Raw genomic sequence first — 288358 nt, forward strand, 5'->3', positions numbered from 1 at the left:
TGACAAATAAGTCACACTTTTTTGGGGAAACATTGTTTTTTTCTAATGATTTTTTTCAAGATAAATATTTTTTCTAAACGGTAAAAAGTTGCATTTTGTGACAAAAATAATCAAGATAAAATCATTAAACTTACTAAAATAAAGTTGTATTTTTCAGTGATTCTTTTTCAAGGTAAAAGTTTTTATTTGCTGGAAAAAAATATTTCAATATAAAAAGTTGTATTTTTATAAAAATGTTGATTTTTTGAATATGAAAAAATCATATTTGGTTCACAAAAGAAGTAATGCTCTTACAAGAATACTGTCAGATTCTTTCAAGATAAAAAGTTGCATTTTTTTCGTCTGAAAAAAGGTTTACTTTTTCATGAGCAGTTTTATAAAACAAAATCTTATCCAAGACAAATGTACACTATATAGTTGGGTAAAACACCCTGCAGCCAATAGCAAATATCCTCGAGTAATTGAGTGCCCTCCCTAAGAACTTTGTAATTTTGCATAGAGGCCACAAGATGGCGGCAAAGTACTTAAAAGGGAGAGGATTGTAACTTATCAGCACCATGCATTTAGCATGCACACAACATGAACCCATGTTACATAAAATAACTTATTCCCCTGATTCACCAGGGCGCCGTGGGTCTGGATGGTCCAAAAGGAGAGCAGGTGTGATTCCACTCATCCAAAGTCACGTAGGACATTTTCTTAGCTCGATAACAAGTGTGACATCCATTTCAGGGACCTGCAGGTGCTGAGGGAACGGCAGGATATCGAGGAGACCTGGTGAGTGACTGCGATGCTGCAAGGGGTCATTTGCTCTCAATTCATACCTGCTTCCTTTCTCTCCTTTTGTCTTTTCTTGTAGGGCGATCAAGGCGAAGCTGGCGAGAAAGGAGCGGTACGTTGGCACAAAACCATCATGATAGCAACACTTTTTTTCATTTATATTACAATTGAAAAATTTAATTTCATTAAATAAGATTTGAACATTTAAAAAAAAAAAATGTATATATATATATATATATATATATATATATATATATATAATATTATATTTCAAAAAGTTGTCACGAGCAAAGTCATAGTCTTTTGAGAAAATACGTATTTTATTATTTTTGAAAGTTAGGCGAATTTTGAAGAATTTGGTGTTTTGTGCGTGCAGACGGGACCACCGGGAGAGACAGGAAACAAAGGACCGGAAGGTGGCCGAGGACAGCAGGGCAAGGAGGGCGAGCCGGGCCAAGCGGGACCGCGAGGCATGCAGGGCGACATGGGTGTGCCGGGACTGCCCGGTGGACAGGGACCCGCGGTGAGAGCTTTCAGTCAACTCGACTTCTACACAACACGAGTCCAAACAAGTCCTTCATGTTAAAATTAGTTTAACAGTTAAAACTAAAAGTTGTATTTTTGTAAGAAAGTTGTTTTTTATAACAAAAAGTATTATAATAATAAGGTCGAATTTACAAATAAAGAATAAAGAAAAAGTTTGATTTTTTCAAGAAAAAATATTTTTGGGAGATAAAAAAAATGTCGCAGTGTTGCAAGAGATAAAAGTTAAAAATGTAATAATGGCACTAATAATTTGTACTTGTGTTCACTCAGGGCAAATCACCAACAGACACGCACATCAAGCAGGTCTGCATGAGAGTCATGCAAGGTGAGTCGCCATCATCATCGTTGACCATCGCCATCATCGCCATCATCATTGTCATCAACATCGTGGTCGTTGTTGTCACTGTTCACAGAGCAGCTGGCCCAGCTGGCAGCAAGCCTGAGCAGACCCGAGTCGGGCGTGTCGGGGCTGCCCGGCCCGCCTGGCCCGCCCGGACCCCCGGGCTCCAGCGGTGACAATGGTTTCCCTGGTCACACCGGATCCCGAGGGCTTCCCGGTCTGAAAGGACCGCCGGGACTGCTGGGCCGCAAAGGACCCAAAGGTGGGACGCCTCGCCCTCCACGTCTCCATAGAGGCCAGCCACATGATTTATATAAAAAAAAAAAAAAAAAAGAAAACAGCCTTCACACAAATAAAGCACCATAAAGATGGAAGAGTTATACTCCTTTCGAGAAAAAAAGTTTTAATATGATGCAATTCGAGTAATTTCTTTGAATTGTATTTTATATATAAATTAGATACATTTTTTATTTTACTTGTTAAAATGTGACTTTTTTTCTACAAAAAGTTGAACTTTATTCTTGTCATGTTGCAACTTTATTGTGAAAATTATTATTTTTTTTCCTAGCATTATTACTTAAATCGTACCTTACTTACTTACTTAGTCTTTTTTGTCAAACATCACTCATAATTGTGTGGGTCCACGACCCCACCATTAAAAATGACTTTTGTGGCGCTCAAGTGAATATCTTTAATTCTGTACTGTGATCAAATCAGTCTTTTTATTGATTTCTTTTTCTATTGGTCCACAGGGGACCAAGGCGACAGAGGGGACCGGGGCCCCACCGCCCGTGGCCTCAAAGGAGTTCCAGGTGCTCCTGGTCTGCCAGGTAAATGACAGGAAGTAAGAAATAGCAAGTAAATGGGAAGAGCTACAGTATAAAATGCTGGGGCAGTCTAATGGAAGCGTTGTTGCCATTTTGCACTGATGCCCCCACGGGCCACCACCAAACCACCAACCACATTCATTCATTGCCCGGGGACACAATAACAACATCCATTTGGGTGGAGATACGAACCGGCGACCCTCCGGTTTCAGGGTGTACGTTTACCCTCTGCCAAGCTGTGCCACTATTAACACTCAATTTCAGATGTTCTAGTAGGATTTTCCTGACATTTGCAAATTTTAGAGCACAACCCATATGTATATATCTTTTGATATAATCTATACATAAGAAAATTGTGTGTTTCCCCCCACCAGGTCAGCCGGGCCGGCCGGCATTTGGCAGCGACGGGCGCGACGGCTCCCGGGGGCCTCGAGGGGCTCCCGGAGTTCCCGGCATTCCCGGCCCCCCGGGACCTTCGGGGCCCGCCGGATACTGTGAGCCGTCGCAGTGTGTCCTGCCCGCCGTGGCGTCGGCGGTGGCGGGGGCGAAAGACTCTGCCGTCAAAGGCCCCGCTGACATGTGAGCAGGAAGCGAGAACCAGAGCACCACCCGCAGGCCAGCCCCAGAAAAACGCCCGAAGAAAAAGTTGCCTTTTCTGTGTACGCTGTAAATGTAAATGCGCAATACACTCAATACATGTCTTTGGTCGGAAAATATTTCACTGCTTTTATTTATTCCAGCAACGTTCCACAGGAAATAAAAGACATTTTGATAAACGCTGACATCTTTTCTTCCTCCACAAAAGAAAAGAAAGGGAAAAATCCAAACCGAAACAGATTTTTAAAATTTGTTTTAAAATATAACAGGTTGCATTCTTTCAGATTGTATTGTCTTGCAACGCAACTTTATTCCTAGAGCACTTAATGAAGATAAACATAAAACAATAACAAAAAATATTAAAATATGATTTTAAATTTTCTGTTGAAAAAAGTAGTTGCCAAATCAAATATATTTTCATAAATGCTAACATCTAAGCATGAGGCGAAAAGTAGGAATTTTATGAGAAATAAGGCATATTTTCCAGATATTTTTGGGCGTTCTGCTAAATTAAAGCCTTTTCTCCAAACAATTATTATCTTATGAGACTATAGTTTGATACGGTATTTAATTATTTGTATAATACAAAAGGAAAACGTACCTCCTTTATTTAAAAAAATAAATAAATAATAATACACAGACAATTCTTATACTGTAGAAAGTAACAACCCTGTTGTTGCGCTACATGAATTGGTGTTAGTTGTACAAATTCTGACTGTACCTTTGAGGCATCTGAATTTGAGTGGCTGAATGAGTCGGGGGGGGTTGGGGGGCTGTGCCTTTGTTTGGATTTGGAGACGCGCGCAGCAAGGTTGTTGCTTTTTTTACATTGGCGAGTTGAGACTGAAAAAAACCAAAACATCAATGATATCATCAATTAGTTCACATCATCTGAAGTCATTGCGGGTTGTGCCAATTGACAAAATTCTGGCAAAACGGAAAAAAATGCATCTGGTATATATTGAAACCGCTGCGCCATTTGCTCAGAAAAAAATCACCATGGGGACGTGAAGTGGGTTTAGCGTGTTAGCAGTTAGCATGTCCAGGAGCTGGATCTCCATCAGATCTACACGGGACTGCTTTGTTTATTGAATCGAACATATTGGACTTCCAAGCTCGAGCGTATTGGTCTGAAATGAGAGCGAAACAAAGTTATATCCTGTCTGTATAGATTGTCAGTCATCCACGTCATCCGAAAAGTTGCGTGGTGGCAACTGGACTCTTGTTGAACTGAACAACACTTGTGGATCCAAAGTGAAACATCATCATCAACCAACAAGAGTTCAATTGTCTCCATTCATCTTTGACATTAACGAAGGTTGATGTATGGATGTCACGGAGCGCAACAAACACTGCAGCCCAGATTCGGAGTCGCTGTTTTGGATGTACTCGCCACTTGAGTTTTCCTCTCCTTCATAATGAATTGCCTGTGTTTACATTCCGCCCCAGGCTAACGTGAGCAGTGTGCTGCAAATGCTGGCTGACCAAGTGAGCTGAACTGGAACAAAATGGAACAAAATAAGATTCGCCCCTTATTATTCTTGGGGACTTCAACAAAGCAAAACTCAACCATGAACTTCCTTAATACAAGTGAGAGAAAAATGTATTGAACCCTTTGGATTTCCTTACATTTCTGCATGAATTGGTCCTAAAATGTGGGCTGATCTTCATCTAAATCACAAGAAGAAATAAACAGTCTGCTTAAACTAATGCCACACAAACAAATTATGTTTTCAAATTTTTTAGTGAAAATAACGAACATTCACAGGACAGGGACAAAAATAGGTCAGTGAACCTCGAGGCTACAGATTCTCCAAGAGCCATACAGAGTCAGGTGTGAGCCAACTTGGAGTCCAATCAATGCGTCAAGATGGAGGTGTGGCTTAAAGCTTCTCTGGCCACTCTTGTCAAGAAGCACTGCATGATGTGTACCTTGCCTTGCTCCAAAGAGCTCTCAGAAGAGCAAGATTAAGTATTGTTGACTTTGTATAAAGGTTACAGTAAGTCAGTTAGGAAAGTAAAAGGTTACAAAAGTATCTCCAAAAGAGAGTCAATTAGTGTTAGAAACAGGAATTGTCCAAAATTAATCCTGATCCTGGTGCACGTCTGATCTGCAACTACAGGAAACGTTTGCTTCCAGTTATTGTTGACAAAGGAAGGCAGTTGTTCAATTAAATATGAAAACATATACTGGTAATTGTTTGTGTGGTGGCGGCACGGTGGCTGACTGGTTAGAGCGTCTGCCTCACAGTTGTGTTCAGTTTGAAGGGGTAGAAACCTGTTGCGTGGCAGGGGGCTCAGGTTTAATGACATCAGTATCACGCAGCTGCTTTTTGCAGGTGATGTGGTTCTGTTGGCGTCATCAAGCCGTGGTCTCAAACTCTTGCTGGAACGGTTCGCAGCAGAATGTGAAGCGGCTGGGATGAAAATCAACACCTCCAAATCCGAGGCCATGGTCCTCAGTCAGAAAAGGGTGCAGTGCCCTCTTCGGGTATCTTGGGGTCTTGTTCGCGAGTGAGGGAAGAATGGAACGGGAGCTCGACAGGCGAATCGGTGCTGCGTCTGCAGTGACGCGGACTCTGTATCGGTCTGTCGTGGTGAAGAAGGCGCTAAGCCGAAAGGCAAAGCTCTCAATTTACCGGTCGATCTACATTCCTACCCTCACCTATGGTCACGAGCTGTGGGTCGTGACCGAAAGAACAAGATCCCGGATCCAAGCGGCCGAAATGAGTTTCCTCCGCAGGGTGTCCGGGCTCTCCCTTAGAGATAAGGTGAGAAGCTCGGTCATCCGGGAGGATCTCAGAGTAGAGCCGATGCTCCTCCGCATGGAGAGGAGCCAGATGAGGTGGCTGGGACATCTGGTTAGGATGCCTCCTGGACGCCTCCCTGGTGAGGTGCTCCAGTCACGTCCCACTGGGAGGAGGTCCCGGGGACGACCCAGGACGATGGCGAGACTACGTCTCTTGGCTGGCCTGGGAACGCCTCGGGATCCCCCCCGGAGGAGCTTGGCGAGGTGGCTGGGGAGAGGGAAGTCTGGGCTTACCTGCTTAAGCTGCTTCCCCTGCGACCTGACCTCGCATAAGCGCAGGATAATGGATGGATGGGCGTGGTTGCAAAAGTGAAAGTACATCACGTGATTGTACCTGTTCTCATCAGGAAGTCCCCCCCATTGGTCTTCAAATAAGGACAATACTCAGTGTAGTAATAATTTAGGTATTCATTTCGCTGGGATCCACGTCATTGTCTTCACGTCCAATGATCGGGAGTCTTCTCCATCATAACTGTGGTGATTCCAACCGTCACCCTCGTCAGTCTCATCATCCCATCACCTGAGAGAACACCTCACCGGAGAGAATGACACAAAGTGTGAAAGGAAAAGAGTCAAAGACAAAACGTGTATCATATTGTGTCAATGTATTGATGAAACAAAAACAAGCCTCCAGTGTGGTCGAAGCACTCTTTTGAAATTTCAATGTTGACTTTGAAGCCCTGCTCATCACTGACAGCGATCACTGATTTAAGATATGAATGATATGTGTGATGATATGAATGTATTTGTCTTATGTTGTGTTGATTGTGCCGTAATTACGAGGACTGTGTGTGTGTGTGTGTGTGTTTATGTTTATGTAGACTGCCAGAGGAGGCTCGTCACGACGACATTTTTCCGGGTCACGTGTTCTTCTCTCACGTCAGCGCGCAGCCAGCAGGCCATCTCCGTGAAAACACCTGTGTTCGTTTCTGCGAAATCACGAGACGTTGGACTGCGCTCAAGAGCTTCTCGTCTTTACTGTTTTCCCACATTTAACAACAGTAACGTTATTGATAAATAGGATAACTCAGGATGCAAATGTATACTTTCTCTAGTCTTGACCCTGCAGAAATACGAATGTCAAGCCAATACGAGCAAGGACCCCATAGAAGTACTTGTGCCATAGATATTACGTGTAGATGCGCCAGCACAATGGCGCTGCTCTGCTAACCGACGTGCCTATGTCGCGGCCATTTTGGGGAGGTCGACGTTCCTATAGAAGGCGATGCATCGACACTGAATTTAAGTCGTAACTTGCATATTCCTCAATTGATTTTCATGAGGGTTACTGTTTTGTCAACACAAAGGTGTATGCTATCAATACAGAAAAAAAAACAATTGTTTTAAAAAGCAAAAAAGAATATGTTAAAGTTACTCCCAGTTTTAAGCAACCGTATGCAGCACATTGTGCCGGCATCGTTGTTTTTTTTGTTTTCTCGCCATCTAGTGGCCCCTGCATGTTTTAGTCACGGTGAGTAGTTTTTGTTAACAAAATATTTTCGATTTTCTTATTTTTGAAAACAAAATTTGAGATTTTCACCACAAATTCGTTGTATTCGCACCGTACAATGACAATGAATGCATTCTCGTCTATTTTAGGGCTTTAACGCAATCTTGTGGAATTTTATGGTGTTTCGGAGAGCAGGAAACGGGCGAGATTTTCAACGGATCAAAGATCTGCGAAGACTTGGTTGGGGAACACGACACGTAAGCAAGGACCCCATAAACACTTGCGGCACTCCATGAAGGTGCCTGACTAAAAACACTAAATAAAACGACAGCAACATTACAAAAAAGAGAATTCGATGCTTTTTACTATTCCATCATATATATATATATATATATATATATATATACATATCACATTCCCCTTGAATTTGTATGAAAACCAAGAAAAAAAATAAAACATTTTTCAATATATATATTTTTTAAAACAAGGATTTCCCCACAAGGAAGTGTGCATATAATAACAACAAACTTCTAAGCAGAGATTCCAAACTTCTTTGGCATGGTTAATTAGTGTTTGCAGCAATGACGACGCTTAAGCTCAGCAGCCACTTCTTGTTTGATGGTGAGGTACTCTTGATCAATTGTTAGGCATCGTCTTGGTCTCATGTCAAAATGTGACCAGCATGAAGAGGACAGTTTAAAAAACACTTCTAATTGAACCAGGATATCTATTGGAAGTTACAGAAAGGCACTGAAGTGTTTTTCTGAGTCGTGTATGTGCCTTGAAGTCAGTAGCATTTTAGTAATAAGCAGGCAGGCAGGCAGGCTTTTTTTTTTGTCTTTTGGGTGTCATCACTTTAATAGAACCATCAAACAGGAACAAGTACAATTTTGCCGCTCAGGTACTAAATCACTCACGTCCACCGATAAGATATAAATAGCCAACTAATAATAATCATCATCAAATACATCAAATTATCAAGTATCCAAGTGTTAAGTTAGGGACATCAAATTAAAAAGGTGTACAAAATATCGCAGACGAAAAGTCCAGTTTGAGATAACAAAAAAAGAAAAAAAAAAAAAATCACATTGTAGCAGTTAATTAGTAAACAAAACCAAAAATGGTTCTAGATGGCCATGATGAGAAACTAAGTATAGAAAGATATCCAGCTTAAGGTACTAGCGCACTCTGTCCTCACTAGTAAGAATTCAGACATACTAGTAAGAATGACTGTCTTAGTAATATTTTTGTCCACTATTAGTGCCATTTTTGGCCTACTAGTACGGAATTAAACCTTACTAGTAAACTACTGTGCAGCTCTATTAACACTAATAGGCTTGTGCCATGCACTAGTAGCCTCCTGGACCTTACCAGTAGCACCAAAATGTCTAGTAGTGTTTTTGATTCATTAGTAACATAGTTGTCCTCGTAGCATGCCGAAATTGTCTTACGAGTTTGCAGAAATGTCATACAGTAGTGGAAAAAAATGTTACTTGTAAGAATCGTTTCTATTAGTGCACTGAATTGTTTTACCAGTGAGGACAAAGTGCGTACATGCACCTTAAGCTGGATATGGAAGAAATGCTGAAGCGGCTTTCCCCAAGTACGAATGAGAACGTTATTTTTGAAAAAGTTGTGAAACAAAGGCAACATATGTTGTTCTACTGGATGCAGCAGTTGTTGCGATGGCTGTTGGAATCTTTGAAGCGCAGACGCATCTTTGGACGATATTTCTCCAGGTAGAAGAGCTGCTTGCTGTTGAATGCTCCACGACGCTTCCTGGACCAAACACAATGACAAAACAAGCAAGCACGTGTTTACAGTGGGAACTGCACAATATTGACCGTATTACTTGATACAACATTAAATCATGTCTTACTTCAGATTATTGTTTTAGTAAATTAATTGGATTCGTTGCAGTCATGTAGAATATTAAAGTTTGAGTAGACATTTTACAAAATGTTTTTGTCATACATCTTAAAAATAAATGTTTTATTAGAAATTTACAACATCAAATCACGACTAATTACAGAATATTTAACATTTTATTTGAGAGTTGCATCAGGGTCGAAGTTTACCGATTCCCGACTGCCTGTGGTAAGTAAAAAAAAAAAAAAAATAGCCACGGCCAAGCTAGCAAATCAACATTCCCGATCGGGCAAGCAGATGAAAACAAATATTGTCATGTTTAGGGATGTCACAATATTCACAATATCGCGAAAATAAAAGTGCCTCAATATCGTCGTTAGCTTACCTCGGCATAAAATAATGAGCCGCTGATACAACGCTTCACTTCCTCATTTGAGTCTAAATGCATCCGATCGGATGGGTAACCCAAGTGATCATGTGTGTACGTCGAAAGAAATAAACTGATTGGCTGACTGGCCCGCGTGACCGCAGCGTTAAGAGGAGTGCGTTAGCGTTGCAACATGCCACGGCGTACTACGCTTGTCAGAGCATCGCTTCACAATCGACTGGGCGAGATAGAGGCGCCTTGTTGTTCACGCCGACCTCTGTGCCAGCCAACGCAGACCCACAGTTCGGGATCAGTTGCCGTGGACCTGTATTTTGCGAAACCAGCGCCCTGGCTCACGGCGGCCGCCACCGGGAACCCCCATGAGTCGGACCTAGCCGTGTCGCTTCTGCCCCCTCTCCTCTGCCGAATTGTTTAAGCATATTGTAACTAGGCTTTACACGATCAGGATTTTTGGGGCCGATCACCGAGTTTAAAAAAAAAAAATGGCGTTTTTTTTTTTTTTTTTTAAATAAATAAATTGGCCGTCAGAATATCTGACGGCCAATAAAGTCATTTAATATATAAATACATTCAATGTTTCACTAGTCATTTAGAATCTTAAACAGCATTTTAAAGGGTGTTAGCCATTGAGAACATGAAAACCCATTTTATTAGGCATTTAGAATATGAAATGTTTTATTACTTATTTGAAATATTAAACAGCTGTGATTGTTTGGGGACCAGTTCAGGGTGTACCCTGCCTCTTGCCCAGAGTCAGCTGGGATAGGATCCAGCATGGCCGCGATCCTAGTGAGGATAAGCGTTATGGAAAATGGAGGGATGGATGAATATTAAACAGCCTTTTAATTGACGTTCAGTTTGTGTTGATGTATTTTTAAAGGCTGATTTTTTTTTGTACATTGAGGATGATTACGATTACATACATGTTTATGACATTTTTTTAATACTTTCATAAATATAGTTTGTACTATTAATTTTGTGCAATTTTCATCATTTATTTGACTCACTGCACGAAAGACGTTTTTGAAGGTTATTGGAACAGAATGTGACTCACTGTCGAATGAACTGCACAGCATCTTCATATTTCATGCCACACTCGATGAGGGCGAGGGCGACCAGGACGGGAGCTCTGCGGGGCAAAGGGAAACCAGACATTTCAAGTTGAGCGCACGGCGGAAAACCATGTCGGGTCGGCCGTTCACCTGCCAAGGCCCGCCACGCAGTGCACGGCCACGCAACAGCCCGGCTCCTCGCGGAACTTGACCTTGAGCAGGTTGAGCCAGTCGTCTACAATCTGGTTGGAGGGAGGAGCGCCATCGTCGAACGGCCAGTCCTGCACGGGACGGAGGAAGACATCAGCCAACAAAATGAAAACTGACTCGTATGTTTCACGCAGGAAAAATGAGAAGGCGCCGTGAAGCGTATTAGGGCTGCCGCAAACGGAGCGATGAGGCTCGGTTTGTCAACTATTTTCTGGTGTCTGATGTGCCGATTCTAAATTTGAAATTTCAACTAGCCCATCAAAATGCACATAAGATTTCACACGCTAAAAATGTCCATGTTTTTAAGAAAGCAAGACTCAGAATGGCCCCCACGCTGCTCCCAAGCAATAAAAATACAGCATTTGTGGTATACTGTACATGTACAGGAAGTCCTCGAGTTACGACGTACTCGACCTACGACGTTTCGATTTCACAACGCCTGTGCCTCGCCAGCCATTTTCTCCCCAGCACCATAGTGTTTCTGCTTAACTAGTGCATAGTGCTTGTCTGTGTTTGTGTGCCGGGTGTATCTTTGCATTTTCGACCTCCTTTTTTCTTACTCTCAGCAGTAACGGTAAGTACAGCATCTTATTTTTTTTATTTTAATGTATTTTAGTTTCTTTATAGGAAGTGTTAACCTTTCCTGCTATGGTCACCTGACTCCGGTTTCCCCCTACATCCCAAAAACATGCATGGTAGGCTAACTGAAAACTCTAAATTGCTCATAGGTGTGAATGTGAGTGCGAATGGTTGTTTGTCTATGTGTGCCCTGTGATTGGCTGGCGACCAGATCAGGATGTACCATGCTTCTCGTCCAGTCAGCTGGGATAGACTCCAGCACACTCGTAACCCTGGTGAGGATAAACAGCTTGGAAAATTGATGGATGGACGGAACCCTTGCTGACTTGGACTTTTGTTTCAAAACATTTTTTTGTGGCAATTATAAGGAGAGTCAATTAATCGCAGATTTTTGCTATTCATGTTCAGCTCAGCTCTTATCAACTGTGAATAGAGGCAAGTCCCAGTTTACATGAGCGCACATTCAGTGAAATGCCATGTTGTGCCACATGTCAGGCATCACTGTGTTCAAATGGAAGAGAAGCGGTATAATTAAGAGCAAGAGGCAGAGAGGGTCCCCTACTAAGCTCCAGTAATTATTATGCTGTTTGTGGTGCTGCTTGGAGAGTGTTAAAACAGCAAGTTTTTGAAGGTTTATAATGACAGCAACAGTGATGCTAATTTCCACTAGCCCGTCAAGGGTATTTCACATTTAGCTAGCAGACTGATTTGATGAAATAATGTGGTTTGGGTGAAGTTGAAGGAAAGGGTGACTCACCAGGACCTGTATTCCCTCTTTCACCACCAAGGTGGCATCATACGTGGCCTCGCACACCCTCACCGCTGTGGTCACGCCATACTTCTTCAGCTCCTGGAGGTCACAATACATGTAAAACCTCGCTGTTGCTACAGATACAAACAGACTGTGCCCTCACGCAGGCGCCATGAATGTCAACTTAGCACTTTTTTTTAGCAGCATGGACACGCATGTCGCCCTCATCCAAGATATACAGTACGCAATCAAAAGGCAACAAACATCACAATTGTTTGATAAAACAGACAACAAAAGCAGCAACGGATGAAGGAGCAGAAAAGTCAGTGGCGAAAAGATGCTTTTACAACTGATAAACATACGAAAAACGTTGCTGCGCCTCATGTTTGTACACACGTGCAAGGTGATGTCCCATTTGTACGCCCGCTTGTCACTTCATGGGCGCATTTCCATGCACAATAGAAGTCGCATTTGTTTTTGTAATGTGACTGACTACATAAAAAGATCAGATTTGACAAGAAACCTGAATTGGGCACCATGCTCTGCAGTGTGAACGTAGCCCAAGTTGCTTAGTCATGCAGTGAACATGACCAGTATGCCACCTTTTACACACAAGCCACAGTCAGCGTTTCATGAAATTTACAAATACCAACCGAGCCCGGCGTACACTATAGTTAATGGACATACAAATAACAATATGGAATAAATGCAAGTAAAGAGCAACGTTTAGCTTGACTTTTTACAATCTGCAGATAAAAAGAGCACCCCCAAAGAACTCCGGGAAGCACCATTAAGCTCCATTATGCTTTGCGCTGCCGACAAAGCCGAGAGTCACTCTAAGGCACACTGCCGAATGACTTAGCCAGCAAATCACACGTCATTCGCACGTCCCCATGGGTTGACCTTCATGTCACTCAAGCAGAGCACACCCACCCTTTAATGGTATGTGCTAGTGTCGAGTGTGTGGATGGTGACCTCAAGTGGTCGAATAACTACCTGCACCTCTCTAAAGCAGTGATTCCCAAATTTTATTGAGCCAAGGCACATATTTTACATTTGAAAAATCTCACGGCACACCAACAAACAAAAATGTCACAGACTTTTGCTCACTTAAAAGTGGGTGGCTTCAGACAATAGGTGCACTGTCCTGAGTTGTTTAACATATCTAGATGGAAATACCATGAAATAAAAGCTGGAATTCTGAACTTTTGTCTCATATTCATCTTTTGATATGAAACCCACATGTCTTCAGTACACAACAAAATCAAGACTTGACCTTGTCGTTCCAATACTTTTGGAGGAGACTGTACGAAACTTAAAAATTTATATAAATGATAAACGAAGGATTACACTATTTTAAAAAACTAAGGCATATTTGGCTGAGGGCTGAAATTTCTGGATGAACTAAAACACAATAAGAGTTGTCAACAGTAGGAGTGACCAAACGCTCACCTCGATGAACTTGTTGAGGGTGGCGTTGGTGGGGTTGTGGGTGATGAGGAACCTCATGTTCTTGTAGGTGATCTCCACCGGCGCGGGCCTGTTCATGCGCGCCATGGCAACAACAACTAAAAAAGCAAAATGGCTTCCGCACGGAAAGGGGGGGAACTAGAGACGCTAAACGTAAACAGTTTGGCGTGGAGGGACAGGAATCCTCCGGGCAGCGATGGTAGGGGGCGTCTCGTTGGAGGACAACTCAGGAGAGAGGAGAAAGGGAGGGTGGGGAGCGACAAAATGAGGCGGGTTCCACCTTGCTCGTGGCCGGGCAGGAGCCAACGGGGAGGGGCGGTGTGCAGCGGGTCAAGTTACCCCATCCAGGCCGAGTTGTAGCTGGTTGCGGGAGGCCTCCCGGTTGTGCCGACGTCAGGGGCGTCCAGGCGGTTGTCCAGTTACTCCGTTCACTCGTCTGCATAGGCAACGTGCTGAGCCTGGCAGTAGTCTCCGCTGCCCTTCAGAAACTCCATAAATGTGCGACCCAGAACACCACAGAACTGCTGCGAGACGACAGTGAAACCAAACGAATTAACGTATGATGTAAAAATGATACTTACTATATCGTATACAAATACAGTGGAACTTAAAATTGTCCAAATTCTCAGCATTTCAATATCTCAACAGTAAATATTCTCAGGTTTCTGTAGTCCTCCAGGAAAGCAGACGGATTATCTTTGTGTTGAATCAAAATGAGACATTTGCAAACATCTGGCTTTTACTTTGGAAAACAAAGATCAAAATATTTTAGTTTAGTTCTTAAACTTGCCGATTTATTTTCTAATAATTCAAATCTGCCAATGTTGTGAAAAACACTTCTCTGTGGTGTCAAATTTATAACAAAGGTGCAACAATTTTTCAACAACCAATCGATTATCAAATTAGCTATTTTGATAATTGGTTAATCGTCCAGAGACCAAGCACAGTAAACCCCCGCCCAATATTTGTGGGGGATAGGGGCAGAACCCTGCCGTGGAAAGTCACAAGTAATTGATGCACCAGCCCCAAAATGTTTAGAATTGCTCACATTAACAGTTGAAACTATACAAACTACGATCCCAAAACACTATCATTTCAAAGTCACCGTGCAACACTACCCCTAAAAATAAAGTAAAATTACAATTCGAAGTATCACAAATAATTGATTAACCCACAGCTAATCGATCATGAATAATCAACAACTATTTTGATAATCAATTAATCGTTTAGAGGCATGTTTAACTTAATTTTTTTTTTATATTTTCAGTATCCACAATTGTTGCTGAAATTATGCAAATTCCCCATTGTGGGGATTAATAAAGGTTATAATTCTAAATATTTATTTTATTAATGTACTTTTGAATTTATAGGCCCATTTTCGCAAGTGAAGTAGCAGCGGTGATGTAGTAATTCATTTCCGGTCCCCGGTCCCAGTGTTATGTAGCTGTCTAGCATTATCATCTATTAACATTAACACATACTAATTTACCTGCTATATTGCTCTTCAAAGTTGGATAATCTCCGCTATAACGCGGTTCCAGCCAGATCTAGGTGACAAGTGTACTGTACCATCAAATCACTGTTTTTTTGCGACTTCGTGTTACGATGGCTTCGCTACTGGCTTCCCTGCCGTTTGTCTGCTGACTTCCCCCCCATCCTTCATGATAACGAAACTTGTCTAAATGCACTTTATTCGCTGTCACCGAGGCGATGATTAGTGACTTATGCTGCATTGACGACGGACGCGAGACGCACGTTCCCCTCCGTGGCTTGGCATCGTATATACCCGCGTTAGCTGTAGCTCGTAAGGTACCTGGGGCGGCGGAAAATAGCATGCAACAAGCATTCCACCTAAGTAGCCAAACATAGGAAAGCAGCGAGGTTGGGCGACAATAGTGACGCTCCAGTTTGAGCTAGCATAATGACGGAAGCCACGCGGTTCCCACAATTGATTGCGACATGCAAATTTTAATTATAGAAAAAAGTTCATTTTTGTTGTTAATGTGCTTTTATGTTACCAGTAAGTGAATGTATGCCTTATTTAACGGTCACATTTATAGGTAATTTATGGTCATGACTATGTCATCATTGTCAAACCGTGACTGTAGGTTGGTGGTGTGTATTAAAGTGACGTCCCAGTCAACTGCATAGTCACCAAGGCCATATTGGGCATTGCTTCTTAACAGCAAACATTTCTTAACTATCTTAACTATGTAGTGTACAAGCTCACACGTCAGCCGCAGCAAAGCTATGAGTCAGCATTAACACACAGCATGCTTTTTCGGCCATTTTAATTTCAGTGACAAAAGTCGTTTGTATTTTGGGCCATTTTCAGCTGACGAAATTTCGGTGCATCAGTAATTCAGATTAATCGATTATTATTACTATTTTTTATCTTTATTTGACCAGGTAAAGCAATTAAGAATAGTTTGTAATTTACATTAAAACAGCTGCTTGGCACTAGGGCGGCAACTATGTCTATGTGAGTTGAGGAGCTTCATTGAGTAACGTAGTGCTTTGCTGCCATCTTGGGGCCGAGCAACTGTTAAAGCGAGCTGAGAAATTTCATTGAGAAAAGTAGTGCTTTACTGCCATCTTATAGCCCATTATAAACTTTTTTTATGGGGGGGCCACGCGTCAATTGCTTGATTTTCACTCTCACATATCTGAGAAACACTGTGTAGTGACAACAGAAAAACTGATTTTTTCCAACTTACGAACAATTCAAAATACAACCAGTCTTCTGGAACCTGTTCGTAATTTGGGGACTGTCTGCACCTCCCATGAAACTGTCAATGGGAAACTGAGCATCTATGTTCATTAGATGGTGTACCTAATAAAGTGTCTTACTGACCATTGGTGACGGTGTGCAAATGCGCCGTTTGGAATAATATGCAAATGAGTTCTCATTTGCATGACGGTTGGCGGGCAAGTTTCGACATGGCGGTCGTTCGTGACGTTACAGCGACATAAGAGTTCGACTGTGACGTCATCAAGGCCAGAGGGTATGTCACCCAGCTTTTACAGCCGCCACCCGTTTATGAATCCTAGACTTAAAGCCCCCTTGCATAGTTTGAAAAAAAGAAGAAACTCTTGTCTCGACTGATAAAAACGTCACGAGAACGGCCGGCTACATCCGCCATTGTCCGGTTGAAACTGCATCTGGCCAACATGGCGGCTCGAGCGACAAAGAGGGAAGACGGAGACGCCAAAAAAAACAAACACACACCTCTGAGACGCCACAGTAGGTTTTTGGAACCTCGTCTCTTTTTTCAACTCAATAATATGCCAATTTTTATCATAAATAAAAGCAGGGGAATCTGGCCTTTGGAACAGCTCGAGCCAAGCTTCCGCCATCGGCTTCCGAAGACGAAACAACCGCCCACAGCCTTTATTTACACGTATCTCAATAAAGTCACAATAGTGGCAATGAGGCCTTGATGTTTTTTTTCATTTTTTTAAATTATTTTTTTTTAACTAGGCCAACGTTCGTTCAGGTATAAACCTGACACACAAACAGGAAAAATACGACGAGGTTTTGAAAAAGATGTTACTTACTGGGATATGCTTACTCATTGAAGATTGTAACTTAATCATACAGCCGGTCCTCAGGGGGGAAAAACGTCAAGCGATTAAACAGTTGTTCACCATTCGAGGCCGTCGTTACGTGTCCGAGTGCAGCCGAAGTCTGTCTCCTCAACTGACAAAGCAAACCCAAGCACTTGCTTTCGCGGCCATCAAAATAAGAACGTCTCGTGTGTAAAACGGCGTTTGAGTCTAAGTAAATAGACCAAGAGAAGTCATTCGTTGTCAATTTGATAGAAATTCATTATATTAAATTGATTAACCTCCTTGTCTACTTTCTTGTCGACTTTGAAGGTGTACCGTGAGTTTATTATGAAGGATCGGTCAGGAGGCCAATCGTCATTTCCTGTGATGCAACGTCGATGCAGCTCTTTAAACCCCACCCTGTCAAAATATGTAATGCACAATGCACATTTTGAATCCCCCTTTTTCTTTAGTCAATTTAAAACCCTCCAGTTGCATTGCAAAAAATCTAGATATTTTGCAATGCAGTGTAGACAATTCTTTAAGACCTTTTGCCCTATTAGTTAATTAAAAACCCAACTGTTATATTGTGGGTGAAATTGACTCTAAAAATGTAATCCAGATTTTACAAAAATTAAAAATGGAACATTTTCCCTGTTTTCTTTATACTGGGGGTCAAAATGAATTGTAAAACTCCATCCATCCATCTATTTTCTGAACCGCTTCCCCTCACTAGGGTCGAGGGCGTGCTGGAGCCTATCCCAGCTATCATCGGGCAAGCGGCGGGGTACACCCTGAACTGGTTGCTAGCCAATCGCAGGGCACATAAACAAACAACCATTCGCACTCACATTCACACCTATGGGCAATTTAGAGTCTTCAACTATCCTGCGCATGTTTTTGGGATGTGGGAGGAAACCGGAGTAGCCGGAGAAAACCCACGCAGGCACAGGGAGAACATGCAAACTCCACACAGGCGTGGCTGGATTTGAACCCTAGCCCTCAGAACTGTGAGGCAGATGTGCTAACCAGTCGGTCACCGTGCCGCTACCCTGCCGTTATATTGTTCCAAAAATATATATATTTTTTTAATTTTATGAAAAAAATCACCTTTTTTTTCTTTCAGTTTTAAAGCGTCCTGTTATATTGTGGGTCAAACTGTCCAATTAAAAATGATTTTTTTTTTGTAATTGTACAATATTTTTAATCACCTTTAATCCCGCTAAACTGACCTTGTAAAATCTAGATATTTGTTAAATTTAAAAAATGTATTATCGCTTTTTTTTACCCCTTTTATATTAATAGTAAAAATGACCAGTGGGGTCTGGTTAGAGCATCTGCCTCACAGCTCTGAGGACCGGGGTTCAATCCCTGGCCCTGCCTGTGTGGAGTTTGCATGTTCTCCCCGTGCCTGAGTGGGTTTTCTCCGGGCACTCCGGTTTCCTCCCACATCCCAAAAACATGCATGGCAGGTTAATTGACGACTCTAAATTGCCCATAGGTGTGAATGTGAGTGCGAATGGGTGTTTGTTTATATGTGCCCCGCGATTGGCCGGCAACAAGTTCAGGGTGTACCCCGCCTCCTGCCCGATGATAGCTGAGATTGGCTCCAGCACGCTCGTGACCCGAGTGAGGATAAGCGGCTCAGAAAATGGATGGATGGATGTTATATTGCGGGTCAAGTTGTCCCTTAAAAATAAATGTACAACACGTTATCATGTTTATATATTTATTATTTTAAGTTAGTTTAAAACCCTCCAGTTGTATTGTGGGGAGAAACATTTTTTTTTTACATATACAAAATGTGTTCTACCCTTTTTTGATTATACATGTAAAACATAAACAAAATAATAATAATGACACATTATTATCGACATTTGTCTTTTCGTTTGAACCCTCCTATTATACTGTGAGTCAAATTGACTAAACATCATGTTGTTGTTTTTTTAAAAATTCATTATACTGTACAACATTTCCGTTCCCTATTTTCTTTATATTTTGGGTCAAAATGACCCACAAACTTCCAGACTTCTTAAAAAAATGTGAACAAAAATGTAATCTTTTTTTTCTTTGTATGTTGCGGGTCAAATTTACCCCTAAAATTTTACATTTTTAAAATATAAAACTTCATATTATGGGTCAAAATGACCCATAAAAATCTATAGATTTTTTTAAATTGTGCATAATTTGTATCCCCCTTTTTGATTGAATGCTTCTGTTTTATTGCAGGTCAAATAAACAAATAAAATATTTTTACACTTTTTACATTTTATTTTAATGCACAAATATTTGAGGACACAATGTTTTCTGTTGGTCTTATTTTTGTTCTTTTTTTTTGTATTTTTTTTTATTTTGATGGTACTTGTCTATTTGAAGCACAGTCTTCAAATCTACTAAGGGAGATGACTGATGGACAGAAAGATGACTGACGCACAGAAAATGCAGGAACAATGGAACAATTGCAATGTGGCCATCAAATATTTGCATCTCACGGTGGACGAGGGGGACCCTCTTTTGTGTGAAGTGCATCAATCGAAGTTGCTTTATGTGCTCCTGGCGCTTTCCTGTTGTCTCGGCATGCAAACCAAACTTTGGCTGCCGTCTCTCTGGAAAGGCAAAAATCAGCTGAGCTCGGCATTTTCTCGCTGCTGTGACACAAAAGGCCAACGAATGGTCGCTGGCGGCAACCAATCGGCTTGGAGCTGCGCTGCTTCCATGTCCGGGAGCCGCTGGTCGGCGGGCGGGTGCCAGTCAGTCCCTAGGTGGACACCAAAGGATTGTGTGGGGAGGGGGAGGCAAAAAAGGAAGCTTCCAATTCTACCAATTGTGTATAAAAATGAAAGTGCCAGTGAGGATGATCTCACTTCACAATCAAATTCCAAAAAGCAGAGTTGATGAAAGGGCACAAATGAATGATTCTGAAGATTCCAAGGTAACCCCTCCGCATTTTATCGACTCAATCCATCACGTTGGAGGCCCGAGCAGGAGCGAAGACCAAATGGACGGCACAGGGATGAGCGTGGGGAGCAGGAAGGGGGTGAGGGTGACAGGAAAATACATGCCCCCCATCGACTGGGTTGGCGGACGAGGCCCAAATAAACCTCCAGTCTTCCCTATCTCTGGCGGACTTCCACCTGAGCCATTTGACCAGCCCGGGATGGATGGACCAGATGTCGGGGGGGACTTCCTTCAGGTTCCGCACAGGCAGACTGTGGAGGAGCTCAAGAGCTTCCTGAGGGATGTTCCGGCCCTCCAATCCGGAGGAAGCCCTTACTCCTACCTGCATGGGGGCAGCAGTGGTGGGCCTGGTAGACAGCGGGGAGATGTCAGCCCACAAAGAGCGTTCAGTACCTTCAAACCTCAGTCTGACGCTTCCAGAAAAGGGCCTGGATCAAGAGAGAGCTCTTCTATTCAACTGCCTCCCACCATGGATTCATCCAGCTCGTTCAGGCCTGACGCCAACACTATTAGGCAGTCAGAATTCCCAAGGCACACATGCAACAACAGCGGCTCCCGCGGAGAGACCAAAGCTCCTCATACAGGTTGGTAGTGACACATTTACCACTGGGATTTTGTAGATGTTTTGGATAAATGATTATGAATAGTCTTCAGACATGAGAGTTTGATCAGTCTAGTTCCTGATCAGAAGTCCTCTCAGTAGGACACTACGCAAATGGTTGGAACTCTTGTCCGCAGATAACGGAAACGAGAGCCTGGACACATCAGGGAGTCAAAGGTTCATCTCCAGCATGGAGACCATTAAGCAACAGATGGCCAGGGAGAACGTCAACTTTGTACGATTCGAGGCGACCGACCTGCATGGGGTGTCCAGATCCAAGACCGTGCCTGCCCGCTTCTTCCATGTAATCACCTCCATACATCCATCCATCAGTCATCCATCCATCATGATCCAACAATCCATTCACTCAACCATTCAAATATCCAGATATCTATCATCCATCCAACAATCCAGGCGTCCAGTCATCCATCCTTCATCCATCCATTCATGAAACAATCCATCAGTCCAAACAACAATCCATTATCTAACAATCTATCCATCTGTCCATTCTTCCATCCAACAATATTTATCCATCAATCTTCTGTCCATCAGTCCATCCATCCCTTCTTTTATCCAACAATCCATCCATCCATAGAACAATCCATACACCCATCGGTCCATCTAGCCACCCTTCCACCCAACGATTCATCCATCCAACAATCTAGCCATCCATCCATCTCCAACAATCCATCCATCCAGACTAGTCGCCAGTGATTTGTGTAAGAGGCACAAAAGCTTCACAAAAGCCCTCTGTATGACACTACATTAGTGACGCCCTCATTCATCTGTAAGAGTGTTGTTACAACATTCAAAGCGTTATTTTTTGGGTTTTGTATTTTCAGGAAAAGGCGGTGTATGGCATCCCGATGCCAAGAAGCTACTTGGAGCTGACGCTGAGTCCAAAGAGCAACGAGGTGGACCATGCCAACGCCGCCAACTTCAGCAGCGACATCCTCCTAATCCCGGACCTGTCCACCTTCCGGATCCTCCCGTGGGCCGAGCAGACAGCGAGGGTCATCTGCGACCCGTGCACGGTGACGGGCGGCCCGCTGCGGACGTCCCCTCGCCTCCTGGCCAAACAACTCCTGGGCCAGCTCCAGAGCCTGGGCTTCTCCCTGCACTCCTCCTTCACTTACGAGTGTTGTGTCCTGGGGGCGCCGGACCGCATCGGGCCCAAGACGTTGCTGTTTCCCGCCACCACGCTACTGGGAAACCATGACCTACCCTTCTTCCAGCAGCTGGTGGACGGCATGTACTGCATGGGCGCCGACGTTGACAGCATGGCCTCGGCCAGCGGGCCCGGCCAAATGGAGATCAACCTGAGGCCCGAGTTTGGTATCGCGGCGGCCGACAGCGCCTTCACCTTCCGCACCGGCATCAAGGTTAGAAGTTATTTCAATTCAATCAGTCAGCTTTATTTACAGACTCGGGGTCCAGGCATAGACAAACAGCATACACAATATAAAGCAAGAAGATACAGTACCAATATACAGATTATGGCCCGACCAATATTGTTTTTCTGAGCCCGATGCTGATTCTGATATTTGGCAGAAACAAAAAGATTATTGGCCAATTAGTTAAAAAATAAATAGAATAACTTCTTTTTTTTTTTATCTCAACGCTTACAAGAACAAAGATATGAATTACAGGCAGAACATTTGACTGTTTTGCAATACTCTGTCCTTCAGTATTTGTTCAAATTTACAACAGAGAGGAATTGTCAGATACAAAAACATGCCAAAAAAAGCATTAAGTGATGAATTTATCTTTAGACTTAGGCCAGAAATGTATGCAGTAAAAAAAGCAACATAGTGATGTAGTTACTGGCAAAACATTATTTATGCACGATGCCCTCGAACATTTCTTCATTATTTTCTTTGCCATGAAGTGATGACATCAAGAAAAAAAAGACGGTTTTCTCAGATGACACATTTAATCTTTGACAAAGATGCTTTTTAAATATATGATGCACAGAGAGCGTTAAACTGAAATGGGAGCAATGTTAACAGTAATAGTACAGAAAGTATTCAAACCCCCTTACATTTTTCACTCTTTGTTATATTGCAGCCATTTGCTACAATCATTTGTTCATTTTTTCCTCATTAATGTAGACTCAACACCCCACATTGACAGAAAAAAATGGAATTGTTGAAATCTTTGCAGATTTATTAAAAAAGAAAAACTGAAATATCCCACGGCCATAAGTATTCAGAGCCTTTGCTCAGTATTTAGTAGAAGCACCCTTTGGGAATGATGCAACAAGTTTTTCACACCTGGATTTGGGCATCATCTGCCATTCCTCCTTGCAGATCCTCTCCAGTTCTGTCAGGTTGGATGGTGAACATTGGTGGTTAAGGTTAAGGGGGCCTGAATACTTTCCGTATCCACTGTGTGTGTGTGTGTGTGTGTGTGTGTGTGTGTGTGTATACTGCATACCAGGTGATTGAAAAGTAACTCCCTATTTTTAAGTACTTGTAATTTATTTCTTAACTATAATTCTTGCAAGAAATGAACATGAGAAGAAAGTGTATTGGATGGAGTTTTATTGAAAATTCGATATGGGCGCCAGCATTAACCACCAGTTTCTCAAGCTGCCCGAGAACCGCAATAACTGATTTCACAAGGAACTCTTGTGGGATGGAAGACAACTTCTCGTATTCGCCCTTCAAGTTCTTCCAAAGTCGTTGGTTTGGTAGAATAGACTTGCTCCTTTAATCACGGAACATACACAAAAGAAAAAATTGAGAAAAATATTACAACATATGAATAAATTATAAGTATTTTAAAATAGGGAGTTACTTTTCAATCACCCTTTGTATATATATACACACGCGCATACATTGCATCTTAATGGACATATGAGATATGAGAGGATGAAGAGGGATGCAATTCACACAGAAGGATGTTCTGTCAGCCATGCATGTGAATTACTTCTTGCCCATCTCCACTACTACTACTACTACATCTCGACAGCATTCGCTGTTTCATGATAAAGTAAGAATATTGGCATTTCATTGGCAAAATTCCAGCCGATTGTGATTATTTGAGAAGGGCTAATATTATCCCTTTAATGTGTATTTTATTGACTGACCGATTCATCGGGCTCTAATACACATACAAAATCAGCAATTGAGGCCCACCCAAAACGTTGTGTAATTGCCAAAAGATGTCGAAACCTCCGGGTGAATCTGTTATTGGCTTGTCTAGCGATGTCTCCCAGAGATTATCCTGGTGAGAGTGCAAGCAATAGTTTGACCTCCCAGGTCGTCCTCCATCATAAACAAGATCATAGTTCACAGGGCACGCCTGTGTCACAGTGCCACAGACTACTGAGTTTCACTGATTCAACGAGTGCAGGCCTGATGGCAATATAGCTCATGCACTTTTTCTTTCAAATGTTTTTATTTTTGCACTCATGGCACTGCCGATTTGACAGTTTTAAGGGTAAATAAATGTTTGGGCAAATAAGTTAGAGGCGTGTCTGAGTGAATTGGATAACTTAACGTTTCAAACACATAGACAGGGTTTCATTTCATCTCGATCAGTGGCTCCAAATATTTTACACAGGCTCTCCAAGTACCAACATGAAAATACAGAAATATACGAGGCCTCAGTGTTCATAAAAAACATGGCATATGTTGTATTTCAAAAAGCTGTATTCAATATTGTAAACCACTGTAACATGCACGGTGTGAAAATTAACACTGCTTGAAATATATGTACTGAAATGATTGCACGCAAGTTAAATGAAAAGGGTACCTAAGTAAATGTTTGAAAACAGTTCTAAAATAGTAGTGCAAATTTATGAATGTCAGTTAAATACAACTGAAGTTATTTTACAAATGTACTGTAAAAAACAAAAACAAAGCTTAAGCCACTGTAACATTATGCACATTTAATTCAGTGATTCTTTCATCTACCCCTAGAGGACGTCCACATATCACCAATGCTACTTGGACTACACTTTGAGAAACGCTGAGGAGAACTTAATGACTTTTAGAAGGTGGACGGATTTTACATACCTACCTTTTACAACCCCAGTTCCAATGAAGTTGGGACGTTGTGTTAAACATAAATAAAAACAGAATACGATGATTTGCAAATCATGTTCAACCTATATTTAATTGAATACACTACAAAGACAAAGAAGATATTTAATGTTCAAACTGATAAACTTTATTGTTTTGAGCAAATAATCCTTAACTTAGAATTTTATGGCTGCAACCGGTTCCAAAAAAGCTGGGACAGGCTCATGTTTACCACTGTGTTACATCGTCTTTTCTTTTAACAACATTCAATAAACGTTTGGGAACTGAGGACACTAATTTTTGAAGCTTTGTAGGTGGAATTCTTTTCCATTCTTGGTTGATGTACAGCTTCAGCTGTTCAACAATCCGGGGTCTCCGTTGTCGTATTTTACGCTTCATAATGCGCCACACATTTTCAATGGGAGACAGGTCTCGACTACAGGCAGGCCAGTCTAGTACACGCACTCTTTTACTACGAAGCCACGCTGTTGTAACATGTGCAGAATGTGGTTTGGCATTGTCTTGCTGAAATAAGCACGGGTGTCCATGAAAAAGACGTTGCTTGGATGGCAGCATATGTTTCCCCAAAACCTGTATGTATCTTTCAGCATTAATGGTGCCTTCACAGATGTGTAAATTACCCATGCCATTGGCACTAACACAGACCCATACCATCACAGATGCTGGCTTTTGAACTTTGCGTCCATAACAGTCCGGATGGTTCTTTTCCTCTTTGGCTCGGAGGACACGACGTCCACACTTTCCAAAAACAATTTGAAATGTGGACTCGTCGGACCACAGAACAGGCTCGGGCCCAGAGAAGCCGGCGCCGTTTCTGGGTGTTGTTGATAAATGGCTTTTGCTTTGCATAGTAGTTTTAAGTTGCACTCACGGATGTAGCGCCGAACTGTATTTACTGACATTGGTTTTCTGAAGTGTTCCTGAGCACATGTGGTGATATCTCTTACACATTGATGTCGGTTTTTGATGCAGTACCGCCTGAGGGATCGAATATCACGGGCATTCAATGTTAGTTTTAGGCCTTGGCGCTTTCTCCAGATTCTCTGAACCTTTTGATGATATTATGAACCGTAGATGATGAAATCCCTAAATTCCTTGCAATTGTACGTTGAGGAACATTGTCCTTAAACTGTTCCGACTATTTTCTCACACACTTGTTCACAAAGAGGTGAACCTTGCCCCATCTTTGCTTGTGAATGATTGAGCAATTCAGGGAAGTTCCTTTTCTACCCACTCATGGCACCCACCTGTTCCCAATGAGCCTGTTCACCTGTGGGATGTTCCAAACAGGTGTTTGATGAGCATTCCTCAACTTTTTTGCCACCTGTCCCAGCTTTTTTGGAACGTGTTGCAACCATAAAATTCTAAAAACAACGAAGTTTATCAGTTTGAACATTACATATCTTGTCTTTGAAGTGTATTCAATTAAATATAGTTTGAACATGATTTGCAAATCATTGTATTCTGTTTTGATTTATGTTTAACACAACGTCCCAACTTCATTGGAATTGGGGTTGTACTGTGGTCGACTATAATCTTGTATTTTTTCAACTAAAACTAGACTAAAACTAAAACAATTTAGATGACAAAATTCTGATTATAATTACATTTTAGTCAAAAGCCTAAAACTAAATTAAAATGTACTGTTAAAAAAAATGAAACCTGGAGGATCTTTTGTTTGAAAGAGAAAAAAAAAGTCATTTTCACTCAAGCCCCTACTGGAGATGAGAATGCTGAGTAAGCTTACCAGCTCCTCTTACATCTTGTGGTATTTTTCAGTATTTTATTTTTTTATATTTAGTGAATGGCCGATTCATTTCCCCCACTGGCCTACTTGGCGGCGCACCGAGAATGACGTCGCAGAAATGACAGCACAGAAATTACGCATTTTACTGAGCATGTATGTATGTATGTATGTGTGTATGTATTTATGTATGTATGCATGTACAGTATGTATGTATGTATGTACATTATGTTTTTGTCTATATCTGTTTGCACTTGACTGGATAATTTATCTTTAAGGTAATGGTAAAAGGGTCGGAATGAAATAAGTTTGACTTCTTTGTACTACTTTTCGGATGGGCAGTACAGGGTGGTTAAGTATGAAATATTTATGTTGGAATTTTTAAAATGTCTTTGTTGTTTTTGTACTGCATGTTGGAAATAAAATAAAAGGAGCTGGCCCGCAAACACAGCTACATTGCAAGCTTCTTCACGGACGACGGCCTCTACAATGCCGGCGTTCTCTCCCACAGCCTGTGGGATGTCAACGGACGCCGTAGCCTGTTCCAAAGCGGGGAGAAGGCAGCGGGTGAGTTGTCTGAAATGGGCCGCAAGTGGTTGGCCGGGCTCCTGACTCACTCGGCTGCACTCAGCTGCCTCATGTCGCCGGGCCTTGGGTGCCGGAGCCACATGGCCAAGTCCGTCAAGGACCCCAAGCGGATGCTGTATGCCACCTACGGTTTCAATGACAACAGCAGCTCCTTCAACGTCAAGTCCCACGGGGGGCGTGAGACCCACATCGACAACAAGTTGGGCTCGGCCATGGCCAACCCATATGTGGTTCTGGCGGCCACTGTCGCCGCCGGACTAGATGGCGTCCGGCGCAACCTGAGCATTGAGGGTGGCGTCCACAAGGCGCCCAGTCAACAGAAGGACTACGCCATTCCTGTAAAACTGGATGATGCCCTGGAGGCCCTGGGCGAGGACCACGTCATCCGCAGTGCCCTGGGGGAGCCTTTTGTCCAGTATTTCATCGCCATGAAGAAGTTTGAGATTGAGACCCAGGAACTGGATGACGAGAGGAACAAATGCCTAGAGTACTTTATCTAGAATGTTGCCACACGTTTCCATGATCAAATTAAAGCATAAGACATTGTTTTTAAATGGATATATTACTGCAACTGTATTACAGGTAACAAATAAAGGTGAAGTGGTACGCTAATGTGGAAAACGTGTTCTTATTTTACAGCTTGAAAGTGAAAGTGACTTTTAGAGAACATGTCGTGCATATATCTTTCACTGGTAAAAGGCAGAGGTGGGAGTAAGTCACACTGTATGTTGTTCAATCAGCAGAGCAGAGAATCTCTGTGTGCGGTATAGCCATCTATCCATCCATCCATTTTCCGTCCCGGTTATCCTCACGAGAGTCGCGGGCGTGCTGTAGCCTATCCCAGCTATCTTCGGGCGAGAAGCCGGGTACACCCTGAACCAGTCGCCAGCCAATCGCAGGGCACAAATAGACAAACAACCATTCACACTCACATTGACATCTACGGGCAATCTAGAGTCCTCAATCAACCTACCACGCATGTTTTTGGGATGTGGGAGGAAACCGTAGTGCCCGGAGTAAACCCACCCAGGCATGGGGAGAACTTGCAAACTCCACACAGGCAACGCCGGATTTGAACCCGCGTCCTCAGAAGTGTGAGGCAGATGGGCTAACCAGTCGACTACCGTGCCGCCTATGCAGGAGATGATTATGTAAATTAGCCCCACTGTTACGTCACAAGATCTTGATCAAAGACACCATTTCAAATCAGGGTCGGATAACAAAAAGAATGACTTGTTTAATTTCACACTTAAAGGGTGTGGAGGGACTCAAGACATATATTTGCACAAGACATTCAAAAGTCACTTTTATACCATATCATTTACATGACCATATTACAAGCATCTTGACAACATTCTTCTTGTGGGGATCTATTTGTTCTTCCCAATGAGATTCCCAACCCGCTGCATGAATCGTCCCAGTCTGTTGTCGGTGCCACCTTGTGTTTGATGCGCCGTGTTGTCCAATGGCTGCCCTCTGTCTCCCCGCTTGGCTTTGTCCAGAGGGACACTAGAACGGAGCAGGTACTCGTAGCGACTGTAGCCTTTCTCTTGCCGGCTCTCGTAGGCCGCCTTTTCCTGTTCTTCCAAATTTTCCTGGGAGCCTTGCGGCTTCGGCTTCCGTTTGCTGGAGCGCTGAGAAGATAATCGGTGGAAGGTGAACGAAGACTTTGGCTTTTCGGTCTCTACTGCGGACGTGCTGATGGAATTTTGGCTGGTTCGGTGCTCGATGGTGGAAGCTTTACCCACGGGAGACACCCGCAAATTTGAGCCAGGAGAGTTCTGAGATCTCACCGAGGCCTTTCTTTGTAGAGACCTCTCTTCCTTCTTGGAAGCATTCTTTTCCTCTGAGCTTTTCGTCCTGGTGGAGTTCTTCCGCTGAAGCGTCAAATCCTCCTTCTGAGGATTTTTCACCTCAGAGGTAGTTAAGGTCTTTGGAAAAGTTTCCTCCTCATGGGGAGGAGACTTCTTCACTTCTTGAGGTCCTGACTTTTTGTCACTCGATTGCATTTTGGAAGTCTTGTCTTCATTTCTGTTGTTTCTGTCTTTGAGAATATCAGCATTATTGACAGGATTACTGCAAACTTCTTTCTCCTCAGGGATTTCGATCAAGGACTCCATGGTTCTGGGGCGCTGGATACCGCCGGGGTACTTGAGGGACGGGTCTTTGAGCTTGTCCTCCAGGTGGGTGGCCGAAGTGGTCCTGGCAAGAGGCTCATACATTGGTGTCATCTTTTGCTCTGGACTCGTTTGAATGTCGAAGTACGAGGTGGAATGGTACCTGTCATCCTCCTGGTTTGAATTGAGGCCTTTGTGGTTGGCGGCTTCAGGGCTGCCCGTCTCCTGCGCCAAATTTTGCCTTACGTCAAGACCTCTTAATGAAGATTTGAACATGGGTCTATCCAGAGTTTGGTACATGGATCGCAGAGACTCTTGGCTCTGCCTGAGATTGTTGTACTCCTGTAAACTGAGTCTCTTGTGGGGGATCTCGTCCAAGCGGGACTTGATGTCTCTGAACCTGTTGTGAATCCCCTGTGGCTGGAGCTCGTTCAGGCCCGAGCGGCTGCTGTATGGCGAAGTCAGCGGGGACAAGGCGTCGCATGATCCGTCAAGGTTAACCTGGCTGTTCAGGTAAGTGGCCATCTTCCACCTGTGGAGTGATGTTTCAGAGTTGAACGGAATCAAATTCTGGTCAGGACCGTAGCGACTTTGGTGTCGAATATGCTGGTGAGACAACCTGTTGGGCACCAGCAGGCTAGAACCTGTCCTGTCCGGAACAACAGGCACTCCTATGTCTTTGGTTCCCATTCTCAATCGAGTCAAGGGGTTTAACTTCTGCAGGTCGCCACCAAAACTGTGTCCCCTCGTCATGTGGTCGGGAAAGTGTGACAGATGCAGGCGGTCCTGTATGCTGAGGCCCCTGGTCATGATGGCGGAGGCGTCTAAGAGATCGTCCTGTGCCAAACCCCTCAAGCCGCGCGTCCCTCGGGGTCTCCCGTGAATTTGATGCAGGAAAAGTTGACTGGAGTTTGGACTGCGTAGGAGCGTCGCGTCTCTTAGGTACTTCACGCGCGAATGCTCTTGCTGTAGCGCTTCAGGAATGGTCGAGCGAGCATAGAGGCGGCGGAACTCTTCATCGTAGGAGCTCACCAGCTGACCAGTGACCACCAACACCATGCTCACGTTGATCTTCTCAAAGGACCACGTGTAGCTGGGAAGGGAATACTGTGGTTACCTCCTTGAGCTACAGTGAATCCCCGCCAAATGACAATTTCACCTATTTGTGTTTTTTTTCTTCTGTGGAATCCATCCTTAGCTATTTTCTAAGGCGGCTATCTTTCTATATGTTACGACATCAACTGTTAGCATGATAGCAATTAAGCTATTCTCTTCCAAAAGAGTACCTGACCACTAGGCAAGATGTAAAATCCTTATCGATCTCGCCTCTGCGCTTTCTCTACTCAGGTTCATACATTGCTATATGTTAGCATGCCAACTGTTGGCAAGTTAGCAGTTGACCAATTCACATTAGAAATATCACATGACTAAAAGGCATACTGTAAACTCCTCGTAGTGTATTATGTACTCAAGTCACTATGTAGCTAGCTACATGTTTACGTACCAACTGTTAGCATGTTACCATTTAAGCTCCTCTGAAATAGTACCTGACCAAAGGGAGATATGTAAAATCTTTCTCAATGTGCTTTTGCGCTTTTAGCAACCAGGCCGCCATTATGCTGTATCTTGACATTACAACTCTTAGCGGGTTAGCGTTTGAGCTACTATATGTGCTTTTGCATTTACTGCACTCAGGCTGCTAGTTTGCTGTAAGGTAGCATACCAATTGTTAGCATTTGAGGTATTCTCTTTCGAAAGAGAACCTCAAACAAGAAATGATAAGTGCACATCAATCTGTCTCAGTGTGTTCTCTATTTTGGATCCTCTCTTGCCATGTTAGCGTACCAACACTTAGCATAGCAGAGCATTTGATCAATTCACTTTCGAAATAGTACCTGACCAACAGGGCATAATGTAAAATCCTTATCTACCTGCCTCTGTGTTGTCTAGTCAGCTTGCTGTCTCGCTATATGTTTGCATACCAACGGTCAGCATGTTAGCATTTAATCAGTTCTCACTGGGGAGAACACATTGTAGAGTGAAGTGCTCCTCACCTGTATGTTCCGTACAAAACGCTGCGACAGTCCACCAAGATGAATCGCTGCTCCAAGCCACCGTGAAACTTGACGCCGGACTGACAACGATACTGCTGACCTCGCACCGTCCGCACGCGAATGTTCTGGTGGCGACAACCACAGGGCGTGATACAACAGCAGCAGCAACAACAAGAATAACAGCATGTTCACTTGTTCCTTTTGCCATGCTACTGGAGTATCTCTGATGAGCTCACAGTGAGAAATATTTCATTGTCAACCACTTCTCTGTAGACTATTTATAGAAACTGAGTTATTTTGCCACACACAATGCAGCTGACTATTCTTGCTGCTGTTTTTTGTATTTACATAAAATATTATTTCAAGCTCAACTGCTTCTATATACAAACCCCAATTCCAATGAAGATAGAACATTGTGTAAAACGTAAATGAAAACAGAGTACAAAGATTTGCAAATCTTTTTCAACCAATATTCAACTGAATACACTACAGACATATTTAATGTTCAAACTGATCAACTGATTATTTTTTTTGCAAATATTCACTCATTTTGAATTTGTATTCTATCCATCCATCCATTTCCATCCATTTTCTGAGCCGCTTCTCCTCACTCGGGTCGTGGGCGTGCTGGATCCTATCCCAGCTATAGTCGGGCAGGAGGCGGGGTCGCCAGCCAATTGCAGGGCACATACAAACAAACAACCATTTACACTCACATTCACACCTACGGGCAATTTAGAGTCTTCAATTCATGCATGTTTTTGGGATGTGGGAGGAAACAGGAGTGGCCCGGAGAAAACCCACGCAGGCACGGGGAGAGCATACAAACTCCACACAGACGGGGCCGGGGATTGAACCCCGCTCCTCAGAACTGTGAGGCTGACGTTCTAACCAGTCGCCACCGTGCCTTGTATTCTAGTCATTCATTGTATTTGCAATGTGCAGATTGTTGGGTCTTAGTGGAGTTCCCTGTCGTTTCTTCAAGACCAAATGTGCTGCCTGATGTTTTATCGAAGTCGAGGGCTGAGCGTTTGCTCTGTCGAAGTCCATGCTGCCTGACAGGAAAATCCGGACACGCCGCAACTAACGCGGAGCATTTGTTGCTTTCTTTTACTTTACGACTAGAAAGCTGTGGTATGGAGTTCACAATGAACCTCGAGGGGTGCTTTTGGCCATGTTAGTCGGCCATTTTGGTTCAAAGTGGACATTTACGGCTCATTTTGGACTTTAAAGATGAATTAGCCCGAGATGTTTTGTCCAATTGCTACTGAATTTGAAGCATGTATACTAGTGGCATCGTGACAAGTGGCCACCATCTTTGTGGAATTTTCTAAAATAAGTAAATAAATAAATAAAAAAACAGTGAGTCCCAGCCCTGGAACAATGAGTCATCACAGATACAGTAATCCTCCGAGGTTCTTGCGTCATGGTTCCGTGATATTGTAGATTTTTATTATAGTTGTTACTCTTTAATCTTTTATACTGTTTGGACAATATTTTTGTGGTATCCATTGCGCTTGATCTCTATCACTATATTACGTGTTTAGGCCTGCCACGATAGAAAATTCTTTTAAGAACAATATATTTTCCCCACAACTTTCACGATAAACAATCGTATCGTTGATGCTTTTTTGTGCCACTGACATAATGATATAATAACATAATAAAGACTTGTACACATATTACAAATTCTGCCCTAGTTATCAAACATATGTGCACAACTGTGTAATGTTCTCTCATTTACGAAATACAAGTGGGGCTGCATTTCACAATAAGAGGAAGTAAATAAAAATAGAAAGTTATATGTGTTCAAAAAAAGAGCTGAACTTAAAAAGAAAAAGTTTGAGTTTCCCCTTTCCTGTTTGACATTTGACACAACAGTGACGTCTCAAAACAATGTTACATAGATTAATTTAACAAATCTTAATTTATGTTTGTTCAAAACCTTTGTTTTGGTTCATAATGACGTTTCACATATTCCAGTATATGCACTTTTAATAAAAGCTCCCAGTGGGAACTTTCGATTTAACAGCCTCTGTGCATCTTCACTTAGCATTTTGTGACATATTAATACATTAGGTTCATGGCTGTGCATTTATGATCTTAGACCAGCTGACTAGGAACAAGACAAATATTCTTTGTACTTGTATTACAAGTTTTGGAAGTGTTCAATTTGTTCCAACTAAAATGAAGAAACCTCAAGATAGAAAAAGATTTCCTTTATCTCCCTTCACCTAAACCCTCCTCCCTCCCATGCGGGTACATGATGATGATGGATTTTACTCGGATTCCTCTCTGGCCACATTTGCGACGTTTTTCACCTACTTGACTCAAACTTCAGCCACTTACAGATGATCAGATTGGCCATATGTGAGTACACTGAGCAAAAAGCACACTGTATGTACCTTTATGGTTGCCTTATACTGTCCTTGTCACAGTATATATATAAAAAAAAAAAAGCTACACATTCCACGGTACTCGTAATTAAAAGAGACACTGCAGCGCTAACGTTATGTTAGTAAAGTAGACTAACGTTAAGATCACCGATTTGGAACATTGCAGTATTTTTGACTCTTTGAATTGGGGAATCCGTCGCAATTTCAGCCCGTAGAAGCTATTGGGCGATATTCTTTAACAGAAACTTGCCAGCCAATCAGAGAAGGGGTTCCCTGAGTAGCAGATGAAACAAAACAGTTGAGGAGATATGTTGAGAAATAATCAAGTTACAATGTTTTACTATAATTTGAAGGAATTTTTTTTTTTTACAGATTTTCTATCGGCAATATCACAGAAAAAGTTCCCCAAAACGGGCATTTTCATCCACAGAAAAAAACTCAGTTTCTCCGGAACCCATCATCCGCTTTTGGCACATTGTGTACTCAGGTTGAAGTGGCTGTTCCAACCAGACTGAGCATTTGGAGAGAGTGTCATTCTGGGGAATTCTTGTCACATCGCTAATACTAGACAGATTGATGACACTCAGTTACGGAGGATTTTCTTTTTTGAGGAAAATTCAGCCCTCCAAGCCGGTCTCACTTAGCAACATGAAACTTGGTTGACGTGTATCACGAGTAGACCCACCCAAAAGTCTCGCCTGAAAAGACATAGGAAGTCTCCCATTTTGGTTTGAAGCTCCCATTTTAGGGTAAATTAGCCCACTTTCCCAAAATCCAATAACTCTGCTAATAAAGTCAGTTTCACTTAGCAACATGTAATTGGGTAGACGTGTCTATCATAAGTAGACCCACAAAATGTCTCGAGAAGTTCGAAAGGACAGAGGAAGTCCGCCATTTTGGTTTTAAACAGCCAATTTAGGGTCATTTTGACCATTTTCCCAAAAGTCTAAAAACATAGCTTGTGATGATTTTGAAAATTCAGCCCCGACGCAAATGTCTATCATGAGTAGAAGCACAAAAATGTCTTGAGAAGCCATGCCTGAAAAGACATCGGAAGTCTGCCATTTTGGTTTTAAACAGCCATTTTAGGGTCATTTTGGCCATTTTCCAAAAGTAACACCTCAGCTTATAATGTTTTGGAAAATGAAGCCCCGTAAGTCAGTTTCACATGGCATGTCTATCATCAGTAGACCCACAAAAAGGTCTCAAGAAGCCATGTCTGAAAAGATATAGGAAGTATTGAAGCAGCCATTTTAGGCTCAATTGGCCATTTTTCCAATAGACTATTAACTCTCAATAATAATAATACATAATAATATCAAATTTATATAATTTAATCATAAAATTATGCCCCCAAAGCCAGTTTTACTTAACATGAAATGTCCATCATGAGTAGACCATAAGCCATCGTTGAAAAGACTTAAGGTTGGATTCAGGTCGTTTCAAACATGACTTATGTACAAATATGTAGTGCGTATGTGTGCCAGGACAGCTGTCAATCAAATTTGAACTGTTTGACACAGGGCAGCTGTGATAGGCACCTTAAGGTCTTGGATGTTGACGCCCGCCCTGTGCGACATGGCGTGGAAGCTGCTAAAGTGCCCCTCGTCTAAGAGGATGTAGACCACCACCCCCCGCAGCGTGGCACCGAGGACTTCCTTAAAAATGTCCACGTCTGTGAAGACGTCCATTGCTAGGGCGACTACCTGGACACACAGTGAGTATGTGAAAAGATGAGTTTTTATTCTGTGGATCATTCAAAATAGCAACGCATGTTACACATTCATGACTTCTAAGAAAGTCTAACTTCATGTTCATAAACTGTTTATTACACATTAAATAGCAATAATTACACATTAGCTACACGATTATCACAAGTTGAACTTCATGTTTAATAAATTATTTACTACACATGAAATGGTTAGAAGCTCTAAAAAAAATATGGAAGTTCATGTTTAATAAACTGTTCATTACCCATGTATTACTTGCTTATAAGACCTGTAAACGTTGAAGTCCATGTTTAATAAAATGTTCAAAGTGGAAAATTCTTTTGTTAAATGATTTGTTACACATACATTTCTTTATTATAAGTGCTATAAAAATAACCGTATTTTACATAACCGTTTGTTACACATTAATGACCTGCTTAAATGCTCCAAAACGTTGAATTTGGTGTTAAATAAAGGGTTTATTCAACAGTAATTGCATAAATGTATGCTCTAAAAAGTTGAAATGCATGTTTAATAAACTATGTATTATATATTAATTCCTCCCAATAAAAGTTGAAGTTCATGTTTTATAAACTGTTACTGTTACGTATGACCATGTAAATGTTGTCATGGTGACGCTAAACGACAGAAAGACCCGGTGCGCTCACCTGCTTGGCGTCCTGGATTTGCTTGCGGACCACCTCCTTGATGGTGGGCGTGTTGGCCCTGGGCGGGTGGAAGAGTAAACTGATGCTCGTGTCCTGGTCCTCCAAAGCCACCTCAGGCCAGCCCAGATCCAGGTCGGGCACCTCCTCGTCCGACTCCAGGGGGAAGTAAGTGGACAGGCCCGGCTTGCCTCCAACCCCGGGGCCTCCGGGGTGCCGCCCCTCCACATCATCGTCGTCTTCCTCTACCAGGGGTGCCTCGGCGTTCTCCAGGATGAAGTGGATCTCCCTCTCTGACAGGAAGTGGCTGATCTGCTCGGCCTGGAGGAAGTCGTTGTAGGCGTCCTTGCCTCCGCATAGCAGGGCGTAGATGGCCAGACGATAGGACTCCTTGTAGTGAGGATGGATGTAAAGAGGAGGATCGGTGTCCTTCAGAGCAGACAAGCCTGACAACACAGACTGCTTGGATGCCATCACGTCTGCAAGGCCACTCTACCAAGTCTACTATCTCTCCAGTCTAGAAATCTAGTCCTCCGAGTCCACTCTACGAAGTCTACAATCTTCCAAGTCAACAAGTTCCGTCTATAAAGTTTTCAAGTACACTGTACCAAGTATTGAAGTCCACACTACCAAGTCTACAATCCTCCAAGTCAACTATGCCAAGTCCACTTTATCAGGGCTACAATTGTCCAAGTCAACTCTACCAGGGCTACAATCGTCCAAGTCTACAAGTCCACTCTCCCAGGTCTACAATCTTCCAAGTCTATTACAGCAAGTCCATAAATCCATCTTAACCAAATCTTCAATCTTCCAGGTCATCTATGCCAAGTCCACTTTACCACGGCTACAGTTGTCCAAGTCCACTCTACCAGGGCTAGAATCATACAAGTCTACCACACCAAGTCCATCAGTCTAATCTACTAAATCTTTAATCTCCATGTCGACTACGCCAAATCCAGTCTAAAACAGCTACAATTGTGTACAAGTCCACTCTGTCAAGACTACAAGTCCACTCTACCAGGTCTACAATCTTTGATGTCCAAAAGTCTTTTCTACCAAGTCTACAATCTTCAAAGTCTAAAAGTCCACTCTACCAGGTCTCTCAAGTTTGCAGATGCACTCTAACAGGTTGACAATCTTCCAGGTCCAGGAGAGCACTCTGTGTAGTCTATGCTATGAAGTCTACAAGTACAATCTACCCGGTCTACAATCTTCCAAGTGTACAACTCCAGTCTATCAAGTGCATTCTAAGTCTACAAGAGCACTCTACCAAATCTATAATGTTTGCAAGTTCACCCAACAAAGGCTACGGTCATCCAGGTATACGAGTTCAATATATTAAGTCTAAAAGTCTTCTCCTCCAAGTCCACAAGTCCAGTGCGCTCTATCAAGTCTCCATGTCCACTCTACCAGGGCTGCATCCATTGTCCGGGTATATAAGTCCATGCTATATAAGTCCACTCTACCAAAACTATGTCTATTCATTCCAGGCCACAAGCCCACTCTCCCGCTCATATTTGATCAAAAACAAATTTTTTTGAAGATAAAAATCTGACAAGATTGAAGATGTATTTTCTAGAGTTGTTTTTTAAATAGTAATTTTTTTCAAGAAGTCATTAAAAAAAGAAAAAAGTAGTTACCTTACGATAATAGTCATGTTTGTTAGGTTAAGATTAAAAAAAAAAACAACAACAACAATTCAAAGTAAGTCCTATTTTTCAAGAAAAAGTCTGCAGTTCTACTCGTCAACTTTACCAAGTCCACTCTACAAAGTCTACTCATTCAAGGACAAGTCCACTCCTCCAAAGTCTAGATATCAATACTTCCAGTTCAACACCTGAAGTGTCCAAGTCCACTTGATCATCCTCCATTTGATGTTGAAGATGAAGTTGAAGAAAAGTTATGTTCACATAGTCGTCATCCACATGAATGGGTTTCTTGATGACGGGAATCCTGCCGGTTTCTCCTTCCTTTATCGTCCTCTTCTCTTTGTCTCATGATATTTTTCTCCCTTCGACATCAAGCTAAACCGGCAGCTAACGCGTTGAGCAAAGACACCAGAACCGGTCGGTCCAGTGTGAGTAAACAACGCGAGGCGAGTCTTTCCCCAGGACACACGCTTTGCCACTTGCATGAACTTACATCTTGTTTGGGTCCGATTGGACTCGGCTTGGCTGGGAGGACTGGCAGAGTGCTGATGTCAAGTCCTGCATGGCGTCTTTCGACTGAGGTTGTGGATCACAACCTGTTGTACCTGCTACACAAACACATACACACACACGCATTCACAAGCCTCGCCCAGGGCTCTACCGGGAGCAGGTCTGTTCAGCCGGCAGGCCTGAGAGCCGACATTGCACAGCCCCAGACATGACATGGGAACATTCTTTGAAATTGTGGCCACGATATAGATATACGGTGTGCAAATGCTAATTTGTGTCCACAAAATGCTATAATGTGATCACCAAATACATATAACGTGTGACAAAATGCTAATTTGTGGCCAAGAAATTTGTATAACGTGGGCACAAAATGCTAAATTGTGGCTCCAAAACATTAAATTGTGGCTACTAAATACTAAGTTGTGGCCATGAAATGCTGAACTGTCACCAAAAATTTGTATTTTGTGGCCAAGACGTGTGTGTGCATAAAATACGACAACCCCAATTCCAATGAAGTTGGGACATTGTGTTAAACATCAATAAAAACAGAATACAATGATTTGCAAATCATGTTCAACCTGTATTTAATTTAATACACTACAAAGACAAGATATTTAATGTTCAAACTGACAAACTTGATTGTTTTGAGCAAATAATCATTAACTTCGAATTTCATGGCTGCAACACGTTCGCTAAAAGCTGGGACAGGCTCATGTTTACCACTGTGTTACATCACCTTTTCTTTGAACAACATTCAATAAATGTTTGGGAACTGAGGACACGAATTGTTGAAGCTTTGGAGGTGGAATTCTTTCCCATTCTTGCTTGATGTACAGCTTCAGCTGTTCAACAGTCCGGGGTCTCCATTGTTGTATTTTATGCTTCATAATGTGCCACGCATTTTCAATGGGAGACAGGTCTGGACTGGAGGCAGGCCAGTCTAGTACCTGCACTCTTTTACTATGAATCCAAGCTGTTGTAACACGTGCGGTATGTGGTTTGGCATTGTCTTGCTGAAATAAGCAGGGGTGTATTATGGACCGTAGATGATGAAATCCCTAAATTCCTTGCAATTGTACATTGAGGAACATTGTCCTTAAACTGTTTGACTATTTTCTCACGCACTTGTTCACAAAGAGGTGAACCTTGCCCCAGCTTTGCTTGTGAATGACTGAGCAATTCAGGGAAGCCCAATCATGGCACCCACCTGTTCCCAATGAGCCTGTTCACCTGTGGGATGTTCCAAACAGGTGTTTGATGAGCATTCCTCATCTTTCTCAGTCTTTTTTGCCACCAGTCCCAGCTTTTTTGGAACGTGTTGCAGCCATAAAATTCTACGGTATTGATTATTTGCTAAAACAATAAAGTTTAGCAGTTTGAACATTAAATATTTTGTCTTTGTAGTGTAGTGCAGCCGGGAGACGCAGTCTCTCCAGCATGTCCTGGGTCGTCCCCGGGGTCTCCTCCCAGTGGGACGTGCCCGGAACACCTCACCAGGGAGGCGTCCAGGAGGCATCCTAATCAGATGCCCGAACCACCTCAACTGGCTCCTCTCAATGTGGAGGAGCTACGGCTCTACTCTGAGCTCCGCCTGGATGACCGAGCTTCTCACCCTATCGCCCTCCCTATAAGGGAGAGCCCGGACACCCTGTGGAGGAAACTCATTTTGGCCACTTGTATGCGGGATCTTGTTCTTTCGGTCACGACCCACAGCTCGTGACCATAGGGGAGGGTAGGAACGTAGATCGACCGGTAAATAGAGACCTGCGCCTTTTGGCTTAGCTCCTTCTTCACCACAACGGACCGATACAAATTCCGCATCACTGCAGACGCTGCACCGAGCCGCCTGTCAATCTTCTTTTCCATTCTTTCCTCACTCGTGAACAAGACCCCAAGATACTTGAACTCCTCCGCTTGGGACAGGATCTAATCCCCGACCTGGAGACGGCACTCCACCCTTTTCCGACTGAGGACAATGGTCTCAGATTTCGAGGTGCTGATTTCCATCCCAGCCGCTTCACACTCGGGTGCGAACCGCGCCAGTGGGAGTTGGAGATCACGGCTTGATGAAGCCAACAGAACCACATCATCTGCAAAAAGCAGAGATGCAATACTGAGGCCACCAAACCGGACCCCCTCTACGCCTCGGCTGCGTCTCGAAATTATGTCCATAAAAGTTATGAACAGAATCGGTGATAAAGGGCAGCCTTGGCAGAGTCCAACCCTCACCGGAAACGAGTCCGACTAACTACCAGCAATGCGGATCAAACTCTGACACTGGTTGTACAGGGACCGACCAGCCCGTATCAGGGGATTTGGTACCCCATACTCACGAAGCACCCCCCACATGACTCCCCGAGGGACACAGTTGAACGCCTTCTCCAATTCCACAAAACACATGTAGACTGGTTGGGCGAACTCCCATGCACTCTCAAGGACCCAGCCGAGGGTGTAGAGCTGGTCCACTATTCCACGGCCAGGACGAAAACCACACTGCTTCTCCTGAATCTGAGTTTCGACTTCCCGACGGACCCTCCTCTCCAGCACCCCTACAGACCTTACCAGGTAGGCTGAGGTGTGTGATCCCCCTGTAGTTGTAACACACCTTCCGGTTCCCCTTCTTAAAAAGGGGGACCACCACCCCAGTCTGCCAATCCAGTGGCACTGTCCCCGATGTCCACGCGATGTTGCGGAGGAACAGGACAGCCCCACACCATCCAGAGCCTTTAGGAATCTCATCCACCTCTGGCGCCTCACCACCGAGGAGCTTTTTAACCACCTCGGTGACCTCAACCACAGAGATAGGAGAGCCCGCCTCAGAGATCCCAGACTCTGCTTCCTCATGAGAAGGCGTGTCGGTGGAATTGTGGAGGTCTTTGAAGTATTCTCCCCACCGACTCACAACATCCCGAGTCGAGTTCAGCAGTGCCCCATCCTCACTATACACAGTGTTGATGGTCTTCCCCCTTCTGAGACCCCGGATGGTGGGCTAGAATATCCTCGAAGCCGTCCGGAAGTCGTTCTCCATGGCCTCCCCGAACTCCTCCCATTTTTGCCTCAGCGACCACCAAAGCTGCATTCCACTTGGCCAGCTGGTACCTATCATCTGCCTTAGAAGTCCCACAGACCAAAAAGGCCCGATAGGACTCCTTCTTCAACTTGACGGCATCCCTCACCGCTGTCCACATTTGTGGCCATGATATTAAAAATAGTTGTTTATTATACATTTCAGATTTTCAGGCAGAGAATTCTAGAATTTCACCCCTTTCACAGAGGAGGCTGTCTGAGAAAATGGTGTTTTGCTAAATGAAATGACACAGTTTCTGTTTGATCCTGCTCGAGTGGATCTGACGCAGGTTTGCACTCTCTTTATACTGTATATGCACAGAAGGGTGGAGGAGCTAGCCCATTTAAAGATTTAAAAACAAACTTCACGTGGAAAACAAACAGACTTGGTGTTATTAATCATGACACATTGTTGATGGCCTTTTAAGTATGAGTTGAATCATGAGAGACCTTTCAGAAATATTAAACAATGACATTAAACATTTTAGAAATTAAAATGTCATGGTTCACAATGTCGAAGGGCTTCTTTAAATCCAGGAACACTGCTCTTACTAAATTTCCTTTATCCAGAGATTGTTTTCCAATGATAAACAGGTAGCTGCCTCTGTTGTCTGATATCTTAAACCAAACTGCAGAGGATGTAAAAATGATGTGTCTCTAAATAGTGTATAAGTTGATCAGAGACTACAGTGGGTACGGAAAGTATTCAGACCCCCTTAAAATCTTCACTCTTTTTATATTTGCAGCCATTTGCTAAAATCATTTAAGTTAATTTTTTCCCCTCAATAATGTACACAAAGCACCCCATATTGAAAGAAAAAAACGGAATTGTTGACATTTTTTGCAGATTTATTAAAAAGGAAAAACTGAAATATCACACAGCCATAAGTATTAAGACCCTTTGCTCAGTATTTAGTAGAAGCACCCTTTTGAGCTAATACAGCCATGACTCTTTTTGGGAATGATGCAACAAGTTTATCACACCTGGATTTGGGGATCCTCTGCCATTCCTCCTTGCAGATCCTCTCCAGTTCTGTCAGGCTGGATGGGGAACGTTGGTGGACAGCTATTTTCAGGTCTTTCCAGAGATGCTCATTTGGATTTAAGTCAGGGCTCTGGCTGGGCCATTCAAAAACAGTCACAGAGTTGTTCTGAAGCCACTCCTTTGTTATTTTAGCTGCGTGCTTAGGGTCATTGTCTTGTTGGAAGGTGAACCTTCGGTCCAGTCTGAGGTCCTGAGGACTCTGGAGAAGGTTTTTGTCCAGGATATCCCTGTACTTGGTCGCATTCATCTTTTCTTCGATTGCAACCAGTCTCCCTGTCCCTGCAGCTGAAAAACACCCCCACAGCATGATGCTGCCACCATCATGCTTCACTGTTGGGACTGTATTGGACAGGTGATGAGCAGTGCCTGGTTTTCTCCACACATGCCACTTAGAACAATTCCTATCTTGGTCTCATCAGACCAGAGAATTTTATTTCTCACCGTCTTGGAGTCCTTCAGGTGTTTTTTTAGCAGGCTTTCATGTGTCTTTCACTGAGGAGAGGCTTCCGTCGGGCCACTCTGGCATAAAGCCCCAACTTGTGGAGGGCTGCAGTGATGGTTGACTTTCTAGGACTTTCTCCCATCTCCCGACTGCATCTCTGGAGCTCAGCCACAGTGATCATTGGGTTCTTCTTTACCTCTCTTACCAAGGCTCTTCACCCCAGTTGCTCGGTTTGGCTGGCCGGGCAGCTCTAGGAAGGGTTCTGATCGTCCCAAATGTTTTCAATTTCAGGATTATGGAGGCCACTGTGTTCTTAGGAACTTTAGGTGCAGCAGAATTGTTTTTGTAACCTTGGCCAGATCTGTGCCTTGTCACAATTCTGTCTCTGAGCTCGTCAGCCAGTTCCTTTGACCTCGTGATTCTCATTTGCTCTGACATGCACTGTGAGCTGTAAGGTCTTATATAGACAGGGGTGTGGCTTTCCTTATCAAGTCCAATCAGTATAATCAAACACAGCTGGACTCCAATGAAGGTGTAGAACCATCTTAAGGATCCTCAGAAGAAATGGACAGGACCGAGTTAAATATATGAGTGTCACAGCAAAGGGTCTGAATACTTATGGCTGTGTGATAATTCAGTTTTTCTTTTAAAAAAAAAATCTGCAACAATTTCAACAATTACGTTTTTTTTCCTGTCAATATGTGTGCTAAATTGTCGCCAGAAAATAGGTATAACGTGTGCATAAAATAATAAACCCAAAATACTTCTTTGTGGCCACAAAATACAAAACTGTGGCCACAAAAGGTTTGTTCAGTCGACAGACATCACAGATGACACCACAAAAACCAAGACCAGGTCCATACGTCAGTACCATGGTTTATTGAGGGGGAACATTTCTCTTCACAAGTCCCAAAAAAAGGAAAAATAGAAAAACAGCAGGAAACTACGGAGCCCGAGACATGACGTGAACATTTTAATAAATTGTGACCACAACATACTGTAGATATAAAGTGCACACAAAAGGCAAATTTGTGGCCACAAAGCTTGACTTGGTTGTTTAATTTTAAATTTGATGGGTGGGCAGAAACTCCAGAAACACAACAAATTTGTATACTAGATACTGAATGTCCCCTTTAATGCTGATCACTTAAGATGATCTTCCAAATAAAAACGCTTGTTACATTAGGTTCCAAAACAAGAAGTGCTAACTGCCACACTTCGACGCCCCCCACCAGGCATTCTGCTAGCATGTAACGTAGCGGAAGGTGCAGCTTTTCAACATGTCTCATCAAGCAAATATTCTATGTGACCATAAAAGTTCGATTTTTTGCTTTATGTTTCGTGACGACCACTTTCACGCTCATACTAAAAACCTTCACCACTACCTACTTCCAGGATGGGGTTGGAGACTTCCTGAATCTGGTCAGAGCAGGAGACTTGATGCTGGGGGTCCGGGACTTAGGTGCCGGAGTTGGGGACTTTCCCAAAGGGATTGGAGAATTGAAGCCTTGAGATTTGGGGGTCGGGTGGGAGATTTCAAGGCTGGTAGTGTGTGGCAAATTTGGGGCTAAAGATTTGGGGCTCCACCACCTACTTCTTTGGCAGGATTGGAGACTTCCTGAATCTAGATGGGCGACTTGATGCTGAGGGTCAGGGACTTTTGGTGTCAGGGTATGTTTGGAAAACTTGGGGGCTGGAGTTGGGGACATTGCCAAAAAAGTCAGAGACTTGATGCCTGGAGATTTCAGGCCGGGGCTGAGGGACTTCAAGGCCAGGTTGGGCCACCACCTACCTCCTGGATGGGATTTGGAGACTTCATGAATCTGGGTGGAGTGGGCGACTTCAAGGACAGGTTGAAGCGCCACCTACCTCCTGGATGGGATTGGAGATTTCAAGAATCTGGGTGGAGTGGCCGACCTGACGCTGGGGGTTGGGAACTTTGGTGTCGGGCAATGCGTCAGGGACTTTGGGGCTAGAGTTGGGGACATTCCCAAGCGAGTTGGAAAGTTGTAGATTGCAGTGGGAGATTTTAGGCCTGGGGTGAGGGACTTCCTGACTCTTAATGGGCGACTTGACGCTGGGGGTCAGGGACTTTTGGTGTCAGGGTATGTGTCGGGAACTTGGGAGCTGGAGTTGGGGACATTCCCAAGAAAGTCAGAGACTTGATGCCTGGAGATTTCAGGCCAGGGGTGAGGGACTTTAAGGCCAGGGTGGGCCACCACCTACTTCCTGGGTGGGGTTGGAGACTTCATGAATCTGGGTGGAGTGGGCGACTTGACACTGGGGGTCGGGGACTTAGGTGTCGGGGTGGGGGTAGGGGACTTGGGGGTTGGAGTCGGGGACTTTCCAAAGGGGGTTGGAGACTTGAAGCCTGGAGATTTGGGGGTCGGGGTGGGAGATTTGGGGGCTGGGGTAGGAGATTTCAGGCCCGGGGTGGGAGATTTAGGGGCCGGAGTGGGGGATTTGGGGGCTGGGGTTATGGATTTGGGAGCCGGGGTCGGGGATTTGGGGGTGGAGGCGGGTGTGGGGCTCTTCATGGACAGGGCCGGGGTCTGGGTCTTAGACGGGGCAGGGGTAGGTGTCTTGGAGGGCGGTATAACAGCGGGCGTGGCCATCTTGGTCTGCCCCAGCTTGAACTCTGGGATCTGCTCTCCGTGCCGGTATACGCTGACGGTGATTTCCACAAATTCGCCGCCGTACTTGTTGCGCACGTTGATGCTGTACTTGCCCGAGTCTTCAGGCGTGACCTGGTTGATGACCAGGCTGGAGAACTTTCCGCCGTCAAAGGTAATCCTGGTGTGCTCATTGGAGGCCACTTCCTGCTCGTTCTTGAACCAGGTGACCTCGGGAGTGGGCTCGCCCCATACTGTGCAGGTCAGGCTCAGGGACTGGACAAGGCCAAAGGGAAAGGCAAGCAATGTTTGTCAAAATGGGTTGCCCTCGAGACCACGTCTGAAATTAAAGACTGGGTACTCAGGTGGACCAATAAATGATGTACACCATGTAGACAATTTCTCTTATCACAGTAGGAGGTATGGCAAATTTCACCCTGAACTAGTCGCCAATCAACCGCAGGGTGATTGTAAAGCGTGCACTGAGTGGGAATTGCTCCCACATAATGTAGGTAGTTACTGTTATGGTATATATGCTACGATGTAAGTCACTGATGGTGTGGTGGTACATTTGCCTGACTTTGTGCGGGCAGTGTGGGTTCAGTTCCCACTCAATGATGGAATGAATCTGAGTGCAAATGGTTGTCCGTGTCTATATGTCACTGACTGGCGACCAGTTCAGGGTGTAGTCCCCCTTTCACCTAAAATCAGCTTGGATAGGCTCCAGCGCGCCGCGACATTGAACAGGATAAGTTGTATTGAGAATGGTTGGATGGATGCTATGGTGTATAGTGTCAATGGTATATAATGTTAATGGTATATAGTGTTAAGTATATAATGTTCATGTATATATGGGGATGTCATGTAGAGTGGAGCCCGCATACTCATAGTTTGGCACCCACGGATTCACCTATTCGCAGAATTTTGGAGAAAAAAAACCATTCAATTTTATCCATTTGTTTTCTTTTTTCCTTTTGTTTTTTTTCTTGTCTAGGGGGGAACCAACCCTCCAAAAGCTGTTATTAAACACAATTATAATGGGCGTCAATTATCTGCTGATTTTCGCTATTTGCGGTCTGGCCCGGTCCCTATCCTCCACGATTAGCGGGGGTCCACTGTCCATATACAATGTTTATGGTGTATACTGTACAGTACATAGTATATACAGATGTGGTATTTAATATATATATCCATGGTATATAGTGTACATGGTCTATGCTATGGTGGACTCCGCCCCGGGACTGGTCGCTAATAAATTAAAGGTTGATTGAGTACACTGAGTGGGAATTGAGAGGCAGCTATGTGAACCGCTACACTATCAGTGGCTCCGCTTGGTAGTTGCAGTTTGTTTACTGGAATGTATAATAAATGCATTACATGGTTGAAATGATGAGGGCACGGTATGGTGTTTACTTCCCGTGCGCTCCAACACGACGCGGGTTGGAATGCAGCTGGGGAACTGGAGCTTTGCCTGAAGCTGACATGTTTGCAATCGCAACTACTGTGTGTACGTGAGTGTGTGAACACAGTGAACCACTACATGACTATTTCATTTTTGTTTTTTCAGTGTACCTTATCCTCCATGATGGTGACCACGTCGGGCAGGCCGCCCAGCACTCGGCCGCGGTCTGTGGAGACGCCCAAATGCATTGGTCGTGCTCACTTTGAATTGAATGGACACCAGAGCAGACATCAGGCCTGAATACTCACTTTTCTCCGCAAACGCAGCAGCCCTGAAAGAACAGAACAAGTCAAGTTTGAATAAGAACACGCATTGAGAACACAGCGTCAATATTGACATTAACAAACGACTAACTTTAATCTCAGGTACTCCTCATAGGCGTCGGTGTAAGCTGTGGAACAACAAACAACATTTCAACATCTTGTTCAAAGCTTCCATCAAGAAAAGAAAAAAAATCACCCTGGGGGTGGGGGGTGGGGTGGGATACATTGTCCAAATGTCATCAAGTCATGAGACAGAATTTGCTGCTGCAAACCAAAATGGCCAACTTCTTGTTCAATTTAGGACACTTGGGAGACTTTTTTGTGCATCCTGTTATGATAGACAGGTCCAATCCATTGATTGGTGAAACTAGTGTTAGGGGCTGATTTTTCTCGAGCTTTCCAGGGGGTGTTACTAAGTGCAAAATAGCTGATTCAAACCAAAATGGCTGACTTCCTGTTCAATTCCGGGCATGGATGTTTGAGACTTTTTCGCGCATAACTTTTTCTGGTTCTGGTAGACACGTCCACCCATTTTTGTGTCAATTGGCGAAACTGGTGGCAGGGGCTACTTATTTGTCTAACTTTGGATTCCTACACAACGACATCATATACTACATTCAAATGTGGGTCACTGAAGACCTAACCTTGTCCAGAGAGATCGAAGGTCCTGGCGTGGGTCTTGACGCCGTCAGAGATCTCGATGGTGTACAGACCCTTCTCCTTGTCTGACGGGTCACAAATCTGCATCCAGGCCATCTCGGCCGTGCCGCCGATCCTCATCTTCTCAGAGGAGACGATCTTGCTCTCCCTGCAGGGGGCGACGTCGTACGGGACAACGAGCTAGCATCGATCGCTTCTTGACTATTATGCTCGTTGGCACGTGGCTAACGTAAAAGCATCCAGCGTCATGGTTGTTTCTTGACATAAATCACCACGAACAACTACAAAGACAAGTGACAAACACCATGACGCACTACGTAAACATGTGACTGACACCTTGAGCAACTACTCAAATAAGTGACAAACACCATGTAAAACTACAAAACCAAGTGATAAGGATCATACACCACCACCAACCACCACAAATGACAAGCACCGTGAACAACTACAAAAACTGTGAACAACTATACAATAAGTGACTGACACCTTGAACAACTACATATAGTGACAAACACCATGAACAACTAGAAAAATATGACAACATCGTGAACAACTACATAAAGAAGTGACCAACACCTTGTACAATTACGTAAAGAGTGACAGACACAGTGAACAACTAGAAAAAAAGTGATCGACTTAAACTTAAACAACAACAAAGCAAGTGAGAAACACCATAAACTACAAAAACAAGCAACAAAGCTCAAACACGACCAACAACTACAAAAAGAAAAAGTGATGTGACAAACACAATGAACAACTACAATACATAAACAGAGCTCAAACACCACAAACAACTCCAAAAAATAACAAATACAGTGAAGAAATTCCCAAAAATTGACAAGCACCGTGAACAACAACAAAAACAAGTGACAAACAAACAACTACAAAACCATATTTGAGAAAAAAAATTGTACTTGTGTTTCCACACGGTCTTCATCTCCTCCGTGTAGTAGTTCATGTAGCACTGCAGACGGATACCCTCCGGAGTACACTGGAGCACCAGTTCAGAAGCCGAATCGCCTGAAATGCACATCGCGCTGTGATATACACTGCATAATATATACTAGTCATGTTTTTTTTTTAAAAGGTTTCTTGAAGCAACACCGGCTCCAGTCAGCTTTAGAATAGAGTTTAAAGTTCTGCTACTGGTCGATAAATCACTAAATGGTTTAGGTCCTGAATACATGAAAGAAATTCTAATGGTATATAAACTCTTTAGGGCTCTGAGATCTACACACTCAGGTCAAATAGTGGAGCACAGAGTCCAAAGCCAACATAGTGAAGCAGCATTTAGCTGTTATCCTGCACACAAATGGAAGAAGTTGCCAACAGAAGTGACGTCGGCCCCAAGTGTCAATGTTTTCAAGTCCAGGTTAAAAACCCTTCTTTTTTCTCATCCTTTAGAGAGCATTTCCACTTTTAAATAATTGTTCTTGCACTTTACGCTCTTTTAATTGTATTTTTTTAATTTTTCTATTTGTTTTAAATGTTTATAAGGTGTTTTTTTAATATATTTCTTTTAATTATGTACAGCACATTGAGTTACTTTGTGTGTGACGTGCTATATGAATAAATATGCTTTGCGTTATTTATTGTGATATATATATATATATATATATATATATATAGTATATATTTAAGTAGCCTGCCTAGTCGTCAACATCTGCTCGTAATCAATACCCGAGTCAAATCCAAAAACCTTTTGGCATTTATTATTGTTAAGTAACACAGAACTAAACATATACGTATGACTGCTGATATGTACAGTTGTGCTCATAAGTTTACATACCCTGGCAGAATTTGTGAAATATTGTTTTTTAAAATAAGATAAGGACCATCATTATTTTCTTTATGGTTCTTTTTTGTTGAATGAAATGCCTGACAGTTTAATTAGAATTCCTTTAAAAAGAAATGTGTTTCGCCTGGCCGTTAATGTTTTCTTGAAAGAATTGTATACATCTTACAAATTCTGCCCGGGTAATCAAACATATGAGCACAACTGTGTTCTCTCGTTTACTAAATAAAAGCACAAAAGCAGCACATTTCAAAATAAGAGCAAGTAAATATAAATGAGAAAGTTATACATGTTCAAATGAAGCGCTAAACATCAGAAAAATAAAAAGGTTTGAGTTTCCCCTTTTGTGTTTGGCATCTTAATTGACACAACAGTTAAGTCTCAAACAATTTTACATATTTTAATTTAACAAATCTTAACAACTGAGCCGTTTTAGAGGTTATTTTAGTTCAAAATCTTTATGTTTTGTTTCTCCATCTTTAACTCAGCTTCTACCCCGAACTGTTTCTCTCTCCCCTGCTACGTTTCCCCTCGGCTCTGTCTGGGCTGCGCCTGAGATCTGATTTGATTGGCTGAAGGGGGTGACTGAACTCGCATGTGATTGGTCAGTACGGTTCGTCACTACTGTAAAGCTTGTAATGCTGCGCCACTTAATAATAAAATTGCCCTGTATGTCTTGAATCACAACCTTTCATTTTTTGACTATGGTGGACCCAGACTGCAGTCCGCCAGTTCGTGACCACTGGTATATACGGTCCATGGTATATGCAGTACTATGTATGCTGCATAATGTTCATGGTATATAATGTAGAGGGTGTATGCTATGGACTGTATATAGTGTAAATGATATAGAATGCTCACAGTATTGACTGTACATAGCATTTAACGGTTAATGTATACCGTATATGGTATATACTGTAGACCTACCAGCGATCCTCGCGATGGCGTTGATGATGTCATCAAAGACTGCAAAGGAAGAACACAAAGATGCGTCAAATGAAGGAACAGGGACAGGAACCGGAACAGGGACAGAACCTGGAACAGGAAGTACCTTGTCCTGAGATGTCATAGGTGGACGTGTCCTTTCCACGCTCATCTCCGATCACGGCCTTGTACACGGCCTGATCCTTCCTGGAGAACTGTAGCAAACAATCAATCAATCAATCAATACACGACAGATGTGGTGACCAGTCACTCACCAGCGGGATAGGGAGAGCGCAGGCTCCCGACATGACGTTGGGGGGAGTTTCCGGAACCATCTCCTCGTCTTCTTTGTACCAGTGGAAGGTGGTCTCCTTTTTCACGTTGGCCACCTGGATAGAGACACACCCGCACACGTTGAGCGCAATGCATGGCAAATGCCACAAACACAACATGGCCTATGTGTAAGACCTTGCAGGTCAGCATCACGGTGCAGTCCTCATTCACGGTGAAAGTCAGGTACTCTGAGAAATGTGCACCTGAAAGTGGAAAACTTGATGAACAACTAAAAAAACTACAAAACAATCAGCAAACGGAAAAAAGTGAGAAACGACAACAACGACAAACAGGAAACCACTACAGAAGAAAGTGAAAAAGACAGGAAACCACTACCAAACTTTGACAAATCCCACAAACAACCACAAAACAAAGTGGCAAACAACATGAAAAAGTACAAAAATAAATGCCCAAAAACAATCACCACGAACACCTACTAAACAACATAAATAAAACAAAGTAACAAATAATGTGAAAAACTACAGAACATATGACTAACACTGCACAACTAAACGTAATTATGAAAAGTGAGATGCATCAAACACCATTAAGAACTACAAAAATAGTGACAAACACCATGAACAACAACAAAAACAAGTGACACAGATTGAACACAGACTACAAAAACAAGTGACAAACAGACAACTGTTAAAAAAAGAAAGTGAAAGTGACAAACTGTGAACTACAAAAACACCAAAACAATACTATGAATAGCTACAAAAATAGTAGCATGAACAACAAAAACGAGTGAGACAAAAAAAATGACACACGGCGAACAGCCACGACAAAGTGACGAAGAGTCAACTGTTCCCAAAAAAGTGGAAAAACAAGTGACAAACATCTACAAGAACGAGTGACAAACACCATCAACAACTACAAAACAAAGCAAAAAAACAAGAAAACATGCCAAACTCTGCGATCAACTACACAAACAGCTACAAAGTGAAGTGACAAACACATGGAGCTGACCTTGCTTCCTGACATACTCTCTCCTCTGGAACTCGGCTTCCTTCAGAACCGCCAGGAAGACTGGCCGCACAAAGCCAAAGACAAAGTATGGAGCTAACGTTAGCATCGATGCTAATACTACCACAGCAAGCGGTTTAGGAATCAGGTTTACCATCTCCAACAAGGACCAGGGAACTCTGCGCTTTGGCCTTGCCGTCATGGATTTGCACCGTGTATGTGCCCTCGCTGTCTCGGGTGAAATTGTCTACGATCATCTGGATGACGCCCGTAGACACATCGTGACTTATCTTGTGTCCCTGCAATAAATACACAGAAATTGCTGTTTATCATTATTCTCCGGATGATTCAATCACAAACTCCCAAACTTTGGCAAGCACATGTGCCCTGATGTGATGGTTTGTATTTTAAGGGTCCCCAACACAACACCCCAAAACTCACCTAGTAGCGCCCCCTTGAAAGTTAGAAAAAAGGAGCACCCGACATCAGTTTCACTAATCGATGCTAAACTGCATGGACATCTCAATCAAAACAGAACGAACCAAAATGTCTCAAGGAATTATGTGCCGAATGGAACAGGAAGTTGGCCATTTTGTTTGAAGCAGCTATTTTGTACTGTGGCACACCGTGAAAATTTAGAAAAAAATAGCCCCTGACACCAGTTTTTCCAATCAACATAAAAGTTGGTGGACATGTCTATCGTAAGAGAAAAAACAGCACGAAAAAAATCTCATCAACCCACGTCCGAAAATGAACAGAAAGTCGGCCATTTTGGTTTGAAACAACTATTTCGCTCTTATTTACACTCTGGAAAGTTATAAAAAAAAAATCCACGTACCCCCGACACTAGTTTCACTGATGACAAAATGACATGGTCCTATATATCACAAGATGCATGAAAAAGTCTCAAGTACTCATGCCCAGAATTGAACAGAAAGTTGGCCATTTTAGTTTGAAGCAGCCATTTTGGGAGAATTCCAGGAGCCTTCAAAGACTACCTCCTCCAAGAGATTTTGTTCCATTGAATTTGAAAAATTCAGGGGGTGTCAAGACACAGTGTTTGCCAACCGCCTCCCCACCCCCCAGAACCGCCAATGGCTGCAAGTTTGTGCACTACGTCATTTCCTTGACACTTACCTCGCCGCTGGTCAACTCCTTGTCGTTCACGACGAACCTGTACGTCACGGCAGGCGAAAGCTTGATGGCCTGCACCCAGAAGCGCACATGGCCTTTCTCCAGTACCTCATAGTTGAGGCCGTGCTTGAGTGGGACGACTGCGTCGAGGAGACAAAGTTTAGTAGTAGTTGGTTAGGGGCCACAGGTGGGAGTAAGTCACATATTACACCTGGTCACTAAGGGTGACAGGCAGAGGTGGGTAGTAATGCGCTACATTTACTCCGTTACATTTACTCAAGTAGCATTTTGGGTAAATTGTACTTGTCAGAGTACTTTTAATACTGTATACTTTTGACTTTTACTCAAGTATTTATGTTAAGAAGAAAATGTACTTTTACTCTGTTCCAATAATCTCAATGCCGCTCGCTACTTTTATTTATCAATTATTGTATATTTATCAACTATTTCATTTGCAACATATCTGTTTCAACTACAACTTTGACTTCCGCATTGGACGCTGTTTGCGCCAATCCAATTCAAGCGCTAGGGACGTTTAAGTCTAGTTCACCAATCAAACGACACAAGGAACCTCACACAACCTCTTCTATTGGGCTGCCCGAGCATAGGTATAAACACTAGATAAGCCAGCCCGGCTAATCGACGTACTTAAGTGGCGACCATGTTCGAAAGATTGTGGTTGCCATTGAAGACAACGGCCCGCGACTAGTGTTTACATTTAGAGGAAGAAAAACAACAGCTTACATGTATTGTAGTATTTGTCTGGCACTGTCTGCCCAAACGTGGATATTTCAGCCCACTTATAGCTTGAGAAAACACCTTGTGGTTAATTGCAGATGTTTTGTTGTTGCTTTGGCTAGGCATATTAGCCCACATTAGCCCTATTTTACCAAATACCTGTAAAACATGCATCTCTTGGGGTATGTGGTCATCTCGCACACACTGTACACACACACTGCGCACACACACACACATTTATCAGAATTTTCACTTTTTTTTTTTTTAATTGATGTTCATGCTCTGATTAAAAAAAATCAGAAGTTACTCACGATTTACTCAATAGTTGAGTAGTTTTTTCACTGTGTACTTTTTACTCTTACTCAAGTAATTTTTGGAGGAACACTTTTTACTTTTACTTGAGCCACATTATTGTCAAGTAACAATACTCTTACTTGAGTACAATATTTGGCTACTCTACCCACCTCTGGTGACAGGGCCTTTTCAGCCCGAGCCCCTCGACTGTGGAAACTCCCTGCCTGAAGATATCAAACAAGCAAACTCAATGTCTTTTTTAAAAATCTCTTCTCTTCTCCCATTTATTGTTTGTATTATGGCTGATGTTGCGTACCTGTTTTATTGTTAAGCACTCTCTACCTTTCTTTTTGAAAAATACTAGATACATAAAGTTAGCATTATTTGTATTACTATTATTATTATTATTATATGTGCAAGTCATAGGTAAGTCTCAAGCTTCAAGTTTCAAGCTACTGTCCCAAGTTACTTTGGCAAAAATCCAGCAAGTCAAGTCGAGTCCCCACTAAATTTCAACCAAGTGGAGCCAAGTCATTATGGGTTTAGCAAGTTGTAAAGTAATCTTGCTCATATTGTATACTCGCACATTAGACACGTTTCACTCAATAGCTATACTTGTAAGTAAAAGTCAAGTCTTTCATAGTTTTTAGCCAAGAAAATCCCAATTCCTAAAACTGGCGACTTGAGTCTGACTCGAGTCAAGTCAGGTGCCTCGAGTCTCCCACCTCTGCTTGGCAGAGCCTGATGACCTGACAGTGTAATTGTAATACTCACTGGGGTTCCTGATGGCATGGCTGAGCTCCAGCATGGAGTTGAGTGCTGCGGGGAATGACAAGCAGTGTGAAATATAGATTTTGATAGGTTAGCAGATGATGGCTGTGGCCTGGCTTACCGTCCTCAGTGAGCGTGTGGCTGGCGGACACGCCGTCTGTGTCTGTGACCAGCACGGAGTAACGGCCCAGATCGTCTTTGTCGGGGTTCATGAAACTCAGTCTGGAACTAAAACACGTCAATAAGACATCAGTTCCACAGTTGAAACACACACTGCTCTTATAAGCAATGTACATTCACAATACACTGTAACTTTCACTAAATTACACTCATATAGCACTTTTCTAGCACTCAAAGACGCTTTAGCATTCTACGCATTATTCAGTCACTCCTCAGTCACACCCTGGTGGTTGTAAGCTACATGTGTGGCCACAGCTACCCTGCGGCAGTCTAATGGAAGCGTGGCTGCCATTCTGTGCCTACGGCCCCTCCGACCACCACCAAACATCCAACCACAATCCCCACATATTTTTGACTCGCAGATTCACATGTGTAAGTATTGGTTTGGTGCCATCTTGTGGCATCTTTGTGCCAACGAACTATGTTGAAGTGACTTGAGGGGTTTCATTTCGACGAAAGTAGCAGTTTGCCATCTTGTGTATCTATGGGCAACTATTGTATAAACCTTTTTAGGGGGGCATCTGTTACTTGCAGATTTTTGCCATTTGTTAGCAGGGCAACACTGAATATGGTACACAATGTTCAAGGTACTGTATAGAAAATTTAGGTGTACTGTTGCCCATACCATGCTCACATCTCTACTGTTCATGGTATACAATGGGCATAGTATATAATGTTCATAGTTGTTCATATAGCCTGTAATGATCATGGTATATACTGTACATGGTATATAATGTAGGGTATTTAATGTCAATGGTATCTAATGTTGATAGTATTTCCTGTGTGAGCAATTCAGTCATTTTTTCTCTCAAATGCAGCAGAAAAGATTTTAAAGTTTGGAAAAATGGCGAGCTTACGTGCGTCCTTTGGTGGTGACAGTGACACGAGGGCAATCGCCGATGGGCTTGTAGTTCTTAGACCACACAAAGGCAGAGGTCTGGCTGATGTCAGAGGCCTCCAGAGACAGGAAGATGTCGCCCGTTTCCTCGTCCACACCGGTCAAAATCTCTTTGGTGCCTGGAGACACCAGTGAGCAGCGTTGAGAAAGACTTGGTCAGCAGACCCCACAAAGACCGTCTACAAGCAGAGTTCTTACCCGGAGGAGGTCTGGCGCAGACGGCCTCAGTCACCAGGGAGGCTCTACCAATGCCGTGAGCGTTGACGGTGCGAACCCGAAACACGTACCACTCGCCCTCCTCCAGACCGCTTACCTGCAGGTCAAAGACCACCTCAACTCTCTTAGCTCAACTGAACTTTATTTATAAAGCAGTTAAAAAAAAAACACACAGCTGAACACAAAGTGCTGTACATAGATAAAAATCAAACATAAGAAAGAACAATGATTGAAGATATACAAATAAAACAATAAAGCAATTAAACAAACATAAACACTAGAACAGGGGCTGAGTCTTAAGCAGGTTGGTTGATCTCATTTGTCCCTTGTCTCAGGACAGTTTGCTTCAATTCAGTCCACTACACTATGACAATTGGCATCCCATCTGTTTGTACCCAAAAGGTACAAGGTACATACCGCAGGAAGTATGGTACGCCCCAACACATTGTTTTGGGTTTGTATGGTAGAGTGGTACGGTTGCTCAAGGGGGCACAAGACAAACAACAGTACATCTGTTGGTGGACCTCACTTATCAAGGGACGAATTGTAATGGCAAGAGTCCAAGCAGGGAGGCCCAGACTTTCTCTGGCCACCTTATCCAGCTTCACCAGGAAGACTCAGATGTGTTTCTAGGCCAGCTGTGAGAACTAGCCCCTTTTGCGTGTCCTCGGTCTTCCCTGAGGCCTTCTCCTGGTTGGTGGTTCCCAGAGTAGCTTGGGAGGCATCTGGAGGTCATCTGTAAAATATGCCCGAAACACCTCAACTGCTCATGATGTCCTCCCTTGAGTCCCTCCCAATAACCAAGCTCCTCAACCTATCTCCAAGGCACCAGACATCCCACGGAGGTGTCTGGGGTGCATCCGAGAAAGATGCCCAACCCTGAGCGATACTAAGGCACCAGACACCCTACAAAGGAAACTGATTTCGACCGCTTGTATTTGTGATATTGTCCTTTCAGTCATGACCAAAATCTCATAAGGATGAGAGGTAGAATCACCGTATCCATGAGGCACTAGTTCCCCAACGCAATCATGTGTGTTTTGGTCACTACTTGAAACTTGGGATGGTGAGGGTAGGAACATACAGTAGACTGACTGGAAAATCACTATAACTCTCTGGCACCAGACAACCTATACAATCTTGTTCCTTTCGGTCACCACTCGAAGTGTTTGAGGGTCAGGGTATGCAAATAGATTGACAAGTAAATCACCACATCGCTGAGGCACCAGACACCCTATGTGATCATGTTCCGTTCGGTCACAACCAAAAGGTTGTCAGTGTGAGGGTAGGAATGTAGACTGATAAATCATCGTATCCCTGAGGCACCAGACACTGATGCAATCTTTTTCCCTTTGCTCACTACCCGAAACTTGACAGTGAGGATAGAAACGTAGACTGAATGGTAACACCAGACACCCTACAGGAACTTTTTCCTTTCGGTCACTACCAAAGCTCATGAGGGTTGGAATGGAGACTGACCGGTAAATCACTGTATCTCTGAGGGAACAGACATGATGCGATCTTCCTTTCGGTCACTATCAGGTGATCACTACTGCAGGTAAGGGTAGGAAAATAGATTGACTGGTATATATATAGCTGAGCCACGTCAGTCCAATACAGCAATTGCATTCCCTTACTGTCCATCTCACGCTCCATCAAGACCCCAAGATACCACTTTCATTACTAAGGACCATGGCCTCAGATTTAGAGGCTTCTACGCACTGAGCTGCAAATCTCCCAGGCAGACATTGACGGTCCTATTTAGATGAATCCCAGGGAACCACATCATCTGCAGCTAATAAGGGTGAGATCTTTAGGTGACCAGACTGGACCGAGACCGCTACGCTCTGGCTGGTATCTCACCTGCATGTAGCGCTGACTGATGGCGCTCTCATTCAGGGCAACGAACTCGCATGAGCCCTTCTTGGCCATGTCCACAAAGTACCCGGAAACGGCGCTTGCCCCTGTGTAGACTGGAGCTTTCCAAACCAGGACCAGGGAGTGACTGCGGACCTCGCTGAAGGTCAGATCGTAAGCCGGACCTGCGGCAGAGGAAAAGGATGAGACGGTGGTGACGAACAAACTAAAACGAAAATTTGCATTAGGATAACATTAGGATTAGCAAACATAAGCTGGAGAGTTGCTAGTGGAGAGGATTGCTAACCGGCTAACATCAACCAGATGTGTTGCTTACTCTGATCATTGTCGAGACGTACTGCTAACACTGTATATGGGTTTTTGTCCATTTTGCATGATGAAAATTAGCATTCGCATTAGGGGCTATGTAAACAGTAACATGACGGAGAGTCTTTTGCAAAATGGGTGTACCTGGCTGCTCCATGGTCCAAGCGTCACACTTCATCGCGAGGCTTGGAGCCGAGGGCAAACCCACGCCTGCCAAATTGGCCGCCTGAACCTTGAATTCATAGAAGGTTCCCTCCGTCAGATTATCCACCTAAGGAAAGGCAAGTTTATTTGTATAGTCTTGTTTGCAAAGAAGATATTTGATTCTTGAGATGTTCTTCACCTAAAGCAACAATCGCCACATGTAGATATGCACTTACTGTAGTTAAACAATACCGAATACTAATATATTACTAAATATTTTGAGAACCCCCAAGATATGGCGCACAGACCATGGAAAGCCATTGCTGTAAAGGTACAAATTCAGTCGCAAAAAAAGACGCAGGACGTCCCCAGAGGGTTTCAGACACTCACTGTGCACACTCGGTCCATGATGCCGTTTACGTTGACCTCCTTCCAGACAAGGGAGTCGACGTCGCGTCTGTCCACATAGTAGGCGATGACCTTGGAGCCACCGCAGCGCTTGGGGCTGCTCCAGGACACCGTCATGGAGGAGCCATCGCAATTCAACAGGCTTATACCGTATGGGGAGCTGGGGGTGGCTAATGGACAGGTTAATGGTCAGTGGTGGGAACCAGTGGCACGACATGCATGTGGTACCTGGGCCTTCAGTGGGGACTTAAATGACAATCCACCTGTTAATAGCATCAGTTTCATGTAGCAATTATAGAAACCATCAATAAAAAAATACAAAAAAATAAAAAACGCAGCCTGCAACTGTTCCATGTTTGAGTTTACTTTTACTCTACATTTGCGAACAGATATTTGTACTTTCTACTTCTTTCTTTCACCTCAGCTGATGATGACACGATGTAAAAAAGATGTAAATAGAGAGAATGCAGTGCAAATACTTTGTTACTTCCCGCTACTGCATTTCAGAGTCTGTACCTTTTTACTTTGACTTAAGTCATGTTTTTAAACAGTCCTTCTCCTTAAGTACAGAGTGTGAGTACTTTTGCCACCTCTGGTTTTGGTACTGTTAGTGAAAAGTGCATCAGTGGTGGGTCAGAACCACATGGATCTTAAAATGTGTCTTGTGATGACTATAAGAAATCATGTGAAGGAGCAGGTGGCGTGCAGATCAGGGCAGGAGGGAGGCACAACCATTTAATACATACCACACTCAAACCCCCCACCTGGTATAACAACAGAATAGCAGAGAACATGAAAGGACCGAAGGACCCGACGATAACCAAGCGGTTTGTCGTCAAAGCTTCCGGGCAGTGCTCACCCAGGGCCGGCTCTACTGCGATGGGTCCCGACTCCTGAGACTCTTCGCTCAGTCCGAAGACATTGACGGCTTGCACCCGAAACACGTAGGTCTCCCCGGGCGTTAGGCCGTGCACCACAAACCTGGAAAGATGTAACACCGTCCTGTGTAAAAAGAGCTAAAAGTGACCGTAGACTAGACTGAAGAAAGCAGGACAGTTGCTACTGGAAAAGCTTGCTAAGTGGCTAACTTTGACCGTTGTTTACTCTGGAGACACATTTAGAAGGTTTATGTGATTAACAAGGAGCATTAGCTTTAGCATTAGCAGATATAAGTGTACAGAAGCGGGAGTCCGTGAAGATCACGTGTTGTTTATTCTGGTCATTGTAAAGACGTACTGCCAACACTGTGTAAAAAGAATGTTCAGTTTAACATGGTTAAAAGTAGCATTAGCCGACAAGCGAGAGAGTTGCTAGCAGAGATGCTTTCTAATCGGCTAACTTTGATCACACGTTTTGATAACCCTGGTTGTAGAGATGTGTTTTTCATATTTGTCAGTTTTAAATGACAAAGCAGATATAGTGGACTGGGCAGTTGTCTGTGTTTGTTGTACACATGCCTTTTCAGTTTTACATGATTAAAAATGAGCAATGGCGGATATAAGGGGACAGAATAAGGAGAGTTGCTAGTCGGGGGGCTTGCTAAATGGCGAACTTCGATCACACGTGTTGTTTGCGCTGGTCGTTGTAGAGACGCGTTTGTCTTGTTTGTCAGTTTCACATGATTTGAAAAGCAGCATAAGCATTAGCGGATATAAGTGAACAGAACCGATAGAGTTGCTAGCGGAGAGGCTTGCTCACTGAATAACTGATCACGTGTTGTTTACTCTGGTCATACTGCTTTATGTTTAACATGACGAAAATTAGCTTCACTGTTAGCATTATTGGATATAAGTGGACAAAAGTGGGAGAGTTGCTACCGGTGATATATTTTTATAAAGATAGAATGCCTGCATATCAAAATAAATAAGGGCGGTTCTGTGAGATCAAGATAGGCGTAGCCTGGGAAAAGGAACAATAAAGATTGTGTATATTCGCAAGTATAAGTCATTTATCTGGGCTTGTTTCTGAAGGTTGTAACATTTGTTGTTTGCCTTATAAGAAGTGGAACTTTCTGGCACATTCCACCCCACCCCCTACTCAGAGTATAAGATAGATAGCGCTTCTTTGTTTAGGCAGAGACAACTGTCCCTTTGGTCTCCAGGAACTGCAGTGGTCTTTCCTCACATAAGATAACTCACAATTGGTTGGTATGAATACTTTTGGCTGTATTTTTACCCACCTTTAACAGCGGGGAGGCTTGCTAACTGACTAAGTTAGTATACACGCCAATCACAGATGGTGTTGTTGTCACAGTGCACAGCTTAACACTGTGGAAGTGTTACTGTCAATTTGTATTTGATTAAAAATTAGCATTAGCATTATTGGACATACCCTAAGTGGGAGAGTTGCTAGTGGGGAGGCCTGCTAAACGGCAGGGAGGTGTGCCAAATGGCTAACTCGGCATACAAGCCAATCACACCTGTTGTAACAGCCACAATACTTAAGTATATGCTGGACCTGTTGAGTTTGAAAGGTTTGTGGTTGCAGGCAAACCAGTCCTTGCTGCCCACCATGCGGCCGTCGATGTAGTATCCCATCAGGTCTTGCTGCCCATGCCTGGGTGCCTCCCACTGGACGAAGACAGATGACTTGGTGTTGCGGGTGGCGACCGGTTGGCCTGGAGCGGATGCTACGCCTGCTTGTTGGGACAGACGGGTAGGACACGTTGGCAACGGGGCAGCTAACCAAGCACTAACGTTAAATGTTGCGTCCAGTCGGCTATTTGCAGTGAAGCGTGCTCCACTCCCAAAGTGTGTGATCTGACTTGAAATCCAACAACAACAACAGCAATAATTATAACTGTGTTCTTGCCTCTTTGTGACTTAAAACAAACAAACATAACTGTGCAATTCAAAACAAACTGTTTATGTTCCTGGAATATTGAGGGTCATATTGATCTGATTGGGCTCATTTGGGTGAATTCGCAAAAAACAAAATGGCCATCTGTATGTTCAATTTCGAGCATGGGTCCTTGAGACTTTTTCATGTGTCATATTACGATGGACATGTCCACCCAATGTCATGCCAACCGATTAAACTAGTGTCTGGGCTAATTTTTCCCCAATCATTTCAGGGGCCACTACTGAGCAAATTGGTCTCAAAATGGCTACTTCATAGCACTATGGGCGACTTTTTGTTCAATTCCGGACAAAGGCCATTGGGATTTGATATCAAATGGTGACATTGGTGTCCGGGGCTGATTTTTGTCAAACTTTCTAGGCGGCACTACTGAGCAAAATGACTCCAAAATGGCCGACTTTCTGTTCAGGTGCAGACACGGGTCCTCGAGACATTTTGTGCATCGTATTATGACAGACATGTCTGCCAAATTTTGCATTGATCACCGAAACTGGAGTTTTTTCTAAATGACTTGAGGGGTGTTGTGTTGGGGACCTGTAAAATACACATATTTTCACCTGAATGCACCTGCTTTCATTTGGTGTTTCAGACACTTTTGGATAGTTAAACATGTCCTGGTCAAATGTACCCTTTTTTTTAAAAAAACATTTTTTAAGCAAAAATAAATACATAAATTGTAGGAATGAATGAATAAATAAATAAATGTATTAATTTGTAAAGGCAAATACATTTTTAGCATAAAACGTCTTCTCTACTTGGCTTCACAAGGGTCATATCAACATAGATAATGAAATTGTTTGCACACTTCTTAAAATAATATAATATTTAAAATGTCCCGGGTGAAAAAAGTGAAACCAAATCTGTCAGAATTACTTTTTGGCATGAAACGTCTTCCCTACTTGTCCGAGTCAACGTAATCAACATTTCTACACTTTTGGCAGTTGACATGTTTAAGTAGAAAAGTGTCGCAAATATGTGGAATGAATTATTTTCAAGGTCTAGGTTGATTTTAAAATTAGGCCACGCACATGAGAGGAGGCTTAATGTGTGTGCAGGGTGCTCAGAGGAGGACACACTTTTAACGTGTAGGAAGTAAAAGTGAATAAAAGCAACCTGGTACGTACCAACAGGCAGCTCACAACCTGCAACATAGCGTTTCACATAGTCATGTACACTACAGAATGCGAAATATAATGTACAGTAGGAGATAATGTGCTACGTTGAGGGACGCTGCTCCGTTCCCTTACCGTCCCGGTGCGCCTTCCTCACGGGCTCTGAGGGCTCCGAGGCCGGGCCGACGTCGTACGCGTTGAACGCAAACACTCGGAACAGGTAAGCGCGCTCGTCCGGGAAATCAAAGACGGCCGAACGAGGCGAGCGAAGCTCCACACCCGTGTTGACGCGCCGCCATGAGCCGCCAGCCGCCAAACACTGACGGGACATCACATACGACGAGCGACACAGTGGGACTCCCAGCTAACACGTCTTGAAAATACGCCTCTTTATGACTTACTTTTTGTAAACAAACGATTTTCATCTGGATATGTTTGTGATTTAGCAACGTTCTTTGTCAACAAAGGTCTTTAACTTGATCTTCACTTTGTGATTGACCAGCTTTTGGTGAAAAAAGCACTTTGATTTGGGTCTGTTTGTCATTAGGCGACTTTTTGTGAACGAAGGACTTCAACTTGGATCTGTTTATGGTTGACGTACTTATTGTGAAGGAAGGAATTTGATTTGGATCTTCTGATTGTGCCTGACTAACTTTTTGTGATGAAAGCACTTGGACTTTGATTTGTTTATGGTTGACAGACGTTTAGTAATCAAAGGAATTTGATTTGGATCTTCTGCTTGTGCCCAACCAACCTTTTGTGAGCACAGGAGTTTGATTTACAGTTGATCTTTTTTGAAAACATGACTTCGATTCTGATTTTCATTTTGGCTCGACCGACTCTTTGTGAACACAGGACTTCGATTTGGATCTTTTTCTTTGTGCTCAACCAAGGACTTCAATTTAGAACTTCTGTTTGTGATTGAGCCACTTTTTGCGAGCAAAGGAATTTGATTTGGATCTCTGTGTGATTGGGTAACTCTGCAAAGAAAGGACTTTAATTTGGATCTTCCGTTTGTGCTTGACGTTTTGTGAATGAAGGACTTTGATTTGGATCTTCTGTTTGTGACTGACCAACCTTTTGTCAATAAAACACTGAGTTGGCTCTCATATTTGTACTCAACCAATGTTTTGTGACAGAGGATTTTCTTTTAGGGGGTGGAAATGACTGATTTTGATCTGTTTGTGCTTGGGTTACTTTTGGCAAACAAGGGGCTTTGATTTAGACCTGTTGATGATCGCGCGACTTTTTGTGAACAAAGGACTTTGATTTGGAGGCTCTGTTTGCGACGACCAACTTTTTGTGAACTAAAGATTTTGATTTGGACCACACGCACACACGCGCACCTGCTCTACGGCGTAGTACAGTGGTGCAGGTCCACGCTGGCTGGGCGGTGTCCAGCTGAGCACGACGTGCGTTTTGTAAATCTCAGACGCGTGCACATCGCTGGGCGGATCAGGAATGGTCGCCTGGCCTGAGAACGTACGGTGGATTCATTAGGCTTGTTTATGGTGGTTTCAAAGTTGTTTAAAGGTGTGCTTTAAGGTTAGGATTATGGTTGGTTTAGGGTGGATTTAAGGTGGGTTTGAAGTCAGGTTTAAGGTTGTTTCAAGGTGGGTGTTGGGTTGGTTTACGGTGGGTTTCAAATGAGGTTTAAGGTTGTTTCACAGTGTGTTTAAGGTGGGCTCAAGGTTGGTTTCGGCTGGGTTTCAGCTTGGTTTTAAGTCAGACTCAAGGTGGGTTTAGGGTTAGATTTGGGTGGGTTTGAAGTCAGGTTTAAGGTTGTTTGAAGGTGGGTTAAAGGTGGATTGAAAGTGGGTTTAACGTTGGTTTCGGATGGGTTAAAGGTGGGCTTGAAGTCAGGTTTATGGTGGATTCAGTGTGGGTTTAAGGCTGGTTTCAAGGTGCGTTTAGGGTTGGACGAAGGTGGGTTTTAGGTCAGGTTTAAGGTTGTTTCAATTGGGTTCAAGGTTGCTTTGGGAGGGTTTAAGGTGTATTTTAACTCAGGCTTGAGGTTGTTTCAAGGCGGGTTTATTGATACTAACATTGTTTTATGGTCAGGAATAAGGTAGGGTTAGTTGAAGGTTCTTTTAAAGGTGTGTTCAAGGGTATTTTAAGATGGGTTGAAAGTGGATTTCAAGGTGTTTTTCAGGGTGGCACATACAGTCAGTCGCTACCAGAATCCTGTTGTACCTTCCAGCTCATGATTCCTGGTGACAACGTGGTACTTTCCCTGCCTCTTAATCACTGTGACGGAAAAGATCAGAAGTGTGAGGCGGAGCGTCCGTTTCCTTTTCCGGCATTTACCTTCGTGGCTACCTTCCAGCTTGGCGCTCTCGGCGGCGTCCAGGGCCGTGACTACGTGGGACGGGCGGGAGGCCCTGCTGACACCCGCGCTGTTCACGGCTCGGACCCGGAAGCGGTACGAGTGGCCCGGCTTCAGGCTGTGGACCGGGTACTTGCACACCTTCACCGGGGCGTCGTTGCACTGGACCCATGAGTCGCTCCCCCCCTCACACCTGCAAAATAAATAAATAAATAAATAACAAATTAAAACATTGTTCAAGTAGTGCTGCGTGCTAGCTACTAAATGATCATATGTGGATCAGGTTACAAAAATAGTTAGAATGGATATGTAATACATGTAAAACACTTCATTTTAATAATATGTCATGCTCACTTTTTAAATTGTATGAATTATAAATAATTTAATTTTAATTAGTTAATCAATTATCGCCTCACAGTTCTGGGGACTGGGGTTCAAATCCCAGCCCCGCCTGTGTGGGGTTTGCATGTTCTTTTCTCCGGCCACTCCGCTTTCCTCCCACATCCCAAAAACATGCGTGGGAGGTTGATTGAAGACTCTAAAATTGCCCGTAGGTGTGAATGTGAGTGCGAATGGTTGTTTGTTTCTATGTGCCCTGCGATTGGCCGGCGACCAGTTCAGGGTGTACCCCGCCTCCCGCCCGAAGATAGCTGGGATAGGCTTCAGCAGCCCGCGACCCTAGTGAGGAGAAGCGGTAAAGAAAATGGATGGATGGATAATCAATTATCAAATTAAATTTTAAAAAATCCATCCATCCATGTTTTTCTGCTTATCCGGGGTCGTGTCGCGGGGGCAGCTCATGCTCATTTTTATATTTTATTATTTATAATTAATTTAATTAGAATTATTTAACCAATTATTATTATTTTACAGATACTTATGTATTTACGTAAAATTATTTGTTTTAATAATACAACATTATTTAATGCAATTTTCAAAAGGCTATTATTTAGAATTAATTTAATTATAATGATTTAACCAATCATTGAATGAAATATTTGCTTTTTAAAAATATCGATATTTCTTTCATGTTGCATTGTTAATCTTAATGATAAGGTAATCATGCCATTTATTGTACTATTCATTAATTGTATAGTTCTTCATTTATTATTCATTTAAAATAGTTATTTTGCTCATATTTTTTGTTTTTGTATTATTACAATAAAGCAAATAAATAATTTAAGAAGCTAAATGAATTGGAAAATTATCAAAATTAATAAATATATTTTCGGAAAAAAATAGCTAAATGAATGCAGTGGGCCTCTGTGCTACATGCTAACCAGCAGCGTCACATGACCGGTGAACGCATCTACCTGTCCACAAAGTAACCAGTAATGGCTGCCTCGTCGACGGTGTTGGGTGGTTTCCAGGCAACCAGGATGTATTCGGAGTTGATGTCATACGCCTTGACGCTCATGGGGGCTCCGGGGGCCCCAGCCACAGGGGGGGTGGCATCTAGGGGACAAAGAATAAGAAGTGATCAAATGCTAACATGCTAACACACTAGCATGCGCTACCTGAAACAAAGAGGTAGGCGCAGTGCTCGGAGGTGCCGTCCTTGGTGAACACGCGGATTGTGTAAAGACCCTCGTCGTCCTTGGCCAGGTGGGGCAACACCAGGCGAGCCACACTGCCGCCCACCGACATGTCCACCAGGGGGCCAGGCTGCAAAAGTTTATCTGGAATAGGACCACAACATGGAGTGAAACAAGCATAGATGTCGTGGAATAATCTTGGAGCATTGTGGAACGAAACATTGAAATAACTTTAGAACTTGGTGGAATAATGAATGACTTTGTGAAATAACTGTAGAACATTATGGAATCATTGTGGACTGTGGTGCAATAATTGTAGAACATTGTGCAATAATTGGGGAACAATGTGGAACGTTTCAGAATAATCACAAGAAATAATCATAAAACATTGTGGAGTGATTGTGTCGTTATAAACAAAGAATGTAGTGGAATAATTGGAAAACATTGGAATAATCATACATTTGTGGAATAATTGTAGATGGTGGTGGAAAAATCCAAGGTAGCTGGGATAGGCTCCAGCACAGCCGCGACCCGCGTGAGGATAAGCGGAACGGAAGATGAATGAATGAATGAATGAATGTGGGACGATTGCAGAATGTCATGGATGAATCATAAAACATTGTGGAATACTGTACTGTAATTCTAGAATGTTGTGGAATAATTGGATAACATTGTGGAACGATTGCAAAATATCATGGGTCTCTCATGAAACCTTGTGGAATAATCATAGAACATTGCTGAATCATTTGAAAATATGGTCATAGAACACTGGAATAATCATGTTGTCTAATCATAGACCTCTGTGGAATAATTGATTGTTGTGAAATACTTTCTGATGATTGCGGAATAATTGTAGAAGGCCTCACCGTCTCTGTACCACTCGATGGTGGGGGGCAGGTTGGGGAGATCGGGGACCGCCACCAGGGAGCACAGCAGGCTGGCCGACTCGCCCTCCACGCCGAATGTGACCGGGAAACAATGCACCAGGCTCACCTCCAACTTACTGAAGTGGCTCCCGCTCAGACGGGGAACTACAATGATGGAAGAAATGTACAATCATCATAGAACATGGTAGAATATTCGTAATTAGTTAGGTTGACGACGCCGGTGGAAATTCAGCTCCTGCGGGTCCACGTTGTTAACCCGGGCCACGACCGATCCGGGATGGAATTCTTTGGCTGAACGCTCATATTTGTTTGGCAAAGTTTTAAGCCTGATGCCCTTCCTGATGCAACCCTCTGCATTTATCCGGGCTTGGGACCGGCCTACAGTTTGCACTGGCTTTGCCCCCCATGGGGCTGCATTAACAATCCTAGAATGTTGTGGAATAATATATGTATTTTTTTAAGCATAAACTAAACTGTGCGAGATTTCAGGTCTGTCTGCGTCATCTTACCTATACCGATCTGGCTGGACCATCCGCCTCCACTCGCTCCTGCGCAGACACGAGAGTCGTCATAACGTCACTGTTCCGCAGCTCGACACAACGGACGGGAAATGTGTAACGTACACTTACTCCTGACAGTGACTGTGGCCGCGCTGGCGGCTGTGCCGTGTGTGTTGGTGGCCACGGCGCTGTAATCTGCAGTGTCGCTCACGACACACCTGAAAAAACACATTGCGGAATAATGGCAGAACACTGTCATCATCACACAACAACGTGGAATCATTGTAAAACATTGTCCAAAGATCACAGAGCACATAGATTAGGGGTGTCAAACTAATGTTTTTGTCGCAAGCCACGTTGTAGTTACGGTTTCCCTTAGAGGGCCATTATGAAACCATATAAATGGTTAATCCCCTCATATTATTGCATATATGTTCAAACTGGGCGGCACGGTAGACGACTGGTTAGAGCGTCGGCCTCACAGTTCTGAGGACCGGGTTTCAATTCCCGGCCCCGCCTGTACATGCATCAATTGGGGTCTCTAAATTGCCCGCAGGTGTGAATGTGAGTGCGAATGGTGTGTTGTTTGTATGTGCCCTGCGATTGGCTGGCAACCAGTTGAGGGCGTACCCCGCCTCCTGCCCGATGACAGCTGGGATAGGCTCCAGCACGCCCGCGACCCGCGTGAGGAGAAGCGGCTCAGAAAATGGATGGATGGATGCTTTAGGATATTGTGGCATCATTGTGGAACGTGAAAACAGTGGCGGTGGAGTTAAAAATGGGCATACGGGTGATGTGCGGCGAAAGCAGCGCTGGCGTCGTCGGGTGAGAATAGAAGAAGAAATGTGACCTTTACTGTGCTCGCAGACTATTTTAAAGGTGTCTCCTTGACCACCACATGGTGAAACAAGACGGGGGAACATTGTGGAATATTCATAGAACATTGTGGAACGATGGTATTTTGCGATGCCAAATTGTACAACATTCCGGAATGTGGAATTGTTGCAGAACGTTATAGAACAATCACAGAAGTTTGTGGAAAGACCGTAGATTGTTGTTGAACAATCACAGCAGCACCATGTGGAATAAGTGTAGAACATTGTGCTAGAATCCTACTTGCGAGGCTCCTCTTTCGTCTCCTCGATGACCACGCGGCGTATTAAGGAGAAGTGGGCTTGGCCTCACACAGTGAAGAATTTGCTCCAATGAAGCTCCAATGACGCAAAGGTCAGCAGAGCTTGAAACAGCTGAGGAGTCTTGAAGGAGAGCAACGGGCCAGGAAGAACCCCCTCCTCTGTTTCCCCCCTCCTCCCTTCCAGCCTTCAAACATTTCACCCCACTGCCCAAAATGTCCCCTCCCACATTGTTTACATGAAAGGTCAGCGCTCGACAGTATGCTGCTTCGAGAGCACGAGTCTCGAGACAAGGCTTTAGATCAGAGTGGGGAAAGTAGGAAGCAGAGAGTTCTGCAATAGAAGATGCAACTGAGAAGCAATGGGACAAGATTTCCCCAAAAAATCACAGTCTGGTAAAATGCCAAGTCTGGTTGGAGCGGCAACTTCAACCTGAGTGTACCACGCAGTACGACTCATGGCTCTGAGACGCTTGAAAACAAGTTTGTGAAGACGATATAAGCAAGGTCATTTGCTTTTGTGAAGAATTAAAAGCCTCTGGTGGGGGGTTGGCGTGAATTTCACCATTAGTTTGGGAATCAAACGAGTGATTGAACAGGATTTGGGGGGGTAGTGTTTATGTTGCTGCGCTACCGTATATGATAGCAATATAAGATCGAATGGAATTATTTACAAATAAGATATTACAACTAGAATGAATTATTACTTTATTAAAATAAACAATTGAACATATATTAAATTATTACTCTCCTTATTTTCTATTTGAGCTGGCCCATCTGTCTGTTTAAAAATGTCAATGTTGGCCCACCCCTGATTTCAAAACTCTTTTTAACCATAGGAAATAATGATTCCTCTGAACATTCGTGAACATTCGTGAACAGTCACACAAGTTGACATACGAAAATAAAGTAAAACTATTTGTGATACTGCCACCTGCTGGTGTTCTATAGGTAATGCTCATGGAATGAATGATATTGCTCATTCTGCGCTGAGTAGCAGGAAGGTTTAAAACCAAGTTCCATTTCCGGCTTTATTGATTGACATTGAACACAATTGTCTTGTGTGTGTGTGTGTGTGTGTTGTTGTTTGTGTTCATCATTTTTGTTTGTTACCATTTGTTTGTGTTTGTGCTGTCATACCTGCTAATGATCAAACTGTGTACTCCATACTTGCTCTCAATCTTGTACTTTCCTGGAGCGCTCAGAGGGTCCACTGGGACGCCTCCTTTGTACCTGCACACAGGCGCAACTCTTCAACTTCAGGGAATAACCCTGGAACACTGGGGAATAATAGTAATACGTTGTGGAATGATTTGATAGTGGTAGAACACTGTGGAATAAATTGAATAATTGTAGGGTGCTGTGGAATAACTACAGAACATTGTGAAATAATTTGCAGAATGTTGTGTAACGAATCAAGTGTAAATAGTCTTAAGGTGAGTCCAGCGCTGTGGAATTATAAAAATAATGTCGAAATAATCGAACGTTGCAAAAAAATGATTGGTGATCATTGATGAATAATTGTTTAACACTGTAATAACCTGAAACATTGTTGAATAATTATAAAATGTTGTGGAATCATTATAGTAGACTGGAATAATCACAGAAGGTTGTGTAATAATCAGAACCCTGAGGAATAATTGTGCAACACTGTGGAATAATTGCATACTGTTGTGGAATAGAACACATAAAACTGTGTGGAATAAATGTAGCGCACTGGATTAATCATGGAACATTGAATCATTTTAGAACATTGTGGCAATACCTTCAAACGTTCTGCTATAATCAAATGTTGCGGGGAAATCTAGAATCTTGTGAAATCATTCTAAAACTTTGTGAAAACGTGGAATTGTCGAAGGATGTTGCAGAATAATCACAGAATGTTGCAGAATTACTAGAAAATCGGGGAACAATCACAGAACGTTACGGAATAATTGTAAAACACCAGAATCATAGAATAGTGAACACTATAATAAATGTAGAGTGTTGCTGAACAATTTTAGAACATGGTGAAATTATCTTCAAACATTCTGGGATATTTATAGCATTTTGTACAATAACGGTAGAACCTTGTGGATTAACTGTTGGAACATTACGGAAGTGTCACAGACAGTTGTAGGGCAATCATAGGAACCACTAGGAAACTGTTTGATAACCCTAAAACGATCATCTGTGGAACGATCATATAACATTGCGGGACAAGGGCAGAACATTGTGGAATAACTGTAAAAGAATTGTGGAATAACTGTAGAACCTTGTTGAATAAATGGTAGTGCAGTGCAAACGGCAGACTGAAAGAGGTTAAAAGGTTTGTTTGTGACCATTTGACGATGGGCATGGGGGTCCCCAGCACGGTGCAGAAGAGTTTGACGGGCATCTTCTCCCACACGGTGTGAGGCCGCAAGGCCACGATGAAGTCTGGCATGCGCGGGATTTCCTCCAGCAAATCCACTTTCCTGTACATCTTCTCTTTCACCTGGCACACAAGACGGACAGGATCGTGGCTTTGGTTTTTGGACTGGACCAGGCTCTCCTTACCTCTTTCTCGATGGCCAGACTATCGACTTGAGCCTTGGTGGAGATCCTCATCCTTTGGAGTTCCTCCTGGATGACAGCCAAGCCCTTTTCCAACTTTGTGCTCACTCGCTGGTACTCCTCAGTCTCTCCTGTCTCTTCGCTGGTCCTACGGTATGCAAACACATTCTTATTAGACAGTAATACATGACATATGACAAATTCAGCATTGTGAATGAATGGCATCACATCGTAATCGGAGTGAATCAAATCAAAATTGATTTGAACTGTATCTCAAATGGAGTGAATCATATCACAACAGAAGTCTTGCTGTATCGTCATTGTCATAAATCGCACCGTATCTCATTGCAACTGGAGTGAATCGTATCGTAACTGGAGTGAATCATATTGCATCAGAATTGGAGTGAATTGCATTGTATCATAATTGGAATGAATCGCATCAGAATTGGAGTGAATCATTCATGGTTGCACAACCCGAGTGAATTTTACTGTTTGGCAAGCGGAATGTATCGTTTCATAACTAGAATTAATCGTATCATATAACATCACAATTGGAGTTGTTATCAAATTGTAATTGGAAACAATTGTATCAAATCGGACACCAATTGGAATTATTTGAGTTGTATCATAACTCGAATGAATCCGATCATATCATACTTTGTGTGAATCGTCTCGTATCATGTGAATTGGACTGGAGTGAATTGTACTGTGCAATAATTAGTGGGTATCTTATCATAATTACAGTGAATCATATTGTACTGTAATTGGAGGGAATTGTATTGTATCACATCACACTGTAATTAGACTGAATCGTAATTGGATTATATCGTAATAGCAGTGAATCGAATTGTACTGCAATTGTGGTGAATTATATCGTAGCGCAGCTGGAGCAAAGTTGATCATATCATATTGCAAATGGAGTGAATGGTATCATATGATAATTGGACTGAATCGTATGATATCATATTTGGAATGAATTGTATCAAATCCAATTGGAATTGGAGGGAAGTGTATCATATCACGTTACGAATAGCTTTTTACGTACTTTGACTAGATCGGATCTTGGCAGTGCATCAAGAAACGCATCCTTGACGGAGACGCAACCGCTAACAACACGAACACTTTCACCTCCTACTTGTCACTAGACTTGAGTGCAAGTCAGCGGTCGCTTACCAAAGAATTTCCCTGCCGCGGACTGAGTTGCAATTATTGACTCACTCCATTTAAAATAGACGCAAGGGACTCCAGTCGCATGGCTTGAGTGCAGGTAGACTTTAAGTTTCCAATTTTAAAACTGGGGACTAAAACCTATAAAGGATTCGACTCGATTTGACTTTGACTCGGTATTCATGAGACCCGACTTGACTTGACTTAAAAAGTCTGAGTAAGTTTGTATGACCCAAGTCATGACTTGACTTGCTTGAAATTTAGTAGGGGACTCGACTTGAGACTTGCTTGAAACATGAATGTTAAGGCTTAACTTACTTAACTCCCATCTCTGCCACATCCTAAATCCGGGTCGGCGCGGCTAGGTGTTAGCTTACACCTCAGAATAGCGCGACATCTCCGACATGACGTGTCATCCTCACCTCTGCCGAAACACCGGGATGGTGTACTCCGGTTCCGCCATTGCCTCTGTGGCCGCGGCCTGCACCTGCCTCGTCGACTTGGAACTTGACTTGCTGCTGACCGGGGAAACAGAAAGTCAGCGAGTGGCTTCTTGTCTGAGAAATGGATCTATGTATAATTGTCACATACAACGCTGCTGACTATTCTTGCTGCTTTTGTTCACATGCAGATCTACATATGCAGTACAGTATAGAACGGACAGTATCGTATAGTATTGCTGGTGTTACATTGTCAATTGTCATTGTCATCGACTATTTGTTGATCCACAAAGAGTTTATTTGTGACAATGTGGCCCCCCACATGACTGGGCTGTGCACATGACGACACGGCGGCCTGCGCTGCCTCTCAGACAATTTTCCATTTCATCACATCGCTTCAGAAACAGTCAAGTGGATCAACTCTTGCAACAAAAGTCGACACACGGAAACATCGGAAGTTCAGCGTTAATAATCGCAGAATATTATAGGATGAGGGTAGAACATTGTCAAGTAATTGTACAACATTGTGTAATAATTGTATAACTTTGTGGAATAATCCTAGAATGTGGGGGAACAACTGTAGGCCATTGTGGAATCTCGTAGAATCATTGTACAACATGATCGTATAACTGCAGAAGGTTGTAGAACATTATGGAAAAATCGGAAAATAGTTGCAGAGCACAGACGGAATTGTAGAACTTTGTGGAATGACAATAACATTGTGGAATAATTGTAGAATGTTGTGTAATAGCAACAGAAAACTGTGGAATCATTGTTTAATGTTGTGGTGAAACAGAACATTGTGCAATAACTGTAAAAGATTGGGAAATATTAATGAACTATTATGGAATAATCATTTCATTTAATATTATCACAGAACACGGGAACAATTGTAGAATCTTGTGGAATAACCAGAACATTGTGGAGCAATTGTAGGAAATTATGGAATAATGGTAGAATGATGTGGAATTTACCTAGTATTGTGGAATAACTGGAGAACGTTGTGGAATAATTGTATAACACTGGAATAATTGTATAATTGAACATTGAACATTGTGGACTAACTATAGAAGATTGTGAAATATATATCGAATGTTGTGTAATAATCAGAACATTGTGGAATAATTGTAGAACCCTGTGGGATACCACAAAAATCATACAATACTCTGCAGTGACCCAAAAATGGAGACTAAACATCGAATATTGTGGAATAATTGTAGAATGCTGTGGAATAATTGTAGAATGCTGCACTAATCAAGAGATTTTTGTGGAATAACTGTAGCACATTGAGGAACAATTTTAGATGAGGTAATAACAGTAAAGGTTGTAGAGCATTGCATTGCAGAATAACTGTAAAAGTTGTGGAAGAACTGTAGAAGGTTGTCAAATAAGTGTAAAACATTGTGGAATAAGTGTAGAACGTTGCAGAATAGCTGCAAAACATTGTGGAATAATTGTATAGCATTGCGGAATAACTGCAGACCATTGTGGAATATGAGTACAACATTGAGGAATGACAGTAGAACATTGTGGAATAAGTGCAGACCATTGTGGAATAAATGCAGACAATTGTGGAATAAGTGTCGAACATTGTGGAATGACAGTAGAACATTGTGGAATAAGTGCAGACCATTGTGGGATAAATGCAGACAATTGTGGAATAAGTGTCGAACATTGTGGAATGACTGTAGAAAATTGTGGAATAAGTGCAGAACATTGTGGGATAAATGCAGACAATTGTGGAATAGGTGTAGAACATTGTGGAATGACTGAAGAAAATTGTGGAATATGTGAACACCAATACGGGATGATTACAGAACAATCATTCATGATTGCAGAGAGTGAGTGTAGAACACAGTGGAATGGATCTAGAACATCGTGGAATGAGTGCAGAACATTATAGAACAGAAGGTGCTGAGCATCAGAGGCTGCTCCATTTAGCATTGTGGCCCCTGCAGCTTGTCATGCAAAGCATCCGCTGGTGCAGCCTGCAAGTTAATGGAAAGCCATCCTGCCCAAGCGTCACACGATGCTAAAGCTAAGCTAAAGCAGCAGAAAGCTCTTCGGTGAAGGCACAAAGGCTCGGCGTGACGTTTTACGCCAAACTACAAGCGGACATGTGCCCCAACATGTAGCGGAACCTCCAAATTCGTACTAAGTCAGCAAAAATACGCATCCAAAGTTTAAACCAACGCCGTTTGTTTCTAGCTAGTTCTGTACGGTGTCCTTGAGTCCCCAAAAAGGCAAACGTAACGTTTCCTATTTACTGTTATTAGCATGTTTTTACACTTAGAGCCTCGTTGACCTTCACTAACATAAGACAGAGGGATTATTTTTATTTTTTTTGTTCCATTCACAATGAAAATTTGGTTTTATCACTATATCCATTGCTCCTGTTTTTTTAGGGGCGAATTTGACCACATTTTTGGAGGGAAAATAGGTTGAAACTCATGTTGAAACACTCCTAATGTTATGCATAATGTGCGATATTGTTTCCATTGGTTTTCATTGCGTTTTGAAGCTATCGTGTGCCACTTTTTTCCTCGTTATCCAAGGCAAAGCTGTAGCTTCTTTGTTTTTACACTTTGCATGGGGTCCGTAAAGGTGCTGATCAAAAATGCGCTATTAGTCAGTAACCTTTGAGCACTGGATACCCAAAGCTCTGAACCAACGTTCATTATTGAATTCAAGTGACTAGGACGTATTTATTTGGATTTGTTTTCCGTAATTTAAGTGGGGAAGTCAGCTGAGAATACATTTTTACAAATTTACGACCTGGCCAAGAGGCTAACGAAATAGTTTTACACACATGGTTATATTACAATAGCAAACAAGTTCAATCACACTAACCTCTTCGTTATCTTAAAGGAGAGAAGTTAATCATCTTTTTGTTATAAACCCTTGTGTAACCTCTTTTTACATGTTTAAGACTGACAGTTTCATTGTTTCTAGTGGTTACATAAATAAATAAATAAATAAACTTAAAAGAAAACAGTTAACACAATTTTTTTTAAATTATTCGTTAAAGTCTTTTAATGGAATTTATTTTTGTATTTACTATCTTTTGAAACTTACACTTCTTTTTACACTTCTTTTACTACTTCTATTCACCCTTTAACCACCTACATAAAAAGTGAATGTTTTTATTTTTCGTTTGGGCAGTTATAACATAAATAAAGCTTCAAAAATATGAGCATCTACCAAATAGTTAGGATGTCATTTAATTGAAAAAAAAGAGCATAATAATGGGAAAAAAACAGGAAGGAAATGTTCTTTTTGAAAGAAATACACACCTCAAAGGTTTGGGACGTTGGATTCACTGTATATTTGTATTGTTTTCTATTATTGTTTGCTGCTGTTTTAAACGTTTTCGAAATATGAAATTTTACCTAACGTGTATATTCCTAGTATATCATTTATCATCAATCCTCTAGGTTAGAGGTTCCACTGTGTTTTATACCCCCGCCCCTCCCACCCCAAAGAAATGTAGCGTTTAGCTGAATGACATAAAGTATGTCATAAAAGTAATAAAAGACGAGCCACACGTACGCTTAAGTTGAACGCAGCCAAGCAGCGAGAGGCAGCGTCCCGCCGCACCGTACCTTTGTGTCGTCTGCTCAGAGACGACACGCTTGGTGCTGTACTGATAAGCGAGATCACTTTTCACTTGGCTGCCGCGATTCCGCTTATACCAGGGAATGACTTTGGAAGCCATGACGGGAACACTGGAAAGGAAGGAGACCTCGTGCGTGACCAAGGAGGAAGGAGGGAAGGGACACCAAACATGTTAGTCATCACATCACCACCATCCACTATATGGTGGTCATACTGTGTGACCAGTTAGTGTTATTGTCTGTTAAGTGTTATTATGAGTGTATTGAAAAATAATATACAAATAGAATCAGAACAGTGTTCCTCCACTACATCGCAATATTTTTTCAGTATATAGATAGGCAAGTCCCAATTTAGAGATGCATGCCTTCAGTATAGTACCAAATTGTACATGGTGAGCGGCAATGAACGCTACTGGAAATGATAACTAACAGAAAGAAGAAGAGGCAGAGAAGGTTGTTGTTGGTTGGTGTCGCTGCTCCGTGTGTATGAAAGTACCAGTTGTTTTAGGGTTTAGAAGTACCATAACATCAATACTATTTTCCATTAGCCGGTCTACTTTGTTCTTTCCTGCTAAATCCAGTGTTTGTGTGGAAAACTCAACTATTTATGCTCCAATTTAAAGGCATGCCCCACATCACGTAGGGTATCATTCTTTTGGAATGCAAAAAAAGGGGGAGAGCCGTTAAGCGATCTGGCTCAACTGTTGAAGCCTGCTCGGATGAGAGGCGAAACGTCTTCTAAGACAAACTGTACAGTCCACTTGCGATCGATTCAATGGCCTGAGAATTAACTATTTGTTTTTTATAGAGTAAAAAAAAAAAAAATCGTTAGCATCTCATGTGCAGTTTACCAACATCTGGATGCAGAACCTTAACATGATGAAGCCGACCGGCGAAAAATGCAAACTCGTCTTCCGGACGAAGGTACGTGGAGCTAATCAAGTTGCATGTGTCTTTGCTTTTTAACCATCTATTTTAAAAGTTCAGTTAATAAATCTCAAATTCTTTGCTAACGAGAATAAATCAGATTATTAGCAGAGGTCATTATACACCAATGATAACACATATATTAATGTAGACATCGATTTTGGCCAGGAAACAACTGCAAATCCGACACATTGTACCTTAAAAAAAAAAGAAGAAAGAAATCGTTCCCCAAAGCTAGTTTCATTTAGCAGCTTGAAATTTGGTAGACATGTCTATAATGAGTACACCAACAAAAAAGCTTTTCTGCCATTTTGGTTTAAAGTGGCCATTTTACATTTTGGCAATTTTATTACTCAACTTAAACAGTGTTTGAAAATGAAACCAGTTTTATTTAGCAACATGACATTTGGTATACATGTCTATGAGGAGACCCCCAAAAAGTCTCAAGAAGCCATTGCCCAACAGAAACAAGCAAAATAGCTGACCTATATTGCATTGAAACTGCCATTTTAGGCTCCATTTTGGCCATTTCCCCAAAACTTGTCTAAATAACTACACTTTCAAAAATTCAGCCTCGAAAGCTGGTTTCACTTAGCAACATGAAACTTTGTAGACATCTCTATCATGTGGAGTAGATAGAGCCACAAAAAAAGCCTCAGGAAGGCCATGACTGAAAAGACAGGAAGTCTCCCACTTTGGTTTGAAGTGGTTTCCAGAGGTAATCCAAGAGTTCAACTGCACACGATTAAAAACTTGACCAAACGTTTCACTTAGCAATATGAAATTCGGTTAACATCTCAATCATGAGTAGACCCGCAAAAAATATGGATGTATTCTGGAGGACAGACTTGACGGCCCTTGAAACGTTTGGCCTGAGGAGCTCACAGCGCTCAGCTATGAATAGCTTGCAGCCGTCAGCCGTGATTAGAGAAGTGGAAGTGGGAAGAAAAGTGAGTCATTAACACCACAAAATCCTTCAGCGTGATACCATTAAATGCAATACTCCTTCTTATACTGTGGATTGAATTTATGACAGAGTGACAAGCAGACGTGCTTCCACTCTGGAAAGTTGACTTTTGAACCCTCCTGTTATGAAACAGACATTACTTATTCATGTTTTATGTTTACATGATGATATGACGTGATAAAAATTGCAAATGCAAAAAATGATTGACCAAATGTTCGTAAAAAGAAACAAAAAAAAATACAACCCATTTTTTAAAATGACTATTTTCTAGATTCATAAACTTTACAGTGGATTAATTGATATAGGGAGGTATTTTCAAATAAAAATTCATCCATCCATCCATTTTCTGAGCCGCTTGTCCTCAGGCTGGCGCTAACCCTAACCCTAACATACAATTCCTATAGTTAGGAATATTTAGGCACTTAACAAACATAAAGGAACTGACACATAGCGTTATAATTCAAATTGCTGGGGTCGAGGATAAGAAATATTAGTAAATTTCAAGGTAACAGGTGGGTTTTGGGGGGGTCAATTTGACCCATGGCTGTTTTAGCTGTATAAAGCGTAGAACATATATATTTAGGGCTATTTGGCCAGTCAAAAACGTAAACTAACCGACACATAGGAAAGAAATTGTATAATTTTTTTCGAGGGGTGGGGTTGGGGTCAATTAGACCCAAAGCTGTTTGAAACATAGAATAAATATAGTTAGGGCTAACTAGGCAGTGACCAACCAGCAATTAACACCTAGACTTCTATTGCTAATAGTTTTGGGGGAGTTTAACTAAAAGAAGGGATAAGACATTGTTAGTAACTTTCAAGGTGACAAGGACGGACGGTTTTGCTGAGGTCAATTTGAGCCGAGGCAGCTTTAGCTCTATAAAACATGCGACACATATATTTACGGCTTCTTGGGCAGCCACCAACTGACACACAGACTTGTTTTTATTTCTAATCATTTCTTGGTCTGTTTAAATTGCAATGTGAGCAGGACGGTTAGTGGTACATTTGTGACAATTCCAAGCCGATACAAAAGTGAGCACTTACCCCCGAGAGATTAAAAGAGCGCAAAGCAACGGCGGCGTTGGCGGCGCTGGAGCGGGCGGACGTGGCTTGGGAAGGACTTTGCTGATGGGAAGAAAAACATTAGCCACATTAGCCCCTCGGCGGCCGGGGGGCATGCCGATCCCCTTCCACCCCATGTATGGACGCGCCTGTGACTATATATAGCATTTACCTACAAATTCTACTCTGACCAGCTTCATCTACATCATCTTCGAACTCTTTGTTTCATTCTTTGATTCGTTTATTATCCCCCAAATTAACTCTTTTCTTTACATATTTTTCTTCCAATAGTCACCTTAGTATTACTTTTCCGCACATGTACTTTAGTTGTAAACAATACATTTCAACAGGTAAGTTGTACGCCCATTTGCATACAAATGTAAATATCATTTATTTGCAAGAAGGTGATGAAAGCCTGATGAACCCTTTTTAGGTTTCTAGGGGGTTAGGGGGCGCCTGTCCTCCTTAGCTGCACACTTGTGAACAGCAGTCAGCTATTTTTAAACTCCTGAGACACACGGATACCCCTCAAGTCTTACTGCACAAGCACAAGAGAGAAATTCAGCTCTCAAGCTCAAACAGTAAAGTGGAACAAAAATTGGCTCGGTTAAGCCCACTGGATTGAATTTTTTTTTTTTTAATTCAGCCCCCAAATCCAGTTTCATGTCTATCATGAGAAGACCCTAAAAAAAAAAAAAAAAAAGTCCCAAGAAGCCATGCTCGAAAAGACACAGAAAAGTCTGCAATTTTAGCTCGACGTGGCCATTTCAGGGACGTTTTGGCCATTTTTCCTAAAAACTCGGCTTTAAAAGCTCCAAGTAGCCATCTTAGTGTCATTTTGGCCATTTCCCCCAAAAGTCTAATAACTCAGTTTGATGTAAAATCTTTGTCAATTCAGCCCCTGAAGCTAAGTTTCACTTAGCAGCATGAGATTTTGTAAAAAAAAGTCTCAAGAAGCTATGCTCCAAAATACACGGGAGGTCGGCCATTGTAGCTCCAGGGGACCAATTTAGGGTCATTTTGGCCATTTTCCCAAAATCTAATAACTAAGTTTTAAAATCTTTGAAAATGCAGCCCTGAAGAGAGTTTCACTCAGCAACATGAAATTTAGTAGGCAAGTCTAAAATGAGTAGACCTGCAAAAAAAGCTTCCAAAGTCATGCCTGAAAAGAAACAGGAAGTCAACCATTTTGGTTTGAAGCAGGGATTTGAAACTTTTGGCCATTTGCGCTAAAGACCCAACTTTTTTGCCTGGGGAAAAAAAAAAAAACAAGGAAAGTCTCCCACTTTGGATTGAAGTTGCCATTTCAGGGTAATTTGGGAAATTTTCTTTCAAAAAAGAAATTTTGTCCGTTTGCTACCAAAGTTGAAGCGCTTATACAAGACCGATGAAGACCACTAAAACGTGAACATTTTGAGTTTTTCCTTATTGCATGTGGACACAACATGGCAGCAACGTTTGTCGCGAGTTCATTCCGGTGAACATTTGCCCCCTGGAGGTGCTTGAAAATGCAACGCCTGAAGCCATTCCCACTCACTGGAGCAATTTGAAAAGAAGAAAAGTTCTCGAAGCCATACCCCCAAAAACACAGAGAGTCTAGCATTTTGTTTTAAAGCTGCCATTTCAGGCTCCTTTTGGGAATTATAAAAAGTAAAAAGTCCTAAAGTTTTGGGAAATTCAGCCACTGAAGCAAGCTTCACCTACCAACATGAAATTTGGTAGCAATATCGATCATAGTAGACCCATAAAAAAGTCTGAGGAAGTCACGCCAGAAAAGACACATGAAGTCAACCATTTTTGGTGCAAGAGGCCATTTCAGGGTCATTTTGCGCATTTTTCCAGGGGTACTTCAAAAACCTTCCGAGAGATTAGGTCTGATGGCTACCAAATTTGAACCACGTAAACTAGACAGAGGGCTAAATGGAGAGATTTTTGTAATCCTCTTTGTGTGTGGGCAATAGCAGCAAAGTGTGACGAGCGTTTATGTATGTTTGGTTCAGTAGTGTTCACTTGACAACCTCAAATTGAGTCGGCATGTCTACCATGAACAGACCCACAAAAGAGTCTCAAGAAGCCATTCTTGGAAACAAAAAGAAAGTCCGGCATTTTAACAATATTTTATAAATGTTTTGACCAAAATACAGCGTATGTCATCCGAGGTTCATAAAAGCATGTTTGAATTCCTCTGCTTTAACGCCACTCACTGACAAACATCAGCTGATCTTAACTTAAGGACGAATGCACGGGTTCACGGTGCAACACTTCCCTCTGGCGGCCAACTCCTGAACATGACATTTTTGTGAAGAGAGAAGGAGCTCCTGCCTTTCAAGTTTGGTAAAAATATTTCCTCCCACATCCCAAAAACATGCACGTTAATTGCAAACTCTAAATTGCCCGTAGGTGTGAATGTGAGTGCGAATGGTTGTTTGTTTGTATGTGCCCTGCGATTGGCTGGCAACCAGTTCAGGGTGTACCCAGCCTTCTGCCCGATGATACCTGGGATAGGCTCCAGCACGCCCGCGACCCTAGTGAGGAGAAGCGGCTCAGAAAATGGATGGATGAATTTTTCTTTGGCATTTGTTGTTGTTGTTAAGCGAACCAGTGATAGCAAGGAGTACGGTGGCCTAGAAATGCAAAACAATGTAACAAATTGTGAAAGACTTTCAGAAAACAAAAACAAAAGAGGAAACACTAACATTTCACAAAACACAAAAACAAAAGACGAAACACTTTAACATTTCAGGAACCACAAAAACAAAATCAGAAACACTTATCCAAAAAGTGTAATTGTAATTTGTTTCATCTTTTTTGTAAAAGTGTGTCTGCTTTTGTTTTTGTGTTTCCTGAAATGTTGAAGTGCTTCATGTTTTGTTTTTGTGTTTTCTGTAATGTTGCAGTGTTTCACATTTGTTATATTGTTTTGCACATCCAGGCCACTGTAAAGGAGGGACAATGCACACACAAAAATGCATAACAACCAAAACCAAAAAAACATCCTATTTCTCTACTATGATTGTCTTCAACAGGTGAGTAGTTTTACTTTATCTCAGCTGTATGATTAACTTCTGCTGGTCCTCAAAGTATGACTTAAAGCCATGCTTGGAGAGTTCATATAGCTGACAGAATGTTAATATTTGACAGTGACGTCCTGTGTGTGTGTGTGTGTGTGAGGTCAGTCGGTTGTGAGAATAAAAGAGATTATTGGAGCGTGATAACTTGCCGAGCAGCGAGTTGCAAAAGCTCAAATATGCACTTTTGGATGGCGTGAAGGAAGTTTTACGCATACACCCGTCCAGACAACGCTGGTGCCGATTTATGCAGATGTCGCCCTTTAAATTGATGTTTGTGCTTTTCTTTACTAGTTTAATGGGAATACTTTGTTGTCTGCGTGTTAAACCCCCCACAATTAATAAATAGACTTCATAAAGTGAAATAGAAGTTTTATGAGTATACACACAACACTACAGCAAGGAGAGGTGGCAAAAAAGAGTGAGAAAGTTGAGGAATGCTCATCAAACACCTGTTTGGAACATCCCACAGGTGAACAGGCTCATTGGGAACAGGTGGGTGCCATGATTGGGTAGAAAAGGAGCTTCCCTGAATTGCTCAATCATTCACAAGCAAAGATGGGGCGAGGTTCACCTCTCTGTGAACAAGTGTGTGAGAAAATAGTCGAACAGTTTAAGGACAATGTTCCTCAACGTACAATTGCAAGGAATTTAGGGATTTCATCATCTACGGTCCATATCATATCATCATTGAAAGGTTCAGAGAATCTGGAGAAATCACTGCATGTAAGCGGCAAGGCCAATGTGTAAAGGATATCACCACATGGGCTCAGGAACACTTCATAAAACCGATGTCAGTAAATACAGTTCGGCGCTAAATCCGTAAGTGCAACTTGAAACTCTACCATGCAAAGCAAAAGCCATTTATCAAAAACGCCGCCGGGTTCTCTGGGACCGAGCTCATCTAAGATGCACTGATGCAAAGTGGGAAAGTGTTCTGTGGTCCGACGAGTCCACATTTCAAATTGTTTTTGGAAATTGTGGACGCCGTCTCCTCCGCGCCAAAGAGGAAAAGAACCATCCGGACTGTTATGGACGCAAAGTTCAAAAGCCAGCATCCATGGGGCTCCAGACCTGTCTCCCATTGAAAATGTGTGGCGCATTATGAAGCGTAAAATACGACAACGGAGACCCCGGACTGTTGAACAGCTGAAGCTGTACATCAAGCAAGAATGGGAAAGAATTCCACCTCCAAAGCTTCAACAATTCGTGTCCTCAGTTCCCAAACGTTTATTGAATGTTGTTAAAAGAAAAGGTGATGTAACACAGTGGTAAACATGAGCCTGTCCCAGCTTTTATCGAACGTGTTGCAGCCATAAAATTCTATGTTAATGATTATTTGCTCAAAAGAATAAAGTTGATCAGTTTGAACATTAAATATCTTGTCTATGTCGTGTATTCAATTAAATATAGGTTGAACATGATTTGCAAATCATTGTATTCTGTTTTGACTTATGTTTAACACAACGTCCCAACTTCATTGGAATTGGGGTTGTATTTATTCATGTCACAATGTTGTAAATATGCGTGTAGATATTTCAGCTGCAAACACGGAATTTCCCCCATTGTAGGGCTAACAAAGGCTTTTCGATTCTATTCACACATATACAGGAGTACAAAAAGGTCTTTGGGGGAAGGTCACCCTGGCCTCAAGCAGCCATGACAGCAGACAGGAGCGTGGTGGCTCACCGCCCCCCAAACGTCTTTCACTTGTAAGCAGGTGGGGGAGGGGTGACGGTGTATTTGTGTGTGTGTGTTGGGGGGGGGGGGGGTTCAGGTTGAAGCATGTGGGGAATAAAAGAAGGGAGCGCATTCCCAGTGTTGACTCACGTCAGAAGTTTTGCATGCCAGATTCTTGATGTAAACCAGGGGGGGTGGGGGCGGATATTGGTGGTTGGTGGTTGTGGGGAGGGGGTTGTGACAATTTAATGTTAAGCTACAAACAGGCAGCGGTTCCAACTACCTAAAGTGAATCAATGTCCTTTATGATGCAAGTTGGGAGTCATTTGGAGTGCAGCAAAATGATCCAGGGTGTGTTTGCACTTTTGAGTTCTTTATTTGAAGGAGTGGAGTGTTTGCTCACCATTTCAAGCAGACACCTTGCTCATTGTCCGCTGGTGGTTTTCCATTCATTGAACAAAGCCAGTGACTTTTTCTAAATATCCTTTTTTCATACTGCTTATCCTCACTGGGGTTGCGGGCGTGCTGGAGCCTATCTCAGATAACTTTGGGCGAGGTGCAGTTTACACCGTGAAGTGGTCGCCAGCCAGTCGGAGGGCACATATAGACGCACGTTCACACCTACGGGCCGTTGAGAGGTTTCAATTCAAGACTTTATTCTTGTAACAATCTTTTTCTGGTTGGATTATGCCATTTAAAACAAATAACAATAATTCTCGAGAAATATACAGTATTATTGATTTTACTTCAGACAATCTGACATTATTCTTGTAAGATTGTTTAAAGTAAAATTATTTCATGTAAAATCAAAACAAATCTATAAACAAACAGGTGGACTGTATTGTGACAACTGAAATGGAGGCTCTGATATTGATTGTTAAGTGGAGTTATGCCGTTAAGAATTTCCCACTCTCTGCAGTCCATCAAGCCGTCATCGTCGACGCTGCGGGTGATGCAGCAGGAAACGTAATGATGACACCACATGACATCACATGACTTCCCTGCCTGGCCGCACGTCCACCCTTGGTTGCTGTGGCAACGTGAGAGACGTGCCGACCAGGAAAGCGAGTGTAGGGGTGGGGGAAGGGATGGCGGGTTATCAGTCAAATGCAGCTTCTTGCTTACTGGGAGAAGGCCCCCCCCCCCATTGCCCCATTGGTTCCTCCCCACATGTCTTTCCTGTTCAGCCAATCAAGATGGTGCATGGGGGCAAGCCACCAATAAATACCCTTTCGAGTTGCTACATGTCAGGAAGGGACACTCTCGAAACCCTGAAAGAAAAAGAAAAAACTATTCTACCAAAATAAAATATTTTCTTTAATAAAAACAGTAAGATGATGGCATTTTCTAAATTAAATAAATAAAGTTTGAAAAATCATTTTAAAAATACAGTTGGCACGGTGGGCGACTGGTTAGAGCGTCTGACTCAAAGTTCTGAGGACCGGGGTTCAATCCCCGACCCCGCCTGTGTGGAGTTTGCATGTTCTCCCCGTGCCTGCGTGGCTTTTCTCCGGGCACTCCGGTTTCCCCCCAAAAAACATGCATGCTAGGTTAATTGACGACTCTAAATTGCCCGTAGGTGTGAATGTGAGTGCGAATGGTTGTTTGTTTGTATGTGCCCTGCGATTGCCTGATAACCAGTTGAGGGTGTACCCCGCCTCCTGCCCGATGATAGGTGGGATAGGCTCCAGCACGCCCGTGACCCTTGTGAGGAGAAGCGGCTCAGACAATGGATGGATGGGTGGATTTAAAAAATACATTATTCTCATGAGATTATAACCCCCCAAAATCAGAGAAATCTTTGTAGGAAAATGTGATTTCACTCAAATACAAAAATCTACAAAATACAACCTTTTTCTTGAATAATAAACATTCTAAAAGCATTTGGCAAAAGAGTAAGGCATTTAAAAGACAAAAAAATTCACAAGAAAACAAATTTTAGAAAAAATACTTTGTGAAGGAAATTCTTTTTTCCAAGAAAAAAGGTTTTCAATGAAATTACCTTTTTTTTCTAGTTTCTAAATTGTTTCTAAAAACTAGAGATATTTTTTCTTTCTGAATAAAATACAACTTCAGACCCCGTTTTTGTAAGATAGGGCATTTTAAAAATGTACAAGAAAATTAATTTTAGAAAAAAACATTCATTTGAATTTCTCATTTTTACTTCATAAAATATTTCTAAAAAACAAGACCATACCTTGAAAAAAATATAGAAAAAAAAAATTTTGGAGTCTGAATGATTAAAAGAACATTTTCTTGGAAAATAAGCCTATTTCTTTAATTTTGAAAAAGTTTCTGGAAAAACATCCCAGAAAAATATTTTTTATGGGTACAGTTATTAAAAAAAAAAAAGAACTAGAAAGAAAATGACTTTTCTCGATTCTCTAATAATTCATAATTCATATTTTTACTAGAATTTTTTTCATAACAAAGACAAACCATTTTTTAGAAAATACAATTTTCTAGAAAATGACTGTATTATTCTAGAAGATTGGAAAACATTGTCTCAAAAAAATAAGGCTATTTCTGAAATTTCAAATTCTTTTGAGAAAAAAAAAATCACTCAGTTGACATGAAACATTTTCTTCCTAATAAAATTCCAGGTATTTACACACAGGAACTCATTTCATCACTTTCTTAATTAGTGTAAAAATCTGACAAACATCTCTATTACGTGATCTTGGAAATCATTTTGTTAGAATTGAGTACAAAGTGCAACCGATGAAAACTTTTCTGGATCACAATAAAGGCAGATCGCAGATGAAGCTGAACAATATAAAATAGTGTCATCTGCATAAAAGTGAAATTTGGCATCAGTTATATTTTGACATTTGACATCACACTTTTATATGAATAGTGAAATAAAAATGGGATCCAGTAGGGACCCCTGGAGGAGACCATTTTGAATAGGTAAGGGCTTTAAACAATGACCATGAACATGAGCCTTTCCCGTTCTGCCACTCAAATAGTTAGCGAATTTCTGGGACAAGACACAGTGGTCAACAGTATCAAAAGCCTTCGGACAGATCTAGAAACAATGCAGCACAATCTTCTTCAGCGCACTTACGATGTCATTTAACATTTTCATCGTGGCAGTTACAGTGCTGTGTTTTTTTTTTTCCTTCCATAAAAACTCTTTCAACTGGTCACTTATGAGCTCTAATACAATTGGGATATCAGCCTAGAATGATTGGGATTTGATTGGCCACCACCTTTTAGTAAAGGAGTGACAAATGCAGACTTTCAAACACTAGGTATTACCCTAGTTTCTATGGTTACATTGCAAATGTACTTCAAAAGGTTCTGTAATATGTTCAGCAGCAATTATTAAAAAGTAGGGACCCAATCCATCAGGGCTAGATGATTTCGTGGCATTTAACCTTCTTTCTAGTACTAAGTGCCAAATCAAAACGAGAAGGTACGTTTTTTTCCCCAGGCAGAGCGAAATCCTTTTCTGGTGCTTCCTCCTCAAAGACCAACCCAGAAGATATAAAGTGCTGGTTAAAAGAGTCTAGCATACTTTTCTCGTCTGTAATAATCTTATCATTTCGCTTTATTGTGTTCAGTAGCACAATGGCCTTTTGAGCATGGAGACAATGCTTGTGCTGTCACAAATTTCAGTCAGGTAAAAATCTGCTTTGACTTTACGTATTTGAGACAGACACTTGTTTCGTAGGTACCTAAAATGTCGTCAGTCTGTTATGTTTGGGTTTTCTTGGACTTTTCCAAACAAGATCTCTTTCATGAATGATGTCAGACAGTTTCCAGATTTTTAAAAACAGTTTCCAGGAAAACCTTCCAGAAAAATAGTTTTGTGCAATTAAAAAAAAAAAGGAACAAAATAAAAATAAAAATCGAGAAAAAATTGACTTGTTCACAAGCAAAAAAAAATAATCCAGAAGACAAAACATTTTAGGTGGGAAAAAAACTACCGTAGGAAAGGATTATTTTTTTTACTTGAAAAACTATATACAAAAAAATCTAAACTTGTTCTAGAAAAATATTGCATTATTCTAGAAGATTAAGATAACATTGTATAACAAAAAAGGCCATTTGTAGAATTTAAAAAATCTTTGACAAAAAAAAACCAGAGAGAAATTCCAGAATGTTTTTTGTTGTCCAATAATTCAATTTTAAACAAATCTAGAGAATAACATTTTCTCTGGAATAAAAAAAAAGACATTCTGAATAAAAGAAAGAAAGAAAAAAAAATCTGAAATTTTTCCAGGCTCTTCGCCCGTTCCTGCTTCCCAGCACATCCTTCCTGCACAGCCAATCAGGACGGGAGATGGGGGCAGGGCACAGAGGGAATGCCGTTCCACGGCTGAGCTGCTACACGTCGGTGGGTGGGCACACTCAAAAACCAGCCTCCCTCCCGCCCTCTCTGCGTGTGTGTGACTGAGAGAGTGTGAGTGTTAGTTGCAGACTCGCAGGCACGACTTTTCCCTTTTACGTGCAGCCACCCTCACCCACCAGTGGGAAGGAAAAGACGGGAAACTCCGGCGGGGGGGGATAAGCAAGCAGGCAGATTTGCAGTTTCTTCTCGACAATCCCGGCAGGCAGGCAGGAAGGAAGGAAGGAAGGAAGGCAGGATGATCGCGGCTCAGCTCTTGGCCTACTACTTCACAGAGTTAAAGGATGATCAACTCAAAAAGGTAAAAAAGGCTGCTAAACACTGCTTGTGTCTTGTAAGGTAGCCATGTTAACTGGTGGGTGGATGCAGGCGCAAAGACAAGGAGAAGCGGGGGAGGAGGAGGATGGACGCGGTAGCGCTGTTGGGAGGTTAGCGGTGTGTCCTTGACACGGATGGCTCCATGATGGCTCCCACAGGTGGAACCTGCCGAAGATTCCCAATTCTTTCTCCCGAGTGCAAAAAAACGTTGGCAGGATGTGACCTTGCACAAATCAGCTGCCAGCCGCTAGGTGCTGTGCTAATGTGCTAATGTGCTAATGTGTGTGTGTGTGTGAGATGACAGACCGGCGACATGGATGGCGGATCGGGGGAGGGCCTTGTACTAGTAAACGAGGGAGGGGGCACGAGGGTTGTGATGTCACAGTGCAGTAGACGCACGTGCACAGAAAGGAAGACGAGAAGAAGGCCACCGGGACACAAATCGGATGCAATGTCGCTTTTTGGGGGAAAAGGGGGGTGGCATTTTATTCATTTTTCAAGAAAGATCAAACTAAAAAAACTGTATTAGTCCAGAATATTTCTTAAGCAATACATTTGTTTCTCAAAGAACCAAAAAAATATAATGTTTTTAGGATTCTCGACTAAAGGTTTTTCTCGAAAACTACAAACCTTTTTTCTCGATAAAAAAATCACATTATTCCAAAAGATTAAATTGAAGATATTTCTCAAAAAATGAACTAATTTAAAACTTTTTTCAAACTGAAATGAAAAAAATTAATTGTGACTAAAACTCAAACATTTTTCTCTAAAAATAAACTTTTCGAGATTTTTTTCAAATTCTCCAAAAATATATTTTTTGTACAAAAATACAAATATATTTTTTAAAGGAATTATACTACCCCCTAAAATATTCAAGAAGATTAAGATCAAGACCATTTCTAAAAAAAAAACCAAAACATTTTAAAACCTTTTCTCTAAAAAAATATTTTATTCCGCAAATACACTTATGCCCTAAAAATATTACCTTTTACTACTTACATATTTCGAGAAAATATTTTCCAGGTAAAACATTTAAAATAAAAAATAAAAAAGTATATTAGTCTAGACAAATAAGATCACGTTCCTACAAAAGTTAACTTTTTTCCCATAATAGTAAACAAAAAACCTTGCCCTTTAATTTTTTTTTTCGATAATAGTTTTACTTTTTTTCTACAAAAAGAATTGAGAATGAAACAAAACTTTTAACTTGGAAAAAATATGAACTTATTCTTGTAATATCGTTTTTCTATAGAAATAAATTCATACAAATTATTTCTGAAAAAATAACATGACCTTATTCTCATAACATAATTTTCTTCAAGAAAATTAAACTTTCCTCTTGATAGAATATAAATATTTTCCTAGAAAAAAAATACTGTTTATAGAGGGGGAAAAAAAGATCGAAAGAAATATGAGCATATTACCTTAAGATGAAATTTTCTAAAAAAAAAAAAAAAAAAAAACCTTGGAAGAAATTCTGGTATGTAATAATGTCAATTTTCAAAGTGAGTAGCTGTCACAGTGCAGTAGACGTACGTGGATGCAAATTAAGTGATGATGACGTGCTGAAAGTGGGCCACTGGGGCCAACATCAGGCAGGCGGGATTTCACAGCATGGTTAAAGCTACTAAGGCCTTTAACAATGTTGGGGTTTTTTTTCCCCCTCTGATTGTCTGTGGCCTTGAACACTCGCAATTTATTTTTTTTGTCCTTAACAACGCACTCCATAATCAGTGTTGGTGTATTTTAAACACAATGTATGTAGTTGTTTAGAAAGAGTTTTAAACACATTGCACATCAAACAAATGATTTAAAAAAAGTTATTGTATATGGAGAACAATCGTAAACAGAATGCACAAATTATTTTTAAACATAACGTCCTACATTTATAGGAAGGATTACTTGGTCGTGGGACTTTATCGACCGGTCGGCGTGCAATGTTAATGAGTGTTTAATAATAGCAACACCCCAAAGGTCACCGCTGTGACGAACAAATGTGATTGTGGGATTGCATGTCATGTTTCACCACAACAACAAAAATACCTCAAGTGCTGATTGGACGACAGTTCAACCGTTCGGTGCCTTAAGTTGAGACATTATTCTTATTTTAGCATTAAAAAACGACCTTGTGTTGAATTCAGTTGATGGTAATGTTTGTTAAGGTGGTTTGCATGTCAACTCAATCAATCATGTATTCACTTTTTTTTTTTTTTTTAACAATACATGTAAGTTATGAGAGTGTCCTAATGCAGAATCATTAATAGAGAGTAGAAGTATTTTGCTATCTTATTGTGTTTTTTCCCTTTAATTTTTTTTTATCCCATTCTATCATCGGGCAGGAGGCGGGGTACACCCTGAACTGGTTGCCAGCCCATCGCAGGGCACATACAAACAAACAACCATTTGCACTGACATCCACACCTATGGGCAATTGTTGTCAATTAACCTACCATGCATGTTTTTGGGATGTGGGAGGCAACCGGAGTGCCCGGAGAAAAGCCACGCAGGCTCGGGGAGAACATGCAAACTCCACACAGGCGGGGCCGGGGATTGAACCCGGGTCCTCAGAATTGTGAGGCAGACACTCAAACCAGTCGTTCAGCGTGCCGCCATTTAACTTCATAATTGTAAAATTAAATTATAAAAGTAAAATTAAATTAAGGAATACAGACATGCAAACACCAAAGGCATGAAAAAGGTGACAAACAGCAAGAGGGGTCTGCTGTAGGGGGGTCTGGTGGGATCCCCCGGGACCCCCGCAGAAAATTGTTTTTATTTTAACATAAATTAAGCAGAGTCTAAATTGCCCGTAGGTGTGTACGTGAGTGCGAATGGTTGTTTGTTTGTATGTGCCCTGCGATTGGCTGGCAACCGATTCAGGGTGAAACCCCGCCTCCTGCCCGATGATAGCTGGGATAGGCTCCAGCACGCCCGCGAATCTGAAGAGTACAATGAGGCAAAAAACAAACAAACAAACAAAAAAGTCTTCACGCAGAAAGACTTATTTACACCGCACATTTAAGATTAAAAATCAATTTGCCTCACTTCTTTGTTTTCTTGTTTTGGCCTCCAACTTGAGCCTGGCCCATCTCCACCTCCACCTTCACCTGATGGCTGCTTCAAGCTGTGCCACATGAATAGCGTCCTCCTCTTTAAGCACTCTCATTCTGGAAAAGGATTGACTCAAATCATTGTCTGTTTCACTTCATTTTTCACTATTACCAACTTCAAAGGCTAATCCCAAATGTATCCCTCAGGAAAATGTTAATCATAATATTTTTCTGTTTTTATTGTCCATTTCTAAATTTGAAGTTAGTTCATCTATGTTATGACATAATCCCTAAGATCTCTCCGTGGCTTAATACATTTAACATTAACATCCATAAACTAATTAGATAATTGTAGGCATGTTTCAAAATGAATACAAAATGTACTAGCGGATCAACTCTTGTCGCTGATGTTACGTGTGCTTCGCGGTTCCGCTGGGACCACAACCAGGTCCATGACCCGCAGCACCTCAACGCCGAAATGCAAAAGACCGGAGCAACAAATACGACACGGGCTGATCTGATGAGAAAAAGTGTTGCTTAAACGTAAGAGTAACAATAGAGGATGTCCGCTCCAGAGGTGGGTAGAGTAGCCAAATATTGTACTCAAGTAAGAGTACTGTTACTTGGCAATAATGTGACTCAAGTAAAAGTAAAAAAGTAGTCCTTCCAAAAATTACTTGAGGGGAAAAAGTACACAGTGAAATAATGACTCAAGTACTGAGTAAATAACAATTTTTTTAAACCACAGCATGAACATCAATAAAAAAAATAAAATAAAACAATAAAATGCGCTAACCAGTCGGGCTGGTGTACGACAAAAGTACAGTTACTTCTTAACAGCAGAAGTGGCGGAAGTGTTTTTTTCTGGTCTCGTCAACTCCTGTGACAGGCGGAACCTCCGGCCAATGCGCTCCCATATTAGTCCGCCGCAATTACATCTGTGTGTTGTGTGGAATCGATCTAGCTGCCAGTGTTCAAGGAGTACGAAACATCCCGTGACATCAGCGACGTCACACTAAAAATGTAATTCAAAGAAATACTTCATCCAGTAGTTTGTTGCACACCTATTACTCTAAAATGTATATAACGATGATCTAAAAGGTTTACGTTCCATTTTCATCTTCTCAGTGCTGCCCCTGAGTGGTTACTGACGTTAAGTGACCGCTTACCGAACTTGTTGCTTTTGCGTCCCCAGATCGACAAGTACCTCTACTCCATGCGGTTGTCTGATGAGACGCTCAAGGACATCATGAACCGCTTCCGCCGGGAGATGGAGGACGGCCTCGGCCACGGCACCAACCCCACCGCCACCGTCAAGATGCTGCCCACCTTTGTCAGGTCCATCCCTGACGGATCAGGTAGAGGGGCGAAAAAAACAACAACAACAACAACAAATCAACATATATTAGTTCATTTAGTCGTATTTTTCGTGAATAATAAGCATATTATTGATGCACAGGCATCAAATTTAGCTGCCAAGCTCTGCCTGCATGCTATGACCAAAACTAAAGATTCTCTCTCAATTTAGCATCGCCTCAATCTGTCTATGATACCCGATTCCGAGTACGTCAAAATACGTGGCCTGGAATTTGCCCAAAATGACTGACTTTCTGTAAAAATTCAGTCATGCATCCTTGAGACTTTTTTTGGCCAACAAATTTCGTGTCGGATCAGTTAAACTGGTGTCAGGGGCTGTTTTGTCTTCTTCTATCTTTGTGGTGCACGCTCCTAATACAGCGGCTGAAATAAGTACCTGTATTTAACACGTCACCATTTTTCTCACTAAATATACGTCCAAAGGTGCTATTGGCCTGAAAATTTCACGAGATGTTGGGAACAACCCAAGTAATCCATACATGCAAAGAAAGTAGAACGAATATGCTCAGAAATTAAGCTGTGTGTAAAAATGTGAAATGACACAGGGAAAAAGTATTGGACACCTGAAGAAAGGGAGGTGCAAAAAGGCATGGGAAGCCAAGACAACACCTAAAATCTATCAATAATCAAACAGCAATCCAGGCCCTTGTCAGTGCAAATAAACATCAGCTGGTTCAGTCAGGACATGATGGCGTAAAAAAAGGTCTCATTGCCAAGGTAAGAGCAAAGAGCTGTCTCGAGACCATCGCAAACTAATTGTTGCAAAACATAACGATGGCATTGGTTACAGGCGTATATCTAAGCTTCTGAATGTTCCGGTGACCACAGTTGGGGCCATAATATACGTAAGTGGAAAGCCAATCATAACACCATAAATTTGCCTCAATCGGGTGCTGCTCACAAGATTTCTGACAGAGGAGTGCAAAGAATAATCAGAAGAGTTGTCCGAGAGCCAAGGACCACCTGTCGAGACCTTCAAAAAGACCTGGAGTTAGCAGATACTGTTGTCAAAACACTGAGTAATGCACTCCACCGCCATGGCCTGTATGCACGTTCGCCATGCAAGACCCAATTGCTGAAAAAGAAAAAAAAAAAAAGCATGTCAAAGCTCATTTGAAGTTTGCTGAACAAGCTAGTTAAATACTGGGAGAATATAGTCTGGTCTGATGAGAGCAAAATTGAACTCTTTGGATGTCATAATGTACACCACGTCTGGAGGAGAAATGGCACTGCACATCACCCTAAAACACCAGACCAACAGTGAAGTTCGGAGGTGGGGACATGGTGGTGTAGGGCTGCCTTTCAACAAATGGTACTGGTAAACTTCACATTATTGAAGGAAGGCTGAATGGGCAAATCTACAGAGACAAAAATCTGCTGCCATCTACGAGGATGATGAAAACGAAATGAGGGTGGACATTTCAGCAGGATAATGATCCAAAACATACTGCCAAGGAAACTCTCAATTGGTTTCAAAGGGGTAAAAAAAATCAAGATGCTAGAATGGCCCAGCCAATCAACTGACTTGAATCCAATCGAAGATCTATGGAAATAAATGAAACTCATGGTCCATAAAAGAAGCCCACGGAACCTTCAAGATTTGAAGACTGCTTGTGTGGAGGAATTGGCCCAAATCACACCAGAGCAATGCATGCGACTAGTTTCTCCATACAGGAGGCGCCTTGAAGCTGTCATTGCAAACAAAGTGTTTTGTACAAGGAATTCAATAAATACCAGTTGGCATGTTCAATACTTTTCCCCTGTGTCATTTCACATTATTACGCACAACTTAATTGATTTGTGTATTTCTTCTACTTTCTTTGTATGTGTGGATTACTTGGGTTGTTCCCAACATCTGGTGACGTTTTTATGTCAACGGCAACTTTGGAAAAATAGATTTAACGAGAAAAATAGTGACGCGTTATTTCAGGCGCTGTATATTTGTGTTTCATGGCGAGTCATCAAATTTCGCTGCCATGCTCTGCCTACACATAAGGACGAAAACTCGACATTCTTGCAAGAGTCACCCAACTGTCTCGAATTCCTTCTTCCATTGGGGCTCATTTGGACGACGGGCTTAGTAAGACTTTGTCAAAGTATGAATACTGGAATTCGCTGGTTCAAATCCAAATTGCCTAAGCCCCTATAACCCTAACCCTTGTGCATTTTAGGCTCATCATGAAAATACAATTCTGTGTTCCCCCACTATTTGCCTAGTCCTGCTCCAAATAGTTAAACTATGTATTTGCCACCACCCCCTTAAAAAGGGTTATAATTCCCTATATATGCCACAAGATGGTGGCAAAGTGCTACTTTTGCTTAAATGAAGCTCCAAAACTCACTCTAACTAGTTCTCTGGCACCAAGATCCCAGAAGATTGTGCAGAAAAAACAGTGAATGGGTTAGTTTTTCAGCAAACAAAAAAAGGATAGATTTAAAAAAAAAAAAAAAAAAAAACAGCTATTAGGGGAATTTGCAAATGCCAAATTACAAATTGCGGGGGTTCACTGTATCCCTAACGTTTTGTGAGTAGTGCACAAGATGGTTCAAAGTAGGGCTGCGCGATAGGGCATAAAAATCATAGCATGGTATAAATTGAACACCTTCACGTTATGGTATGTATCGCTATTTAAATTTAAGTGTAAGAATTATAATGGAAGTATTTCTGAACATGTTATACAGTACTAAGAATCCCAATTAGATACCTCAACAATGCATTAAGAAAAAAAGTGTGCATCCAAATTGTGTGTGTGTATGTATGTGTAAATTGTCTTTTTTTTTTTTTTTTTTTTTGGTTCTGAAACTCCTCATTTGAGTGACAGCTAAGAATGACATTTATGCAAATAGAATGTTAACACTAAGCACAGTATCTGAAAAATGTGCAGGATGATTAATAATAATTTCATTTCATGTAATTTTATGGCGCATTTATTCATCTACAAAGGACTATTGATTTATTTTACCTGTAAAATGCAAACAGTGAGCTTGCTTGTCACGAAATAATTCGCACGCGTAAAATTTGTATTTGAAGTTAGGACTACTGAATGCGTCACAATTTCTAACCTGTCCGGCGTTCTCTCGACCGGTTGGCGACGCTGCTTTATTTTTGCTGACTTAGTTAGAAGTAAAGTAGGTCGTGTCGCCTTAACGAGCGTGTTGCAACGGGCCAAGAGAATCAAAGCAGCCTCGCCCCCAAGAGAGTCTGGCTGCAGACCGCACTCAGGCCCGGAACTAAGAAGAAGAATTTCCAAAATAAAAGCCATTTCCATTTCCGGTTTCCGCGTTTTCGGAAGGAAATGGAATACTTTGAAAATAAAACGGTCTTCCATTTCCGGTGTCAGCCTTTTAGACAATTATGTACAGTGTCGTGCACTGAATACTTCATTTACATATGCCTTCCGTTCCCGCTTTAAGCGTTTTAATCTTTTATTTGTAATTCACTCAACACTTGATTGAAAGCGTCTTGAAAAACGGTAGATGGACTCCTCAGAGTTAAACGTATTTCACTTCATATAATTTTTTGAGGCTTAAATAAAAACGAATGACAGACACATTCAAATCAGAGTTCGCCATGGTTCCATATTGGTTAATTAGCAACAGAAAGCTCGCCTGCGATCCCTCGTTAAGTCTACTGTACTTTGATAAATGTCAAATTTACTCTTCAACTGTGGAATTATTTTGCTCCATTTAAGCAATCAGACATAAATAGCTTGAAAACAAAAAAACATATTTTCAAGGAAAAAAGTAATATTTGTATTCTCTGCTGCATCATAGAACAGTATGCAGACGTATTATTTTTTTTCTTGGTATTTACTCACCTTTTGAAACCTACATTTATAAATGAGGGGTTTACTTTTTTCATACTAAAGAATGTAACTAATTTCACAAATGTAGTATTCATAGTTAGCACACATTTTTAATGTACTACAGCTTTTTTTGTTGTTGCCATTTTTATGGTCCACACCGACCGACACTTTTTAAATGATCTTTCCTTACAATGTGTTTTGCTATGTTCTTCATGTAAACGATGGGGAGATTTTCTTTTCTTTTTTTTCTTTTTTTAACAACAGGGGCACTTGTGTGTTCATGTGTAGTGGGAGGTCTGATCACTGGCGAGGGAGAGACATCAGTTTTTGGGAGTGCGGAGGACAGTGCAGTAGTTGGGCTCTGCTGAACTGAAGAAGGAGAGAGTTCGGTACACAAATTCAGCGGGACAGGGATAGACAGCGGTAGATCAGGCTTCGAGGGAGTCTCGGCAGCCTACGTAGACATGCGACGAATTTTCCCTTGCCTCACTTCTTCTGAGGATTGTTTTATGGCAGACAGAGCAATGGAAATGTGCTGCAGCCCTCCAATCCCGACTGCATTTGCCTATATATATTTTTTTTTAAATCTGAAAATAAATCAAATGAAAAGATGGTGTCTATCAATAAATAATACGATGTGTAGCTGTACCATAGACTTAACACAATCACCTTCAAACGAAATAGCATTTTTGTGGTAGACGTCCAGGTGAGTCTTGAACCTACTCAATTTTGTTGGTTTATAATTACGACAGGGGGGGCAGTGATAGAGCTGAGAGCATATTGTGCAACAGTTAGCTGCTATTTGTGTGCCACACATAATTCCGGAATAACTACCTACCTACCTGCCTGCTTAAGGCAAAAAAGAAAAGTCACCACAATGTTTAAATAACAGACGAACTTCGGAGCCACATAGCTCTGAAATGTCTCTATACATGATAGCTTTTATATGTTACAAATTGTATTTGCTTGGATCACTTCCCAGACCCAAAGCAGACGAATTGAATTTGCATAGACAATAAACATACTCGTCCCCTGTCAAATGTTTATATTCTGTTGAAGACAACTGTAGAGTCCAAATCTACACCGTAGGCCAAATTTATACCACCTACCGCAGGGGTGTCAAACATACGGCGCACGGGCCAGAACCGGCCTGTTAGGGGCTCCCATCCGGCCTGCGGGGATAGAGAACACGTTCACTGGTATTTTTCAATAAAAGTAAGTTGTTGCCAGTTTTATCCACTGGAGGGCGCACTGAAAACCCCTTAGCTACATTGTAGAAAGTCTGTCTGTCCACTGAATTCACTGCACTGCGCTGTCATTTGTTAAATCGGCATCGCATGGCTTATGGGCACCGTTTTGTTACACAGCGTCTCCGTTTCCCCGTAGACGTGCAGTTGACTGTGCTGGCTTTGTCCCAGTTTTTGCCTTTTTAAGTGGATTTTTGTCCAAATGTTTTGTTGTGGGCTGTCAGCTGTTCCATTCATCCCGGACTAGGTGTCCGGGTGCATCGTTTGCCGCGGAACCCAGAAAATGTTTTCAAATGAAAATAAAGTGACTATTTTCTTTTTGAAATGTGATTTCTTTTGGTAAGTAGTAGGTAGTTTCTGTCAAATATTGCTCACATTTATTTGTTTTACACTGTTTTAACGTGTTAATAATGAACTCATACTGTATGTACTTCCATGTTGGCAGCGATGCCATTTCTACAGCTTTTTCAAACTCATTATAGCAGACAAAAGCCGTATAAAAATGTATTCAAGACATAATTGCATATTGGGTTAACATTACGCAATATTAAACACACTAAAGTTCCTCAAAGTGTTTGTTTATGAATATTGGTGGGGAAGGCTGAACCCACTTCAATCTGTAAATTGCGAATGTGAAAATAATAAAAAAAACGGATTCATAATACGGTTGAAATTGCAATCGTTTTTATTAAGAAATTTCAGATTGTGCATATGATTTGCAACATTTTCAACAATAATAAATGTGAATATTTTCAAAATGTACTTTTAATTATTTGCACCAAAACAATGTGAAATATTTTAAATATTTGTTATTATAGCTTATTAAGCCACAAATATACTGGTCGGGCCCATTTAAGAAATTGGCCCGTAGGCTAAAATGAGTTTGACACCCCTGGTCTACCATATATACTGCACACCCCCCGAGTTCAAAGCTTAGCAGAGTTGAGTGCTATGAGACTTGACTTGTCTTATAGTGTCAACAGAACACAACTGGAAAACTTGAAGCAAGCAGCAGTGAGGTCAGAAGTTAAGGCCGCTAGCGTGCTTTCCGATGTATCGGGCTGGCCAATAAACAAAAGATGTTGATGTTTCAGCACATTCTTGGGGGCAGATGGGACACCGGCGGTCCCAAACGTGACTGTGCACCTGCACCTCGATCAAACAAACAATTTCTGGAGGCCACAAACAAAATTTGATTTCGGGGCCCTCTATTTCAAGAAAAAAAAGACAGAATTTTTAGGAATTAAAAAATAGCTATTGAATATTACTGTAACATTCTGCACATTTTGAATATGGAGACTATGTTTCAATATAGGGGGGGGGGGGGGGAACTGCTTACTTAGCAACATGAAATTTGGCAGACGTGTTTATCCCTAGTAAACCCACGAAAAAAGTCTCAAAATGCCATGCCCTAAAAGACACAGGAAGTAGGCCATTTTGTTTTGAACCACACATTACCATATGTTCACTTTCAGGCATACTCAAACACAAACGCCATATAACATAAAACTCCAATAACAATTGTGATTGGTTTGAAAATTCAAGCCCTGAAACCAGTTTTACTGAACAACATGAAAATTGGTAGATGTGTTTTTCATGAGTAGACTCACCCAAAAAGTCTCAAAAAGCCATGCCTGAAAATATACAGGAAATCTGCCGTTTTGGTTTGAAGTGCCATTTTTTTAATCACTTTGGACATTTTCCAGTGGTCCTCCAAAGATTGGAAACCACATACAGTACACTAGACGTATTGGATGACTCTAAATTGCCAAAGGTTTGTGGTTTTGTCATTACGAGTCGCTGGTGCATTGCAGCCAAGTTTGACGACATGCTATAAAACAGGAAACTCTAATAAGTCAACAAGAGCAGACCTTGACCAAATATTTTGTGTGCAGATGATGCTTTCATTTTCAACTTGTTATGAATGAACACAAAGCTAGAACGACAGCGATTACAAAACCCAGTTTAAAGTTAATACACGATAAGCCCTATATATTTATCTTGTCGTAAACACATCTACATTGATGTATTCTTTTCGTTTCAGACAAGGTTTTAACAGACAGGCAGCAAACAAACACCACCGTTACTCGTTTCCTTGTCCTGGCCAGCCGAGACCACCTGACGATGGTGTTAAAAATAGCCTTAGGTCGCAGCGGCATGAGGGGACGCGCAAAGGGCAGAGTTGACAAACGGTTGACAAACATTTAACAGATACTACGTCCGACTAAAGTGTGAACAGGGAAATAGTGAATGTGTTTTGATACGGTTTCTTGTTCTAAACTTTGATCATTTACGTCTTAATATGAATAGATGTGTGAAAGTGTCTATTCGAACTTCTTCAAACCACCCAAAAACAAACACTTTGGTTACCAGTGTTTGCATGTTAGCTGTTCAACCTTAAACGTGTTTTGACAGAAAAGGGGGATTTCATCGCTCTGGACCTCGGGGGATCAAACTTTCGGATCCTGCGAGTCAAGGTGACCCAGGATAAAAAACAACCGGTCCAAATGGAGAGCCAGGTCTACGAGACCCCCGACGACATCATTCACGGGAGTGGGACTCAGGTAAACTCAATGGTTTATTAATTAATACAGAGTCGTGGATCATTTACAGAAACATACTCGGGTGTCAGTAAATAAGGGTGCTTCAACAACATTTTAATCCAATGATCGGGACAATTCCAAACACACTTCAGCGTGGTTTGGTTGAGAAACTGATTCTACTGGCAATAGATCCCTGAAACTACAGGTGGCATGTAAACAGATGAGATCATCGACTCAGCTGACATTTGTCCGGTTTAGCATGTACATGGTTGGAAAGGGTACTTCGACAGAGTTTCAATTGAGTTTTATTTTGGTTGGCCAGCTGCAAACACAGTGAATGAACTTGGGAGCAGACAAAATCCACCAGTCTAAAATAGGGGGGGTGGGGGGGGGGGGGGGGTCGGTACGATCCCAAACGAACTTTGGTGTGGTTTGGTTGATTTCAGAAAGCGATCCAACTGGCAATAGGCCCACTGACTTCCTTGACAGTTGTTAGGTTTAGCATGTATGTGATTAGCTTCTGAGTCTCATGTTTATATTAGTGCTGTTCCAGCATTCTCTACAACAAACCTTCCTGTCTACATTTTTGCAATCAATGTGAGAAGACTGCAATCTCTTGAGGTTTGATTTACTTGGATTTTAAATTGCGTGAAAACAAATGGAACTGTTTTTAGCCAACAACAGAGGGTCTTCAGTTCATGACAGAGGTCCATTTTTTATGGTGGCAATGTAACTGGAATAGTTACGTGTAACTCAGAACACGCCATAGTCTCTCATTAACGTCCGCTGACACAGTAGTAAGGTCACCATTAAAGTAAATATTTGTATGTAAAAACCACTTGTAGGCCATTTATGTAAAACTGAACTGAACTGAAAAGTAGTATTCTTACATCGCGTGTCATTCGTAACCTCAAAATTGCATGTGATCGCAGACTTCTAAGACGTAGGAAAGATACCCTTAGATCATTAACTTCCCGAATATTCACCTAATGGGTGGAGTGAATTTCAGGCATCGGTGTGTGCCTGCTGTGTGTGTGTGTGTGGTTGTTGTCACAGCGAAACATGCCGTAGTGTTGTTTATTTCAATTGACGAGAAAATAGATCAAACGCGGATAAGAAAAGAACTTGGGATGTCATGTCTGACTTGGAGGTTAGTCATGATATTAACGCATCAACCAGTCCCACATAAAAAATTGCCCACCTCCATTTCTTCACCAGCTTGTTTGTATTAGCCATTGATATAATGGTGGTGACTATGTCAGTGCATGGTGTCTCTTCCTATTGGTTGGCTATTTGGTACCAATCATAGACAACACTGTGAGATGATTTCTGACACAGTTCAATATCCATTGCAGCTTGTCTTTGGTCGTACGACCGTTACATCTTTGATCTACCGTATTCTGTACCGCCGCTGTTTTTGAGCTACAACAGATGATTTTCACCACGATTGTGCATTCAACTTGGACAGAGCATTCTACACAGACAAATCCATTTTCTGCCACGCATCCAGTTCATCTTACTGTGGGTGAAAGGCTGACTACACCCTGGATTAGTCATCATCCAATCGCAAGGCACATAGACGCACAGCGACTGCCTTGTGTACCACAAAGCCATCAGTGAAGCAGACATTGAGGTACTCTAAAGAAACTCCAGCTGCATTCTCATCAAAAGCAGAATCGAGTTCCACGTAGTGTGAGGTCAGATCCCGCAATGACTTCTGGTGAACTCGCGAACAACAGCTGGTAGTTGCGTGGTAATGCGATCACCCAAACACAGGCGGCAGCTGGGGGGGGGGGGGGTGCTGCCATTGGCTGGTGGCGGCCAGCAGAGACAGATGCGCTTTCATGAAACGGCAGCTGTGTCTAAAATGTAACATGATGCACAAGTGAGTTAATAAACAGCACGCTTGCTTTCACAGCAAAGTGCGTTAGTCACATATCGTAACTGTAGGTGAAGATTTCAGCACCTGTTTGCCGTTGAACTACATTGGGTAAGGAACACGTCATTTCAGAGGTCTGAAAACTTTAGGACAAAACGCTAGGACTAACCTAAAGTTGACAAAATAAGAAAGGTGAGGGGAAACAATGAACCACATATCATGTTTCAGTGTTTTTCCCATGCTGTGTTATAGCTCTTTGACCACGTGGCAGATTGCCTCGGCGACTTCATGGAGAAACAAAAGATTAAGGACAAAAAGCTTCCCGTCGGATTCACCTTCTCATTTCCCTGCGCCCAAACCAAACTGGATGAGGTAAACGTGTTTGTGAATGTTTTCATACAGCGCTACCTTCACTTCCGAGTGCCCTGGTTTAGAGGTTTTCCGGTTTACATTTCGTGACTTGGTTGATTATTATTTTTATTTATTTGTGTTCCTGGCAAATATTTTAGCTACAAGCAAGCGACAGATCGTGCTTCTAAATGCGTAGTTTGGAGACCATACCCAACTATGTTGTAGACTAACTACATAACTGATTAAATCAATTCATTCGCAGGCCGTCTTAGTGACATGGACAAAGAAGTTTAAGGCCAGCGGTGTGGAAGGCATGGACGTTGTAAAACTTCTTAACAAGGCCATCAAGAAACGGGGGGTAGGTCTCACCGAGCCAAAACCAAGACGAGGCAAATTCGTTTTTATCAGCTAAACTTTTTTGATTCGTTTGTCAGGACTATGAGGCCGACATCATGGCGGTGGTGAACGACACAGTGGGAACCATGATGACGTGCGGCTTTGACGATCAACGCTGTGAAGTGGGCATCATTATTGGTAAGATCTGGGTTGGTGTTCACCTGACAAAATCTAGTGAACCAATTATTGCTGTGCTTTGCCAACGATAACGATAATATCGCGATGCAGCCATGATGTGACAATCAGATGGAGGGAAAAAACATCTGCAATACTCCGCAACATTTATGGAGAGAGAAAACTTTTTTCCCCCCCCCCATTAAAACAAAGTAACAATTATCTTCATTACTGATTCAGTAGCACATAGCAAAGCAGCCAAATCTTCACAAAATGAAACGTGTTTTCATTGGTTGTTTGGATACATGCTGACACGGAGAATACAGATACGAGCCCTGCTTAGTTGACCTTATAAATTTGATATTTTTGTGGAAAAGATTCATAAAACATTAGATTGTCACTAAATAAACTACAATGGTCACGAATGTTACCTTTTTTAATTATATTAAATGGTAACAAACTGTAATCAAAGTCCATTAGGTGGTTATTTTGCCGGTAGTCAGCTAGCCAGGTAGTTAGCGAATGCTTGCTAGCAAGCTAACTAATTAATTAATACCATTGTAAGTTAGCTAGTTTGCTGACAGTTAGGTGGTTTAGCTAGTTAGCTGTTGTTAATTACCATTATATGCATTTTTTAATTTAACTTTTATTTATCTGGGAAAGGCAATGGAGAATAGATTGTCATTTGCAATGCTCATCTCTCATCGCCATCCATCCATCCATCCATCCATCCTGGGTCTGGAGTGAATTTTTATTGGTTCGAGTAAAAGTTTGTGAGCCAGTCACTACATTAAAAAGTTAAACTCATTAAATGTGCAACCGCACAGTTGGACGTTAGACTGCAACAGCAGCAATATCAGAAGTTGGCGTATAGATACTGTACCATACAACTTAAAAGTACTATGACCGCAACCTGACATCATGAGGGCTATGGTTCTGTAGCTCAACTGACAATGCTCCCTACTTTGTCTGCTTCCAGGAACCGGAACCAATGCCTGCTACATGGAGGAAATGCGTCACATCGACCAGGTGGAGGGCGATGAAGGTCGAATGTGCATCAACACGGAGTGGGGAGCCTTTGGGGACGACGGCTCCTTGGAGGACCTCCGTACGGAGTTTGACCGTGAGATCGACAGGGGGTCCATCAACCCAGGAAAGCAGCTGTGAGGGTCAACTTCAGTTTACTCTGGAAAGATATTCAGATGTTTTGGTTTTTTTTTTTACGTTGATGTTTTATGTCTTACACTGCCACGTTTCGGAAAGGAAATGAAGGAATCTGCAGAAGTTGAATCGTGGCAACTTGACTCTTGGTTGTTAAAGAGGTTTTCTCAATTAGTGCAAAAGGCTTCTTCAGTTCTAGATCTTGGTCGAGAAGTTCCACTGTCTCTGGATGGACGTGGGGAACTCCAGACCTATACAACATGAACTGAAGAAGCCTTTCGGATTAAAGGTGGCTTCAACAACTAATAACAGTCCATTTACCTTAATTAACTTTTTGTAGATTACTATGCCCTGGATTATGCCACTACTACTACCACAACTGCACACACGTTAAGTGCCTTCCACTACCACATATTTGGAGAAAATTAAGGAATAATCCACAAAAGTTGAATGGAGGACTCTCACCTTTATTCAAAAAGGCTTCTTGGGTTCTAAATCTTCAGTGTGGAGTTCCCTATTTTATGTCTCTAGTGTATGTTTGTGAACGCCACACCTAAGATTTTGAACTGAAGAAGCCTTTTGAATTCCTCCATTTCAGTTTTTGCCAATTACAATGTCTTGGATGACTGAGAATCCACACAGACATGAAGGAATAATCATTGCGAACACCCAGCTGTGTTTTGTTTCCACTCAGTTTTGAGAAGATGGCCAGTGGCATGTATATGGGGGAACTGGTGCGACTCATTCTGGTCAAGATGGCCAAAGAGGGTTTGCTGTTTGAAGGACGCATAACCCCTGAGCTCCTGACAAAGGGGAAGATTGAGACCAAGCATGTTTCTGCCATTGAAAAGTGAGTAACGTGGTTTCATGCAAGAATAGACGCAACGATGATCAATATTTGTTATTGGGTCAAAATTGCCAAGACTTTTCCTTTCAACTCTCAGATTTTTCTCAAATTTTGAGGTGCGGTTGAGAAAGAGACCAGAACACAAGACATTTTTTGTTCTAAACTGCTTAATTATAGGGCGAAACTGTAGGTGAACAAACTTTCGTCTTAGTCGACACACCTCTTTACTTTAAACATCTATATCTTTGAAACGATACCACTTAAGAAGCTGATTATAACATTTTGAAGCTCTGAAGCTTCTCTACATCCGGGAGTACAGTACTGTATTGAGAGAGATTTTTTTACTTACCTTTAATAATTCTTGAGTTAATACAACAATATTTGTAAGATATGAAAGAGCTTTAAAACAATCGGCTTCCGAAGTGGTGTAGTTTTAATATAAATCTTTAAAGTTGCGGTATCTCTCATTATTTATATATTCCTAATAGTTTTGGGGCCTCTCTCTCTGTAATTAGGGGGATTTAGAAAAATATTGCTTTATGTTGTGGTCTTTTCCTTCCATTTCCAAAATTTGATGAAAATCTGAGAAGTTAATGGGAATTTCTTGATTTTACAAGCCATGACCCCCCCATAGTCATTGATGCTTCTTTCACCAGGACTAAAGAAGGGCTGAAGAAGTGCATGGAAATCCTAACAAGGCTGGGGGTGGAGCCCTCTGATGAAGACTGCCTGGCCGTGCAGCACGTGTGCACCATTGTGTCGTTCCGCTCGGCCAATCTGATCGCCGCCACCCTGGGCGGCATACTCTCTCGCCTGAAAGAGAACAAGGGGGTGGCTCGCCTTCGCACCACCGTGGGCATCGACGGCTCTCTCTACAAGATGCACCCTCAGTAAGCAGAAGAACCCTTGCCTAATGTCCCATTCAGAAACAGAGTAAACATTATTGGCCAAGTATGTTAAAACAAACAAAGAATTTGTCCCCAGTAGTTGGAGTCATTCTATAGCAAAAAAAGACACTATGGCCATGCCACGAATAGTAAAAATCTGCAAGTAATAAACGCCCCCCCATCCAAGATGGATGAAAAGCACTACTAATGAAGTTCCTCACTTCACTTTGGGTGGGATGAAGAGAACTTTGCCTGCTCTATTAGTCCTTGCAGCATCCTTCAAGAGTGGGTAGACGGGTACTGATTAAATTTTGGAAGTCCTTACTGTTCGTTGTAGTCTGATTTTGTTCTTCTATGTAGCAGAACCGAACCAGACTGTGATGGATGAACCGCAGAACTGATTCAAGGACTGCTTTGTAGCACTGACTTAACAGCTCCTGGGGTCTTCCAGAAAAGACAGACGAAGTTAAGACTCTGTATCTGTGACTAGGTACGCCCGCCGTCTGCACAAGATGGTACGTCGCTTGGTGCCAGATTCGGATGTCCGCTTCCTGCTGTCAGAGAGCGGGAGTGCCAAGGGCGCCGCCATGGTGACCGCGGTGGCGTACCGCCTGACGGAGCAGGCGCGGCAGATCCAGCAGACCTTGGCCGAGTTCCGACTGAGCAAAGCCCAACTGCTGGAAGTGAAGAAGCGCATGCGAGTGGAGATCGAAAGGGGCCTCAAGAAGGACACTCACCAGGAGGCCACGGTCAAAATGTTGCCCACATACGTCCGAAGTACACCGGATGGAACAGGTGACTAGTAGCCAAGGGAGAGGCAGAGGAAATAACCACTTAAATGTTAAAGGAGACACTGAATGCACAGTGTCCAGGTGTCTTAATAACATGTCTGATGCGCTTTTGTCAAAAATCCCCAAAGATCAAGAATCATACCACATTTTATACCCTATCTCTTGCTGAAATTGTCTGTTTTGGGGGAGTTGCCTGAAAATGGCTCTGGATTTTCATTGAGCCTAACTGGCAAGTCATGAGTGGAGAAACCCGATGTTGGGGCATGATTGTGTAAATTACAATTGTGACAACACTATTCTCAAAAACTCAGAATGGTTCCCTCACATTTTCAGAAATAGGCAGCTCACGAAAGATTCACTTAGTTGTTCCATTTCAGATTTGATGGGTTGGCATGCACTCCATTGACAAGATACAAGACATTAAAAAGTCACTTTTCCATAATATATCCCCTTGAAATTCCAAGCGACGTAATCAAGGACTGAAAAGAAAATGCACTGAGTGAAGACGGAAACGTTTCCTTGTGATACAGAGAATGGAGACTTTCTCGCCCTGGACCTCGGAGGGACAAACTTCCGTGTGCTTCTAGTAAAGATTCGCAGTGGGAAGAGGCGGTCTGTGGAGATGCACAACAAAATTTATGCCATTCCCATAGAGGTTATGCAGGGCACAGGAGAGGAGGTAATGTGTTAACAACTGTTTCTCCGCACCAGGAAACTGAATTATTCTGAAAGAATTCATTTCATTTTACTGCTCTTTTTTTTTTTTTTTAAAAGCTCTTTGACCACATTGTGCACTGCATCTCGGACTTCCTGGACTACATGGGAATGAAGAGCGCTCGTTTGCCTCTGGGTTTCACCTTTTCCTTCCCTTGCCATCAAACCAGCCTGGATGCAGTAAGTTTTCTAGAAATGTTTTACAAACACCGAACTGAATCAACGAGTTTAACAAATATCAAATGATTCAAACCCTTTAATTTGCATAGAGTTAACAATGCTCCGTGATTGGCAGGGAATACTTGTGACCTGGACCAAAGGCTTCAAAGCCACTGACTGCGAGGGTGAAGATGTGGTGGAGCTTCTGAGGGAGGCAATCAAGAGGAAAGAGGTGATTTAACTGGGAAGAAAGATTCAATTTCATTCATTCGATGGGGTAGAACAAGCAACAATGAGCTAAACTAGGAGATATTGAACTATATACTCGAACCAAGCACTCAACAAGACATTAGCCTCTTTCGCACTGCCTGTCAAAGCCGGCTTTTCCGACAGGCACCGACTACCGACACACACAATCAACTTGGTAATTTCCCAGCTCCCAAGGTATAATCAGAGGCGGGACATCGGTTGTGGAAAGGACGTGACAGGGGCTGATGTACAAATTTGGGCTACGTTACCACGGTATGAACGTCATAAATCGAAGACCCCCCCCCACCCATTTATGATTTTAAGTGCCACACCTAAAGTACCAGACTTGATGAAAGAACTTCAACTGACGCGTCCTTATTATTGTGACTGGTTTCAACTGTTCTTTAAGATGCACTGCATTTAATCGTACTGTACCATTCATTCCAGAGTGCACCTCCTTTACATCTAATAGTTTAACTCCTGCACACTTCCCATTTGAGTAGATCCTTAAAATTGATTTGTATGTTTATGTGTGGAACGTTCCTTGTCACGGCCAAATAAAACACAAACCCTACTAGCAACCACGTGTACATCACATCTTCACCGCAGGATTCCTTGGACTGAACTATAAGACAGTTCCTTCACACTGTTTGTAAACATATGTCATAATTTGTCATGGTCTAATAGGAGTTTTACCCTTTTAGATGGAGGAGCCAGTAAGTATTCAGTGACTGTTAGTGCTTAAGTGCCAGGTAACACAGTGCCAGGGCGGCGATGGTTGTGGCTGCTGTTGTGCTAGCATGCCCTAACACTGACACACCAGCCGACGTACGAGTCTGCAGTGTGGCGTCATTCTAACTGGGAATCACCCACAGCGACGGCACCCTGTGGCTATCTGGGGAATTGTGCTCCGTGTGGTATGCAAGCATTGTGCGGTGTCAAGATGGTCTTTTCGGGTTGAATGTGTGAACCGTGGAATCATCAGCTAAAACTTTGGGAAGAAGTGATCAGCTGGATCATTTTGTGCAGTAACAATATCCACAAACTCTAGAGCTAACGCATGCTTCTTAGGTTGAAGTTAAATGACTAGGTGATCACGGTGCTCCATGGTTCAGGTGTCCAACCAGCGTCTTTTACTTCTATCTTTTTCCTCTCTCAGGAGTTTGAGCTGGATGTAGTCGCAATCGTCAATGACACAGTGGGCACCATGATGACATGCGCATATGAGGAACCTACCTGCGAAGTGGGTCTGATTGCAGGTAAGTCATTGCAGAATTTCAAACTCCTCACACTTACGCAGCGGGTGACAAAAAATACACTGCAGAAGAAGACATCATTAAAAAATGACTCTGGTAAAAGTAGAAGTGCCGATTTAACGCCTGTACTTTGAAGTAAAACAGTATTGAGTATAAAATGTACATTACAAAATAATGAATTTTAACTGTCAATTATATACAATACCTGTTTTGATACCTTGACATAACCAGACAAAAAAAAAAACTTCTCTGTACACTAAATACTTTCCCTTTTTTATTAACTTTTTAACTGAGTAACCAAAACATACTCAATTATCTAATGACAACAATAGAAAAGATACACCTCTAAAGCTGTATTTTCTTTAGGTTAGTTGGCAAATATTTGACATTCAGCTCCTTATTAGAGAATAGCAAGATCTGCAAAAAACATTGAACAGTTGGACACGTGCATTCAAAGTCAAATTAAGTTCACCTGTAATAGTGCATTTTAGGTTCATCCTGAAATTTCACCCCAAAGCCCAATTTCCTAAACTTTTTGTGAGTAGTGTATCTGTTTTTAAATGTTGGTACTTAAAAGTATGTATTTTGTCAGAAAAATGTATACTCAAGATACCTGAAAAATACAGTCACAAAGTATTTGTACTTCCCACCACTGGGTAACAAGTGGTTTGGTCTTCCCTCAGGGACGGGCAGCAATGCCTGTTACATGGAGGAGATGAGGAACATTGAGATCGTGGAGGGGAATGAAGGTCGAATGTGTGTCAACATGGAGTGGGGGGCGTTTGGAGACAATGGCTGCCTCGATGACATCAGGACCCAGTACGACCAGGCGGTGGACGAGAACTCGCTCAACGAAGGCAAACAAAGGTCAGGACGCTCTTCGGTATCTCAGAGTACTTTCACGTCAACGTTTCCTCACAAAGTTCTTCTTCAGATACGAGAAGATGTGCAGCGGCATGTACCTGGGAGAGATTGTCAGGCAGATCCTGATTGATCTCACCAAACGTGGATTCCTTTTCCGGGGACAAATCTCTGAAACGCTAAAGACTAGAGGCATCTTTGAGACGAAGTTCCTGTCTCAGATCGAGAGGTGAGTAATAACCATAGTTTGCAGTATTTCCGGTCTTTGGAATTTATTGATTTTAAACCAGACATTGTGGTCCTTAAAGTTGTTGGTCTTGACTTGTCTCGGTTTCTTAAAGTCTTGGTCTTGACTGTGCCCTTGCTCTTTCAATTATTGGTCTTGATTTGGTCTCAGCTCCTCAAAGTCTTGGTCTCAGTTCCTCAAGGTATTTGTCTTGGGTCCTTAAAGTCATTGGTCTAGACTTGGTCTCGGCTCCTTAAAGTCTTGGTCTCCATTTGTTCTCAACTCCTCATAGTCTTGGTCTCGGTTCCTTAAAGTCTTGGCCTTGACTTGGTTTCAACCCCTCAAAGTTTTTGGCCTTGACATTGTCTCGGTTTCTTAAAGTCTTGGTCTTGACTGGGCCCTTGCTCTTTAAATTATTGGTCTTGACTTGGTCTCAGCTGTTCCTTGACTTGGTTTTGATTTGGTCTCAGCTCCTCAAAGTCTTGGTCTCAGTTCCTCAAGGTATTTGTCTTGGGTCCTTAAAGTCATTGGTCTAGACTTGGTCTCGCCTCCTTAAAGTCTTGGTCTCGGTTCCTCGAAGTCTTGGCCTTGACTTGGTTTCAACCCCTCAAGGTTTTTGGCCTTGACATTGTATCGGCTCCTTAACATTAACAATTTTGACTTTGTCTAATCCCCTCTTGACTTGAGCCTGGCACCTTCAAGTCTTGGTCTTGATTTGGTCTCATGCCCTCAAAGTTTTGGTCTTGATATGGTTTCAATAACTCAAAATCTTGGTCTTGGTTCCTGAAAGTGTTGTCCTCGGATTTTTTTTTTTTTTCAAGGCCTCACTATAGACACAGGTGGTTTTCTCTTGCGGGACGTACTGTACTGTAGTTTAGTGGCTAGTGAAACACTGTACGCGACAGAACCCGAGACGGAAACGGCTAAGCTTGCAGGGGACGGCCAAGCTGTGAACACTGTCATCAAATCTCACTGATTTATGTTGCATTGGCAGTACATCTGAGACTAGCTGTACACTGATTTGAAAACAAATCCTCTTAAATGTTTTCTTACCTTCAGTGCATGATACGCTTTAGATGTGGATGCAAGAATTTAAATAAAAGTAGAGGAACTTCCTCCACAAAGTTGCACGGCTGTTATTTTTTGTGATGTTTTTATATACCTTCTACAAAAAAATATTTGATGGTGGTTCTGCTCATTCGAATCCCGGTTATGCCCAAAACCCCCAAAATACGTTGTTTACGGTGCCATTTTTGAATGACGGATTTCAGGATTCCATGACAATTTGAAGGATAATTAAGGCCTTCATTTGGGAAAATGACACCAAAATGTTCTTTTTTTTTTTTATTAAAAAAAAAACCTTCTGCAATTATTTTATTCACAATTAATTAATGAATCAATTATTTAATGAGACAAATGTATAAAATGTACATAAAACAGAATACATACATACATTTTAATAATGGCTAAATTAATGCAAAAAATATGTCAGGGCTCTGGATAAATGCTCAGTGTTCTGGATTAATTTTTTTTTTAAAAATGGAGCGGTTGTATGTGGCCTGTGGTCCATACTTCGATGTAACTAAGCAGCAGGGGAGCAACCATTCAAAAACACTGAATAACGCATCTGGAAAAGAGTTGAGGGCGGTAAGACTGTTCAAGCCCTAAACCTTCGCCTCTGGCAACAGCTGCGACGGATTCGGTAACTATTGGCAAGCCTTTGACATGTCATGTCTTCCCTCCACCCCCACTACCCCTCACCCTCAACCCCACCTTTCTCCGCAGCGATCGTCTGGCTCTGCTGCAGGTCAGGGCCATCCTGCAGCAGCTGGGGCTGGACAGCACCTGTGATGACAGTATCATCGTGAAGGAGGTGTGCGGCACCGTGTCTCGCCGCGCTGCCCAGATTTGTGGGGCCGGCATGGCAGCGGTGGTGGACAAGATCCGCGAGAACCGGACACAGGACCATCTAGACGTGACCGTGGGCGTGGACGGAACCCTCTACAAGCTGCACCCACAGTAAGGCTACCTCATAGCTGCAAGTTGAGTTGACTCATTGTACCCCCAAAAATTTTAAATCCTTGGGCAACTACCCAAACGCACACAATTGACACAATCTCCTCCTCTCCCATAAATTGTAGTATAGGATCCCCTTGAAGTCCAATAATGTCTCTGGCGCTTGGTCAGTTTACAGCTTCAGCGTCCTTGATTGATTAACTATCCATCCATCCGCTTATCCTCACTAGGGTCGCGGGCATGCTGGAGCTGACTCTGGGCGAGAGACGGGGTACACCCCGAACTGGTCGCCAGCCAATCGCAGGGCACATGATTGATTCATTCATTTACAAAATATTGAACTAATGTAGAGCAAAACTTCCAAACTAACAGTCTTGACCCCAGAGTCTGCAGCAGATACGGCTGCTGGCAAAGACTGAAGATCCTCTTCTTGCTTTCCTTTTTTATCCGGCCTCCTTCGCATCCATGTGCGTTTTCTTTCTGTGTTTGCTATTTGGATTTAACTATTAAGTTGACCAATATTGTTCTAAATGTGCAGAAAAGTGAGTCTCGAAAATTCACACCAGTTTCTTAAACATGTTTTGAAGCTGGATGTGACAAAATGCTGCTGTTATTTTTGGCGTGAGCAGCTTTACAAACGGCACCCCATAGAAGTCGACCCACGAATTTGCCGGCTTATGACATAGTATCAGAGCCGAAGACGAGGCCATCTTGGCAGTGTGAAAAGGGCCTACACAAACGACATCCTGCCTCTGTTACACCATAATATTACCGAGGTCGGCATATTTGATGACGTCAACGCCAGCGTCTGGTGTGGCATTAAATTGGCGCAATTGTGATGAAGGGTGGGAGAAGTGTATTTCATTCCAGTAGCCCCTTTCACACAGCCCATATATGCCATCTTTTTTTCTGAGTGCCAATACAGAACGGGGAGTTGAAGTCAACCCGTGAACTTGAGAGTTTACAACTTAGTATCAGACGCCAAGCATCAGGATCAGAGGCGTTACAGTTTGTTACGCCTCTGATGCCACCAAATATTGTGGGACCTTTGAAAAAAAACAAGGATAAAGACAACTTGAAATCGGCCCCCCCAAAAAAGAGTGGCAGCCACTCGAAATGCGCTGAATTGAAAAACCTTCTCGTTTTCAATATTTGTATATAGTGTATATTTGTTGGTCAACTTCAACCCACAATTCCTTATCAGTATCTTTCGCACACAACATCGACTTAAGCCTAAAGGCCTTCGACCTGAGCTTTGGAAGTTGACACAGTTGCTAAAATGTTCCAGACTCCCCCCCCCCAAAAAAAAACATTTCTGTGCGCCACCCACATTAGGAACTGCTTGCATCTCTGGAGCTGCCTTCTCACCCTGTTTCCTCTCCCTCTCCTCCTTGCAGTTTCTCACGGATCTTCCAGCAAACGGTGAAGGAGCTCTCCCCTAAATGCGACGTCAACTTCCTGCTGTCAGAGGACGGCAGCGGGAAGGGGGCTGCCCTCATCACGGCGGTGGGCTGCCGTCAGAGAGAGCAAGAAGCTCAGCAGCACTGAGGTCCTCCTGGAAAGTACGAAAGAAACCACCCGCTGCTCCATTGCCACCATTCACCCCGCCTACCCCCCGACAGCCGTGACTCTGGCTCTGGGGTCCAAACACCCACCACCAGACCACCGCCCCGCAGCCAGGGCAGAGCACAACAAGCACCCCAAGCTCTGCATATTTATTTTTCTGCACCAGCAGCTTTCTTGTGTTTGAACATTCTCTTTGGTAGTTCGTCATCGTCTAAACTCCGTAGGTGTGTAATATTTGTGTATTGCTAATTTTATTTTTATATGGAGGCAAATATATGACTATTTATATAGCTGAGGCCACTTTTGGATCCGGTAGGATTTTACACCAGAGAGACAAGAAAATGCCTGCACTTTTTATACACACGCACACACACACACGCACACGAGCCTAACGGGCCACGGCGTTCCCAATGTACCTTTCGAAACGCCGGGCAACAAGTGCTTGCCGCCGAGTCACGGCTGCTCCATTCCTCCCCATCACATCACGTGCTATGCTACTCACCAGAGATTGGGGACTCGAGTCATTGCGACTTGGACTCGAGTCACTGTTTTCATGACTTGTGACTTGAGAAAAACAAAAAGACTTGAGACTCGACTTGGACTAGGGAGTTAAAGACTCAGGAGTTGCCTTGGCTTGAGACATGCTGTGTTGGGATTTCCCTACTCCCTGATTTTGAAATAGTGGAATATATAGTTCACTAAAAAGTCCACTAAAACCCCCCAAATAGTGGGTAGGGAGTAGGGAATGCATGAATGATTACTCCCTAATCACGATATAGGGATTTTTCTACAGTTCACGCAAATAAAACATTCTTTTGGAAAACGGTTCTTACACCATCAATTACGTCATTGCTGTTGCATAAATACAATGTATAATATCACTTTCTGTAATAAATAAAGAACAAATAAGTTATAATTACATTGCTTTAAGATGAGTATACTTTACAAATTAATACAAACGAAGCACTTTATGCCATCCGTACTTTTATTAAAGACATTTTCGTGCCACAACTTTTTTCTCATATTGGCACAATGCATCGCGAGATATATTGCTTTTCTAGTGACCATCGGTTGTTCTTGTGTTTGAGCCATGACAATTTCCAAAGACGTCCACTTGTATGCCTTTCTGTGGCTCTTCCAGTCTCTCTGTTTCAACCTGGTGATGACACTCTGTGACTCGAAGCTCAGTGGCCAAAGACGCCTCGTACTGTTGATCATTTATTAGGCGTTATCTTGGTCTCATGATGTCAAAAGGTCAACAGCATGATGAAGAGGACTGTTTAAAGACCGATTCTAAGTGAACCGTGAAGTTAATTTGTTCATTCGTAGATCAAACACCTCTTGTGAATTTTCCCATCCAGCTCCTTGTTTCAGAACAGCGAGTTGTGCAACAAGTACTGAAACATTGACAAGCTGGACATGTTCATGCAAAGGTTTTCAGAAGGTCAGGTTACATGATGAAGCATTTTAGGTTCATTCGGAAATTTCCCCCAAAGCCAAATACTGCATCCCTACCTTTTTGAGTCCCTGCGACTTGACCTGAGAATAACCTGTGACTTGACTGTGACTTGAAGGTTAAGACTTGAGACTGGCACATGTGTGACTTAATCCCGACTCTGCTCCTGACCGCAGGTTTGATCCGTATCGGTCACATGTCCAAGTAGCAAGCGGAAAATGTTAGCCTTAGATTAGAACATATTTGTGAACTAACTACGCTTTGTTGTCGTGATGAATCGCGCATCAACTCTGACCGGGAGAGGTGGAGTACTACTACTGCTGCGAGCGCTTTATTGTGTATTTTGTGTCAAGAGTGTGTACGTGTGTGTCAGACCTGTACGCTTTCAATGTCTAAAGCTGTGTGGAGACTGCATGCCTTACACGCAGACAAAAGAGGGACATATGAGACATGATGCATTTTGTTTCATTTGGAAGAAGAACACAGTGAAGTCAGTTCACGATTAAATTCTATTTTGTTGTGGAACAAAGTTTGTTGTCTCTTTCTTAAAGAATGAAGTCCACGCACCAAGATCCATTCTCACCCATCAAATCCATTCTCAATACCGCTTATCCTGTTTAGGGTCGCGGGGCGCTGGAGCCTATCCCAGCTGACTTCGGGGGAAAGGCGGACTACAACCTGAACTGGTCGCCAGTCAGTCACAGGGCACATATAGACACAGACAACCACTCGCACTCACATTCGCACCGTCACTCAGTGGGAACTGAACCCACGCTGCCTGCACCGAAGTCAGAAGAATGCACCGCTACGCCATCAGTGACTACCAAGATCCTCAAGAATCAAGAATTACGGAACACTTTCACATATTTCTTGTCTCGCTCAAATGAGCTTGTTTTAAGGGGCCTGTCTCATGCAAGTGAGCTACCGTAGAACCTGACCCATAAACTGCTGGGATTATGGCGAGTCTGATTTTCCTTACCATGACAGCCGGGGGCAGAGCGAGGGCATTGCGACGAGGCGAGCGCCTTCTGCTCGCTGAAGCGCAGCCCGGAGTGTGTGAAAAAAGTGAGTGCCCACATACAAAAAAAAAAACATTAAATATGATGTTAATAGAAGGGCCCAACGGATTAATTGGCCACTATTACCCCTTTTGAAATCGCCAAAAGTCAGATGATTTTTTTGGATGATTTTTGCACATTTTTAAAATGTTAATATGGTACATTAGACATTAAATATGGTGTAAATAAGGTGCATACATTAACTATAAATAGCCTACATTACAGGTGTACAGAACATTAACAACAGTATGACATAACTTTGCTATATTGGGCATGCTATATATGTCATATAATGCAAATATGGTGGCGTAAAGGTATATAGACGTCGAATACGATGTAAATGTGCATTGGACATTTAATATGATGTCAATATGCTACATTAGAGGTGCAAAGATGACAGTGAACCCCCACTATTCGCAAGGGATAAACCGCAAATCGTGAAACTCCACAAATGCTTTAACTGACCCCCTCTGCAATTGATGCTCGCAAGGGACATGGAGAAGTCGCTCACACTTAGCTAACCGCGACGTACAGTAAATGGTCAGAGATCCTGACGTCACTTAGGCTGGCGAGCAAGGGGAAACATTCTTATTCTTTTTTTAAACCCCCAACATTCTTGAATAAGTGGGGATATCCGCCAATAAGACTTTTCTACGAAAAAACAGGGGTTGGTTCACACCCCACCCAAAAAAAAAATAAAACAAACGTTTTAACATGTTTTATTTCGAGACAATTTTAAAAAGAAATCCGTGAATAGGTAAATCAGCGGGTGGCAAACCGCGAATATGCGTTGGTCCACTGTAAATACATGACTCACTCGAGTTATTCCAGATGTGTGCTCTCTGTCATTCCCGGGTGTTGCGTTCAGGAACCACCTGTTACAGGAGGCAAAAACATCTACAGTATATGTATGTATTTTCTGCTTTTTGTTGTCTTTAACAGTTCAAATTCAGTAGTAATACAGTCCGCTTCGACTAATTTCAACGTGAAAATACCGAAACAATGGTCTTTGTCTTGACGTTACCCCGTGAGTCTGCGTGGGCGTTTGCAAGTGATCCTGATCACTACACGAACTCGAAGGTAGTCAGCCACAGTCCTACTTCCAGACGTCTTGTGAGCATGCGCGTGTTTCTTTGAGCGCTCTGTGTGCTTTTCATTTTCTTTTTTTTTTTTTTTTTTGCTGCGGTTGAAACATCACGTCTCTGTTGTGTGTGTGTGTGGGCGTGCGTGTTGACGTGCATGTGTTTGTTTCCAGCCCTCACCACCACCACCACCAGCTCGGGTAGATTTGCTGCTGCATCCACCCCGCGGTAGCAAAAAAGAAAAAAACGAAACAAGTGTTCATAAGTGTCAGCGCATGTATCAGGTATGCAATCGACATTTAACATCGTGCGTGCATGTTTACCGCGTGTATGCTTTGCGGTGACGTTTCTAAAAGCTTGCAAAAAAAATAAAAAATCGTCTAAATAGCTCGACATGCTAACTTAGCATGTAGCTAGGTTAGGCAACGTGGGAAGGGGGTCGAGCGAGCGAGCCCGGTAGCCGTTTTAATTATGAACTTTGTCAGGCACTCGCGTACATTTAGCAAGAGTTGTTTGTTTAGTCGACTGGAATTCGGCCTTCTCACGCGCCGATTTCCATGCGGCTAACGTCAACAGCTAACGGCGAGCTAGCCTTGGCTACGTCACTCGGCTTGGAACAAGCCTGCTCGATGACGTCACTCTCCGGTCAAACAGCAGCCACCTTCTCAAGCGGGGCGTACAGTACAGTGAGTTTACACAAACTCAGTTTAGTTCGCGAGACTGGCCGTCCCAGTGTATTCGTGGCTAATAAGCGATAACTATTGCACATTTCCCCAATTGTTTTGGTGTGAACAATTAGAAGTACATTGGGAAAATATTTGCATTTATTCATTATAATCTTGTTGCAAATCATAAGAGAAATCTGAAATTTCTCAACAAAAACGATTTCAATTTCAACAGTGTTATGAATCAGCTTTTTCAATAACACGTGTAACTGAAAGATCAAAGTTGATCTACAGGGCGAATGAAAGTATTCAACTATTTCACAGGTGTCAAACTGCTAACCCCGGGGGCCAGATCCGGCCGGCTACGTCATTTTATGTGGCCCGCGAGAGTGTGCATCAACTTTGTGTTTCTTGCTAAAATACCAAAATTGCAAATCAGCTTCACTTTTAAAAATGTTAATATTGCAAGCATTTTTTTGTTATTACCAACCCCCCTTTTAAAATAAAAGTGATTCATACTGTAGTTGAATAAATTTTTTTTACTGGCTTCTGATTTCAAAAGTAATTATCCATTCATTTGTGTATATGTATTGGCCTATTTCAAAATACTCAAATTATTCATTCATTATAAATGTATCTGTTTTTTTTCCTTCTCTTTACAACAAATGGATATGAGAAGAAAGTTTAAATGCTAACTCTCCACATATCAATTTCTTGTAATGAGGTTTTATTCAAAATTAGATATGGGGAACAGAATTCGCTAACACAATGAACTCTTGTGGGATTGCTGGGTTAGTTTTCGTTTTTTCTATAAGCGACAAAGGGGGAAAAAAAATCTATTAAAATCTTATTTTAGTGAATTTTAAGGCCATATCGTCCCGCCTTTGGATGATGGCCTTGATGTTTGTACTTCCCAGCAGTTCACTAGTCACAAAATTCACTTATTCCTGTTTTTTCTTTGCAATCTATCCCCAGCTATTAGCTGAAAAAGTCTTCGATTCACATTTTTTTGGTGCTTTTTCTGAAACACCCTAAATAGGCTACATTCACTCTGCAGGGCATGGTGCACCATTTGGATTTTTTTGTAAAATCTGGTCTTAAAAACTTCTACTGTGAATGGAATGTGTCCGTGAAGTGATACGCATGCGCACAAAACAGGATTTCACATACAAACGTCATGACGCACTTGTGGCAATTTCAACGATTTTGTGCTTGTACTAACCGGTCCTCCCATATATGTATCAGTTCTAAAGCATTTAGAACATCCAATCTATCTGCCAAACTGTTGCTTGCTGTGAAATTCGCTGCCACCATTTACTGTTCGTAACTCAATACACAATACAAGGCAAACATTGTCAGAGACATCTCAGACCCTGAAACATTCATAAGATGGGTTACTCCTAAGTCGAGGTCCCACTGTATAGACAATTGTAAATATTTAGTGTGTCAAGTACTCGAGGTGTTTCACTATTTGCAGCGGTCGGGATCGAGCCCTGCTGTTGGTGATTACTGTACTCACCAATATCCTACTTTACAAATAATTAAAAGGTGATATTTGCCTTGTCCCTCACCCCAACAGAAACAGTGAAAAGCGTCAGTCCTGACCTTCCCGCTCCAGAGGGCATCAGCAGCTCGCCTCGTTCAGTGGCGTCCGCCCCCATGACCCGTTGAGTTGGGACCCAGCCCCACCGTGGCTCATGCGCTGTACCCGTTTCCCTCCCTGTCCTCCTCCTCCCTCAAGCTGACGCAGAATCCCAGGCACCTCCCTCCCCTCCCCCTTCCCCAACCCCACCTAGTCCCCAGCGACTCGCCCCCGCCCGCTATGGCGCCTGGCACAGAGACAGTCCACTACATCCACCTCCACAACTCCAGCCAGTCGGTGCTGGAGGCCCTGCGCACCCAACGGCGCGAGGGCCTCTTTTGCGATGTGACGGTACGCATCCACGACGCGTCATTGCGGGCCCACGCCTGTGTTCTGGCAGCTGGCAGCCCCTTCTTCCAGGACAAGTTGCTCCTGGGACACTCAGAGATCTCAGTGCCGCCCTTGGTGCCGGCCGAAACGGTCAAGCAGCTGGTGGACTTCATGTACAGCGGCTCGCTGGTGGTGCTCCAGTCGCAGGCGCTCTGCATCCTCACCGCCGCCAGCATACTGCAGATCAAGACGGTCATTGACGAGTGCACGCAGATTATCTCGCAGAGGAAGGCAGCGAGTGCGGCGGCGGCAGCTGCTGCGGCGGCGGCGGTCGGCGGGGGGATGCTGGGCAGCGTCCTCCCCAAGCAAGAGGAGCGTGGCGGCGGTGGAGGGAAAGGGAGGGAGAGCGGTGGCAGCTGTTCAGGCAGCGTCAGCGGAGGATACCCCAACTTCCCTAACTTCATGGTGGAGTGCAGCGCCAGTAACTTGGGTGGCGAGAGCGGGCCCGGCCCCAGGGTTTCTGCGCAAGTATGGAAAGTATGGAATTTGATTTTTAAACATTTCCAGCTCTGGAAAAAGTATGAAAAACTGATACATTTGAGTAAAAGAGTAAAATATTACTGTTAATAAAATACAAGGCAGATTTTTTTTTTCTTAAAAAGTATATCCAGTATAATATTATTGTAAACCACTGTAACATGATGCAGTTTGAACATTAACTGCTTAAATAAAATATGAAAATAATTAATTCAATTACTATGTATTGCACATAAATAAAACTAATGCAATGTTTCAAAACGAACAGTTCTAAAAGATTTAATGAAAATGTATTGTACTTCAAAAATAAATACAACTGAACTGTACTTAAATGTGCTGTCCTAGATTTAAAAAAAAAAAAAAAAAAAGGTTAAACCACTGTTAACATTGTGCAGTTTTAACATTTAATTCAGTGATTCCTCACATATCACTAGAGGGAGTGATACGCCTTCCACACTTTGAGAATCACTGGTTTACATCATGCATATAACCGAAAATATCAGAAATGATTTTTTTCTTTTCATCACGGAGAAGTCTGGTGGTTAAGGTCTGGAGTAAGCATGGAATTTTAAAGATGCATCAAAGAGGCCCCAAAAAATGTGAATTTTACACACCATAGAGAAGAGTGTTTTCAAAAAGCTTGGCAAATTTGAATGAATAATAATAAAAATAACCATGTGTCTCAAATAAGGCTCTAAAATCATCAAGAAATAAGGCCCACCCTTGAGCTGCAGGACTGTGTGGGCGTGTCCCCTGGAGATGGGCCCTTCACCTGTCAGTTGAATATGTTCACCCGTGCGCTGTGCTCTAGTGTCTGTAGTCAGCAACTGGCTGAATAACGTGTGCTTCTGTGGTTATGGTTAATAAACAGTTAACTTTCTTGTGTCTATGTTATGTGAGGAGACCCACACACAACAGCTCAGAGTGAGGTGCTGACCGCTGACACCTCAGCTCATTATCTTGCGGACTAACAAATGTAATAAATACTGTAGTTACTTTTCCCTCAAGTGTCTCTGTTATGTGGGTCTTCGCATAGCGCATGGATTAAGGCTGGAGCATTGGACGGTGCCAACGCCGGTCCACGAGCACACGAGCGACTAATATGTACTAGCGTAGCCGCTACTAGCAGCCGTCTAACTTGCTGTCGGCACGTTGCATGAGCCGCGCATGGGTCACCACAACAGAGACAGTAACCCAAATAACACAAAACACTTCAGGGAAGTTGCATTTTTTTGGGGTTGTAGGCATAGCTTGAAGGCTAGAAATAGGCCAAGGTATTATTACTAAGTAACTCACATTTCCGGTGAATAGCCTAGATGGCGCTCCATATTTATATAGTGGGGAAGGGCCTCATGCCAGAAAATGTACACCCCCGTTTTGTCATGGAGCAAATTTTTTGCCTCGCCCAAACAATCCGGTCGGCTGAGATGGTGAAAAAGAGTTTTAGGCTATATCGCAACAATTTGGAGCTAAATTGTTCTCAGTCTTAGCACGTTTTCAGCACTTCAAGCATATTTAATTAGAAACAAAACACGCAAATGACTTTGGTTTAACTTTAACGTTTCAAAATGTGTAGGAACCCTGCGGCCCAATGGAGCAGGCCAACAGTCTGATGGCGCTGGGGGACATGGGCCCGACGTCCTTATGCGGAGGTGGCGAGGGTCTGGGCGGTGGCCTCATCAAGCAGAGCCCCAGCTGCACGCAGGACGTCCGCTACAAGCTGCGCGACCTGCTAGCCCAGACGGCAGACAACGGGGGCGCCGCCCGAGCCGCCAGCCTGTCCGCAAGCTGCAGCTCCGGCGTGGGCAGCGTAGACAGCGTCGGCAGGGATAGTCTCCGTGGCAACGCCACCGACCTCTCCGACGACCTGGTGAACATGGAGCACTTCAGCGAGGAGGAGGACTTGGACGGCAGGGAGCGTGGCAGAGATGGAGACCGAGACAGGGGGGCAAGCCATAGCCGCAAGCAGAGGCAGCCACTCAGGCTCCAGGTGGGTGTGGTCAGTGGTGGCAAGTAACCAACTGAAACTAGAGTGGTACCTTGAGTGGTACCTTGATTTACGAGTTTAATTTGTGTTCTGTGCCCTAAACTCAAATGACTCGTATCGCAAATCAACTTTCCCCATTGAAATTAATGTAAATGTCAGTCATGTGTTCCAGCCCCCCCCCCCCCCGAAAAATTACAACGGTGTTGTTAAGAAGAAAAATAGTATTACACACTATTGCACTGTACAAAAACATACAGTAATCCCATAATTAAATGGGATTTTGGGATTTCATACTTTATTTCAGTGGACGTTGTGCTGCTCATTCGGGTGTGTGCGCTTTGGCCAACAGAGGCCAATATATGATTGGTGGCGAATGCGAACCACCACTTTCAGGTTTTCAAAAATTGTCTAATCTGGAAAAAAAAAAATATGCAGCACTGATGAGAAGCTTTTTATTTATTAATTATTTTATTTTATTTTATTTTATTTTTTTCTTCTTCTTCCTGTTATCATTAGCTATGTCCGTTCACAACGTTGGCAAAGCCAGGGGAATACGTTGATCTGTACTTAAGTACAAAGTGTGAGTACTGTTGCTGCCTCTGGTGTGGGTGTAGTGATGGTAGGGGGGTTTATGGGAAAGGGTTGCCATGGTTACAGCTTTCAGGCATGCAGAGCTGCATCGCTTTTCTTTGCTTTGCTTTTGCCTCCTCTCGCACTGCATTGGCGCACATGACTGACATGTTGGTGCACAATGCGCCCCTCTCACTGAAAGCAATGGACATCTCCATGGTTACCGTAGGTCATTAAAAGATGCTGTTTGTTCTTCTTTTTCAATGCCATTAATGTGTTCTGTTCCAGGTGTTGGGAGGCGGAGGTGAGGGCGTCGTGGTGAAAGATGAGGGAGCGCAGGACGCCGACGGGACGGCCTACGACCTGGAGGACGGCAGGCGGGACGGAGAGCAGGGCGGACCCCAGGGAGCCATGGCGGCCTTCGGACAGGTGAGCTGAAAATACGGGATAAATTAGTGTGTTTAAAGTGGTGCTAAAGCGTCAAATGTTCTGGCAGTGGTTTAGCAGGAGTCATTTTGAATGTCAGACATCTTACAGTGGATTCATGCAACAGACTCATGAGGAGAGCACAGCTTGTGCAAACAATACTGTGCAGTATGGAAGAGTTTGAATTGACAATGACTCAAACCATGCTACAGCTCGCATAACCCCCCCCCCCAAATCTGAATAAATGTATACTTCCTTCTAGACTTTACACCGTTTTTATCGGGCTTATCGGTATCGGCCGATAATTAGCATTTTATGCTGATGAGCTGATCGTTTTTAATGACGTATTTCGCCGATCCGATCAATGACGTCATTGGTCGGCTCCGCAAAAGACATTTACTCTGCATCGCCATCGTGCACAGTATATTTATATATACTAGTTTCTATATATCCAAAAGCTAGTTTATTTTTAGCCTTGTTGCGTGTCCTTTGACGTAGTATTGGAAATATCTGATGGCCAATAAAGTTATTTAAAAAAAAAAACATGTTGGCGGTGTGGGACAGACAACACGTAATGCCTGTATCAAACTACAAGACAAATTTGCTACAGACTACTGAAATAAAATCTTGTATTCCGATAGCACCGCAGCCCGTTTTTTACGATCATTGGGCTTTATCTTGTCAACTCAAATGCGACCAGATGCACTCGTTACCGTGGCGACAGCAACAAGAGTGGAGCGAGCCGACGGCATTATAAGGACAAAATGGGGAAAAATGTGTGTTGGTGGTCACCGGTGTTCAGGACAGGAGAGGACGTTCGTTTAAGGCTTGTTTGCGGTATGTTCACGTACTTTTAATACGATACGGCTCACAAGCAGGCAATAAAATGTTATGTAGCCCAGCAAGCTAGCGGTAGCACGAACGGTTGGACGTAAACATGCCGTCGTTCTGTCGAATCATGCTCTAAAGTTTCGGTCTGGGTGAAATAATAATTAAAAATAAAGTAATTGAATTGCAGTAAGTTAGCACCCATTATTTCTGTCATGTAATGTTGGTTTGACCTGACTGATTAGAATACACGATCTGACTAGAGCAGTGATTTCCAACCTTATGGAGCCAAGGAACATATTTTACAATTGAAAAATCTCACGGCATGGTATTATAAGTTTAGAAGACATATTTACTTTACAGGGATTTTAAGTTACTGGCTTGTTCACGGAATTAATTAAACCCGTGAGTCAAGGTACCATTGTATGGTATGTCTCGGCGGTTGCTTGATTTATTGTGTTCATTTTGAAGCTGTCGTGTGTGACTGTTCAAAGTGCTGCAAACTGCAGGGCTCTGCTACCACTGACAAGTTAATTGGTATCAGGACTCAAAGCGGCCTCACATGCTAAAAAGTGCACAGAAAGACAGCCGGCGATGTGGCCCGACCAGTTCGACGGCAACGTTCCTTCTGATGTGTGCGAGCAGCTTTTTGTGGCATTTATAATCGCTGTTTTGAAAAAAGAAAAAAGCATTACAGAGTGATGTGCAGGCTAAAGTAGGGCTAAAGAATTCAACGTGTCACACCGCGACTCAGACTAGGGCTGCACTAATGGAGGTGAGCATGCAAGGCTTTCGCTCTCTTTCGCTTTCCATCAAGGATAGGTCAAAGGTCCTGAAAGTGCTGCGTGTTTCAATCCGACTGCATGTTTGCTGTCTTCCAGGACTTCTATGACGAGCAGGGTGTCTTCACTGAGAGTTTCTGGCCGCAGAGCGAACCTCCTCAGCCCATGGCGTTTAATCCCAGAGGACGGGTCAGCAAGCCTCTGACTCCACCCCCAACCTCGCAGTCCATCAACAACCAGGTAACGCGTTTTATTTATTCCAACATTGGGTCTTTGGACTACTGATATATTGCGTTTGGAAGACATTTTCCCATGGGAAATACAGTGGCGCATTGAGATACTGTATCTCCATTAATTCCATTAATCCACTTCAGCCTCCCTAAAAAATACAACAAAAATATTGCAATGTTTTTTTAACAAGAAAAAGAGCACTCTATAATATTTTTACTTTATAAATACATACAGTAATGACATAATTAAATCAAATATGATGAAGTTAAACAGTTTTTTTTGCTTCAAATCATTGGATATTGTGCTTCTCCTTCCGGTTTGCGCTAGAGGCTGACATTTTTTTGGGATTCCCACGCGGCTGGTGGGAGGGGAGGAAGTTTCACTATTAATCATGTGATTAGGCACGAGCGGGAGCAAAAGTCACTGGGAGCGGGCGGGAACTATGACAACAAAGTCACCTTCCGCTCTCTGTGACTTTCAAGATATTAATATCTCAAAATCTTTTCACTGCATGTACGGCTGATTTTTACGCTTGCTCCTAAATGCAACGCTTACTATAACGCCAGATCTTCTCCATCAGCGAAGAAGAGTGGTGACGCCATGATGAAAATCAGCAGGAAAAGAGAGTAATTACTCAATGGCGAATAGCTGCGGTAAGAGATCAAGAAAATCGCGGTCCCCTGTGCCCCCCTAGTAACACTGACAAAAAATTGTCGCCCATCCCTTGTCTACAGCATATCATACACAGTATATTACATACATCGTAAAACGCTTACTAACTGTATCGGCCATGTTGTAAGTAACATTTTAGTTCGTAACTGTCGTATGATTGTAAAAATAACAAAATCAATGAACAGTGTGTTCTACCTGAACATCCAAGGAGGTGACTGCATCTGCCTGGGAGGTAAGGCGCTAAACATTAACACAAAACGCAAATGACGTGGTGCACATTTTGTCCTTCTGCTTTTATTGTTTTATATTTTTATTATTGCAACTTTGGCCATATTGTACAGAGGCATGTGTGCTACTCTCTTCAATTCTGTTCTGTGCAAAAACTGTTTTTTGTGACTCTTAATGCTTATTATTGTTAATGCTGATATGATTATTTTTGATTCGCAGTTAAGACAATTAATTAAAACTGAATTTTAACATGTATAAATAAATATTTATAATAATATCAATAATAATAATAATAATTCAAATAAATGCTAACAATAGTCTTAATATTTAAAATAAAAAATATAATAATATTTAAATTTAAAAAAATAATAAAAACAAATGACAATACATTTTAATAATAATAAAAAATAAAATCAGTTAATTGGCATGGCGGTTTAGCATGTCTAATCAAAATATCCATCCATCCATCCATTTTCTGAGCCGCTCATCCTCACAAGGGTCGTGGGAGTGCTGGAGCCAATCCCAGTTATCATCGGGCAGGAGGCGGGGTACACCCTGAACTGGTTGCCAGCCAATCGCAGGACACACATAAACAAACAACCATTCACACTCACATTCACACCTACGGGCAATTTAGAGTCTTCAAGTAACCTACCGTGCATGTTTTTGGGATGTGGGAGGAAACCGGATTGCCTGGAGAAAACCCACGCAGGCACGGGGAGAACATGGAAACTCCACACAGGCCGGGTCGGGGGTTGAACCCCGAACCTCAGAACTGTGAGGCAGACGCTCTAACCAGTCGCCCACCATGCCGCCTTATCAAAATGAATGATCTAAATTATCTAATTGAAAATGTAATATTGATCCAAATATAACTTTAATACAATATGTTGAATAAGAAAACTAATACAAATATTTGACATGGATAATAAAAAAAAATCAATAACTACTTTAAAATAAAATCCTCGGTTGAGCAGACGAACGTGTCTGAAGCTCATGGGATGCTCTGCGCACAGCTTCTTTTCCAGTACCCAGTGAGCCAGTCGCAGCCGCCGCCGTTCTACATGGGAGGGATGGACACCATGGCGGGGGCGGAACCCAGCCAACAGGCCCCGCCGCCTGTCCCCATGACACCGGCGCCACCCCCCGCCACCAACACGGCCGTCGCCTGCTCTTCGGGCCCCTCGCCTTCCTCCCAAGGATCCGAGACCTCCTTCGACTGCACGCACTGTGGCAAATCTTTACGTTCCAGGAAGAATTACAGCAAGCACATGTTCATCCACTCCGGTAAGCATTTGACTGTCTGCTCACAGAAACACAGCATTTATCTAGTCAGCACTCCTGAAGCCTAACCATACTACCACAAGTGTGACCACATCCTTAGTCCCTAACCCTAGCCTTAACCCTTAGTCTCTAGTCTTAACCTTTATTCCCTAACTGCAACTTCAACCATTAGTCCCTCACTCTAGCCTTAACCCTTCATCTCTAACCCCATCCTTAGTCCCTTAGTCGTTAGCCCCAGCCTTAACCCATAGTCCCTAACCCCAGCCTCAACGCTGAGTCCACAAACCCAGCCTTAACCCTTACTCCCAAGTCGTAACCCTTAGTCCCAAACTCAAGCCTCAAACCTTCATCCCTAACCCCATCCTCAGTCCCGAATCCCAGCCTTAACCCTTAGTCCTTAACCGTAGCCTTAAGCCTTGAGCTTTGTTCCTAACCCTTGCCGAAGCACAAATGTAATCGCAATCTTAGTCACAAACTTTAGCCCTAATCCCAGCCTGCGTGTGTTTACTGGTTGTGATCAGAGCTCTTAAAGTATGTTGTAACATTACGTTCCAATCATCATTGTGTGATTGACAAAACACAATTTTCCTGCTACGCTCCAACCTGAACCGAGGTGAGTCGAGCATTCCAAGGCACTAAAATTAATGGTGCTCCACGCACATACCTGCCCGCAGGTCAGAAACCTCACCAGTGCTCCATCTGCTGGCGCTCTTTCTCCCTGCGCGACTACCTCCTCAAGCACATGGTGGTGCATACGGGCGTGCGGGCCTTCCAGTGCTCCATGTGCGGCAAGCGCTTCACGCAGAAGAGCTCGCTCAACGTGCACATGCGCACGCACCGCGCCGAGCGCACCTTCCAGTGCAACGTGTGCCACCGGGCTTTCACTCACCGCACCTTGCTGGAGCGCCACGCCCTGCAGCACGCGCCCCAGGTCCCGCCAGGGCGCAGCGTCGACATGACCTCGGCCGCCAAGCACAGCCCTCCCGCCATGGGGGGGCCCTCAGGTATGGCCGGGGCGGCCGGCATGGTGGGCGGAATGGCCAACCTCCCGGGCCACGGCGCCGCATCCAACTAGAGTCGACGGCGGGAGCACGGGTACCAGGCCATTCAGGCCCTTCCTCAAGCCGGCCGCCGTGGGGTTCCATCAGCAGAGGTGGGGGGCGCAAGTCACATGACATGACTCTGGTCACACTTAAATTGCCAGTTTTAGGACTTGTTTGGCTAAAACCCTTTATTTGTGAGACCCAACACGACTTTGACTTGAACTAAATGTTTCCCAACCTACTTGTAGGACATTACAAAAAAATCTCAAGGCAAACTGTAAAGCAACAAACAAAAATGTCACAAAAAGTGGATACAGACTTCCCCGTCTATTTTAGCAAAAACGTTTTGTGGAACTTATCCTAATGTTATTTGATTTGAAACGTGTTTGTTGCTTTGTGAAACCCCCTAAGATGGCGCCAAAGCCCTCTCTAATATAAAAGTAGTGTTTTGGGGCCATCTTGTGGTATCTTGATGCCAGGGAATTATCTTGAAGTGAGGAGAGGAGCTTCAATTAAACTGGCTAAAGCATTGGCTAATATAAATGTAGAGCTTTGGCGCCATCTAACATCTAAAGGCAATTATGAACCTTTTTGGGGGTGTCGGTTGCGTGTGAATTTTCACGATTCGCGGTCGGGCTTAGTCCCTATTACTGTACACAGGTTAAATATGTACTTTCTGTCATCTAGTGGAAGGGGATGTAATTGTTCTTCCTCTCACTATAGGTTGCTGGTGTAGATAACAGAACAAAGATACATTATTTGAAGTAAATAAATACTTTCTGGAAAATTTCCCACAGTCCACTAATGTGCTGCAACACACTGGTTGTGAATTATTGAACGACGTGACTTGACAAGTCTGTTTACGTTTAAAATCTGCATTTTATTTAGCTCATTAGTTATTTTTTTGTCGAGGGCGCGCAAACCTCGCAACCCACCAGTGCGCTACGAGTTGAAGTGCGGAGGCCACAGTATGAAGCAAGTACAGTGGTACCTCAACTTACGAGTTGAATTTGGATTCAAGGATTTTGGGGGTGATCAAATTGGGACAAAGAGAATATGAGAGACACAACAACCATCCAGCCATCCATTTTCTGAGCCACTTCTCCTCACTCGGGTCGCGGGCGTGCTGGAGCCTATCCCAGCTGTCATCGGGCAGGAGGCGGGGTACACCCCGAACTGGTTGCCAGCCAATCGCAGGGCACATACAAACAAACAACCATTCGCACTCACAGTCATGCCTACGGGCAATTTAGGGTCTCCAATTAATGCATGTTTTTTGGGATGTGGGAGGAAACCGGAGTGCCCGGAGAAAACCCACGCAGAACATGCAAAGTCCACACAGGCGGGGCCGGGGATTGAACCCGGGTCCTCAGAACTGTAAGGTTTATGTCAGTTATACGTTTAATTAAGAATAAAGCGTAATGAACAATAGAGAGACTGGTTTGGGTCAATTCGAAAACAATGTGAATGTGTTAGTACAGCTAACTCGCGCCAGTCCAGACAGCGAGTGCAAGATTGTATGACTTGACTTTGAATTGTATGCAATGACTTGACTCAAATTTCGTGGGGACTCGACTCGACCTGCTTGTTTTTTGCCACAGTAACTCGGGACTTGAGACTTAGTCACAGTATGACTTGCATATTTCTGACTTCCTCCCACCTCTGCCTAACAGACCGGAACCTTCCCACGGGGCTCCCGCAGAGGCTCTTTTGGAACCCAATGCACAACTCATCAGAACCGTATTTCCTCACCCTCACTCTACTGAGCCCACGTGGCCAACAACCTCACAGTATTAACCTACACTTGAACATTTCCGCAAAGAGCCTCTGTGGGAACAAACAATGTTTGGAGGTTTGGGTCCATGTGGGTGGCTAAAAGGCGTGCAGTGAGGGTGGGTATTATGGGTGGGGGCGGGTGGTGGTTATCAGGTGGGTTTGGGGGGGTCATGACAAAGCTTGAGAGGAGATTATTGGAGGAGGTTGGAAAGGTTTCATTCACAATCAGTTCATTTAGTCTTAAAAGTTGGCAGTCAAACAAACGTCCTACCCCAGGTCCCCCTACCTGCTGGAATGACCCGGAACCGGAAATGTCAGGACTCCGAAAACCGCTCTGAGACTTAAATGAGTTGACTGTGAAGGAAAACCGGGGTGGAGATGGGAAGTAGGAGGGCGGCAACGGCAGGCGTCGTGAAATGAAATTCAACTTCATCCATCAGACACGTTGGTCACAGTTTCCACAGGCGTCCACCGGCTGCACCCCGCAATCAAATACCTCGAAACAGGACGCACTGCAAATAGGAAATGTTTTGGAAACATTTCAAGCTTCTATTACACGCACGCACGCACGCACACACACACACACACACAGCTACAATTACCTCGGCAGTCCAAAGACAGGCTTTTTGTGTCATATTTGAAGCTACAACAGTTAAAGCTTAAAAGACGCATCCGTTTACATTTGAAAAGTTTATTACTTCAGTGTGAAAAAAAACACAGTGGTAACAGCGCTCACTTTGTTCTTTGTTGCTCCTGTGATGCAGAAGTTTAGAAAAATGCTTTTAACATGAAAGAGCCATTGAGAGGAAGGGAAAGTCGGTGGGGAAAACTTTGACAAATCAATGATTTCTATCAGGATTTTATATATGTATTATAAAAAAAATAAAAATGAATGTTTGGTTGTGTTTCGGGCTTTTAGGTGGTTGATGCACTTCTCGTGTCACAAAAGAAAATATTATTATTATTATTTTTTTTTTTTTTAGTCAAACTAAAAATGAATCATGAAATTGTACAATCACCCCTAAAAGAGTTTTTGACCAAGTCAAAAAAAAATGGTGATAATGTCAAGTTATCACATTAATATTTATTGCAATTTGATCTCTATGCACACCTAAGTTTGCACATCCTGTTTCTTAGAGCTAGATGTTGTCGTTCCCCCTCAAATATTTGGCCTCTTTCCCCCCCCCCCCCCCCACGCCCTTTGGTGTACCTATTCGCCAGTCTTGAATCAAAGTTATTTTCGTACGCAAAAAGCTTGTGGAGACCTCACGCTAAAGATTTGACATGAAATGTCCCCATGGTTAAATGTGGCAAAGACGAGTGCACACATGCTGTCACGTAATAAGCTAAATGTCCACTTTGAACGCCAAACCTCTGGTGCTTTTTTCGTTTTCTTTTTTGGGGTTGTTCTTGTTGTTGTTGTTGTTGTTGTTGTTTGTGTTCTCTTTCTGGACATATTTACCTCATTTTGGCAGCTGCCAACAACATGAAGGCGGTGCTCTCCTCAGTCAACTTAACAGTGTTTTGATTTTTTTGGGGGGCGGATTTGATTTCTTCTCAGTGGCAGAAGTGGTTGTGGTGCATTCAAGGACCCGTGTACAGTACTGTAACATGTCAGCCTTTTGTGACGTACTGTGTGATGCCTTTTCTGTTCTTCTTCTACTTCTAGGATGTTTTCTACAGGAAATCCTCTCCGACATGCAGTGGCGGTTTTATAAACTTGTCAACCTTTCAAAAAAAGAAAAGCAAGCCGACCTTTTCTGTATGACAAAGGCATGATTTTAACCTTTTTCTGACAACTTGTAGATGTTGTAGTCGATGACTCTAATTGAATTTGAAAACTGATTGAGTGTTTTCAAGGATTTTTTTTCTCCAATTAAACGTCTTCTACGACTGAAGGCCCACGGTTTTCCCTGGTCGTTATTATGCGTTTGTGTGTGATTTGTTGCTGAGCAAATTGGAACTCTGTTGGTAACCAAAAGAGCAGCACTAACATTTTATTCTATATCAAAACAAAAAAAGGGAATATCTAGCTTTTGAAAAAAAAAAACTGGTGTTTTCTTTACATTTACTTTATAAAGTAAAAAGGCTTTATTGTTAAATCATTTGCTGCCAGCCGATTTGGAAAGTTCTGTGTTTTGCATGCCGTTTTTGAGCTTTTTTTGACTGATCTTTCAAAACCCACAGAATGTTGTGCATATAAGCACTGAACCAACAAAGAGAGAGAGAGTAGACTCTCTTGTTTCACCAGAAATACGTTTTTTCTAGCTTTTTCCGTTCATTAGTATTTACAGTGCGGCAAAAAAAATATTTACTCAGCCATCGATTGTGCATTTTGTCACAAAATGAGAAAAAGAATCCAGAAAATCACATTGTCTGATTTTTAAAGAATTTATTAGCAAATTATGGTGGAAAATAAGTATTTGGTCATCGACAAACAAGCAAGATTTCTGGCTCTCACAGACCTGTAACTTCTTCTTTAAGAGGCTCCTCTCTCCTCCACTCGTTACCTGTGTTAATGACACCTGTTTGAACTTATCAGGATAAAACTTCAGTCACACTCCAAACTCCACTATGGGCAAGACCAAAGAGCTGTCAAAGGACACCAGGAACAAAATTGAAGACCTGTACCAGGCTGGAAAGACTGAATCTGCAATAGGTAAGCAGAAGAGGAACTCAACTGTGGGAACAATTATGAGAAAATGGAAGACATACAAGACCACTGATAATCTCCCTCGATCTTTTGAGTTGCTCCACGCAAGTTGCTCTCACCCCGTGGGGTCAAAATGGTCACAAGAACGGTGAGTAAAAATCCCAGAACCACACGGGGGGGACCCAGTGAATGACCTGCGGAGAGCTGGGACAAAAATAACAAAAGGCTACCATCAGTAACACACTACGCCACCAGGGACTCAAATCCTGCAGTGCCAGACATGTCCAGGCCTGTCTGAAGTTTGCTAGAGAACATTTGGATGATCCAGAAGAGGATTGGGAGAATGTCATATGGTCAGAGGAAACCAAAATAGAACTTTTTGGTGGAAACTCTCCTCTGTTTGGAGGAGAAAGAATGCTGGGCATACCTACTGTGAAGCATGGGGGTGAAAACATCATGCTTTAGGCCCGTTTTTCCGCAACCTGACCAGGTTGACGGATCCGTGTAAAAGAAAGAATGACTGCGGCCATGTATCGTGAGCTTTTGAGTGAAAACCTCCTTCCATCAGCAAGGGCATTGAAGATGAAACGTGGCTGGGTCTTTCAGCATGACAATGATCCCAAACACACCACCCGGGCAACGAAGGAGTGGCTTCGTAAGAAGCATTTCCAGGTCCTGGAGTGGCCTAGCCAGTCTCCAGATCTCAACCCCATAGAAAACCTTTGGAGGGAGTTGAAAGTCTGTGTTGCCCAGTTACAGCCCCAAATCATCACTGCTCTTGAGGAGATCTGCATGGAGGAAAGGGCCAAAATACCAGCAACAGTGTCTGAAAACCTTGTGAAGACTTACAGAAAACGTTTGACCTCTATAACAAAGTATTGAGATTAACTTTTTGTTATTGACAAAATACTTATTTCCCACCATAATTTGCTAATATATTCTTCACAAAGCAGACAACGTGATTTTCTGATTTGAATTGTTTTCTCACTTTGTCTCTCATAGGTGATGAAAATTACAGGCCTCTCCCATCTTTTTAAGTGGGAGAACCTGCACAATTGGTGGCTGACTGTGAAAGAATTCATGATCATGTTTAAAGCATATTCACATGTTGTAGAAATTCGCCCACGCAGATTTGTGGACGAGACAAAGAGGCTGTCTGGTTCACACTTACTCAAGCAGATGTGGAACAATGCTGACTGTTAAAAAAAAAACTGCTCAAATAGCAGTTTTCCGGTGCACCTGCGCATTTCGGTAAAGTTCCACTGTGTTGCATGCTGCTTTGCTTGAAATAAATAGCCGACGAGGGCAGCGGTTCGTTGACAGTCTGGGTGAGCGCTCAGCCGTCCCTCGCGAGCGGAAAAGGACAATCTCGGTTGGTGTGAGTTCACTTCGATGCAGTCGTCAGGCTTGTCTCAGTTGTTTTGAAGAAACTTCTCTGACACTGACTAAATACTTTTTTTGCCTCACTCTAGCAGTAGAACATGGGTTGAAACGCCGGTTTCTGGCTTATTGCAGTTATCAAGTGCTGTTTCTGACAGTTGCTTCACATGTGTGTTGCAGGTAGTCCAAGCCAATCTATGAGAAGAGGTATGGAATGTACCAACTACTATTTAGTTGTAAAAGCGCTGTTTCTCTCAAGTGCTTCATATTGTGGTATGGAGTCCAACAACGCCAGTGACCACTGGACTAAGTGATTGTACTACAATTCCTCTGATAGCTCGACGTTGACTCCATGCAACACAGATCTGAAGCAGCTCTCAGAAACAGTGATGACCGAGTGAAAAATGTCTATTTTCGCTTTCCTGTGAATTACTACACTATTAGTTGTAAAATCAACCTAGTCACTTCACATTTGTGTTGCATGGAGTCCACCAACACCAGTGAACTGCTATTCCAGTCCAGGACTATTGGACTACACAATTGTACTACATGCTACAATTCCTCTGACAGCTTGACTTTGACTCCATGCAGCACAGATGTGAAGCAGTTTCCAGAAATAGCGCTCATAAATTGAAAATACTTCATTTTGCTTTCCTGTCAATCATTGAACTTATTTAGTTGTGTAAGCACCATTTCTAAAAAGAGCTTCACATCTGTGGTGCATGAAGTTTACCAACACAAGGATACTGGTTTTCCAGTCCAGGAACACTGGAATACACAATTGGACTACATTCCTCTGATTGGTTTAAAGTACATGCAATACAGATGTGATGCAGTTGTCATAAACAGAGCCTATGAAGTGAAAATGATTTTGCTTTCCTGGGAATTACTGAACTAGTATTTTGTTATATAAGCACTATTTCTGACAAGTGCTTCACATCTGTGCTGCATGGACTCCACAAACATCTGACAGGTCAACTGCTCTTTCAGCCCAGAACCATCAAACTACATTTCAGCTTGGCTTCAACTTGTGCAACACAGATGTAAAGCGCTTTGTCAGAAATGGTGCTTTTAAAATGAAAAATCTTGGAACGCTTTCAGTGAATTTGTATTTAGTTGTATAAGCTCTAATTCTTAAGTGTTTCACATCTGTGTTGTATTGAGTCCACCAACTTCTGGCATCTCTCTACACCGTGCACCACTGGACCACATGCCACAGTTCCTTGATAACTTAGTTTTGATTCTATGCAACACAGATGTGAAGCACTCAGAAACAATGCTTGAAAAGTGACTGATTTTGCTTTCCTGTCAATCTGAATAATATTTCTGTATGTAAACACTGTTTGACAAGTGCTCCCGTCTGTGTTGCATGGAGTCCACCATTTGTACTCTATTGGAACATTTGTCAAGAAAACCAAGGAGCCTCATTCAAGTCCCGGGAGCAGCACACCATGTTTGAACTTTTTTCTTTTTCATGGCAGTCCATCTGCTGGCGGACAACATCTGTCGCTCTTTTTTTTTTCTTTCTCCCAGCATGCCGAGGGTCAAGCTTTTGTGAGTGGCGCCATTGTGTGCTTGTTCATTGTGTGTGGGTGTGTGATGGTGAGCCTGAAACTGGCTAGAGATGTACATTTTATTTCTTTTTTACATCATGCATCACCGGTGGTTTTTAAGTGAGAAATAATTTCAGTTCATGAACCCATGTCAACCGCTCAGGATAATTGGACTGCCACAATTTCTCTTGATAGCTTGGTTTTCGACTCCATGCGACACAGATGTGAAGCATTTGGAAACTGAGTTTATAAGATGAACAATGCTTCTCAATCCTCAGTTTTATTTCTAGAGCACTTTAAAACAACTGCAGCTGAAACAAAGTGCTGTAAACAAATACAAAACTAATCGCATAATCTTAAAATTAACTCTAAATTGCACCGACAGCAGTGGAGGGAGGCCAAGCCAAGAATGACGGTATGCGCTCCCTCTTACGTGCTCCAGTTAAGAAACGAGCAATCACTGAATAGCAATCTGTTGTAAAAGCACCCTTTCTGACAACTGCTTCACATCTGTATTGCATGGTGTCTACTGACCCCACATAACTATTGAAGCGCAGGATCCATGGCTTCTGTTCACAATTCTTTCGACAGAGCTTGCTTTCAACTCCATGCAATGCTGCACATGCAACTCAAAATGTTACCATGAATATCCGTTATTTCGAGTCAAAACTACTCTTATTACACTTAAAACAAGACATCACACTTAAAAGAAGACCAAAAAATTCACTTCATACACAATTTTCACTTGTTTCAAGCAAAATTTTGCTTGAAATTAGAGAAATGTTCCATTGTAATAAGAAGGAAAAAAAAAACTGACCATTTTTTTTCTTCTTCTTCCAAGTAAAAACAAACGAAATTTGTCTAACAAGTTATTTTTTAGGCGATGAGTCTTATATTAAGTATCATCAAATTAGTTTTGACTAGAATAAGACGGGTGTTCTTGGTAAGTTTTTGAGAAACAATTTTGTTTTTCTTGTGCTCTTCCATCGTGTATGCGTGATGTTTTACAAACATTTGGGGGGCATTCCAAGCACAGGGTAAAAATTCACTTTTTTTTGTTTTGAATATATTTTTTTTACTTCCTTTTGAGTTGTTTTTCTGTAGTTTCTCCAAACTTGAGAGGCTGGACTTTTGTTGGTGTTAAATGTAGCGGCAGGAGGAACGTTCTCTTGCTTGAATAGACCCCCCCCCCCCCCCCATGCCCCCTTTTCTGTCTCCAGGGAGACACTTTTAAGTCGGAGCGTCCATTCAAATTGCCACCGCGGGGTTGGGCGGGCGCGAAGACAACAGATGGAGGCCACACCAGTGAGGACGTTTAGCATCTTTTTTTTTTTATTTGGAAAAATAGTCTTGGCTAATTCCTTCATTGATAAAGAGCAGAAAAATACAATGTACAGCACAATCCCTCTTAAATAACTTTTTTTTTTTTTTTGTTTCCCATTGACCTGAAGTGCCTTTGCAAATATCGTTATCCGTTAAAAGAAAGCAATTTAAATAATCCTGACAAACAAGCACAAATATACAATACAAAATAAGAATAACACAAAATGCTTAAATTAACTTAAATTAAATCATAACTTTTTCTTGTTCTTTTTCTCTATATGTTACAAAAAGGACAATCTGCGTGAGAAAGCGTTCGGAGGAAGAAGAGGACAACAATACTTTTGTCACTGGAAGTTTGAAGGGCAAAAAAAGTTCAAAGTTCATAGAGCGACCACTCTTGTTTTTTTTACGAAGAGGCCAGTATGGCCAAACATCCCCCGTTTGATGCGGTTCCTGGGTTCGAGAAAAAGGCCTGGGTGCAAATGTTGCAACAGCAAAACAACAAAAAAAACAACCACAAAAATCCTATATTGGTGCCTGTTTTTTTTTTTTTTTTTCATCATTTCTCATACCTTCCATTTCATATTTTTCTTCATTTGTACCCCCCAATGCCAGACAAAGAGGCAGAACAGAAAGCTAAGTGGCCGTTCACGTTTAACCGTAAACTTGACATTTTTTCCCCCTTACATGACCCCGCCAGTTCCGATCCCGCAGGCCACCAAAGTTTCCAGTCGAGAACCAGCTCAGTCTGAATATCAGTCAAAGGTCTCAGCAGCAGCGAGCTTAGAGCAGCATCTCATCCAGGAGCATAAAAATTCTCCCATACAGCAAAATGAGCGAGCCCGTCGCCGGCCCCTTTACACCTGCAAGATACACCGGCGTTAGGGAATTATTATTATTATTTGTTTGTTTTTTTAAACAGCTGCAGAATTGTCATTTCTCAGAAGTGCTTCACATCTAAGTTGCTGAGTCAAGGCTAAGCTATTGGGGAGAATTGTGAAAAGTAGTTCAAGGGGCTGGAATAATTCACAGCTGCCGCAAGTTGCTTTTGACACAGATGTGAAGCAGTTGTTGTTGGTTGCAGTCGCTCTGTTTCACATCGGTGTTGCGTGGAGTCAAAGTGACGCTATCTAAAGAATTGGGAAATGTAGTCCCAATAGTTGTGGCAGAAGTTGGTGGACTCCATGCAACATAGATATGACGCTAATGTGCTTAAGTGAAAAATAATTGACGATTTTGCATTGCTATCATTTCCCTCCAATGACTTCACATCTGTGTTAGCTTTGTTTAGCTTTGTTTCGACTCCATGCAATGCAGATGTGAAGCAGTTCCCGGAAAAAGCGGTGAAAACTTGACTTTCCGGTCAATCACTGGACAATAAGAACGGTCTGACAACTGCTTCACATCAGTGTTTCATGGAGTGGAAGCATAGCTACTAGAAGAACTTCAACTAGAAGAACTCACCTCAGTTGCAATTATACATTCGTCCTTCTCCTCCGACATGACAAACACAGATTTGTACTTGTTGTCCGCACATGCAGACGTTTCTGGGCTATTCTTTTCTGACGGGTCACTGTTGGGGAAGAGAGAGGGAAAAAAAAATAACTTTGAACTTTAGCCATGACTGTATCAATGTTATGTTTGCAGGGTTCCGACACAAGTATGGACTTAGATTTGATGAATTTACAAGTCTGTACAGGTTTCCTACACATTTGAAATGGAATAATTCAATACCTTTTTTCAGACTTCTCAGTTTGAAAAAAGAGAGAAAAATGCAGCAATTTGAGATTTTTCTAGTAAATGGGTCCGTGGAGGTTGTCAGTCATCCAGGTCATCGTAATCCGGAAAAAGTGAATGGAGGCAACTGGACTCTTCATGGTTGTTGAAGATGTTTCGCCTTTAATCCAAAATGTGTCTTAAATTCTACATTTTAAATGTTTAAAAAAAAACAACTCCAATTTAGAACTGAAGAAGCCTTTTTGGGTTAAAGGTGAAACGTCTTGGACAACCAAAAAGACTCCAGTGGTTTGCAGCTCTTGGAAACATAAATGGTTTTCCTTTCACAAATGTTTTCCTTTCACTGGTGGAGACATTGCCGCGACTGACTCAGGAGACCAAATATTGCTTGCGCTCTCCCCAGCGCGATGTCTCGTGGAGACTATTCGCCCCGGAGACGTCGCCGAGATATCTCAGAGACCAGATTTAGACTTGGGGGGAAAAAAAAAAAGTCTCTAAAAGGAATTGAATTTACTGCAAGTCCTTGATGACTCGGCTAGTCTCCAGAAGACGTCGCGAGGATTTCTCTGCAACCAGCGGAGACTCAAGTCGCCATCTGGTTGCCAAATAGTCTCCAGGGCAGTGAAATAGGCACTTTTCTGAAAATCTTTAAAAATCAAATTCCATACTTGTCCATCGTTACGTAGGAACCCTGGGCTGGGCCCGCTCCCGCCCATGTTACTGACAGGGGCTGGAGCTTTCCTACCATTTTAAGCGTTTGCTGTGTTTCTCCTCAAACTCAAACGAGTCCAGGGATTGGCACTTGTCCTCGCAGGCCGCCTCCAACATGGCGTCTTTGGACGCCTGCTCGTGGTTGACTTCGCGCACCAGGTTGTAGTCGGCGGGCGGCGGCCTGCTCTTGTAGCTCCGCCGTCCCGGTGCCGCCCCCTCATCGGGATCCCCCCCGCTGCACAAGTCCATCTTTTTGTTGATGTTTTTCACTCCCGGAGTTGGCACCACCACGCTATCCCGCTCGCCACGTTGGCAGTTATTGGTCAGGTTGTTGATGGTTTCGCGCTCGCCGCCCACTTCCCCGGGGCCATCACGTTGGACTTTGGAGCGGAAGAATCCGACGAGCACGGCACACCCCGCCAGAAGCAGGAGCACCAGAGCCACCCCGGACCCCACTGCCATCCAGGGCACCTCGGTGCCTCGGATGGCGGCGTGCTCAGGTAGCAAGAACTGGCAGTTGCGTCCGCCATAACCCGGGACGCAGGCGCAGACATAGCGGTTGTTCCTCTCGTGGCAGGTGGCGCCGTTGTGGCATGGGTTGTGCTCGCAGCGGCTGATGGGGGAGCTGCAGTTGCGCCCCGTGTAGCCCGGCGGGCAGGTGCAGGTGTAGCCGTGGACGCTGTCCTGGCAGGTGCCGCCGTTCTGGCAGGGGTACGAGGAGCACTCGTCACCGGTGTGGTCGCAGTTCATGCCCGTGAAGCCGTCCGGGCACTGGCACAGGTATGAGTTAACCAGATCCACGCAACGAGCACCTAAGAACACAAACCAAAGGGTTTGAACCGGTCTGAAAAGGCAGCCGTGTGGGGCCGAAGTCCCAAGTTACTGTCGCAAAAAAACCATAAGTCGACTCGAATCTCCACTAAATTTCAAATAAGTGAAGTCCTGACTTGGGTTAAGCAAGTCAAAACATAAACATGCGATGAAGACTCTCCGGATCTTCCGCTAACAACCCGGGCTAAACTTAGCTCCATCCCGACATTTGAATTGGTATTTTTTGACAATTGTGCAAAAAGATGCAGAGTCCTCTAGCACTTAGAGCAGTTCGAATGACTAATATAGCAATAGTCCGGTGCGATGACCATCGCGCAACGGGCGCCGAGACCTCAAGGAGTGTATGCAGTTTAAAGTGACTAGTAGCGCGATAATCTGGGCCAATGTCGATTGTGCAAATGTTGCAGATACTCCTCAGTCAGTGTGCAAGTGGGGCAGATGCTACTCTGGCACGAGTGGCCAGTATTGGTCAACAACAGATGTGCAGATAGTTGCAGCGTGGCGAGACGACTACAGTGAGTGCACGAGTAATACATAATTGGCCCCGCAGAAATGTGACAACGAACACAAGACAAAAAATAATAATAATAACAGTTTGAAAAAAATGCGAAAAAAAATTCTGAACAATACAAATTCCAATCTTTCAATTAAATGCCTGCATCTGTTTATTAAATGGCTTTTGGGATTTGCAACATGCTCAAGGTTTCTTCTTATCTTAGACAATAGACACAATTGTTTTAAAATGATAAGAAAACGTAGAGGGAGCTCTCCGTCTCACCAGCATGTATTACAAAGTTCAATGAAAACAAATAATAATAATAAAAATAAATAAATAGCTCCCTAGGTTTTCCAAATTTCTACATCACTGAAATGTTATGTTAGACAAAAATAAAGGTTTCCCTAAAGTTTACCCAGTTTTAAATTGATCTCTTATCAGCTGTTGAATTTATTTAAAAAAATAAAATAAAAATGCCAGTATGCATCAAAATGCCGATAATCTGCTCGACGGATTGGTCAATCCAAAAAACAGATTTCTTTACTTTCGACTCCTTACTTTGACAAAACCGGACTCTTCTTGGTTGTTAAAGACGAAACGTCCAGAGACCAGGCGCCTCCATTCAACGTTTGCGGTCAAGTATCTGTAGTGCTTGTACTCAAGTACCGGGTATCTGTATGTCTCCAGTATTTGGGTGGAGAGTACTTTTGCCCTCACCGTTGGAGCAAGGCCCGGAGGTGCAGTGGTCGATCTTCTTCTCGCAGGTGAAGCCGGCGTATCCGGTCGGGCACTGGCAGAAATAGCCGCCGTCGGGGTTGTCGCTGCAGCGGCCGCCATTGGAGCACGGCGCGTCGGCACACGTCATGGCGCTCAGCTCGCAGTTGTTGCCGTAGAAACCGTGAGGGCATTCGCACCTGTACGTGTTCTCCAAGTCCTGACGGGGGGAAGGAGACTGCGGCGTTATTGGCTGCCGTTTCTCTGTTTTTGTTTGAATGTTTGTGTTTCTCTCGGTTTGTGTTATTATTTGAGTGTGCGTGTTTGCGCGCGCATGTAATTGTTCGCCTGTGTTTGTGCATGGCATGTGTCCATTGGGCGTGAATCCGAAGATGGCCTTACAGTGCAGCTGCCGCCGTTGCGGCAGGGGTTCCCAGCGCATTCGTTGACTTGGAGCTCGCAGCTGGCGCCTGTGAAGCCGGGCCTGCAGGAGCAGGTGTAGCTCCCCTGGCCCGTGTTGCTACAAGTGGCTCCATTCATGCACGGCTTGTGGTGCGTGCAGTAGTTCAGGTCTGCGAGGGACACATGACACGCACATGTGGATTAGCCCCCCCCCTGGCCCGGAATGTTTGCGCATACTGGACCGACTTGACCATTTTTTTTGTGCTCCCAACAACTGCCCACCCCAAACACCACAGCTGTAACATTGGTGACCAAGCATCCAGTTTAGGTTCATAGTTAGTTTACAGATACAGGCTAATGATTGCAGTACCTGCACAAACCCGTGGGGGCAGTATTTTAATGTTTCTTTTTTTCTTATTATTCTTTCATGGCGAGCCAAAACGAGCCGTGAGTCAGTTTCATCTGGGGCTGTCACTATTGAATAGTTTTAGAATTGATTATTTCAATTATTACTCTAATAGTTGGATACAAATATATTTTGCATAAAGTTTATTGCTAACTTCATTTGCAGTTACTGTTCATTAATTGATTACTGTTGTTTATTTGGTATTGTTTGATGGTGAAACAAAACCAAATAAGCTACACCAACCTTTCTGAAACGAAGAGCTACTTCTTGGGTACCAATTAATGTGAAGGGTTACTAGTTGGATAAACACTTCTGAGGCTGTTTCAAGTTCAACTATGTTAATTCGAGTCGAGTCGAAGCTAATCGTTTATATTTTTTGTAAGTAGCCGTGAGTTGAAGCTAACAACATTTATCCATTTTCTGTACCGCTGAGCCTCACTAGGGTCGCAGGCCTGCTGGAGCCTATCCCAGCTATCTTCGGGCGGGAGGCGGGGCACACCCTGAACTGGTCGCCAGCCAATTGCAGGGCACATATTAACAAACAACCCTTCGCACCTACGGGCAATTTAGAGTCTTCAATTAAGCTACCTTGCACGTTTTTGGGATGTGGGAGGAAGCCGGAGTACCACGCGGAAACCCACGCAGGCACGGGGAAAACGTGCAAACTCCACACTGGCGAGGGTTAGGGTTAGGGATTTGAACCCGGGTCCTCAGAACTGTGAAGCAGATGTGATAACCAGTTGTACACCGTGCCGCCCATGCTGAAACAGCTATGTTTAAAGTCCTATTTTCAAAAAGTAATTGATGACTTACATTTTTTGGCACTAGTAGTAAAGGTAATCCGAGGCCGGATTTGAACCCGGGTCCTCAGAACTGTGAAGCAGATGTGCTAACCAGTTGCACAGCGTGCTGCCCACTTTACAACAATCATTTATAATTTTTTCGCAAGTAGCCATTTCCTTTTATTTAGGACTTCCTTTAGCCTTTCACAGCTCACAGATGAAATTCTGCAGTACCACAAGTAACCAGTGGTGGCGATATTGAGTCAAAGCAAATCACCATGTATGTTTCATCTATTTTTTCCATGTTGCTTTTGGATGCACTTAACAGCCTGAGGCTGTAGATTTTGTGAGTTTGTAACAATAAATGGTATGTTTATGTGTCCGCCCCACCCTCCCACAGGTGTGGTGCCCACCTTGGTTGCAGAAGAGGCCCCCCCAACCCTCCTGACAGTTGCACTGCCAGGGCTGCTGGCACGTCCCATGGAGGCAGCCCGGGTATCTGATGCACTCGTCGCAGTAGCGCCCCTTGAAGCCCACCCGGCACCTGTGGACCAATCAGAGGACAGAGGTCAGACCGTGTGACCCATATTAGCCCCCGCTCCCACCCCACTGAGGAAGAACTTACTTGCACTCGCCGGGTTTCTCGCAGAAGCCGTGCTCGTCGTCGCAGCCTGGCAGGCAGATTGCTAAAAAAAAAAAAAAAAAAGGGGGGAAAATACATTTTTTAAAGACAGAGGCTGATTGTAAGGGGGGGGGGGGGGGGGGGGGGGCAACATCTGCCTGATGGGAATATTTGCAACCCACCTTTTTTCTGCTTGTCTGTTCGCATGTGTTTGTGTGTCTGTTTGTTTAAGTATGTTTGGAGTGTTCGTTAGTGTGTGATGGTTTTTGTTTGTGTGCTTTGGTTTGTGTGTGTTTTTGTTTTAGTGTGTGGTTGTTTGCATGCGTTTGTTCGTGTGTGTCTGTGTCTAAATGTTTGTTCATGTGTCTGTTGTGTGTGTGTTTGTTAGTGAATGTTGTTTTTGTGAGTTGATGTGTTTTTGTTTGTCTGTGCGTGTTGTCTTTGTTCATGTCTCTGTGTTTGAGAATGTGTGTGTTGTTTGAGAGTTACTGTCTGTCGTGGTTGCGTATGTTTGTTTGTTAGTGTGTGTGTATATTTGTATATGTTTGCAAATTTCTGTGTTTGTGTATTCGTGTGTGTGTGTGTGTTCATTTAGTGTCTGTGTGTGTTTATGAGCACGCGCTCTCACTCTGGCCCCACCCCTCATCCTTCTTGACCCAGCCCCCCAGCCACTGTCTTTTTTTCTTCTTAGCTGCGGTTCAAAACTCTTTTATTCACCCTGCGTCCCCCCCCCCCCCACACACACACACACACGCGCGCACATACGCACAAACTGGTGGTCCCAGATAAGAGCGGACAGCTGGCGAGTGTGTTGCCAGCGTGTGACAGCTGCCCCATTGTCTGAGAGCTGCCGGCAGCTGCCCACTTCAAACAATGATGACCCCCACCACCACCAACCCCAAATCACCACCGGCGGCAGCCAATCACGAGGCATGGATGTCAATTTATGGCACGCGTGACATTATTCACCCCAAAACTTTCCTTGGAATAAATCAAGTGTGCCACACTTGGCGGGATGGGGGGGGGGGGCTCACAAAAAAAAAAAACTTCCCCTCCAAGGCACATCCTTGTTACAATAATAACTTTGAAAGCACTTTTTATGTTTAAAATTGCCAGTCACGTGATAGGCTGTTGGGAAAGTCACTGTGCACTTTCCTAATCATGTTTTTTAATATTGTAAATTTCCACCCCATTAGGATTTGAACAACGTGTAAGTAGACAACTCCACAGCTCAAATATACAAATCAACACTGCTACACTGTACATATTGCGTGTATTACAAGTCATCATTGTATCATTATATATCACTGTCAATATTATTATACTTTGCCCGAATTGTACAAATACTATAGCATAATTGTACCATATTTAGTATTTAACACGAGTAAGGTATGAGTATTATATAATATAGGATGTAGTACAATAAAAGTAACATGAAAATGTTTTCACGTTTTGTTTTTTTTTTTGCTATTATGTTCAATTTTTTTCTCCACTAGTCAGCAACAGTATTTACCACTTTCATGTTTTTTTCCACTTGTCACTTCTCATCTATTAGTTTTCATACTCTCTTTTTAACATTTTTTTTTTACAACTTCATTGCTATTTTTGTTTTTAATCTTTTTGTAATCATATAAGTAAATTAAAAGATTTCATCTTTGGTTTAAATTTTTTTTGCATTTTTTCCCCGTTTGTCATGTTGTTTACAGTTCTTCTCAGCGACAACTATTTATGATTTTCATTTCAACATTTTTTTCTATTTTTTTTACTTTTTGCACGTTTCTTTTGCAGCCCCACTGTTATTTGTCCTCATTGTTTTAATCAGTAAATTGTTTCATCTTTCAAAGAAAAAAAGTTTTAAAATGTTCATGTTTGTCTATTAGTTTACACTTTTTCAAAGCAACGACTATTTACCATTTTCATATTTTTACCATTTTCATGTTGTTCTTTCTTTGTATTTTTCCCCACTTTGTTTTTTTCGTATTTTTTTTTTTTTTATCATTAGTGTCCATCCATCCGCCAATCAACAGACAACGTGTAAATACAGTACGTTTTAATAAAATATAAGTGCACAGCGCCTTCCCCTGTAAAAAGACTTAAACACACTCCCACCAGATACTTATTAGGGGGGTCTTTTTTTTTTTTTAGGGTGTGGGCGTGTCTGTGTACTCACGCTCGGTGCAATATTGCCCTTTCCATCCGGCGTCGCACACGATCTCGCCGCGCTCGCCGCACGTAAAGTGGCCGAAGGCGTCGTCGCGGGGCCGGCAGAAAACGGAGCATCCGTCGCCGTAGTAGTGCTCATCGCACACGAAGCGATACGCGTACTTGAGCTCCGTGCGGCCGGCCGTGTGCAGGTCCTGCGACCAATCCTCGCCCACCGTCAAGTGGCGCTGCGTGCTTATGGTGCTGATCACGCGCTCCGGGTTCTCTGGGGGAGGAGGTAGACGACCGAGTTTGGAGATGTCATTTGTGGATGGGTGTTCATGTGTCCTGACAGTTCAGGGATTCTCAAATGCCACTAGTGGCACGTGGGCTCCCTCTAGTGGTACGTGAAAGAATCAATGCCCATGTACAGTTCAGTTGTGTTTAACTTCTTAAGTTAAACGTGCTTTTACTTTTGAACTATTTGTTTTTGGTACGATTTTTATTTAAGTCAAATGCAATAAAAAGTCAAACTAATGATAACCTTGATGGTGGGTTGAAGGGGGGGGGGGGGGGGGGGTTACCTGTGGACAAGTCGTCTTTGGAGTTAGTGTGCAGTGCCTCGATGATGAGCGAGAAGGTCCCCTGAGGAGACAAGTGGCTTGGTGAGGTGCACCGCAACCATGTCATAACGTCAAGCCCTGAAGGGGCAGCCCACAAACTGCCCCTCCACCCTCACTCTCATTCCATCCACTCGCTTGCCGACCAAGAGAAACCCAAGTTGGTCCAGATAGAACATTTAAGGACATTTGGAACAAATTAACCAGACTTCAGATGGTTTTTTTTTTGTAGGCAACACTAAATTGGATGGTTGGATAGATGGATGGGAACAAATTAATAGTTGTTTTGTGGCGTAAACTGTGATTTTCAATTGTTTCTGCAGGCAACACCAGAGTCGATAGAAAAGTGGATAGACAGATGGATGTATAGATTATTTAAGGGCATTTAGAACAAATGAATCAGTTGTTTTGTGAGGGCAGGTGGGATTTCAGATTGTTTTTGAATGAAACATCAAGATCAATGGATGAAGAGACAGATCATTTAAGGACATTTGAAATGGGGGGGGGGGGGGGGGGGGGGGGGGGGGAGTGAGAGAATGAATCAGTTGATCAGTTGTTCTGTGAGCCAAAACTGATATCAGATTGTTTCTGAAGGCAACAACAGCAGACTCGATGGCTAGATTTGACTTTAAAGAGAGTCCTTTCAAATGACTTCATTCGAACGTGTTAGTTGTACGTGATTCAAATGTGTTCAACTAACATATATTATTGGATTATTTTCAAGGAAAAGAGGGCAAAATGACGTCATTTACCCACATTTGAATCACGTGCAACCGGACAGGTGCCCCCACCCTACGTGTTAACTTGAAGACAGAGGGGCGCGCCCCACATTTGCCCCTCCATCCTCCCGCTTGCTTACCGGCCAAGTGAACCCGAAGTTGATCCTTATGGGGTTGCTAAAGGAGCTTTCCGGGATGATGTCGGGCACCTGGAAGGAGTTGGCGCCCAGCACGGGCGTCACGGCGCCGCCGTAGGTGCACGGCGGTTCGGGCGACGCGTTGGGCTGGTAGTGCTTCAGGCACACCCGGAAGAAGGTCTGGCAGGCGCACTGCTGCGCAGATGACGACGAGGACGACGAGGACCCCCCGCCGCAGCAGTTCTTGTTGCCCTGCGCGCCCTTCTTGTTGAGGAACTCCTGCAGGCGCAGCTCGAACACGCCCGAGCACAAGCCCTGTGCGCATGCGCAGCACCGCATCGAAAAGAAGTGACTTTTTAGCAACTTTAAAAAAAAAACAATACAAATATGAGATTCGTTCAAGTGCGTCTTACCTGACACAACAACATGGCCAGCACCGCCACGCCCAGCAGCACCTTCAATAAATACATCATAAATAAATAAAAAATAAATAAATAAATAGTTTAAACGAGCCCAGGAGGAAGATGCATGGAGCAGGTCACAAAGCACCACCACGCATGTGCAGCTGGTAGAGGGGGGGGGGCGAAAAAAAAGCACAGAGCAAGAGAGTAAAATCCCAAAACTTTCTCCCGTGTGAGTTGGGAGATTCTAACAACAACAACAAAAATAAATAAATGATAATCTACAGAAAACGTGGTCCAGTAGCGTTATAATCCCAAACAAATGTGGTCTTCCTTTCTTGAGCGCAACATGTTTTCCTTTCTTTGCTGTCCTCGCGTCCTCCTCCTCCTCCTTCTCCTTCTCCTTCTTCTTCTTCTTCTTCTTGTGTTAAGCGCAGGCCGCCTGCAGCCGGTTATATACATGCTATGCTAATAACATGCAAATGTGGCCCCCCTCCTCCTCTTCCTCCTCCTCCTGGTCTTCCCCCCCCCCAATCTGGCCGTCACGCGCGCTCCCCACTACGCCAGGCAGGAGCCTCCTCGCTCGCCGTCCTCCAGCGGCAACTTGTATGGCAGCATGTAGCTGGGATGATCTGAAATATGAAACTTTTTTTTTTTTATGTTTTAGGGGGAGGTGGTGACTTCCAAATAGCTGACACGTGACTCTTTTGTCTCCTTTTGTTGCCTTCAAACTTCTCATGTTGCGGCAGCAACAACGTGGCTGCATGGTGAAAGTGTCAAATATGGAACTTTGTAGGAGCTCTTGTTGTTGTTGATAAGAAATTCCAAACTTCCTTAACAATTGCCATGTTTCCTTTTGTTGCCTTCAAACTTCCCATCCCACTCCAGCAGCAACAACGTGGCTGCGTAATGATAGATGTGAAATACTTTTTGTAATTTTTTTTTTACTTTTGAAAAGCTTGTGGTGTTGATGAGAACTACCGGAATTCCCAAGTGACTGTGTAGTTTTCTTGTGTTGCCTTCAAACTTTTCATCCTCCTCCATCAACAACCATTAATGGATGCTTGATGAAAAATATGGCAAAAAATGTTTTGAATTTCATTTTTTATTTTAGAGGCACTTGTGGTGTTGATGGTAACTTCCAAACAGCAGACATGTGACTCGTCAGTTTCCTTTTGTTGCCTTCAAACATCTCATCCTCAAGCAGCAACATGGCTGCATGATGAAAGATGTAAAATATGTTTTTTTTTTTGCTTTTACTTCTTAGGAGTTTGTGGTGTTGACGAGGCCTTCCAAACTTCCCAACCAGCTGACACGACAATTTTTTGTTTTTTTTCCTTTTGTTGCCTTCAAACTTCCTATCTTCGTCCAGCAACAAGATGGTTTCACGTTGGTGAAGAGGTATGGAAAATACAACTTTTATTCTTTTTTTTTTTTATATTTTACTTTAAAGGAGCTTTTGGAGTTGAGATCTGCCAAACTTCCCAAACAGCCGACATGTGACTTGTTTGTTTCCTTGTGTTGCCTTCTTTCTCCTCCAGCAACAACATGGCCCCTGGATGAAATATTTTAAAATATACTTATTTTTTTAGATTTTGGTGGACTCGAGAACTTTCAAAACTTCCCAAACAGATTACAAGTGACTTTTTTTTCCTTTTGTTGCCTTCAAACTTCCCAAAATAAGTTTCTCGCCTGAAAAGGGACACACACACATACACACACAATTTTGGCAGACAAAATGTGAGCTTGCCTAATTGTTTTCACCCCCTCATCTTCATCCTCCTCCTCCTCCTCCTTCTCTTCTTCCTACTTTTTGGTGAAAAACATTCCTTGGCAAAGTTGGGAGCAAAACCAACGACTGCCTGCCTGTGTGTATGTTGTGTGTACTTTGTGTGCGTGTAGCTCGCGTGGGCAACATGAGGGTGAACTTGTGCCATTGTGTGTGCGCAAGCCAAGGAGGAGCCCCCCGCCTCTACTTGGACACCCCCCTCCCCCTCAGCTGTATGCTAATTCAGCTCGCACCTGCTCTTCTCTCAACAACAGCATACGCGCGTCTGCCTGCTTGTGCCGCCCCCCCAACAACCCCCTGAAACACACGTGCCCCCCATTCCCCCCCACCCCGTTGCACTCGCAAGCAAGCGCACATCTGGCGCGTGCACGTTTGGGGGAGGGAGGTGGGAGTATGTTTGCGTCTCTGCTGCGGTGCGTTTTGAGCGTCACTTCTGACGTCACACGCACGCTGCAGGCTTGTTTCTTTGAGGTGACGTCACAGGTTGGGTCGTCCTCATCCCGGATGGGGGGGGGGGGGGGGGGTCCAAATTGGCTCGCTTCTACTTCCTGTTCCTCTGTAACTGTGCTCGTGTGCGCGTGTGATTGTGTTTATTAGCGAGAGTGAAAGTGTGAGTGTGTGGGTGCGTGTGGGTCAGTGTGAACGTGAATATGTCCATGAGTGTGCGCGTGTGTGTGCATGTTAAAGTGTGGTTGCGAGTGAGTCAGTGTGAAAGTGTGTTTTATGTGTGAGCGTGTGCGCGTGACCATTCATGCATTCTGTGCGCTTTCATCGCCATTGATTGAGAATGCAGTGTGTGTGCGTGTGTGCGTGTGAGAAGGGGGCCACGAGGGGGTCTTCAGTGAAGGACCACGACACGCCTTCAGACGCGGACAGAGCCATCTGCCATTACAACCCCCCCTTTCCTCCAACTACGTTTATGCCCCCCCCCCCCCCTCCTGGGAGCCTGAATCTCCAATGTCCGGCGGGTTCCCGCGACTGCAAGCATGTTAAAGGAGCTGTAACGGTATGGGCCCTCAGGGGCCATATGGTGAGGGTGGCGGGGTCCCCCGAAAAAGAGACACCACATGGTCACTCGTGGGAACGTAAACACGGCGCCCATCACACGATATCGATCATATGATTGGGGGTGGGGCAATGTGAGTTGTGTGTTTACGCGTGTATGTGTGCGAAACGACAAGCGATTGATTGTGCACTTGTGGGACTATCAAGACGCGTGTGACGCCACGCCGGAGACGTTTGACAATTGATCCCACACTTTATAATCATACGCATGCACGACGCTTCACAGTACACATTTTGTAGTTTTTTTTCCCTTTTCTTATTTTATCTTGGCTTATTTTATTTCTTATTTTTTTATTTGGACTATTTCTATATTATTACTTATTATCGTATTTTGAATTATTTTTTGATTAAATATGTAGGTAGTATTATTCTTGGTTTTGTATTTTGTAGTTTTGTATTACTTAAAAAATCTGAATAGATTTTTTCTATTTGTTCTTGTTTCACTCTAATAATTATTATTATTGAATTTGTTTCCTTGTGTGTGTGTCCATGGATCCCTACATCCGGGTCTCGTCGAGAGCCCCACTTCTCATTTGCATATTCATGATAGGGATTCCCGGAGACGTGCTGAGTTGATGCAGCAGTAAAGCGCAGTGCCGTGGTAATTACACGGGTGGGGCGCAGGTTCGCGTAAGTGTGTGTCAGTGTGAGCGTGTGCGTGTGCGTGTCGGTGCGGGGGTGTAGGCGTGGTCAGTACATGGCCAGTCGCGTGCCAATGTTTAGGAAAGCACATCTGCTGCGCATGCTCCAACTTCCACACACAAGTACACAAGCGTCACGATGACGTCATTGTGGCCAGTTCGTTGCCTTTTGATTGACAGGCTATGACATTGTTCATGATGTAACAAGATGCGCGACTGTTCCGAATTTTCTGACCACCTCACTTAGCTACACACGTATGATGCTAACTTCTTTTAGTCCATATTTTTATTAACACTTCATACGTTTTAAGTCCCTGTCAGTGTAGGGTTTCCTAAATGTTCTTTTTATTCACATTGATATCCTCTTTTCTTTTTATTATTGTTCTGGCTGTTTACAAACTTTGTCATTTGAGTTTTATATTCTTTAGTGGTAGCCATTTGGCTAACTCAGGAAGAAGGGAGTGAAGGATGTGAGGAAGGGAAGGAAGATGGAAGGAAGGGAGCAAAGAAGTGTGTGAGCAAGGGAAGCTCGAGGAAGGAGAGAAGGAACAAAGGTTGCTTGGAAGTCAGGGAAGGGAGCGAAGGATGTGTGGAATGATGGAAGGAAGACGGGAGGGAATGATGCACAGAAATGTGAACAACTCAAGGAAGGGAGCGAAGGATTGAGAGGAATGGAAGATTGGGGAAGGAAGAGCAAAACGAAGCATGTCCAGAAGAAAAGAACTGAAAGAATGTAGAGAGAGGAAATGTGAGTGAAAGAAGCAGAGAAAGAGCAAGGAAGGGTTAGGCTGAAGAGTGAAGGATGCAAGGAGTGAAGGAAGAAGGGAAAACAGAAGGGCACGGTGTGGCATTTAAGCGTTGACCCCGTAATTCAATTTCTAAAAATACATGTACAGTAAAATGGGCCTCAAATGTATCTGAAGGAACACGTTTGTCTCGTAACTTGAACTATGACGTGGTGAATTGAGGAAATCCCGTGCCCCTCGTCCATGTCGACTCTGTCTGTATCCTCAGCACGAGCATCTGCCTTGACTTGAACAGATGCACACACCTGCCCCCCTTCCCACTCCTCCTCCCGTTGCCCCTCTCCCCCCTTCCCAAACAGCCTTCCGAGCCTCCATGGGAGCCCCGCGGGCCCACAATAGGGGGGGGGGGGGGTGTGTGTGTGTGTGTGCAGTAACCAAATACGGCCTATCCCCCCAGGACAGGACAGGCGCTCTGTGGCGTGGGGCAGGGGGGTGGGGTGCATTGTGGAGTGGCTGCCCCAAACAATCTGTTGGAGCGCTGCTCATTTCAGACCCCCGATGTGGCGGAGCGGGGCAACGGTGAGGCGGGTGGGGGACGTCCAGAGGTGTTGTCGGCATAGATGTGCAGCCTGTGTGAAACAAGTGCTTTTCTCTTCTCTTCATTTCGTAGCGTTTCTCTTGGCTGCACTGCTTCTTGGACGTGTATGTGTACGTTAGATAGTTGTTTTTTTTTTGTCCAATCAAATTTCAGCCTCTTCTTGTTGCCATGTTATTTTTAACCTGCCCGGAGTTTTATGATCAGTCGTTCTGGCCCATGAAACTTTCACTACAGCGCTGAAAAAACTTGGAGACCAAAAAAAAAACAACCTTTTTTGGTATTTTGACCATTTTTCACTTCATGCAAATAAATGCTGCAAATGACAAGATTTACATTTGGAAATCAGGAGTTAACTGTATGTGTTCAGTAATTTATTACGACAATATCTTCAACTAAAATTTGGTGGGGTCCGGTTGCAAAGGATTTCTTAGGGCAAACATCCAGACCTCAATGTTTCGATTTGCGTGGCCGACTCATCCGTAGTCTCGCTATGGCCGCGTGTGTACTGGAGCCTATCCGAAGCTGACTTTGAGCAAACTGGTCGCCAGCCAATCGCAGGACACATAGACAAACAACCATTCGCACTCACATCCACACCTACGGACAATTTGGTGTTTTCAATTCACCTACCATGTATGTTTTTGGACTGTTGGGGAGAAAACCACACATCTAAAATATTACAACAGTTCCCATTTGTAAACAAAGAACAGCGGTCACTTAAATATCTCGTAAACAGGCACAAACACGCCAGGCCGACATTTCAGTATGAATCATATTTTGATGACTGCAACTCAAAAAAGGTTTCCAATTTGCCTTGGAAGGCCAGCTAGCTGGCCCACAATGATGTCAGCATATTTCCAGTCTCTGATTGGTTCATCAGAGCAAGCCAAGTTTGACTAGCAAAATATGTCTGTGGCGATCTGGACCCAACTGTTCTGTCATATTGCCTTTTTCTATATTCAGAGGAAAATATTAACAGCGCATCAGATTCAAGTGTGTCACTGTGCATTTGTGTACCGTTTTTTTTTCGGAGTAGAGAGGTAGACAGGGCTCGAGTAGTTTTGTGTTCTTCGTGAACGACTTGCTCAGACGAATGAATCTTTTGAGTGAAGGCACTGAACGGAATCCCTTCATGAACTCATTTGGTCCTTTCTCAGTTCAGTGTGGCTGAGCGTGGACCATCCCGGTCTCCTGACGGCCCGTCAGAACGTCTTTTCGTGAAACCGGTCCCTATTGCAAAAATGATCGAGGACTGCTGCCCTCAAGAACTGTGCCAAATCAGCTGAAGGCCCAGGTACAAAAAGCACAGCCCACCACTGGGGATCAGTGGCTCTCAGGAACCCGTTTGCCGGCCCCGGGGCTGGCCAGGGGTTGCAGGTGCTCCACGGACCGGGCGGATGAAAGACAGTATGTGTGTGGGGGGGGGGGGGCTGTCGGAAGACCAGGTTTCACATGAAAAGCCGTCTTTTTGTTCCAGAAAAAGAGGTGCGACAGCCCATCGCTGGGGCAGCGGTGCTTAATGGCGCCTTAATATCCCCCCGTCCCTATCTCTCAGCTGCCACTGCGGGACAGAGGATCCACACGCACCTGTTGTCTACCCCCTCCCCTCCCCTCCTGCCACCGCCCACGCCCCATTGTGTCCAAGCCCGCTTTAGCGTGCTGCACCTCAGGAATGCTCCTCGTCCCTGGAGAGAGCTTATCCATGGTGGTTTGGTGGTGATGGTGGGGGGGGGGGGGGGGGCACAGGAGGAAGGAGCCTGGAGGGGGAGGGGCCTTCTCTCCAGGGGCGGGTCCATCCAGATCCAGAGAGCCCTGTCCTAAATCACTGGCCCCCAGGGGAAGGCTCTCCATTGTGACGAGATGGCCCTTGCAAGCTGGGCCGCCAGCTGCCGCTGCTGCAGCGTCATGCGCCCCCACCCTCCCTCGACCCCACAACCCCCTCAGAGTGCCCACCCCCCCATCACCTCCACCAACCTTCAGTCCTATCACAATGCTCCACAACATTGAAAAAGGAATTGGAGAAGCAACACGTTTTTTGCAAAAATGTTAATGATGACAAACTCTGACGATGTTATTGCGAATTCAGACTCCCCCTCACCACCCCCCCCCACGCCATTTTAAAATGATCAAATCAGGTGCAAAAGGACATAAGAAGCTACCAGATGAAAGGACAAGTCAGATCATATTTACAAGTCAGGTCCTCAAGTAAGAATTTTGTAACGTACCGGTTGAAGCAGCCAGATGTGAGCCGCCACATTGTTTTATGTGGCCCATGAAATCAAATCATATGTGCCAACTTCCATGATTCTTGCTCAAATCTGCACCAAAATTTCGATTTGTAATATGTAATAAATAACAATGTCGTGATATTACAGCATTATTTTGTTTCCAAAACCCTTTTTTTTTTTTTTTTTTTACAATAACTGGAAGAATAGTTAAACAAACTATTATCCTTGACTTGTGATTTCAAAAGTAGTTATGCATCAATTTGTTGTGTTTATGTAATACTATGGAGGCCATCAAACGTTTCACAGTCGTAACGGCCTTCTGAGGGAAAACGTAACTACAACGTCGCCCGTGACAAAAATGACTTTAATACTCGTGCCTTATAGTGTACTATGATATAGTCAATACTGAAAGTCACTATAGGCTACATCTTCAATAATGTACAGTATTTTGTATACAAATAAACAGTTAAACATGACATACAAATCATCAACACAAACTCTCAGCAGTGGAGACTTGATGTATATAATTCACATCCAGACGGAAAACTACAGCCTACTACATATCCAGAAGTGAATATGTACAGCAGCAAGGATAGTCAGCACCATTGTATGGCCCACCAAAAGCGAAATACTGTAGGCATAAATGTGAAGTCCATAAAGAAACAGTTGAGAATGGAATAAACACATACGCTACACTACGGATACTGTGAATGTATGGACAGATGTGAATGTGAACAAAAGCAGCAACAATAGTCAGCGGTACTATGAGCAGTGACGAGACAATTGAATAAATCTATAGCCAAACAAAATAATATACTATTGTGCAGGCAGACTGGTCAGCGGCGTTGTACGTGACAACTATACAGACAGCAGCAGTACTGTGAGCAGTGTAGTGACAAATATACGTCAATAAATATATAACTTAGATCCAGAAGTGACCGTGAACTGCAGCAAGAATAGTCAGCAGCGTTGAGTGTCGCGGATGAGGTCGCGGCATGCTTTCCGGAGCCGCACGTGAGCTCCCCGTTCCAATTTGTTTGCGACGCCGCAACGTTAACAACTGTCATTTCCAAGTCAGCCTAATTAATCAACTAATTAGCATTTTTGTATGTATTCCAGCACGTGCACACACAAGCGTTGTGTGCTTATTTTCCCCTGGCATGCTCCATTGTGCCGTCGTCTAATGATGATTGTAATGATGGCTTGTCAATCTTTGATAAGAAGCAGCACGCTCCTCATTAAAGGGTCCGCCGGATTGGGGGGGGGGGCTCACGTTCTCATGGTGGCGGTGGCTTGGACAGCAGGCGTGGGCGGGGGGCGGGGGGTGCACCCGTGGCACACGCCTGTTGACCGAGCCACAAAGCAAAAGTGTGTGACATCCCCAAAACACCCCCCCTCCCCTCACACATACCCTGCTGCTACCATTGTCCTCCCAAGACACAAGACCAATCGTATTAGACTCCCTCGGAACTCCTCACCTCCACCCCAACACACACACACGCAATCAGTTTTTACCAATCAGCTGATCCCGCATGGCTTTCCCATGCTCCCTCCCAACTTGATTAGGATAAGTAAGGCAACGCCAGAGTGTGTGAGACAATGCTACACGTGTATATATACATACGCACATACATAGGAAATCACGTATAATCATAATTCAAAACATGTAAAATAATAAAATAATAAAATAATAAAAATCAAGTCAAGTAATTCAAAACATTAGGTCAAATCATTTAAAAATCAAGTAACAATAACTTGAGATCAAGTAAATAATTTGAAACTCAAGTCAAATCAGGGGCAAGCACGTAAGGTAAAAATCAAGTAAGGTAATTTTGAAAAATCAAGTAAAATAATTTCAACAATCGAGTACAAATAATGAAAAATCAGGTAAATTATATAAAAACCAAGTAAAATAAGGGGCTATCCAGTAAGATAAAAATCAAATGAGGTAATTTAAATATTAAGTGAAATAATCTTTTAGAAATCTGGTAAAATAAGGGGAGTACCTCTCCAAAATAATGATGAAACAAAAGTAAAATAGAGGAAAATACATGTAAAATAACCATAATAATAATAATAATAATTAAAAAAAACAACATTTCACTCAGGATGAACATTTTCTCTCTGGCTTACAACCCTCTCTTCAGGACAAGACATCTATTGTTTTACACACTGGAAGTCATTTCGGATGGATTGTGTGTGTGTGTGTGTGTGTGATGGGACCTGTAAAAACCTCAGGGCAGCATCCGGCCCGCGCAAAGTGGAAATCCATCACGGTGCAGGGAGGAGCAGGTGGGCGGAGCTGGGGTGGCGCTCGCGGTCGTGGGACGGGGGGGCAGGACGGCGGCTGGCGGGGTCAGGCCTGCGTGTCCTGGGAAAGTTGCGCTCTCCATTTAAATGCGCACATGTTGCGGCCTTCTGGAGGCTGCGTCAATGCACACGCTGGCAGATGGCCGCGCGCGGGGCCATAACTATGGAGGCCCACCGCCACGTCCCCGTCCCCCCCCCCAGGGAAAAGGAGGGAAGCGTCTCTCAGCTGATCCCATCAAAAACAGACATGAGGGCAAGAGGGAAGAAGGAGTGCGTGTGTGCGCGTGTGTGTTTTTGCGGTAGAAGGAATGCAAATGTGTGCGAGAGTGTGTTTCTGTTTGTGTGCGTGGGACAGTGAGCGAGTGTATAGCCTACGATGTGACAGACTCCCACGATGACGAATATCTCCATTATTTGTTTATGACACACACGCACACACACGCGCACACGATGAAACGTTTCAACCCAATTTTCCCCCATATAGTAAATATTAGAAAGACATAATCATCTGTCAAACTGTGGCCATCCTAAAATCTTTAACATGTCAACGAAAAGAGCTCTGAGGCATATTTTGCCATATGATTGGAAAAAAGGCAACAATAAACAATAAAACACAACACAAAGGTGTTTATGCAAACCAATTTGAATAGCACGTAAAATGTGTGTGTATACGTATGTAAGTATAACTGAGCATACACACAATATATATATATATATATATATCGATATGTACCGTCCGGTATATAATATAAACTCCCACAGCACGAGGGACGTCTGCAGTTGAGTTGAGATGTTCGATTGACACGTATTGGCCGCCAGAGGGCGCCACATCATCGCTCAACTGCCATTGACCCATTGACTGTATCATTAGCTCTCGCTACCAAAGGATCAAGTTAGATATCAATATAGTTGATCAATATACTGTTGGTAACTGTAGATATCAGTTATATACTGTAGTTTAAGATATAGATATAGAATAATTTTTTGCGGATTTATTAAAAAAGAAAAAACGGAAATATCACACAGCCATAAGTATTCAGGCCCTTTGCTCAGTATTTAGTAGAAGCGCCATTTTGAGCTAATATGCAACAAGGTTTTCACACCTGAATTTGGGGATCATCTGCCATTCTTTCTTGCAGATCCTCTCCTGTTCTGTCAGGTTGGATGTGGCAGCCATTTTCAGGTCTCTCCAGAGATGCTCAATTGGGTTTAAGTCAGGGCTCTGCCTGGGCCATTCAAAAACAGTCACGGAGTTGTTCTGAAGCCACTCCTTCGGTATTTGAGTTGTGTGCTTAGGGTCATTGTCTTTTTTGAAGGTGACCCTTTGGACAGATTGCAGTATTCAAGGTGGCAGCATCATTTCATGCTTGCTGATTTGTGGATGTTTGAGGAGCACAATTGACTGGTAAAAGTCTGCCGATACAATTGCTGAATGAAGACCTGAATTTCCCCCCCAAAACTGGTGGTGGGGTATGGCACAGAGTGAGTCTTTATGACGAAAACATTATTTTTGTGTGGCAGCCTTTTTTATTTATGAATTTTTTGGGGGGGTGGGGGGGGGGACGGGACTGTGTGGTGTGGAAAGTATTAAGTATATAACTATCATTTTGAATACATGAACAAAGTATTGTTTAATTTTAGACGAGATAAGGACCTAGGAAACGTGGATATTTATAGTTGTACTTTATATCGATCTACTGTGTAAGTGAGAATTCTGCGGTTATGGTATCGAAGCATGTTTGTGTTTCACTTTGGGATGCTAATCTGAGCGCGTGCATGCCCGCATAAGCTCCTTAGCACGCGTGCACGTGCAGCAGATTGCCAATCAGGAGAAAACTGAACACACGCACACACTTTGGCACCACAACTGCGGAGAGCACGAGGATGCTCGCACTCTGACATTTATCACTCTCTTCTTCTTTTGCTTTTCTCCTCGTTCTCCAACGATGCTTCCCGGGGACGTGAGCAGCCTGAACCCTCGCCGTGTGTCGCTGCCGGCGCCCCCGCCGAGCCCTCCGCCGAGCCGCCGCCACTTCTCGTTGCTCTCGGGCATGAGGCGGCGGCGTTCGGGCCCCGCGCCGGAGCGGCGCGTCAACTGCGTCCTGGTGGGAGACGGCGCGGTGGGCAAGAGCAGCCTGGTTATCAGCTACACCACCAATGGGTACCCCGCCAGATACGTGCCCACCGCCTTCGACAACTTCACAGGTGAGCCTGTTTTCAGACCTATTCAAACTCCAAAACAAAGTATATTTAGATATACTCTTAACATCATGAGGTGACAAATATGCTTACCTTATGCAAATCTATTTATTTTTGCAACATTTCACCTTCAAGCCCAACAAGAAACAAGATGGGCACCAACACACACACACACACACACACACACACACACACATATATATATATATATATATGAAGTCTGAAACTTCCACAACTGAAAAATAAAATCCACACCAAATGTTTTCAAGAGGGAGAATGGTCGCAATAAAAGCACAAGAAATGCACCCACGGTCAATCAAATTCTCAGCAATTATTACAGTGGTGCCTTGGGATACGAGTTTAATTTGTTTCCCGGACCGCTCTCGTAACTCAAAACTCAAATCATCTTTCCCTATTGGAATGAGCGGAAATGCCTTTAATCCGTTCCAGCCTCCCCAAAAACCCAGCGCAAATTCGTGTAACGTCTTTAATAAGGCAGCACTTCGTAATACTATACTTTCTAAAAATGTCGTAATAACATAATTCAATTGAATGTAACGAATGAAACAGTTTGCATGATTTATTCATTGAAATTCCTTCTGGCGTGTGCGACTGGCCCTTTTGGGGGTCAGTATAATACAGTCATGTAGACACAAACAAAAATGACTCTCACAACTACACCAAGTTAATAACTGACACAAAACTACAAAGAAAATATTTGGGTGGTGTCATAAATTTCTCAGGGGGAAATAAACCAATCATCTTTTAATTAAGCGGAATCATGCCTTGCGCTCACGTTATTTCAGTTCAAGTTCAATTTGTTGCATTGACACGAGCTAACCTCGTGTATGCTAGCCTTGTCTGAGCCTGACTAGCGTTTCCGCTGTCTCCGCAGCCGTGGTGGCGGTGGACGGGACGCCGGTCGGACTGCAGCTGTGCGACATGGCAGGACAGGTATCCCTGCATACGTGCGTGTGCGCGTTTCCATTGCCTTTGTAACATGAATTCTCCCGTCCTCCATGTCTGCCGTCACGATAGAAATGGGGAATTGGTGATGGATCCATCAATGTAAGTCACAGTGATCACTCGTCATCGTAGCAGTGAGTAAGTAACTAGTGAGTCGCTTCTGTTTTGGAAGTATTCGAAAATGCACTTTCGATCCAGTTTCACTTATGTGTACGAATATGAAATTTGGTAAACATGTGTATCACGGGTAGACTCACAAAAAAGTCTCAAAAAAGCCATACCTGAAAAGACACAAGAAGTCAGCCGTTTTGTTTTGAAGCAATATAAAATGAAGTTGACATCGCTATGATGAGTAGACCCACAAAAAAGTCTCAAGAAGCCATCCAACCATCCATCCATTCTCAACACCCCTTACCCTGTTCATGGCTATCCCAGTTGACTTTGGGCGAAAGGTTGGTCGCCAGTCAGTCGCAGGGCACATATAGATACGGACAATGATTGGCACTCACTGAGCGGGAACTGAACCCACGCTGCCTGCACCAAAGTCAGGCGAGTGTACCACTACACGAGGAACCGTTCCCAAAATATCACAGGAAGTCTGCCATTTTGGTTCCAAGTCGCCATTTTGGTTAAGTTTTGGCCATTTTTTTAGGGTTACTTTAAAAAAAAAAAAAAAAAATTATGTTCTTGGAGAAAAAAACCAAAAGTGATCCAAAGACAACTTTGGAAATCCAATCATCAACGCCACTGGCCTCTGCGTACTTGCACTGAGACTTCCGTCAGGCACCCCTCCTGACTTTAAGCTGCTAAGATCCTAGACATTGTTGATGATTGTCATTTTTTTCCCCACTGTGAACGAATTGATCCTGATCCAGCGTGGTTCTTCTCAGGATGAGCTGGAGCGTCTCCGGCCGCTCTGCTACCGAAACGCAGACGTCTTCCTGCTGTGCTACAGCGTGGTCCGACCCACTTCCTTCCGCAACCTGACCCGGCGCTGGGTGCCCGAGATCCGCCGGCACTGTCCTGGTGCGCCGCTCGTCCTGGTGGGCACCCAGCTGGACTTGCGCGAGGACGTCCAGGTGCTGATCCGCTTAGCTCAGAACCAGGAGTGCCCGGTGGGCTCGGAGGAGGGCCGGCAATTGGCGCAGCAGCTCGGTGCCGCTGGCTTCGCTGAGTGCTCCGCGTTGACGCAGAAGAACCTCAAGGAGGCCTTCGATTCGGCAATCTTGGCGAGCATCCGACATATGCGAGATGGCAGCGAAGGCGACGTTCACGGTGGTGACATCAACAGTGGTGGCGTATGGCCACAGAGACGAACCCTAAAGAAGAAGACTCCCGACAAGATCAAGAAGCTCTCGGAGGCCTGGTGGCGGAAGATCCGATGCCTGGTGGGGGAACGGAACTGTGATCAGCTGACTGCATGATCAGGTCATAGACAAGTTTACAACATTGACCGAAGAAAAGGCCCTAAATGTCGAGATTGCGTCCCTCTTGTGGTTAGTGTCGCCCCTTTGAGATGCCCAAGAAGGTACAATTCTCGTGAATTCTCGGAATGTGCAAACGACATATACTCTTTCAAAAAGATGTCCCAAGAATATCTTTCTCTCTCTGAGACTTTGGAGAAAGGAGTTAGGAACACAATGCAACGGAATCTCAAAACAATGTCGATGACAGATCAGCGCTACAGAAAGAGGAAACAAAGCTAAGATCTTGGTGCCCTGAGCAAGCGGAAGGAGTTTTCACAAATCAGTTTTCAGAAATGGAAAAACTCGTGAATTGCGGCACTCGTGAGTCAGAGTGCAAGTTGCTAAAAGATCTATGTGGAGAATGGCAGCAGTAAATGTGTGCTGCAAGCAATCAAACCTGAATTCCTTGAGGGTAAAGCGCACATTTCCCCACAGTTGTCAGATGTGCTGCAGGCCTGAGGGCGACGTGTTGAAGAGCTTCAGCTCGCCAGTGAGCAAGCGGCTGAACATCATCTGGGGATGAGCTGAAGATTCTCTGCGTCTAATTGGAGCAGACGGGCCCACCTGGGCGGGATTACGCCGCCATACGGTGCCCGATCGCTTCTCCGTCCCGGCTTTGTCCCCCCGCTCGCTTATGTCGCTTATGCCAAAGCGACACTGTTGGTGTGTCAGCGTGTCACCGGCGCAGCGTGCCGTCCACTTTGGAGCCACAGATCTCGTTAGTAAAAGATGGCGGGAACAGTTGGCACCTTTGAGACTTTAAGCTAGCATAAGACCTTTAAATACAAGTGACACGGAGTACGAGTGACTTACACTGGAGCTCCATTTTGACTTTGGTACCTAAACTGGATCTCTATATTGATTTTGGGCCTGAGACTAGATCCTCTTTACTGGACTGCGGTACTTGGACTGGATCTCCAATCTGACTTCGGTACTGCACTGCTGTTTTCTTTTGCGACTTACAGTACATATCGGGTCTCTTCGGATTCTTCTTTTTGCTTCAGGACTTTCCTTGGCGGCACGGTGGTCGACTGGTTAGAGCGCCTGCCTCACAGTTCTGAGGACCGGGGTTCAATCCCCGGCCCCGCCTGTGTGGAGTTTGCATGTTCTCCCCGTGCGTGCGTGGGCTTTCTCCGGGCACTCCGCTTTCCTCCCACATCCCCAAAACATGCATGCCAGGTTCATTGACAACTCTAAATTGCCCGTAGGTGTGAATGTGAGTGCGAATGTGCCCTGCGATTGGTTGGGAAACCAGTTCAGTTGGCTGGGTTAGACTCCAGCTCAACTGCAATGTTGGGAATATTACTTAGGAAATGTAGTTTGGTTACAATTTACAAGTTACCGTGTTGTAAATGTAATAGTCGTGGAATTATCTGAATTACTTTCTCCAAGTAATATCACTAATTACCTTTGGTTACTTTTCTTAATTCTGAATAAATGCATTGACACGACCTATGGATGTTTCTTCCAAAAAATGGAACCATATATCATTATTTTGGAATGACCACATATTAGTTATTTTGGAATGAACAGATATTTGCTCTTCATACAAATAACAAAAATTGCCGAACTGTAAACTGAGAGGGAACTTTTCCTTTTTTTAGTGCCAATATTCATAGAAAAGCGATGATGCCACAGAGTATCATAGCAATTTCGAGACGTCCAATCAGATTGTCGATTGAATGTACTTCCTGTATCAATGCTTTACAATAAGTGCAGCCATTGTTGGGAAGTTTTATTTGACAAAATCAAGATGTCCTTCACAGCGTGTCCTCCTGTTGATGTTTGTGTGTCAACACTGCCGCGTAGATGTTCTCATAGTCCCCATGGTGGCGCTGCTGAGGAGACATGAAAATATCAGGATCCAGAGCAGGTTTGTCTCCTTGTGGGCGTCTGGGCATTAGTTGTGGCCTACAGCAGCCCCTTGCGGGTGTTCTCATTTTGTATTTGTGTTTTTGACTGAAAGTGCATCGCAAATTTGGCTCTCCTTGCCTTCATGCAAGGACATTACAGTACCTTTTATTTGATTTGTTCCGTAACCATGCTCAAAACACGATACAACAGCTATTGAAATGGATGGATATGCCATTAATCCGTTCCCGCCTCCCCCAAGCAGCCAACAAAATGTCTGGAATGTTTTTAATAAGGAAAATATCACTGCAATAATGCTGAATAAAACAGTCAAAGTAATAATGAAGATGGCTTTCATACCTGCTGCCAGTGACTCACTAAGCTACAGTAAGATTCGTTGTTTTTCACAGAGGATAAAGAAAATATCAGTCGCTTAAAATGTTGCAAAACCTCGACTGTCGATGCGATTTGTTAACCCGTCTATGGCATTTTGCGGTGTGTTTTAACATTAAGCTAGATAGAAGCCAGTTCCTTTGATCAATTGTTCACCATCTGCCAAACTGCTGCTTGTGGATTGAGTGGAGTTCTTTCCCTGTCCGTGCAGCGCTCGCAGCTTGAAACTTTTGCTCACAACGGTTCGTGTCTGCAAATAGCACGACGTAAGTCAGGTCCCTCGTATCTCCAGGCACCACTGTGTAGCCGGGGAACAGTGTATGTCCCCTGTGATTGGCCGGATTATATGTTGGATTATATGTTCCCGCGACCCGAGTGAGGATAAACGTCCCGGAGAATGGATGGAGTATGTGTGTACAGCATGTGGAAAACATGATACCCTGTTGACCTAATGTCTTTTGGCAATATCACCTCATATGACAGAACCCAAATAAGTTGAAGTTCCATAAAATAAAAGTCAAACATGATAACGATAAAACTGTTCAAAAGTGTAACTATGAGTCAAACCTTTCAAAGACCTTTCTCAGACAAACTACAAGATTGCACTCCAGGGTGGCGTTTTGAGGTCATTTGAAAAACTGTGCCAATCACAAGCGTCAGCTTTGGAAGGTGAAGGTGAAAGTGAAAGGTGAAACAAAAATCGCCTCTAATTTTGCCTCTACTTTTCAAATCTAACTAAAATTGATTCTCCCAGTAATGTAATGGATTACAATTCCACACATTTTGTAATTGAATGACGTCATCTTGTTACATGTATATGCACGGTACTCCTCAACATAGCTCGCTTACAACCAGAATTAGGATAAACGCCATCGAAAATGGATGGACGGACGCAGCAAAAAGTCCACAACGAGTTTGATTAAAGCGAGACAGTGCCGGATGCAAGTTTGGAAAAAGACAATGAAAACAAATGTCACCTCTTCGGGTTGTCGCTGCTCGTTTGGTTGCGTTCACGAGGAGGGAGACGTCATCTTCCTGCACACAATCGTTGCGGTCACATCAACGTGAGAATGAGCGAGGCACGTTTCGAGAAGCAAAAGTCAAGGGTGTGCTCGTACCTCATGCAGAGAGCCAGGAGCACCACCAGGATCAGGAGCACAAGCGTCGCGCTCAGCCCGATCATGTTGTTTCTTACTGTTGCTACAAATTGCAAAGGTTGGAGTAAAGTCACAAAAAGGGATATCGGGCTTTGGAGTGAAATTTCTGGAAGAAGCGAAAATGCACAGCAACCTAAACAAGTGAACCGAATTTGATCTTCTGTAAATTTTCGAATGTCCCACTGTTGACTGTTTCACCACTTTCTGCACAAGTTGCTGGTCTCTCACAAGTAGCCATGTTGCTGCTTACCGTCCATGTACACGGTGATCCGGCGGAGCCCTCGGCTGTTTCTGGCCGCGCAGACATAATTGGCGACGTCCTCCGGCCGAACGCTGAAGTTCTGACCCGACGCCAGTTAGCAGCTGGGTTGGCATCGCCGCGACAGGTCAGAGTCAACCAGCGGCCCCCCCAGAACCACAGATGTCCGCAAAAGCCTCGGAGCGTCTGAACAAAGACAAGTGATGCTTACTTCGAGATTACAATGACATAGTTGGCATACAATCAGCTGTGAAGAAAAATAACGTGGGAACAAAAATGAGATAAACATGTACATATCTCATAATTATGCGAGACCTCCATTCTGACTTTGGGACTCACCTTGGACCTCCGTATTGGCTTTGGTACTTAGAATAGATATCCATTTTGAATTGAGGTACTTAGTCTGGACTTTTGCCGCTTACATTAGATACAATGGACCTCCATTTTGACTTGGGGATCTTGAGTGGACCTCCATTTGACTTCAGTAACTAAACTGAACCTCCATTCTGAATTTGCTTCCGAAACTGGACCCTCCATATTGACTTTGGTACAGTGCTTACGCTGAATGTCTATGAACACTGATGAAGAGTTGACGTGTCCATATTTATTCTGGGCCTTGAAGTATAATCTTCCCGCATATTCTGAGCGGATGGAGATGAAACAGCAATGTCCTTCTCGTTCCTGGAACACAGTTTGGTTGTCCTTGTACCATGTGTATTACTGCGGCAGGTAAGATTCATTGGCTGGCCCTCTTCTCTGACATTTTACGTATTATTCGACAAAGAGGAGAAAATCGAGGCAACTGAAGGAGACTTTTTGAAAATGTGTTGTCAGTACTTCTTCTCAACAGATCTGGATGAAAACCAAATATTTGATGATGATGGTGCATCATATGCTAGTGAGAAAGAGTGCTAGACTGACATTTGACATCAATGAAGGACTCCGTGGAGCAGTGTCATCTTCAGGCTGACATTGTGCCCTGAAACGTTTCCATTTTTGTTTTGTACATTCCAACATCCATACCTGGATGTCAGATCGCAGCCAGTGACAAGTACACTCACCCACGCACTCACACTAAAGTTCATAAGCAGAGACTAACCAAGGGAAAGTGCATCGTAATTGAAGTTACCCTGACTTCCCCTTGATGCAGTCACATTAGACAACAATGGCGGCCATAGAGCCACAAACCCTACAGTGGGTACGGAAAGTATTCGGACACACTTCAAATTTCTACTCTTGGTTATATTGCAGCAATTTGCTAAAATCATTTAAATTCACTTTCTCATCAATGTACACACATCATATTGCCTGATGGTGTAGTAGTAGCCACTCGAACAGACTCGGAACAAACGTTTCCACAGTTAGCTTTACAAAGTAATCTGATCTTTGAAAAGTAACCATTTTTCAAATGACTGATTGGTGATTTTAGAAGTAACTAAATCAAATTACAAGTTACTTTATTACATTCAGCAGCTGCTGTATGTTATCAGACACAACTTAAATGCGGACATAGAAACCCTACTTACAGACATAAACTGCAGCAGTTGGTAAGCTAAAGTAGCACCGAATTTGGCATAGCATGCTAACTTAGCGCATAACTGGTACTGTAGGTACAAATTTAACTTCGTCAACTGGACGAATGTACACACACAAAATGGCAGCAAGAACTTTTCACGGACACACGCTCCGGGAGAAGCTAACTACGTTGGGTAATACGTAACATAGCTGTACCGCTGGCTCACTTTCGGTATTGTAACGTAATGCTCTCCAACCACTCTGTCTCTTTCCTACTTGCTCTACCGTGATGTAGAATATGTGTCTATATTATGTTTTTCTATAGTATTGATGGTTTCTAAAGTAATTTTGACGTGATAGTGGTAATATTAACAGGTGGATTAGGTCAGGTAAGTCACCACTGAAGGCCAAAGGCCAAAGGCCAAATGCAAGGCCCACACTGCTTTCTGAGAGGGGTGGGTATTGTTAAGAACCTCACAATTCGATTTGATTTCGAGTTGAGTTGATTGGATTCGAAAAAATAATTTAAGTGCTTGGATGCTGATTCTGTAGATAGAAATACATAAATAGAGTATCTGTTGACAGGTACTGAACTGGTGGGAAGCATTGTAATGCATTGTTTGATATTTTACTCAGCTCTATTTTCTGTTATGTCTAAAAGTAAAAAAAAAAATCCAGTTAGCGTTAAGCTGAACCGTTTGGTTCAGTCCAGTACCGTACGACATTGTTTGATTTTCTTTTGTCAAAAGTCCTTAAGGATACCATAATATGTACCGGACCGCTTTTGGACACCTTGCGTTGACTGACAGAATGTTCGATTCCGGAATGGGAAGGAGATGACACATTAGGATTTATTTACATTTCCAAACTGCACCGTGTCGAACCGTACTGGACTGGACCGCTTGGTAGAAACACACCTTGGAGGTTACCTGACACAAACAAGCTGACGCCACGTGAGCCACGGAAGAACCTCCTTCTCATCCAAAGGTTGATCGGCACGTTGATCATGAACACATACTCTGCCGAGTCATTCTGGCTCGCATTTGAGATGGTCAAGGTGCAGAGGCGACTGTCGCAGCTGGAGTAAAAGCGACTCGAGCACTGCTGATCATCTCTCAGGTCCACTGGCGTTCCGTCACAAACCACGACATGGTTTCCAGCTCAGCGGTGGGTGAAGTATCTTGAAAAAGATTGTACTTGTCAGAGTAGTTTCAATGCACCTTACTGTTTACTTTTAGTCGAGTATTTACAGTATGTGAAGAAGAATCGATACTTTTACTCGGTTACAATGATCAACATGCCGCTCACTACTTTTATATATCCATTATTGTGTGCACGTCTGTGCGATACATTTTTTTGTGTGCTTTTTTTTAATTTTTTTAATTGAACCATTGAATGAAATACAAACAAAATGGCTTTAATCACGATGACATACAAATAGGGGCGGGTACATTCCAAAATAAATCAACAAAAATAAATAAATTATATAAAAGAAAACTATCTAGGACTTGTCACATAGCATATATTCTTCGATTATACAAGAAAGATGAATAGCATTTCTATTTTTCATATGTTTGAGGGCTTTCGAGAAAGAAACAAACTCATTGTGAAAAACGGCAAAAATATACCTATACCCTTTTTCATACGGTATAGGTAATGCGACCTGGCACGAGGGGATTACATATTTTATTTTCTATTGTCTGACATTTTTCCCCCCCAGATGGTTGAACAGATTAGTCCCATTATCTTGCGGTGCAGACAACTTTGCATGACGTCTTTGTTGAACATCACTTGACCTGAACGGAAACGGATGTTGATCCCTTTTCAAGGTGCCAGCTCCTCGACATCATCTCCAGTGCTTGCTGTACTTTCTTCTCTCTGCATGACTTGCTCGCTCATCACTTAGTCTACCCCATGACTGACTATTGAGGTTCCAGGGTGAGCACTGCCCTCGCACAGTGCGCTCGCTTATTATTCAGGCATCTTAATGACGCCTTAAAGGTGCCATATTTGACCAAACCAACCTTTTCTAGTATTTGGGATGTAATATTGGCTCTCTGGTGCCTCAGTAAACGTATGAAATATCAAATTAAAATCATCCACGCATTTCTGCGCTTCAGACATTTTTCTGCCGACAGGCCTGAAACGAGGTCATTCGTTTGGCTAGCGAAGCTCTCCGCCTACCTCGCCGCTCCCGAGCCAGCGCTGTCAACATAACACGTGCGCTCAGAAGTGGGTCTTCTACACGGACTAATCAGAGGAAAGGGGATGGTCTTAGCCAAATATGAAAAAAGTGGATACAAAACTGGGTCAAACAGAAGTAGCTCTCAGAGGGGCGTTTTCTGGACACTCGTATGACAAAACCAAGGTGTTTTTTGAAATGAAATTAACAGACTTATACCAAATCCATGTTGCAGAGTCACTCCATCGCTTTATGTCTAAATATATAAATAAATATGTCTAAATAGACAAACTGTGGGACCTTTAACTATGCGTTCGCCCCCTGGTGGTTGGCTGACTACTGGTTGAGAAAGAGCTTCAAACTCTTATGCAGCAGAGCACGTGTTTTAAATGTGAAAATTGTTCACGATCAGGCTAATTTAATTGAGGCAGCCAAAATCATTATCAATTTTTAAAATCTGATTGACAAGCCCTAACACAATGTGTGATTATCTTTGTTTTATGTTTACCTTTAAACTAAACTTCAACAGCTTGAAGCAAGCAAACTTGGCCTCTTTTTGGGCAATTGTTTGCTACCCGGAGGGCGGAATAGACATTGTGGTTGTAAGTCAAGGTGTCACTGTATAATAAAAACACCTTCAACTACACCTGTTTTTAAAAGTTGAAAGACATCAGAAAAAAAAGATATTCTTTAGTACACGAATCAAATTCAGTACAGTAGCAACGTATTTGTACTCGATTAAAAAACACATAGTACCTGGAAGAGAGAGAAGAAACGCCACAAACCGCCAACACCATAATCTTGGTCAGCAGTACGGCCCAGTGGAGGTGTGAAATGCAACATTTTCTCTTTGGTTTCCTTCTCTGTCTGTGTTTTTGCTCAAAATCAACACCACCTGTTTGCATTAAGTACTGAAGCCATCAGTGCCTTGTGAAGAAAACAACAGAAAATTCTATAGAATATCAATCAATGTACTTACAAACAGATATTGATTGTCGAGCAGTCTGTATAGTGACTTTTTTTTGTAAAAATTATTTTACAAGGATTGGCAATCTGACTTAACTCAGAGGGAGTCAAATCATTTACAGGATCCCGCTTCTGATGCCAAATGTTTCAAAAGAGGTGGTGGTATGTCTTCTACAGAACTTTCTGATGCTCTATTTCAGAGGTCAGTCACTGGTGGACTGCGGTCTGGGTCCGGACCCAGAAGGAGTCCCGTACGGACCCACACCGACGGGCAAAAAAGAAGGCTGATGATTCCTGATGAGCACTTCTATTTTTAGTGGCACAGCCATTATAAGCTTTACGGTAGTGGTGAAATGTATAGACCAATTACATGCGTGTTAAGCCCTCGCACGTGACCTTACTCAGCCAATCAAGTCTGGATTTCTGCTGTTTTGGCCAATCTTTCTCCGACAGAAAAAGTAAGGAAGCAATCTTGTCTTTGTGGGGTTTTATCACATGAAAGAAAGACATGTTTGCAAAGAGAGGAAAAGGTAGAACATTCATACAACATTCTTACGCAATTAGCACTCCAACTTATCTTTATGGGAATGGAGTCCTGAGCACATTTGCGAGGACAGACAGAAGTACTGTGCTGTCTAAAAGCTATGGAACAATAAAACATGCAAAGGTTATATATAACAGTTACAAATAATAGGTGATAGATATGATTTTCCAAATCGCTGCGCACAGCCGTAGACCAGAAGAGAGACCAAGCAGGGGAGAGAGAAATTGCCTACAGTTTGGAAACTGAATTAAAGACGGAGAAAGTTCGGAAAATGATTGTGAAACCCCAACTTCATCTTGAAAGCCTAGCCCTGGCTGGAAATCCTTCTTGGACACCTAATCCTTGTTTGAAACCGTACCCCGTGCTCGAAACACTCGCCTCCTCGCCGTAAACCCAACTTTGAAACGCTAATTTTAAACCATCATTTCGATTGGAAAGCTCAATCTTGGCCTTAACCCCAACTTTGAGACCCTAACCCTAGGGTCGTTTGAAACCCTAAAGCAACCTTGAAAACCTAATTTCAGGCTTGAAACTGGAAACTGGAACCCTAAGCCATGGCGGGGAACTTCACCTTCACCCAATATCCCTTGTTTTGAACTCCTACAAACCTTGACCGAGATGTAATACTAATTATTACCACGTGAGGGCATTAGAAACCACAATATAGTTCCAGTTAACAATGTCTTCTCACCAAATCAAGCCATCCATCCATTTTCTGTACCGCTTATCCTCATTAGTATAGACAAGTAATCTTAAAAAAAAGTATATATATCATATGGCCGTCAATTATTCCTGTCAGCCCCCTCCTCTTTCATCTCTTCCTTGTATTCCATTCAAGTCCATCATATTGTTGAGATTCAAAGAGACACACAAGGGGAGGGGGCAGGTAGAGGAGGGGGGCTGGGAAGAGAGTGAAACGAGAGGACGTCAGGACGAGCTTCAATTTGTGTCGTGAGCGCGTCTGCAGGGAGAAAGCATTAGCATGTGTCAGGCAGGCCGGTGAGTGTTTGTTTACTGACGGAGTAAGCGAAGCCTCCCGTTCGTTCGTTCCATCGGCTGCCGTGAATCAACTCTCTGTTGTCACGCCGCGCGAATACAAGCTCAGGCGAGGCCTTCGGGAGCCACAAAAATATTGTGCCTAAAAGATGCAGTCACAGAGGTCGGGTCAAGGTGTGTGTGTGTGTGTGTGTGTGTGTTTGCGTGTGCGCGTGATGTCAAAAAAGATAAAAATGGACGCTTGAGGACGGAGTTGGAGTTGTTGCCTTTTGACTGAAACATTTTCAGAGTCAGACCTGCTAAACTCGAAGTGGGATATTTTCCTTTCTCAGCAGTCTTGAAAACCCCACTAGGGAAAAGTGCTCCCACTCTGGACTTAAGTAGAACTACGCATACAGCGGATGAAATAAGTATTTAACACGTCGGCATTTTTCTCACTAAATACTGGGTATTTCCAAAGGTGCCATTGACATGGAATTTTCACCAGATGTTGGGAACAACCCAAGTAGAACAAAGAAAGTAGAACAAATAAGATCGGAAATGAAGTTGTGTCAAATGACACCGGGAAAATGTATTGAACACCTGAAGAAAGGAAGGTGCACAAAGGCATGGAAAGCCAAGATAACACCTAAAATCTTTCATAATAATAATCAAACAGCAATCCAGGCCCTTGTCAGTGCAAATGAACATCAGCTGGTTCAGTCAGGACATGATGGCGTAAAAAAAAGGTCTCATTGCCGAGGTGTGAGTCAAGACACGTCTCATGATGGGTAAGAGCAAAGAGCTGTCTCGAGACCATCGCAAAGTAATTATACAGTATAGTGTATTAAACATAACGATGGCATTGATTACAGGTGCATATCTAAGCATCTGAATGTTCCAGTGCGCACGGTTGGGGCCAAAATATGTAAGTGGGAAGCCAATCATACCACCATAGATTAGCCTCGATCAGGTGCTCCTCGCAAGATTTCTGACAGAGGAGTGCAAAGAATAATCAAATGAGTTGTCCAAGGGCCAAGGACCATGTGTGGAGAGCTTCAAAAAGACCTGGAATTAGCAGGTACTGTTGTCACAAGGAAAACAGTGAGTAATGCAGTCCGCCGCCATGGCCTGTATGCACGCTCACCACGCAAGACCCCAGTGCTGAAAAAAAAAAAGCATCTCAAACTGGTTTAAGGTTTGCTGAACAACATTTGGACAAGCCAGTTAAATACTGGAAGAATATAGTCTGGTCTGATGAGAGCAAAAATGAACTGTTTGGATGCCGTAAGGCGCAGCATGTTTGGAAGAGAAATGGCACCGCACATCACCCTAAAAACACCATAGCAACAGTGAAGTTCGGAGGTGGGAACATGATGGTGTGGGGCTGCTTTTCGGCAAATGGTACTGGTAAACGTCACATTATTGAAGCAAGGATGAATGGGCAAATGTACCGAGACATTCTTGATAAAAATCTGCTGCCATCTATGAGGATGATGAAAATGGAACGAGGGGGGACATTTCAGCAGGATAATGATCCAAAACATACTGCCAAGGAAGCTCTCAATTGGTTTCAAAGAAAAACAAATGAAAGCTGCTAGAATGGCCCAGCAAATGACCTGACTTGAATCCAATCAAAAATCTAAGGAAAGAACTGAAACACATGGACCATAAAAGAAGCCCACGGAACCTTCAAGATTTGAAGACTGCTTGTGTGGGGGAAATCACACCAGCGCAGTCCATGCGACTAGTTTCTCCATACAGGAGGCGTATTCTTTTGTACAAAGAATTAAATAAATACCAGTTGGCGTGTTCAATACTTTTTCCCTGTCATTTCACATGATTACACACAACTTAATTTCTGAATTTATTTGTTCTACTTTCTTTGTATGTATGGATTACTTGTTTGCCCCCCCCCCCCAAACAACTGGTGAAATCTTCACGTCAATAGCACTTTTGGAAATGTATGTAGTGAGAAAAACGGTGATGTGTTAAGTGTTAAATACTTATTTCAGCCGCTGTAATGTATGTTTTTATCCCTCCATTTTCTGAGCCGCTTCTCCTCACGCGGGTCGCAGGCGTGCTGGAGCCTATCCCGGCTGTCATCAGGCAGGAGGCGGGGGTACACCCTGAACTGGTTGCCAGCCAATCGCAGGGCACATACAAACAAACAACCATTCACACTCACAGTCACACCTACGGGCAATTTAGCGTCTCCAATGAATGCATGTTTTTATGGGATGTGGGAGGAAACCGGAGTGCCCGGAAAAAACCCACGCAGGCACGGGGAGAACATGCAAACTCCACACAGGCGGGGCCGGGGATTGAACCCGGGTCCTCAGAACTGTGAGGCTGACGCTCTAACCAGTCGGTCACCGTGCCGCCAAAAGATGTATATATTTCACTTAAGTTATAATGGGCGTCAATTATCTGCGGACTTTCGCTATCTGCGGTCCGGCCGCCGAAAAAATCTATTTAGAGTAAGTACAATAGCAAAGTATTTGTAATTGGTTACTTCCAATGCAAAGGCAACAAATTGGTGTCGTGCAAAACGGATGGCAACGAATCTTTTTTTTCTTTTTCGGATTCGAGTTGAAAGCAATGTCGTGTACGTGCCCCCTGAAGGACGGCGGCCTTGTTCAAACGCCTGAAAGCAAATTGGAGTTGAAAGAGAGCGCAAGCGTGTGTGTGCGTGTGTGTGTGTGTGTGTGTGTGTGTGTGCGTGTTACTGGACAAAAAAAACAACAAAAAAACGTCATTTGGGCCACTTCAACAGCAGGTTTGTCGCTTGCGTGTTGCCACCTAATCTCACGCATGATTAGGAGCGCAATAAGACTGTCTGATCAGGTTGTGGCTCTCTCTCTCTGTGTGTGTGTGTGTGTGTGTGGGTGTGAGGATTTTGTGGGTGCGGCATTTGGGAGAAAATGTTTATTGACGAAGCAACTGACCTTGCTCTTTGCCCCAAATGTGCTCGTTTTGGATTGCAAATGATGGTTTCCAGCCTCCGGTAGGGTTTTAAGTGAGGGTTTCAAGCCTGGAGTAGGGTTGGGTTTTAAGACCGGGCTGGGGTTTCAAATTAGGGTTTGTAGCCAAGCAAGCATTACATTTAAAAATAAGTAAAATTTTACCGTGGCTTGAAACCTGAACATAGTTTCGAACCTGTCTTTAAAAATCTTGCCCAGGCTTGAAAACCCAAACTCTGGCTTCAAACCATACCTTGAAACCCTAACCAACGTTTGAAACCGTAATTTGAAACCCTGAGGCTGTCTTAAAACCATAACATGGCTTCAAACCCACCAATGTCTTGAAACCTTTTCCCGAAAAACAAGTCTACGTAATATTTTTTCCTGTTTTCTGTCTGCTGCTCAACAAAATGACATTGCCATCTACTGGTCTGGCATGTGTATTACCACAAATGCTGCGTTTTAAAAAAAAAAGATTTTTGGTTGACGTGAATGTGAAAGTTTTCAGTAAGACCAACTGGGAAAAACCTTGCGTTTGGTTGTAATGGAGGCCTGAGATTGCATGGAGGAACAAAAGCTGCACTGAGCGGCGAGGATGAAGAAAGTTTCTCCAGACTTGCGGGAGCGATAAGTAAGAGAAAAGAATGAATTGATGGCAAATTGGGCTCGGCTGCCTTCTTGTGTCTCGTTGTTCCCGACTGAGGAGCTCGTGAGAGGACGAGCGACGGGATGAAAGCTAAGACGAGGACGTCTTGCCCCCCCCCCCCCCCCCCCCCCTGGAGGTCAAGCTTATCAAATCCATTACAGCTGATAGACTCGTAACCTGTTGGGGAGCAACATGTGACATGTAACTGACTTTAAGTAAATGTAATTACAAAATGTACGTAATTGTAATCCGTTACAATTGTGTAATGAAATCACAGTTGCTTTTCGAAATGTCCATGATGAGATATTTAAATATATTTTGAAACATTTTCAGCAAAAGCTCAGATTTATCAATAGTTTTTTTTCCTATCAACTTCCTCCTTCTCAAGCGGACACTTGTGATTGGCTCTCTCTTGTCACGTGCCATTCTGCACGGTATCAATCTGACCACATTATTCTAGTAATATTTATTTCCAAAAATATTTTTCTTCTCACAACATTAGGAGTTTACTTAGATGAATAATATAAAAAAATAACTTTTCTTCTTACAAAATTCTGACTTGAATCTTCTTGTACCACTTGAATGAATGGCCTCAATGAAGTGCATTAACATATTGTCGTGAGCGTTGGATGGCACCGAGCTTCCGTTGATTCAGAATCTGAATCATCTCTATTTGCCGAGTATGTCAAAAACACACGACAACAGACAGTCAATTGACAGTGAATACTTTTGAGACATAAAAACATAAAAACACTGTCATTGAGCAATAAAAGGTTACCAGTAATGTGATACATTTCAAATATTTATTTTGGACAATTGTGCAAACGATGCAGAGTCCTATAGCAATTTAGAGCAGTTTGAAATGACAAAGAGAACAATAGTCTTGTGCAGTGACCATTGTGCAAGTGGCACAATGAATGAATGAATGAATGAGACTAAAGGAAATGTATGCAGTTCAAAGTGGCTCGTTCTGCGATAATCTGGGACTATGTCAATTGTGCAAATGGTGCAGATACTTCTCAGGCACATGAAGTGAGCAGTATTGGTCAACAACAGATATGCAAATAGTGCGGAGTGGCGAGACTACGACAGCGAGTGCACGAACAACGCACAACTGGCGACCACAATCGCACACCACATCACGGGTGGCTCCTGGGGGGCTTCATTCACTAAAGTAACATTCGCGACCATTCACATTTGTAACTTGTGTCGACCACAAGGAATGAATTGGAGGCCTCGCTTTGAACTCTCTGCTTTTATTTCCCCATCAACTCCCTAGGGAAATGTCGACTTGTCGTGCGTTTAAGCGCTCTGTCGTCGCTACAACGCAACGGGAAAAGTGTTCAAAGCGCTGCAGTTAATGAAGAGTTAATTGAAGAGCTTGATGGTTGCTGTCCTACATTTTCTTTGGTGGCTACAAACGGTGTTCTGGTGGTGTGTTCTGATTCAGTGCAATCACGGGTGGCGTTGTTTGATGTTAACACTTATAGGGCCGTATTCTCCCATGTGCTCAAAGGCCCGGTAATGTGAAAATAAAATACATTTGACACGCCACAGAGAAGAGTATTGTTAACAACCCCGCCAAATTGGAATTATTGGAAAAAAAGTATGTCAAATGAGGCTCCAAAATCATGCAAACTAGAGCCTGCCTTCCTGCTGTAGGACGCATTACTACTACTACTAAATTGTTCTCAGTCTCAGTGAGAATATTCACAGACATTGTTCTCAGTCTTTGCACCTTTTCAGCACTTATAGTCAAATATATTCAATTTAATAAGAAAAAAATCCCCCAAATCCCTTTACAGGGTCTGAACAATCAAATGCAACTCTCTAGCGGTTTCTCAGAACCCGTCGTGGGACTTGGTTTCAACCGCTCCCTTGTTGCCAAGCGCGTGGGTGTTACATTTCATCGCCACGCTAACACGTATCGGTCGACAACGTTCACGAGGGTTTACGAGAGTCGGCCATCTGCTTGTCTGTACGGGATGTTAAGCGACAAATTAGAGCTTTGTGTGTCTATATCAGTGATTTCCAACCTTTATGGAGGCAAGGCATATATTTTACAACAAACAAAAATGTCACAAAAAGTGGATACATTAATTACTGTATGTACAACCCCAATTCCAATGAAGTTGGGACGTTGTGTTAAACATAAATCAAAACAGGATACGATGATTTGCAAATCAGGTTCAACCTATATTTAATTGGATACACTACAAAGACAAGATATTTAATGTTCAAACTGACAAACTTGATTTATTTTTTGGTGAGCAGGCTCCGCTTTCCGGCCACATCCCAAAAACATGCATGAATTGGAGACTCTAAATTGCCCGTAGGTGTGACTGTGAGTGCGAATGGTTGTTTGTTTGTATGTGCCCTGCCATTGGCTGGCAACCGGTTCAGGGTGTACCCCGCATCCTGCCCGACGATAGCTGGTAGTTGTCAATTAACCTAGCATGCGTGGTTTTGTTTGGGATGTGGGAGGAAAGCGGAGCGCCCGGACGGAGAAAAGCCACGCAGGCACGGGGAGAACATGCAAACTCCACACAGGCGGGGCCGGGGATTGAACCCCGGTCCTCAGAACTGCGAGGCAGACGCTCTAACCGGTCGTATAGAAATTAATTCACCTTTGAATTTGATTATTTAACCAATTATTGAATGAAACGAATACAATAAATGTTTAGAATGTTATATTAATTATACAATAATACTTTGTTCTTTAGTGCTTGTTCTGTTTTTTAAAAATTATTTCGAAGAAAAAAAAAACCCCCCCCCCTTAAAAATAGTTTAAATGTGTATGTTAAATAGTCTCTTTTATAAATACAAGAGTTCATTCTCAACTTTGAAAGAACTTCAGTGACAGCAGCCTGTCACTGAAGCTGCTCCTCCGCCCGGAGATGGTGCCGTCCAGATTCGTGCTCAAGCCCGCCTTCCTCCTTCCTCCTCAGGAAGTGCCTCTTATCTTCACACAACCAACAATCACAGTGTCATCCGCAAACCTCTGCACGTGGCAGAGCTCAGTTTTTGTTCCGGTCTTCAGCTGGTACGTGTGCAAATAGGCAGCAGAGTGACAGCGTCTCTGCATTATTTCAAAGACGACCAGCTGTTGCACAGCGGGGTGCTGCGGATTCGTCGCCTCCGTAAGGTGTCATTGCGCAAAGCTTTCAAGATTTGACAGAAAACCTGCTGCTGCTTCTTGGGCATTTAAAGGGAGAGAAGGTGTTGGAGAAGTAACATGAGTCAGTCATTAAATGCAGCTCTGGTGCTTGGTTGATGTTGTTATTCGCATTCGTCGTACGACGAATTCAAATGCGAAAACAGCTTCATTTTTTTGGGTGTATTTAGTCAAATGTTGTTGTTTTTTAAGAATTGTTTCTATCGATGGGTTTTCTAAATTCAGCAATTAACAGGCCAATTGTGAAAAAAAAAAAAATCCAACTTTTATTGCAAAAGTATACATACCGTATTTTCCGGACTATAGAGCGCATCGGATTATAAGCCGCGCCCACTTTGTGTAGTATCATTGAATTTTTTTTTGGACATATATTAGCCGCACCGGAATATACGCCGCGGAGAAACATGTTGTGAAATGAGATATTTACACAGAAAGATTTGGTAAATGTTTATTTACAAAAAGCACGATTCACACTGATGTCCAGTGGCGGCAACATACGCGAGTGCATTGGCTTGAGGTTCCGCCTGTGTGCTCGGGAACCTGCTTTGGACAAGTCACAAAAGTTAACGAGATTCCGCCGCTTCTGCTACAAAGAAGTAACGCTACTTTTCCTCCGAGGTCACTCGCTACTTATGGATCAATTATTGCTGATTTATCAACTATTCCGTGCGCGAGACTACGACTTCGACTTCGACTTCTGCACCGGGCGCTGTTTGCGCCAATCCAATTTAAGCGCTAGTGAGTCTAGTTCACCAATCAAACGCCACAAGAAAGTCACATGACCTCACCCAAGGTCTCCTATTGGGCTAACACTAGATAAGCCAGCCGGGCTACTGGTATTGACATCTAGATCAGGGGTCGGCAACCCAAAATGTTGAAAGAGCCGTACTCGACCAACAAAACAAACCCAAAAATTGTCTGGAGCTGCAAAAAATGAAAAGCCTTCTAATGAAGGCAGCAAGTGTCTGTAAGTGTCTATGTTCGATCATGTGAAATCACGCACCACGTGACTACTCTGCTGTGCGATGATGTTTGAAGTTCAAGTTCCATTATTGGTGTGTTTGCATTGATGAAATTATAGAAATTGAATAAAGATGTCACCATGCCATTTTTATTTTGAAGATTCCAAAAAAATGGAACACGCCTCCTGTAATTTCGGACGTCCCCATGGAAATAAAATGCTGTCCTCTTCAATCCTCAATAATACAAGCGATCCTCTTCCCCTTTCCTCCTTATCTGGGCAACAGACAGAGTGTAATAAAACGCAGCATAAAACAGCAGCCTTTTGAAAAGGTAAGCACTGCGAAAATAAGCCAGTTTCATTCCGATTCTTCTTTTCCTTTCGGCTTGTCCCTTTCGGGGTCGCCACAGCGCGTCATCCTTTGCCATGTATTCCGACGAACACAATCAAATAATGCACAATCCTCTTCTCTTCTCAGACACAAATGAATAGGCTGCGATTGCACATGAGTGTGATAAATCACAGCCTGCAATTGAAACGCAGCCTGCTTAAATCATAAAACAGCAGCCTTTTGAAAAGATATAAAATTCAAAGAATACAGTCTCAGTTTGATTTCTGTGCATTATCCTCTTCTCATTGCGCAGGTATGTTGATCCAAAGATGGATCACACTCCAAGTGCATATTTCTTCATGTTCCTATAACTGCCGGGAAGAGCGTCCCATGTTTCAAACACAAGTTTCTCGGGCGTTGCGAGGCTTTCAGTCTCGCTCCATTCGCAAGCTGGGCTTTCCGGCGAGTGACATTTTCAAGCTGGCCTGTCAGACCTTTGGAGTTGGCCATTTCCATTTCCGGGTCGGCTTGATTTCCTCCTGGGACAGCTAGCGTGCCTTCCCTGGAAATGTCTTTCCACATGACTCTTTTTTGTTATTTGACCAAGCAGACATGTAGCCAAACCTTCCGCGTTGCCAATCAAAGCAAATGATTCCTTTCCAAGAACTGTCGAATCCTCTGTTCTCCTCAGCTAGCGTTCTCTTTTTTTACCTTTGCGATCCCCACGGACCAAACAAAAGACAAAAGTGCAGGGGGTTCCCAGGGTCAGCAGCATTTCTTAGAAAAGTTCAATAAATATATAGTTCCCGAACGTTTACCCAGTTGTAACGGCAGTCGGATGTCAAATAAAGGCCGATGCCGATATGCCTTAAAATGCAGATTATCGGCCCCGATAACCGGTCCATCCTTAATTCAAATGCGTGTTGCACTTGTCGGTTTCTGAGCTAAAAGCTTCAGTTTCTTGTTTGCTTTTGCAGGGTTAGGACATGCAACATCGAACGCTACCGCCATACGCAGTCTGCTAGTAGCCGCGGATCAATTTTTGACGAAATGGTGCTCGTCGGCTTTTGCGCTTGATAGTCGTTTGCTCGGTTTACACGACGATCATCACGCACCGCAGGATGAATAAACATGCATGGAGTGCACTATAGTTGTACTCTGCAGTACCTTCAACACAAGTAAATGTCCTCAAAAGTCTCCGCTCCTCTGAGTCCATAACTTATCTCGCGACTTTTACGACGTCGGACAAACCTTCAACAGCAGCAGCAGCAGCAGCAGCAGCAACGCCGCAGTCGTGTCGAGGACACAGGCGGCCAAATAGAAGAAAACATGACTCGAGGGAGAACGATAAAAAAAAAAGAAATAATCATTCAAGCCAGGATTTTCCCTTTCAAATCCTTTCCAGCACAGTGAAAGGTAAAAGCCTCCTTTTTTGCTGTTTGTACAGAGTGCATTGAAAAGGGACGCATCTGTCTGGAGAATTGATCACACACACGCGCGCGCGCACAAACACACTGTTCATCTCACACGGCCTTGTGCTCCTGCACAATTTCAAAGAAGCTGGAAGTCAGCCTTGGGGCTTTTGGATGGACACAGGAAGCAACATTTGAGTTATCGTGAGCTCCTAACGTAATGATGACAAACTCAGGGTCTTGTTTCACCTGGAGGTGCGTTTGTATTACGCAAATGAAGTGTGTGTTCAAGCCGGACACCGCAAGTCCACCTCCACGTGCGGCTCCTAAGGTAAACATTGACAACCACGCACGCACTTTTTGTTTAGCGCTGCAAATAACAGGCTTCTATGGGGTGATCCGATGTGGTCCTTTTCCTGGCTTTGCCTAATGTTTCACGTGTAGGGAGTAGCTGGACGCAAGAGCAGGTGGAGGCAGACGTAAAATGATGAACAGTTTATTGAGGAAAGGTCACGAAGGTGGTCCTGGATGTGTTGGCAGGCGGCGGCGTGGACAGGTGGCAGGCAGTGGGCAGAACAGACGGCTGGCTTGGTGGCAGGAATGACGTGGGTCAGGAACACAGGGGACCACTGGCAACGAGGAGACACGAGAGTTAACAAGGGAAGCGAGGAGCAGTGCAGCTTACTTGACATGAGGGTGGGCCGTGGTACCGATAGGAGAGGCTGCAAATTTCTGGGAACGGGCAGGCTTATGGACGCCGGTGGTGATGAGGCTGATGGAAGACAGGTGCTGAAAACAGAGCGGGGAGGGGGGAGGACACAAAGCGCCGTCCGGCTCCAATAATGGAACTGCAGGCCAGCATATGACATCATCTTTCGCATTAAAGAGAACCGACGTTTCACGAAAGAGAGAGGCGCCCAAAACCGGAAGTGCGTCAGAAAATGTGGCAACACAGACAAACACAGCAATTTTACTCATCATTAACTATGTACTCTTTATCCTGTGTATCTCAAAATAGATATGCGTATCTATTTTGAAAAAGATTCTCTTTATAATATTTGTATTATTGGAGCTGAGCGGTAGGGCAGCGCCCGAGCGCCCACGATTGACCAGGCGCCAGAGGTTGGTTGATTTCATTCCACTCTCTTCATTGGCCAGTCCACATGTCAGCATCACCAGTGATTGGCTGCTTACGTCACTTAAAGGCCCTGTAAAGTGAAAATAAAAGTCTCGCAAATTTGACACCCAGTCAAATTTGAACGATTGGAAAAAAAATCGACAAGTATATAAAACGAGGCTTCAAATTGGTGAAAAATCAAGCTCTCAAACGCTCTGGGTGTGTCCGCCGAATGTGTTGAAACCTCGCCCCGCTCAACCGTCAATCAAAAACCACGACACCGATATGTAAAAATGAATGTTACTTTGTTTCGTATTTTTTTTTATGCCTACACTGCATGTTTGAGCTGTGAAAATATATCTGCTTAAAGCTTCCGGTGGCTGGAACATATCCCACCCGGTGGTCGCAGGCCTTTTCGTTACCGCAACAACGAGGCGTTCTCAAGTGGCCACGCCAGCGTGAAGCCCTGATCCGCCCGCTGGCTGTGAGTTTCAAGTTGGTTTTTTTCTCTCACATTCTTTTCACCCTCTCGCACTGCCACCTTTCTCATCGTGACGTGCGTGCACTCACAGCCAACAACGAGACGCTCTAAAGTGGCCACGCCACTACAAGCCAATCATTAAGAGCAGCACCACTGATTCGTTGCTTTTCTCCCTTAGTCTATTTGACAATCATTAGTCCTATTTATAAGCCGGTGCGGCATCAGCATGAATTTCAGTATGTTAGCTCAGCGTCAAATTAGCAGGTAGTGCTGCATTCATTTTACCATTAGCCAGCGGCGTGCGCGCAATGTTCATGAAAGCCGAGATGGATGGCACGACAAGGCCTTGACAGGCTGCGCGGGGACGAGCAGGAAATGAGCTTGTGTTTTACTAGCACGTCGTATATGTCTTCACACACACACACACACACACACGCGCACGACGTTCACAAGAATAAGTCATGTTCTCATTTCAATCTCAGGACTGGAATTCAATATGTGCTCATTAAAATCACTGTCTGATGTAATGTGTTGTAGCGCGAAAGTCATCTCGTAAACCGTGTAAAAGGGTGAAAATTGAATTGTGTGTGTGTGTGCGTGTGTGTGTGCAATATTTATAGCAGCTTGTCTTATTTTACTTCACCCCGCCCCCTCCCAACGCCAGTAATCGTTTTTTTTTGGGGTTGAATTTGAACTGGCTATCTTCTCAGTGTAATGTGTGCCGGTCCCCTGTTGGCTGCCTATTTGGCACTCAAGTGAAGAGTGAAGAAGGTGCGTGACACAAAACCTTATTTCTGGGGAATATCGCCATGAAAAACTGCTGCTGTTCTCACTGCTGATTAGCGCTGGTCAGCTTCTTTTCACTAGTGCTTGCTTTGAAATGTAAATGCGAGCCCGTGCGCACACACACACACACACACACATGCACGCACGCAAGACATGCATGCACACACGAACATGATTGGATTTCTTATACATTAAATATGGAAATTTTCAAACCCGCGACCCTAGTGAGGAGAAGCGGCTCAGAAAATGGATGGATGGATGGATGAAATTGTCAACGCATTCCAAAAATCTTAGGGTGTGTTGAACGTTTTAATGGGGTTTCCATTCATTTCAATGAGAATGTTGATTTGACAAAGGAGTGATTTGAGTTATGAGTGTGGTCATGGAACCAATTTAACTTGTAAATCAAGGTACCACTTCTGACAAGATACAGTAGTTTTCTTTCATTATTAAATTAAGTACTTATTAAGTACTTAAACCACACAATTTTGCTGCGTGAATATGTGCCGTGTGGTGTCCATGATGAAGTTTCCAAATATGTTTACGGTGATGTCATGTTTTTGGACAAGAACATCCAAAATGACTTGAATCCATTTTGAGGCACTTTTACCTCACCCTGGGGAATGTAGTCACGCTCTGTGCTAGTATTGTTGCTCTCCTGGCGTACCTCAGAGCTCCCTTGTTGGTCCTCTTCCATTCTGGCCTTTCTATAGGTCCTACAGGCCACTTTCCACAGCTGTCTCCCTGAAATTCTCATGATCTTATCTGGCATTAGCAACCTATTGTCGCTAACAAACACAAAAACGGAAGGATTTAACATGGATTCTTGATAACGCTAACACAGTATATTGAAGAAATGTTTTTTGTTTTTTTTCCACAATGATTAATAATACAGCGTAAGGCATCAAGAGGGCATTCAAACTGGCACTGACCTTGACGCTGATGAGTGTTTGTTATGTTTTTTCAATCCCATTCCCCTAATTAGCACGCAAAGAGGCTTTTCAGGAGCAGCTGGAGGCCCCTTAGTGCAACCTGAAAAAAACAGAAGGTGGAAGCCGGCCCAGAACAAACAAGATGGATGTTGCGAGGCAATCTCTTCATCGGTCGGTCTACCTGTCAATCTTCATCCATACCCCGAAACATTTTAGCCCACATTTTGTACTCAATGCTTGTTGTTTAATCGGTCGCCCGACCACCATTTTCATCGTCACAATTCCCACAGCGAGCTGCTCTACATCCCAGATGAGTCTCTTAGTCATGTCCCAGGTGTCCCTTGTCCTCCTCCATCCTTCCTCCTCCATTTCTCTTCTCAACAGCGCCATTTATCACGCGCCATGTTTCACACCAGCCACACATGAAGCACGTACGAGGCCATTTATTAACCTAGTGACACCTCGTCGAGGCGGAAACATCAATCTCACCCGTGTTGTTGTCTCATCGGGAGGGTTAACAGAATAACGATGTGCTGTTGTGTGTGTGTGGGTGTAAAAAGGGTGCGCCAACTCTGCAGGGATGCTGAAAGGGTTGCGTGCAGAAAAAGCTTCAGGAAAGAGACAGCTGACGTGCAAAAAGGACGCTTTTGAGTGTCGACACAAAAGGGAAATCAGAGTCGTGTTGGACGTGTTTTGACAGCTGATTTGCTTTGACCGAGAAACAGTTGGAAATGGACACTTTCTTTTGACCGAAATTTCCGACTTAAATCTCTAAAAACTAAAAAATCGGACTTTATTTGTAGCATATTTCAGTCCGACATTTTTCTCATTAAATGAATACATTACTGTTATTCATTTTAACAGGTTTTTCCCCCAAAGAAATAAAGGATGATTTATCTCATTGGAAAAAAAATGAAATTCTTTTTCCTCAAATAATTTTTTTTTCTTAAGAAACCTTTTTTTTACTAAGATTTATGATTTTTTTACCTCAAAAATATGATGGGATTTTTTTCCTAAAAAAAGAGTTTACTTTTTTTCATGACCACATCAACATGACGATTTTCTTGAAATATGACATCATTCCTCACATAAATATGATAATATTTTCTAAAACGGGTGTCAAATTCATTAATTCTTTTTTCAGACTTTTTTTCCCATCACTATATGAAATTATTTTCTTGCAGAAATACAACGTAATTTTTTCTTCCCCCAAAATGACATCATTCTCGACTTTTTCTGAGAACCTTAAGTAGAAAAATACAATTCTCATTATATCCTGATTTGTCTCTGGAAAAACAAAACAGATTATTTTTCTCAGTTTATGAGTCTTTTTTTCTCATATTTTTTAATTGAAAAAAAATGACGAGGAAAAAATATATTTTTCTCCAATAAATATGACGGAATTTTATTTTCTCTAAAAATATACAATGGGATCCCCCTAATAACATTTTTAGAAAAATCTTGCATGATTTTTTTAATCTCTTGAAAAAGTTACATGATTTATTTCTCTAAAAAATATGACTATGATTTTTTATTTTGTTTTTCCTCAAAAGAATATGACATGATTATGTTCTACACCATTATTTTATTCTCATAAAAATAAAACATTTTTCTCACAAAAATCTGACATATATTTAAAAAAATATGGACTTCCATTTTTTATATATTTATGAATATGTCCGTGTAGATTCTTTTTTTTTTTTTTTTTTAATACAACACTTTTTTTTCTCCCAAACATGACCTGATTTTCTTCTTGAAAAAATATAGCAAGATTTTTTTTCCTGGCAATTTCGTTCTTTAAAAAATGTACATGATTATAAGAGACAAGCACAAGGGCAGGCAAATGAAAGGAAATGATGACACATAATGTCTTCTCAGAGGCAATTTGCTTTACCCTTCATGTGATTATTCCTAAAACAACAAAGACGATCATCAAATGATGTGCTGGCAAAAATACAATTGGTGACTTCATCCAGAAGAAGAATATTCTGTCACGCCCGCCACTCATTCTGGCCTCTGCTGGGAATCTCGTCCTTCCTTTTTTTTCCTCCTCACACAAGAGGCGGCAGACGAGTGAAGTTTGGCGACGGATGCGAAAGCTGTCGCCGTTGCTTCATTTTGTTCTCCTGCCTGAAAGTTGATCAAACATTGTAGGCGGGTGTGCGATGGGTCCGCCATGTTGACAACGTGTGTCATTATCAAGTCGACTTGACCTCATGATTACATCAAAGTAGGAACGTAGAACTATTGAATGCACGGTGAAACCTCTGAAGGCCGTCAATGGAAGCCCATTTCCCAATTTTTCTCGGAAACTCACAAGTAGCCTTCTGTTGCCGTAGCACCGAAAAGGCCAAAGAAAAAGCACAAGCAACGTGTAGTTAGACTGTTAGTCGACGTCAGATGAAAACATCCGACATTTTATTGTGTGCGGTTTCCACCTCGCACCTTAACAACATGTCCCCCTGTCTCCCTTCGCCCTCCCTCGTATTGTAACTCGGTGGCACGGAAGCCGCCGAGTGGCACCTCTTCCACGTTATTGCCTCGTCCAACGTGGTGACTCGGCACAAACGGCAGGGAAGAATCGGCACACGTCAACACGTGAGCCGAACAACAATCTCCTTTGTGTTCCTCATCTAACGCACACCGGCCAAAGCAAATTTCACACATAGCGTATACAGTAGATATATATTGATATTGTTTTATATCAAGAAAATACACAGTACACCAGCTCCATTTCCTGCATTCTGTGCATGTTGTTTCATGAAACACAATCAAACACAGAACAAAGCCCAGCCATATTGACAAATAAAATGAGCTTGGCTATTCTTTGAACACAAAACAATATACAAAGTATATCAACACTGGACTGTATGAACTACAGCAACATACAAATGTTGCCCAACAAAACAACAGGGCTAACTCTTGGTGATTCCCAGTGCTTACTACAGTAATATAGAAGAATATTGGCACAACATTTCGTGTCAGAAGTGGGATCCAATGACTGAACAGCCCCACAACAATTGGTGCACCAGCCCCACAAACTCACTTTTGCTCACGTGCATGTACAGTATACAGTATAAATGTGTCTGCCTCGCACGTCATACAAATTGTTCAGTCGTCCTGCTCACGTTTGGATCTCGCGTAACAAGCGCGACCGTTCCGCCGTGGGGAATTTGATATTTGAATGTACCTTAACAATCAGCGCACATTACCTCCACTGAGTGACAAGTAGGCACACAAAACGGGAAATGCGTTTTAAGCAGGGAGTCTGCTTTCAAGTCCAAGTTGAAAACGAAAACCTCCACTGAATACACTGCAAAGCACTTCATTGCTTTCACCGTTTTTACACACGCAAAAACCATGAGCAGAACTAAAAACGTTGACAAAACAGCATTTGAATGCGGCGTGAGACATTGGGAGCAAGCATGTCCGTAAACGCGCACGCTCTTCACTTCATGCACTGCGGTGACATCTTTATGGATGACACCATTTTGTTTACTGTGACGACTCCCCACGTTCGCTTTGTTCAGCTCATTAAACCAAGTCACTTTTTAAAAAAAAAATTGTTTTTCTTTTGCAGGGGAAAGGAAAAGTGCAACTTCATCATATTCGATCCCAGAATAATGTTTTGCTCATTGTTTTGTTTGTAAGAGGCTTACATGCAATGACGGGGGCTCGGGGCTGTGTGCAAATATTGGAGTGTGTGCGTGTGTCTGTGTGTGTGTGTGTCACGGCGCGTTTCAGGACGCAAAGGATCGATGATTAGCATTGTTTGGGTGTCTTGGATGATGCATTGTAAGCAGAAGAACAATTGACTCGTGCACGTTCAATATCATTCATAATTGCACGTATTAGCACTATTTTCTTGGCTAATAGCACAAAAGCAAACACCCACTCCGTTATGTATTATATAATATAACCCTATTTACATGTGTCATATTGTTATGTCTCACCGTACATTGTTGTGTATCAATGTCTAATTGTTATTATTATTATTATTTATGGGGAAAAGTAATTATCTTTGAAAAATAAAATCATATTTTTTATGGGAATTTAAAAAATACCTTTATTAAGGACGAAAGTTGTAGTATTTCAGGGAAAGAAAAATCGAAATCTTATGGGAATAAAGTTGAAATGTTACAAGGAAAAAAGTCAGATTGGTTTGAGAATAATGGTTGTGTTTTTACTGGTAAAAAAAAAAAAGGCACAATTATCTGAGAAAATGTTGTTTTTTTTCTCCCAAGAAACATAAGAGAACATGACTGTATCATCAGCCCACATATGATACTGGGAGTGATTTGATTGATCATCGATGTTATTTAGAAGCGCTCCAAAAATTGGACCCTCTGGGACCCCCTTTTGTGAGCAGGTGACACAGTAGCTCTCAGGTTTCAGGTGGGCCCTGAAAGCCTCGATGTGCACACACACCTTGGCCCTGAAAACACTTAAGCGCCCACATGTGCTGGACACCAAATCAAACAGGCATGGATTCTCTCAGCGTGCGCAGCTGAGCTTTTGCTTTGGCCATGGGGAAAGATGTATTAAGGGCAATAGTGAGGGGTGGTGGGGGTCTAGTGGAGGGGAGTGACAGCCCCCCCCCCCCCCCCCCCGAGGAACTAGCAGGGTTGGATAGGGATGGGCCTCAGGTCCCACTCAAGGAGCAGCTGTCCTTGACATATACACTCCAAACACACACACACACACACACACACACAAAAATCGGTGATTTATTAAAAGCTGTCATTGGTCCCGATAAAGATATATGCCCCTATATAGTGTTTTTGCGAAATATTACAATATTACAATAGCAATTATCACATATCTTTTCTCCATTTATTTAAACAACACATACATTATCAAGAGAACACAATCAAAAAAATAAAACAATATTAAAAAATGCAAATTTCAAAATGGGTTCTTTGTGTTCATCAAAAACAAAAAAGGTGTCATTTCTAAAAAGCATGTTTATTATTGTAAGCCACTGTACAATACATTATGCACAGTTTGAACATTAACACGGTGCTTCAATATATGAAAATAAAAAAGTATTGAAATGTTTCAGTTGAAAGATTCTTGCACAAAAACCTCAATGCAAATTTTGAAAACAGATTTTTTTTTTGTGTCTTTTACCCAAAGTTAAATACAACACAAATGTACAGTACTTTAAAAGTAAACAATGTGTTGTAGTTGGTTTAAAAATGTTAAAACAGGCTTTATGCTTAGCTACTAGCTTCATTATAATATGTTAGATTGATTGGCTGGCGACCAGTACAGGGTGTACCCCGCCTCTCGCCCGAAGATAGCTGGGAGAGGCTCCAGCACGCCAGCGACCCTAGTGAGGAGAAGTGGTACAGAAAATGGATGGATATGGATGTATTTGGTTTACATTTTGTAAATATTATATGCATTTAATTCAGTGATTCTTTTATTTACCACTAGAGGGAGCCTGTGTACCACTAGTGGTGCTCATGCCTCTGCAATAAACACACATAGCCAGTAGCCAAATAAATATCATTTCAAATATCTACTGGTGCCATCCGTTTTCAAGGAATACAATAAAGTGCGAAGAATGAAAATAAATACAATAACAATAACAAAGCGCTTCAAGTAACATTCAAGTATGCCCGCCATTTAACCAGCAAAAGTGCTGATAAATTAACTGATTCAGAGATTGGAACACAACTTACACAACAGGGTGCTTAAAATTTTTTTTGTGGCCCCTAACTAAATTTTAGGGGCGCACACTGTAAATCACCTTGCTAAGACAGTGAATATTCACATTTCCTCCCGATTTTCCTGTAAGACTGATAAAACACTTTGCCAATGAATGCAGAAATGACACTGCTTTAAATTCACATTTTGTTGTGCAAGTTTTAACACATCATAGACATAATAAACAAGTTCTATAGCTTAAAGTCCATGTTTCGACCAGTAGCGCCAGTATTAACAGCAAATTTCGTGTTCCCCTTCTCTACACATGCCATACTTGTACTACCTCGACTGAGTTTGCAGATGTACCTAATGTTTTGACCAGCGTTGTGTTGTGCAGCGTACGTCTGAGGTCATGTTGCGTGTCTGTGTCTGTGTAATGGCGGTGCAGGCTGGACTTGTTCACACAGCGGTCCATTAAAAGGGGTTCAAACAGCTCTCACATGTGCGTAGCGCGTGCATAAATCAATGTCACGCGTGCACATGCTGCGGAGGTCTTTAGGGAAGTGTTAAGGTGGGCATGAGTTATGGCGGCCATTAGCGTTCGCCACATATTGTTTCACGTTAAAGCAACATTCTCATTCGTCACGTGATAAAGTGCCACTTCATGCATAATGATAGGGATGCAATTCGTTTGTTTTGTTTTTTTTACTATTAACAACAGTTCAAACTTATATGTATATTTAATGAATGGATGCATGTTCGTATAATAGGTGAATTCAATTCAATGCTTAGGGTTAGCAGATTTTCTTTTATCTGAACAATGCCCAAGACGCAGCTTAGAGCTTGTCTTTCGTGAGAAAAGGTGTCACAGGGAGACAGACACCTTCGGGAAAGTGGTTCTCACGCAAGACCTGACCTGGTTGGTCGATGCAGAATCCTCCAAAGCGAAGTGGTCCACCTCAGACCTTGTCCTGGTCAGTCGGTGCAGAATCCATACAGCGACAGCCTCAGATTCAGTCATTGCTACCTAGCCCCCTCTCAAAGCAGGAGAGGAGAAACGGTAGTAAAACAGGCCAAAGTGTGGTGTAACTAAACGCAAGAGTGTAAAAATAAGTCTTAAGTCGAGATTTAAACGTTTCTACTGAGGGAGCTGCTCTAACTTCCGCGGGTAGGGAATTCCAGAGTACTGGAACCCGACTAGAGAGTGCTCTAGAACCCGTGGAACTCTTTTTGGCTCTGGGAGTATAGAAGTGAAGCGAAGAATATTTTGAAAAAAGGCCATAATGGGGAAAAGTAAGAAAGAACATTTTGTATGCTGGAATTCTTTCTGGGTTACATTTACCCACACATTTGCCACGAATGAATTAAAAAAAAAAAAAAAAATGCTCGGATGAATGCCTCCGGCTTACAAATGAGGAAGTGATCTGAACAAAAAAAAACTCCATCGGAGTTTTTGCGACTACTTTTCAAATGTGATCATGGAAATTTCCAAAAGCAACTGTAATGGAAAATATAAAGAAATGTGATCTCGAAATTGTTTATAGCTACTTATTGTTATACATTTTTACAATGAACAACAACTACATTTACTGGTATGTTTAATTGATGTAATTGTAGCATTTTATCCGATTTTTTTTTAGGGTTACAAACGTGCAACATGAATGTCGTTAATAATGTTTTTGAATTTCTTAAAATATAATTTGAGCATTTTATTTTACCGTTGTATATTTTATATATTTTTATGTATTTTCATATATTGCATGCATACATAATATTGTTTAAATGTAACACACCAATTTCAACTTTTGTCATTTGCAGTTTACAAAATTATGTTCACATTGCTTTAAACATGTTCGTCAATTCATATTTGAATCATTTTCTCATTTATTTCTTCATAATAACATACAATATTTTCTGATGTACTCTCTAAAAAAGACAAAATTCAATATTTTATGTGTGTCCATAATTGCACTTCTGATTTTCTTCCTAGTTTTAAAATATATTTGATTGCTGTAAATGTAATGTTTATAGTATAATTCATATTGAATTCCACGTATTTCCTCACAATAGCATACACAGTTTCTTTCTGACATACACTTGTAAAAAAGAGAAAATGCCATTTTATTTATTATTAACTTCAACGTTTACAATTTCAAACAGCTTTAATGTTGAAGTAGAATATTTCTTATTGTGGGAATGCATTCAAAATGAATCTTCATCTTAACTGTTCCTGCTATTTTCCCCTTTAATCTCAATAAATCAAAATGAGCCTCAACTACATATCGCATGCAAATAATAATACCGTAATCTATATAACCCAAAAGTCCAATTGAAGAATGTTTAACAGGAATAAAATAGAGTAAAAAAACTTCTATTTCGCATCTCATCATTTTCGCCTTATCAGAAGACAATTGAGAGGTAAAATCGTGTTTGCTACTTGAGACCACCTATGCGTATGTTAATGACTATGTACAGTATATTTAAATATATATCATATGTACATATGATGATTAATTACAGGAAAGAGGACCTCTCTTATCATGTGACCTTTAAATATGAATCCTGACCAAGATCCGTTGTTGTTGTTGTTGTTGTTGTGGGGAGATATAAATAATCAATGAACTTGTCTACTTTAATGCAGGGGAAGGTCCTTAGTCCTGTAATCTAGTTGTTAGGAAATTCTGAAAGACCTGCAGGGGAGCCATTAGAATAATCTATGGGCGTCAAAGTACACAGGGTGTAATCATCTGGCTCATTGATTAATAATCATCTGTATTTATGGCTACGAGCATGCGTGTGTACTGTACTGTACATGTACTGTGTTTCTCTTAAAGAATCGACACAAAATCAGAATTTCAGAATTTGGTTGGCATGTCTATCATGATGAGGCCCACAAAAAAAGTCCGAGGAGCTGGGCCCAAAAAGATACAGGAGGTCTGCCGTTTTGGTTCCAAGCAAGCACTTGAGGCCTGTTTTGTCATTTCTCATAAGTCAATTCCCCATGGGCACACAACAGTTAGCTTAGCAACATGGAATTTGGTAGCCATGGCTATCATGAGCCATGAGACAAAAATGTCTCGAGAAGTCATGCCTGAAAAGACACCGGGAGTCTCTCATTTTGGTTCAAAGTGGCCATCGTAAAAATTGTCACCAAACAAAAATGTAGTTTTCTCTTGAACAACCTCACATTTGTCCAGCATGTCTATCATGAGCAGAAAGTCTGCCATTTTGGTTTCAAGTGCTCTTTTAAGGTTATTTTTGACCATTTCCAGAGGCCCTTCAGAGACAAACTCGTCTTGGAGAAATTGTCCGATTGCTACCAAATTAGACAGACGGAAAACGCAAAATGATGAAATATTTGTGTTTTGGATGCAACGTGGCAGTTACGGTAAGTTTGATGCCTCGCCATAAAACACAAAACTAAAAAGTCAGATCCGTGAGGTTTTTAATGACGCTTCTTTGAAAGTGTTCCTCGAGTCTTTGTCGACAGTATCAGCAGGTACAGTGTTTGCCGTTGAGCTCGTTCACATGACTTTTAAGTGAGTTTGTGCGCGTTGAAAGGTCATCGTGTCATTGACCTAAAAACAGCGTGAGAGCCAGCCAGCCAGCCAGCCAACGGGGTTTAAATCCTCCTTTCTTCTCCTTTTACCCATCAGCCCCCTTTCTCTTGTCCTCTGTCTTCTTGTCGGCGTGCACGCGCTCGACTGTTAAAACATCACACGGACTCGCAAATTCCCATCAGCAGAGATGAGAGCGGGATAGTCACAAAGACTTCGCATCGTCTCTCCTTTGTTGGCCGAGGGACGCCATTCGTGTTGTTGACATGTGGAGAGCATGTGAGCGGCGAACGTGCGTGTGAACGCCAGTTAGTGCGTGCGTGTGTGTGTGTGAAGAATGTTTCATCACCTAATCTCACCTTGAGAGAGGGCGGCGAGGGTGAAGCATAATTATGACAACTGCTTTTGTGATTTCTCCAGTTGCTTGGGTTTCAAAGGAAACACACATCTGACCCTGTGGAAGCTGACTGTTGGAGATTAGTTTAATGGCGAGTCATCAAACTTTGCTGCCACGCTCCTTACACACGCAGTGACAACGGAAATGTACAGTTTCACAGTTTAGTCTTATCCATCTGTCTAGTATTGTATGTGGTTCAAATTTAGTAGCAATCTCACCAAATCTCTAGGATAGGTTTTTCATTTGAAGGACCCCCGGAAATGGCCAATATGAAGCTCGAATGGCTACTTTAAACCGAACTAGCAGGCTTCCCATGTGTTTTTGTCATGGGCTCCTGAGACTTTTTCGTCGATCTACTCATGGCGGACAAGCCTACCGAATTCCCTGCTGCCGAGTTAAAACAGCTTCAGGGGGAATTTCGTGTTTTCTGGCAAGTCATCAAACTTCGCCACTATTCTCCGCCCACACGCAATGACGAGAACTCAAGTTCTTTTTAATTTAGTGTCATCCATCTGTCTCGTAGATGTCATTCATTTTTGGTAGCAATTGGACAAAATCTCTAGGAAGAGTCTGTCTCGGAAGGAAACCTGACTCTGTCCGACTTCCTGTGACGTTTTTGCGAGTCTATTAATGATAGACTGTGTCTCCCAAATTTTATGTTGCTAAGTAAAACTGGCTTCGGGGACTGAAATTCGTGGAACCTCGCGAAATTGACTTATTGGAGATCGGTTTACACGGCTAATCCTTCAAGATTTGCCCACATACTTTGCCCCCACGCAATGATGAAGACAAATTCTTTGTAATTTAGTCTCACCCATCTGTACAATAGAGAAGGTTCAAATTTGGTAGCAATTGAATAACATTTATTGGAATAATTCATTTCTAAAGGACCCCTAGAAATGGTCCAAATGAACCTAAAATGGTTGCTTTGAACCAAAGTGGCTGGCTTCCTGTGCCTTTTCAGCCATCGGTTCTCGAGGCTTTTTCGTTGGTCAACTTGTGAAGGAGAAGCCGACCAAATTTTAGGCTCCTGAGGTCCACCAAATTTTGGGGCTGAAATATTTTTTGTTTTCGTGACCGTGTAAAGTTGACTTGTTAGAGCTTATAAAACCAGCATAAAATGACTGCTTCCTGTGGGTTTTTTTTAAATGGCTGCCATCCATCCATCGATCCATCCTTTTTCTTCCGCTTACCCGAGACGCCCGGACACCCGGCGGAGGAAGCTAATTTCGGGGATCTTGTTCTTTCGGTCACGACCCACAGCTCGTGATCATAGGTGAGGGTAGGAACGTAGCTTGACCGGTAAATTGAGAGCTTCGCCACCGATCCGCCTGTCGATCTCCCGTTCCATTCTTCCTTCACTCGTGAACAAGACCCCAGGATACTTGAGCTCCTCCACTTGGGGCAGGATCTCATCCCCAACCTGGAGAGGGCACTCCACCCTTTTCCGACTGAGGACCATGGTCTCAGATTTGGAGGTGCTAATTTTCATCCCAACCCCTTCACACTCGGCTGCGAACCGCTCCAGTGAGAGTTGAAGGTCACGGCTTGATGAAGCCAACAGAACCACATCATCTGCAAAAAGCAGAGATGCAATACTGAGGCCACGAAACCGGACCCCTTCTACGCCTCGGTTGCGCCTAGAAATTCTGTCCATAATAGTTATGAATAGAATCGATGACAAAGAGCAGCCTTGGCGGCGACCTAGGGTGTCCTGGTGCCAAGTGCACGTGTGGACTTATGCTTGAACATGGACTTGAACTTCTCGACCTCACACACCACCTCGGGCTCCTTACCTGCCAGAGAGGTGACATTCCACGTCCCTCGAGCCGGCTTTTGTAGCCGCGGATTGGATCGCCAAGGTCTCCGCCTGCGGCCACCGCCCAGCTCACATTGCACCCCCTACGGCCCCTCCCACAGGTGGTGAACCCACGTTACCCTTTCGGGTTGTGCCCGGCCGGGCCCCGTGCGTCCTCTCGCCTGGCTGCTTCAAACCAAAATAACTCTCTTCCTGTGTCTTTTAAGCCATAGGTTCTTGAGACATTTGTGTGGGTCTACTCACGATAGCATCAAATACGGCTTCTGTACGTCCAACTTGATAGTTTCTTTTAAGTGACAATTTGAACATCTCAGTTAACTCTTGGCCCAAGTACACCTCCAAGCCACTAGGGGGCAGCACATCATCTTCCAAGCTCGTATGATAGCCTTTAAAAAACGGTGATGTTAATCTCCCGATATGGATCCAGTTAGCTGATGAGATCGTTGACTTCAGACATAATGACGTCAGAACAGGCTATGTGACATTTCTTGAGTCTTACACACACACACACACACACACAGTAGGCAGGTGTGAAGCGACAAGGTCATTGTCATAGCTGAGCAGGTGCTGCTCAAAGGGATTTTTTTTTTTGTAGGGGGGAATGCGACAGTCTGGCGCGTGGGAGCTGATGAGGTGAGGTGCAAAGGTATGGTGGCAAGGGCAACAAACAAACAATGCGGTAACTGTGTAAACAACAGCAACAGAGAATCAACAAATGTTTCATTTGGTTGACGTACTTGTCTTGGGCAGACTTTGGATCGTCTCTGAGCGATTTTCTATACGTGCCTCCAAGCCATCTTAGAATTTCAAATTAGGGTTTCAAGTCAGGGTTAGGGTTTTAAACAAGGCTTAGTGTTTCAAGTCAAGGTTTGAACGTAGGGCTTTTAAGCCTCGCCGTAAGATTTCGAGATAGGGTTTCGAGCCTCGGTCATGTTTCAAGCTAAGGTTAGGGCTTCAAATTCGAGTTTGAATTCACAGTTAGGGTTCCAAGTTAAGGTTTTATATTGGGTTACCATGGAAATAATTGAAGTGGCCAGCATGTTAATGTTCTGGTGACTCCCCCCCACACGCGGGAGAGAAAACGTCGCCCTATTGCCCATTTTCTTTTCAGGCCACCAATCAGAATGATATTCATAAACATACTCCACCACGCATGCTCTATCTACCCTATCCTAACCTAACCTGTTGTGTCGTGATCAAGGCTCCTTGTAGCTTGTCTTCCAGGTGTGTTCAAATGGTGGCCGGTGCGCAGGTGCTAACGAGGCATTTCATGCGAGCGTGTGGGCTGGCAGCACATCAGGATGCCCCATCGAGCGTTTAGGCCCGCCGCCGAGCTCCCGTACGACACCGGATGCTCTCTTTGCACACTGGCCAAGGTCCTGACACCGAAACAAGGCTGCGAGACTGACCCCGCGGGGACAGACAGACAGACAAAAAAAGCAATGATAAATGAAAACAATTGCCATAACAACACCTCAGTTTGAGAGAAAAGAGAAAACAAAAAACATGCAATAGCAACACCGCCAGATTTGGCAATTACAACAGTCTCTTAGTTTTTAGAAGGGGCGGAGAGAAAACAGACAACAATGAACAATTGCAATAGCACCTCAATTTGAGAGACGAGAGACAACCAAAAACAATCACAAAGGAGAGAAATAGCAAAAGCGACACCCTCTCCGTTTGGCAGAGGGCAGAGAGAAAAGAGAACAAAAAAGCAATAGCAGTAGTACCTTTTTTGAGGAGTAATAACCCAGAAAAATAGAAATACCAAAACCTTCTTCGTTTAGGGAGGGGCAGACAGAGAAAAGAGAGTCGACAAAAAGCAACACAAAAGACAACAATGACAATAACAACACCTCGGTTTGAGGAGAAGAGGAAAGAGAAACATATCAAAGAAAGGAAATAGCAAAGACAAAGTTGTTAGTTTGAGCTGATTTTCTATTTTCACGAGAAAGAATGCATTTGGGTTTGTATTTTGATCAAAAACATCAAACATAGGAAAGGAAATATCAAAGTTCTCCTAAAAAGAAAACGATGTATTACTATGAGAAAACATGAATGAAAAATAGGGAAAAATATGTTAATGCAAGTACATATTTGTATTTTACAATAAAACATTAAATCAATGTGTAAAAGATATTATGAGTACATAATTCGCCATAGAACTGAGAAAACAAACAAGTTGTTGATAAGTACAGTTTTTTTCTTACAAATATGAAAAAATATTATATATATAAAGCATTAACTTTTCTTGGATGTTTTCTTTTTGTTCATGGTTTCTCATAAAAATACAAAACTGAATTAACAACTTTTACCTTTGTTGTTTTATTCATTTGATGTTTTTCTTGCAAAGAAAAATACAAATATGAACTCATTTTTACTAGAAAACATCAGATAACAAAAATTTGTATTTGTTTTTTTTTTAAACCAGAAAACGTTGTCGAACAACATCAAAGACGAAGTTTATTTTGTTCATTTTGTCTCCTAAAAATACATTAACAACTTTTACATTTGATTTTCTCGTCAAAAAAAACATGAACTCGTTTTTATGAGAAAAAGTCAAATAAACCTTCAACGAAATCAGCAAATAAAAACAACAAAGAACAAAATATAAATATGGGTTAATATTTGTATTTTTACAAGGAAAGGAAAGGAAAAGTTGTTAATGTGTTCTAGATTACATATGCCATTACAAATATGAGCACATTTTTTTTCTTGCAAAAATCCAAACTCATAATCAACTTTTTTACCTTTGATGTTTGAAGTTTTCTTGCAAAGAAAAACGACAAATACCAAATGTATTTACGAGGAAAGATCTAATAAGAACAACAAAAAACAAATTGTTATTTTGAGTTATATTTGTATTTTTATGAGAAAACATAAAAGAAAAAGTTATGTGTCGTCGTTCGGCACGGTGCCCCAATCAGCTAAGCCGCTATCGTGATTAACATCTGTGTCATCATCCAATGATGGGTCAGGCGTCATTGAAACGATGCAGCTAGACGGAAACCCCATCACCAAGAGGGGGAGTAACACATGCGGACTCGGTTTTTTTTTTGTTTGTTTGTTCATTTTGTTTCATAAAAATGAATGCAACTCATTTGCCCTCTGCATCCCCACAACAGAACAGCTGGCCGAGGAAGAAGATGAGGAGAATTCCGACAAATTAATCGCCGTCTGTTCCAGCGAACCAGCGAGCGAGAGAGGCAGCGTTAAACAGAGAAAGAGCGAGAGAGAGAGAGAGAGAGAGGAGGGGGAGCCTGACGCAGTGTGACTGCCACAAACGGAGGAGAGAATGAGGAGGAGAGAGGAGAGCGAGTGAGGAAGAGGAGCCAGTGCATCACATCACACCCCCCCCAAAAAAAAAGCAGCCTGGCTGACATCCAGCCTGACACCTCGCACGCTCCTCACCGTGCCCGAGGGAGGAGCGCTCTAACCGGCGAAAAGAAGCACCGGTCATCCACGACGACCACCAAAGGAGAGAAGGGAACGCTGTGTCGCAGGCGTCCAGGTAGGAGCCTGGAAGCGGAAAACTTTGACATTCCTGCGCAAACATATCCTTGCGCGTGTGTGTGTGTGTGTGTGTGTGTGATGCATGGTAGGCATGTGACTTCATTAGGTACACATGCATCCAATGAGCGGCGAGAGAGCTGTTTGTAATATTTGGACCCTCCGATGTGGCCAAATAGACAGAATATTAGGTACAGCTGTAAGGATCTAATTGAGGGGTGCGGGTGTACCTAATGAAGTGTCCCGCGGTGGAATGCCGGTAATGGTGTGCAGGACCTTGGACAGCGACTTTGCTGGGTTTCATTTTGATTTTTTTGCTTTGCGTGTTTTTTCTAATTGTTTTGTGTTAGTTTGTGACATGTTACAAATGAAATGATCATGAATCTTCTCATTCTTGCAGAAAATCCGTTCGCATCCTCAAACTGACACTTGACACGTTTTTAGTGCTGCTGTTTGTTTCCGCACTTTAAGAACTTCCATCCACATGTTATGGATCATTTGACATGCGTATAGTGCGTTGGAATTGCCAATTTCCCCTCGTGTTGATGACAAATGTGAGTTCATTTGTGCTTTCAGGATCCTCTTCTAGGGTTGCCTTTAATGACCTTGTTTGAAGCTGTACAATGGAGTGTCGGAAGGTGCACAGTGGTACACTCGCCTGACTTTGGCGCGGGGAGCGTGGCTTCAGTTCCCGCTCAGTGACGGTGCGAATGTGAGTGCGAATGGTTGTCCGTGTCTATATGTGCCCTGCGACTGACTGGCGACCAGTTCAGGGTCGGCGTCCGCCTTTCGCCCAAAGTCAGCTGGGATGGGCTCCAGCGCCCCGCGACCCTAACCAGGATAACTGGTGTTGAGAACGGATGGATGGATTATTTTATTTTAGTTACAATATTTTATATTTACAATTTGTGTATATATATATATACACACACACGCACACACACACACACGCACGTGCACACACTAAATTTGCCAAAAGTATTCGCTCACCTGCTTCGCAGCTATAACAGCTTCAACTCTTGTGGGGAGTTGAGGAGTTTATGGGAATTTTTGCCCATTCTTCCAGGAGCTTATTTGTGAGGCAATACACTCTCATCCATATCTTTATGGACCTTGCTTTGTGCACGAGTGCACAGACATGTTGGAACAGGAAGGGCTAATCCCCAAACTGTGTGACAGTATGCTGAAGCATTCGGAGTTCCTTTCACTGGACCTCAGGGGCTAATATTTTGGACATTTCCAGCTTTGGGGGAACAGTTTGGAGATGGCCCCTTCGCGGACTGCGCATCAGTGAACAAATCAAGGTTAATAAAGACACAGATGACAGAGCTTTTGATGTGAATGGACTGGACTGGCCTGCAGAATTCTGACCTCAACCCTATAGAAAACTTTTGGACGAATTCGAGCAGAGACTGAGAGCCAGGCCTTGTCGTCCAACATGAGTGTGTAACCTCCCAAATGCACTTCTGGAAAAATGCTCATAAATTCCCATAAACACACGGCGAAACCTTACGGAAAGCCTTCCCAGAAGAGTTTAAGCTGCTGGAAATCCGGGGGAATCATTTTTTTTGACAAGACAGAGCTGGAGAGTGTGGCTTAAAAAAAAAAGAGAGAATGTCGAATGTCCACCTGTACCCCCAGCCGATTGCGAGTTGAAAGCAGACACGTGAAACCCATCTGGTCTCTAAACCAATCAGGGATAGTGAAGGGTGAGACGGACACTCCGGGAGGGACTCTCCCACCTGCGGGATTGGCCATGTGTGCGTGGGTGCTCGCGCGTGTGCATGCTTTTCAAATACGGGCGCTAGTGTTCTCAAAGGTACGTTTTCTGAGAGCAAAAAAATAGACTCGCGACTGCAATCGAAAATCTATACTATAGCGGGACAGCAGCGCAACAACTGTGATATAGCGGAGGATTGCTTGAGCTGTATTCCGTGATGCTAAGTCACAGGGACTCATTGATCTAGGGTTAGCTGGGATTCATTGTTTCCAGACATGTGCATCCCGGGACTCACTTCAAGTGGAAAATGCATATATATATATATATATATATATACACACACACACACACACATACAGAGAGAGAGAGAGTGTTTGTTTAACTGGAGGACGACTAAGTAGGCCTCTAGATGGATTCAAAAAAATAACTATTTAAATGTTATCCTTTTTTTGAACTGCAGGGTGACTTAATGAGACATTAGTTGGATGAATTTAATTTAAACATTTACATTTTGTGAATTATTGATTTTTTTGTGCAGGATGTCTAAATGGGACTTTAGTTGGACTAATGTTATTTTATTTTCATTCTGGATAACTAAATGAGACTTGAGTTGGATTAATTTAATTTAAATATTTTCATGAAATAGATTTGATTAAATGTAAGATTTTTGACTGCAGGATGACAAAATGTATTTTATTGAATTTTTTTAATTGGAGATGACCGAATTCGACTCAAGTTGAATTCGGTCAATTTCATTAATTTACTGTAACGAATGAATGTTTAAGAGCCACGTTACTAAATGGGTCTTAATTGCATTCCTTAAATTAAATTAGATTATTTACTTTTTTTTAAATTACAGGATGACGGTGATATAGTTATTGCGCCTTGTGATTTATTACCAAGTTCGTATTTCATATTTTGACTTCTCCGGAATTGGCGCAGATACCCGAGTCTTTTTTAAGTGCGTGACACGAACTCTTGAAAATGTCATAAATTAGATCAGAACCAGCGGAGAAGTCTGGAGAGAGTCATGCTCGAGCTATGCCTTCAAAGCAGTTGACATTTCTATTATCCAAACATCGAATAAGGGGACGTCCTTTTGGGGGGACCAAATGCCACTAAGCGCTCACTTGGACATTTTGTGGAAGTAGTGGAATAACAAGCTTCCGATAGATAATCCGTTAATCGACACTGGGCGAAACAATCGGACTTTCTTCCTTGTGCATTATACAACACGGCAACTGCTGTCTGTCATACTGCATATTAAACAATTAAGCAAAAGATACAATTGTTTACAAGGAGCCACATGCTGCTTCTCCAAGACATTATCTGTTTACATGGAATGGAAGCCTGCATGACATGAATTTAAAATAACAATCTGACACCATTTTGGAGGATGGAGTTCCTCAGGGTAATGTTTTCGGTCCATTCATTGTCTGGGCAAAATGTCCCGCTGCTTTTGTCTATACATTGTATGAAGCATATATCATGCACATGATTTGACATCACACTGCTGTAACACCAATCCAAACTGAAAACATTTTTGGTGGAATTTCTCAAGGTATTGTTTTAGGTCCATTCCTTGTCTATTTTTTTTTTTTTTTTTAAACCTGCGATATATATTGCAATGTGAAATAAGACAGGGTCAGTGTCGGGAAAGTTCATTTCCTACGGGACCTGATTTAAAGTTCACCTCGCCGATACACAAAGGAACTCGTTCTTAGTTCTTTTTTTTTCTTCAGTCTGTTGCTGACGGGGCTTTCCCCCCTCAAAATACAAACAATTCAGTTCCCCATTGTTGCCTCCCATTCAGTCCACACAAGTAGCAATAATGTATCTATTCTTATATTACAAAACAATTCCATATTGTCAGAGTGTGATTGTACAGTGTTTTCATTCACTCTCACTCCCATCTGCCATTTTAGTGCGTGCGTGCGTGCGTGTGTGCGCGTGTGCGTATATCATGGCGATGACAAGTCGGGGTAGTGGGAAGAGAGACAGGCCGGAATGTCAAGTCGTCGACGGGAGTCTTGAGATGTCGCTCATCGCGCTTGCGTGACATGTTGCCGCTGCGGTGGACTCACCGGACACTTTATTAGGTACGCCTATTCGAACAAACTTTGACTTTACAATTATGGCAAAGCTCATTTTGGGCAAGGTAATGAGCCCACAATGCAGTGGACTATTGTGGGTGTAGTACCGCATCATGCAGGGAGCCGTTCCTAATATTTGGACCACCTCTGTTCATAAGAAAAGTAACTCGATACACTGGCTGAGAGATTATTCACCGAGAAATTTGGTCCATTATGAAAAACTGCTCAAATGGACTCAGAGGCACCGCAACAGTCACATGTGATTCAAATCAAAGTAATTGGTTCGCAAATCAAAGATCAAAGATGATCAAAGATCATCGGAACCTCTCTTACCTCCCTGCGGGACATTTACAGCACATGGAACATTAGTGGCATAGCGGGGGGTGCCACCCATCCGTCACACAGCCTCTTCAGTCTGCTGCCATCAGGCAGGAGACCGCGGAGTCTGCGGGTGAGGACTGGCCGACCCGACTCAAAGACACTTTTGCTCATCAGGAATCGGAATTCTGTGCTTGCTCGGCCCGCTCTACCTAGTCTGTCCTCTGCCCACCTGAACTCTGAACTCTGAACTCTGACGCCCCGCAAACGTGTAGATGCACACACACTCACGCACACAATACACGCACACACTCACACCAGACTCAGGGTCGCACCAGTCATCTAATTTACAAATGTCTTATTTGCCTTGGTTGTCTGACCTTGACTATGTTGCACACGTCGCCTGACCTTTGATATTTGCACATTCAATCAATACTTTTTATACTGTATATACTATAGTTTATTTAGCTTTTATATTGATGTATTGATTTTGTACAAGTCATAACATCATCAACATGTGCTTTTGTCGCACCGCGGGCCCTTGAGTACCGTAATTTCAATCCTCTGTATGTGTTACGCACATTGAAGAATTGACAATAAAAGTATCTTGTACCTTGTAAAAGCTAAGAAACAGGGAAGGGGGGATTTTTTTTTTTTAATTTTAATTTGAATGAGCAGCAAAGCTAACGTAGCAGTCTACATCTTTACGCAGAAAGACTCAAATGCATCTCATCTGGCACATAAGATGCTAATCAAAGTACGTTGTTGACAAAAAGCTGCTGTATGCACAGACTGAGATGTAGTATAGTTTGCTGAGAAATTACGGAAAATGATGAAAAATTAACACCAGTCGCTAATTTATCAGTGGGGCTCAAATGCACCACAAGAGCGAAATCAAAGTCCTTCGCTCACAAAAAGCCCCTTGATTCATTGGCTGGGATATAATTAGGGAGCGGCGGCGTTGTGACCGACCGGTTAGCACATCTGCCTCACAGTTCTGGGGACCCGTGTTCAAATCCGGCCTCGCCTGTGTGGAGTTGGCATGTTCTCCCCCGTGCCTGCGTGGGTTTCCTCCGGGTACTCCGGCACGGCAGATATAAACAACCACTCGCACTCACATTCACAGCTTGAATTCATAGACAAAAGTAATGGCCCACGTCTGCAGTTATTTCTGCCTCTGCTGAAGGTGTCCCAAAACTTGGGCAAATTTCATGTGGATCATCTCATTCTCTTCCCAACTTCTTTCTTTCGGAACAAGTCTGGCAGCGAGGAAGCAAATGTGCGAAACCCCCCAGCAAGCAGCCTTTTATTAAAAAGGTAGAAAGAAAGAAATCCGTTATTTTGAGATCAAAATGTTAGAGCATTGCCCTCCTTCGCATTTTGTTTTGTTAGTCGAAAGCAAACACAGTTTAGATGGCAGAGTAACAACACATCGATAGCCCAAATGAATGCAGTGACATAGAAGATGATGTCTGTGGCAAGAACACGCGCACACACACACACACACACACGTACACACACGTACACACTGGATAAAGTAAGCGCATGGATTAATAATGCAATGCGTTCCCTGCTGGAGGCTAGTTAGCATTTCAGGAAGATTGCACCGCTTCCACCGGGGACACTCTCATTAGGAAGTTATTGTTACAAGTTGCAACTCTCCTCCACACACACGCACGTGCACACGCGCACACGCACACAGGCACACACAGGAAATGTTTGCTGAGCAAGAGCTTGCAAGCGACTTCCCTCTTTGTTGCCACGACGACAGCATCCTGGCTGGTTCGTAGCCATTTTTTTTTTCCTAATTGGGTTTATTTTGTTCAATATTTTAAAGTAGTCATATAGTTTTTTTTATAACATTTTTTTCCTCTTATCTTTTTTTTTATTTTTATTTTTTTTATTATATAGATATATACACGTGTATATATACAGTATATTATTGTTTTGTAGTTTTTTTTTTTTTTGTAGCCTAAAACGCTCAGTACAGTATCAAGTTATTGTAAACAAACATTAAAAAAAGCTTGAAAATGTTTGAAAGTTTCACATTTTATCCAAAGTTGCTTGGTCATGGTGACATTGTTGATGGACAGCCATCATCGTAGGTGAGTCGTTTTCATGAGCCGCAGGGAATCTTGTGCTCTCTGGTTACAAATCTGTCGCCGAATGCGAACGGCTTGACAAAAAAAATAAATCAAAATGTTACGGTGCCAAAAAAAATAAAATTATATATATATATATATATATATATATATATATATTAGGGGTGTAACGATTCGTGGTTACCAATTTGATTCAAGGACGATATTGGTTTATTTAGCAACATGAAATTTGGTAGTCATGTCTATCATGAGTAGAGCCACACACAAAAAAAAAAAGTCTCAAAAAGATCCGCCTGAAAAAAGACAAAGGAAGTCTGCCATTTTGGTTTGTTTTATTTTGGGCAGTTTTCAAGTGATTCTTCAACAACCGACTTGTCCGCAAAAATATTTGTAGTTTTAAAAATAGAGCCCCTGTAGCCAATGTCACTTTGCAACGTGAAATTTGGTAGGCATATCTGTCTTGAGTAGACCCACCAAAAAGTCTCAAGAAGCCATGCCTAAAAAGAGACAGGAAATCTTTTAAGCAACAAAGTTTTCAGAAATCTGAAAATTGAGCCCCAGTAGCCAGTGTCACGTAGCAACATGAAATCTGGCGGGCATATCTATGATAAGCAAACCCACCAAAAAGTCTCAGGGAGCCATGCTTGAAAACACACAGGAAGGCTCCCATTTTGGTTTGAAGTGGCCATTTGAGGGGAATTTGGGCTATTCGAGAGTGAGCCATCAGTGACCGTTTTGTCCTACAACTTTTGTTCAACTGCTACCAAATTTGAACCACGAATAACAGACAGATAGGCGATAGAATATGACTTTTTCGTCATTGCGTGTATTCGAAGCGTAGCGTTGAAGTTTTTAGCTTGAAGTTGTCACCTGTCACCAAGTGACATTGCCATACACAAAATACTGTATATTGCTTGTCACTGTGACAAGCATCTACAGTAGCTTGCAGTACGTCCTTGCGCGCTCGCCGTGACGCGCAAAGCCTCGCCCGGCCCGGCCCAAGCAATCTGGGCCTTATTGTGAGGGACATCTCTGTGCTTTAATGCAATTTGTAGGAGGAGGGAGCCAGAGAGGGATGACTGATGTATTGACTTCTATATAAGAGCAAGGCTGCAGGGATAATCTCATTTGGGCTTGCTGTGATGAGATTCTGGCCTGTTTTCTCTCCAAGATGATGTGACTTTGCTCCTGACATCACATCATCTCTTTTTCCCAGTGTGTGTGTGTGTGTGTGTTTGTGTGCGTGTGTGTGACTGCGATTTTATCCGCCAGCGTTGTGTTGTTCGGACTCTAAATGTCTTCCTTTCTTCTAAATGAACGTCACAGAGCATTTTTAAACAGCATTTGAATATTGAGGCCCGAGCATGCGGCAAATTTGCTTTTCCATACTCAAAAGATCACCAGTACTTGCGGGCGTATTCCTTCCGGTGGAAAATGTACTTCAGATAGCGGTGGCTGCTGTGACCCTAAAAGGTTGGCTGGGTACCAACCGACAGGATTAAAAAAAAGTCCAAGAAAATTAGCCCCACCGAAACCAGTTTACTTGAGCAACTTCAAATTTGGTAGGCATGTCTGTCATGAGGAGTATCTCTGGAATTCTGCCATTGTGGTTCAAAGCAGCTCATTTTGGCCATTTCCATGGGTCCCTCAAAGTGGAACTGGTCCTAGAGACACAGGAACCCGTTATAAAGATTTGGACAGATCAAAATTAAAGGACATATACTAGACAGATTGGTGACACTAAACTGTTTTTGTCAGTGGGTGTACGCAGAGCAAGGCACTGAAGTTTAATGACTTGTCATCAAGCGCAAATCTCTTATAACTCCACAGGGGTCCAAAATAATTCAGCCTCGCAAGAAAGTTTCACTTAGCAATACGAAATCTGGTCGACATATCTGTCCCGCGTAAAGTATGTATGTCCCCTGAAGTATGTATGCTAGACTTGATGGACGACATTCAATTGTGAAACGTTTGAGTTCTTGTCATTGTGTGCATCGCCATAAAACACCAAATCCTAACAACGCCACCAAACCAGTTTTCCCTTAGAAACATACAAATTGCTTGGCACGTCTGTCATGAGTAGACCCAAAAAAAAAGTCGAGTCCATGCCTCAAAAGACAGTCTTCCATTGTGGTCCGAAGCAGCCATTACAGCCTCAGTTGACTGTTACCAGGGCTCCTTCAAGGACGAAGAGAAATATTACATGGAGTTACGATTCGAGTCATTCGAGAAGACGTCGTCCGCCTGCATGGCTTGACACTCGCCCCCGCCCGATTGGTCGTTAGCCAGGATTCCCGGCGTTGTCATGGTAATGCACGTCTGCGGGAGATCAAAGGGGGGATAGTGGAATCAGGATCCGCTAACAGGGAGACAACTGGGCTACATTGCCGGCGTCGAGAATTTATGCGATCCCTGCGAGCCTTTTTTATTTTGTGTGTGTGTATAAGAAATACTTTTCTGTGATATTTTATCATTCAGACAGAATATCAAAGTGAATCACTTTGACTTTGAAGTAGTGGCTCCAGGGGTGATTTATTTGCTCAACTGCAGAGGGGACCAGGTGTCCGTTAAGGTGTTAACCACTTTATTTCTGCAAATGCGAAGCGCGTGTACTCATGTATAGGAGAGGCAAATACCTCCCACCTCAAGCCTTTATTATCATTTTGGTAGCCATTGATCGTATATTGATATTGTATAATTTTGTAAATTGTGTCATAAAAGTGTGTGCGTATGTGAGAGAAATGAGTGTTGCTCTCTGACAGCTGTTGGCACACGATGTGTTCAAAGTGTGACACGCACTGCAAAGAAGCATTTTGCGTGCTCACACGTCCTCGTCGACTTACTTTTGACACTTTGTGACGACTTCGCAGTGCGCCGACTCGTATCCCGTCAGTAGTCCCAATATTAGGTACACCCGCGCTGTCCAACTCGAGCCGTGTCCAATTTTTGTTGTCGCTAATATTTACGTGGCTACATATAAGATCGATAAGATAAGATCGATCGGTATCAATGTAAATAGGAATGGGGACAGTTCATTCAAATCAATACGAAAAATATCCCAAACCAAAGATAACAACAAAAGCCTCAGCCTTATACATTGACAACAGCATCAGCAGTAGTAACATTATGAACACCAGCAAACATCAACAACTGCAGTGACAACACCATCAACAGAAACAACAACGTTATCCACAACAACAATATCCACATCACAAGCGACACCAACAGCATCCACAACAACATCATCAGGAACAGCAGGAATGGAAACATCATCATCATCATCATCATCATCATCACCAGCAGCAGCAACAACAGCAACGGCATCAGCAAGAGCAATAAAATCGTGATAAGCATCATCGGCATGTCGACATTAAGAACGTCATCAACGACAACACCAATATCAACAACGCTATCATCAATATAGAAACCCGCATCAAGATAATCAACATCATCAACATAAAGGTCATTAGCAACATCCACAGAATCAAGACCAACAACAACACAATCTACCTCATCAACTAAATCAACATCATCGTCGCCATCATCGAGAAAACTCACTGACATAATCGGCAACCAAGTCATCATCCTCGTCACCGTTACAGCCATTCTAATCATCATCAGTGACGTGAAGTCAAAAGAATCAATATCAAAGACATAATCAACTTAACATCCACGACATCAATGTCATCATCCAAAAAAAACAACTAAAGATGAATCAGCAACTACATTAATGACAACATCACTCCAAAAACATCCTCATCATCATCAGTCTAGTTGTAGACTGCAAAACGTTCCATACACTTCTTGCATTGGCTGGCGCAGGGCGACCTGACGCTGTGACAAATGAACGTCGCATTGCTGTTGTCGCAGATAGGAGGAGCCACCACGAGTTTGACGACGGCTCTGATAGAGAACTTATCTTTAAACAGCAAAAAAAAAAAAAAAAAAAAAAAAAGACTAATGATCTCTGCTGCTGTTTTTCATCAATGTCAAGTCAGATAAGAAGGAATTTTCACATAAGTCCAGGAGAACAGTGACAGCACACACGCAAAGTTGTCTCTCACAGTCTTTTTTGTTTCCGAAGTGACCATTTTAGGCTCATTTGTCCATTTCACAAATTTGAACTACGGTGAATCCCAACATATTCAGTTTGGCTTCATGGATTTGCTCATTTTCGGATTTTTTTTTTGACCCTCTCCCTCCGTTATTTGCTGAAAATCTTTATTAGTTCGACGCCCTCTGGTGGATTATTGATGTTGTCGTTAGTTTTAGGTGTTGGGTGGCGGCACGGTGACCGACCGGTTAGCACATCTGCCTCACAGTTCCGAGGCCCCGGGTTCCAATCCGGCCTTGCCTGTGTGGAGTTTGCATGTTCTCCCCGTGCCTGTGTGAGTTTTTTCTCCGGCTACTCACCCATTCCAAAAACATGGATGGTAGGTTAATTGAAGACTCTAAATTGCCCGTAGGTGTGAATGTGAGTGCCAATGGTTGCTTGTTTATATCTGCCTTAGCGATTGGCCGATGACAAGTCAAAGTATGTTCATGCTTCTCTCCGGATCCATTGTTTAATAGCTGTGTAGTCCACTTTGCCATTACAATTTTACTGTATTCCCAAACATTTATTATTGTGTTTACGTAACAAAAGATTAGTTTAATGACTTAATACCATTTGTGTGCATTTTTGTTTATCACTTAGCGGTAGCGTGTTATTTAGGCTAGTATGCTAGCTGATACTATTGATGAGCTTCATGTGAAGGTGGTTTGCTTGTGTTGAATCATTTAACTACCTAAAACAGTCATTTATGTAACATGGGGGATGATAGTGTACATGCTAGATGAATGGTGTTGGTGCTTTTTGATCCTCTCCATTCTAAGTGCCATCTTCTGGCATCTATTCCCAATACAAACCCCTTTTAGGGGGGTGTCCATTTTCTGCTCTTTCCGGATTTGCAGGGGTCCTTCGAAAGCAAACTTGTCTGACAGATTTGTCTGTTGGCTACCAAATTCGAAGCTATACTCAACAGATGAATTATGGGTTAACAATTAACAATTAACAATGGGTAACACGACAACGCATTCATTTTGAGTTTTCGACTTCCCGTGTGACCGAAATTGAATGAGTCGCCGTAAAAAACAAACCTCGAATAAAAGAAATGCATAGAGGTAATAACCATCATTTCATTCCGCGCTTTAGATGAGCAGCACTGCCTACTTACCCTCTTAATTCCTATGAAAACATGACGGGTGTGCTTAGTTTATCACACGCCGCTGCTGCATGTTGGATTAGTTGTAAAATAAATAACAACAGCTTGTAATATGTTGGTATGTGTTTCATCTGAGGTGGTACTGACTTCATTTTAAGACCCCGAAAGGAGTACCAGATGTACAAATATTCATGTGCAGTATGTATTATAAAATTAGTGCATACATGTTATATGGAGTCACATCTACAGTCAACACTCTGAAGACATAAAACTTGCAATTGAAAAGGAGCTTCCCCCCCCCCACGCGCACACACACACACACACACACACACACCCACACACGTCTTCTCTCTGCATATGCGCCACAATCCGCGCTTGATTTCCAGAGAGAGTTGCTGCTTAGCATCAGCTGGCATCCGAACGAGCTGACTCAATACACACACAGATGTGCAGCAAAGCAAGTGGAAAGAGGCTTTTAGACCGTTGCCAGAGACTTTCAGAGATTAGTCTTAGTTGTGCTACGTGAGCATGGCGGAGACGTGAGTCAAGTTGAGTGGAGAAGCCCGTTCGCCACTCGTCGACGGCGCGGTCGAAGTCAGGATGTCTCGTCCGACACTGGGAGCATCGTCGGCGTATGGCCGGCACTGTAGACAACAACATGAATATCAACCACATATATGACGTAATCGACAACATAATGTCATCATCATCGTCATCATCACCATCATCATCAACAACATGACCTACGGCATCAACGACAATAACGAAAGCATAATCCACATCAACATTATCAGCGCCATAAAAAACAATGGAAAAAAGTTGAATAGCATTGAATATAACTAAAATAAATGGTGTTACTCATAAATGGAAAAGAATCCATTTGTTTCCATCCATTGTGCTCAGAAGGAACTTAACTCTCATCACAGTGAATGCTGTGTGAAGTAGCAGATTTCGTGTCATTAAACATTAAAGCTGTATTATAGCGGTATCTCAGACGAAAGTCACACACTACACACTCGCATAAGGTTTATTTAACGACCTTGATATATAGTTATTAAGATGTAAATGCAACATAAAAGCGTGTCCTGATCAGCAAAAGGTCCTGAAGCCAATCACACTAATGAGATCCCCTGGGATGCGTGTGCGTGCGTACTGTACTCTCTTTTTTTTTCTGCCATAATCCATCTTCCGTGTGTGTGTGTGGGGGGGGGGGCATGCAGCTCTATACAGTGTCTCCTACAGCTCGACTGCGATCCATGCTGCGTCGTGAGTCATACGTCATCATTTTGACAGTGAAAAAGAAATGGAGCTTTGGTATGAAGCAGATAGAGTATCAAATTGTTAGGTGTTCTTGGATCACAAGCTATTAGACATGAGACAGGGCTGTAATCAGAATTAATTATGGCTTCTTATCATGTCGCTCTGCGGCATATTAAAGCTGGAAAGATGAAACAAATAGTAGGACTCGTCAACAATGACATCGATAACATTAACAACAACTTCAACCCCAAAAATCGACGACAGCAGCAGCATCGGCATCATCAATCGTCGACAACGTCATTAACAACAACATCAAGAACAACCTTAACAACCGCGAAAAAAAATGAAATCATCATTGGCATTGCCGACACCATTCAAACAAAATCAGTAGCACCAACAACGAAATCAAGAACAAAATCACCATCGACAACATCATCGTTCAGTTTGTCATCATTAACAACAAAATCAAAAGACATCATCATCAACAGCGTCATGAACAACAGCAAGATGTTTTGGATTTTGTTGATGGTGTCATCAACAACACGATCTACAGCTCAATAGCACCGTCGACAACAAAATGTACAACATCATCAAGTACCGCATATCAACAAATTCATCAACAGAAACGTGATAAATGTTGTTTTGTTTTTTAGTGAACTTCTCGGTACACTTGTATTACAGCTACAAATATTAAATCAGCCAATCACAACCAACCACTCGTCTTCATTACATTTGCCTTGCCGGTTATTGCTAGGCAGACTTCACAGGTCTCGGCAGGTAGCTATCCACTCAACTTTTTCCGCACACTCAAATGACTGAATATTAAAAATGCCCAGGCGTCAACCACTCGTCTTCGTTACATCTGCCTTGTCCCTTGTTACTAGGCGGATTTCACAGGTCTCGGCAGGTGGGCAACCATTCCACTGTTCCCCATTTTCCACTGCCTGTAACTGTCCTAATACTTTTAGATGGATAGACTGGATCCAGACAGCCTTTTCTGAATCCCTCTTATTTGTGCAGAGAGAGTTTAGTTCAAAAGGGACGCAGCAACATGTTTGCTCAGTGACCCGCGGTGGAGGCCGAGGTGCGCCCATCTAATAAATGTCAGGTGAGATAGCGCCACCATAGCAACCGGGCTGCACCCACACCAGGGCGGGCAGAGTGACAGCTGCCCCGGGAGTCTGAGCAGTAACAATCAAGTTCTACGAATTCTGTCTGGCATCAAGTCATGGCATTTATAATCAAGCTCTATGAATTCTGCCTAGTAACAAGTGATGGGGCAGTTATAATCGAGATCTCCAAATTGTACCTAGCAACAAGTGTCCTGGGAGCTACTATGAAGGCCTGCGAATTCTGCCTAGCGACAAGCCACAGGGAGTTATTATTGAGTTCTGTGGGTCATATATAATCAACCCATGCAAACTTTGCTGAGCAACAACCAGCAGGGCAGTTATAGTCAAGCCTGATGAATTCTGCCAAGCAACAGTGAAGTCAAGCAAAATGAATTCTGCCTGGTGACAAGAAGCTGGGCAGTGACATTCAAACCCTACAAATTCCATCGATCGACAAGGGGCCAGCGGTTATTAGTAAGCCCCGTAAATTCTGCCTGCTAATAATTGAAGGGCCACTTACAATCGAGCCTTATGAATTCTGCCTGGCAACAAGTGACGGCGCAGTTACAATCAAGCTCTAGCAATTCCACTTAGCAACAAGTTACAGCACTCTTAATTTTGCCCAATAACAAGCAGCGGGGTGGCTATAATCGAGCCCTACAAATTCTGCCGAACAGAAAGTGTCTGGGCATTTGACATCGAGCCCTACGAATTATGCCTAGCAACAAGTGGTGGAGCAGCTTCTGCCTGGCAAAAAAAGGAGTGGGGCAGTTACAATAGAGCCCTAAAACTTCTGCCTAGCAACACGTGTTGGGGCAGTTCTACTGAAGCCTTGTAAAATCTTCCAAGGAATCAAGTGAAAGGGTGGTCGTAATTATCGGATGCCCCAGAGCACTCTCATCCTTCCCCTTAGGGGTGACACGCTGCTAATTTTCCCGGCTGTCCTTGCGTGTGCAATACTGACAGAGACGACGACAGCTGGAGTGACGTCACCTGTGATGGATGAGGCCTCTGGGGAAGACGAAAAAAATGCTAACGTGAGCATCCACTGCCTATTGAGCCGCTCGCCCGTGGCATCTTGGCAGCCGCCAATCTGCGTGCCGTGATACGGCCGCCCGTCAAGCAGCATCTGAAATAGTGCACCATCGTTCCCTGTGGCGGCGGGTCCATCTTCTTCTTTGCTCTTATCGCGCCAATGCTAATTTATCTCTGTGGTCCTTACTTTAGGACACTGTTGAAATGTACTTTTCTAATGAGAGTCTGGATAAAAATGCAAATACAGGAAATTATTTTTTAGGGGACTTTGGCACCTGTGGGGAACCTTTTACGTATCAATGCTACTCAAGTAATGTTGAGTTGCTGGTGAATTTCAGTCTGCGGAGGGCCATACTAAATAAATGAAAAAATATACTTACATTTTTTTTGTATTACAATTAATTGATTGTTATATAATCAAGCCCTATGAATTCTGCCTGGCAACAAGTGGAGGGGCAGTGATAATCCAGCCCTATGAATTGTGTCTAGCAGCAAGTAGCTGGGCAGTTATAATTGAGTCCTACCAAATCTGCCTAACAACAAGTGGCCTTTATTCTTCTCTGTCACATCCGTTTAAAACCTTGTTCTGTGCGACTCAAATTTTCAATAAATATCCATCATAATACAAAGAACCACAGTGGCAGGGCAGTTTTATATGGAGCCCTACAATTTCTGGATAAAAACAAGTGGTGGGACAGTTTTAATTGAACCCGCGAAATCTGCTGTTGGTCTCCTGTCCTCTCATGACTTTATGTGAAGTCTAAGATTATAGAGACACCGTCCAAGCCATGCCCCGTGTATGTGCTTGTTATCATGTGCTTGACTGACTCAACATTAGCCGTTAGCTTCAAGAAACGGCTGCCAGTGGAAGCTATCCCCGCGAGGACGTCAGGATGAGCGGTTCAAATCACTCATAAGTATGTTCACTGCGTAGTACGTCGTTCCTTGCGCGAACGAATCACTCATCGTACTAGTTTGCTGTGAAGTTCCGCACGAATCACTCAATCCGTACTAGTACATCGCTCCTTAGCGGATCGCGAATGAAGCTGTTCAATGAACGAATCACTGGTGGCTAACAGTACATTCAGTTCACTTTCAATTCTTCAGTACATTCAGTTCATTATTACATTGAGTTCAATGCAGTCCCTGCCTGACGGTGGCTGCTCATTGGTCAATGCTGGTGAATCTCAAATCACATGGCAATACGTTTAGTGAAGTCTCGCGCCCGCTTGCACTCCGGCTGCTCACTGGCCATTGGCCAAAGATTCAGTCGTGAGTGACAGAACGCTACAGCAGTTCTGTTTCCGCTCCCAGCCAACTCGCTCACAGCGGAGGCCAAGCTCAAAGAACGAATCATTTCATAAACTGATTCGGTTCAGTACGTTCACTAAAAAGATTCGTTCATTTGAACGAAACCTTCTCGAACGAAACAACACGATTGTTAAATAGTCGGCTAACAAAGAGACGCAAGACTGAGAGCGCGGGAGAGGTCACCAATGATGATAAAGTCTGGTTTCCGGCGTCCCTCCACCAGTATCGACAGAAGCAGCCATCAATCCACCGCGTCGGACCCTCGAGCCGCCGGATGGATGGATTTGGCGGACTGATTTATCAAAATGGCGATTTGGGGCTAGCTAGGGTGCAACACGGGACAAAGTGGCTTCCAGTGTGGTTCCAGCGTGGTTGGATAATTGGGCGTAGGTTGTTGGCACAACAGAGCTGAAGCCTCAGGGCAGCACTGGCTATGACCCCGCTTTTGCTTTCTTCTTGCTCCTTTCTTATTTTCCTTCCTTTTCTCCCCTCCTGAACCTTCCACCTCCTTCCTCGTGCTTGTCATGTCGGAATGACGTGAAAAATAGCTGGATGAGCATTCCCCGGATGACGCTCAGAGCGTGACATCTACCCGATTAAACTCACGTCGCATCTCTCCTCCCCCCCCCCCTGTGGTTTTGCGGAAAAGAAACGAAGATTTAGATCGTTTGCTTGTCGGGAAAAGGAATTCCTTTGGAAATAAAAAGTTCTTCTCTGGCTTCTAAACATTCTTATCTGCGTCTCCGAGCTACACTCTGCCAAGGATTTCCTCATTTTGGATTTGGAGTCCAGTAGTTTTCATTATCTCTTATTCTCCTGCTGCTCTAGCACTGCCGAGAACCCTTGAAACAGACTGTGATGCCATCATTTGAAGAAAGTCATTCCCTAGATATAGTGTAGAACGAGCATCCTTGAGACTTCACAAAAGACTGATGTGAAAACAGTGTTGTGAAAAGTCAAAAAAAGTGTGACTGCTCACACGCTGACAAGAACCCTTGAAACAAACTGTGGTCCCATCTATTTATGGATCGTTGATGTTTGCACATACAAATTTCCATCACCGCAGAAGGACTGAGTTTGGGACGCCAGAACTGCGACTGACTGAGTGGTGCCGAGAACCCTTCAAACAGACTGCAGTGCCATCATTTTAATAGTTATTGCTTTATATATGATAATGATCCATGAGACTTAAAAAAAGATTGGCAGTAGACTTTGCATCGGAAAAAATTGTGACTGTGACTACTGGTAAAACATTTCAAAGATGTTCAGTTGAGGATCGTGAACCATCCACACAAATCGAGGCCCCATTATTTTAATACGGTTTTTAATTAGCTATGCGATGATAATAATGCATAAAAACAAAACGGCAGCTCATCTCAAGGTGAGAAAAGCTCGGCAAGCAATATGCACAGCGAAATGTTCAAAGAAGTTGGGTTGAGATTTGTGATTGCTCAAATCTTCGACAAAGATTGTGGTCCCATCCTTTTTAATGGAACCTCTTGCTCAGATGGACTGTATGACAATTGACAATAGTCCTTGAATGTCAGGAAAAAATTGTCCATTGTGAAACGTTCAAAGAAGTTCCTTTGAGAATTGTGGCTGCAGGCTGTGGTACCATCATTTTCATAGAATCTCTTGCTTAGATATGTGACAATAATTGTTGTATGTGTGTTAAAAGATTGGTTAAAAAAATGAATAGAACTTGGGTTGACAATTGCGACTGTTCGAGTGCTGATGAGAACCCTTGACAAAGACTGCGGTCGAAACATTTTAATTGAGTTCTTGATACATGACAATAATCCATGAACGTTGGCAAAAGATTGTTTCGAAAAATTGTGCATTGTGAAAAGTTTAGAGAAAATATGTTGAGAACTGTGACTGCTCAAGCGCTGATGAGAACCCTGGACAAAGCCCGGAGTGCCCGGGGTGAGTTGTAGTTTACACATATGGCAAAAATCCATGAGAGTATGAAAACGATTCTTCAACATCCAAAGAAGTAGGGCTGCTCAAGCACTGAGAAAAACCCACAAAGTAGACTGGGCTCCATTCAATTTATAGTAACAATAAAAGTACATTTTGACAAATTCCTGCAGCATATTTGTCCATCTCAGTGTTTAGTGCTCTGTTTCGCAGGATCGTGTTAATTAACTTAGAGATGTTTTTCCATCGATTGGAGGCGGGGCATGCATTATTCATGAAGCGGAGTCCATTTATTTTGTAGCGGCAGAGTGGGCCTGCTGTTTTACTACCCGAAGCAGAAACAAGATTGACTGGAAACGTCCACCGAGGAACGAGGATATTGCCTTGGGTGCCGCTCTTCTGTGGCCAGGTTGAAATAATCACGCTTTACTGCAGCGGTTTTCATAGCACTCGCTCTCCGTCCTGCCACTCTGGAGTGATGTCAGGCCAAATGACTTTACATATTTAATGCATCGCCACAGGCTGAAAGGAAACAGGCTCGCGCCTCCTTGGATGCCTACGCTAAATGATGCCACTGCTGTGGGGATCCCCATCTCCGCCCCCTCGGGTCCTTTCGTCCGCACGCTTTTTAAAGACTCTGGTTTGCATTTGAAATGAGATTTAGCAGATGCATGTTTTCCCTATGACTGAGCAAAAATCAAAATGCCTTTTTTTTTTTTTTTTGCTTCTCCTGGAGAGAGCGTTGCTACGTAGCTTTCAGGCACTCGTTTTGGTTCTGTGCTCACGGCGACGGGAACTGTAACTGCTCGAGTGCTGACAGGAACCGTAGAAACAGACTGCATTCTAGCTGAAAGAATGCAGTGTTTGAGTATAGAGTTCAATCGCCTTGAACAATGACTTTTAACTTGGGATGTAAGAACGAGTGAAAATTTGAGAATAGTGAGCGTTCGCACGCTGACAAGAACCCTCAGAATAGATTGCTGTTAGGAATTGATTTTAGGAAAGTTATTTCTTAGGTACAAGAATCCATGAAAGTAAGAAAATTAGGCGTAGTGGAAAAATACGACTTTGAGCTTGGGATGTTGAGAATTATCACTGCTTGGCCGCTGACAAAAATCTTAGAACCAGATTATATTTGGGAGAATGGTGCTTTATGTTAAAAAATGTGAAATTTGTGAATCAAGAGTCCTCCCTCACCACAGAAGAAGCTTGTGATGTTTAGAACTACTGCTGCTCTGGTGCTGCCAAGAACCTGACGAGGGTCCCATCATTTTCATATTTTTTTTTTTTTTGCATACGTCTACAGTATATGACAATAATCTGTAGAATCTTGAAAAAGTTTAGTTTACTAAGAAGTTTGGTTGTAAACTGTGACTGCTTTAACGTTGACAAGAACCCTAGAAGCAGACTTTAAGCTTTATCTTAAAGAGTGTTTGCACTTAAAGACTACCATGGACTGAAGGACTTTGAGCTTGCGATGTTGAGAACTGTGGCGCCGACAAGAACCCTTCAAAACAGACAACAGTCCAATCATTTTGGGAGAGAGCTATTGTATGGGATAGTATGGTATGCTTTTATTGTTAATCCTCAATATGTGTGGAGCGTAAAGAGGGCTGTAATTTCTCTCTCAAGAGCCCACAGCCTCAAAAACAATACCAAAAAAAATACAATATCCATACCTAGTGAGGATAAATGGTACAAAAAATGGATGGATGGAGAAAAAAACAATGCAAGAAAATTCGTAAGATTGGTAAAAATAATTTTGACGTGCTTGCGCCCTGACAAGAATCCTCGAAAAAGCCTGAGCGTCCAATTTATGAGTTTGTTTTTAGATACTGTATATGACAAATACCAATAAAAGTTAAAAAAAAAACAAAAAAACAATTGTCACCCAAAAAGTTTAAAGAAGTTGGGTTGAAATTTATGAGGGCTTGCGCAACGACAAGAACCCTTGAAACAGAATATTACATGAAGATCACATTGTAATGCAGATTACTCATCAGAGCGGCGGGGCTTGACCGTGTAACACCTGAGCCACCTTCGGGTCATGTCAGACCGTCTGCTAATGAGCGGTCGGCCGCGCAGGAAGTCCTGAGAGGTTTTCCTTCTCGGCTGGCCTATGACCTCTCACGAACGTGAATGGTCTCTCGGAGTTTGAAGATAAGACAAACTAACCAAGCGGGAAGGAGGTCCTGGCTAGAGGTTAAAGCTTTAAATCCCCCGCGGAAAAAAATATGAGACGGAGAATGCTGCTCATTAAGAAATAAGTACACAAAAGCATGGTATTATTTATACATTCATTCATTTTCCATACCGCTTGTCCTCACTAGGGTCGCAGTCGTGCTGGAGCTGATCCCTGCTGACTCTGGGCGAGAGGCGGAGTACAACCTGAACTGGTCGCCAACCAACATACACAAATAAACAAATAACCATTCACACACACACATTCACACCTTCAGGCAACTTAGAGTTTTCAATGAACCTACCATGCAAAACCTGTATGTACCTTTCAGTATTACTGGTGCCTTCACAGATGTGCAAGTTACCCATGCCATGGGCACTAACACAACACCATAGCATCACAGATGGTGGCTTTTGAACTTTGCGCTGATAACAATCCGGTGGTCCTTTTCCTCTTTTTTGGCCCGGAGGAAACATGACGTCCATGACTTCTCAAAGCAATTTGAAATGTGCACTCGACAGACCACAGCACACTTCCACTTTGCGTCAGTCCATCTCAGATGAGCTCGGGCCCAGGGAAGCCGGTGGAGTTTCTGGAGGTTGTTGATATATGGCTTTCCCTTTGCATGGTAGAGTTTTAACTTGCAATTGCAGACGTTGCGACAAACTGTGGTTACTGAAAATGGTTTTCTGAAGTGATCCTGAGTCCTCATTGCAATATCCTTAACAGAATGATTTATTGCAGTGCCACCTGAGGGATTGAAGGTCACGGGCATGCAATGTTTTGTTTTTTTTCAGCCTAGTGCAGACATTTCTCCAGATTCTCTGAATTTTTATGATATTATGGACTGTAGATCATGAAATGATGATGATTAATTCCTTGCAATTGTTCATTTAGAAACAATGTTTTTAAACTGTTGGACTATATTGTCACACATTTGTGCTCAAAGTGGGGAACCTCGTCACATCCTTGGTTGTGAAAACCTAACCCTTTCAGGGATGGTACTTTTATACCCAATCATGACACCCACCTACTCTATTTAACAATAACTTAACTGTAACAAATAAGACAGTGTGACCACATCAAAAACATCTTTAAAAAGATAAATATAAAAGCATGAATAAAAAAAATAAGAAAAGCAGATTGGGAATGAATGCAACAATAAGTAGTTAATAAATAAATGCATGAAAAAAATAACAAAATGAATGCAGAAAACACACACAAAAACAAACAGATACAGTAGTGCCTTGAACCATCTTATGAGTTTTTCGAGACATGAGCCATTGTTTGGAGGATTATTTGCTTTGACCTGCGAACAAAAACTTTAGATATGAGTGGTCTTTGGTGGTGACAAATTGAACTCTTTTCACAACAAGCATTTGCCCCTATACCTATGTATAATGCGCACTATTGACTTTTGACAATTTGGGGGGGGGGGATGCGCATTATACATGAGAAATTATGGTAATACACAATCTCTGCATTTTACTAGCTGTAAAATTTATATTCACATGTCTCTGTTTGTGTTGTACTGCCCTCGGTGGCCAAGGTGCACACACCAGAAAGAGCAGCACAATGTCCATTTAATTAAAGCAAAAAAAGTAGCAAAAACTGTTTCATTCTTTTAAGCTCTATTAAATTATGTCATAACTGTATGTTTTTATCCATCCATCCATCCATCCATTTTCTGAGCCGTTTCTCCTCGCTCGGGTCGCGGGCCTGCTGGAGCCTATCCCAGTTATCATCGGGCAGGAGGCGGGGTACACCCTGAACCGGTTGCCAGCCAATTGCAGGGCACATACAAAAAAACAACCAATCGCACTCACATTCACACCTACGGGCAATTTAGAGTCTCCAATTAATGCATGTTTTTGGGATGTGGGAGGAAAACGGAGTGCCCGGAGAAAACTCCACACAGGCGGGGCCGGGGATTGAACCCCGGTCCTCAGAACTGTGAGGCTGATGCTCTAACCGGTTGGGCACCGTGCCGCAGTATGTTTTTATATAGTACAATATTATCGAATTGTATTGTTCTTATAAAAAATTTTTGTCTTTTTGGGGGGTAGATTGGAACAGATTGTCATTTCAGTGGGTAAAGATGATTATAGATACGAGTGTTCTCGTAACTCGTACCACCAATGTATACAGAAGTCATTCAATATACTTAAAATGCATACAAATATAGTTATTGTAGATTGTAATAATAATTTTACAAAAACATCTTGAAGATATTTTATAAATGATGAGGAAGAAAATGATTAAGAAGAAGAAAATGAAGAAGAAGAAAAGAAAGAAGGTGCGCTGCAAACGGGAAACTGACTTGGAATTGTGTGTTCAAATAGTCGTAAAAATAGCTTTTCGTTCGCCTTTTGTGTGTGTGTGTGTGTGTGTGTGTGTGTGTGTAGGCAGGCCTCCAACACACACACACACACACACACACACCCAGACAGTAGAAAGTGCAGTGCTGGCATGCAGTGCTCTAATTTATGCTTGAGTGCAGTTCAATTAATGCAGATGTACAGAAGTGTTCTCCAGCCTCAACGCAATGCAGTATGGACACACACACACACACACACACACACACAACAGAGGATTCATGCGCTTATGTAACACTTGCCGCTTTCTACCCCAAATTGTCACATTCTGCTCTGTTTGTATGTGTGTGCGTGTGTATATTGTTGTGTTCCAGTCCATTTGTTTCTTGCATATGCGTTTGCAGTGAATATATGCTAGCGGCGGCCAATCAGTAATGACTGATTGGAGCAGATTAGCCACATGGGCGAGCATTAACTCCCATGATGCCGTGCTCCCCTGACATCATCGCCCCGAGTCTAGTCATCGTGCGATTGATTGGAAAATGGGCAAATTGGTAGAATGCCCCAAGAGCGGAAGCAGATGTGCGTTTGTTCGCTGGTTAGCTGATTCATTGATGCTAGCTTTTATTTGTTAGTCGCCAGTCATTGTCAAGATAAACAATGCAAAGACAAACAATAACAATACTGATAACTTTATTTATCAATTTGACACACAATTGACTGATCACATGACAAAACAATTTACAAAGCGGACTGGTCATTTTGCTTTTTCTTTGGCTTTTTATTTTGTCAAAAGTCATTCAGTAGTGCCACTGGAAAGTCTGTCATAACAAGACACTCCAAAAGGTCTCCAGGAAATCCATCATTTTGCTTTGAAGAGGCCAATTCCAGGGTTCATACAGTTTCACCAATCCACCTGAAATTTGGTGGATGTATCTATCAGAAAAAGATGCATGAAAAAGTCTCAAAACCCCATACTATAAGTTGTAGCATTTTGGTTTTCAAGCAGCCATTTCAGGCACATTCCTGGGCTTTACTTTGTCAAAAACCAGCCCTGGACACCAGTTTCACCGATCAGCATGAAATTTGGTGGACATGTCTGTTATAAGAAGACCCGCAAAAAGGTCTCAAGGATCTATGTCTGAACTCGGACAGGAAATCGACCATTTTGGTTTCAAGTAGCCATTTCAGGGGCGAATTCCAGGGCTGGCACTGGAAAATTTCAATCATTTCATGAAGGTTTTATGATGGTGAGAGTTTGATTTCCATTATTTCTTCGCCATTGTTGACAGAAAACTTGGAAGTGACAAGAAAGCAGTTCTTGTTATGGTTGCCATGACAACACACCTTACAGTCTTTCTAAAAGCAGGTGTTTCACTTCAGCCTCCTCTCCCTTGTCCTTCTGTGTCTTTGTGTAAACATAAATGATATATCTCCTCTTTCATCCTTTTCATTGCTGCGTATTCATAAGGGCTTTTTTATTTATGGCTCAGGTTTTGAGCTTTTCCCTCCCTCCTCCTTCGCTACCGCTGACTCCCACGGCTCTTTTTTTTTTTTTGCTGGCAGCGAACAATTACTCGTCTTCTTTGAGCCAGTCTTCACTAAAAAAATAAAAAAAAGAATGAGACGACAGACTAGGAGGAGAAGTGTCCGTGTGGTACTCATATTTCCTCAAGTAGTGCCCCCCCCCCCACCCTCCCCAAAAAATTATTTGAAGGACGTCATCCTCTAAATACAAACAAACACCTCCCATTGGGAAAAACAAATGTGTAATAAGTGTTCATGAGGCACGTAACCCTGTAAACAGATGAGGGAAAGTGTTGTAAATTCCAACAACCAAGGGTCGGATTGTAAATTACAAAGTTTTCCAAATTATGATGCATAAGTTGTAGAATGTATGTTCACAAAAGATTTTTCTCCTCGTGCAGCGCCTTGTGAAAGTAATGAAAAGACGTAAATTTAAAGAAATACTGTACATCAATCTGTTGAATATTTGCGTGCAATTCAGAAAGCAAACAGGTTTGTTCCAATAAAGTCATATTAAAGAAAGATTCTACCCGACAAATGCCTCGTATTAGGAGAGCAGCTGTTAGAAAGCCATCGGATAAGCAGAGAGCGAGTACTTGAAGCTGCTCGTGTCTCCTGATTGCAGTCACGCATAAAGCTGTATCTCGGCTTTCATTAAAGGCTTATTAAGGACATTTTCTGTCAGGTAAATGCATCTTATTAAGCCAGCAGCTGTTAAAAAGCCAACAGATGAGCAGCAAGCAGGTATTTGAAGCTGCTGGTGTCTCTGGGTTGCAGTCAAGCATAAAAATGTATTTGTTCCTCCAATAAAGGCGTATTAAGGAAAGTTTCTGTCGGGTATATGAACTGTGTTAAGAGAGCAAGTGTTAAAAAGCCAATAGATGAGCAGCAGGCAAGCACAGTGGACTCCAAAGGCTTGCAGTAGTGCATAAGGCTGTATACAGGCTTATCAAGGAAAATGTATGAAGAGAACAGCTGTCAAAAAATCCAACTGATGAGCAGCAAGCAGGTATTTGAAGCTGCTGGTGTCTCTGGGTTGCAGTCAAGCATAAAAATGTATTTGTTCCTCCAATAAAGGCGTATTAAGGAAAGTTTCTGTCGGGTATATGAACTGTGTTAAGAGAGCAAGTGTTAAAAAGCCAATAGATGAGCAGCAGGCAAGCACAGTGGACTCCAAAGGCTTGCAGTAGTGCATAAGGCTGTATTTTGCCCCTAATACAGGCTTATCAAGGAAATTGTATGAAGAGAACAGCTGTCAAAAAATCCAACTGATGAGCAGCAAGCAGGTATTTGAAGCTGCTGGTCTCTTGATTGCAGTCTAAAGCTGTATTTTGGCCTCTGATGAAGGCGTATTCAGGAAGGTTTCTATCCTGCCAAATGCATTTGTATGAAGGGAGCATCTGTTAAAAAGCCAACTGATAAGCACCAAGCAAGTATTTGTAGCCGCTCGTGTCTCTGGAGCTCGGAGAACTTCTCCATAGAGGATACTCCAAAGGCTTCCAGTATCACATCAGGCACAATTTCAGCTTCCGATAAAGGCGTATTCAGGAAAGGTTTCTATCAGGGAAATGCATCTTATTAAGAGAGCAGCTCAAGATAAAAATGAACAAGAACAGCATATGCTTAATAATGTCTAACAGTGTAATAAATACCTTTTCCGGCTTCTTTCAAGGGTTTATTTATATAGCGCATTTCATACACAAGGTAACTCAATGTGCTTATAAACAGCTATAAAAACAGCTTAGAAACATTTAAAACAAAGAGGGGAACAAATAAAAAGTACAATTAAAACAACATACAGTGCAAGAAATATCATTTAAAAGTGGAAATGCTCTAAAAAGCATGAGAAAAAAAAAAAGAAGAGTTTTGAACGTGGATTTAAAAACATTCACACTTGGGTCTGACGTCACTTCTGTTGGCAACTTGCTCCATTTGTGTGCAGCAGAGTAGCTACATGCTGCTTCACCACGCTCGCTTTGGATTTGGTGCTCCACTATTTGATCGGAGTCTGTCTGTCTGTCTGTCTCAGAGCCTTTCTGGGTTTATATCCCAATTGCATTTCTTTCAAGTAAACCATTTAGTGATTTCCATGTTATTGTCAACATGAATGTTAAAGTCTCCCGTTAGGAGAAAATAGTTGTAGTCAGTACAAATAGCTGACAGCAGTTCTGAAAAATCCTCCATAAGTGTTCTCTTGTATCTTGGTGGTCGATAAATTATTAAAACAATAACCTTTGGGTCACCTTTAACGAAAACAACTGAGATATTCAAAAGAGCTAACATCACTCAGTATAATTTCTTTAACACTGAAATAATGAGATAAAAATAACAGCAATACAGTGTGCCTTTTTTTCCCTATTCGCCGGTGTTGCCTCATTTAAAATGGTATTACAGCTACTTTCTCTTAACCACGTTTCATTTGGTAGCAAAAAGTCCAGATCATAGGTTGTAATGATGTCATTTATCAACATTGATTGATTACCCAGTGACCTGATATTGTAAAGAGCTGGTCTCGCAGAGATAACTGGAGAGGATGGTTTGATAGATTCACATTTGATCCTCACTAAGTTTGTCATTCTACTTTTTTTGTGCCATATTTTTTTGACCAACTTTCTGTCCCTTGTAATTACAGGGATGAAAAAAATGTCTGATCTCCATAGGGGTCTGGCTTATTCTGGAAAAGACCCCGCAAATATCAATCAGATTTGCAGATAAGATTCTTTATGGGTGGAGGAGGGGCCCTTGGCATCTTTAGCGGATGGTGGTTTCAGGCGAGGCGGGATGGGAGGAAGATCTTGGCGTGGTGTTCGCTGGATTCCAGTTTTGACAGTAGCCTTCATCCTGTCTGTCACTGTTACTGTATTTTTGTTTTACTGCACTGATCAAATGTTACTTGACGCCTTCTACCATCCCTAGTTAAGTAAATAAAGGGAAAGACAGTATTTGAATCCATGTCTCCCTTGTGAGACTTTCCTGGGGGGGGAAGAGAAAAGTGTGACATATGGCGAGTCGATAATAGAATCTTGATCGGTTGATTAGGGAGGATCAAGCTCATTGATTGGCCAGCAGCTGAGGGTTCACCTGCTGTGGCCGCCTTCTAATTGGCTGGCTTCCATGAAAGTCATGTGCGTGCACACACAGACACGCAGACGCAAACACGTAGCACATGCTACCAATTTTAGTCATGGAATGTCTAAAATATAATATATATAAATGGAATGTCAAAGGTGCCACACAAATATAGAAAGACAAGATAACATTGACACACCCGAGATAATATAATGTGTGTGTTCGCTTGTATGAATGTGTTCCCTCATTTGTCCTAATATTTAGCTCCACATCTGCGCCTGTAGCATATACACGTGCACACACAAAGGCCCAAAGGCTACATCTCGGTAGTTGTAGCTTTACACTCTGAATTTGCATATAAAATCAATAAAAGACAAAGTAAGTAAGTGTGTGTGTGTGTGTGTGCGTGTGTGTCCGTGCGTGTGCGCGCGAGTGCATGCATGCGAGTGTGTGTGCTCTGCAGGCGGTATCGTGGCGCTCAGTATTTGGACAAAGGCAGTCTTTGCACACACCGCACTATATGCATGTATACTGTCACTCTCACACACAGCAGCAAGGACAATGATGTCATAGGTGAGGTCACACATATGCTTTCCGCCAGTGAGTGTACGCGTGAGTGTGTATGAGTATGCGCTTTAATGCAGACTCTTTCAACGACGCTGTTTTCTTTTGTTGGCAAGCTGCTGGGTTAAAGGAGGGTTGACCTAACATACTGTAAGACTATGGGGGTAGGTTTCCGTGCCGAGCCTCCGGGGGGGGGGATGTTCTGCCGCTTTGACTTCACAGCGAGAAAACAGAACATTTTTCAGAACAGCTCTGATCCCAAATCACAGCACTAATTATATTTTTATTCCAAAACAAAAACATTTAGGAGATCAACTCCTGCCTTGCAAAACACTTATTTAAATGCAGGCTTACGAAAAATTCATCGTATCTTGTGGTACTAGTTGACGACTGCCCGACTGACCTTCCTACCAACCCACCTACGTTCCAGCTACCGATGAACGGACCTAGCTACCTACCTACCTACCTACTCTGGAAAAAAAGTACTTCATTTTGATCATGTGCATCGGTTGCACATGATCGGTTTTCCCTTCTTCCCCTGGAAAATAAAAGAATGTTAGTTTAACATATTTTAGTCACGTGCAACCGATTTACGTTTGAATGAAATAAATTGAGTTTTTTTTCAGTGTTTACCTACGGCAGCTATCTAACTAGCAGTGTTTAACTACTGTATCCGACTATCTACTGTAAGCATCTACCTTCCGACAGATTCTAATTTCTTCCTACCTTCCAGCTGCCTTTTCGACCAACCGACTGTCCTTGGTGCCTACATTCCTTGCTAATGACCAACCAAACTACCCACTTACTACTTACCTAGCCCACCTACCTGCCTACATTCCTTCGTACCGGCCAACACAGCAACCACCCTACCCACTTCTCCACTTACCTAACTACTTCTTACCTACCCACCTAATACCCACCATCCTCCGACCAGCATACCTATCTACTGTCAAGCGACCTACCTGTAACTGTAAATGCCTACTTACCTACTTACCCTCCCACTGACCCATCTTCCCCATCAACGACCTTCCTAATCACCTACTTAGCGACTACCAAGTGACGTACCTACCAATTACCACTGCCTGTCTTCCTGCTTACCTTTCTACTACCCTACCTAACTTCTTATCTACGTGCCTGCCGACCGATTACCTTCCCACTTACACTACTTCCTACCTACCTACCCACCTACCTTTACCTACCAATCAGCCATCCATCGAGGGACTGTCATCAGGGGACGTGCCACTTCTGCAATGCCTGGCATATGTAACATCCGGCTGGCTCTAGTGTGGAGGCGACTTCTGCCAGTCTTCTTTCACACTTATTACTGAAGCCAAAATGAAATGAAATGTGAAAGGCTTGTTTTCCCCCTCTCCTCTCCGGAGGATCACGACGACGCAGACGGACGGGCCGCACTGTCAGATTTAGAAGATTGATCTTCATAAAATCCCAATTGGATGCCACAGTCATAAAAGATGAGCTTTTTAATAACCCTGCAGTCAGAAGACACTGTTGGGCTCTGTGAACAGCAGCTTCGCTGTCGAGAAGACAAAAAAAAACCATCCAAATATTTTCTGGCCAATGACTTAAAACAGTGACTCTGCTACTCACAAGGAAACAGCAATCCTTGTCTATTCAGTTTTATGTTCTCAAGAGGGGATAAATTGTACTAAGTACAGTGTACAAGGTCTTCTGAATAAATACAATTGTTTACAGTTTCAAAAATAACCTTGGATAATAAGCCACATGCTGCATCACCAGGTGATGTGCTCGTTCAGTGTGGTGATTGCAGTAGTGTAGTTTGTAGCAACAGTGTGTTTTATGAATTTTGTAGTGTCACAATGTTTTTGTATGCAGTAAGTACAGTACAGTATGTTACAGTAAGCTGTTGAAATATTCCATTACAATGTGTTATTGTATGTTATAGTAGTTACAGTATCTTATTACATAGTGGTCTTTTTTGTTGGCTTAAAACGGAGATATCATTTGTATCCATCAAAAGGGCCAATGTTTGTTTTGTTAAATAATGACTTTGGCGCAATGTCAGCTTTTGGATTCACCGCCCTTGATTTCTTAACTAACATAAACAAACATTAGCGAAGATAGAACAAAAGTTGAAAGGAACAGTCTGCAGCAGGTTCGGCTCCTGAAGAAGAGTGAAGATGGTCTTTTGGCTTCTTTGACTTCACGTGCGCCCATGCGTGATTTCATCACATCCTTATACGTGGGCTACAATCCTGCCCAAAGCCCCCACTTTCTTTTAAGACCTGATACTGTACATTCTTCCCCTTGTAATGAAAGGTCCCATGCCATCAACTTTTTTTTTCCTGATCTTTAATGTCCTCTTATCAGGCTTGCAAGATCATTTGTGTTGAAAATTCCCAGAATGCCTTTTTTCAAGCTATTCCAGGTGGTCTTTCACGCGAAGTAGTTGAAGCGGCCAGATTTCTTCTTAATATGTGACATGTAAATAAGCTTTGATCTGATTGGATCGCTCAGCTTCCCTAAGATAAATATGGACAACAGCTTGGGTCTGATTGGCCCATCTCACGGTGTCTACTAGCATCTAGAAGCTTGGGGCGACCAAGCGTTCACAGCGACGTCGTGTCCTTCGCTGTCTTACTGCCATTGCGAAGCACAATTCACCGAGCGTTGGATTGTTGACTCCCTAATAGGGAACGGAATCTGAAATTGGACGCGGGCAGTGGGATCTTTTGAGGTTATGCTCATCATCTGCTCCCATTCATGCAAATTGAAATTGCTGCGAAGTGGGCAGGTATTTGAATATTCATTGGGGTAACTACATCACGCCGTCAGCCATCTCGAATCCTGTCGTTTGCAAGCGCTTTTTGTGCTTAAAGACTGCTGCGAACCATTCAAAAGAAAAGAAGGTTCACTTCAACCAGGTCACAGACTCATTCTGATATATAGTATGCATAAAATAATGGGGGAAAAGTGGATTGCGATGGCATGGGACCTTTAAACATGAAACCTGTGACTTTTCATACATGCCGAACAATATCCACTGCACGGATTATATTTAGCATTAGCAACACCAATTGAAAACAAAAACATTCCTCCTCAACCTTTCCATAGGCTGCTACAATGTGTTGTTACGATATGTTTTCATAGCGTGTTGATACAGAATTGTTGTTAGTGTTCTGTCAGTGTGTACTTCCAGCATGTTGCAATAGGTTGCTCGACTATTTTGTTCCATGGAGTACTTAGAGTAGCACAGTGTGATGTTCCACGTTGTTACGAGATGTCACAATAGGTTTTGGCAGGCTGCTGTGTGGGATTTGTGTGAATTCTTCGGAACCTTAACTGAATACAACGGTTGCTTTATAAGGCTTACTTGTTCCACCCACCATCTGCGTTTCATATCGCCATGCAAAGTCATTACCATTGCAGTAAAGGACATTGAGCAATGTTTTAGAAGCGCTTGTCAACTCTGGCGCAGCGCTCCCTCGGCACCGTTTAAAAGTGTAACTATCAGAGCTTGGTTTTTTTTTGTCTGTGCTTTCAGAGGCGTTGCCGATTGAATAAAGACTCAATATTGAATAAAGAGATGTGAAGAAGCGTCGCCCGCCACTGTCAAGCATCAGCCAGGTAATGTGAATGGACAGGTGCGGGTGCAGAGATCAGCAAACGTGAGACTCTATAAATTAGCATCCCCCCCCCCCCCCCCCCCCCCCAAGCGACAGAGTTGTGATCAAAGCGTAACAGGTGGAGGCTTTAATTGAATTTGGCCTTTTTAATAAAGCGCTGGAATAACAATGAAGCCAAAGCGGATTAACGCGTCTAAAGCGTGCCTGCCTCCCTCCCAGATGATTTCAACTCTCGCTTGATGTTGTGACAAATACGATTGACTTGTTGCCTTTGAAATAAGTCATCATGGCTCTATTCACGCTTCGCGCTGACAGCGTTTCAATGTCGCCCGGTCAAAGTTAACGGTGCCGTGAGCGCTGAATTATAATGACAAACGAAATGTGAGATGAATAAAAACCTCAGCTCAGGTGTTTGCTGATACGACACTATGTAATTACCATTTTGTTACAAGATGTTGTTTCATAGACTCTAAGAGTATGTTGTAACTGTGTGGTTACAGTGTTTTTTTGTCCAGTGTGTATTTGCCGTGTGTTACAATAGTGTTATAGTAGGCTGTCTGTGAGACGATGTCGTTACAGTAGGGTGTGCTTTTATGCTGTTTAGTGGGTTGTTAAATACCACTTATTTTCAGAGCAATACCAGTAAGAGTATTCACTCTTGAGTTCTCGCCGATACCGAGTACCGACAGCACTAGTCATCAAATTTCAATGAACACAATGATTGATCATTGTGAACAAAAGCCTTCTTTCTTTCTGACGCATGTGATGATTAACTGGAACACGTAAGAGAGAGCACATCACTCCTATTCTGGCCTCCCTCCACTGGCTGTGTGTGCACTGTAGAGTTCATTTGAACATTCTGCGATTGGTCTTCAAAGCTCTTAATGGCCTCGCCACACCTGAGCAGGCTGAGTTGCTCCACCCCTCCATCTGTTGTTACATCCATCCATCCATCCACTTTCTGGAGCACCTCTCCTCATTAGGGTCGCGTTTGAGCTGGAGCCTATTCCAGCTGATATTGGGCAAGAGGTGAGGTGTACCCTGGACTGGAAGCCAGCCAGTCGCAGCGTGTTTGTATGCTCCATTTTCAACACCGCTTATCCTGGTTAGGGTCGCGGGACGCTGGAGCCTATCCCAGCTGACTTCGGGCGAAAGGCGGACTACACCCTGAACTGGTCGCCAGTCAGTCGCAGGGCACATATAGACACAGACGACCATTCGCAGTCACATTCGCACCGTCACTGAGTGGGAACTGAACCCACGCTGCCTGCACCGAAGTCAGGCGAGTGTATGTTATGATGGTATCTTTTAAACAGACATTTCACTGGTCTAAATTTGCTCAGTGTTAAATTTGTTCAAAAATCGATACTATTTGTCTGTCCCCATGTGGGTATGTTGATTATACAAATTATTGACCAATATGAATAGGCTAAGAATAACTTCCTCTCTTCGACGATGCAATGTTAATGGCTCGACAAACCGTTTATTCGGTTTCCTGAAAAGTGCTGGTTTTGGAGATGCAAGGTTTCTGCCTTATGCCAGCAATACAACAATGTGTTGTTCCCTTTAGTTGTTTCGTTCTAGGAGGTACTGTCTCTTACTGCACAGTTGGATGTTGTTGCCATAGGTGTTTGCTGTATGTTGCTGATTTCTTCTGACTTGAGCCACGAGGCATTGCAATCCTCCGGTAAACGCACTCAGAGACTCATTTGGCAATGAAAAGACGTCAACAAAAAGACAGAGATTAACATGCAGGGAAACACAAGACGGCGTTGCGCAGTCCAGCTGCTCGCTATTTAGTGTGTGCGTGTGTGTGTCGTGGCCTTATTTACGAGGCTCATTTACAGTAAACAGATGACTTAGGGATTCTGTTTATGTGGCACCAGAGGGGGTGCACGGGGATACATGGGGGTGTCCATGGGAAAGACCGAAAGATGCTGAGCCGCTTCATGCTCACAATGATCTATTTATCAATTCCCCATCCTAACGTTCTCCTCCTCCTCCTCCTCCTTGCTGACCTACTTGCTCAATCTCTTCACAGCACTCTCAATTCAACTTTAACAACACTTTTGGGTTGTTTTGTTGTATTTTTTCCCCTCCTTTCTGCTGCAGCCGCATCGTCCCCTTTCCCCTTTTCTCCCTCATTTCATTTACTTTAGATTGCTTATCGGCGCCTGGAACAAATAAGATACGGCGGAGACAATTGGACACTGTGCTTGCATTGTTTGTGCGTGCTCACTTTGTTCTCAAATGAGAAGAATGGGAGATCATGTGGATGATAACAAAAGGGTGGGGGGGCGTAATAACAGTGCCATAATCATTTAATTAACATGTAAATATAGAGCCTAGCATAGGCGCTGATTTGAAGAAATGCATGGTATTTCACCGGAGGCGTGTCGAGTAATTCCAAATGCATATTTTTTTTAGTTTACAATTATGCAAATAACACTTCAAAATGGAAGTGAACATGATGTGAAGGACAACCGAAGGAGAGTGTGTACTTACAGTATGTTATAGTGGCGAGTTGTTACAGTCTTCTCTTTCAGTAGGACGTTACAGTGTGATGTTGAAATTGAATGTTACTGTGTTTTGTTACTCAATGTTGTTATGGTGGATTTCACTCTCAATTGTTACAGTTTGTTGTTACATTGTGTTCTCAGACTGTTACAGATTTGTGTTACCAAATGTTGTTGCAGTGTGTTTATACGTCTGTATGTTGTTACCTTGGGGCAGTGGCGGTCCGACACCCCCCCCCAATCAAAATATTTATTTATTCATTCTATTTATTGAACGTTCATTTATCCAGGTAAAGAAACAAAGAACACATTGGAATTTGCAATGCTGACCTGGCAGCAGGCAGCAGAGTAACACAAAGCGAAATACAAATACAGAGACTACAAACTTTACAGGCCCATTGAAATGCACATTGAGTATCTTTACTGTCAAACTTTCAGTAGACCCACACGCCACCAACATTTTCTAAGAATGCTAACTTACCCTTACATTGATTTAATGTCAAGGCATTTGAACTGGGGAAAAAAAGCAGAGAATATTGTAACTGACAATCGTCCATTGTCAAGCAATACCGAGACCTCCGTCACTGGTTAGCTTGCGGCTTTTAACTAATCACTTGGCAAAGCAAGAACATACGTATGCAGCCATGACACTTTCTAAGTCATGTTCTACCTACAACTTAGCTCCTCTTCCAAATACAGACATCTTCGAACGAAGATGTCATATTTCCTTGCAAAATCCTTGAAGAGCCCTTATGTCTCCACAAGGGGGCGCACATTCTCCATACAAACAGCAACGACTTACGTCATGATGACAATAGAAAGCCATTGAACAGATTTGTTTTTCTGCAACCGCACATATCGCACATACGTAGCAGAAACTGCCCCTATCGCTAGAGTCAAGGAACTATGTTGAAGTGACACTTTTCAACTGTGAGTCAAGCATTGTATGTCAGGGAAGAGCTAAAGGCCTCTTTATACACTTGCGGTCGCGTGACCGACAAATTGCCCCGCGCGGCACCTCTGCGTCGCTTGCCGCGCACCCGACAAAAATAGTTCCGTGATTGGTCTGTTTTAGTCACGTGCTGTGATGACGTACCAGCGTGCCCCTTGATTCTCCATACTATCGCCGCCTTCTCGATCGAGTTTGCAGCATAATTAAACGTATCATCTGGTCTTCTCGGTCCATTTGTTCTGTCGCGGTCTCCATTGTTGTTGCTTTGTTCCTTGTTACTGAAAGGCAACTACAAACGGCTACCGGAAATGGCAAAAAAAAAAAAGGCAGCGGAAACTCCACCCTGTGGTGTCCTAGCCAATACCAGCTGTAGCGACACCCCCGACTTGGAGGAGAACTGCAACACACTTTCAAAACAGCGCGCGTGGGTTGCGCTCGAGTATGAAGGCAAACTACGCGTGTGACAGCAGCAGTGACGTCAGCGCGGTCACCGTCCGCGCGAGTATAAAGAAGCCTTAAGGGTGAGCAGAGGTTCCGGAGAGTCCTCGCCGCATATGCATGTTCACCTGCAGTTCATGTGTTGAGGTTGTTGTTGCAGTATGGCATTACAGAAAAGGCCCAGTTGAAGAAGACTAAATGTTGTCTGATATCATGACGCTGTCTGCCAGTCAGGGAACATTTCAAAAGCGTTATTTTTGGTGTGACGGGAAGTGTGTCGACGCCGGGACAATGTGAGCTGACAGCAACCGACATGACAGCCCCATGCGACAAACGTTTTGACTGTTGTCACTCCACATTTTTTATCAGATACGTTGCACGCAACCTTTTTCCTCATATAAAGTTGCCAGGGGGGGCTGCTAGTCACTCAAATATAGTCTGTTAGGGGTAACAAATGGCATGTATCGCCGCGTGTCCAATTAAACTGGAGTTAAACATGTCATAAATTGACTACATTGAAAATACAAAGACATGGCAATAACCAAAGAAACATGGAACTAATCTGAGTAGCGACTTTTGGATATCAATTCATTTTTAGAGTTGGTTTTAGGTGGCTTTATTAAACAATGTGTGATTGATTGTAACCATTTCACAGAGGTGGGAGACCCGAGTCACGTGACTTGACTCGAGTCACATGACTTCTGTTTTGTTCGAGAAAGAAAATGTCGTGACTTGGCAAGATTGCATGACTTGACATATGACTTGCTTGTCCCAAGTGATGACTTGACTCGGCTTAAAATTTTGCGTGGACTCCAATTGACCTGATTGACGTTTGCCACAGTAACTTGGGACTTGCTTGATAATTGAAGGTTAAGACTTGAGACTCATGTAAATGTATTTTGTGGTTTACTCTGTACAGTGCTGGACTTGAGAAATTAAGCATTTTGTTCGTTTTTTAACACTAACAAAAACCTTAATTTTCTGTGTTTGGGGCCAGGGTTAGGGTTGGGGTTGGAACCTGTCGGGCAGAGGTGCTATCATTTAGTGTGTTAAACTCTATGCTAAACTACAAACAGAAAAATTCATTAAGAATCCGAGTCAAAATACAGCAAGCAGTGCTTTTCGCTTCTCTTTAATCCAAGTTATTTTTTTATTTATTTAGCGATGCTATCTTCTTTGGCACCCAAAGCCTAACATTGTCGCCAATGTGAGATGGCAGAAACGATGGATTACTTGCTTAAAAGCTTAATAGAAAGACTGCAGAGCCCTACAAAACCCGCTGTCTACGCTTTTATTTACCACTCACTAAAAACCCCACAAGTCATTTCATCTGCATGTCGAAATGTACTAATGATCATCGTTATCATCAGCCATCATCCTATCTGCAGGTAGCCTGTCTGGCACTCAGGCCCGTGTCAGACTGATTAGATTAGCATACATCAAGATCTTATCGCAAGTGTGAGCGGTGACCTATCGGGCAGCGGCAGTGCATTAACGTTAGCGACGGCCTGGGAATAGATATGATGATTATATAGATATGATGAGCGGATGACAGTGCCTTGATTGTGAGCTAGGGGTTAATTTAACAGCAAAAGGTGGCTGTAAAAGGCAGCGAGGGCCTGCACGGTTAGGATTTTGGTGGCGAGTATACAGGGGGTGAGGTTTCTGGTGGTTACAGTTTGGACCGCAGAAGCTAGGGTGGCCCGGGTTCAGGCGGTAGTGGTTGGAGGGTGTTGCAAGTGTTGGTTTAGGGTGGCAAAGCCCTAGCACAGTAGGATTGACATTTGCGTACAGGTGGCAGCATATTGGCATGAATTTGGTGGCCAGGATCATAGTGTTGCGAGTTGGGGTGGAGAAGGTACAACTAGTATTGGTTGGAGGATATTACAGTTGTTTCGGATTAGGGTGGTGATGGTTGGCGTGTAGATTTTATTAGTGGCAAACGTTGGGTTTTTAATTGTGAGGATTATGTTCTCTGGTTGGGGTTGTGAGGGTGAGTAGTTGTCTGGTGGTGGCTGCAGAAGGTTTGAGGGTTTGGGTGTTGGAGGACACAGTTGGTGAGTATACTGGGGCAGAGATTTGGGGTGGAGGGCAGCTTGTGATCAGGTTCCGGGTGGTGAGAGGTTAGTAGGCGGGGCAAGCATTACAGGAGGGTGGTTGCCAAGGGTCCAAGTGACTAGGACACAGGTGGCAAAGACACAGGCGCTTAGATTTAGGCTGCTGACGGTTGGGGTGTGGCTGGTGGTTGAAAGGTCGGCCATGTTTGGGTGGCCTGTGTTCTGTTGGCTGGGGTTAGGGTGGCACGGGTAGACGTAGCGACTATTAGGCTGCAGAGGCTGTTTGGCGGCACAAAGTGGGTTGTCAATGATTTGAGTGGGTGAGTGTTTCGAGAGGGTGGTTGGTAGTTTGAGGACGATGATGGCAAGGAACATTTGGGTGGCTAAGTGTTCGGGTGGTGGAAGCTAGAGGTTAGGTCCTGTGTGGTGACAAGTGGATTGAAAATGAGTAGGGTGGGGGCGAGTGTTACTGAAGGAGGTTTGTAAAGAGGTCACAGGTGGCACGGACAGAAAGGCTGAGTTTTTTTTGGTGGGGCAGCTGCTGTGAATTCAGCAGTCTGGTTCCAGTTGGTGAAAGATCCATTGTCAATGTCAGTGGGTCAGTGTTACCTGAGCGTGGCTAGCATTGGAATTATCGAGAGTTAGGGTTGATTGAAACAGGTGACAAGGACCCGGGGTCTGATTTTCTGGTTGGGACAGCTCGAGGCAGTTTAGGGGTTAGGTTCTGGTTGGGTAGAGTTTGGTTGGCAATGAAAAGGACGGGCAAGTTTGATGAGAGGGAGGTTGATGCAAGTTCAAGTGATGAGGACACAGGTGGTGAGGACACAGGTGGCAAGGAATCAGGTGCTCCGGTTTAGGCTGGTGACAGCTAGAGTGAGACTGCTGGCCAAAGGGCTGGCGACATTTGGGTGGCTTGCGTTGCAAGCCAAGAGTACAGGTGGCGAGGGTTAGGGTGGCACAACTCAGGCTGTTGAGTTGTACAGATGGCGAGTGTAGGGGGCGGCGAAGGAGGGAGAAAAATGGAGAGGACGGAGAGGTCAGTGTTTTCAACTGATACACTTCCTCTCCGATGTTGGCTCTCATTTGTCTTGGCTGTGAGGAACCGAGACGGAATACTGATGATAGCACACACAAATACACGCACACACAAGCCCCTTATATTCACCCCCTCCATTTATTCTCTCAACACATACTCTACATTCTGTCTGCTCAACTGATTTCCTGCCCGGCGTCTCAGCTCCCCATGCAGCTGCACTTTGCCGACCCAGATTTCCATCCATCCAGCCCTCCGTCCAATCCCTCCATCCGTTCACTCACTCTCTCACTTCCGAGCTCCATCCCTCCTCGCGTCGCCTCCGGTGTAACTCGCCTCGCTGACGTCACCGCTGTCAGATCTCTCTCGTCGTCTACGGGCGAGCCGACTTGTCGTCCTCCGTCGGCTCAGGTGGCGAGAAGATGTGAAACGGGAGGTGTGGGACAGCCGGCTGGAGGGCAGCTCAAATGAGATGAGTCATGTGTCCTCACGCGACGCCATGCAGATGACAGAGAAGGCTGCATGTCTGAGTGCCCGATTCGTCACTAAACGCTAAGTGGTCCGCTTATGAAAACATGTAATTGGCAATTGTAATTGGAGGCAAGGAAGTGGAGGCAAGGCGGCATTGCCGGAATTTCAAAAAAGGATTTCTTTCCCAAAAAATTCTTAGGATTTTACAAAGCACATATGCTAGTTAGTTAGTTAGTTGAAGATGAATTTATCATTCATCAAATGTTGATGAAAATGTGTTGGTTAACTTTGTTGAAGACGAATGTATGTACGGCATCTCAATGCAATTTGTTTTCATCTTCAATGCTTACGAATACATATCCAGGAGCTTTGTTGAAGACTAGATTGTCCTTAATGCTTACAAAACAAGTATGTTCAGTATTAGTTTCGGTGAATACCCTAAACTGTCTTCGATGTTTACAGAACACATCCAAGGAAGACGCTAAATCGATGAAATGCAAACGTTAGCCTGATGCAAGACTAAATCATCAACTTACAAAAACACGTTAGCTTTGTTGAAGATACAGTACATTGTCTTCACTGTTAATACAAAGCGTACGTTTGATTAGTTGAAGATTCTAAATGGTCTTCAGTTTTTACGTAACATACATTAGTTTCATGGAGGAAAAAAATGCATACAATATGTTTTGTTGCAAAAAAAAAAATGTATGTTGGGTTAGTTGAAAACGCGAAAACTTCTTGTTGAGGAAACGTGTTTGCTTGATTGAAGACTGAATCCTCTTGAATGTTTCCAAATACACCTATGTTAGCGTTATTGTAGATATATATATATATATCTTTGATATTTACAAAAGTAGATTAGGTTCGTAGAAGACAAAATCATCTTCATTGTTTACCAAAACATGCACGTTAGCTTCGTTGAAAGCAAAATTGTCTTCAATATTTACAATAACGAGAACGTTAGCTTCCCTGAAGCCTATAAGTTGTCTTCAATGTTTACAAAAACACGTGGAAGACTAAACTGCATTTGTTGACAAAAACAGGCACATGCCCTTTTCTGACAATGACATAATTGTTACATATTTATATGATATGTTTTCTGTTATAATACCGTGCAACTGCTTTGTTTGTTTGTACTGCCTGCTCATAGTGATGTTACAGCGTTGACAAATTGGCCTTTGTCATGGTCATTGTTTCTATTTTTGGCCCAAGAATTTTGAAATCATTAGGTTATGCCGACCGCCAAATCCTCATCTGGATTGATGCTGGATTTCCCCCTGAATGATACCGCAAACTGAGCAGAATGATTTGATTACAGCCAGACAACAGGTTAACGGGCTAACAGGCACGTTTGGCCTTTCCCCACCTGCTCTGTGAGTCATGTGATCTTCTAAAGCGAGTAGACGCGGCGGCGCAGGCCGGCGGCAGTGGACTCAAAACACAAGGCAGGCTCGAGCTGCTGAATCACTCATTGCACCATCAAAAATCATCTTTTTCTCTACAGCATGTAGACCAGACTTTAAATTGTCAGTCTTAGTTGACTAAGAATTGTCTTTAATGTTTCAACAATCACGTATGTTCCATTTATTGAAGACTAAATTGTCTGTGTGCTGGTAGCTTGAGCCTACCAAGTTTCTTTTCCGCAGTTCAATAATATACGAGATGACGCATGAGCATAGAAATTCCATGATGTTTGGCCCCCAACGTTCAAAGGACTTTAGCTTCTGCTGTCGACCGGCTGCCATTTATCTGGATGACTGGAGCGCCATTAAAAGGAGCATTTTGAGGCACATTCCTTTTATCTTTGGCATTGCCCATTGTTTTCCTGATGGATGGACGAATGGTGACGCATAAAACATCGACTTTGTGAGTCTTCTTCATTCTAAGAAGCGCCACCGTTTTTTTTTTTTTTTTATCCTCTAGCTTTTAGCTGCCCAAAACTTAATGACTGGCTCAAGTGGCCGAGAAGTCGTTTTGTTTTTGATCGCTTGCTATCTGTGCGGAGGAGTTCAAAGATGGAGGCCTCCGTCGTCATCACACGGCGAGATGAAGGGGCTCATTTACTCCCCCAAATGTCAACTGAAAAGTTTCTTTGAAAGTGAAACTCAGTCATATTAAAACTGTGAGACATGAGAGATGTTTTTTTTCCGGCAAACATAATGACTTTCTGTCTTTTTAGGGCCACTGTCAACTGTCAATCTTTGACTATTACGACCACTAAGACTTCTCCTATGTTTTAGTCCTATTACGTCTGTGAATATGATTTTTATTTCCTTCTGATTACACCCCACCATATCAAAAACATAGTGATATTTAAAATAAAATTTGATGTTTATGAAAACAATATTTGACACAAAAATGCACATATTTAACTTTTCAAATTTGTGGGGGGGAAAAAAATAAACCATTATCATTATTTTTTATTGCACATTTTTTTTAAATGGCTTTTTTATCTGGAGGCTCAAATTAAAAAATGAAATAAAGTATTTTATTTATTATACAGTATTAGAATAAATGCTTTTTTGGGGGAAAAAAATAGCATTAGTCACCGATTTTAAGGCGCGGCCGAGGCGTAGAGGGGGTCCAGTTTGGTGGCCTCAGTATTGCATCTCTGCTTTTTGCAGATGATGTGGTTCTATTGGCTTCATCAAGCCGTGACCTCCAACTCTCACTGGAGCGGTTCGCAGTCGAGTGTGAAGCGGCCGGGATGAGAATCAGCACCTCCAAATCTGAGACCGTGGTCCTCAGTGGGAAAAGGGTGGCGTGCCCTCTCCGGGTCGGGGATGAGAACCTGCCCCAAGTGGAGGAGTTCAAGTATCTTGAGGTCTTGTACACGAGTGAGGGAAGAATGGAACGGGAGATCGACAGGCGGATCGGTGCAGCGTCTGCGGTGATGCGAACTTTGTATCGATCCGTTGTGGTAAAGAAGGAGCTAAACCGAAAGGCGAAGCTCTCGATTTACCGGTCGATCTACGTTCCTCCCCTTCACGTATGGTCACGAGCTGTGGGTTGTGACCGAAAGAACAAGATCCCGGATGCAAGCGGCCGAAATGAGTTTCCTCCGCAGGGTGTCCGGGCTCTCCCTTAGAGATAGGGTGAGAAGCTCAGGGTAGAGTCGCTGCTCCTCCATATTGAGAAGAGCCAGATGAGGTGGCTGGGGCATCTGATTCGGATACCTCCCGGACGCCTCCCTGGAGAGGTGTTCCCACGTCCCACCGGGAGGAGACCCTGGGGACGACCCAGGACACGCTGGAGAGACTACGTCCTTCGGCTGGCCTGGGAACGCCTCGAGATCCCCCCAGAAGAGCTGGATGAAGTGGCTGGGGAGGGGGAAGTCTGGGCATCCCTGCTAAAGCTACTGCCCCCGTGACCTGACCTCGGATAAGCGGTAGAAAATGGATGGATGGATGGATGGATGGGAAAATAGCATTTTGGATTTTTTTTTTTTATTGCGAAATATTTGTTTTCATTAGCATTCGTAGCAGAAAATTTCATTTTGCGGGGTGAAAAAAAAAAAAAAACATACTTTAAATTTTAAATGAACGAACCGATTGTGAACATTTTCTTTCTGACATCTGCCGAGGTGTCAAACTGCCGTCGTGTCGGGCCAACTACTGACAAGGAGGACTGAGGAATGTTTTTCCCTTAAGTATCAGTGGCTGGTATTGGCTCAATACCCGTTACCGGGTATTGCTACTCACTTATCCCTAATTATTGCTCAAATTTAACATTTTGTTTGGAGGAGATTTGATTATTTTAAAAATGTTTAGTTAAAAAGTAATATTGAGGATACCCTCATTGAACATTTGAGTTATGTGGCAAAAAAAAACACCATTACTGCACATAGGCCAGTTTCAAACATCCCTGCTATAGAATGTTCCATGACTCACCTCAATATGCTCTGTTGGTAAAGAAACTTGACTAACTTTTAAGCCAAACTTGTGCTTGGAGTGTTTGCTGGATGCCAAAGCATCTGGTGGCATTTGGCGGCGAAATTGGTTTTCAACGGGCCATCTGTGTGCTCTCTTTCCAAATTAAACATCTCACTTCACCGCCATACACAAAGTGTGGATTTTATTTGAACTGCCGAAAGAACAGACCTCCTTTCATTGCTTTGTTACCTCTGCCAAGGACGTGACGTTGTCCGTTAGATTTTTCACAAAACACCAGCAAAAGAAGGTGCCGTGGTTGACGCGATGCGTACATCCATACATTTGATATGACAATTTTCAGTGTTTAGGCTTTTGTTCGTTTTTGACCAAAGACACCAGCCGTAAAGAAAACAACATTTGAGCAAGTTGGGCTTCAAACCATCCTGTCATCAACCCGCATTTATGTTAGCCTTGCTCCATTTTCTATGCGATGCAATTCAATATGATTTACTTCATACGCACACACACCAGCACACGCGCACACAGTTTCTCTCACCCTTGAGCCTCTTTTATTGGACATTGGAAACAAGGAATGCTGGAACGTGACGACAAGGTACAACGAACCGGCGACCAGAAAGAATGAGACACGAGGTTAAACGCGTGGGGTAATTAGGGTGAACCAGGCACAGGTGGGGAAGATGCTCTCAGGAGCAGGTGTGTACGAGACAGGGGGAAGACAACAACCGGAACACACACACCCATGACACCCGATACATTATTAATGGCTCACTTTTAAAAAAAATGTAAGAGTGCGAAGGTCACTGATTCACGCTCGCCCCTCTTGACCGTTTTATTGCTACACTGCAACCATAGTGCACTTTTAAACCACTGTGCTCGTTTTGATTTTTAAATGAAACGTGCAATCATTTTTTAACTACACCGAGTTAACGACACAAGAGGTGTCCTGGCTGGTCCAAAGTAGTGGTTTGGCATCACCATGGCAACAAACCAGCTCGTGTAGTTGCGCTATGATGTTATTCAATGAAATATAAAAATAGGACAATTATAATCATTGGACTTTTTACCTAGAAAAATACAACTTTATTCTTTTAAGAACTTTATTTCTGTAAGATTAGGACTTTTTAATCAAACAACTTATCACTTTATTGCGTATTATGATTTATTTCTATCTCGGAAAAAATGCAACTTTGTTATCATGTCATTATAATTATATTTTTGTAAGATTACACATTTCTATCCCAAAAATATTACCCTTTTTTTCAGCAATTCTGACTTTTTTTCTCCCCAAAATGTATTAAAACTTTATTTTTTTTAAAGTTGTTATTTGGACAAACATGAGACTTAGTTTTTGTAAGATTTGATTGAAGATTTTGAAAAAAAAATGTTGGACTTTATTTTCAAATATGAGCATTTCCTCCATCAACTTTACACTGTAAAAATGCTTACATAATTAAACATGTTGCCTTTATTGGCAGTAAAATTATTTTTACAAGGGTGCGTCCTGCATAGAGGACTCGCCAACTCATCCCACTGAGAGTTTAGTGTTGCTCAAAGTTCCATTTTGTGTCTTGCCAAGTCTTGATTGGAGTTTGTGTTGAACCTTTTCTGACTCGTAAATAAGACATGAAGGAATTGCTCGAAGCGCCTGTAACGAAATGCTAAAAATACTTCGACGGGCACCCTGCATGGACACCTTAAAGTGCCACTGAAGAGAGCATGGGCTCATGGTGACGCATCAGCAAACATTCAGTTGCCAAAGATTTGACCTGTTTGGTGATTCCCCGCAACTAACGTGCTCTTCTGAGCCACTCAGGTCAGTCATCCAAATCATCTGAATCAGATTCTTTTGCAGGGTGAATGTGCTCATTCGAGTCAGCCACCAGATTCAACGTAATCATATGAGTCTGGAGCGTTTCCGACGAGTCAGTGACCCAAATCACCTGAGTCTGTGGCGATTCCGACGAGTCCGCTCCCTCGAGTCAGTCACCCAATTGGACAGGCTCAACCGAGTCTGCAGTGTTTCCACGGAGTCAACCAACTCGAGTCATTCACCCAATTCAACTGAATAATCCGAGTCTTTCACGCTGCCACAAATATATCCGCGTTTCACACACGTGCTTTTCAATCTACAAATATATCTGTGATTTACACGTTTGTTTGTTTTTTAATGTTGTAAATCGCAGCTATATTTGTGGATTTGAAAAACGTGTAAATCACCAATTTATTTCTGTAAATAATTTTGAGACAAATCTCTCCCCATACACTCCTGGGCCCAGAGAGTTCACGCGAACTGCCCCCCCACCCCCCCCCCCCCCCACAATGTCCCACCCCACAACACCTCCCCCACACCCATCTGACCCTTCTCCAATTCCCAGCTGGTGGGGACCAGCTGAGTGTGACTCACTGAGAACGCTCACAAGCTCCTGGAACTTCCTGTGAGGGAGGGGGCTTGACAGCGGACTGCTGTGTGATGCGACTGTGTGTGTGTGTGTGTGTGTGCGCGCGCGTGTGTGTGTGTGTGTGTGTGCGCGTGTCACATAGTGTAGAGTTGCTGTGAGCCATCCTGTGAATTAAGAAATTAAAAATTCATTCTGTTACATAAGTCTTTTCAAGCATTATTCAGGAAGAGCGTCAAAACTTCTTCCGCTGATATCGTTGATGGCTTTTGTTTTGTAGCGGAACAAGAAGTCATGTTATTTTATTTGTCATTTATTTTTCTGAATCTGGATTGGCATCACAGAATTATTTTGTCTTTACTTTAAATTTGTATTAGTTTTTTTGTTGTATTTTTTGGATACTTTTTATTTAGTTTGTTTCTGTTTTGATTCTTTTTTGTTGATTGATTGATGGATTTGGATTTATTTTCTGTATTATTGAAGTATCTATTTAGCTTGATTGTTACGAGAGAATTCTTATTTTTCATTCATTTAGCTTTTTAAAAAATGTACAGTATTTGTTCTCATTTATTTATTCATTTTAATTAGATTATCTTCATTTGATTTGAGTAATTGATTGAAATGATTAATGTATTATATATATATTTAACCTTTTTTGTTTAATTGTAATTTTTTAATTGTGTTTATTTTTAGATGAATTGACATACAGTATTGAATTGTAATGTACAGTTTTATTTATATGTATTGTATTTATTTTTGTTTTACATTTTACTTGTCATATTTATTTTGGTTTAAAATGTATTTGTCATTTTGTATCCATCTATTTGTATTTGAAATTTTTGTTTGATATTTCTTTCTTTATTTATTTAAATGTATCTAGTTTTATTTTGTTTTTACTTAATATTTTGGGGGTTTCCTAGAATTTGTATTTTCAGTTTGAATTAAAAAAATACTAATTTTGTAATTAGCATTTTTTAAAATTCAGTTTTAAAGTTCATTTTTAGTTGTATTCTTCTTCTTATGATTATTTTTAAACATTCATGTATCAAATGACTTTTGCAGAGATTACAGCCTGTATAATTTTGTACCACAAAACGCTGACTCGTAATTCATCAACACAGTTTGTCCTCAACGGTCGTGTTGCGTTCAGGTTCACATGGGAAAATAAGGAAACTGCGGACTGGACGTCGTCAGCCAAGCTGGACGCAATCGTCGACGACCATTTATGTTATCGCTCCCTGTAGTCAGTCTGACCTTCCTCACATCTGTATGATCATCATCATCATCATCATCATCATCACAGTCTTCATCATCATCTTCGTTCGTAGCACACCACCCCCCACATGTGTCCCCTGACCGCGCCTGCGAGCGTTTAAGCATCAAATGACTTCTATGTTGACTCGTGTGTGCGCGTGTGTGTGAGATGAGGTGATTTTTATTCATCGTCCTCGTCCTCTCACCCTGCCAGGACCGCTGAAAAAGAAAGGGCCAATAGTGTGTGCGTGTGCGCATGCGTGTGCGTGAGTGGGTGGCCTCAATAGTCAACAACCCTGACCACCAACGATAATAAGATATCCTTTGTCATTATTATGATTATGATTATTATTGTTGTTGTTGTTGATAATATCATGAATTAATGTTCAAACCAGACAGTTGTATAGCAACAGAAAATCAAACAGTATTTATGTTTTTAACCTTAGCCAATCGCAGGGCACATACAAACAGACAACCATTCGCGTGCACATTCACACCTACAGGCAGAATTTTTAGAGTCTTCAATCAACCTAGCATGCATGTTTTTGGGATGTAATCTTCATGTAATCGTGTAAGAACGTAGCGATAACACGAACGATGCTGACAGTGCAGGACCTATTTTCTGCTCCATGATGATGGTGATGATGAAGATTGCCCAAGTGAGTGCTCCGAGCTGTTTTTAATCCACACGTCAGTCCTCATTGGCCGTGTCAACTCCAAACAAGTGGAGCGCGTCGTCCCGACCCTTTGCAACAAACTGAGTATTCAAAAACAGCACTCATTAATATAGTTCACATTTTGCTAAATGAATTGAAAAACACCAGACGCACATTTGGAGCCTTTGCGTGACAAAAGCAGCAGCAACTGCGCTGATGTGTGGAAACGGGCCTGGAGGAGATATTACCTTCAATGGGGTACAAAATATTCGCATTATTAGCCCGGGATACGACAAAGTTGGCGCAACAAAAAGTATACAGTAGTTTTGTCTTTTTTCTTGAACTTATTAACTACCCAAATATCTCGCTGACAGATCAACCAGCTGACTGACCAACAAACGGACTGACTGACTGGCAAAGTGATTCATTTACTGACCAAACTGGCGACCAACTAACCAATTAACCGGCTGACTGACCGACTCAGTAACAAACTGACTGCCAACCCAATCTAGTAATGAACCAACTAACAACCCGACTAAATAGCTGACCAACTGAGCAGCAAACTAAATGCCCAAACCACTGACCATCTAACTAACCAGCCGGCGAACTAAGTAAGCAACTAATGATTGAATCCAAAAACTCACTGACTAACTAACTAAACAAATGCCTGACCAACCAATTGACCGAACAAACAACCAAATACCAAAGTGACTGACAGACCAACAGACAAGCGAGCTAACAGACCAACTCACCAGCTAACTAACCAACTGATTCACTGAAACAGCAACTAATTGGCTAACTGACTGAATGAACAACTAACTCAGCCGACCAGCCAACCACCCAACTAACCAACTAACCGACTGACCGACCGAATGAACAACCAAATAAAGGCCAAACTGACTCACTGACCAATGAATTAACCGCCTAACTGACTGAATGACTGATGACCAACTAGCTTAACTGACCAATCTACCAACCACCTAAGTAACTAATCAAATAAATTAATGACCTAATAAATGACTGATTGACCAACCAACCAATCAAAAAATGGCCACACCGACAACTGACCAACTAAATAACCGACAAACTGACTGGCAAACCAACCAGATAACTGACAAGCTAAGTAACTGACCAATTGACCAAGAGACTAACTGACTAACTAACTACCTGGCTAACTGACTGAATTACCAATGACCACCCAACCCAACTGACTCGCCTGCCATCTGACTGACTATCCAACGGCCCAATCAACTAATAAATAACTAAATAACTGACCCACGATCAGGCTTCTGACCAACCAACTAACTAAACAAGCAAAAAAATGTAGCTCGAAATTTAAGCTTGCCACAATTTGTGCTTGGCAGAGGGACCAAGCGGGCCAGCTTGCTGTTCACAGAGGTTGCACAGAACGACATGGTAGAGGACAAACAAAATGAATCACAACGTTTCATATGCAGCATAACTGCCAGGAAGCAGACAGACACAGCAAAAAACAGAGCGAGCTTGTTGCCAGTGTGTCTGTGTGTGTCTGTGTGTGTTTGCACTGTGAGTCCTTCAAACAAGGGGGTGAATATACAGCAGACCAACACAAACTAATAGTTTGGTTTAGGATTTCAAGTGGATTGAGGGTTGTGGGCTGCAGAGATTAGCCTCCCCCAAACAGATTAGCAGTCAACAATTAGCATCATGCGCTAACGTGTCGTTGACGCGAGGAAGCATCCACGATGACTTGTTGACACGTATAAGTATGCAAGACGTTGATCATAAGGCACACACACACACGCGCGCGCGCACACACACGTACACAAAACCGATGTGTCTGGGGATTAAGCAAAACGGTGCAAACAAACGTGTGATGTAAATCTGCATAATATTCTGCACCTAAAATCATGTTTCATCTCCGCTGATACACGAACTCTGTCTTAATTAATGAGTAATAGAATAAATCCTGTTGGAAACTGACTTGGAACATGTCACACACTGGCCCTTCAAGAGACACAGAGCAAAGAGAAAATAGCAGCAGGTGTCTCAGGAGATGTTTCGCCTCTCATCTGAGCGGGCGTCATCAGTTCATGCAACAAGGCTTAGTTAGAACGCACAAGCCAGTGTTTGTGTAGAACTAGTTATGCTCCAATTTAGAAGCAGGCCCCGTACCACGTATGGAATCGTTCTTTTGGAATGCAAAAAAGGGGGACAGCCGTTAAGCCACCTGGCCGAGAGGCCGTTGTCCTTCCAGCAGAGTCGTTGGGTGGAATCTCCTGCATTGATATTCCATTCAGTTGTGAAGTGGTCGTTGGAGTTACCCAATGGTCAAGGAGGCTGTGCTGTTTGCTGCAAGCAGAACTATCGAATTTCTTTGGGATGGATGAAAGGACGGCATTGTAAGTAGAAACCAAGCCATAACTGAGCAGACGCATGGAACAACACAGACGGGCAAACCCCTCAGATCAAGGCTCAGCTGTCTACCTGCACGTCTAAGAGAAACAACACTCTTTTGAAGACAAAAATGTGTATATTCTGGACAGGGAAGAAAAATGGTTTGAAAGAGGGGTGTGAGAGGCCATATACACAAAGGTGGAAAAACCATCGCTTAACAAAGGAGGGGGTTTATGACATCACCTATCTCCTACTTACAATGCCGTCCAAAGGAAGGCAATAATTCTGCCCCCAGCAGACAGCACAACCTCCTTGACCGTTAGGTAGCTCCTCTTCACAACTGAATGGAATATCGATGAGAGAGTTTCCTCCACCCAACGACTGGTGGACGCACAATGGCCTCTCAGCCAGGTGGCTTAATGGCTCGCCCCCATTTTTGCATTCCAAAAGATTGATTCCGTATGTGGTGTGGGGCTGACGTCACTGCGGCTATCCCGCGCGTAGTTTGTCTTTATGCTCGAGCGCAACCCACGCGCGCTGTTTTGGAAATCTACTGCAGTTCCCCTCCAAGTCGGGACTGTTGCTACGGCTGGTATTGGCTAGGACGCCATAGGGTGGAGTTTCCTCTGCATTTTGTGGCCATTTCCAGGAGCCGTTTTTCCTTTCCTTTCCGTAACAAGGAACAAAACAACAACAATGGCGACCGTGGAACAGTGTCTGCTGGAACAAATGGACCTAGATGACCAGATAATAGCTTTCATTATGCTGAAAAAAAAATGATCGAGAAGGCGGCGGCGTAGGTGGTATGTGGAACGGTGAGTACGTCATCACAGCATGTGACTAAAATCGGACCAATCACGAGAGATGATCTCCGCAATTTTTGCTGTGTGCGCGTCAAGTGACGCAGAGGGGCCGCGCGGGCCAATGCGTAGGTCACGTGATCCAATGCAGGTGTTGTCGGCCACGCGCCTTAAATAGGCCTTAAGTTGGAGCATAAATAGTTGAGTCTCCAACAGAAAGACTGGCTAGTGCTTCCTAACGAAGCCTTGTTGCATGAACTGATGAAGCCCGCGTGGATGAGAAACCTCTTCTAAGACAAACAGAACATTACAGTTGCAATCGATTCGATGCCCTGAGAATGAAGTGAGCTGGATGAATGAGAATATTCACAGGCAAGCAGCGGGTGTGTTTGATTTTTTCCGCTTTCCTGCATACAGCAAATGGGGTGTGCCACTTGACAATCAGGGTACCGCTGTGAAGGGTTAACACATGGGCTTTGAATGCCATTGTACACTCGCCATAAGTCATTATATAAAAAAATACAACTTTGAACCATAACAATTAACAAACTAACTTACAACTAATTCACTGACTGATCACCCAACCGACAAACTAAGTAGCAAACCAACTAATTGAGCGACCGACTGACCAGCTGACTGACCAACTACCTAGCTGACTAATCAACTATTTGACTGACAGTTTGACCAAACACCTAACCAACTATAAGACTAACTGACTGACCGACCACCAGCAAACTAACCAGCGTATTGACCGACTAACTGACTGACTGACTGACCAACTAACTCACTGACTAATCAACTAATTGACTGACTGATCAACTGAACAACTAGCTGACTGACCAACTAACAAACCAATTCAATTGACTGACTGACCGACCAACAACTAACTAACTGAGAAACTAACTGACTGACCAACTAACTGACAGATCAGCAGCTAGCTGCCCAATCAACTAATTGATTGAGTGACCGTCCGACCACCTAACTAACCGAAAGTCGAACTACCAACACCTAATTAACAGTCAAATTGATCAACTGTCTAACTTACTGACTGACAAACTAAGTAAGACTGAAAAACCGCTCGATTGTCTAAATAACCGAATAACAGACTGACTAACTAGCTAAGTAAATCACCAATGAACTGTTTGACGGACCAACTAAGCGACAATGTGCCTGACAGATTAACAAATTGAATGACTGGCCAACTACTGTAACTAACTGACCAACCAAAAAGCAGACTGGCCAACTAAGTAACTAACCAATAAGATGACTGACTAACCAACAAACTAACTAATTAACTGACTGACAAGAATGAAGTGGGGCTCACTAATTACAAACTTACAATGGGAAAAAGCACTACTGTAGAAGTGAAGGCAGGCGCAGTATTTGGCAAGTCTGAGCATGCTAGTTCAACAGCTCTAATCACTATTTGCAGTCCAATTACCAGTCTCAGTTCCCCAATCCAAAAAGCCACAAATTACTATGATTTTGATATTTCTGCTTGAATGATTCACATACACGTACACACACACTCACGCACATATGTTCACTAGCACATGTACACACACACACACACACACACATGCCCACACACACTCTGTCTGATCACGTTGACATTAACAAGACCACTAGTTATCATGAAGCTTGACGACCTCCTTGACCTCCTTGTAACGACCCAATCAAGAGGCAGACATGCGCCCATCTCACACACACACACACACACACACACACACACACGCATAGGCGCTTGAGTAGAGATTTAGCGTAGCACGTAGCATCTGTCAGTAATGATGAACCTTTCCATCCATCACGACGTCTCAGAGCGTGGTATACACACATACACAGCCACGACTCACACTAGGACCTTTTGGGTTGTGTGGCTTTGATGGATTTATTGAAAATCAATGTGTTCCTTCTACTTGTTCATGAAGTCGAGTTCGTTGTCAACCACGTTTGACACAAGCTGGCCAACAGAGCCGCAACACCAGTGATTGGTCGGCTGTGTCACTCTTCATTGCTCGGTCAATGTGTCGATCATAACACCTAAGGTCAGTGACTGACTAGCGACCATTCCATTGTTTGTCTATATTTGCCCTGCTATTAACTGGGGACCATTCCAGAATGTACTCTGCTTCACTCACCAGAACGTGAGCTAGTAACCTTAATGGGTTGTCCTTGAGTTTTGATGACAGGTTTTAACGACCGAAGGCCTAACCCAGCTGAACTGGTCGCCAATCAGTCGCTGCTCAACAGCCCTTTAAGATCCTCGGCGGAGGTAATCAGATTACATTCATGCTCACATTCACACTGATGGAGAATTGAACCTCAACCAATCATGCTTTTTTTTTTTTTTTTAAGCTGTCCTGTTCAGCTGCATGGCCATGCAGAATGGTGGATCTGTTTACCTTTTAAATGCTGGAACCATTTTGCTGTGTAACAGCGGTGTTCTTCTTTAGACCTTTCTGAGCACTATTGATTTGTTTCCAAACATTTTGAAGACAATCTGAAAAGGCACTTTTTTCTTTTAAAAAGTGATTGCTGCTCAGCGTTAACTTTTTTCCCCCCTCCCAAATCTCTTTCACACCGCACCAACACAACACAGAGACAAAAACACAAGCCTGTGACAGAGTGACAAGTTCAGAAAAATACACTTAAAAAACTGTTTGGATGCTTGGATGTTATGTGTGTGTGTGTGTGTTGTGTGCATGCATGCCGTTGGTTTTGAATTTGAGGACTTGGCAGACCGTTCATCTCACGCTCCACCTGGCTCAGCTCATAAGCTCCACTTCCTGTTAAGACCAGGCCTCGGTCTACCCTCTCTCGCTCTGACATGTTTCGCTCAAAGCCCCTCCAGCTAACATCGAGCAGATGCTAAAGTTTTGCGACGTCAGTCATTACGCACAAAAGCGGCCGTCAATAGGTGTTGAACAACTAATATTTTTTTGTAGTCGACTATGTTGTATCGACTATATTATTCGATGACTGATCATTGATATTTTTTCATGTCCAAAAACTTGATTAGCGATTAGTCGACTTCAAGCTTTAAACGGCGATGTGGAGTAGTAAAGTTGACTTGTCGACGACGCCTGTGAATATTCTCATTGAATCAATCGCAACTGGACTGTTGTGGTTGTGGAGCTGCCCCACAGTCCCAGGATGTGTTTTTGTGTTATTTGGAGGCATATTGCGTTTCTTTGGAATGGATGAAAGGACACCACAGTAAGTAGGAGATGTCGTAAGCCCCTTCCTCTGTTAACCAATGGCTTTTGCAACTTTGTGTATATGGCCTCTCTCACCCCTCTTTCAGACCATCTGTCTTCCCCTGTCCAGAATGTACACATTTTTGTCCTCAAAATAGTGCTATTTCTCTTCGGGGTGCAGGTAGACAGCTGAGTCTTGACCTGAGGAGTCCGTTTGTATTGCCCGTTGGTGTTGTGCCATGCATCTGCTCAGTGGTTGCTTGGTTTCCATCAATCTATGTATCTGTGCATTCCTCACTGCACTTGACCGCATACACCAGATTGCTTTTCTGTGTGTGGGGAGGTCTTTGGGGTGTACCGGCCTTTGTCGCAGGGTGTTATCAGGTTTGCAGTGTACCAGAACCAGGCTAGTGCCATCCTACCTAAAGGCCTCTTTATACTCCCGCGGTCGCGCGGCCGACAACGCCCGCATTGCATCACATGACCACGTCCGCGTAGCTTGCCGCGCACCCGACAAAAATAGTTGCTGCGTGATCGGTCATCTCTCGTGATTGGTCCGTTTTAGTCACATGCTGTGATGACGTACCAGCGTGCCCCTTGGTTCTACATACCATCTATACGTCGCCGCCTTCTCGATCGATTTTGCAGCATAATTAAACGTACCATCTGGTCATCAGAATCAGAATCATCTTTATTTGCCAAGTATGTCCAAAAAAAAAACCACACAAGGAATTGTGTGGCGTCCTATCCGGAGAACTGCAGCACACTTTCAAAACAGCGCGCGTGGGTTGCGCTTGAGTATAAAGGCAAACTACGCGAGGGACAGCCGCAGTGACGTCAGCGCGGGTATAAAGAAGCCTCAAGCCTTGTGTTGCGTGAACCGACCAAGAGGCGAAACGTCTTCTATGACACACACAATAGTCCAGTTGCAATCAGTTCAATTCCCTGGGAATGACTCGTCGACTCATCAGTTCGACGCCGACTTGTCAACTGGAATCCATTGTTTGGTCGACATGTCAGTCATTCAACGTGGCACCGGCGATTGCTTGTTTTTCACTTACTTCTCATTGGTTCATTCATAATTATGGGTCGATGTTTGGACTTATATTCTTTATGCAGACATTGGCCACTCTACATGTCAATCGCAACACTTATTGTTTTTAGCTTTTTTTTTTATTTTTGTGTGCGTTTACTCTATATTGATCAGTCAACATTAGGAGTTGAATTGACTAGTGAACGTGTCGACGATACCACTCCGCAATGACGCAATCCTCTTCCTCCTTCCACTGACCTCACTACTTAACTCACTCATCCAATCACACTTTAATGTTCTCACAGAGAGTGAGTGAGTAAGGTTGTGTGAGCTAGTTGACCACTGAAAGATCAAATCTGTGACATCATTGATTAATTGAAATCAACTTCACTATCAACACCTTAGCGTTGACTACAAAAAAAATCTCAAGTCGTGTTTCATAATCCTCCTTCCACTGAAGAGACAGATGAGAAAAAGATGGCAGCCACCGTGACCTAGCTTTGCAATGTGACCGGCGGAAGTTTAACCATATTGAACTGAATGGCGAAAATCCATTTGAAGACATCGATCCCGATCCACGCCGTTGGGACTGTTCCCTAAACATCGATTTCCTCCTTAAAGCCCGATCCATTTCATGTGCTTTCAAGTGTTGGCTCCTCCCAGGTCCAAGATGTCTTCTTTTGCGAATACACGCCTTTAAGTTGCCATACAATAGCTGTTTAGCGCTAGTGTGTGCATGTGCGCGCGTGTGAGAGGACACTGGGGTCCATTAGCTTTGCATGTGTACAAAATAAGAGGCTGACAAATCGTTTTATGTCACCGCCAGTGAGCCGGCCGGCGTGCACGTTTGTTTGTCTGCATACAATGCCGCCGCATCGCTTTCACTCAGTTTAACTGTGACATTAGCGTGTGTGCGAGCCTCCAAGTGTGTGTGTGTTTGTGTGTGCGTGTGTAGCATGTGCGTGTAGCGTAATGTGTGTACTTGAGACTGTGAAATCCCATTAAGCGTGGTATAAAAAAAAAACAACTCTTTGGCACGCCGCCTGCTCAGAGAGACAAACTTGTGTTTGCCTACCTGGGCTGTTATTGTTTTGATTATTTTATTTATTTTTCATTATTATTATTTTATCATTCAAATATTTATTTAAGTAGCCGTTAAGCCCAACTGGATGCATCGCTTCAGGGTAACAAAACCATGTGACCCCTCCCAGCCAATCAGTGATCAAAAGCAACAAAACAATATATGGTAAAAAAAAAAAAAAAAGTCAAATACAAAAATATCAGATAGGAGTATTATACTGTTTCATGCTGTTTGTCCTTATTTGCAATGTGTTGTATGCTATGGCTAATCATTTATGAATGCAATTTAATCAGGGCATTTTTTTTTTATAAATCATTTAAAATGTAAATTCATATGTTGTATGATAATTAAATTAAATGACATCAAATATATTAAAAAAAAATGGTTTAAGGTGTGATTTCCTACATGCAGCATGTTGATTATTACATTTTGGAAATTGTTATTAAATAAAATCGTGTTTATTATTGTTAACATTTTAGAAAATGTGAAAATTCAACATTTCTTTGTTCATTTACTAGCATATGTATGCACATAAATTGTTAAATTATAATGTATGAAATCATATATGATACGAGAATAATAAAATAAAATTTCATCAGATACTTGAAAAGTACATTAAAAATGTAGTAACGTTTTCCAAGTCTTGCATTTTACTACAATAATATTTCAAATATATTATACATATATATTATAATTGATGATGACATGTTCAAAATTAAATATGTATCTAATATTTCAACAAGAAATAAGACACTCAACAAAATATTAGAAACAGCCTTGTATTTTAAAAATGAAATTGAAAATAAATATGAGAAATAGTCCATATGGTGTATCAAAGACTTTTTTTGAAGAACAAATATGCATGAGCATATCTGTAACTTATGCATATTTATTTCAGTGGAAGGCTGATGACATTTCCCAGGAAACAAGTGAAGTAAAATGTGAGACAGCAAATGGGCCTCGAGGTCAGGAGGCATCAACGGCTTTTGGTCTTGCAGCCGCAGCACACTGCAGACATTATTAGCACATGGAAGTCATAAAGTGTATTTGAAATTTACATAAGTGTCTTTCTTCGAGCAACTTGAGCTGGTGATAAAAGGCAGCGTGTGTCATTCACGGTGATGATAGACCCGAGCTGCCTTGACATCACTGGGAGCCTTTTATTTTTATTACAAATTGTGAAACATGCTACTTATGATGCAAAATGGTAAGAAATAAGGGGCAACATAAAGGCAAGATATTTCGATGGGGCAGGAATGAGGACTGACTTGTCTTTGGTGTTCACCCGCTTCATCGAAAACTCCAAATTGTCTTCAGTCTTCATGCAAAGACGTACTGTGGGTAAGAACACACAAAGACAATTGGCCTGTTTTTGTGTCCACGTTTCCCCTTTCCGACAACTAAAGATAAATAATAGATAAATCGCCATATAAGTGCAGTCCGTTTACCATTTACCAAACGCAAATGTCTGTGTGTGACAGTGACAAATCCCAGACAATTAGAATGCGCAAGCAATCATAAATAGATGATAGATACTTCATCAAACAAAACATATGCTAGGTTCGTCAAAGACTCAAACAAAGACATGAGTCTCTATTTTTGTGGCTGGCATAAATCCAGAGCGTGGCATAACTCTGCGGGGAGGCGGGTTAGACCTGGTGGAAGTATTTTCATGGAGCAGCACACCGTGCGCATCTAAAAGTGGGATGAATGCACAGGGCTTCATTCCCGTTCAGTTTCAATCCTGTTCAATTGAAGCGGCGCCTCTCTTTTCCTTTAAATGCGGCACGCTAAAAGCGCACCGACACTCTTTGACGTGACGAAAGAAGAAAATGATTTGCTTGAGTCTGGAAAGTCAAAGTGCACAAAGTACATTTATACGAAACTGCAAGCAGACCTCCACAGCCAGATGATGGAAAGTTCAGTACGGAGGAGATCACAGATCATCTTTGATGTTTACAAAAACACATATGTTACATTCGTCTAAGACGCCGAATTATCTTCAAGGTTGAAGAAAATCCTACGTTAGGTCTGTTGAAAACTAAATTGCCTTTTGATGTTTTCAAAAACACGTATTTTAGCTTAATCAAATACTCTTAATTGTCTTTGATGGCAACAAAAACACGAACATAAGGTTGGCCAAAGATGTAATTGTCTGTGATGTTTCCAAAACGCGTATAGGTCACTATCGAATCTTTTTAGAATCAATTCTCCTATTGACTATTGGTCGAATGAGAATCGCCTCCCCACTATTATTATTATTATTATTAATGTATTTTTACACTACTAATATGCATTTTATTCTCATTTCTAAGGGATGGACTTCAATACTTGAACTGCATATGTTGGTACAGAGTATGGTACAAACTTGGTGTGCAGACTTTGAGACAGCAACATGCTAAATGCTAAACGGTTAGGAAACGCGATTAGCGTTTTAGGTCAAAAACCATTGGCTAACTACCATTCAGCTCACTCATAATTCATGTTGTATGTGCATTACACATCTAACAGTGTCTTAAAAATCACTTATAGACGCTCCTCTGTCGTTGTTGGTCAAGTTTAGCAGTGGTCCAACACATAAATGTCAAAGTGCCAATTATTATACACATTAAATGTCCGTGTGAAACATTGGTTCTGGCAGCACTAATATGGTTCTGGGCGAAACTTTTTTTTTGGGTCCCGGCGGCGCTTCAAGGCAGACATTTTGCGTCGACCTATTTTTGAAGTCGACTTATCCGAGTTATTCTGTTGTTTCCCCCCCCAGCCCTCAACCCGCACGTTGAGTTGATCAAAGACTTTGATAGGCTTAAATGGTGTCACTTGTGTGATTGACAGGTGATGCGCAAACTAAGGTCACATGACCAGAGATGCAGGAAGTGCACTTCTTCTTCATCTTCTGCAGCTTGACTGTCAATGTCAGCGCGTTTGGGAAAAAAAACCATTCCCATTCACATTCATGGCGCGCTCCATCCTTCTCTCGCTCTCGCTTCCCCTCACCTCTGCTTCCCATCCCCTCTTTGTTCCCTTTCTCCTCGGAATACTAAAGCGCCTTATGTAACTGCCGGCCGAGGCTCATCATCTGTCCCCGGCAAGCAACGCAGATTTACACGTGCCGGCCGGTAGGTGGACGTGTTGCACGAAAGGACGGATGGCGGCAGATGATGCTCACATCCTCAGGTGGCAAAAGTACTCCCAGGAACTACTTGAGTACAAGTACAGATACTCAGTGTAGGGGAGTAACAAATTACATGTGACAATGTTGCCTAATTTAATTACAAAATGTACGTAATTGTAATACGTTACATCACTGTGAGAAAATGCATTGAAGGTCCCGAAAAGCACTGTGGTCTCGATTATTCGGAAATGGAAGAATTTGGAACCGCCAGGACTCTTTCTAGATCTGGCCGTCCGTGGTCAGAGAGGTGAACAAGAACCCTATGGTCACTAAGGCGGAGCTCCAGTGTTCCCTTGCGGAGATAGGAGAACCATCCAGAAGGTCATCTATTGCTAACGCGCTCCACCAATTAGAAGACCTTTATGGTAGAGTGGCCAGACTGAAGCCACTTCTCACTAAACGGCACATGGCAGCCTGCTTGGAGTTTGCCAAATTAAGGATTCTCAGACCGGCAGAAACAAAATTCAGTGTCATTTCTGGAGAAGAAGAGGCACTTGCTCATCCCCTGGCTAACACCATGCCTACTGTGAAGCATGGTGGTGGCAGCATCATGCTGTGGGGCTGTTTCTCTGCTGCAGCAACTTGAGGACTAGTCCGCATAGAAGGTAAGATAATAGCTGCCAAATATAGAGAAATTCTCCAAGAGAACTTGCTCCAGAGTGCTCTGGAACTCAGACTCGGGCGTCGATTCGCGTTCCAACACGACAATGACCCAAGGCACACAGGCAAGATAGCAAAGGGCAGTCTGTGAATGTCCTCTCGTGGCCCAGACAGAATGCAATCAAACATCTCTGGAAAGACCTAAAAATGGCTGTCCACCGACGCTGACCAGCCAACCTGACTGACCTTGAGACAATCTGCAGAGAAGAGTGGGAGAAAATGCCCCAAGTTCGTAGAGACATACCCAAGAAGACTTGAGGCTGTGATTCCTGCCAAAGGTGCTTCAACAAAATATTAAGCCAAGGGTGTGAATACTGATGTACATATTATGTTTAAATGCTTACATTTTCAATACATTTGCACAACTGTCTGAAAATATGTTTTTACTTTGTCATTATGGGATATTTTATGTAGATTTTTTTTTAAACTACACTTAAATCAGTTTTAGAATAAGTCTGTAACATAGCAAAATGTGGAAAAAGTGAAGGTGGTGTGAATAGGATGTGGAGCGCCAACGCTGCTCCAACTTGTTCAAATGTTGCCGAGTAGACCAGGAGGGTTGTTATTGCATTGAGTTGTTAATTAAGCTTGCATTGTGGAATATGCCTCGTTGTCTGCTGAACTTTTGAAATGTTTCAGATAAATGCACATCGAATTAAATGGCCAAGTCACGCCCAAAAACCCAAAATTTAGATGAAAAATCATTGAAAAACAAATCTGCCCTGCGACTGACTGGCGACCAGTTCAGGGTGTCGTCTGACCCTAACCAGGATAAGCGGTGTTGAAAATGGATGGAGGAAAAACAAATCGTAAAAAATAAGGCAAATCAAAACCAAGGTTCCGCTGTATCTGCGTTCAAATGTAGGGAGTAAAAGTAAAAGGTCATCAGAAAATGAAATAGTCAAGTACAAATGCCTGAAAAATCCACTAAAGTGCAGTCATGAAGTATTTGTACTTGCTTATTTCCCACCACAGCTCACAGAGCTGGTTTTGCCCCTCTAGAAGGCTTCTATAATAGAAATGTCTGTCACACTCCCATCACTTATGGAAGTGTCCATCATTCCCGAGTCCCCCTCCCCATCACCCCCTTGTCCCTAATCCCAGAGGCAGTGGGGATGCGTGGTGACGATGGGAAGTGGCTTTCTTTGTATTTCCCGTCCAAAGTCAATCAACGCGATGAGAGGGAAACACGAGAGGAGACTTTGAAACAAGTCATGTTCTTAAAGATGGCTTTGAAATACGGACCGCTCGATCACAATTCTGACACCAATTGTTGTGAGGCCGCTCAGTCTTTGGATCCCCCTTCTGGTACCTATTGTTGTGGCAATATTATGTTCGATTGATTTTCGAAAGGTTCGCCATGAAAACAACGGGCCAAAACTTGATGGCGCATACGAACAGATGTGGAAGCTCATCTACCAACCGTATTGCATCTGCCAAATTGCCACGCAGTTCATTTTGCGCCATGTGGGAGGAGTATATCGTTAACCTATTATCATAATTGCCAAGTCATTTTTGGAATGTCCAGATTTGACCTTTGCCATGACCTGGATCACAGTGGTATTTTTTATTGATATTTTGAGAGTAAATTGAAAATGACTTCAACTGTGATGCCATTTGGCTAACGATCTGCAAATAGATGGATTCGGCCTGCGTAATGTGATTTATGGATCCCCTCTTCTAACACCAAATGTTGTGGCATCATTTGTGTATGTTACTGTAGTCAACACTGAGAAACGCCGAGAGTTGTCTTCAATGTTTTGTGCGGCTAGTCAAGGCCTGGATTCCCACTTTGGGGAATCACCAACAATTGTCTTTACCTTGTTCTTGGGGGCTGCTCAACCCCTTGGCTGCCACTTCTGACGCCAATTTCTGTGGAAGTATGTCAGCTGACACAGAGAAGAAAAAAACCAAGCGATATTTAACGTTCAAAAGCACACCGTGACAAACCAAACTGGACCGTACCGAGCCGTTTCCGTAGCAACAGCCCTTTAAGATCCTCGGCGGAGGTAATCAGATTACAGCAGTAGCGAGGGGGCGAGCTCGGCAAGGAGGAGACGGGGATGGAGCGGAGGATGTCGAGAAGGACGCAAATGAGAAGACCAAGGCGCTGAAAATTCTCCGGCAGTGCCTTTCAACTCCTCTTTCAAGCTTTTAAGCAGGCAGAGCGACAGGTCGCCGTTGTGGCAGCTGGCAACGAAAAGAACATCTGGGAAGCGCTCACGTCCATAGATTGTGACATGGAATACTTGAATTACTAACATGCAGTTTTAAAACAAGGAGCACAAGTCAACATCTCAAAATATGTTACTATAGCTATGGAGCATATTTGTCTACCTATTCAAAGTGAGTAACAGTATTTTATGGATTTTTTTTTATCAACAGGAGAATGTTTCACTTTCCAACATTTGACAGCTAAATGTTTTCTGTTTGATATGCTTTGGACACCAGCATGACGATTTTCTTTTGTTTGATTTGGTTTTACATTTTTATTTAGAATTCAATTTGTTTCATTATTTTTTTTATTATTTGTTCAGATTTTTTAATTTAATAAAATGTTATTGTTAATTTCCTTTATTGTTTTTACATTATTCTTGTCAGTAATGAATGTATTTTTTTTCATAATCATTGTTTATCTTTTGGCAGCACGGTGGACGACTGGTTAGAGCGTCAGCCTCACAGTTCTGAGGACCGGGGTTCAATCCCCGACCCCGCCTGTGTGGAGTTTGCATGTTCTCCCCGTGCCTGCGTGGGTTTTCTCCGGGCACTCCGGTTTCCTCGCACATCCCCCCAAAAAACATGCATGGTAGGTTAATTGAAGACTCTAAATTACCCGTAGGTGCGGATGGTTGTTTGTTTATATGTGCCCTGCGATTGGCTGGCGACCAGTTCAGGGTTTACCCCGCCTCCTGCCAGATGATAGCTGGGATAGGCTCCAGCACGCCCGCGATTTTTATAATTTTAATATTAAATAGCATTCTTGAGTATTTACAGTATTTTATTTTTAGCATTTTAAATAATAAAAAATTAAAATGACAGTTTTGAATCATTATTTCAATGTATTTTCAGTTTTTATTTAAAAACAAAATGCATGATTTGATTTGTATTATTAATTGTATAAATTATTTTATTGATTTTAATACTACTACAGTTTAATTTAATTTTCAAATCTATCATCTATCTTCCCTGTTTTATATATATATATATATATATATATATATATATATAAAACTTTGTTTAAATGGACCAAAGTTTCTGGGACATGTTATGATGTCTTCCAAACACATACTGCCTCTACCACTCCGACCTTGTTACGACAAGAGTTGATTGTCGTTACTTTGTTTTAATGAATCATATTGTATTCGTGTATGGTGATGGCCGCCAAACCCGAGCTTGTTCCACTAACTTTGCCTTTGTTGATTTTGTTAGCGCAAAACAAAAGACTCAAAATACTGTCGAGACAAAGCGGTTTACTTTCCTTTGTTTTAATGACCCAATTGTCTGAGACGCTTCCGTTCTTAGTGTCAACCTAAGAGGCCTGAGAATAGCCAGAAGGCAGTGGATTTTGTTTGCAGAAGAGTACAAACTCAGAACACCGTCAACACAGGAGTTTATTGTTCTAACCTTGTTTTAATGAACCAAGAGTCAGCGACGCATCCTGACGTCCACCAAACATGTACTTCTTCTATTTAGACCACTCCAGCCTTGTTGATTTTATTTGCAGAAATCCAAGACTCACAACACAGTTGAAACAAAAACCGTTCTTGTTTACTTTGCTTTAATGAACCATGTGTCAGAAACGTGTCATCATCCATCAAACTTGTATTTCCTCTTGATTGTCGACAATCTTGGATGAAAAACATAAATGTTTTGAGCAATCGTTACCAAGCTCTGGTTACTTATGTGTTCTCTTCATCTCCAGGGATCCAGTCCATACCAGAATTTTGAGGATGAGAAAGCACGAGAGGAAGTGCTCGTTCAATCAAAACGGATTAGGGCCGTTAAAGACATGAGGACGGACCAATCGGGACCGCATTTCACCTCTAATTAACAACCTGGAAGTAGTTGAAGCCTCCATTCTTCTTCCATTCTGTTCACTTGCTTCCTGTTCCTGTGACTTTCTCCAATGGATAGCGTGGCGACAATTTACCAGGCCCAACGGCCAAAACAGAACGCCAGCGGGGGGGTTTCGCCCGCCATCGGCTCGCTCCTGGGCTGGCTCGCCCTGCTGTCCGTCGTGCGGTTGCCGGCGGCGATGGCCGACTGTTGGCTCATCGAGGGTGAAAAGGGCTTTGTGTGGTTGGCTATTTGTAGCATGAACCAGCCACCCTACGAGGCCATCCCAGCTCACATCAACAGGTAATAGCGGTTCAGGCTCCGCTTTGATTGACGGGTCTTTGACCGACATTTGTCTACCGCCTTTGTGTACCGACTGCAGCACCATAGTGGATCTGAGGCTGAACGAGAACAAGATCCGCTCGGTACACTACTCTTCGCTCAGCCGCTTTGGCAACCTCACTTACCTGAACCTCACCAAGAACGACATCAGCTACGTGGAAGACGGAGCCTTCTCGGCGCAGTTCAACCTGCAGGTAAAGCAGCATCGGCACATGGTAAAAGTGACAGGTTGAGCGATCACATTGACACGCGGTTAAAGTGACAAGGCGAGTGGCAGCATTGACACATGGTAAAAGGAATGCTGCAAATGACGGCATTGACACTCGGTCAGATTGATCAATTAACTGATGGCGTTTACACCTCATAATAGTGACAGGTTAATGTTAAAAGTCCTGAGGCAAATTACGGCACCAACAGGCGGTTAAACTAAAGCGATAAGTGACGCGTTGACACATTCTTAAAGTGATTCGGTAAGTGACAACATCGTAAGTAAAAACATTGACACATGGTAGAAGTGATGAGGTCAATGAAGGCATTAAACATGTGCTACAATTACAAATGAAGGTAAAAGTGACCAGGTAAGCGACGGCACTTACAGATGCCAGCCGGTGACATGCAAACTGGAGAGGATGCATGGACTTGAGTTTGGATCATCATGTAGAAACATCAAGAGTGTGCTGAGCCAGCACCTCTCTCCACAGTATTTTGCTGGAGATGACCTGTAATCCCACTTGTTTTTGCCCCCCGCCCCACCCCACCCTACTCCCTCCTCCATCCCACCATCCCTGCTACCTCCACCAAGGTTCTCCAGATGGGCTTCAACAAGATGAGGAACCTGACGGAGGGAATGCTGCGAGGCCTGGGCAAGCTGCAGTACCTTTACCTGCAGGCCAACCTCATTGAGACCGTCACGCCCAACACCTTCTGGGAGTGCCCCAACATCGAGAACATTGACCTATCCATGAACAGGTACCTTTGAAACGGGAGAATGGCGCCCCACCACTGGTTGGTGATCGGTCCAATGGGGTATCCCGATGCTTACCCGTGACCCTGAACAGGATAGACCAGGGGTGGGTAAAATGTTGTTCCGTTCTGACCCAAAAAGCATTTATATAATCCTGCAATATTTGTTGCATAATTTAAGATGTTTCCGCCCCCCAAAAATATTCATTAAAATCTATTCATCGGCGGCACGGTGGACGACTGGTTAGAGCGTCCGCCTCACAGTTCTGAGGACCGGGGTTCAATCCCCGGCCCCGCCTGTGTGAAGTTTGCATGTTCTCCCTGTGCCTACGTGGGTTTTCTCCGGGCGCTCCGGTTTTAACAACTAATTGACAACTCTAAATGGCCCGTAGGTATGAATGTGAGTGCGAATGGTTGTTTGTTTGTATGTGGGGGGTTGGGTCCTGTGCAACTGAGGACGATGGGGAGTGTGAGAGAGCGAGCTTGCCTTTGAAGGTGAGCACAGCGAGTAAACAACTGAAACAAATATCAATGATGTCATCGATTAATCGACGTCGACTCGACAATCATAACTGACTACAAAAAATCTGAAGTTCAACCCTAGATAGCTAGCTAACTAGCTAGCTAGCTAGCTAGCTAGCTAGCTAGATAGATAGATAGATAGATAGATAGATAGATAGATAGATAGATAGACAGACAGACAGACGGTAGTGAATTTTTCCTTGCCCACAATGAACTAAGTGTAAGTGCTGGAGATGCGTCCATTCTTAGCGGAAGAATAAATAGACAGAGGAAATGGGCGATGGATTTTGTTTAAGGAAAAGCAAACGCAATACACTCAAGAGTTTATTAACTTTGTTTAAATAAACCAGGTGTCAACAAGTAATAATAAAAGAATATATACTATATATTCTTGTGTCTTCCTCAGGATCCAGGTGTTGGATGGTAGTTTGTTCTCAGGGCTCGCCAAGCTGACCACATGCGAGCTGTACACCAACCCTTTCAACTGCTCCTGTGAGCTTCTGCCATTCCTGCGCTGGCTCGCCGCCTTCCCCAACCGAACCAGCGAACGTATGGTGTGCGACTCCCCTCACGGCTTCTCCGGCTACAACCTGTTGAGCCCCAACCCCCGTGCGCCAGCCCAACGCAATGCGCTGCACGTGCTTGGCCTCGTGTGCACCGAGGACGGCAGCAACTCCACTGCCTTCTACATCAACGGCCTGCTAGATGCCACCACGCTATCGCCAGACTTCTCCCCATGCGGATTGGATGACTGCGCATCTGGAACGCCACCCGATGAGGTCATATACCACACAATCTTCACTGAGATCAATCCCATCATGACGCTGAAGCAGGTGCTGCACTCCAGCGCCGTTATCACGGTAGAGATTCCACACCCGTACCGGAAGATGTACATTCTGATGCTGTATAACAACAGCTTCTTCACCGACATCCAGAACCTTAAGTACCAGAGGCAGGACATCGAGCTGACTAACCTGAAAGCTAACACGGACTATACGTACTGTGTGGCCTCCATACGCAACTCCCTGCGTTTCAACCACACCTGTTTGACCATCTCCACGGGTCGTGGGGCCAGACCGGAAAGGATCGCCAATCAGTCGTCGGCCACCCACTACATCATGACCATCCTTGGCTGCCTGTTTGGAATGCTGCTCTTCCTGGGCCTGGTGGTCCACTGCCTGAGACGGAAGAGGATCACGGAGGAGAAGGAGCGCAAAATGAGCCGAATCCAGAGGACCCTAATAGAGCTTAAGTATGGCGACGAAGGGGATATCGAGGGCGGTAGTGGTCCTGCTTCTCAGAAGCTTCCCCCCGGCGGGGACAGTCTGTCCCGGATGCCCTACCTGTCTCAGGGCACCGACATAGATCCTTACCAGCTACAGGAGGTGGTAGAGACGCAGGCGCACAAGCCCGCCAAGCTCAACTATATGGAGGTGCGTGGGTCTGGTGTGGACAGGGAGCAGGAGATGTCACCCCAGGCCAACCCCCAGGGTTCCGTGGCCGAGATCTCCACCATCGCCAAGGAAGTGGACAAGGTCAACCAGATCATCAACAACTGCATTGATGCCCTCAAATCAGAGTCTACCTCCTTCCAGCAGGGCATCAAGTCCCCTTCCTCAGCTGGTGGGGGATCCGTGTCTACCGCTGAGCCACAGCTGGTGCTCCTGTCCGAGCAAGGAGGAGACCGAGGTGGCGAGTTCCTCTCCCCGGTCTACAAGGGGGGCCGAGGGTACCACCATTCCCTGCAGCGGCATCATAGCATGGAAGCCCCAGTGACGTCCAAGAGGCCCAGCACCTCCTCGTCCCCCGGCTCAGCCCGTAGTCCCCGTTCGTTCCACTCAGAAGGGGCCTACCACTCCTCAGAGACTCGATACATTGAGAGGAGCTCACCCAGTGACCGGACTGGCGAGGAGCCGGTCCGTACGGTAAACCCGGCTGCCGCCATTCTGCGAGCTGAGGCCCAGAGAATCCGGCAGTACCACGAGCACCGCCATTCGTACCCTGGCTCCCAGGAACTGCAGCACCACCCACAGATTATGCAGGAGCTCCACTACCACCCCGGTGGGCGTAAGCCCTCCGTCCTGGACCCACTTACCCTCGGCCGGCAGGCCAAACAGAGGGAGCTGGCCTACTCCCAGCTGGCCCCCCACTATGCTCTATCCCCCCAGTACCACAACCTCAGCTACTGCTCCAGCCCGGAGGAGGAAGAGGAGGAGGAAGAGGAGGAAGGGCTCCTGTGCACCCCCACCTTGGGCCTGTGGGAGCGCTTCAAGCTGCACCGGAAGAGGCACCGGCAGGCGTCCATGGAGGACGAAGGCTATGTGGCAGCTGGGCATGCGCTGCGCCGCAAGGTCCAGTTCGCCAAGGATGAAGATCTGCACGACATTTTGGACTATTGGAAGGGGGTGTCAGCCCAGCAGAAGGCCTGAGGAACAGCAACAACAACAATGTGGAAGACCTGTAAATACCAAACACAAAAAAAACCCATAACCTGGAGCTGAAAAATCAAAAACACATAGGAGCAAGTGTTATACTTAACACATAAATCGTAATTTAGAGATTGATTTTTTTCTAATCTAATGGAACTCATAGCTCAAACTTATGTAGCTGTTTCTACATTTTCATCAGGGAGGGAGAAAAGGTCGGCACCCCGTCTGGAAATCTCTGCTTTTTAGGATGGTTTGTCTTCTTTTTTTGGAAACCAAAAAGAGACAGGAAGTGACTGAGGTTTTGAGGGACATTTTAAGAGATCTGAGACAATTGGAATTTTCTTCAGGACGGGTCACCAGGCAATGCTCGTGCCACCTTTCCCCTGCTCAGTCCCCACATGCGACTCACTATTGATGCGTTTCCACTGGAAAAAAAACGGTTACTATTTCTAGTACCTGGCTACTCCACGGAAGCCACCTCTGATCTCAAGCAGATTCGTCATCACCCCATACAGTTGCCACAGCTGTATTAAACTCCACAGTGTCCAGCTTGCTGCAGCGGCCTTCGCTTTTCTCTTGGATAAAATTAGTCTTTATTTTTCTGGTACCCTGTTTCCACGTAAGCCAAGCTGGTGGCTTTTTGGTTTGGCAGATTCACCATAAACGTGTCCACGACTAACGTTAGCGTAGCCTGTTTCCATAGGCCTGCAGTATTTTACTCCACGGTTTCCTTTTGCTGCAGCACCCCTGAAGCCCCTCTTAGATGAAATGAGTCATCATTTCTATGACCGCAGGTTCCACGTTAATAAAGTAGCCGGTCGCTCTTTGTTTGAGCAAATTCATCCAAACTAGAAATGAGTAACACACTAAGAGTATGAAACTCCACAGTCCCCAGTGTGTTGCATTAGCCCTTTTTCTCGCAACCTTGAATAAAATAAATCTCCTATATTGAGGACCCTTGCTCTCATTAACGTAACCTGTTGCCACAGTATTAAGCTCTACAGTAGCCCATTTACCTCTTGCCCTTAGTCTCCTCTTGGATAAAGACTACTCAGCACTAGTTGCAGTAGAAAAAGAACCACCTCAAGCACATGCCAACATTAGCGTAGCCTGATATCATGCCTGCAGTATTGAACTCCGCAATCGTCAATTCTCCACAGTCTCCTCTTGGATAAAATGTTTCTCCTTACTGTGGCCAAATAGGGGTGACCCTCGTTCTGGAGACTACGGAACACTCTTTTCAGTGGAAACGCAACCACCTCAAACCTGCGGTGCTGGTAATACGCAGCAGGAAAGGGGCAACATCTACAAGTGTGACAGCGAGCCAAACTCTCCTTGTGGCTTCTCCTCGCTAAACGGTTTTATATACACAATTTACAGATTTTAAAAAATGACAATATATTATTATTATCATCGTTATTAACAATATGGATTATCCTTCTTATCTTCTTACAGTTCCCTATGATCTTCCTCGTTTATGTAAATGTGGCATGGGACACAAGCGCTCACCCTTTCTACCGGGAGGACGACAACAAGGGTCAGTGAGGCTGTGAAACAAGGTTCCAGAACGTACTATATATTTGCAACTGAGGTTCAGACTTTTCCTCCAACCCAGAGTTAGTTACTTAGCTCAAGTATTTTTTTTATTTCTAAAAACAAACAAACAAAAAAAAAATCAAATGAATGTCTTGAATTCCCGCAAAAAAAAGACCAAAAAAAAAAACGTGGGAAAAACTGCACTGTTAAAAAAAAATCGAAAACTTTTAAGGGGCAAAAAAGAGCTTATAGAACTCTTTGGGAGGAAAATGCCGTAGCTTCACTGTGTCTCATCGCAACAGCGTCGTCCAGTTTGGAACTGGGTTTCTTTTTTTGTCTTTTCTTTTTCTTGATCTCTTTTTTGACTGTGGTGCCATTGTGCCAAACGTGGCAAATCACAACAATTTTACACACACACGCTTCCTTCCTCCTTCTTCTCTTCTTTATACCAACATCGACGATTTGCCAACCGACAGATTTGCACAAGAAGGCGTCACCTTTTCAAGCCGCCCACCATTTTCAAGACCAAAGTACTGTGCCAAACAAATTGACAAACCCTCGCAGACCCCCACACACACAAACACACAGTGAACAAACTTTACATACTCAGCCGCAAACGCAGGTGAATGTATTCTTTGCAAACAGCTGAATTGAACAAGTTTTTCGATAATAAAAGGGCCCGAATCGTCCTCTTCGACTCACTCTATTGAGCATTTATGATCATCAGTTTAAACTTTTTTAAGAAAAATATATATTTTTTTCTCTTTCCTGGCGGGAGAAATGGTGTTGTAGGAATGTAAAAGTTGTGTTAAAAGTGATATGTCAAGGGGGGGGGGGGGGGGGGAAAGTTTGGTCCAAAAACTGCTAAAATATCAAATGTGCATGTTCTCATGAGAATTTGGTTGTATGCGCTACGTACGGAAACACAAAGCAAATGAGGAATGAATTTCACACATTGAAAAAAAGCTGATAAAACAATCAACAAACAAACAATCTTCATATAATTCAACGTATCTCACCTTCTAGTGTTGGTGTAAGGTTTGGTGTCATTGTTCTTGTTCATTTGGGGGTTCTGGCTACAGTTATGAATGGCTTTAAGGTTTTCGTTGGGTTTGGGCTTGGTTGGGTTGGGTAATGCTGGCGTTGAGGTTCTTGTTAGGGGGAGACTTTAGAACCGGATTTTCTTACAGTTTTTGTCTTCTTTCAACACAGTTGACATTAGGTGTTCCACAAGTAGTGTACTTCAAAGTATTGTATTTTCTAATCATTCAAAAAAGATCGTTTCAATGAGATCCGAAATGCTATGAAATGACTCCGAGTATCGTTTTTCAATCTACCGTTTGTGCGTTCCGCTTGACTAATCGTACCACGTGCAACTCAATTCTCATGAGAACGCAAAAAAGAAAGGTTTTATGTCAAAAGGAAAGAAATTGTGTATTTTTCTGCATCACAAAGTGCAGTCGAAGGCAGTGACAGCCGGATTGTGGCTTCTACTCAACAGCAGCCTTAAAAAATAATCACTTTTCTTGTTTCTCTTGCTTTCCAAACTGAAAACTTGCTTTCTTCCTCTCGTTTACTGACTGCCGTTTTATAACCGGAGAGATAATATTGTCAATGTAGCTATGTTGTATTACCATATGCTTTTTGGTTGGACTCGTTTTCTCCGAGGTAATAAGTGACTCTGTACTTTTGGAGAATGGGAACGCCTTGAAAGTGGGATGCAGCAGTTCTCGTTTTGATGTTAGGCATACATACTGTACGCCAGGAATTCCTTGGCGAAGAGATGGAAATTAGTCATGCTTTTGTTCTTTCTTTTTTTCTTTCTTTCTTTCTTACTTTCTTTCTTGTCAAACGATTAAAAGAGCACAATAAAAATATGAATTTATTTCACTCGTTTGTTTTCCTGGAGAAACCAAATCTTTTGTTGCTAAGCAGAATTTTGTTTGGTGCACCACCGTTTGTACCCACCCCCCTGAGCTCAAGGTTAAAGTTCATGCTAGGATTATGGTTTCTGTTACATTGGTATTAGGGTCTTAGCTTTAGGGTCGGTGTGAAGGTTTTTGATCTTCGGCTTTGTGTTTAGGTTCTTGTTTGGGTCAGGCGTGTGGGTTTGGGTTAGAGCTGGTGTACAGGTTCTTGTCGGTTAGGATTGGGATTCTTTGCTCTTTGTTCCTAGGCAGAATTTATGTCAGGCGCAATCTTCGTCTTGACTTTAAATTTAACTCACGGTGTTTTGTTGCCATGGCGACAGCACAGGATGAGGCCTTCACCGGGAGAAAGAGAAACTGTCACTTAATCTTTCACGGGCTCCAACCAAGCATCCGTAATGCCAACAAAATAACACACGTCACACACTGCCCGTGTAAAATAGTGGAAATCTTTCTGGAGCACTTTAAATGTGCAACGCACCTGATCTGAACTCAGTCTTAGATTATGATAGTGGGTGGGCGGCTGTGAACATGTCTCACCACCAGGTTCCAAGTTTTTGATAGAATGGGTTATGGTTATGAGGGCTAGATGGGTTGGGTCATTCGGAATGTGTGACGCGGGGAAGTTGAGTCACTTGAAATGTCTGTCGCCAAACCTGATGCTCCGTTTTGTTTGCAATTCTCTCATCAATAGGGATTGGCAATTCCACTCGGTTTTGAATGATTCCACCGCACGCGGCTGTGTCAAGAAATCCTTTTCAAAGATTTGAATTTTATTATTACTCATTCCAGGAAACATCCAAAGTCATGCTGACGTATGAGTTCATACTAGGGTTAGAGGTTAGGTTTAAGGACATGTTGTTGTTATAAGGGTTGGTTGGGGCGAGGCTTCTCTTTACGGTTCAAGTGGTTGCGGTTCTTGTTATGGCTGGAATTAGGTAAGGGCTGGGTTCCTTTGAGGGTTCTTCGGGTTAGGATTCTTCTTTGACTTGGGGTTTGGAATTTTCCCGGACTTGGTGTTAAGGTTCTTTTTATGGTTGGGGTTAGGGTTGTTGGTATTCAGAGATTATTTGAGAGTTGGTGACGGAATTCTAAGGAGTTGGAGTTTGGATTGTTGTTAGAGTTAGGTTAGGTTAAAACGTAGAACCCAAGGAGGGTACTAAAAGTGACCTGGGCAGGAGACGGTAAGTATAATCTAATATCTAAAAGAATTCATATAGATATTTTTTTTAAAAGTCTCTTTCTTAAAAAAGAATTGGGGAGCTGTATGAAAGAATTCGTTTTTAATTTCAACACAATTCCATATTTTTTTAAAAACGATATATTAAATATATGGATCCATCTGTTGCGGCACAGTGATTGACTGGTTAGAGCGCCTGCCTCACAGTTCTGAGGACCCGGGTTCAATCCCCGGCCCCGCCTGCGTGGAGTTTGCATCTTCTCCCCGTGCCTGCGTGGCTTTTCTCCGGGCGCTCCGGTTTCCTCCCACATCCCCGAAACATGCATGCTAGGTTCATTGAAGACTCTAAATTGCCCGTAGGTGTGAATGTGAGTGCGGATGGTTGTTTGTTTATGTGTGCCCTGCGATTGGCTGGCAACCAGTTGAGGGTGTACCCCGCCTCCCGCCCGATGACAGCTGGAATAGGCTCCGGCACGCCCGCGACCCGAGTGAGGCGAAAACATTGAAAAGTCAGATGTTAATTATATGGTGCCTTTGTATCGTCAAAGGACTAAGCAGTGTGTGTTCTCACCACCAAAAAAAGCAAAGACAAATAGTATTGTTTTTTTATCTGTTGTTGTAAGAACCCAAATAGGAACACCAATCCCATTTCTAACCCAAAGTACCTCAATTAAACCTTAATACTTATCCCAACTCTAACATAATACCAAAAAGAACCTTAAGAGCTCTAACGCCAACCATATCAAGAACCGTAACGCCAGGCCTGCCAAACCCTAAAAGGAAGCCCAAGCCTAAAATCAAGAGGAACACCAACCCCAAGAACTGTGAACCTCACAACCACCATAACATGGAGCCGCATCATCATCTTCTTCCTCGTCCTCATTTCGTAATACAATCCGAGGCTTTGAAATGTTACGCTAATTTTTTGGCAAGCACATAATAGCGACTTAGTCACTAGTAAATTGCTGTAAAGTGGAATGGACAACTTGTACAAATTTAAAGTGCTTTTTGAAAGACGCTTCAGAATAACGAACTTGGAATAAATGCTGCTCAAGATAACATAGCTTCCCCTACAGGTGGGTGGTGTCATTACAGGGACCACATCACATGACATCAAATGTAACTTCTTTTATTTTATCCATCCATATTCCTCCGCTTATCCGATGTCGGGTCGCGGGGGCAGCAGCCTCAGCAGGGAAGCCCACACTTCCCTCTCCCCAACCACTTCCTCCAGCTCTTCCGAGGAGCTCTCGCGGCGTGCCCGGAACACCTCACCGGGGAGGCGTCCGGGAGGCATCCGAATCAGATGCCCGAGCCACCTCGTCTGACTCCTCTCAATGCGGCTCTACTCTGAGCTCCTCCCGGATGACTTCTTCAGTTTGACGGCATCCCTCACCGCTGATGTCCACCGGCGGGTTCGGGGACTGCCGCCACAACAGGCACCGACTACCTTACGGCCAACAGCTCCGGTCGGCCACCTCAGCAACGGAGGCGCCGAACGTGGTCCACTCTTTCATTTTAGGAGGGAGAAAAATCTGTTAGGTTTGCTCTTCCACATCAAACTCACCTAAGCAGGATTTCATGTCACTTAGTCTTGATTGGTCAGTTGACATCACATGCAATATCAGTGATTGGTTGGTTCCATCACCTACTCTTCATTGGTCGGTCACATGTCAGTCATTACACATACAGGCGTCGGGTCGTAACTAGTTAGGTGTAATTAGATGATGTAATTTTGTTTTCGAAATGTATATACGTGTAATCCATTACATTACTGGGAGAAAATGTGGAATTAAATGAGTTTCTTTTGGTAATTCCCGTGATTACATTTTAGTAATGCGCTGTTGCTGCTGTTGTTTTTTTTTTTTGTCATATCAGTTCCTCCTTCTAAAGCCTACGCGTGTGATTAGCTCTCTCTGCTTGTGTGCCATTCTGCTGAAGTGTCAGACCTCAAAGTGCCACCATGCGCTGCAATCTATTAGTTTGGCTAAGATTTTGAAAAGGTTCCACTCATCGTTACACTTCTGAATACGCGAAACCCCCAACTCCAATGACGTGAGGACATTGTGTAAAATGCAAATAATAACACAATACAATGACTTGAAAAATCCTTTTCAACCAATGTTTAATTGAATACACTACAAAGACAGATATTTAATGTTCAAACCGATGAAGAACATTTCTCTCATTTTGAATTTGATGCCAACAACACGTTCCAAAAAAGCTGGGACAGGGAGGCAGCAAAAGACGGATTTTTGAGCATTCCTCAACTTTCTAGTTGAGGAATGCTCAAAAACAAAACACCTGCTTTCACAGGTGAACAGCTTAATTGAAAACCGGAGAGTAAAACGAGCATCCCAGAAAGGCTCAGTTGTTCACAAGCAAGGATGGGGCGAGGTTCATCAATTTGCATGAACAAATAGTCCGACCGTTCAAGAAAAATGTTTTGCAACCTAAAAATGCAAGGAATTTAGGGATGTCATCATCTACGGTCCATAATATTAAATGATTCAGGAAATCTTGAGAAAGGTAAGCAGAAAGGCCGAAAACCAGCATTGAATGCCCGTGACCTTCGATCCCTCAGGCAGTACTGCATTAAAAACCAGCATTATTGTGTCAAGGATATTGTCACGTGGGCTTAAGAACACTTCAGAAAACCATTGTCAGTTAACATGGTTCGTTGCTACATCTACAAATGCAAGTTAAAACTCAACCATGCAAAGTGAAAGCCATATATTAACAACACCCAGAAGAGGGCTCAGGAACACTTCAGAAAACCAATGTCAGTAAATACAGTTCGGCGCTACAGCCGCAAGTGCAACTTGAAACTCTACTATGAAAAGCAAAAGCCATTATCAACACCAGAAACGCAGGCGGCTTCTCTGGGCCCGAGCTCGTCTGAGATGGACTGACACAAAGTGGAAAAGTGTGCTGTTGTCTGATGAGTCCACCGTTCAAATTGTTTTTGGAAATCACGGACACCGTGTCCTCCGAGCCAAAGATGAAAAGGACCACCCGGATTGTTACCAGTGCAAAGTTCAAAAGCCAGCATCTTGCACATCTGGAAAGGCACCGTAAATTCGGAAAGGTACATCCGGGTTTTTAGAGCAACATATTGTGCCATCCAAGCAACATCTTATTTCAGCAAGACGTTTGTTCTAAATCACGAAGAGTAATCAAATGTAATTAGATATATTACTTTGAGAAACTCATTGAAAGAGTTACACTACTATTACATGTGCAACAGGGTAACTTGTAATTGTAAACAATTAGATTTCCTCCCAGCACTGTACACGTACAACTAATGATGGCTCGGTTTTGTCACTTTCTCTTGATTGGTTATCTTACATATCAATCATTACATACAGCACCTGGGATTGGTTGGTTCCATCAATTCCTCTTTATTGGCGAATTATGTCTTTCACAAAAAAAAGAAACCAAAAGTTGAGCTCCAACACGACAGCCGCTGTGTGCGTCTCTGCTGGGAGTTTATCTGGCGAGGAAGAGGAGGGAGAGACGCTCACATCAACAGAAGGTAAAGAAAGGAAGGAGAAGAAGTGACAGGTCGTCCCGTGGGCGTTCTATGCGGAGGAGGAAGAAGATGAAAAAACGCATTAAACGTGGATCTGAATTGCATTTCAAGATTTTCTGGGTAGGGATGATGATGTCGTTTGAAGAGGACCTTTCAAAATTGTTTGCATGCACTCGCTAAGCTCAGCAACTTTCTGGCAGCTCACGAATATTGATGAGCCATCGGTGAGCACGCGCTAATCGTTGCGGAGTGAGTTGAGGAGATGATAAAATGAAGATAAGGAGGGCACACCTCAATCAAAACCGACATTACATCAAGTACCGCGCAAAAGGCCTTCACATTTGGAGGACAGGATATAGTTTAATGTCACTGTCGAGCGGAAACCTTGTATGTCCAAATATGGTCAGTTTCATATTTTTTTCCCCCCCCACAAATCCATACTATTGGTCTGATTCCACGTCATCTGTTTTTTTTCAATTTCAAGTATTGAAAATAGCTTGAGACCATATCTATGAACTCTGGACACTTGATCTGTCTGAGAAGTGTTGTGAAGCATGAAAGACTTTTTGTCAGCTCAGCGTGGCAGCAGCGACGTGTCCATACAATTTTAATCAATGACAGTGACAATATTAAAACAATATAAGGAGTATACAGTAGCATTTACTGAACGTGAGCACTATCACTGGCTAAAGTTTGGCGATGAAATGCTATGAACATTTCAAATCATCGTTGCCGTTACCAAAATGATCAACGGGCACATGCAGATGTACAAAAACATCTGATGAAAAATACAAAAACATTTGGAAAAAGTACCCCTCTTGGAGCCGTCAGCTTGTCGTGGTAGAGGGGCTTGTGTGTTCTGATGAGCCTTGCAGGTAAATTGTCTGGGGCCAGTAAGGTCAACCATGGCAAACAGGCCCTCGGTGAGGGATTAGACAAAGCACGCTCAAAGACCCCCTACGATGAGTACAAATATTGGACATTGTTTTCCCTCGCCTGGATGCGGGTCACCAGGGCCCCCCTCTGGAGCCAGACCTGGAGATGGGCACGATGCCTGGCCAAAAAGACAACATGGGCTCACCACCTGTGGGAGGGGCCAAAGGGGGAGGGCGCAGTGTGAGCGGGGCGGCGGCCGAAGTCGGGAATGTTGGCGGTCCGATCCCCGGCTACAGAAACTGGCTCAAGGGATGTGGAACGTCACCTGAGCTGGTGTGCGAGGTTGAGAAATTCCAAGTGGATGATCGACTTTGTGGTCGTGTCATCGGACTTGGGGCCGCATGTCTTGGACACGCCTGGTGAAGAGAGGGGCGCAGCGCTCAACCGATCACCGCCTGGTGGTGTGTCGGCTCCTACGGTGAGGAAGGATGCCGGGCCGACCTGGCAGACCCAAATGTATTGTCACGGTCTGCTGGGAATGTCTGGAAGAGTCCCCTGTCAGAAGGAGTTTCAACTCCCACCTTTGGCAGAACTCTGAGGTGGGCTGTCCTATGTACATGTTTGAGGTCACCGAGGTGGTTAAAAAGCTCCTTGATGGCACGACTCCCGGACTGGATGAGATGCGCCCGGAGTTCCTAAAGGCTCCGTATGGTGTGGCTGACATGCCTCTGCAACATCGCGTGGACATCGGGGGCAGTGCCTCTGGATTGGCACACCGGGGTGGTGGTCCCCCTTCTTAAAAAGGTGGAACCAGTGGGCGTGATCCAACTACAAGGGGTATCACACTCCTCAGCCTTCCCGGAAAGGTCTATTCAGGGGTTCTGGAGAGGAAGGTCCATCTGGAAGTTGATTCTCAGATTCAGGAGGACCAGGGTGGTTTTCATCCCGGCTGTGGAACAGTGGACCAGCTCGACGCCCTCAGAAGTGTCCTCGAGGGATTTAGCCCAACCAGTCTACATGTGTTTTGGAGGGTGCTCTGGGAATTTGGGGTACCGGACCCCTTAATAAGGGCTGTTCGGTTGATTGTTGAGGGGCTGATACGGTTCTGATGGCTTCACACTCTCTCATCTTTCCTAATCTTTGTCTATTGGGTGATTTACAAGGTATAGATCTCCCAAATAAACATGCTCAACCAATATTAACTTTAGCAATTGGGGGGAAAAAAAGTATTGTTAAACTGGAAAGATAAACAGGCTATTAACATTAACCAATAGCAAAATCTTGTCATAAAGTAAACCACACTAAAAAATATCTCTACTAAATATCCACTTTCATGCACCACACACGATCACAGTACAGGGATAATGGCTGCCTGTCGGGGACCTGGTAACCATAGTAATGGTTGGTGGTGGGTATTCACATTTCTCTTTCTCTCTCGCTTTATTGTTCCATGTTGTGACTACTAGTTCTTTTACGACCATTTTGGACAAGCGGCAGGGTACTCCCTGAGCTGGTTGCCAGCCAATCACAGGGCACATAGAAACAAACAACCATTCGCACTCACACACCTGTGGGCAATTTAGAGCAGTGATTCCCAACCTTTATTGAGCCAAGGCACATATCTTACATTTGGCACACCAACAAACAAACATTTCACAGAAAGTGGATACAAAAGTCAATTATACAAGTCAAGCCAAGAGAAATGTGAATACCCACCACCAACCGTTACTATGGTTACCAGGTCCCCGACAGGCAACCATTATCCCTATAGTGTGATCGTGTGCGGTGGGGTGTTGTGCATGAAAGTGGAGAGCCCACTGAGATAGGAGTCTTACATTTTCAAGTTTATTTATTCTCACTTACAACGCTAGGAAGCATTAACAATCACAAATAAAACAAGAAAAACTGAAACTGAAAAGCGTCAAAAAAAAAAAAAAAAAGCTGCAGGCAGGCGTTAGGCGACAGTGGTTTGGCGTCCGAAGAGATCGATGGTGAGAGCCGAGGTGAATACGGGGATGCTGTTCTGGTGGTGGAGGTGCAGGTTCACCAGCTCTCCCAGCGTCTTGGAGAATGCCGTTTCCATCAGCTCCATGCTTCCTGAGGGACCCTGCCACACACATATATACATAGTTTTTGGGTTTTTTTTTTTTCTTCCTTTCGGATATCAGTCGGAAAGACATTATGAGACGTTGGCGGCACGGTGGCCGACTGGTTAGCACATCTGCCTCACAGTTCAGAGGACCGGGGTTCAAAACCGGCCTCGCCTGTGTGGAGTTTGCATTTTCGTCCCGTGCCTGCGTAGGTTTTCTCCAGGTACTTCAGTTTCCTCCCACATCCCAAAAACATGCATGGTAGGTTCATTGGCGACTAAATTGCTCGTAGCTGCGAATGGTTGTTTGTTTCTATGTGCCCTGCGATTGGCTGGCGACCAGTTCAGGATTTACACTGCCTCTCGCCCGAAGATAGCTGGGATAGGCTCCAGCACGCCTGCGACCCGAGTGAGGAGAAGCGGTACGGAAAATGAATGCTGAGAAGTTTCTCTGTCCCCGACTGCAATTCAGCACCAGTTTGACAAGCTTAACTGTTGTGACGCATCGTGCTATTGCACTGGAACGCAGCATCAACAATGGGCCACATTTTTTAATTATTTGTATTCATTTATTTTTTACACATCGATTAACATGTAAAGGTTATAGTGCTTTGCCGCTTCATCCAGAAATCACACCCCAATTTCGCTAACTTTCTCTATGTATACATTAAACTTTCAAAGTGAAGTGGCATCGCTTCGGCAGGTTGCTAGCATCTCCTGCGAGAATCATCAAGATGGCGGCTGTGTGTGTGTAAATCTGCGTGGATTAATTAGACGCCGCAGCCCGGGGCAATGGAGTGGAGGAGAATGTGACGAGGGAAATGAAGGATGGTGTAATTAAAACATCTCGTCAAGGAAGGAAGGAAATCAGGGAGGGAGGGAGGTTGCTAGGGGAGACTCCAGCAGGTTGGGAACTCAAACGTCTTATTACCTAGAGGTTGAGACAATGACAAATAAAGCCTGAAAATAGTGAACGACACTAAAAGAACCTAAATAAGGAGTAAATGCACATTTTTGTTACACCTTTACAGTACGGTATGGTACCAAAAAGTCCGCTGGGATAGGCTGATGGAGTCCTCAGGACCTCAGACTGGGCCGAACGTTGACCTTCCAACAAGACAATGACCCTAAGCATACAGCTAAAATAACGAAGGAGTGACTTCAGAACAAGTCTGTGACTGTTCTTGAATGGCCCAGCCAGAGCCCTGACTTAAACCCAATTGGGCATCTCTGAAGAGACCTGAAAATGGCTGTCCACCAACGTGACGGAACTGGAGAGGCTCTGCAAGGAGGAATGGCAGAGGATCCCCAAATCCAAGTGACTCCAAAAGACTCCGGGCTGTATTAGCTCAAAAGGGTGCTTCTGCTTAATACTGAGCAAAGGGTCGGAACACTTATGGCGGGGTGATATTTCAGTTTGTCTTTTTCAATAAAACTGCAACGATTTCAAAAATTCACATTTTTCTGTCGATATGGGGTGATGCTATGTGTACATTAAGGAGGAACAAAAATGAACTTAAATGATTTGAGTAAATGGCTGCAATATAACAAAGAGTGAAAATGTAAGGGGTCCCAATACTTTCCGCACCCACTGTATGCTACAAAGAACTGAGCTAGCCTTAGCTTGGAGCAGTAGGTAACAGGCCTTGTGAGCTGCACTTTGACTTTGTGTCACATGCGGAGAGATGTCCCAAAGGCATGAAGGAAAGGTCGCTGCGGGTTTTCTTTAAATCAGTCCTATTTAAATAGTGACCTTATCAACGGCCGTTTGCGTTTGCAGTCATCAGCCGTGCCTGCGTCGAGTGCACTAAACAATTTCTGACCTTTATGAAAACATGCTTGTTTGAATGCTCTATAGCAGGGGTGTCAAACTCATTTTTGTCACAGGCCACATCGTAGTTATGAGCAAAATTAGTCACTTTGGGTTTGTGTGCGGCCATGTGACTGTCAAATCATACGAGTGATCACCTTGGATTGGCGCAACGGCGCCCTATGCGGAATTCGATGATGAAGTCTAGAAATAGATCGCGCACGCACGAATGGATAAATAAATCATTGTATCGATCATAAAAATATCGATTCTTAAAAAGTATGGTTCATTCAAACTGCTCTCAGGTACAATTTATACAAAATGTTACTTGAGTAAATGTAACGGAGTAAGTGTAGCGTGTTACTACCGACTTCTGGTAAGGATATTCTGCTACGTTGGGAGAGAGGAGTGACGTTTAATATTTGACACTCACTTCTGCCACCCTGCTGTGATGAAAGACATTGTGGCTGTCCGACAACTCGTTTATATATGACACTAACCTCATCTACTTATCTGATTTCGGGATGCCGCGATGCTACGTGAACGCGCACACGGTCAATATTGTGCTCGGCTGGGATGTGTGTGAAAGACACCGGTGACTGAATGGCGGCTCTGGAAAGTGGTTTCATTTAATGACAAAAGTGTCAGCCTTTGGAGGAATGCTACGCTATTCATCCGCTCTTTTCATTTGTCTATCCAATTAAAGGAAATCAATACTCCCTGGCTTGAGATGCAGGGCGGGGCTTATTAGTGACCTCATCCAAGCGAGGAGGCGCATGCTGCCTGAATGCTAATGGGGCTGCCCCCTAGCCACTCTCCAGCCACCCGACAAAACGGTGGATGACGACGTCCTTTCGAAGGCAAAGTGGACAAAAAAGAAGCTCCCTTTTACGGAGAATGATGTCATGTTGGAGGGGCTGCAGGATGAATGCCACTTTGGTTTGAAGCAGCCATCTCAGACTCAATTTGACCATTTCCAAAGCTCCTTCAGCATCCTAGAGAATTTGTCAGATTTCTACCAAATTTGAACCACTATACCAAACAGCAGACAGATGAGCGACGCTCAATTGCTAAAAGTTTCAGTTTTCATCGTTTCACGGTGCCAAGGTTCAGTTAAACACAAAAATGTAAGACATTTCTGCCCGTAAAGACAGTTTCACTTAACGACATTCCCTGTGGCTGGTTTGTCAGAGAAACCCAGAAGGATATTCTCCGAACATAACATTCCAATGCATTTGAAACCCACTAACAGCCTCAGAGAAAAGCTGCTTCCACCCAAGGACAAAATCCCGAGAAGCAAACTCATTTACATTAAACTACACAAGCCATCTATAAACAGTGGAGGACGTTTGAGGCATCACTTCTACGTCTGCCTATAACAATGTCCTGACGTCTCTCCCGCAACAATGTTCATTTTGTTGACATTTTCCGTCATAGTCAACAACATGTCCGGCAATGAATAAAAACATCTGCCAAAGACAAGATCCAATCAAGGCGGGAGGAATTGACAAGCTAACCAATCACAGCCACGTGGTAAGGAAGTTACGAACTTAGTTTGAGCTTGAATACAGCGGCCAGGAACATACATAGCGATACTGTATGAATGTATGAACAATCGTCTTCTATTCTTACCTGCGGCCGGGAAAACATGCTAAATCGTTTGTCAGGAACACAACCAAATTGAAGAGACACTTACACCCAGGCATCCTGAAATCCATGCACGGGTGAGGATTTTAAGTAATTCTATTACCGATTATTTTCAGTCTACAAATATGCTAAATCCGGTGACTTTTCCACTGTTGTGCCAACCCTCCGCCATTTCCGTTTCTTTTTTCAATGAAGGCTTCATTTGATTCATCACTTTTTGGATCGGTGGTTAACGCAAATATGCACGTTAGGATGCTGGTGTTTGATTACAGTTCACGAGGGCGCTTATTACTACCTACATCTGAGACCATGGTCCTCAGTCGGAAAAAGGTGCAGTGCCCTCTTCTCCAGGTCGGGGATGAGATCCTTCCCCAAGTGGAGGAGTTCAAATATATTGGGGTCTTGTTCACGAGTGAGGGAAGAATGGAACGAGAGATCGACAGGCGTCTGCGGTGATTCGGACTTTGCATCGGTCCGTTGTGGTGACGAAGGAGCTAAAGCTCTCTATTTACCGGCCGATCTACGTTCCTACCCTCACCTATGGCCACGAGCTGTGGGTCATGACGGAAAGAACAAGATCCCGGATACAAGCGGCCGGAATGAATTTCCTCCGCAGGGTGTGCGGGCTCTCCCTTAGAGATAGGGTGAGAAGGTCGGTCATCCGGGAGGGGCTCAGAGTAGAGCCGCTGCTCCTCCGCATTAAGAGGAGCCAGATGAGGTGGTTGGGCCATCTGTTTAGGATTGGTGAGGTGCTCCAGGCACGTCCCAACAGGAGGAGACCCTGGGGACAAACCAGGATACGCTCGGCTTGCATGGGAACGCCTCGGGATCTCCTCGGAAGAGCTGGATGAAGTGGCTGGGGAGAGGGAAGTCTGAGCTTCCCTGCTGAAGCTACTGCCCCTGCGACCCGACCTCGGATAAGCGGAAGAAGATGGATGGATGGATGAACATTAACACTGCGCTTGAAAAAAGTATTTCAATGATACAATTCAACATTTATAGCCAACTAAAGGTAAATAAAAATTGCACCTAAAAACATTTCATCACAGTTCTAAAAGATGAATTGAATTGTACTGAACCTAAGTTAAATATAACTATTTGTATTTTACAAATGTACTGGACTGTATTAAAAAAACTACTGTAACATTGTGCCCATTTGATTCGGTGATTCCTGATGAGGGCGCTGGCGCATCACTGGTGGTATTTGTACCACACTTTTGAGAACTGCTAATCTCGGTGAACGTAATGACTTTCAGAAAATGAAGGGAACGTTTACATACTGCGCTTTACACAGTTTTCATTTGAGTCGACTAAATCTACTGGAGTTTTTGTTGACTATCATCTTATGGTATCTCATCAACTAAACCTAGCCTCAAATAATTTAGATGACAAAAGACGGACAAAATCGTAATCAAAATTTGCTGTCCAAATTAACACTGCCCCCCCAAAGATCGCCTCATTCAACGGGAAGAGTGGCCCTAAGGAGCCATTTTCCCACAAGACTGATTAGTATGCAAGACGGTCGGTTCACTAACCACACTGGGCAGCAACAAAAACACCCTATTGTTGACCACTACCACAGAACACACCCACCGAGGCATAAATAGAGCGACTCCACATCCAAAATTGAGAACTGAAGAAGCCTTTTGGTATAAAGGTGAAATGTCTTCAACAAACAACCATGACCTGGCTCACTGAGAAGACACACAGACATTTAGCATGACATTTGGTAGGCGGGCCTATCACTGGTACACCCACCAAAAAGTCATTGAGAGCCATGTCTGAAAAGATACAGGAAGTTTGCCAATTTGGTCTTAAGTGTACTTTTTAGGCAACATTTTCAAGGGGTCCATCAAAAGAAAAAGTTGTCTTTGAGAATTTGTGTGATTGCTACCAAATTTTAACCACACAGACGGGATGGGTGACACTAAATTGCAAAGGATCAAAAGTTTTGCTATTGTGTATGAGCAGAGCAATGCCGCAAAGTTCGAGTACTTGCCATGAAAGACAAAACTCTGGCAACTTAACTTGTAGACCCACAAAAAAAGTCTGAAAATACACAAGAAGTCTGCTAGCGCTTTTTTCTTGGCTCATTTTTCTAGGTTCCCTCAAAACACGAACTCGCCCTCAAGATTTTGTTGGATTGCTACTAAAGATTTGAACAACGTATACTGGACAAGATGGACGATACTAAATTGCAAGAAATTTCAGTTTTCGTCATGACAAACTTGGAGGACTCGCCAAAAAAGCAACTCTAGGCACTTCGCTGCACTAGGTTACAAAGAAATTTCGCACCCGAAGCCAGTTCCAAATTCGGCAGGCATTTCTGAAAAGAAAAGACAAAGTCGTCCAAGAGATTGATTCTGAGCCCTACCAAAATCTAACCACATTTACGAGACAGATGAGCGGCGCTAAATTGCTAAGAATAAGAGTTTTTGTTAGTGCATATGGGCAGTGCTTGGCTGCAAAGTTTGATGTCGTGCTATGCCTCATGAAAGTCGAGCAACGTAGCTCCACGAGGTCACAAAAAATTCTGTCCTCATCGTCAGTTTCGGTGACAACAAAAGATCGGATAGGTACACCTATCATGAGTAGACCCTCAAAAAGCCATGGCCGAAAACACATAGGAGGTCTGCCATTTTGTTATGGCAAAGGGAACTTGTCCTAGAGATTTTGTCCAATTGCTATAACATGTGAGGCACAGCTGTATACAGTTCAAGACAGATGGTGACACTAAATGGTGAAGAATTAGAATTGTCTACGTGTGAGCGGAGGATGGCGGCCAAGTAGCCGTCCGCAGCATTCCACAGCAATCGGTCAACACCAAGTCGATCAAAGGGCAGAGCTGTCGGTTGGTGCGTTGAAGTGGGGAGGAAAAGAGACATCGAGCTTGAATGAAAGAAATGCATGCAAAATGCAGATGAGCTTGTTTCAATTTAAATGCAGATTTTGGCATTCAGAAGGAGACATTTCGCACAGAGCCAAAGAACAATGACGGAATCAGCTCTTCGTCTTTCCATATTCATGTTCCAATCAGTGTCTTGTTTACCACTTCGACACTAACGACTACGTACGACCGGGAAACCGTTTGCCTCAGCTGATTTCATCAGGACTCTTCATGGTGAACAATTATACTTTTAAAAGTGACAAGTGAGCGTTTGAAGTGGAACTCAGCCTTTGATCGTTAGAGCTCAAGGAAAAATAAGCATGATATTGGTGCTTCCCTGCACTTTTATCTGTCCTAATTGAGAACACTTCTGAAGAGTCTTAGTGGAAACCCGCATGGTGTCAATGTGTCACGGTGAAGCCTTGAACTGCTTCGCCGCTATTATCCGCTTTTGGCACTAATTAGATCTATCGTCCACGGCATTTTCTCCGTAAAAGTCCATTTACAAAGTGAAGGGCTCTTGTATTGTTTTGTACCTGCATGAGGAAAATGAGTCCTCTTTTAATTGGCCAGCTTGTGATCAAGGCAACAAGATTCAATACAAGAGATCTATTGGAAGATCTCAGTTGAATTAAAAATCAAACCTTTTATCAACCCTTGAGAAGTCCTTTAAATACTTACCTCATTTGTACCCAATAACAAAAAATGTCACCTTCCCAAAAACTGCTAACAAAATATTAGGCATATTCCCCCCCCCCACCCCCCGGCCAATTTAAACGAGTCAATTTTTAAAATTACTTCAATCAGAACTGTACAAATTAAATATTCATTAGATTTGAGGGATTTCAACCCTTAATTATTGAATTAGTTTATAATCCAAAGAGTTCCGAGCAATTTTGCTGCATGTTTTAAATGAATGAAAAACATGCCTCAACATTTTTTTGCAAGCCTGTGTATCCTGGTTCAAAAGGTATTTTTTATTTCATTTAAGGGATCCTGAACATGACCCCCCAAAACACTCACTCAGTAGCGCCACCTGGAAAGTTAGTATGCAAAACTATGCAAAAAAAAAAAAAAAAAGTCACAAAGTCAGCTAAACCCATGATTTTCAATTAACAAAAGATTTAAAGAGAATAATTTCCCTTCCAGGAGGTACCAATGTAATCAAAATTGAATTAACAGCTGATATCGCTCGCTACTTGGTGGGTGGAAGCGTCAACGAATGCAGTATGTTTTTATGGCTGGCAAATCGCTCTATTGCTCTGTTATGACTCAGATAGTGACATTGACATTACTGCAAGACTGAATTGTTCGCCTTCAAGACACGTTTAATAATAACTGATCAATGTGGAGGCTAATGACATGACTTAGGCTCACAACACAATAAGTGTTCCAAAATACTTCTGAAGTCACAAAGATTATATTCAAATATTACTCAATTACTTTTAGATTAAACAGCCAGCCAGCCATTATCTTTACCGCTTCTCCTCACTAGGGTCGCGGGCTACTGGAGCCTATCCCAGCTATGTTCGGGCGGGAGGCGGGGTACACCATGAACTGGTCGCCAGCCAATCGCAGGGCACATAGGAACAAACAACCATTCGCACTCACATTCACATCTACGGGCAATTTAGAGTCTACAATCAACCGGGAGGAAACCGGAGTGCCCGGAGAAAACCGGGGAGAACATGCAAACTCCACACAGGCGGGGCCGGGGATTGAACCCGGGTCCTCAGAACTGTGAGGCTGACGCTCCAACCAGTCGCCCACCGTGCCGGCTTAAATTAAACAATAAAGTAATATTTAAGTAGTCTTGAAAATATATGGGCCAAGTTAATTTGGGTTATATTTATCTCTTGGCTCTGTCCACTTTCTAAATATTACTCTTCTAAATAAAATTTCAAGTTAAACAAGTCTTATATGATGCACCTTGACTGAAATGTTTCATATCCTTTAGAATCACATTTCCAGGAGATGTCGTTCCCTTGTTATTCGCTCTACTCATCCGTCCTGATTGCTAAAGTTCAATAGTCTATTATTATTATCTACTATAAGTGAACGAGCTCAGCTCCTGTTTTATGATATGATTTTAACGGGCGGCACGGTGGCCCGACTGGTTAGAGCGTCAGACTCACAGTTCTGAAGACCCGGGTTCAATCCCCGGCCCCGCCTGTGTGGAGTTTGCATGTTCTCCCCGTGCCTGCGTGGGTTTTCTCCGGGCACTCCGGTTTCCTCCCACATCCCAAAAACATGCATGGTAGGTCAATTGAAACTCTAAATTGCTCATAGGTGTGAATGTGCGTGAGAATGGTTGTTTGTTTATATGTGGCCTGCAATTGGGTGTAGCCCCCCTAAAATACGCCTAACAACGCCACTGCCTGGATGTGAAAAGGAAGTCGGCTTTTTTGGTTTGAAGCAGCCATTTTGGGTGGATTCCAGGGATCACACTTTGATCAACTGCAACCAGAAAGTTCATCCAAATCAGCAGATGGGTGCTGTTACAACGTAAATTGTGAAGCTTTTATATCTACGCAATCTATTGTTAGTGAAGAAGGGCGTCAAAGTTTGATGATCCCCAAACACAACTTCATGAGTCACTCAATAGCGCCCCCCATGGGAAGCTGGGCAAAATTAGCCCTAGACATTAGTTTCACCAAGAAATATGAAATTAGGTGGACATGTCTATCATAACAGGACACACACAAAA

At 43.1% G+C, this 288358-nt stretch overlaps 11 protein-coding genes and 2 long non-coding RNA genes across 33 annotated transcripts in view; 6 read left to right on the forward strand and 7 right to left on the reverse strand.

The window, feature by feature from the left end:
- col9a1a (collagen, type IX, alpha 1a) overlaps positions 1-3269 on the forward strand; it is a 28730-nt gene extending 25461 nt beyond the window's left edge. For both annotated transcript variants that reach the window (XM_061770248.1, XM_061770249.1), the window contains 8 exons: positions 625-660; positions 733-777; positions 860-892; positions 1157-1303; positions 1597-1651; positions 1740-1928; positions 2419-2496; positions 2868-3269. In XM_061770248.1, the coding sequence (XP_061626232.1) occupies positions 625-660; positions 733-777; positions 860-892; positions 1157-1303; positions 1597-1651; positions 1740-1928; positions 2419-2496; positions 2868-3076 (792 nt within the window). In that variant the 3' untranslated portion in view covers positions 3077-3269. The remainder of the gene's footprint in view (positions 1-624; positions 661-732; positions 778-859; positions 893-1156; positions 1304-1596; positions 1652-1739; positions 1929-2418; positions 2497-2867) is intronic.
- A 5109-nt stretch (positions 3270-8378) lies between these two features.
- On the reverse strand, positions 8379-13817 carry ptp4a1 (protein tyrosine phosphatase 4A1). Its single transcript, XM_061770277.1, has 5 exons — positions 13651-13817; positions 12205-12297; positions 10809-10939; positions 10661-10735; positions 8379-9128 (listed from the first exon to the last, which is right to left on the reverse strand). Exons 1-5 carry the CDS (start codon positions 13753-13755, stop codon positions 9011-9013), a joined length of 522 nt encoding a protein of 173 aa, XP_061626261.1. The 5' UTR covers positions 13756-13817; the 3' UTR covers positions 8379-9010.
- Positions 13818-19962: 6145 nt separating this feature from the next.
- lgsn (lengsin, lens protein with glutamine synthetase domain) lies at positions 19963-27769 on the forward strand. The gene is made up of 4 exons (XM_061770247.1): positions 19963-20759; positions 20914-21080; positions 21619-22158; positions 27001-27769. Exons 1-4 carry the CDS (start codon positions 20054-20056, stop codon positions 27655-27657), a joined length of 2070 nt encoding a protein of 689 aa, XP_061626231.1. The 5' UTR covers positions 19963-20053; the 3' UTR covers positions 27658-27769.
- A 600-nt stretch (positions 27770-28369) lies between these two features.
- Positions 28370-42002, reverse strand: LOC133476612 (protein FAM83B-like). Of its 2 annotated transcripts, XM_061770236.1 has the most exons (4): positions 36102-42002; positions 35266-35430; positions 31329-31453; positions 28370-30367 (listed from the first exon to the last, which is right to left on the reverse strand). In XM_061770236.1, exons 1-4 carry the CDS (start codon positions 36570-36572, stop codon positions 28528-28530), a joined length of 2601 nt encoding a protein of 866 aa, XP_061626220.1. In that variant the 5' UTR covers positions 36573-42002; the 3' UTR covers positions 28370-28527. The 2 variants fall into 2 exon arrangements, with proteins under 2 accessions (XP_061626220.1, XP_061626221.1); XM_061770237.1 differs by lacking the exon at positions 35266-35430.
- Positions 42003-43661: 1659 nt separating this feature from the next.
- myom2a (myomesin 2a) lies at positions 43662-79997 on the reverse strand. Of its 11 annotated transcripts, none has more exons than XM_061770213.1 (39): positions 79841-79989; positions 76888-77010; positions 73268-73360; positions 71682-71826; positions 71465-71619; positions 70284-70376; positions 68141-68229; positions 68021-68059; positions 67491-67655; positions 66607-66768; positions 66403-66544; positions 65083-65282; positions 64957-65010; positions 64110-64237; positions 62899-63082; positions 62776-62793; positions 61250-61427; positions 59652-59773; positions 59539-59556; positions 58775-58962; positions 58385-58511; positions 57920-58098; positions 56039-56153; positions 55800-55959; positions 54884-54990; positions 54766-54810; positions 52963-53099; positions 51980-52124; positions 51829-51888; positions 50995-51062; positions 50802-50915; positions 50654-50741; positions 50530-50568; positions 48722-48827; positions 47792-47955; positions 47239-47275; positions 47133-47155; positions 46995-47050; positions 43662-45698 (listed from the first exon to the last, which is right to left on the reverse strand). In XM_061770213.1, exons 1-39 carry the CDS (start codon positions 79972-79974, stop codon positions 45033-45035), a joined length of 4866 nt encoding a protein of 1621 aa, XP_061626197.1. In that variant the 5' UTR covers positions 79975-79989; the 3' UTR covers positions 43662-45032. The 11 variants fall into 11 exon arrangements, with proteins under 11 accessions (XP_061626197.1, XP_061626196.1, XP_061626195.1 ...); XM_061770212.1 differs by having other exon boundaries at positions 61250-61430; XM_061770211.1 differs by having other exon boundaries at positions 73268-73363.
- LOC133476611 (hexokinase-1-like) lies at positions 61311-116759 on the forward strand. Of its 3 annotated transcripts, XM_061770233.1 has the most exons (19): positions 61312-61447; positions 88835-88948; positions 93524-93686; positions 101174-101322; positions 103433-103552; positions 103794-103889; positions 103966-104065; positions 105021-105204; positions 105897-106052; positions 106706-106939; positions 107427-107731; positions 108258-108406; positions 108502-108621; positions 108737-108832; positions 110009-110108; positions 110789-110972; positions 111040-111195; positions 112978-113211; positions 114606-116759. In XM_061770233.1, the coding sequence occupies exons 2-19, from the start codon at positions 88895-88897 to the stop codon at positions 114754-114756; spliced, it is 2751 nt and encodes a 916-aa protein (XP_061626217.1). In that variant the 5' UTR covers positions 61312-61447; positions 88835-88894; the 3' UTR covers positions 114757-116759. The 3 variants fall into 3 exon arrangements, with proteins under 3 accessions (XP_061626219.1, XP_061626217.1, XP_061626216.1); XM_061770235.1 differs by lacking the exon at positions 88835-88948 and having other exon boundaries at positions 61311-61447; XM_061770232.1 differs by lacking the exons at positions 61312-61447; positions 88835-88948 and adding an exon at positions 88975-89261.
- A 1590-nt stretch (positions 116760-118349) lies between these two features.
- On the forward strand, positions 118350-133213 carry zbtb45 (zinc finger and BTB domain containing 45). 4 transcript variants are annotated; one of them, XM_061770250.1, is made up of 8 exons: positions 118350-118368; positions 118544-118654; positions 120615-121484; positions 123061-123474; positions 124330-124470; positions 126177-126317; positions 128225-128495; positions 129167-133213. In XM_061770250.1, the coding sequence occupies exons 3-8, from the start codon at positions 120858-120860 to the stop codon at positions 129565-129567; spliced, it is 1995 nt and encodes a 664-aa protein (XP_061626234.1). In that variant the 5' UTR covers positions 118350-118368; positions 118544-118654; positions 120615-120857; the 3' UTR covers positions 129568-133213. The 4 variants fall into 4 exon arrangements, 3 of the variants coding, with proteins under 3 accessions (XP_061626234.1, XP_061626235.1, XP_061626236.1); XR_009788098.1 differs by lacking the exon at positions 118350-118368 and having other exon boundaries at positions 118484-118654; positions 129167-129645; positions 132981-133213; XM_061770251.1 differs by lacking the exon at positions 118350-118368 and having other exon boundaries at positions 118481-118654; positions 120615-121475.
- LOC133476632 (uncharacterized) lies at positions 123213-127232 on the reverse strand. The gene is made up of 3 exons (XR_009788100.1): positions 127176-127232; positions 124266-124475; positions 123213-123351 (listed from the first exon to the last, which is right to left on the reverse strand). It is a non-coding gene; the product is annotated as an uncharacterized LOC133476632 (long non-coding RNA).
- A 4994-nt stretch (positions 133214-138207) lies between the features above and the next one.
- On the reverse strand, positions 138208-149373 carry dla (deltaA). Its single transcript, XM_061770246.1, has 11 exons — positions 148953-149373; positions 148543-148854; positions 147648-147708; positions 147092-147349; positions 144925-144985; positions 144713-144843; positions 143112-143281; positions 142713-142929; positions 140703-141480; positions 139685-139793; positions 138208-139083 (listed from the first exon to the last, which is right to left on the reverse strand). Exons 1-11 carry the CDS (start codon positions 149010-149012, stop codon positions 139078-139080), a joined length of 2163 nt encoding a protein of 720 aa, XP_061626230.1. The 5' UTR covers positions 149013-149373; the 3' UTR covers positions 138208-139077.
- Positions 144739-169047, forward strand: LOC133476627 (rho-related GTP-binding protein RhoU-like). Of its 2 annotated transcripts, XM_061770273.1 has the most exons (6): positions 144739-144867; positions 150208-150341; positions 160287-160522; positions 161412-161470; positions 161555-161584; positions 162373-169047. In XM_061770273.1, exons 3-6 carry the CDS (start codon positions 160369-160371, stop codon positions 162904-162906), a joined length of 777 nt encoding a protein of 258 aa, XP_061626257.1. In that variant the 5' UTR covers positions 144739-144867; positions 150208-150341; positions 160287-160368; the 3' UTR covers positions 162907-169047. The 2 variants fall into 2 exon arrangements, with proteins under 2 accessions (XP_061626257.1, XP_061626256.1); XM_061770272.1 differs by lacking the exons at positions 144739-144867; positions 150208-150341 and having other exon boundaries at positions 160158-160522.
- LOC133476633 (uncharacterized) lies at positions 164704-171552 on the reverse strand. Its single transcript, XR_009788101.1, has 7 exons — positions 171285-171552; positions 171062-171200; positions 169041-169303; positions 166600-166794; positions 166311-166392; positions 166170-166227; positions 164704-164786 (listed from the first exon to the last, which is right to left on the reverse strand). It is a non-coding gene; the product is annotated as an uncharacterized LOC133476633 (long non-coding RNA).
- A 28634-nt stretch (positions 171553-200186) lies between these two features.
- On the forward strand, positions 200187-271592 carry LOC133476634 (protein ELFN1-like). 2 transcript variants are annotated; one of them, XM_061770278.1, is made up of 5 exons: positions 200187-200530; positions 263777-264213; positions 264293-264446; positions 265055-265221; positions 266144-271592. In XM_061770278.1, the coding sequence occupies exons 2-5, from the start codon at positions 263981-263983 to the stop codon at positions 268164-268166; spliced, it is 2577 nt and encodes an 858-aa protein (XP_061626262.1). In that variant the 5' UTR covers positions 200187-200530; positions 263777-263980; the 3' UTR covers positions 268167-271592. The 2 variants fall into 2 exon arrangements, with proteins under 2 accessions (XP_061626262.1, XP_061626263.1); XM_061770279.1 differs by lacking the exon at positions 200187-200530 and adding an exon at positions 260594-262660.
- A 7457-nt stretch (positions 271593-279049) lies between these two features.
- The window catches only part of mad1l1 (mitotic arrest deficient 1 like 1), a 62074-nt gene continuing 52765 nt past the window's right edge, over positions 279050-288358 (reverse strand). For both annotated transcript variants that reach the window (XM_061770281.1, XM_061770280.1), the window contains one exon: positions 279050-279325. In XM_061770281.1, coding sequence (XP_061626265.1) covers positions 279173-279325 — 153 coding nt within the window. In that variant the 3' untranslated portion in view covers positions 279050-279172. The remainder of the gene's footprint in view (positions 279326-288358) is intronic.

The sequence above is a fragment of the Phyllopteryx taeniolatus genome, chromosome 4 (assembly GCF_024500385.1).
Source record: "Phyllopteryx taeniolatus isolate TA_2022b chromosome 4, UOR_Ptae_1.2, whole genome shotgun sequence".
NCBI lineage: Eukaryota > Metazoa > Chordata > Actinopteri > Syngnathiformes > Syngnathidae > Phyllopteryx > Phyllopteryx taeniolatus.

Bases quoted from the DNA above. Each gene is read 5' to 3' on its own strand.
- LOC133476612 (XM_061770236.1), bottom strand. From the start codon at position 36,572: ATGGCATCCAAGCAGTCTGTGTTGTCAGGCTTGTCTGCTCTGAAGGAC. The intron at 35,431-36,101 runs GTGAGCGCACCG...CTGTGTGTCCAG, and splicing joins AAATCCAGGACGCCAAGCAG to GTAGTCGCCCTAGCAATGGA. The intron at 30,368-31,328 runs GTGAGGAGCACT...TTCCCTTCCCAG, and splicing joins GTTTTGTACGGAACATACAG to CTACACGTGGTCCTTTGAGA.
- LOC133476634 (XM_061770278.1), top strand. From the start codon at position 263,981: ATGGATAGCGTGGCGACAATTTACCAGGCCCAACGGCCAAAACAGAAC. The intron at 264,447-265,054 runs GTAAAGCAGCAT...ACCTCCACCAAG, and splicing joins CGGCGCAGTTCAACCTGCAG to GTTCTCCAGATGGGCTTCAA. The intron at 265,222-266,143 runs GTACCTTTGAAA...TGTCTTCCTCAG, and splicing joins ATTGACCTATCCATGAACAG to GATCCAGGTGTTGGATGGTA.
- LOC133476627 (XM_061770272.1), top strand. From the start codon at position 160,264: ATGCTTCCCGGGGACGTGAGCAGCCTGAACCCTCGCCGTGTGTCGCTG. The intron at 161,471-161,554 runs GTATCCCTGCAT...CCGTCACGATAG, and splicing joins TGTGCGACATGGCAGGACAG to AAATGGGGAATTGGTGATGG. The intron at 161,585-162,372 runs GTAAGTCACAGT...GGTTCTTCTCAG, and splicing joins TTGGTGATGGATCCATCAAT to GATGAGCTGGAGCGTCTCCG.
- LOC133476611 (XM_061770232.1), top strand. From the start codon at position 89,199: ATGATCGCGGCTCAGCTCTTGGCCTACTACTTCACAGAGTTAAAGGAT. The intron at 93,687-101,173 runs GTAGAGGGGCGA...GTGTTTTGACAG, and splicing joins GTCCATCCCTGACGGATCAG to AAAAGGGGGATTTCATCGCT. The intron at 101,323-103,432 runs GTAAACTCAATG...GCTGTGTTATAG, and splicing joins TTCACGGGAGTGGGACTCAG to CTCTTTGACCACGTGGCAGA.
- dla (XM_061770246.1), bottom strand. From the start codon at position 149,012: ATGATGTATTTATTGAAGGTGCTGCTGGGCGTGGCGGTGCTGGCCATG. The intron at 141,481-142,712 runs GTGAGGGCAAAA...TTGTGTTCTTAG, and splicing joins CTCCGGGCCTTGCTCCAACG to GTGCTCGTTGCGTGGATCTG. The intron at 139,794-140,702 runs GTAGGAAAGCTC...CTTCCCCAACAG, and splicing joins CACAGCAAACGCTTAAAATG to TGACCCGTCAGAAAAGAATA.
- myom2a (XM_061770210.1), bottom strand. From the start codon at position 79,974: ATGCCCCCCGGCCGCCGAGGGGCTAATGTGGCTAATGTTTTTCTTCCC. The intron at 66,769-67,490 runs GTGAGGCCTTCT...GTCCTATTCCAG, and splicing joins CATCGAGTGGTACAGAGACG to ATAAACTTTTGCAGCCTGGC. The intron at 45,699-46,994 runs GTACACTGAAAA...GGCCTTGTCCAG, and splicing joins TCACCATCATGGAGGATAAG to TCCCTGAGCCTGACCTGCAC.
- lgsn (XM_061770247.1), top strand. From the start codon at position 20,054: ATGAAAGTGCCAGTGAGGATGATCTCACTTCACAATCAAATTCCAAAA. The intron at 21,081-21,618 runs GTAATCACCTCC...TTGTATTTTCAG, and splicing joins TGCCTGCCCGCTTCTTCCAT to GAAAAGGCGGTGTATGGCAT. The intron at 22,159-27,000 runs GTTAGAAGTTAT...ATAAAATAAAAG, and splicing joins CCTTCCGCACCGGCATCAAG to GAGCTGGCCCGCAAACACAG.
- ptp4a1 (XM_061770277.1), bottom strand. From the start codon at position 13,755: ATGGCGCGCATGAACAGGCCCGCGCCGGTGGAGATCACCTACAAGAAC. The intron at 12,298-13,650 runs GTGAGCGTTTGG...TGTGACCTCCAG, and splicing joins CCCTCAACAAGTTCATCGAG to GAGCTGAAGAAGTATGGCGT. The intron at 9,129-10,660 runs GTGAGTCACATT...TGTTTGGTCCAG, and splicing joins GCTGTGCAGTTCATTCGACA to GAAGCGTCGTGGAGCATTCA.
- zbtb45 (XM_061770250.1), top strand. From the start codon at position 120,858: ATGGCGCCTGGCACAGAGACAGTCCACTACATCCACCTCCACAACTCC. The intron at 124,471-126,176 runs GTGAGCTGAAAA...GCTGTCTTCCAG, and splicing joins CCATGGCGGCCTTCGGACAG to GACTTCTATGACGAGCAGGG. The intron at 128,496-129,166 runs GTAAGCATTTGA...ACCTGCCCGCAG, and splicing joins GCACATGTTCATCCACTCCG to GTCAGAAACCTCACCAGTGC.